Source organism: Euprymna scolopes, chromosome 11 (assembly GCF_053919585.1).
Source record: "Euprymna scolopes isolate OS-2025 chromosome 11, ASM5391958v1, whole genome shotgun sequence".
Taxonomy (NCBI): Eukaryota; Metazoa; Mollusca; class Cephalopoda; order Sepiida; family Sepiolidae; genus Euprymna; species Euprymna scolopes.
Window position 1 is genome coordinate 382,127 of NC_136492.1, and position 288,358 is coordinate 670,484.

At 34.7% G+C, this 288,358-nt stretch overlaps 2 protein-coding genes and 2 long non-coding RNA genes across 8 annotated transcripts in view; 3 read left to right on the top strand and 1 right to left on the bottom strand.

Annotated features, from left to right (window-relative positions):
- Nucleotides 1-2,700: 2,700 nt before the first annotated feature.
- Nucleotides 2,701-118,712, bottom strand: LOC145287712 (uncharacterized). The gene is made up of 4 exons (XR_013869181.1): nt 118,528-118,712; nt 90,397-90,463; nt 8,247-8,335; nt 2,701-3,865 (listed from the first exon to the last, which is right to left on the bottom strand). It is a non-coding gene; the product is annotated as an uncharacterized LOC145287712 (long non-coding RNA).
- Nucleotides 17,228-66,110, top strand: LOC145287711 (uncharacterized). 5 transcript variants are annotated; one of them, XR_013869178.1, is made up of 3 exons: nt 17,228-17,740; nt 31,823-34,354; nt 36,351-42,417. XR_013869178.1 is itself a non-coding variant. In XM_080135464.1 (3 exons), exon 3 carries the CDS (start codon nt 65,320-65,322, stop codon nt 65,665-65,667), a length of 348 nt encoding a protein of 115 aa, XP_079991590.1. In that variant the 5' UTR covers nt 17,228-17,740; nt 52,108-52,231; nt 59,062-65,319; the 3' UTR covers nt 65,668-66,110. The 5 variants fall into 5 exon arrangements, 1 of the variants encoding a protein (XP_079991590.1); XR_013869180.1 differs by lacking the exon at nt 36,351-42,417 and adding an exon at nt 23,874-23,898 and having other exon boundaries at nt 31,823-34,707; XM_080135464.1 differs by lacking the exons at nt 31,823-34,354; nt 36,351-42,417 and adding exons at nt 52,108-52,231; nt 59,062-66,110.
- A 128-nt stretch (nt 118,713-118,840) lies between the features above and the next one.
- Nucleotides 118,841-129,527, top strand: LOC145287715 (uncharacterized). Its single transcript, XR_013869182.1, has 2 exons — nt 118,841-118,976; nt 125,372-129,527. It is a non-coding gene; the product is annotated as an uncharacterized LOC145287715 (long non-coding RNA).
- A 48,143-nt stretch (nt 129,528-177,670) lies between these two features.
- LOC145287716 (uncharacterized) overlaps nt 177,671-288,358 on the top strand; it is a 640,174-nt gene continuing 529,486 nt past the window's right edge. Inside the window, exons 1-17 of the mRNA XM_080135469.1 lie at nt 177,671-177,793; nt 183,552-183,585; nt 187,079-187,160; nt 218,488-218,588; nt 221,016-221,180; nt 229,100-229,195; nt 241,101-241,225; nt 251,393-251,585; nt 253,127-253,263; nt 260,056-260,245; nt 262,903-263,079; nt 270,425-270,586; nt 272,821-272,997; nt 273,409-273,585; nt 276,271-276,447; nt 276,861-277,037; nt 282,332-282,493. Coding sequence (XP_079991595.1) covers nt 177,758-177,793; nt 183,552-183,585; nt 187,079-187,160; nt 218,488-218,588; nt 221,016-221,180; nt 229,100-229,195; nt 241,101-241,225; nt 251,393-251,585; nt 253,127-253,263; nt 260,056-260,245; nt 262,903-263,079; nt 270,425-270,586; nt 272,821-272,997; nt 273,409-273,585; nt 276,271-276,447; nt 276,861-277,037; nt 282,332-282,493 — 2,368 coding nt within the window. The 5' untranslated portion in view covers nt 177,671-177,757. The remainder of the gene's footprint in view (nt 177,794-183,551; nt 183,586-187,078; nt 187,161-218,487; nt 218,589-221,015; nt 221,181-229,099; nt 229,196-241,100; nt 241,226-251,392; nt 251,586-253,126; nt 253,264-260,055; nt 260,246-262,902; nt 263,080-270,424; nt 270,587-272,820; nt 272,998-273,408; nt 273,586-276,270; nt 276,448-276,860; nt 277,038-282,331; nt 282,494-288,358) is intronic.

The following is a 288,358-nucleotide window of genomic DNA, read 5'->3' on the forward strand; positions in this document are numbered from 1 at the left end:
TTGATAATGTGGTGATGCCTATGTAAAAAAAAAAGTAGTGTTTTTTAGAAATTTACCTGTAAAGTCCGAAGTTTAAAACCTTTTTTTTTTTTAAACACGTTTTTTTTTTTTAATTATTTTTCATGAAACCTTGGTCCTTGCTCCTTTAATTGAAAAAAAAATAGGGCTTGAATTACATTTTTCAAAGAGTTATAAACTTGGAAAGACAGGGTGGAATTATTCAATATTTTTCACGAAATTTCTGACACACCTAGTGCCTGTCTTTTAATTGTAATGACCTTCGATTTCTTGGAATAAATAATTTTACCAAGAATTATTCATAAGTTTTTCTTTCAGGTTCGATTATAGCTGATGACACTCAAGTCATCTATTTTTTTTATAAATGATTGTACCAAGAATTCTTCATAAGTTTTAGTTGCGGTTTTGGTTTTGATTATAGATGAAGGAACTCAAGTTATATATTTTCTTCATAATTTTGGTTTTGGTTTCAATTCAAGCTGATGCACCCAAGTCATATGGATATATTTTTTATTTTTGGAATCACAACTTTATGATATATAAGAATCAATAGAACATCGACTCTGTAATAATATATATGAAATCTGCAAGAATTAAATATCATATTTAAGCACATTTTACAACTGGGATATGCCGAGTGTCCCTGCTAGCTTGGATAAATACTTTTGCGATTTTAACAAAAGAGCTACAATAATATCAGAGTGTCTTTATTTAAGCTGAATATCCACAGAATGCAAACATCAATAAATTACATATGAAAGAGTTCACTGTGAAAGTTCCACTCATCTTTGAGGGCAGTCAGTAAACGATATGTATGGCAAAACAATTACAATATCATGGAAGAGCTAAACATGTTGCTATTAAGTATCATTATATCTAATAGCAAGTGAAAGCAAAGTGCAGGAACATTTCTGGGTGCCTTTGTTTGAGGATGAGACGCATTGCAATCAAGAGGCCAAGCGGATCCTGGATATAGCCCGTAAACACTAAAGCAAGCCAAAAAAATACCAGAACTAGAGATTACGTCTGAAATGATTAAACGAAAGTTAAATCGATTCCAGTATACCTAAAAACCTAGAATAGACAACTCATTCAATGTGGCTTAAACAACAGTCCTTCATAGTCATTATGATAGCTGCTTAATGGGTGAGAAAGACACATCAGCATGGCTATTTAAAGGTGATACTACTCTCATACCTAAATTGAAAGATACACAATGCCCTAGTAAATATAGACCCATTTACTGCCTAACTACCACCTACAAATTGTTCACTTGCCTGGTTGCAGACAGCTTTGAACACTTTTCTTCTGGGGTATACCCGAGAAAAAATAAGCAGGATACAGGAGGAAGTGCTTAGGTACCAAGAGCCAGTTATTGGATCATCCTCGAAAACTAAAAAAAAAGACAGAAATCAAAGCATAGTTTGAATTGATTAAAAGGCATATGATAATGTGCCCCACACATGGATGTTGTGATACCGGGATTTATATAAGATCAAGAATAGAGCCAGAGATAACAGCTGGTATGAGAAAACAAAAGTTGAAAGAATTACAGAATTTAAAAAAAAACTGGCATAGATAACCTACCCAATTTCTAGCTTAAGCAACCAACAGCATTGCTTAGACATGATAGCAGTTACTTCAACAGACTATTGAAAAGATAAGAAGCCACACCAACATGGCTGTTAAAAGGCGATACAACCATCATACCCAAAACGAGTAAAACACAATGTCCTAGTAAGTACACACCCATCTGTTGTCTCACTACTACCTACAAGCTTGGTTGGTTGCAGACAGCATCTATCACAAATCTCATCTGGAGCATACTTGGTAAAAGAAAAAGCAGGGTGCAGGAGGGGGTGTTTAAGCACCAAGGACCACTTGTTGATCAATAAGACCATCCTTGAGGACTGTAAGAAGATGCAAAGGAACCAAATTAGCCAGAGTCTAATCAAATCGCGTTTTAAGGGTGTATAAACAGATTATTTAGGGGGAGGGGAGAAGGACAAATGAAGATAAATGTGTCTTTTGTTGAAGAAGAAAAAATAACCATCTGTTGCCACATATACTTAGAGTAAGAAGTATAATTTAAGTTTGGGTTGAAGCACTATCCCTAAACCTTCCCTTAACCTTACAACTAACCCTAAGTCTGAGTAGCAACAGAAAAAAGCAATATCATAACCCTACTACTAACTACTGCATTAAGTAAAAGTAATTTCTTCTATGTTTTTTTATATCGATGTTTACTGAGTAAGTAAATATGTTAGTGCTTAGCTTCTATGTAAAACCATAGGAGCAGGAACCTAACCACCAACAATAATTAACTCTAATATTTATTTAAAAAATATTGAGAGTGGAGGTAGTCTCTATTTAAAACTAATGGAGAAGGAACCTTGTGTTACGCGTCAAGACCAGATTAACCGAGAGTATCCTCACTGTTACTAGAATAAGCATTTAGGGCGGCAGTTATCGCCAGTGTTATGTTGTTAATGATACGTTTTTCTAATCCCTCGACGCAAACAAAATATCAAAAAAGATGTCAAAATTGGTATCACAACAAAAATCGAATATAAAAATTTATAATATGATTTTTATTTAACATAGCAAGAAATGCGATTGATGTTATTGTGTGGACATCATTTTATGTGTACGCGTGCTGATTCAACACGAGAGTCAAGAAGATGATAATGACTAAATCGTTCAGAGTTCGTAAGAATGTAAAACATTCAGGAAAGGAATACTTGGGCAATACAATTAATATTTGTAACTTCTTGTATGATCTCTAGGACTCTTATGTATATGTATTTAGTCTGATAGACCTTGAATTAAATGCATAAGGACAAATAAAGAGAGAGAAATCTTGCTCTAACTGGGGCAAATATCATTTTTTTAGAAAAATGTTTGTTTCTTTTTTTTTTATGAAAAAGGCCAACAAAATTGTTTGTTCTCAATGGTTCCAGGCATATAATTAAGGCAATGCAAATTTATATGAATATACTTTTTTGGTACCATAGACTGAGGTGATTAAGACCACATTTTGAACTTCATAGTTGTGCCAGATCAACAAAAATCATTGTAAACTCAATTTTTAAATATGTATTAAGGAGACTGATTGTGTGCATCAAATGCATAGCTTCAAGGAGTAAATTCTTTTATTTTTTATGTAGCACATGCCCATTTTGGCGCGGCCTTAGTCACCCCGGTATGGGGTGACTAAGACCACACTATCAAATTCTCTTATGAATCTCAGTAAAACTGCATGGCTTTAGTAACCCTTTACTATGGGGTGACAAAGACTACTGAAAAGACCCTTTATATGATCATTTTTTATCAGTCATTAAGGCTGGCAGCACTGTTAGGTTCAGAAAATGGCTGAAAAAGTAAACCAACATTGATACCGTGACAAAAAACAAAAATGAAACCATGTACACAGGGTTTTTCTGACAAATTTACAGAAACCAAAGCAAATCATATAATGATAATACAAGAACTTTAATGCTGTAAATAATTGGAGCCTCATGATGGCATCAAAATTGAAAGTTGCAAAAATGTTCTGCCTTTCAGTCTCATTCCCAGAATCGGTTCCTTCCTCCTCAGAGTCAGTCACAGTTTTGTTGGCTTTGTCGACAGCCTCTTCACTTTCTGAGCTGCTGGAGCTAAGTCCCCCCAGGCTTCACGCTGAGACTTTCGTTCCTTGATGTCTGCCGCAGCCTTGATGAGATTTTCGGTGTCGGAAGCTTTGTTCTAAGCCCTTGCGCCAGGTTTTGGCTTGTAATCTCTCGGCATAGTGGAGAGAGGTCGTGCGGTAGGTTCTTCAGTTCTTCTGGTTTGAATTGGAATGACGATGCTGAGAATATAAAAGAATATCCGGTATATTAGATTCCAAAAATAAACACATCTAAATGACAACATTGGTATAATATTAAGATTGAAATTACTAGGCCATGGTAGGGATAGAACTAGGGTTAGTTTTAGGCTTAGAGTTAGGTCTGTGGTTCAGGTTAGGGTTACGGTCAGGTTTAGGGTACCGTAAGGGTCAGAGTTACCTGGTAGTGTAAGGGTAGGATTTTTCAAAAAAGTAATTCCTAATAGGATTATATTTACACATACCTCTTTTAAAAATATAGGAAATCTGGAATTAATAAAAGTAGGCCTACAAATGAGTAAATTGAGCTAAAATTATAAGTTTTTTTGGTGGTCTTAGTCACACCAGCTCAGTCTTCACAGACTGGAGTGACAAAGACCAGCTCAGCCATCTAAAAATATTGACAAATAAAAAAAAAAGGCCAAGGCCAATTAATTCAACCATATCTTAAGTAGTTTACAGAATATCATTAAAGTTAAAGCAGAAATGTGAAAAATACCTACCAAAGTTTGACAAGCCCATGCAGTGTAAATTTTCAGCATAAACGGGGCAAACATCTTGGATTCAAAATATTCTCTGCAGACCTATCATTAGGTGTAGTTCGTTAGGTCAGGCATGTGCTGCAGTGTGATTGGTGTGACCATCTGTCCGGGTAGGGTCAGTGAGATACCATAAACCATTTCAGTGGGGAACAAGCTGATGTCCGTTTTAACAGTGGATTGAATATGAGGAGCATGAAAGGCAAGAATTCTGTCCATCTGGTAGGGTCAGAATAAGAGATGTCTATAATTGCTGGTGCAAGCACTCAATCATGCCGTTTGCTGCTGGGTGGTAAGACGTAGTGCGTATGTGTTTGCAACCAAGCAGGCGGAAGAATTCAGAAAAAAGATACGTGTTGTACTATCTACCTCTGTCAGTTGTGACGCTATTAGGCATGCCAAAATGAGATATCTAATGCATAACGAGTGTTTTGGCGACAGTTTCAGCAGAAATATCTAATGGGGATGGCTTCAGACCATCGCGAAAATCTGTCAATGCAGGTTAGCAGATGAGTATAGTCCTTCGAGGGTGGGAGTAGACCCACTATGTCTATGTAGACATGCTGAAAACGAACCTCAGAGGTTGAAAACGTTGCAAGAGGACTTTTGATATCCCGATAAATTTTTAACTTCTCACAAGGGATACAACCTCGTGTTCATTCTCGTATATCCCTGTTGATGGAAGTCCATATAAAAGGTAACGTTACTAACTTCTGAGTCGAATGGATGCCAGGAAGTGAGAGACTGTGCAGCTTTGAAAACACAACTCGCCTATGTTTGAGAGGCACATAGGGGAGCTTGTGACCAGTTGAAGTGTCACACCATATCATCTCATTTGAGAAGGGTAGTAGAAATTGCCTGAATGTTAGGTTTTCAGAATGTAGTAAGTGATTTAATTCTTCATCATTCCTCTAGTCGACTGTGATCTGGTGCAGATCGATATTATTGGTAGTTTGGATGGCATTAATGTGCATGCGCGATAATGTGGCAGCAACTACAATCTCAGTGCCTTTGATTAACTTGATATCCAAAGTAAATTGTGAAATATAGTCCAAATGGCAAGCTTCTCTGAACGAATGTTTGCCAGGCTTAGTGAGTAAAGCCTGAGACAATGGCTTATGGTCCGTATATAGAGTGAAATCCAAGCCTTCTAACATATAACAGAAATGTTTGACTGCACAATAAACAGCTAGAAGTTCTCTGCCAAAATCTCAGTGTTCTGAAGGGAGCTGGAGAAAAAAGACAGTGGTTGCCATGCGTTATCGATGAACTGCTGCAGGACTTCTCTGATGCCAATATCAGATGCGTCCACTGACAGGGCTAAGGGTGTGCTGGGGTGGGGAAAAACCAACATCGTTGCATCTGACAAATCTTCTATTACCTGCGTGATTTGGTTCCATTCAACGTTATTGCTTCATTTTTCTTATTATTATTCCTGAGTAAGTCAGTTAAGGGTTGTGTGATTTCAGCGCAGTGAGGCACGAAACATCTGTAGGAATTGATCAACTCAAGGAATTCCCAGAGCTTACGTAGTGAAGTGGGAGGTGAATAATCAACAAGGGATCGAACCTTATCTGGGAGGAGGCGAATACGATCTGAATTGATCACATGATTGAGAAAAGATAGTGAGGAGACTCCAAACTCACATTTGCTGGGATTGATTATGACGATCCTGTAGATATCTCACTGCTGATGTAATTCTCTATCTATATAAGAGCCAGATACGTCCAAAGATGGAGTACTGTTGCCACATTTGGGCAGGAGCTGCTAGAAAAGACTTATCCTGCCTTGATAGAGTTCAAAATAGACTTTGTAGCCTCGTAGGGGATGTCCTTTTCACTTCCCTGCAACCTCTTTCTCACAGAAGAGATGTTGCAAGTTTGTCTCTGCTTTATCGTTATTTTCCAAGCAAGTGCTCGGCTGAGCTCCAATATATGCCCCCCCTCGCCAAACTTTCACAAAAAAACCCTGTTTAGCAGAAAACACTATCACTAATTTCCCCCACTCTTTATCTGTGCCTAAACCTAAACGTAGATTCCATGAGCAAAGCTTCTTACTTAGAACTGCATGCCTATAGAATTTTCTTCTGTTTTCCTGCTTTCCAGCTGACTACATATGGTTGTCTTCAAGTCTAATGTAAACAAGTTTTTGATGAGCCATTCCATATAAATTAACAAATTTACCGAATTTCCATTACTAACAATTACTATATTGTCCAATTTCTACTGTACACTCTTTAACCCTTATCCTTGAGTGACCTCTTGGCCTTGATAAGTGGTGATGCCTATGTAAAAAAAAAATATTCCGATAGTCTGTGGAACAAATGTTTAAGGTGTTGAATGTGTTTGTCTTTTAATGAGCTAGCTACTAGTAAATTGTCGATGTATGCATAGATAAGTGGCAGACCACGTATAACTGCGTCTATAAACCGCTGGAAGATTTGGCCAACATTTCTCAATCCGGAGGGTATTTGTTAAAACTCGAAAAGTCCGAATGGGGTGGTGATCACAGTTTTGGGAATATCTTTGGGATCAACTGGAATCTGCTTGTATGCGCATATAAGATCGATTTTAGAAAATATCGATTTTCCAATAAGAGAATTTGAAAAGTCTTGGAGGTGGAGAATAGGGTAATTGTCCAAGGTAGTGCAGCTATTGAATGCCTGGTAATCCCCGCAAGGGCGCCAGTCACCAGTTGTCTTTTTAGAGGACCGGCAAGCAAGCGCATATTTTTGCCGCAAAAATATGTGCGCGTACAAAAATCAATGTTTTATTTTATTTATTTATTATTTTCCTTTTTTCAGTTATTTTTTATAGTAATAATAAAAAGATTATATCTGCATTATCTTGTAATTTCATTACACCCCCCCCGTTTCTGCATGCTGTATAAACATGGCGACATAACATGCGGAAAAGTATGGTGAATTATCGTGAAAACTAGTTACTGGCCTCACTTTTAAATGCAATATTCATTTTCAGCACATGCGAATACCCTAGAAAAAAGTTTTTAAAGGTAGATTGTGAGTTAGTCTACCAGATCAAATTTACCAAAAATTAATTCAATTTATCATGTTATTTTGTTTCAAATTCCTCACCACCCAACAAAAAAATTTAATTTTAATGAAATTTATCATCATTTTATGTTTCAAATGTAATACCCTCCACGCTAAAGAAAAAAAAATGAAATTTATCATGTTGTGGGACCCGTTTTGTTTATGAAATTGTTATGTGAAAGTACAGAATGGCCTCATAAATAAACATTTAAAAAATCTATTTTGTTATTTTATGTTTCAAATTTAATCCTCACCCTCCACAAAAAAAATGAATTTGTCATGTTTACCCCGTTCCCGCACCCCCTCAATCGCCAAACTTGATAAAATGTAAGGGGTGACATGCCTATCGTCTCGTTGAACGCTAGGTGATCAAAAAGTGGGTGCTCATTTTACATTAAATTTATATAGCAAAATGATCCCCTTCTAAAATTTTAAATTTTATGTTTTTTTCTCAAAATTTCTCCTTTCAAATTTTTAGGCAGTCTTGCAGTAGGAGTATCAGAAGCCACCATTGAAAACTTGAATAAACATCTGATTATATTGACTGTTTCTGTTTCGAAGCTTATAATCAATATGAAAATGTAATTTCAAACCGTAATTTTTTTTCAATAAAATGAGGAAAGACCACATTTTAAAATAATGAAAGGTTTAATCGGAAAAATACAATATTTTTTTTCATCGGCTTTCTTAAAAAAAGATTTCACGAAATTCAACAAATTTTAACTGATACCAAAATCTATTAAATATATATAAATGCCAAAAAGTCACTTACCCGTAAAAAACACTAAGCAATGGCTGCTTCAATTCTTCATTTACAATAATTGTCCATATTTATATTTTATATTCCATGTATTTAAATATCTAAAAAAAGAAGAAAACATTGAATGAAATAGAAAAAATTGTTGTCAGTATGCTACGTATCGCGAACGCTGTCTGAGGCAGAACGGAATTATGCGCACATTGAGAAGGAGGGGCTGGCCCTAGTCTTTGCGGTGAAAAAGTTGCACGAATATCTGTATGGGAATAATTTTACGTTGTTCACTGACCACAAACCGTTATTGGGGTTGTTTGCTGAAAACAAGCCGATCCCTTCTCTTGCTGCTGCCAGAGTTCAATGCTGGGCCATATTTCTGGCTGCCTATAATTACAGGTTGGAGTATCGTGCCGGGTCCCTTAATGGAAATGTAGATTGCCTCAGTCGTCTTCCAATCAGTGTGCAGGAGCAAGATGTCACACCTAATTCTAACAGGATACACATGATGAACTTGGTTGATGCTCCAGTGACTGTGGCGGCAGTAAGATTGGAGACAAGAAGAGACCCTACTTTGAGTCGGGTGTACGAATACATCCTGAATGGCTGGAGTAGGTGTATTCCAGACACGGCAATGAAGCCCTACTTCAACAAACGGACAAAGTTGACATGTGAAGATGGTACCGTATTATAGGGGAGTAGAGTAGTAATTCCGGCTATACTCAGAACAAAAGTGTTGCAGCAATTACATCAGACACACATAGGGATCGTGCGAATGAAGGCCCTTGCTCGCAGCTATGTGTGGTGGCCAAATCTTGATGCAGATATTGAGAGAGCCGGTAAAGCTTGTGGAACCTGCATACATTATCAAAGCAACCCCGGCAAGGCTCCTATTCATTGCTGGGAATATCCAAGTTCACCATGGGAGAGAGTCCACTTAGATTATGCGGGTCCATTTTTGGGGCACATGTTTTTGATAGTAGTGGATGCTCATTCAAAGTGGACTGAAGTTTGCATTACAAAATCATCTTCTGCTATGACCACAATTGAAAAATTGAGAGGGATCTTCGCAACTCATGGACTACCGGTATTAATTGTGAGTGACAACGGTCCCTGTTTTACAAGTGAAGAATTCAAAGCATTCATGAATGCTAATGGAATTCGGCACATTTTCACAGCTCCTTACCATCCTTCCTTGAATGGACTAGCAGAACGCAGTGTACGCACCTTCAAGGAAGCGCTTAAAAGGATGAATACAGACGGCAGGGCAACACTTGAAACCAAGGTGAACCGATTTTTATTCACTTATAGGATAACTCCAAACTCATCAACTGGGGTTTCTCCTGCCGAGCTGATGTTCAAACGGCAGATACGAACAGCGTTTCATTTGGCAAAGCCAGACACGTACAAGGCTATGGATGTAAAAAATAAAATGGAAAGGGGGAGCAAGGTAATGGTGCCGCTCCGTGAATTTAAAGTAGCCGATCCTGTGCTTGTGCGTAACTATGGATCTACTCAGCGATGGATTGAAGGTACCATTACCAGACAGTTGGGAGCAGTGAATTTTGAAGTGGAAACCGGTAGAGGGCTAGTAAGGAGGCATGTGGACCAGCTTGTGAAACTCTCATCACCAGTAGCAGTGGAACTTACGCCTGAGATACAAGCAGATAATGCTGCAAAGAATCTTGAGAGTTTCGGCACACCTGAAGTTTCCAGCACACCCGACAGTCCTGAGGAAAGTTTAATACCTGAGAGCAGGCATATGGAAGAGGTTGCAGAGACTCCAGCAGTGGTAGAAAAATCGGCATCACCACCCTCTCGCAAGTCAGGGCGTATTCGGAGACCACCAAAAAAATTTGAAAACTATGTTCATGATCCAGAGTAAGATTGAAGGGATGTAATATATTGGACAGGATTATCTCCCTTGCACTTCAATGAACTACCACTAGAGGGCGCGACAGTCTTGAAATCTGTTCTTTTTGTAAATAAAAGGACCGGGAGACGATCTTTCCCTACGAGATGTACCGTCTGCCGATCTATCTATAATGTTATTTTGTCTTGTGCATTTTTATTCATTATGCATTGTTAATGTTGATATACTTCAGTCAGTGTCCGGTATTTATTTGACGATATACGCATAACAGGAGCTTTCATTACAAAAAAAAAAAAAAAAAATCAACGTGGTTTAAAAAAAAGGTTTTACACATTTCCAAAAAACACTTCTTTTTTTTTTTGTTTTAAATTAGAATATTTTATTTATTGATCTTTTATCTTCAATTTGTGATATATACAACTTTGGTGAGTAAATTAATTATTTAAATTTTAATAGACATTTCAAAATGGGGGAGGGGTGAATTTAAAAGAAAACGTTTGTATAAAACATTATATTCGGTTTATTGGGAAGAGCATAAAATTTCACATTGACCCTGTAAATATCGTAAAAATTGAACCAATAGAAAAATTTTGATAGATTTTTAAAGTTTAAAAATTGACAAAAATTTTCACTCGTAAAATTCAATTGATTTCATACGTAAAATAAATGGCTGGTTGAACGCGCACCGGCACTTTGTAAACACTGTTTTTAAAAAAATAAAAAATAATGTTTCTATTATTTAAAAAAAAAAAAAACTTTAATAGTTTATTTTGGAAGTATATTCCATACAGAAAATAAACAACCCACTTTAAAAAGAGAAATTATAAGTTTTTTTTTTTTTTTTTTTTTTAAATATTTTATTAGCTGTTTTCTGTTAGGGGTGTCAAAAATTCCCCCAAAATTCTGATACACATAGTCTTGCAAGTTCGACAACTCTAGAAGGTGTCAGGAATAACACGATGTTACGGGACCACTGATTGGTCTTGTCGCTAATGAGACAAGATCGGGGATTGGCCACTAAAGGGCCTCCCCGACCAAACCCTTTTTTTTTCTTTCAGCGGGAAATCTTAATTTCCCTTGCTTACCAAAAAATTCCTAGCTGAAGACAGTCGTGAAAAAAGACAGCAGGAAATGGCCTGGTAGTCGTATTCTTCGACAGGATTGACTAAAACCACTCCAAGTCTCCCAGAGCCTAAATGCAACGACTGTACATTAATCTCATCTAGGGATTATGAACTACTCGGCCCATGCCAGCAAAATAAGACCAACTAATTTTGCAACAGACCTACCTATGGCAGTCAACTTTTTCTTCAAGACCACGGTAAGTTCTGTTTCATTTTGTTACGTCTGACACTGGGCCTATTTTCAGGCTATGAGAGAGTTTTCTCACATAGCACTTTGCAAAATTAGTTGTTTTAATGATTCCTAGTACCTTCTAATTCAATAACAAAAAAATAGTACCTTCTAATTCAATAACAAAAAAATATTATTAGCCGAGTACGATAATTCGTTTGTTGCCTTTGTTTAACTAATAGGCTGCTTCTTGGTTTAACTAACATTTTTAAAACAAAGAGGAATCATTAATTCGAAGTATATATATATATAAGTAAAAAAAAACAAATTAAATTAATAGTAAGATAAGATATTTTCTTCTATTTTTATGTGTTTCTTCCATGTTATGATAAATTTCTTAGTTTCGGTGGTTGTAAAAAAAATAAATTTACTTTTGGTTCCGGTCTAGAAGGATTCCTCCTTTTCTAATTTAAACATTGTGTTCTACCACTATTTGTTCGTAAATTTGACATTATTATTTATCCGTAAAAAAAAGGGAGTTTTGTTTTTTGGTTTCGGTCTAGAAGGATTCTCCCTTTCCAAAATGTCTCCGTCTCGCAAGGAGCTTGAGGCCAGCCTGGCGGCTAAGAGAGTCAGGATAACTACTACGGTAGAGAGACTTACCCATGACGCTTCTCCTAGACTAATAGCCTGTAGTGTTTCTGACGTAAAAAGATGACTGCTAGACTGTGAAAGTCTAGTCGATCAAATTATGACTAAATGTCTCGCTGAGGAACGAGCTGAGATATGTGACGAAGACCACGCGTTTACTGTCTCGGTTCGTGAAACGCTTCTGGAATTCGAAGCACCAACAATGAGAGGAGATGGGAAGAAAGGGAAATCCCCTATAATTAAGTTGGAGGTAGATTGTCCGACATTCGTGGATAACCCTCCAGGGAATAAATTCTCTTTTAGAACTTTTCTGAAGAGATTCGAATTTTATACATCGTCGTTGGACGATGATTCTGATAAGCTTCTGTTGTTAAAAACAAAGCTAGGCGGAAAAGCTTTCGAGATGGTGTCCGAACTTGATATCAAGCCGGAAAACTATCTGAAAGCTATAAATATTTTAAGGGAAAAATTCTACAACCCTGCCGATATAAAAAATAAAATTTTTGAAGAAATGCTTTCTTCCACAGATACTATAGGGGACCCTTCTCTTCTAAGGAACTATATTGATAGAGTCAAGGCCGACCTGGTCGAGCTGGACAACTCCTTCAAGGGAGATTTTTTTGTAGACGGCTCGGTTTCAGGCGAGCTTGTCGCTCACATTGTGTTAAAACGAATTCCTAACGGAATGTGTAAACAATTAATGTCCCGAGCCAGGACAAGGTACCCTTCCCTTAAAACAATAATGGAAGTTATCCCCGAAATTCTGGAGATTGACATGGCGACGCCAGCCTGGAAAGGGCGCGAAATTGGCCCGCCAAAACCGTCCGCCATTTTGTCCAACAGGCGACAGGGAGAAAACGCAAATTCTTTAAAGAATTCCTTTCAATCTCGGAAGGAATTAAAACCTACGAAACAGTACGAGAAAGATTAATGGATGCTGGATTTGAACTTCAGTCTTGCAATTCCAACCACAATCACTTACAAATTAAAATGATCGAGGATGGGACCCTGGTTTCTCCTCCTCCCCCCATTGAAAAGGTGTTAGGGTACCATTATTCTCCACAGAGAGATTCTGTGTGCTTGGCACCCGTAGCGATAGATTCTAAGGTCAACACCAAGCGAGGAATCTTGTCTCAGACTTCCAGAATCTTTGACCCATTATCGTTGTTCCTTCCTGTCACAGTCCAGGGCAGGATCCTAATCAGTCAACTGTGGAGGAACAATTTATCCTGGGACCAAGAAATCCCAGAAAATTTCACCGATGCTTGGCAGAATCTCGCTGGTGAGTTGAACGATTTGAGTGGGATTGAGTTTCCAAGGAATGCCTTGGTGAATGACGTTCCTACTGATTTCTTATGCTTTTGCGATTCTTCCAAACTTGCGTACGGATTTTCGTTGTATGCCAAGCAGGGGTCGCAGTGTCACCTTGTATTCGCAAAGGGAAAGGTGGCTCCTCTTAAGAAAAAAACCCTACCCATTCTGGAACTTATGGCAATTTATCTTGCTTTTAAGATCGTCCCTAATGTGTTAAGGGCCTTGCAGCCTGTCGACGTCCGTAATTTGTTTGTAGTCTCTGATGCCCAGGTGGCATTGTCTTGGGTGTTGAACGGTAGGGGTACAAAGAAAAATCTCTTTGTGGAAAACCGAATTTTGGACATTAAGAGGATGTTGGAAGCTATCAAAAATGATTTTGGTATCTTACCTCAATTTAAATATGTCCCTTCTGCTGAAAACCTGGCAGATTTGTTAACCAGGGGTCTTTCCTCTGCTAAGTTCCGGCAATTTTTCGATTTGTGGGTTCATGGCCCTGATTGGGCAAATCGAAGTGCTGTTGATTGGCCAATAACTCCGTTACCGTGTCTGAATGACACTAATAAAAAGATTGTCTCTTGCTTTCTTTCCAATGAGGCTACTTCGGAAGAGAATATTCTTCCGTTTAATATTTCAAAATTCTCTTCCTTGACGAAGACAATCGGTGTGCTGGAGAAGGTTTTACGGTTTGTCAATAAATTGAAACATAGACAAACCGATACTGTTAAAAGGGCAAAGTTTTTGCTTTTCTCTAGTATGCAGAGGAAAGAATTCCCCTGCGAATTAAATTGCTTAAGGGAACCTGCTGGTAAAACTATACCGCCAAGAGTAAGTGCCCTTGGATTATTCTTGGATAATGAAGGATTGCTGCGCGCTACAGGTCGTATACAAAGTTCTGATATTCACCCATATCAAGTCAAACACCCCATCATCTTAGGTAAATATCATGATTTGACTCGACTAGTGGTTCAGGAGGCACACTGGAATTGCAGTCATCTCGGAGTTAGCTCAACCCTAACCAAGTTAAGACTAATGGGGTTTTGGATCCCTCAAGGGAGACAATCAGTGAAGGGCGTCCTCCGCCATTGCATAACATGCAAAAAAATAAATTCTCTGCCTTGTAAGACCCCTTCGGGTTCTCAACTACCAGCCCACCGGACAAATTTTGTTCGCCCATTCAACCAAGTTGGTGTTGACTTTTCAAGCCATTTTTGGATAAAGGGGAACAATGAGGATACCAAAATGTATCTCTTGTTGTTTACCTGTATGAGTCTCAGGGCTGTACATCTTGAACTGTTGCCTGACATGAGCACACGTTCTTTTCTACTGGCATTTGCCAGGTTTACTAACCTATTTGGTGTCCCTTCCTACGTTTATTCTGATAATGCCAAAACCTTCTTGGCTGCTGGTATCTCGTTGTCAGAAGTATTAATTTCTGATGAGTTCAAGGAACAATTCAGATCAACTTCAATTAGACATGTTACCATCCCTCTTTATTCCGCATGGCATGGAGGCACATGGGAGCGGATGATACAAACCATGAAACGGTGTTTCCACAAATTAATTGGTAGAAGGAAGATCGAATATTTCAACTTCCTAACTATTGTTTCTGACGTAGAGAAGGCCATTAATGACAGACCCCTCACCTACGTTGACTCTGCGGAAAGGGGATTGGAAACTTTGACCCCTAATCATTTTCTGCAAACGGGCTATAGCCAACGCTTGATATTGGGAAACATGGAGGTCGATGATCTCTGTCCTGACACCCCGAGTAGGGTGCAATTGTTAAACTCTCTGCAGCTGAGAGATGAATTTGTTGAAAAATTCCGCAAAATTTGGTACAACGAATATCTTCTCTCCTTAAGGGAGGGAGATAGAGAGATGATCAGTCAAGTTACTGAAAGGATTTCAGTCGGTGACGTTGTTTTGATTAAAACACCCAACAAACCTAGACCTTTCTGGAGTCTTGGTAAGGTGCTCAACCTCATCTACGGAAACGATGGAAAGGCTCGTTCTGCTCGCATATTAAGGGATGGGTGTGAACAAATCCACTCCCTAAAACATTTGTTCCCTTTGGAAATGAAGGATAATCCTGAATCCTCTTCGTCAGAGTTTGTGGAGGAGGGAGGTCCCTTCTTCTGCCCAACTTGTTCCATTGAGAATGATGGATCATCTCCAATGGTATGTTGCGATAAGTGCAACAAATGGTATCATTTTAACTGCATCGGAGTTAATGAACAAGATACCACCGGAATTTGGTTTTGTCCAAATTGTTCGGAAAACATGTTATGTTAGGTTGGGTTAAGTTCCCCATTGTAGCAATTAAAGATGAATTGTCTACTGACTTATGTTATTATAGTTTTTTCTTTCTAGTTGTTAATTATTGATACTGTTGATTTGGTTAAAACTGTTAGCTGAAACTTTACTCATTTCTGTGGTAGAAACACATAATACTTATCCTTAGGGATTAGCCTCATTTGTTCAATAGAAATCAAACATAAAACAATATGTTTCATTTTAATAACTTAAAAAAAAAAAAAAAAAGTAATCGATTACCGATTACTTTTTTCTTGCCCCCTTGGGAGTGTGTCAGGAATAACACGATGTTACGGGACCACTGATTGGTCTTGTCGCTAATGAGACAAGATCGGGGATTGGCCACTAAAGGGCCTCCCCGACCAAACCCTTTTTTTTTTCTTTCAGCGGGAAATCTTAATTTCCCTTGCTTACCAAAAAATTCCTAGCTGAAGACAGTCGTGAAAAAAGACAGCAGGAAATGGCCTGGTAGTCGTATTCTTCGACAGGATTGACTAAAACCACTCCAAGTCTCCCAGAGCCTAAATGCAACGACTGTACATTAATCTCATCTAGGGATTATGAACTACTCGGCCCATGCCAGCAAAATAAGACCAACTAATTTTGCAACAGACCTACCAACTTTTTCTTCAAGACCACGGTAAGTTCTGTTTCATTTTGTTACGTCTGACACTGGGCCTATTTTCAGGCTATGAGAGAGTTTTCTCACAAAGGGTCGCATCAGTATTTTACACCGTCAAATCACGAATATTACGAATTATTAGTTTTAAAATAAAAATAAAAATAATTAAAGTTTTACCATTAAAAAATATGCAATTAATATAAAATATATTATATACTTAATATAAAAAAGATATGAAAATGTGTTCCATTCCCATCTAATGGAAGAGTTGTGGAGACGGCGTGAGAAAGGACACGCATTTCCACGAATTATTAAAAGCATAAGACAACAATACAGTTTCTAAGAAATGTTTAATTTTCAAAGTTGTTTTATTTTGTATAAATTTATATTTTGTTACGTGATTCTACTTCAGATTTCATTTTATTCGTTTTTCTATTAAGACAATAATACACTTTCTAAAAAATCGTTTCATTTTTGTATTAAATAAATAGTTATAAATATATAAACATGTATATTTTGTTCGTTTACTTTATTTAATCAAGTGCTTACTTCCAATATTAAAATATTTGGTATTTTTTTAGATTAGGTCCACCTCCACAATTTTCTTTTAAATGACAACTTGCATAACTTTTCGACTATGCTGAATACGAAAATTGCATTGAAATTTTGCAGAAATAATTAGTTATCGAGATATAAAAAGTTGAATTATGCATAAGGAGTAGATTTATTTATGGCTGACAAAGAATACAATGCATAATACAACTTTTTATATCTCGATAACTACTTATTTCTGCAAAATTTCAATGCGATTTTCGTATTCAGCATAGCTGAAAACCTTTAAAAGTCGTCATTTAAAAGAAAATTGTTGAGGTGGACCTAATCTGAAAATTTACCAAATATTTTTTATATTAATTACATTTTTTTTATTTTATTTTAAAACTTTAATAATTTTTATTTCTATTTTAAAACTAATAATTCGTAATATTCGTGATTTGACGGTGTAAAATACTGATGCGACCCTTCTAGAGTTGTCGAACTTTGCCGGGACTTAACTGCAAGACTGCCAATTTTTTTTATAAAGGCCGTTTAAACGTATTAGGCAATGATTAAAATAAAAAAAAGTAGATCTTCATATTTTTTTAGGGATTAAATGACGTTGGGTCACGTCATAAAAATTTACCTCTGATTAAAAAGTTGTCTTACAAATAAATCTTGTAACGATCAAATTAAACGACTGGAAAAAAAAAAAAAAAAAAAAAAATTTTTTTCAGCAAAATTAAAGCAAGGGAGATAATTCCAAATCTATTTCCTGTTTTGAAGGTCATTCCGACAATGATCAAATCTTCTTGATGATTTACCACAAAAATTTATTATCAAATTTACATAAAATCCTTTATTTGATTTATTATTTAAATCAAACAAACTATGCGTAACAAGATTTGATTAAAGGTAAGCATCAATTCCTTCATTTTCTTTGTGAATGTTTTTGTTTCACACGGCAATGAGATGTACTTTTACGAGAAACTTTGATGAATTCATTAATTAAAAAAGAAAAAATGTAACCGACTTTTTTTAAAATCACGTTTATGTTTAATTTCTATCAATTCAACTTTTCAATTTCAACTGAACCCCGAACTTATTCTCTTAATTTTTATTACTGTTATCAAACTTTATTAACTTTACAAAAAGCGTTATTGTTTTTGTTTATTTTTTTGTATCTCCATCGTATATCTTATCTATTCTATTTTTCAAAATGTCTTATTAAGAATTTGGTACTTCTGCACTTTAGTGCCCGTATTTCGTGAGTCGCACTCAGCAACACCCGGCGAAAAACGAAAAACGCCGGATTATTACGAGCGTGTCAAGAAAAAAAAGTAAATGTTTACTTTAACTACAACAGAACACCGACCAATAAAATTTGGATCTTAATAGATTTTCGATGTCACTGACAACGAATTTGATATTCAAACCGGTCGCAAATTTACCGTTTGCATGGTATTAACCCCTGAAACCTCGCACTATTTTTTGCCATCTCACCACCTTCGTTTATGCTATTTTTACATGATGCATTGATGCATTCACACGTAATAAAGTGACTTGGGTACTCATGCAGAGAGTGATCCGTGCTGAAATAATGACGTTATTATTTAAAAAGCCATTCTTAACATGGGTACCTATTCTGTACTTTAACCTTACAATTGAATAATAAAACTTTAATTAAAAGTGGAAATATGATTTAAAAAATAGCGCGGATCACTCTCTACATTAGCACCGTGACTTGTCACGTCGCGGAATAATTTTTTAGCTGACATTTGAAATAACAAGAAAGTTTTCAAAAACAAAGAAATGTGGTTCATTTTTCTGTGTTACATGTTTTTTGATGCTTTTTAATTGATCTAAAAAAATAAGTTTTCACGAGCGGTTTACAAAAACGTTTTTATTTTTTATTTATTTATTTTTTTTTTAGGAGGGTATTCAATTATAGAACTTGTACAACATTTAACGGGTGCTTCTGCAGTTTAATTTTTTCCATAAGTAACGCCCCCCCCCAATTTATCGATTTTCTGTAAGTAACGCGCTGACATACACCGAGTAGAAGTACTGTTTAATTTTTGTGAAAAATTAAACAATTCTTCTGCTCGGTGTATGTCGGCGCGTTACTTACGGAAAAACAATAAATTAAACTGCAGAAACATCTGTTAAAATCCATACAAATTCTATAATTGAATAGCCCCTCAAAAAAAACAAAAATGTTTTTGTAAACTGGTTGTGAAAACATACTGACATAATTTTTACTATAAATAAGGTGAAACTATTTTTTAAATTTTATTTAAAGTGTTCCAATGAGATGAAAACTATTTTTTTATTTTATGAAAAATATTTCCTGTCATTTAAAATATCCGCCATGTATCCATGCGCCTTGTGAAAGATCATGTGACTACAAACATACATTTCAATAAGAACTACTCACGCGTAGTGTTAACAAATACGGTGATATGGCGTAAAATAGTGCAAGGGTATAAGGGTTAATACCATGCAAACGGTAAATTTGCGACGGATTTGAATATCAGATTCGTTGTCAGCGACTCTGAAAACCTATAAAGAATCAAATTTTGTTTGTTGGTGTTCTGTTGTAGTTAAAGTAAACATTTACCAAAAAAAAAAATAAGCACCGTACTATAACAGGTGAATGCAAGTATATATATATATATATATATATATATATATATATATATATATATATATATATATGCACTATGAAAGAAAAAGAAACAAAAGCAGAAACCTAACATAAGGATTACAAACATTTTACTGTTTTATGATCTTTTTAGACAGTTGCTTTTCTTTTTTTGGGGGGAAGAGAACATTTTTTTTTTTTTTTTAAGTTTTGGGCTGCCGATGACTGCAGTTTATGCAAAACCATTTTTGTTTATGCAATTTATTTTGCAGCAAAAATTTTTTAATTTTTATGCTGTGGCTCGAAACTGAGCAAGTTGCAACAGGTTGCCCTGTTACGACCTCTAAGGTCTTGAAGCACTAATGTGTGTTCAACCTCTTCCATTGGCAGAATGCCAATGCCAAAGAACAACCTATGTGATATTCAACCGCTTTAAATAGAAAGCAGGGAGGGTGCATAACGCAAAATCACATTTACACGTGAATCATGCATGTCCAAGAATGAAAAGATTGCACCCTAGATGCCTAGAGCGGCCGATACTTAAAATTATTTCCCATCTCAAGACCCAGAATATAAGCCCTCTAGGCAAATGCCTTAAAGATTAGCTCACACTTAAACCCATGCTAGTCTCGCTTCCTAGCCCACACAAGATATCCTCACTAGTCTCGTTTACTAGCCCACACAAGATATCCCCGTTTACTAGCTCACAATACTCAGCCAGACACAGCTAGCCCTCACTAACCAGCTAAGCACACCGAATTTAATTTATAAATTTCTCATTTTAAAAATACCTTTTTATATACAAGTCGACTGAATCGCATTATAAGTTCTTTTAACAGCAACAACTTTTTCCTTTAAAAATTTTTTAAAACGTGCAACTCAAATTGTACTGTCATTAAAATAACTTATTTAATAGCTACAAATTTTTTCAGCAAAAATAACTGAATTTCATTCCAAATTCCTCGTTTAAAAATGCCGACTTTTTAATGCATACAAGTCGACCAAATTGCATTTTAAATTCTTTTAAAATCATAACTTTTTTAAAACAAAAAAATCTGACTCGAATTGTACTTTCATAAAATAACTCTTTCGTCTAAAAGCGACAATGTTTTTTTTCTTTTCAAATACAACCGAATTTCAGAGTTCGGCACTCGATTTGCCACTCAAACTTTTATAGAACAACAAATTTTCAAAGTACGACTTGCATGTGCATATAAAAAATTCTCTATAGCCCGACAAGTTATTACAAAGTCCGAGCTTTGAATGTGTATTTAACTTTTCCATAGCATCAAATTGCCACAAAATCCGACTTTTGAATATGTAAATAAAATTATCCATAGCATGACAAATTTTCATGGTGACTTTCGAATGTGTCTTTACCACTCAACTGAATCGTATTTCAACACTTTCATTTCACAATGACAATTAAAAAAGAAAATCCAACGAATCCCTGAAATATGTCATAGAGAAGCATCTTACCCATCCCCTAAACAGTTTAGTGTGTAAGTAATAGGAATACATCAGGTATATTCTGGTGAATAAGACGCCCACCTGTACTCAATCCAAAGACCGCCTCCTGAAGTCTGACTGTATGAAGGACCAGTTGAAGACTTCTCTGCATGCTGAGAAACTCGATATACAGGGTCCTTCTAGGAAAGAAATATGCGCTGGCAGGCATTCAACCCAGGAAGATGCCATCACGGAAAATAATAATTCAATCCAGTATATAAATTACCAGTGGCAACCTGCTGCGAGATGTGGTGAATTTCCTTATGCTGTGGCTCGAAACGGGGAGCAAGTTGCAACAGGTTGTCCTCTTGCGACCTCTAAGATCTGGAAGCACTAATGTGCATCCAACCTCTCCCACTGCCGGAATGCTAATGCTAAAATACACCCTTTGCAGTATTCAGCTGCTTTAAATAGAAAGCGGGGAGGGGGGTCATAATATGAAATCACATTTACACGTGAATCACACATGTCCAAGAATTAAAAGATGGCACCTCAGACACCTACAGAGGCAGATGTTTAAAATTATTTCTCACAATATATAGTTTTTATTTTTTTTGCAGTTGTCAGTTATTTATTGTGGGTTAGGTGTATACTTTTTTGGGCAATGTGCGGTTGTTTCCTGACGATAGCCTATTTCTTTAAAGATAGTGTTTTCTACTTATTGAAGTAAAGCAGCTGACGTCGGCAAAGTAGGCTGAGAAAGGTTGTTCGAGAATGTAGAAGGAGGAGGAAATTCCTGAACCAGATAGCTTTCTTCTATATGCTTTATGATTGACACAAAATGATTCTTTCCGAATTTTTGTCTCCATATACATTCACTAAAATAACTGTCCAGCAGTTCCACACTTTCTTTTATTTTGTTGTTTTGCCTCCTTCCACATCCTCGCCACATGATTTGTGGTAGCCCAAGTCATAGGGTCCACGAAATGAAGGCTCTTGTTAACCGTAAAATGTTTGTACTCTTCTGATCCTACTTTTCACTATGTTTTTCAGTAATTGGAAACTATTGTAGTCCCCGGCAGTGTGTACTTTTTTTATTAGCGAAAGAAGGGTTTCTGATTTACAGTCTGGGATTGTGACAAGAAAACCCTCCTTCTCAGCAGCGTCGTATCCTCTGAAGACCCAAAGCGGTTCAATGGCCCTCCCGACATTGTTTTTGTCTGTTGAAAACAAACTCCTCAACTTCCACTGTGTGCTTTGGGCCTCTGATCTGCTGGGGATTCCTAAGGAAATAGTCTTGGCAAATATCCCCCAGGAAGTTTTTCCAGTCGGTGAGAGTTTAATCCGACCTGATATCGCACTCTTGCCATAGATTTTTGCATGTTGCCATTTCAAATGCCCACAAATATATGAATTGTATAATCATAGGTAGCAGGAGATGGGATCTCTCGAAAAAGGTGCCATGGCACAAGGATGTCCATTGTCTGCAGTGGCCATTTGTGCATCTCCAGCTGTTGCTTACATTTCGTTTCTTCATGATGCATTTTTGTTAACATTTTTTGCATCTCTTCTCCATTGCTAGTAGTTGGTTTTCCTGACAGAAAATGAGGACGTTTTCTGTGGATTTACAAATCATTTCCAGCCTGGATTGATTCATTTTTCTTGTTTTATTTTATTTATTTATTTTTTGTTTGTTTTTAATTGAATAAACACAATGAAACTCTGCCCTTTCTTTACTTTTCCTGTTAAACTCTTTTCTTTCCTTTTTTTTCTTCCAGTTTTTAACGTCTGCTAATTGGCATCTCTCTTTTGACTCACTCGTTATAATCCGGCGTTTTCCTTTTTACACTGGCTTGCCAAGTGCAACTCACGGAAAACGGGTACTAAAGTGCAGAAGTATCAAGAATTTAATTAATTTAAATGCAATATAGTTGGAAATGTAGGTATTTTTTTTCATTAGGTCCAACTCCACAATTTTCTTTAAAATGATTACTTTTATAGGTTTTTGGGCGCTTATGTTAATGGATACTCAAATCTAAGGGAGATAACCAGCATAGACATTGCAAAAATAAGCATATTTTGCAAGGTATAATTTGGGATGCTTATTAATTAACGTACACAAAACAAAAAGTAAACAACCTGTTACAATGAAACGATGGTAATTAAGCAAAAACAAAAATTTTATAAACTTCTTAATTAATGAAAATAAAAAACGTTTTTGAAGGAGATTTTAAAGTATTTAAACCGTCAATTTCTGGTTATGATTAAAGTTTTCTTTGTTTTGTTTACTATTCTGTAGTTTCACCTAGCAATTTAATAAACAAAGTATTCTGCAGAAACCGAATTTAATAATAAAAAAGCTTGTATCGTCCTTTCTCTACCTGAGTAACTGTATTGCCAAAAATAAATAAATTATAAAAATTATTCATAAAATCTTAAAATGTACAAATGTATTAAAAAAGGAAAAAAATAACATTCAAAGATTCTGTACAAGATAAAGTGCTTCTTTTTGTCTTGAATAAGGGAAGTATTATTCATTGGCTAATTGGACAACAACTTCCTGATTGTTATTGATGGTTTAAATACTTTAAAAAGTTTTAATCATCCTGATGCCGACTGATTATCTAAAATAAAGAAAAATAAGTTTCTTATTTTTTAATTTTTTATTTTCATTTTAAAAAAAATTAAAATGACGGTTTAAATACTTCAAAATCTCCTTCAAAAAGTTTTTATTTTCGTAAATTAACAGTTTATTTAATTTTTGTTTTTGACTAATTTCCATCGTTTCAAACAAGTTTATTTAATTTTTGTGGTTGATTAATTAACAGTATCATATTGTAAAAGATTGTTTACTTTTGTTTTGTGTATGATAATAAGTTTACTTTGTTACTTAACATTGTTATATTTTAAGTTTGTTGATTAACTTGTTTATTGATTAACTGTTGTTTTTTCCAGGACTAACTTCACCCTGCATTTGCAGGTATAGTCTTCGTGTATTTTTTAGTGCTTCAGCAATTTCTGGGACTAACCTCATTCATATATAGTTTGATCGCTAACTTGTTTCCTTTTCGTAAACTGCTTTGGCAATTTCAGGAACTTGGCTACAATAATCGTGTAATCATTTTAAAAAATTTTATTTAACATTGTTTCATTGTTCTACTGATTATTTTCAGCATCTCAAATTATACCTTGCAAAATATGCTTATTTTTACTATGTCTATGCTGGTTATCTCCCTTAGATTTGAATATCCGTTGACATAAGCTCTGGTTTTCGACTATGCTGAATTCTAAAATCGCATTGAAATTTTGCAGAGACAAGTAGTTATTGAGATATAAAAACTATATTATACATTATATTCTTCAGTAGCCATGTTTTTTACTTGTGTGTGCCTTAAAAAAATCTACTTCTTTACGACCGACACTGCCGCCTAGTGGAAACAAAATGCACTTTTCTGAGACTGAGACTGCTCCCCCCCATTCGGTCCATCTCGACAATTTTCTTTTAAATGACGACTTTAATATGCTTTTGAATATGCTGAATAAGAAAATGTCATTTAAATTTTGTAGCGACAAGTAGCTTGAGATATAAAGACTACTCCCTACTTCCTCACTGAATTAAATAAAATTTTTACGATATTTGTAAGTTGAAAGTACAGAATAGTTACAAAACACCATCCCTTCTCCATGTTAAGTATGTGTTACTAAATAATATTTCAGGTTTGCAAGAAAAATTAATAAATAAATAAATAAAAGAAAACATTCAAACTCAACACTCACCTTTATAATGACGACTTTTATTGGTTTTTGGGTATGCCGAAAATGAATATCACATAAAATCTTTCCACAGACTCCAGGTATTAAGACATCTTCAATTAACATGGCAAATAAGTAACAAACAAGATTTTTTTCTGAACAGAAATATATTTGAAAACAAAAAAAAAATATGCATAAGAAAATATAATTTTAATAAAAAAAAATTTGAATTAAAGCAACATTTGATTTTTTATGAAGTAGAACTGTGCAAAAATGCCAGCGATTTTTTGAATGAAATATAAGTGAAGGAAAAAATGAAATTCTCATGAGAAAAAAGGTGCAAAAATTGTCAGCGATTTTTTTTTTTTTTTTTTTTTTTTTTAAATGAAATATAAGAAAGTGAAGAAAAAAATTAAATTCTTTTGATAAAAGAATGTGAAAAAGTGTCTGTTATTTTGAATGAAGCTATGTGACTGTTTAGTTGGAAAAACCGTTTGGTGTGTGAATTTGTTTCTCACAGGTTTGTTTACAGTGCACACATATACAATATTCTTGTGTGGATGTGCATCAGCAATTCAATAATACAGGTCTTTATATCTGGCAAACCACTTGTTTCTGTAAAATTTAAGAGATTTTCGTATTCAGCATAGTCAAAAACCTTTCAAAGTCACAATTGTAAAGAAATTTGTGGATTATTAGTTGCAGAGAAATAGATTAGTTTATAGTGCACTTCAGTGGCACGCATGACATGTTCATTTTTTTTAGCCATTTGTGTGATCACAAAACAGTTATGGAAAATTGAGACATTTCCAGCTGTTCTGCTGTTGACTGGCGATCTTTCTGCTCAGAAGTTTGCGACAACTTGTTACTAGGGGTTTACTAATTAATTGGCAGGTAATCGGTAATCAGCCTAATTGGCCACTTTGCTGATTACTCTGTAAACACCAAATTTGCCGATTAATTGGCCAATTACTTACTTTCTTCTTTCCTATTAAGTTTAAATCATTTCATCACTGCCAAGTTACTCATCAGATAGCTTTGACACATTAACATAGTAATTCTAATTTAACTTAACATTTAATTAAGTGTCTGGTCATTATTCGGGCTTTTTTCTTTTATTAACTAAAATTACAAACTGCAAAGTACAATTTCCAATTCTTAAATGATTAGATAAGAAAAAAAGGAATTACAAACCAACTAAAAAGTACAAATTGTAATTCTTTAAGTGAATAAGGCTGAAGTAATGCACCTGCTACTGTACTTCCTCTTCTATTCTTGCTACCTGCCTCCTCTGCTCTCATAGTCTTTTCAGTATTTAAAGTTGAATACTTTAAGTTGTAATGTAGAAACATTAGAGTTGCTCTATTCTCAGGACACAGTTTGTTCTTCATAAATTCATATGCATTACCACCTGTTCTAAAGAGCTGTTTACTTTCCACGGATGAAGGTGGTGCGCTTAAATATTTTGAAGCCTGTTTACTCAGCAGTGGTAAGGTCTCTTTTGTCTTCTTCCACCACTGAAATAGATCATCACCTCTTGCAAGTAGTTGTAATGGTCAAGTTCTTTTGTACACTTAACCATAAGGGATTTACTCCTTTTGAGTTTAGATTGTGATTCTTGTATTGCTGTTGCAGTTGCAGTCTCCAGGTTTTACTCAGCTTCTACCTGCTCTGTTTTGATTTGTTACTGTAGGTTAATTCAAAGCTAATTCATCAAACAGACTTGAAAGAGATACAGTTTTACTTCCACTTTGATCTTCTTGACTCTCTACAGAGTTTGAAGAAGTGCATTTTGCTGATTCTGATTCATTATTATCAGTAAAAAGTAGATGTAGAATCCAACTCTTAGTGTTTTTCATGTCATTATTTTTGAATTTAAATGTGAATCTTGGATCTAGGAAAATAGACACACAAGTTTTTATCAATTTAGATAGAATGAGAATCTTGTTTCCATTGATTCATTGTTAGGTTGGACAGCTTTTGAAAGAAATAACCTCAAAGATAAAATTGTAGGTATTATCATCCATATGGTTGAAGTTCTGTGACTTGTTTCTTTGGTGATTCCTTCAAATGGACTCAATAACTGGACAATTCTTTGAACAAGTCCTCATTGGCAAGTTGTTAAGGTAGGAATCTCGTAGTGTCACAAATTCTCATATGAAAAACTGAACGAATCTCTTATTAAAAAATTCCAGTTTGTGCGAATCATTCTGTTTCACATATATTCCATGAAAAAGTCCTTTCTGATATAATTTACCAGTTAAAAATATTCTGTTCTTCTGAAAAGCAGCCAAGTTTGTTTGGTTATTTTAAAATTGGTAAACATTAATCAGAAGGGACTTTTTCTGGGCATTCAACATAAAGCAGAATGGTCTGCACAAACTACAATGAATCAGTTCTAAATAATCTCAGCGTTCACTTGAACAAAGCCATTAGAAAAAGAAAATAATGATGTTAAAACAATAAAAACAACAGTACTTATGCAGAGAACTCTTTGGAAACCCATTTCTTAATATGTGGAGGCAGGGGTGTTTTTCTAACTAATCTGGACTTTCACCTAACAATTTTATCTATAATATAAATCTCACCTGTCTGTTTAAATTATGTATATATATATGTCTGTCTAAAACTTTCGACAGAGGCGACTGATTTTCACAACATCAGTATCATTTTGGAGCTCAACATCTTGGACAATAAATATAAAAAAATTGGCCAAAAACATTAATTCTTTCACCCTTTACTGGGCAGTTTTCTACAAAGAGAGGTCCATTTTTTGTGAGCCATTTTTGCAAGTCATCATATTAGTTGGATTGACTTTGCCTAATTTTAACATTCTGAACTTCTGGTCACATCATGGAGTAGGGGTAAGACGTCAGATTTTCTTCCATTTTCTTTTCCACCTTCGTGTCACGGGTTTGAGCTTGCCTGCCTACTGCCACTTTTCTTTTTCTTTATTTGCTCAACACACACCTCCAAACATCCGGGCAACGCCGGGGACTCAGGCTAGTAAATAATATAAAACAAGTGATTTGTGCCACAAACATTGAAGAAGAACAACTGGAGTTTTTTCTCTGTATGTCTTTGACTGGGGAAAAGAGTTTAGGGAACCACCTCAAATATACGAATGTGATCAGTGCCAAGCAAAGAATTCAATAGAATCACAAAGAAATACCAATTGTATAAAAAAAACTCTATCATTGATAACATGCAGCTCTCTCTTTTATTAAAATTAAATTGAAGTTGAACATGTACATTTACTTAATTACATTGCCATGATAAGCAAAATGAAAAACACTGCATAAAATGACTACATTTTCCTGAGGATACTATTTAAGGAATACCTGGTATAGCATTCTACAATATGCATTGATTAGGCATGAAATACTCCAGATCTTTATATTTTAGCATTTTTTTGTGATGTGTGATTTGGAAATTAGTATATGTTTACTACATTTGGTACTTTATTTCCTCCACCAAAATTGAACATATCAGAATTTTTATCAACTTCTAATGAAATAAGTTGCTGTTGGAATTGTTTAAAAAATAGGCATAATAATCATTATGTATAGAATTATATTGAATGTTCATATTTACTGTCATTTAATTCAGTTTTATTTGATGATACTTTAAAAATTGTCCATCAGTGCAATTTTACTGTTATAAATGATGCTCAGTGTTCACACCTCACAAATGAAGGCCGAAATTGAATTAAAAATAATTGAACTTTTACTTCCTATTGTCATCTTATACTAGAAGTGATGAAAGCATCTTTTGTGACATTTTTACTGCTCTTTTGCTGGTTGGTTTAAAAGTTGCCATGGTGTAATTTACACATGTTCGTGCTTCTTCACTCTCAGTAGGGTAGTGTATCCTGCTGATTCTGCTTCATTATCATCAGTTGAAAGTAGATGTAGAATCCAATTCTAAATATGTTTTTATACCAATCCTTTAAAATTAATATTCGAATCATGGGTCTAGGAAAGTAAACATACACAAGTTTTTATCATTTATATCGAATGAAAATCTTGTTTCCATTGATAACCTGAATTGTTCAACAATTGTAAGAAGGATTCCATTAAAGTCAGAAATACTAGAATTAGATTAGGCAGCTTTTGACAGAAATAACCTCAGAGATAAATTTGTAGGTACCGTTGATATGGTTGATGTTCTGTGAGTTGTTTCTTTGGTAATTTCTTCAAATGGACTCAAAGACTGAATATTTTACGAAAAAAAATCCTCATTGATAAGTTGGTAAATTAGAAATCTTGTCAACAGCACACATTACAAAAGCTTTTTGTTATTCTTGATTTATTTTCAGCATATAATATGTTGAATTCCACCATATGGCCACATCTTGAATGAGTTTGTTTTTCCAAATTAAGCTGATCCTGTATTTAAGTTAATTTGCTAATAGAAAGCAATTTAAGTGAGAGACTGTATTTCTGTTAGATGTAATGCTTGTCTTCACAGACTGAGTTACAGTGTATGATAGTTATTCTAAATCACATTCCTTGACACCAGCAACCATATTTGCTCTGAATCCTTCAAGACTAAGAAAACTTTATTGAAGATTTCATACTCATCCAGAACATTGTGCAATTCTTCACTTGCACCTGTGTGTGCACCAGGGAATGGGACAAATGTAAGCACAGCTCTGTACTGTTCCAAGTCATTTGAAAACCAATGCGATGTCAAATACTGAAAGGTAGCATTATCTGTTGGAGCTGTCCAAATGCATGTAGTTTATGAAATGCTGCTAATTTCAGCAAGAAATAGATGAATTTTTGTTTTACTTTTGTAAATATATGGAAAATTATTTTGTTCAAATTACAGTATTCCATTAAAAAAGTACTTCACTACAAAGTTTTGCAACAAGCCCATTAAATCCAATGTCAGATGTTACAGAATATGGTTGAATATCAACAGCATTTCTCTTATCAGATAATGGATCTCCTGTGACCTGTGTCGCTAATATCCCAAATTTTTGTTTTGGCCAATATTGATTCTGTAGCAGTTTGGTTTTTCGCTGGATGCTCATAGTTGCTGCCACTTGTTTCTGGAGTGTCTGTCCCTGAATATTCATTGTGCTTCCTTTTCTCATCTGCAACTTTTCCTTCTTTTGAATGAACCTTTCTAAGATGATTTAACATATTATTGTAAAAGTTTTTGCTGATTTGCTATCATTTAATGTGGTTGTTCGACATAACCTGCATGCAGCTGTATTCTTATTTTTGATATTGATATCAAAATACTTCCAACAGAAACTGGTTTCCATAATGCTGGAATGTTGTTGTTAATATTTAGTTAAGTTATTTAAATATGTAAAAAATAATGTTTGATATCTAATTAGTAATTTATCTCAATAAAATATACATTATCTAAACCAAAAAATAAAAATATACATATAATGTAGTAGCAAGAGCCCAAAAATGAGGAACAAGAGTATGACATGAAGAATGCTTGATTTTTGGTTCGCACATCATCGCAATTTACTGTACAGTTTCTCAACATGAAAACTGCAAGATGAAATAATTGTCTTTAACAGTGATTTAAAGTACAAAATAGTAATGTTAATTCAATAGAAAGAGAAAGGAGGGAAATTTTTCATATGCTTAGATCTATTTACCCCAAATTCAGTAGAATTGTAAACGTCTACATGTTAACAGTACATCATGTTTGTTATTTGATAATATGGTGTAGACAATGTATGTCTATTTGATAAATTTTCACTGGCAAGCACAAGAGGGAGTTAACTTGTCTCTGTTTACAATATAATTAATATTAGTATCATTTTTGATAACAAAATTTATTGATAAATCGGCATTAGAAAACCTATTAATCAACCGATTATTAAAGGCTGATTAATCGGTAATCAGCCAATTTGATAATCTGTACATCGCTACCTGAAATCACTATTCTAGAAGTATACGTGGACTTCAAACATTATATAGGACGTCACGTTTCCAATTGTCTAATCTTTACTAATAAATATCAAGCGACAATTATTTCTTCCCTAAACCTCTCTCCAAAGTCTTCAGATTAGATCGAAATATATCTTAATGTGTCTTAACAGAAGTAATAATCTATTATAATAAAATCGTATTCCCGTCTGTTTAGTCACAATTTAATATATACAAAAATACACTTTTTTACTATCTGATTAATGTGAACAAAAAGTATGCTTTTTCACTAACCATTTTTCATACCGAAACGGACTTTTATACACTTTTATTCCAGCATGATTCCTATCAATACTTATCAATACTATTTATTTAAAGGAAATCTACATTAAAAAGTAATCTCATTTGCCTATTACATCAAAAAAATTATTTTAATAATTAGTTCTATGTTGTTAATTTTCAGTGAAAGAATTGTTTTAAGCATTCTGTTAAGAAGTATTATTAAAGTTGATTTATTTAATTCATTTTAATCATCTCAATAAAATATACATTATCTAAACCAAAAAATAAAAATAATTTATTTTTGTTATTAATCAACATTATTTGCATTAAATGTGGAACTAAGCTTCATTTAAGCTGTGGCGGTTATTTGCTCTTCTCGCCATGAGAATTATTTTTCATTTCATTTTAATAGATGAAGATGAATGTGTGTTTTGCTTCCATAAATCTAATGTGTTGTCCACGTCCACTTTCAGGAAAATTATAACAAGTTATGATATTCAGTGTATTAGAAATGTGGATTATTCTTTATACTCATTCAGTTATAGGCAATGTCTGGTCTCTGTGCTTATATATATATATATATATATATATATCGAGAAAGAGCAAGAGAAAACAGATACTAATAAATTACTTTTTATATAGCAAATGCCTTTAACAAAATCGTTTAAAAGATACACTTTGGGCACAGTTGTTTCCATGCAACTAGTCACTGCTTAACAATGAATTGACCGTAGCTGTAAACTTTGCTGTTATTCAATCTAAACGTCCAGAAATGAGGATTGACATGCACGATATGTCAGTACTTATCCCAGTCCGGTTATAATTAGATGTGTTTTTATTTTTGGTGTCTTACGAATTTGACCTGAAGAAAATTTATGAAAAAAATTAAATTTTTATTTGAGAATTTAGATAGTTTTAATAATATTTTTAAACTGCATATCCTAATGTTATTTTCAATTGTATTTACAGATAATTCGGTTGGAAATTGAAGACTTATTTTTCAAATATTTAGATCCATGTTGATTTCTAACTGAAAGAAAATGAAAATGGACAACATCACCGATTGAAATCTGAAGTTGAAAAAAATCAAATGATTCAATGTTAAACAGTACTTAAAGACATTGATTAAACTAAATCCATGTATGTGGATGTTCACAAATGTGAAAAAGCTGTGACAATGACCTTATGAATGTTGATAAAAATAACTGCAATGAAAGGCATGTATTATTTTTTACCAAAGTTATAATGACCAGTCTTTATATACTATACTCATATACACACACACATATATATATTACCAGTGGCTACTTAACATGGGACAATACATACTATCTTAAAAGCATAACATTGTACTGAAGAAACATATTGGGATGTGTGATTCTTATATAAGAATCAGATTTGACTCAATTTATTAAAGCTATAATTTTTATCATGAAAGATGGTTATTATTACTAAGAAACAAAGTTTGCGTGTATAAATATAAAGTAGATAATACTTTTGAAAGAATTTATATTTGAAATAATATATGAAATCTCATTGAGTGTTAGAAGTTTTCAAGAATGAAATTATATTCATCTAAAATGTCAAGATTGAAGCATCACATTGAGATGAAAGTTTATAAAATATGTGGAATACCATTTTTTAAATAAGTAGATTAAAAGATATGTGGACGCAAAGTATTTGCTTGTAAGGTATGTGATAAATCATTTTCAGGAATATAGAATTTAAGGAATCAAAGATGAGCGCATGAGTAAGAAATACTGGCTAGCAGATGCATAAAAAACAAGGCCATTAAACCAGATATTGTAATATGGAACAAGCACGGAAGACCTACACTCATTGTTGATGTCAGCATCGAAAATGACTATGGTCTTAATAGTGCTGAATGCAAAAAATAACATAATATTAGGACCTAAAAAATGATGTTTAAACTACATAGTCTCTGCTAGAAATAGACATTGCACCAATTTTGATAGGAGTAACTGGCCTAATTAAAAAAATCTAAAGAATACGAGGAAACAATCCCTGGAAGACCAAGCTGTAAAGAAAAACAGATAGCAGCAATAAATGGAAAGCCCTTTGATCTCATAAAACTAACCAAAGTAAAATAAAAAAGAAATACTTGGAAACAATCCCTGGAAGATTAAACTGTAATGAAATACAGTTGTAAACCATAAAGGCAACAATGACTATCCTTAAAATAACCCTCTAATATACATCGTAATGGAATCAAGTGTTAACTCAGCAGAAAGCTGTTTTATCTTTCAAAACTGACTGAACTAAATAAAAACAAAATCTGCTTGTGAAATATATGAGACTTCTTTTACACATAATTTGTACCTGAAAGATATGAGAATGCATAGTAGAGAAAAGCGATATTCTTGTCAATTGTGTGGCAATTCTTTTACAACAATATATTACTTAAAAAGGCACTTGCAAACACACAGTGGACAAAAGCCATATGCTTGTAAAATGTGTGATAAATCGTTTTTTGATAGTAAACAGTTAAAACAGCATATTCCTTCACATGCTGGAGAGAAGCAATTTTCTTGTGAAATCTGTGATCGATCATTTACAAACATGAACCATTTAAGACGACACATACGAACACACACTGGAGAGAAACCATATACTTGTGAAGTATGTGAGAAATCTTTTACACAGAAATCAGTCTTAACAACGCATATGAGAAAACACACTGGAGATAAACCGTATTCTTGTGAAATGTGTGATGATTCTTTTATGAGAAAATCCGAGTTAAACAGACATTTAAGGATGCACACTGGTGAGACACCATACACTTGTGAAATATGTGAGAAATCATTTTCAGAAAGTAGCTCTTTAAATCGACATATCCGAACACATACTGGAGAGAAACCATATTCTTGTGAATTGTGTCAGACATCTTTCTCACAGAACAAGTCTTTGAAATATCATATGAGAATCCATACTGGAGATAGACCATATTCTTGTAAAGTGTGTTTGGCTTCATTTACACAGAACGAACACTTAAAAACCCATATGGGAAGACATAGTGGAAAAAAACCACATTCATGTGAAATATGTAGTAAATCGTTTTTGGAGAAAGGCAGTTTAAAACGTCATATGAAAGTACATACTGGAACGTAGATGATCACTTAAAGTTAGGGAAAACTATATTCTCAACTTAACTAAATAATTTTTGTGATGTAAAAATGAACAATATAATACTTGAATATCTATGTATCTCATAAGGATCAAGTGTTAGTACACACTAAGCCAAAAGAAAACAACATCTATGGGAATACACTGTGGAAAAAAACAACATGTGAAATATGAATTTAAAAGCCATAGGGAAGTACACACTGGAAGACACTGTCCACCAGAACAAAATATGTAAATATCCTCATTAGAAGATCTATGGAGAGATGCAGTTTGACAGATCACTAAACATTTGGGAATGTAAACCACCATCGATAGCAACAAACTGAAAAATGACAGTGTTCTATGACACAGACACAGGTGGGCAGATATATAAAAAATGAAGCCATTAAACCAGATATTGTTATATTGAAACAAGCCTTAAAGAACTGCATTCCTACAATTTGTCTCTTAACTCAAATTCCTCAGCTTCCTCAATAACTTGGCTTCTAATGATAAATTTGTTCATTACCTCATCGTTTCTTTTCACCTTACAATCCCTAATAAATAGTTCATTACGAGTAACAAATTTTTCACCAGGTCTTGGAGTTTTCTGTCCTTTTTCTTTACCAACAAATAAGCTATTATAATCTTTGCTTATCTTGATTAATGTGTAAACATATTAAATTGTGTATACAATTAAAAAGTAAATTCAGAGACGAAATTGTAAAATTCTTTCTTGTCCATTGTTATTAACATGATTTTTCCATAAACCTTCAAAAACACCAGTTATATGTCCAACAAAATTTTTCAGATGATCTACCTCAACAATCTGACTAATTTCTGCAATAAGCCTGGAAAAGTTTTAATAAATGTACTTATCAATAGCTTAAAGTACACACAATACATAAAAACTCAAATGTTGTAGAGACAGGATATCTGAAAAAGAGAAAAACATTTCTCTCTCTCTCTCTCTCTCTCTATATATATATATATATATATATATATATATATATATATATATATATATAATGTAGAACATATTTCCTATTAGGTAGCTAAATATATTTTGAAATATGTTCTAATCTTTACTAGAATATATCAGGCGACAATTATTTCTTCCCTAAACGCTTCTCCAAAGTCTTCAGATTATATCAAAATATGTCTTAATGTGTATTAACAGAAGTAATAATCTATTATAATAAAATTGTATTTCCGTCTGTTTAGTCACAATTTAATATATACAAAAAATACACTTTTTTTTACTATTTGATTAATATGAACAAAAAGTACATTTTTTCACCAACCATTTTTCATACTGAAACGGACTTTTATACACTTTTATACCATGATTTCTATCAATACTATTTATTTAAAGGAAATCTGCATTATAAAAGTAATTTGATTTGCCTATTACATCAAAAAAATTATTTTAATAATTAGTTTTATGTTGTAAATTTTCAGTGAGAGAATTGCTTTAAGCACTCTGTTCAGAAGTATTATTAAAATTGATTTATTCAATTCATTTTATATTTAATTTATTTTTATTGTTATTAATCAACATCAAGGTGTGTTAAAAACAGAAGTAAACTTTATTTAAGCTATGAGAGTTATTTGCCATGAGAATTATTTTTCATTTCATTTTAATAGATGGATGTTGCTGATTTTCAGGAAAATTATAAGTTATGATATTCAGAGTATTGAAAGTGTGGATTATTCTTAATAATCCTTCAATTACAGGCAGTGCCTCGTCTCCGTGTTATATATATATATATATATATATATAGTTAAAGAGAAAGAGAGAAAAACATACTAATAAATTCATTTATATAGCAAATACCTTTAACAAAATGCTATAAAAGATAAACTCTGGGCACAAACTTTTCTGTTATTTTTTTAAATGTCCAGAAATAAGAGATTGACGTGCACAATATGCCAATACTTAGTCCTGTTATAATTAGAAGTGTTCTCATTTTTGTGAGCCTTAAAAATTTGATCTGAATGAAATAAATCTATAAAAAAATACCTTGAATAATGTTTGAGTATGTGTGTGGTCTTTTCTAATACTTTATGATGTAGTCAAAAAAATAGACGTAAAATGCAATTTTATTATGTAGAATATGCGAGTTTATATATATATATATATATATATATATATATATATATATATATATATATATATATATATATATATATAATGTGAATTATTGATTAAAATATAATGAAAATCGAGTGTATCATTTTTTTGATGTCAGTAGAAAATTAAGTTCATAACTAAAATTCATGCATAAAATGGAACTTTTATTTAGGTATTTAGATAGTTTTAATAATATTTTTAAACTGCATATCTTAATGTTGTTTTCAATTGTATTTACAGATAATTCGGTTGGAAATTGAAGACTTATTTTTCAAATATTTAGATCCATGTTGATTTCTAACTGAAAGAAAATGAAAATGGACAACATCACCGATTGAAATCTGAAGTTGAAAAAATCCAATGATTCAATGTTAAACAGTTCTTAAAGACATTGATTAAACTAAATCCATATATGTGGATGCTTACAAATGTGAAAACGGTGTGACAATGCACATATGAACGTTGATAAAAATAACTGCAATGAAAGGCGTGTATAATTTTTTTACCAAATTATAATGACCAGTCTTAACAAGCCGTACACATACATACATATTACCAGTGGCTACTTAACATGGGACAATACATACTATCTTAAAAGAATAATGTTGTAATGAAGAAACATATTGGAACGTGTGATTCTCATATAAGAATCAGATTTGACTCAACTTAGTAAAGCTATTATTTTTCTTATTAAAGATGGTTTTTATCTCTGAGAAACAACAAGGTGTGTATGTACAAATAAATATAAAGTAGATATTTTTGAAAGAATTTATATTTGAAATAATTTATGAAATCTCATTGAGTGTTAGAAATTTTCATAAGAATGAAATTATATTCTTGTTAATATGTGGAATAACGTTTTTTAAATAAGTAGATTAAAAGATATGCAGACGCAAACATAAAGTATTTGCTTGTAAGGTATTTGATCAATCATCTTTGGAAATAATTCAAAGAATTATAGATGAGCACATAACAAAGACATACGGGTTAGCAGATACATAGAAGGCCATTAAACCAGACATTGTAATTTGGAACAAGTCCAATAGAACCACACACATGATTTATGTCAACATCCCAAATTACTATTGCTTTAGTAGAAGTGAATGCGAAAAATAACATAATATCAGGACCTAAAAAATGTGTAAAAACACCATGGTCTCTAAAAGAAATACATATTACACCGGTTGTGATAGGAGCAATTGGTCTAGTTAAAAATAATCTTAAAAAATAGTTGGGAACAATCTCTGGGAAACCAAGCTGTAATGAAATACGTAAAGGGAAATTTCTATTCTTAAAAGAGCCCTCGGATATAAGTCACAATCATAATAAAATCAACTGTTAGCTTTAGGTCAGAGCCCATTTATCCGATAAAACTAACCAAAGTAAAATAAAAAAGAAATACTTGGAAACAATCCCTGAAAGATTAAACTGTAATGAAATACAGTTGGAAACCATAAAGGCAACAATGACTATCCTTAAAATAACCCTCTGATATACATCGTAATGGAATCAAGTGTTAACTCCAGCAGAAAGCTGTTTGATCTTTCAAAACTGACTGAAGTAAATAAAAACAAAAGAGAGAAGCAATCTGCTTGTGAAACATATGAGACTTCATTTACACATAATTTACACCTGAAAGATATGAGAATGCACAGTGGAGAGAAGCGATATTCTTGTCAATTGTGTGGCAATTCTTTTACAACAATGTATGCCTTGAAAAGGCATTTACAAACACATAGTGGACAGAAGCCATTTGCTTGTAAAATGTGTGATAAATCGTTTTTTGATAGTAAACAGTTAAAACAGCATATTCCCACACATGCTGGAGAGAAGCAATTTTCTTGTGAAATCTGTGATCGATCATTTACAAACATGTATTACTTAAGACGACACATACGAACACACACTGGAGAGAAACCATATACTTGTGAAATATGCAATAAATCATTTACACAGAAATCAGTCTTAACAACGCATATGAGAAAACACACTGGAGATAAACCGTATTCTTGTGAAATGTGTGATGATTCTTTTATGAGAAAATCCGAGTTAAACAGACATTTAAGGATGCACACTGGTGAGACACCATACACTTGTGAAATATGTGAGAAATCATTTTCAGAAAGTAGCTCTTTAAATCGACATATCCGAACACACACTGGAGAGAAACCATATTCTTGTGAATTGTGTCAGACATCTTTCTCACAGAACAAGTCTTTGAAATATCATATGAGAATCCATACTGGAGATAGACCATATTCTTGTAAAGTGTGTTTGGCTTCATTTACACAGAATGAACACCTAAATACACACATGGGAATACACAGTGGAAAAAAACCACATTCATGTGAAATATGTAGTAAATCGTTTTTAGCTAAAGGAAATTTAAAAAGTCATATGAAAATACATAAAAGAGCTCTTGGTTGGTTTTAATAAAAAGCAGGGCAATGTTGGCAGCGGGTTTGGCTGCCCCATACCCAATATTAATATATTCAATAGAAGAAAATTAAAAAAAAGGAGGTAGATGGTCAATCAGCATGGGAAATGACCCTCAACTTTTTTACTAACATAGTAAAAAAGAACACTAGAATGCTCGAATATCTATGTGTCTTATATAGAGATCAAGTATTTGTACTGACTAAGTCATAAGAGAACAACATTTATGGGAATGCATATATGAGAATACACTGGAAAAACCACATACATGTGGAATATGCAGTAAATCATTTTTAAATCAAATTTAAAATGCCATATGAAAGTATTCACTAAAAATACTGTCCGACACTACAAAAGATGCAAATACCTCCATTGGAAGATCTATGGAGATATACAGCTTGACAGATGGTCAAATGTGTGGAACATAAACCACCACTGGTAACATCAAATAGAAACATTACAGTGTTCCATGACAAAGACATACAGGCGGGCAGATATATAAAACACTAATCCCTTAAAGCAGACATTGTCATATGGAACAAGCCTAGAGGAAATGGTCTCATTATTGACATCATTGTCCCAAATGACTAGAGCCTTAATAGAGTTGAACGGGAAAATGTAACAAAATATCAGGACCTGAAGAATGATTTAAAAACGGCATGATCCCTTCAAAAAATCAACATTATACCAGTTGTGATAGGAGCAACTCGCATAATGAGAAATAATCTTAAAAAATACCTAGAAAGAGTTCCTGGAAGACCAAGCTGACATGAAATACTAATAGCAGCCATAAAGGAAACTGTCTATTCTTAAAAGAGCACTCAAATATTCAAATCATAATGAAATCAAGTGTTAGTTCCAGGTTGGGTTTCCTTGATCTTTTAAAACTAACCAAAGTAAAATAATAATAAAAAAAGATAGATGATCTATTAGTGATGGGAAAATGATATTCTCAACTTATTTACTAACTCATAGAACTTCAATAGATATGATATAGAGATCAAGTGCGATGAAGGGCCTGGGAAGGGCCCCTTGATTTCTGAGAACTTCAACTGAAGTAAAATGAAACACAAAACACTGACCTGATCTAAGCTGAGAAAAAAGAATACAAATTACCAAAGTCTTATGTATAATATGAAAAAATTATATTCCTTGGCATATCACCATTAATCCAATATTATAAGATCAACTGGGCTCATGAAGAAAAATTTGAAAACTAACTTGTGCACATATCAAGTAAACCAAGTGCAAGAAATATACAAACAATTGCATTGAAACAAATTGTTAAAGTTCTTAAAAAATCACTGATTTGGAGTTTCTGAGATAGCAATATGTAGAAAAATCAAAATAATAAAATTGAGAAAAGTCATATAATTGAAACAACAATATAGGTACATATAAATATTAATGAAATTGTCTCTTTTTATGCCATATAAATCTTTCTAAAAATGATACAGACAAATCTTTCTAAAATAATACAAATCTTTCACAAAATGATACAGGCAAATCCTTCAGAAAATGATACAGCCTAATCCTTCTAAAAATGACAGACAAATTCTTTCAACAATGTTACAGACAAATCCCTGTAAAATGTTACAGACAAATCCTTGTAAAATGTTACAGACAAATCCTTGTAAAATGTTACAGACAAATCCTTGTAAAATGTTACAGACAAATCCTTGTAAAAATGATACAGATAAATCCTTTTAACAGTGATACAGATTATTCCTTTTAAAAATGATACAGACAAATCTTTTTAACAATATAAACAATAAATTAATCAAACAATATTAACAATAAATATGAGGGAGACAAATTCTTCTAAAACGGAAACGGACTAAAATGATACAGACAAATCCTTTTAAAACATGATGCAGACAAATCCTTTTAAAAAATCACACAGACAAATCTTTTTAAAAAATGATATAGACAAATCTTTTTAAATCTTTTAGCATTTGCTATAATTCATTTTCTGTGTAACAGTTTCAAGTTAGTTAAAATGTTTAACATAGATTCATCTCACTGCAGTAAGCTTGCATTATTGAGTGAATAATAAAACACTTATTCGGCTGGTTGGGTTTTGATTATAGCTGGAAGTATTTTCTTGTCTAACAAGGTTGATTCTCAAAGTCTGCTATATATATATATATATATATATATATATATATATATATATTATTGCAAGGATATAAGTTTTAAGCAAATTTCTATTTCGATATCAATGTGTGTCAAACATGAATTCATCTTATAAAAATCGCTTTATTAAATCTGTTTCCTTGATTTTAGTATTTAATCCGAATCAATATTTAGTATTTATAATTCATATTTAGAGGAAAAGGGTGGAGATTTTGCTATCATACTCAAATATAATATCACACTCTCATGATCACCAGGAAAATATTTCATAAAAAAGATAACAGATTCACTGGAAAAGAAACAGAACAGTGAGTTTGATCACATGATATGAATTTTGTTGCTGGCTTATAAATTAATGTCAGAGAAAAAGCTAACAAGCGTACAAATGTTCGAATATTAATAAAAACGCACCAGATTTGAAAAAAAACTCCATGAAACTGATTACTCTTTGTTTTCTTGAAACCAATTTTTAGACACTACCAGTCAATCTATAAAGCTACACACGAAAATGCAATTTTGAAATGCAGATAAAATTTTTAGTTTATAAGAAATACTTAATACTTTTAGTACAAGTGGCATGGTTATCTTTCTCTTTAAACATTTTAAATGATTAAAAAAAAATAGATTTCTATTTATTTACAATCCATAAAAGAATGATATCATTTTAATGTTTTTATATAAAACTAGACGATCTGTTGAGGCAACGTTGGTACATAGCACATTAGGTTAAAGAAAAACATGAGTTTAGAGAAGTTCTACATTAGAAATGTTTTAAGCAGCTGTAACATAAGCAATAGACAAACCATTCAATTTTTCAATTTCCACAAAGTTTAATGATTTCACAATACATTCTCATGTCATAATAGAACCTCACTCTCTTTTTATTCTCTTGCTATTCATTCTCTTACTCTTCCTTGTTCACTTTTTCAATTACATCCACCCATGTAAGATGGAATTCTTTTGTTCTACCCATGATTTCTGGACCACAGGCGATTTCAGTAGCCTATGACAAATCAAAGTTTTTTTTTCTTTTGAAATAATAGACATTTGTATTTTACTTTGCATGCATAATTTCCCTACCCTTGCGATTACTAAAGGAATAAAACAGACAAAAAATTAAACATTGTTGTAGGAATAGTTGAGATTTCTTATAAAAACGAAAACATATCGAGGCACCTCTCAATATATTTGCTTTCTAAAGTCTGTTATTTAAGATGCATGCAACGGATTTATCTAGTTGTTCTGCCTTGACAGCATGAGAAACAGTACTTCCAGATATTTCTTTTTGGTGAAATTGCATTCCACTACCTTTAAACATCAGATGTCAATAAATGTGTGTTCTGCCAAGATCACTGGAAAAATGGTTGAATCCTTCTACCAATGCAATCATCTATCCTATAAGATCCAAGTATGTCCTAAAATAGAGTACTGTTTCCACATCTGGCACAAAGAGACCCAGGCTTTGCTTCAAAAGGAATGCTATGACTTTTTGCCATGAACATAACGATAGAGTAGAGACAGGCTCGCAACGTCTCTTCTTTTTGCAGGGAAGAGAAAAGAGCATCATCTACTAGGTTATGAAGTCGATTTTGAACTCTGTCAAGGCAGGATAGAGTATTCTGAGCAGCCTCTGCCTGGATGTAGCAACAGTACTCCATCCTAGGACATACTTGACTCTCATGCAGGTAGAGGATTGCATTGGCAGTGAGATATCTGCTGGAGCGGTAGAATGATCCAACCATTTTCGCAGCGACCTTTACAACGGATTTGATGTATGTGCTCCATTTCAGATCAGAAGTAAAGTCAGACCCAGAAGCTTGTCAAAAACATGGAACGTCCTCGGGGTTAAGACTTTTTTTTTATATGGAGTTCACCACTTATCAAGGCCCAATGGCCACTCAGGGATAAGGGTTATTGTGTGTACAGTAATCAAAGGGATAATGTAGCAATAGTATTAGAGAATTGGTAAGGTGTCATTACTTGGGGGGGGGGTCATCAGGAATTTGTTTGTGTTGGACTTGAAGACATCCAGGTTGAAGTCGGGAGGGAAACAGGCAAGCGGAACAGAGTTCCACAGGTGTGCAGTTCTAAGAAAGAAGCTTTGTTTATTGTATCTAAGCTTTGATTTAGGCACAGATAGGGAGTGGGGAAAATTATTGACGGTGGTTTCAGCTAGTCGAGTGTTTTTTTAGAAAGATTGGCGAGGGGGGACCAGAGAATGGAGCTCAGACGAGCACCTGCCATGGAAATAACGATAGAACAATGACAGGCTTGCTACGTCTATTCTGTGGGAAAGAGGTTGCAGGGTAGAGAAAAGGGCATCCCCCACCAAGCCACGGAGTTTATTTTGTACTCCATTAAGGCAGGATAGGCTGTTTTTTGCAATCCCCGCCCAGATGTGGCAGCAGTACTCCATCTTTGGACGTACTTGGCTCTTATATAGATAGAGAATTGCATCATTAGTGAGATATCTTCTGGAGCGGTAGAAGGATCCCACCATTTTCCCAGCGACCTTGGCCACAGACTTGATGTATGTGTTCCATTGAAGATCAAGTGTAAAGGTCAAACCCAGGAGCTTATCAAATCCTGGGGCCTCCCTTAGACGAGAGCCATCCATTTCAATTGATGCCAGATGGGGATCAGAGCGTTGATGAGATGATGTAGAGATATGAGCTTGGTCTTAGATGCATTAAAGGTAACCAGACACCTCTTTCTCCACTGTACCATGCGTTCAAGATCAGAGGAGAGAGATTCAGAGAGAACATCATTTATGGCCTTTGATGTGTTGCCATAGATGGTCGTGTCATCAGCATAGATATCAACGAAAGATTTTAGTATGTGTTGTGGGAGATCATTGATGTAGATCAGGAAGAGAGTTGGGCCCAGTATGGACCCCTGAGGGACTCCAGCATTAATACTGTGGGCCTCTGATTTCTGCCCATCAACAATTACTCTTATGAGCCTATCTGAGAGAAATGACTTAATGATAGAGAAAACATTTCTAGTTATACCGTAGCTGGAAATCTTGTATAGTAGGCCTTTATGCCAAACCTTATCGAAGGCCTTTGATCTTTATTACTTATTTGATGACATAATCAATTGGATTATTTACTTTATGTAATACAGTTACATTCAAAGACGATTTTTTTTCGGACATGATGAAATTGTGACATAAACCAACGAGAACCGCTCAGCCTTTTGTGGTCACGATCTAAAAGTTTAGTTGATATGGGTAACATTATTTCCTCAATCAAATGTTATTTTACACAGCTTAAAATCATCCTAGCCAATTTAAGATCCTCTATATCTTCTGATCGCATGACGATCAGAGTTGTTATCAAAATTATCCAGCTTGCTGAAAATCCGACAACCCATGTTGCTTGGGCCAAGATCAAAGTGTAGTTTCTGTTCTCCCAGATTACCATATTTTTGAGCCACCACTTGGTCCTTGGACTAAGTTTAAGGTGTTCACTTTTGTTACACTAACCTTGGTTAGTTGGGCCAGACCCAAAAAGGTTTGGGGCGTCAGGACCCCTCAGGACTGACGCCATTGTGTGGTAGTCTGGCCCCCAAACCGATCCCTTCTTTGGGAGTTTGGTGTTTTTTTGGACCGACAACACTTTCGTTGGTTGACGAGACCTGCTTTCTTTTATTATTTTTACTTCGTTCCTACCCCCTCCCAAGGTAGGAATGGTCTAATTTCTCCCCTCTTAATTTGGCTTAGCAACACTCTGACCTGCTAGGCAACCACTGTTTGTCCTTCGCTGCTCTCCCCCTAACAGGGGATCGAGCTGATAACTGGGGTTTCTTTCTCGATTCTGTTTTGGGGTAATTGGGAAGGGTTTGTTTTACTTTCTTTTCCGCCCCACCTCTCTGGGCAGAAATGTCTAAACCCTTGCCTTAATTGCTTAGCAGCACTCTGACCTGCTAGCACCCACTGCATCTTCCTTCTCTGCTCTCCCCCTCATGGGGGATCTGAGCTACTAACTCAGCTTCCCCGTAAGTGGGGGCCAGTTACACTTTCTCGCTTCCTCCTCCACTTCTCCCCCTTCGCCCCCAATGCTACACTTTGGTCGACGTCACCAGGTTGGTTGCACTTTTCAATATGGCAAACTGAAATGAGCATGACCACACAAATGAACACCCCACACCACCCGCTCCCCTGGAAGAAGACTCCCCAAAAAGGGAGCACACCCACCAAAATAGAGGAGGCGCCCATCAACAACAGAAAGCCCATGAAGAGTGGAGGGGTATCACAGTTCGTGACACCCCTGAGCCAAACTGCAGAAGTCACTGTCCTTGCTCCCCAGAAGGAGAGCTTCTCAAAAGAGGGAGCAGCACCAGAAAGAGAGGAGAAACCAGTCAATTCGAAATGCGAGCTACAGCCTGTAGCATCCGAGTACTCTCTGAACACCAAGGATTCCCCCTTGACTCCCCAGGAGGAAAGCTCCCAAGCAGAAGATGGCGGCACCTCCAAAAGAACCCAAAATCTGATCGACACCATCATCGAGTCAATCAGGGTACTCTCGGGGGAACCAAGAGCTGGAAAACAGCTCACACTCCCCAGGAGGACACGAAACCAAAGGAAACCTCCCAAAAAGGGGAGGCACAGACAGTTCCGGGGAAAAACAAGCCCGTAAGTGGTGGACCACAGCAGGTGGCACCTAGGAGCCAACAGCCCCTTCTCAGGAAGAAGAAGGAAGAGACCCAGGAGGCAGAGACTGGCAACACTTCACCGATTGGCCGGCTCTCATCCCCCTGGGCAAACCGCCAACCCCCAGTCAGCAGAAGCAGCAACATTCAAGCCAGATGACAGTGTCCTGGATTCCCGGGCCAGTGAGGAAGACACAGCATGGGATCCAAAAATGCGAATATCTCCTCAAGAATACCAGGACCTTTTTGAATCAACTTATAAGGACCTCACGGATGGGAACGTGATAAAACCCTTCCCAAGCACGATAGATGACCTTAAGAAGAGGATAGTGTCCTTTGTCACCCAACAGGAGTAGACAAGGACAATATGGTAGACCTCTTCCTGGATCTGAAAATACTAGCAAAATACATTTGCAGGAGGAGCTATGCCATGTGGGATGTCCTGCTCCCAAACCAAAAAGAGGTCAAAGAGAGGTCAAAGAGAGCCAAGAAGACAAATCTGCGCTGGAGAAACATCAAACTCCAGCCAAAATACCTCAGTCAGAGGATTACAAATGTCACTTTGCTGAACGTCCCCTGTCTCTTAGGAGCCAAACAACTAGGAGCAATCTTTAGCCAGTACAGAGACGTGATGTCAGTGGCCCCAACAAGCAAGAAGAGGACATCCTCACCAGGGACTACACAATCCAGATACATCTCAACAGAACCAGCTTCAACCAAATACTAGCGATGTTGAGATGCGAGGAGGGGACACTGTCGATCATAGTAGAGGGACGGAGACTGCACTGCAGCAGGGACACATGGCAAAGGATTTCCCCAAAAGAAATCAGACCAAAGCCCCTGCAGCTGCCGACAAGCTTTGTGCCCCAGAGACGTCAACTAAGCCAGCAGACCCATCCCCTAGCATTGGATGGGTTGCAGTAATTCGAAAAGGGATAAAGTTCCACAATTCTGGTCAGCAGGCAGGCGGAAAATATGCACTGCAGCAACAACAACAACAACCGCTGCAGCCAAAGCTGCCAAAATGCCTGGAACAAAAAGACCAGCAAGCACTGCAGCCAAAGTAAAAGATTCTGTGTTTCTGGTGATCGTGGTTCATGTGCCCAGCATCGCTCATGAGAGGGTTTCCCTCTTCAGTCAGCTTGACGCGTTCATAGATTGTCAAAAGCGGATGGTACTGATGGAGGATTGGAACACCATCTTAGACCCCAAGATAGATAAGGTAGGAGGCAAAGCTAGAGGGTTTTCCCAAGGATCCATCCCAGGGCAGGTCACTAAGGGAGTGATCACATTGCTGAGGAAAGGTAACAGACATAGTGGGGAAGAGTTAAACGATTACAGGCACATAACTCTGCTAAACACAGTTGAAGATTTGGGCCAAGGTAGTGTCGAATCGGCTGCAGGTTGTTATTGGCAAGTTAGTTAAACCAGACCAGAACTACGCTGTGAAGGGGAAATTGATTCAGAACAGTTTACACCTGACCTGCACGATCCTAGAGGGGGGAATAGATGATGACATAGAAGCCGCGCTGATCAATTTAGATCAGTCCACAGCATTACATAGGGTCGACTATCGTTTCCTGGCATCTGTCTTAGAGTCTACCAGTTTTAAACCAGACTTCTGCAAGTGGATTTCTGTGATGTATCGACAGCCCACGGCTGTTGTGCAAGTCAATGAAAAGCACTCAAAATCTTTGTTATCTCTTAGTCGGTTTGTCAGGGTTGTCTGTAGTCTCCCCTGCTTTACATCCTGGCTTTGGAGCCTTTGCTCCGCAAGCTGAGATGTGGGGAGGCAAATTCAGCCCTATGCGGAATGATTCTGTCTGGCGGCTCAGCTGCCAAGGTATCCTCATTTGCCAATGATGTTACAGTCTTTGTGTTGAGCTTCAGAGATATTGAGATCATGTCGGAGGTGCTTGCATGGTACGAAAGAATCACGGGGGGCCAAGATAAACTGCAGTAAGTCGGTCGGACTGTGGTTGGGCACCTGGAGTAGCAACGCACACCTCCAGTGTCCTTCAGCTGGACAAATGGCCTGGTTATGATCCTCGGACTGTGGTTTGGACTGGGTCTCCAGCTCGACAAAAATTGGATGGAGGTATGGTCAAAAGTGGAGGCTGTGGTCAACTCGTGGCTTCCTAGGAAACTTTCCTTAAAGGGTAGAGCCAAAGTGTGCACCACATACCTCTTCCTTCGCATCCTTTACCAACTGGCCGTACTTCCCCTACCTGCACAACACCTAAAAGCTCTTGTCAAACTCTTGTCCTCGCTCCTTTAGAACAGATGAAGACACTGGGTGAGCAGACAGGTCTGTATTCGATGTCCGTGAGGGAGGTTTGGGAATGCCGGACATGAAGTGTCATCAAGACGCTGAGAGGCTGGTTTTCCTGAGCCACTACCTTGAAGATGATCAACCGTGGCACCTCGCAATTACTGCCACCTTTCTCGACCTCATTCTCGACCCCTCTATCGAGTCATTGCAGGCCACGGGGAGATTCAGCCTTCCTGAAAGAGTGCTGAGCCATGCTAAAGTGACCTTGTGACAGCCCCCCGTAGGAAACTCCACAGAGATCTAGTGAGGGGGGCTGCCAATAACTCGCTATGTGCGCATTTGGGTGGCAGCAGAATGAGATATGCTCTGTGTGAAGTTAGGCGCCAGGTTCGAGTCATCTGAACAACTCGAAGTTCTCTCTTACCTGGTGATTGGCCTAAAATGCATGTTGGGATTTGTACACAATTGGTCAACTAGTAGATGGTCTGAAACCAAAAAAAAAAAAAAAACGGTTTTCATCAAATGGAAATGGAATGATGTCTTTTCTAGGATAACAATTTTATCGTTTAATTTTTAAATAAAATAAATAAAATTTTGTGGCTAAACCAATACTGACGATATAGCGACGCCAGCTTAAAAATAAGGGAATAACCCCAAATTATTCAAACTTGTGAGATTTTAGAAAGCTATTTCTAATATGGGATATTGAAAAAACTCAAATTCGCTTAAAATAATTTTACTTTATTTTTAGTTTTTAATGTAGAGGGAATTCTGGACAAGCACCCTGAATTATTCTTGCTTTGTGGCATTTTTCCCCTTTATTTATTTACTTCTGTCGTGACTTGTGCCTGCCCTTCAATTTTCAGATTCTATTTATACTGTGTAATGTCCCTCATTTGTTTAAACATTCAATTAAAATAATAAAATACTGGGCGCATGTTAAGATACAGTCAATAGATGGATTTTTTTTCATGTCGATTTAAGCAAAAACAATATTATGTAATTAATTGCCATATGGAAAATAGTAATATCTTCAGAAATTACGAAAATTCATCAAGTAGAACAACTGTTATTGTGTTTTTAAAAAAAAGAAAAGAAAAAAAGTCTATCGCAAAGGCTAAAATGTTGGTCGTCGTTAACACGTTATCTAATATATGCGTTTAGAGTTATGTCCCCTGTGTATAAACTGTTAGTAAATTTTCAGATTAGGTCCACCCACCTCCACAATTTTCTTTTAAATGACGACTTTTAAAGGGTTTCGACCATACTGAATACAAAAATCGCATTAAAATTTTGCAGAAATAAGTAGTTATCGAGATATAAAAAGGTGTATTATGCATTGTATTCTTGGCGGCCATCTTTTTTGCGCGCGCGTGCGCGCGCCATAAACAAATATACTCATCTATGACTGACAATGCACGCGCGTAAAAAGATGGCCGCCAAAGAATACAATGCATAATACAACTTTTTATATCTCGATAACTAATTATTTCTGCAAAATTACAACGCGATTTTCGTATTCAGCATAGTCGAAAACCGGGAATTGTGAAGGAGAAAGAGCCTGTTTCCTCTGTTTGACTATAGGTGGCGTTACTGTCTGTCCACCCAGTTACGGAAGCACAAAATGTATATAATGGCACCCTTGAAATAAAAATAAATGTTTTTGTTATATTTTAATTTTAAACATTTTTTGTTTTTTTTTTCAAACATATTTAAGTTTTATTTTTTTTTCAAACATATTTACGTTTTTTTTTTGCAAACATATTTACATTTTTTTTTGTTTTTGCAAACATATTTAAGTTTTATTTTTCCAGACATTTACGTGTTGTTGCTTGTTTATTTTCAAACATTTACGTTTTTTTTTTTTTTTTTTTTTTTTTGCAAGCATAAAACTAAATATTTTAAAAATATTTTTCTTTTTGAAAAGTTTGCTTATGCACTTATTGTACTGCGTTATTTTTTAATAGTTTCAAGTAAGATTCAGGTTTTACAATATCCTTTTTCAAATATATAAAGGTAAAGGTAAAATAAGTGCAGAAAATTTAGAAAAAAAAGGGGGGGTTGTCCATAAAAAAGATAAAAGAAAAAAACGTTGATTATTTTTTATTATAAGAGTGTAAAAATATTCGCGGGAAAACGGTTGTACCCATAAATTTGTTTAAAAGAAAAATATAGCAAAAACATTTAGTTTATGCTTGCAAAAAACAAAGAAAAAAAAAGCAAAAAAGCCGTAAATGTTTGAAAATAAACAAGCAACAACACGTAAATGTCTGGAAAACTAAAACTTAAATAGGGTTTGTATTACTGTACACATAGATTCGAAAAAGTGGTCAAAAAATAAAATATACAACAAAGAAATATTAACAGTAGCTATAAAAGTTACTTTGCAACCTACCTGAATCATTTATTAGTGTTTTTAAGTAGTTTTAAATGCTCTTTATTTCATACCAAATATTAACTTTTTACGAGTCGTAAGAATTCAAGATGGCCAAAATTACTACCCCCCTTCTTCTTCGAAGAGAGAAGCCTCGTTTTCAAATTATAGTTCGCGCATATTTTTGGGGGAGGAGCTTGCCTCGTTTTCAGCACGTGTCTCTGCAGACATATGTCTCTGCGGACATTTTGCGTTTACATGTCTCTGCGGACATTTTGCGTTTCAATTTTTTTTGTTTACATTTTTTAGAAGTTCCGTCCTCATAATGAAAGTATTTGTAAACATTACATTTAATTTAGATATTTATTGCGCACAAATACTTTTTAGTTTTTTTCTTGGAGGGGGGAGGATAACATATAAAGTGGTCAAAACGGTAAATATTTTTTTAAGTTTACATTTTTAAGAAGTTTTGGTACTAGTGCAGCACTGCAGCAGAGAGTGACCTGGACGTAAATAACGTTATTATTTAAAATCCATTCTTAACATGGGGAGGAGAGGGTGTTTTGTACCTATTCTATGCTTTAACCTTACAATTGAATAAAAAAAAAACACACCATAAAACTTTAATTAAACTTGGAAATACGCTTTGACACGGAAAGTTTGGGAAAAGGAATTATAAATAAAAAACTAGACAAAATACGGTTAAAAACTCGCTCAATATATGTTTCCGTGACATAGGTTGACATGTATTCAGTGGGCTTTTAACAGTATTTTGCATATTTTTTTATTTTCAACTCCTTTTCCCAAACTTACCGTGTTAAAGAGAGAGTCGGTCGCCATTCTTAATTTTCCAATACATCGATAAACATTGTATGTTTTTCGAGCTGAATAAACATGTTACATTAAATAAAAACCCTAAAAACATATCCAGTTAAGTAGAAAAGTAACTTATCTTGGCTTTGATAACATTTATTTAAAAAACAATTTGCGCTTGAGCCATTTTTTCTTTTTCAGAAATTTTCAGCACATCACTGCAGTGACTGCACATCAGGGATTTTCGGGTGTGCTAAAAACGAATATCACATTTTCACGATATTGCAAACATACTTTTCTGCATGTTTCATCCAGTAATATACGCTTTTCGGAAACTTTAATTTTAAATCATACACTTTTCGGAAACTTAAATTTATATCATACACTTTTCCGAAACTTCTTTTAAATTTATATCCATCGATTCCTGAAACTGTATTTTTCTGAAACCTAACGACTTCCAATTAATGAGAAAAAAGAAAAAATGGCTCAAGCGCAAATTGTTTTTAAATAAATGTTATCAAAGCCAAGATAAGTTACTTTTCTACTTAACTGGATATGTTTTTAGTGTTTTTATTTAATGTAACATGTTTATTCAGCTCGAAAAACATACAATGTTTATCGATGTATTGGAAAATTAAGAATGGCGACCGACTCTCTCTTTAACACGGTAAGTTTGGGAAAAGGAGTTGAAAATAAAAAATATGCAAAATACTGTTAAAAGCCCACTGAATACATGTCAACCTATGTCACGGAAACATATATTGAGCGAGTTTTTAACCGTATTTTGTCTAGTTTTTTTTATTTATAATTCCTTTTCCCAAACTTTCCGTGTCAAATCGTATTTCCAAGTTTAATTAAAGTTTTATGGTGTGTTTTTTTTATTCAATTGTAAGGTTAAAGCATAGAATAGGTACAAAACACCCTCTCCTCCCCATGTTAAGAATGGCTTTTTAAATAATAACGTTATTATTTACGTCCAGGTCACTGCACTAGTGCACTCACTGCACTAGTACCAAAACTTCTTAAAAATGTAAACTTAAAAAAATATTTACCGTTTTGACCACTTTATATGTTATCCCCCCCCCCCTCAAAGAAAAAAACTAAAAAGTATTTGTGCGCAATAAATATCTAAATTAAATGTAATGTTTACAAATACTTTCATTATGAGGACGGAACTTCTAAAAAATGTAAACAAAAAAAATTGAAACGCAAAATGTCCGCAGAGACATGTAAACGCAAAATGTCCGCAGATTTGTCGAAGCTGTTCTCTTTATTTTCTACGTTTTAAATTTTCTGCGAATCTGCTTTTCAAGGCCACCATTTTGAATTTTGACTGCGGAATTCGTTTACACTATCACAACACAATACGAAATTCGCAAATTCTTCAGCCGTGTTCTTATTTCATCAAACCAATAATAAAAAAAGATTGGATTAAAAGTAAGTATCTTACGTGAATTTGTTTACCTTTTTGTAAAAATGTTTATATTTATTTTCTAAGTGCAAAATTTGAATCAAACGTATAGGTACGTGAAAGAAAATTCAAAGTTAACATATCTCAAAATGGAACAGCTCAGCAGAAAGAGTATGCAGAGACCATTCTAATGATACTTGAACCACCTCTGTAGGACAAATAATAAGAAAGTTACAACAATTCTAAAGCTGAAATTTGAGGCTAATTTTTGACAATAGAATCAATGGATTTCCTTAACAAAGTTGTGACCGATATCAAGATTTTTCACAGTTATTTTGTCATAACTTTCTTATTTCTTGTCCGATTTCAAAAAGACAAATATCACTGGAGAGCTTATTGAATGGAGAACAAGAAAAATATATTTTGAAAGTTCATTAATGAATTATTTACAAGATTAAGAGGTGAAAGGGGATGCTGGGGCGGAAGATGCAGTCAATTACTAAGGCAATATTACATCCCCGCATGAAGTCTGCTGCTAATGCTGATTTTTTATGTCAAAATAAACTGCAGAAGCACCGTTTTTTATTTCTCATCATACAAACACCAATAAATATAATTTTTTTTTACATTTCTCATGAACTTTTAGCATATAAATTATTAAAATTTCTTTTAGCATATAAATTAAAATTTCGGGTTTGTATTACTGTACACATAGATTCGAAAAAGTTGTCAAAAAAAAACAAATATATAACAAATAAATGTTATCAAAGGCAAGATAAGTTACTTTTCTACCTAACTGGATATATTTTTCGTGTTTTTATTCAGCTCGAATACAGTGTTTATCGATGTATTGGAAAATTCAAAATGGCGCCCGACACTCTCTTTAACACGGTAAGTTCAAGAAAAGATGTTATAAATAATAAACTAGACAAAATACTGTTAGAAATTCGGTCATTATATGTTACCGTGACATAAGTTGGCATATATTCGGTGTTTTTTTAATAGTATTTTGTCTAGTTTATTATTTATAACACCTTTTCCCAAACTTACCGTGTTTAAGAGAGAGTGGCCGCCATTTTGAATTTTCCAATACAACGGTAAGCACTGCATGTTTTTCGAGCTGAATAAACATGTTACATTGAATAAAAACAAAAAATGTATCCAGTTTGGTAGAAAAGTAACTTATCTTGCCTTTGATAATATTTATTTGTTATATATTTGTTTTTTGACAACTTTTTCGAATGTGTACAGTAATACAAACCCAAAATTTCTTTTAAATTATTAAAACTTTTAGAATTTAAAGTTTGCAAAATGTGCATAATAAAAAATATATTCATGAAAGTTTTATTTTTTAATTTTAAAAATAACTCTTGTATTTTTTTTAATTGTAAATTTTTTTATTAGTTTATCATAGAAAAAAAAAAGCAAAGTAACAAAATGGAAGAAAAAAAAGCAGCTCGATAAAATAGAAAAAAATACATTTTGCCGGGGAGAAATGTTTTGGTTTTTAAAGAAAGTAAAATAATTTAAATCCTAAAAGTTCATTATGCTGAAATAAATTTTAATAATTTAAAAGAATTTTTTTTAGCCAGCCGTAGTTTGGCGTCATTGCCGTTGTTGGAAAATATTTGTAAACAAAGTGCGTAGGTTAACGATATGGCGTTAGTGAAATTTTGAAAATTTTCGTAACGGCTTCACATTTTAGGTAAACTCAAAACCAATGAAGGTAAAGTCATATAGGCTTCATATTTCGCACAAATAAGGTTTAATATCTATATTAACGAATATATATAGTTTCAAAACTATTACAACTTACCTTCAGGTCTAATAATGATGATTTAAATGACACAAAACTTCACTTCAAAATTTTTTACACTTCTACTGAACGTATGGAAATAGTTCAAATACCAGCATGTAGCGAAACATGTGTGCTACCTCATCAGTATCCCTGCAGTGCAGTTAACCCCCCGGATATAGGTGGTAGGGGCCAATTTATGATACATACCTCAGTGCACAGAATTACGGCTTACTCAAGTTACCAATGCCACTTAACCCTCGCAAAAGCCTTGGCATTTTCACATACCTAAAACGTAACTCACCATCCGCTCAGCTCAGCTTTGCTCAGAGCATGATAACGTAATGTGCTCAGGTTTCATTGTAATCTGACGTTAAGACGCCGATCAATGTGCGCGGCAAAGGAGCAGGCGATCTTTATGGGAAATATTGGTGTGTGTGTGTGGGGGGGGTACTAGTGCACTTATTGATCCGTGCTGAAATCATAACGTTATGGTAAAATTTTAGAAAAAGCGTAAACTCGAATTAGTAGAAAAATATTTTTCTTGTAGATTTCGGTGTACTGAAAAAGAATTTGGAAACTGTATCCGTCGCATATTAATAGTTTTGGAGATATTAATATTTTTCTAAAGGATTATTTTCTTTGTATAATCAGCTAAATGGCGTAAGTCGCCTGATTACGCAGAAGAGAACCCACATTTATTTTTAAAAAAATATTATTTTATTAGTTTCCCTAAGTAAAAAGTAAATATCACAACATTCTTGTATTTGTTTACGGAATTTTGGTTCTTGCGTTCGCACGAGCATAAAGTGACTTGTCACATGGCGGAGAAATTTTTAGCGGGCAGTTTTTTTTAAATAAGAATGTTTTTAAATGTGATTCATTTTTTTGTGTGTTACGTAGTTTTTAATGCTTTTTAATTGATCTAAAAAATTGCGTTTTCATGAGCGGTTTACAAAAACATAATTACCCGTTTTTCCATAAGTAACGTGCCGACATTGCAGTGTAATGATTAATATTTCACAAAAATTTTGTTTATTTTCGCGCCGCCGACACCCCTCCGCCCTGCCAATGTAAACACAAAATTTTTGTGGAATATTAATCAGTACTCTGCTTGATGAATGTCGACATGCTACTTACAGAAAAACGGGTAATTAAACTGTAGAAGCACTTGTTAAGCTGTACAAGTTCTATAATTGAATACCCCCACCAAAAAGAACAAAAAACGTAAGAATATGTTTTTTGTAAACTGGTCGTGAAAACTTACTGACAGCATTATTTTTATTATTAAATGAGGTGAAAACTTTTTTATTTTATTTTATGAGAATATTTCTTGTGATTTAAAATGTCTGCCATGTATTCATGCATCTTGTGAAATATCACGTGACTACCTCTTATGCATAGCGTAAGTGAAATGGCGTCTGTGCGCACGTGCAATCAACTGACTTACACTATTATAGCTGATTTTACAAAGAAAATAATCCCTTGGAAAAGTATTAATATCTCCCAAACTATCAATTTGCGATGGATACGGTTTTCAGATTCTTTGTCAGCACACCGAAATCTACAAAAACAATATATTTTTTTCTATTAGTTCGAGTTCACACTTTTTAAAAATGATACCAATGTTATTATTTAGAAAACCATTCTGCAATTCTTAACATGGGGAGGGGAGGGTGTTTTGTATCCATTCTGTACTTTAACCTTACAATTTAATAAAAACATACATGTTTTTTTTTTTGTTTTTTACTTAAATTATTGTTACAAGAATAAAACAAAAATTGTTATGGTAAGTCATTGTTTATTTTTATTTTCGTTATATTATTTATTTTTTCTGGTGATTTTATAATTTTTAAATGTTTTCTTCAGTATTTTTCTTCAGTAGCATTGTTACATCTTGATAAACGGCAATGCTCAGCAAGAGCTGGCATGTTCCGAACAAAGACAGGAGGCCAGTTAGTTATGTCTGGTTAAAATTCTACCCAAGTACCACATTTTATTCTCTAATCGAGCTGGAACCTATTTTGCAAAGGAAAAATGTCAATAATTGGAATTATATTAACATAAAACCTTTAAACTACAATTAAAACTGAAATCAATCGACTAGCATAACTTGAAAAAAGGAGTGAAAATATAAAAAAGCAAATTTTTTAAATGTCTCCCCTTGAGTCTGAAAAACATTATAAAATGTTTGTACTAAATATTACAAATTTTATAAAATGATAACAAATCTACATATCGTAACTGTAGAAAATCTTTGTGAAAAATAAGCAGAAATAAATATATAACACAAAAGCAACATTTTCAATGTGAAAATATGTTGCTATTGTCATGTACATATATAATAGATATTGTGTGAAAGAAAATCTGTAAAAACGATTATTTTTTCCCAATCCAGTGTGCCCCTTTTGGAAGAGATGGAATTTTTCCACATATAAAATCGATCTTGTGTCTGCTGATTCTATATTTCTGCAATCTCGTTCTCAGGTAGTAGAATTGGGGACATGACAACGTACTTAAAACTGATTATAGATAATATTTTTAAAGCTAATAATTAAAGTTCATCCTAATAAGGAAGTAATCTTTATAAAACTATTATATAAAAGTCACTATTTGTGTGTGTATGTGAGTTCCTGCCTCGTAGGTTCTGAAACAGCGAAGCCTATCTTTTGCAAATTTTGCATAAAACTAATTTATTTATTTGGCAGTGTTCTTAGATATGTTTTGTACAGAAAATCATCCAATAAGTACGAAAATCGACAAAATTCGATCTTACAAATAGTTTTCTCGCTTATAGATGAAAAGCAAGAATTTTTACAGGGGAATACTTTACATTACACGCCCAGAGAGATAATAAAATCTCAGAAAATCATTTCTTCTTAAAAAAAAAACAGACTTATTTTCATTTAGAGATATAGCTCAGTGATAGAGCATTCCATTACAGATTAAATGATCCCATGTTCTATCCCTGGTGTACCTCACCATTTTATTTTAATTTTTTCTCATTAATGAGATCAATTTACGATAAAAGAAGAAGTACCATTTCAAATTGCCACAAATCATTTTTCATTTGCATATTTTAAAACTAAACATTAATCAGAAGTGACTTTTCCAGGGCAGATAGTAGAGATATGTGTGAAAAATATACTTGTTAATGGGTTGCTTAATCTATAAACACAATCATCTTACACTATTGCAAAGAGAAAACAGTTTTATAGAAAACAGTGGCTACAGTTTCTTTGTGTTACTGATTACCGTTCTAAGGAAATAGCAATAAAAGCAGAAAGGTTTATATTTTTTGAGAAACTATATATGATCCCAGAAAATCTTCACTCGAAGTAAGCAATTTCTTTGACTGTTCAATATCTTTGCAAATATGTATAAAAACAAATTTGACCTAAAAACAAGATAAATATTTTATTTTTCAATACGTACGTCACCATTCAAACGATGCTTCATATTTGTTGTATAATTTAACTTTTTATGTTTTCACACTTATAAAAAATTGACACCGATTTTTTTTACACTATCCATCTCATATTGCTACCTTAATAGTTTTACAAATTTAGAAAACAAATTAAAATAAGCAGTATTTAATTTGAAAATAGTAAAAAATAGTATTTAATTTTCAAATCCATTATATTTTTAGGATGAACTTTCAAAATCTTGACATTTTTACGAATTTATGGAAAATTTCATTCAATAAATTAAAACATAAGATGACATTGTTCTAACAGAATTTTAAAAATAAAGAATACGAGTTTCCTTCAATAGGTTTTCAGACTTTTTGGTACATGCATTGAAAATTTTCAGTATGTTATTGCTATACATCTTATGAGATGACTGACCAATTTTTTGATTTCAGGTTTAAATAAACAGCTACAGCAGAACTTAGAATATGCCCTAAAGTCTGATTATCACAGCTGGTGAATTTAAAAAATTCAATCTGGATGTGAGGACACTTTAGAAGAACTATATGCAATAAAATTCTGTTTTAAATTTGAAAAATGCCCCAGAAACATATGGAATGTTTCAAACTGCTTCTAGACCATCTTGCATGAATTGAGCACCAGTTTTTGAGTGGCATAAGAGATTCAAGGAAGGCAAAGATGATGAGAGGTGTGGGAAGAGTAAGACAATAAGAACACCAGAGTTGATTGGCCAAATAAAGACTTTCATAAGTAAGAACTGTTGTGTGTCTGTATAAACAATAAGTGTACAGTTTAATGTTAGTGTGGGAACTGTACACCTAATTACCTGAAAATGCAGATTTGCATGATGTGTGTCTCAAGGGTGCTCAGAGAAGATCACAGACTATTTGACTAAGATGGGCATCAACACAGTTCCTCAACCTCGCTATAGTCTAGATCTTGATCATTGTGATTTTTAGTTATTCTCTAAGCTCAAGGAAAACCTTAGAGGCCGTTGTTATGAAGCAATTGAGGAGATAAAAGAGGCTGTGAACAGGGTCATTAACACACTCACACAAGAGGACTTTCATGGGACCTACAGAAGTTATTGGAACAGTACAAGTGCATTGCAACTGTAGGAGATTATTTCAAAGAGTACTAGAATTTCATGGGTGTATTATCAATGAAAGTGCCCACATGAAAAAAAGTTTGGAAACGTATTGAAGGCACTTCATATATGATTTTTCCATTATAAAAATATTTTAGTATCAATGAAATGTTGGCACTTTTTCTTTAAATTTCAACTTGTATATTTCCATTAAAACACATACATAAATGTAATGATATTTTGAATATTAATGAAATACTTTAATTTTTTGCTGAGATTAAGTCTTTTCTTATTTTCTATATTAAATATGTTTATTTTACAACATTTAAAAATTACAGTCGGTTCTTTTTATGGCACCTTCATACTTTGCTTTAGTGTAATCAAACGTTAAACAATAATTATTTTCTGAAAATACTATTATTTTCTCTTTTAATTATCAGTTTCTTAAAAATTAATGGATTTAATTACAATGTATGTTTTAAATATGTAATCGTCTTTTATTATTATACGATTTATTAATAAAAATATCTTGTTTATTCACAGGTCCGTTGATTGAAGCATATGAGTGTGATTATTGTATTTATGAAACATAAAACAAACCTGTAAAATCACTTTAAAATAAACTTATGTTTGGGAGTCATCATTTTAGAGAAATAAATAATTATATAAACTCAAACATGCGATAAAATTCATTTTTCTAAAGTACCTGGCATCACATTTAAACCGAAACTTATTCAAACATGCACATGCGATTAAACATTGGAATTAAAACATTTGCTTCAAAAGGTTTGTGACTCATTATTTCTTGAGAAATAAACGAATATATGAACCCAAACAGGCAATAAAATTGATTTTTCTAAAGTATTTAAAGATGCTTATGTGATTACACATTAAGGTTAAAAGATTTGCTTCAAACATTGGTTGCTAATAAATATAAACAAAATTCAATGTAAACATGTACATGCAAACTCATAGTGATAGGCAATCAACTTCATGTGAAGTATGTGGTTCAGTATTTTTGAGGAAATATGATTTAAAAATACATAAGCGAACACACACGGGTGAAAAACCATATTCCTGTGGAATTTGTGACTCATCCTTTTCACAAAAATCAAATCTAAGCATACATATGCGAACACACACTGGTGTTAAACCTTATCAGTGTGAGGTGTGTGGCTCAGCATTTACAGTAAATTCACAATTAACAATACACATGCGAACACATACTGGAGAAAAACCTTTTGCCTGTGAAATGTGTAGCTCAACATTTTCAATAAAATCTCGATTAAAAAGGCACATGCAATCACACACAGGCAAAAAACCTCATGCTTGTGAAGTGTGTACGTCTGCATTTTCAATAAAATCGCAATTAAAAATACACATGCAAACGCATACGGGTCAAAAATCTTATTTCTGTGAAGTGTGTAACTCATCGTTTTCACAGAAATCAACATTAAAATCACACATGCGAACGCACACTAAAGAAAAACCTTATCATTGTCAAGTGTGTGGCTCTGCATTTTCGCTACCATCAACTTTAAAAACACATATTCGAACACATACTGGTGAAAAGCCATATGTCTGTGAAGTTTGCAACTCATCGTTTTCACAAAGATCAAACTTAAAAATACACATGCTAAAGCACATTGCTGAAAAAACTTATCATTGTCAAGTATGTTGCTCATCATTTTCAGGGAAATCTTCTTTAAAATTTCACATGCGAATACACACTGATGAAAAAAGATTTGCATGTGAAGTGTGTGGTTCAGCGTTTTTAGATAATTCCCATCTAAGAATACACAGACGCACACACACTGGTGAAAAACCATATTCTTGTGAAGTGTGTGGAGCAACATTTTCAGTAAAATCTCAGTGTACGATGCACATGCGCACACACACTGGTGAAAAACCATTTTCTTGTAAAGTGTGTGGATTAGCATTTTCACAAAGTTCTACTTTAAAAACTCACATGCGCACACACTCTAAGGTAAAACCTTTTTCTTGTCAAGTATGTGGCTCAACATTTTCACATATATCTAATTTAAAAAGACATGCACACACATGCCAAACTCCTGGAAACATAATTACAAAAAACTGTTCAGAAAAAAAATCATACACTATCTATTAAAGAAATAAACTTCTACTTTAAAAGACCTACATGCACACTCTGAGGTAAAACTTTTTCTGGTAAAGTATGTAGCTCAACAACTACCAGACTAGCACACTAGATGAGCCAAGTTCAAGAAATATTTCAAACATCACAATTAAAAAGATGGTTAGATTCTTAAAATATCTTTCTGTTTGAATCCCTGAAATACCAGGTGAATATCTGACATTTTTTTGCAGATCCTATCCCAATCAAAAAAAAAAAAGAAAAACTGTACATTAAAAAATAAATAATGTTGGTACATCATGAAAGAAAATTCAATAAACACATCACAAAATTCATAAATCGAAAAGAAGTAGACATTCGATGTCTTATTTATGTATATCAGCAGATCTTTTCTCTAATTTTCTTCATAACTCCTGAACTATAATTTTAAAAGTAACTTGCTCTCCCAGAAAAAAACCTATCATGTTGATGAATTATTCAGACTGGTTCCAAAACATAAAAGTCATTAAAAGATTCTGTGATCGCTTCTCTACAACTGGGTGGGCATATAAAGATGATTGTGTAAAACACAATATGAGAAACTATGCATGGATTCTCATGAAATAGAGGAAAGTATTAAATAATGAGTTTATTAATATAATGAAAATTAAAATATCAGAGAAGGACAGTTTATTGCTGTATGACAAAGTACTTCGGAATAGCAGGAAAGTCATCACTCAAAAATTCTACAGTGTAACGTAATTCCTCATTGAGGAGCGTTAGAACTACACTGAAGTAGCTTTTTATTCCCAAGTGATGCCAGATAACCCAAGTATTTAAGATAGAGAAGATAAATATATATATATATATATTTTATTTCATGTCAAAATAGATATTGTTTTAAGTCAGAGAAATATATTTTTACGGCTAAAAGTTGACAACAGGAAATTTCACTTAGAACCTTAAATGAACCCAGGGTTCGATGTCAGAATTGACATCTGTCCTTGAAAATCGTGAGAGGATTTCAGGTGTGGGAATGGTGCCCACCTGGGGCTTAAGATTTCGTGGAGATTTTGTGGCAAAATCTTATTGGCTGGGGAGAATTTCCACCCCCATCCACATACCTTACTATATATACGACTGTTGTGTGAAAATGAGTCGCAGAGTGTGGAGAGATAGAGGAGTCGCAGAGTGAGCAGATTACTTGTTGAGTCTGAGAAGAGACGTAACCTCTCCCCACCTCATCCATCTGTCTGTGAAGAGAATTGAGACTTTGAAAAGAACTTACAAAATCTGACTGAGAATTGTAAAAACATTTTGTACATAATTTTGCGAAAATTAAGCTTCTGTATATAGACTACAATTGTTTGTCTTTCTTTCTGCCTGCTGCTTCGATATTCGCTTTCAGCATACCAGATTTATGTAACAACCCCCGAGGAGTCTAGACGACATGTGCCGAGAATCCAGAGAAATAAGAGTCCTTAACCACCTTCTTGAGGAGGCGTTACAATTGTCGCCGTTTGACCAGGATTTGACCTTTGGTTTCCACGGAAGAAAAAAAAAGATAAAATAGAGTTGGAATTGCGTTATAATCCTACATTATCGGTGCCAGAAGAAGAGACGTACTAAGAAAGGGACCGACAGACAGACGGGGACTTATGAAAACAAAGGAAGGAGAGACAGAAAAGAAAACCGATAAAGAGATGCCCGAAGAAGAAAAAAAAACAAAAACAAAACCGCCTGAAGAAAGACTTTGAGCCAGAAAAAGAATTCACACGCGTGAAAAGGACATTTTGTTTTGAAAAAAAAGAAGAGAAAACAGAGAGAGAAAAAGAAACGCCGATTGAAAAAAAAAATGGTTGAACATTTTGAAAAAAAAAGAAGAGAAAAAAAAGAAAGAAAAAGGAAACGCCGGTTGAAAAACAAAAACAAAATGGTTGAACATTTTGAAAAAGAAAGGGAAATCGGAGAGAAAGAAAGAGACACATTTTTTAACATTTGACAAGTGCACGTTGCAAAGCGACGAGGGAGAGATAGAGAGGAAGAAGAGAACGACACAGGCAGGTAAGCGAACTTTATTTTCTCCTTTCTGCTGTCTGTGCAATTTGGGCTAGAGAGAGAGAGAGAGTGAGAAGGATTATATTGAGATAGAGAGAGAGGCCGTAAGATAGTGTGATTTGGCTGTCACTGTGAAATTAACAAATAACCGTGTGTGCATGTTTCCAATCCCATAGCAGTAATATCAATGAATTAATGAAAGGAAGGGGTGATGGTTGCAGGTACAAACGAAAGTTGTTTTAAAAAAAAAACAGACCAATCACTGTTGCGTAGACTTTTCCTTTCTGGTATTGAGTTATATAAATTTTTGTTGTTGAATTAAAAGGCTTGAGAGAGAAAGAAGAGAAAGCTTATTGGTTTTAATGCTAAAACAATTGATTGTAATCCAATTGACGTTTATTTTTTTGTTGTTGAATTAAAGGCTTGAAAAAAAGAAAGTGGAAAAAGTTTTTATTGTTTTTGCTTAAATTTTTTTTGGTGATTGAATAATTGTTTTTATTATTATTCTGTTGATGTAATTTTTCTCTCTTGTGGAATAATTGATATTGCGTATATTTGAATATTTTAATATCATAGGGGCATAAATAAATCCTTGCAAGAATGTCTAGTTAAGACGTAGAAGGGATTCCGAGGTGCAGGCATTGTAACAGGAAGGACGGGTCGCATCTGGAACGGTGGTGATGGTGGCAGAGATCGGGGTGGAATTGAATTTTTACGATGAAGGAGAGAAGGCCTTAGCAGCCCTCTCGACGATGGTGACCTATGAAGATATCAAGAGACAACCTGGCAGCTCAGAGAAATCTCTGGAGGGCCGGAAGACTGACTTGATTCTGGTTGATGCCACCAAGGGCCAACAAAAAAAGGTTTCAATGACCTTGAGTGACATACGGTCATGATTAAATGGGAATTGTAAGAGAATAGCTGCCTCTTGGGGAACGAAAAATCGGAAATGGGATGATGTGTAGCTCCATGACCCACCCAGTGTGAGATCAGAAGGAAAAATGAGTACCCTACCTCGAGAATAGCTTAATACAAGGCTAGAGTTTTGTTGACTTATTTAAAAGTGACTATTCGTTGAGTTCTGTCGAGAGCGAGTTGTCTCTGATGATAATGATTTTTCAACTTTAGTTACGTTACAATTTTAGATTATGAAAGAAGAACTCCGATGATTGAGTTTAGTTTTTCTGAAAAAAAAACAAAAAACGACTATACTATCTTAAGTAGTTCGTGAACTTTAACGAAACATTTTAGTTGGATTGATCTGTGTATTTTTATGTAGCGATGTTGAACGCTGTTGTTGAGAATTAAATTGTCCAGAGTTGTGTTTTTATGTATTCAAATGAGAATAATTGGATATTAAAATTTTGAGAGTTGAATTAATTTTGAAAAGAAAAATTTTTGTACCTCAGTCTGGAAGAAATTGAGGTCGTTGTTTGCACGAGCGTGTGTGTGTCACACGGAGAGAGAAAAGAGTGTATTATGAGAAGGTGTTTTGAAATATCGAGGGGAATTCAATAAATAAGGGGGCGTATCTAGCTTCTTGTAGTTTTCTTTTATTATTTTGACTATCCATGGGGGTACGAAGTAATTTTAGTGAAACTGAAGTGGTTGTTTAAACAGCCTGTGACAAAAAGGTACTTGACTTTTTGTAAATAGTTGTGTACTGTCAGACGGAATTTTCCTCGCTTTGTTCCGATTGTGGGCGTGATCAAGGTGGTGTAGCTGTGGAGACCAGGTCTGTTAGCAGAGCGGCAAGCGGTAGCTGGCCGAAGGAGGGAACTGTATAACACGACGTGGACAGAATCGCGAATTGTTGACCCTCGGTGGCCCGGAGCACCCCGTTCGCTCTGCTTGTGATTAGGAAAAAAATAGCATTGATGAACGCTCAGCCTGGAGGATGGTTGGGGAGATCGATGCCTGTCAGTCATAGTTGCGTTAATAAATACAAGGTTTAGGAATAGGATAATATATCAAAATATTAAACTCTTGGAGGATAAAACATTAGTGTTTGTGGTTGAATTATCGAAGAGGATTCGATAGAACGAGGTTTATCAAGTTGTACCCTATTCGCTGGACACACCCAAGTTAGGGTTTGTAGCCAGTTACAAAGTGGAGTCAAAGTATGTAACATTCAATATGGCCAGAGATAAATTTATGCTGTTGAATCAGCGAGAGGCAGGAATATGCCGAAATAATGGTCTTGGAATTTGCCGGTCACAGAGTCCGTTGTATGTCACTGCAGATCATGAGTTGTGTGTGTTGGGATTATTTCAGGAGGACGAGAGAGTGATAAATAGCGTCTGCAAGGTTGAAGTGGCAAGTGAAGGTCTTTTGCCACTGGATATACAAATAGCTGAAGGCACCTGGTTGGTATCCACGCTAAGGAGATGGAATTGTCTAAGGTATGCGGTAATACAGCTGCTGGGATAATCGAGGTGGGACCACCTTTAACTATGGTAGAGCTGGACAGGGGTTGTGAAGACCAGCGAAAGGGCATAGGGTTACCTGCATATTATCAGGTTGAGGAACGGTATTTGCTAAAAGCACCCGAGGTAGACTGGGCGAATGACCAATTGACTAACCTCACTGACCTCTGGGATCGCCTGATACATCGTTCACCACCACATACCTGACTTAGGCTACCAAAAGCTATGGGAGGAGTTAGACGAATGGATTTGAATGAATTACAGGCCCGACTAAACAATCTGGAGATTACAGAAGCTAAGGATAGGCTTCATAAGGTAGTGGTTACAAGAGATGGAGTGAGCATGCTAGTAACGATAATTGTGCTGTTGTTGGTGGTTGCATGGTGTGTGAAGAGAGTGAAGATGAAGAGAAGGCAAGATGATGTGCATCTCAAAGCCAATTGCATAGGTGGCAGGAGAGGGAGAGATCCTGGTTCAAGACCGGCTGTGGTTCTGGAAGATGCGGCTGCTGGTGCTGACGAAAACGAGATGCAACCTGAAGACATCCCTGATGCTGAAATCGAGAAGAACTGAAGACGACTTGAAGATCTTCTTTTCTTTTCTTTTCCTCTCTGTTTTATCTAAGATTCTTGCAGGGCACTGAGCTGAGAACCGTCGAAAGAAAGTCCCAACGATACCTTGAATGACTGTCTATTGAGGTGAGAAGAAGTCCTCAGTGAAAGAAAATCTTACAAGATGCTTATGAAAGAAGACTTGAACTGTGAAATAAAAGGTGAAGGTTCAATTATAACTGCTTAAGGTGAAAAGATTCCCCTAGCTCAATAAAAAGCGGGTCCTTTGAGAACCCTGATTAGGGCTGCATACCCTGTATTACGAGACTGTGCTGTTGATAGCAGCGAAGTAAAAGAAAAAAATCCTTGAAAAAACTCTTGAAAATTGTGACTGTGACTCTGGAAAAAAAAATTTTGAAGTATGATAAAATTGATGAAAAGAAATTGAAAAAATATACATATATATGCATATAAATATACATATATATATGCATATAAATATACATACATATATATATGCATATAAATATACATACATATATATATGCATATAAATATACATACATATATATGCATATAAATATACATATATATATGCATATAAATATGCATATAAATATACATATATATATGCATATAAATATACATATAAATATACATATATATGCATATAAATATACATATATATATGCATATAAATATGCACATATATAAATATACATATATATATGTTACGAGAAAAATAGAAAAAACCGAATTAAATTATTAAAAAATCAACGTTTCGTCCTTATTTCAGAGGACATCTTCAGGATAATTGAACGAGGCTTTCAATGGCTTTGAGGAAAGCCAAATAAATGAGTGTGGCGTCTTAGAGGAGACAGCGAGTCATTAGCCCGTAACATAATTACTGAGGCTAGCTGTCCTTAAATCGCAGAAAATTGTTAAATATATATACAGTTATAGAAAATTAAAAAATCAAATATCTGAAAATGAAGGCATAGCCAAAGAAATATGAGATCAATAAACAAGAAAAAATGTATATTTTAAGAGATAAAAGAATAAATAAATTAAATAAACAAAAATTAAATATACTTTAAAGTGCACGAACAGATAAGAATAGTGTGTGTATATTTTAGTGTGTGTATATTTTAGGCCATGAGAAAAAAAATCATGAAAAGGGTTTCTTTTATTTATTATTGTTATTATTTTGTACTTTCTTGACTTGACGAATGAATCTATCTGTTACTGTCTCTTGAATAATGAAGATTGCAGGAGAGGGTCGCCGGCGTCTCACCGTCTTGTAAAAATGACTTAAAATATTTATTTTCTTTTTGTATGATTCTGTAAAACAGTACATATAAGTTTCTCTGTCACAAAATGTTTTGTAATGTATTTTGATAAAAGAAAAAGTGTCAATTTCTTGCGACACTTGGCACCATATCTTATGTGTTTGTGCATGTGTATGCGTGTGTACGCATGTGTTCATGTGTGTACACGTGTATGTGTGTATTTAATTTTCAGCAAAAAGAAAAACGCTTTTTAAAAATGTCTCCATGTTGAGGAAAACCTGTTAGTAAAAAAAATTGCGATTTCGTGTTGGAAATGTTTTTTTTCTTCCTTTTCTGTAAGGTCTAGCTGAATTTGGTCCTTTTTCGTTGCTTATTTTCAGTCTTAAAAGGATTGTTTCGTGTTTTTTTTAAATGTTTCGTTGTTCAGAAGGTTTGTGTTTATGTCATCAGGTTACCATTTGCTGGAGGTTGATTGTTAGAACTCATAATAAAATAATTATCGAACATAAAAGCACAGAATAAATGACAACACCTTTTTAAAACAAACTATGAAAGGATTTATTTGATCAGCAGAAAGTTAACAGTCGGACTGTGTCTATGTTGAGAAAGAAAGAATAGAAACTTTTTTATATGTAAGATTAGGAAGCTGTCTTTTGTGAAATCCAAGGTTGGCAGCAGTTATTTTCCATGGAAATCGTTGATGCTGGAATGGAATATCGAGTTGACAAGTGTTAGATATGGAGGCAGGTCGACGCCAATGAAAGCTGAGGTGTGCACACACGCACATTCCAGATTGATTTGATCTGCATTCTTGTGTCCCATAAAATAACCACAATTGTAATTATCATGAAAACAAAAAAGAAGTGTTTACATTTCAGGTCAGACAGTTATGAATTGCGAAACACAAAATAAAAAAAACAAGAATTTAATATCTTAATATTTACATTCCATAAATGTGGGTTGATGTGTATATAAGACAAACCATAAACAACTGAAAAGAGAGAGAGAGAGAGAGAAGAGAAAACCGATAGTCGTCAAGTATGACTGACATTTTCTGCCATCGCGCCACACATCAAACCAACCCCTACAACTAAACATCTGTCTCTGTCGGTGGCAAAAGCTTCATTTTAAATGCACTTCTGACTGTTTTCAAAAAGGAGCTTAAGAAGTTCCTTAGGGAACAAATAAATCAATACACCCCGCAAGCTGATTATCTAGTGTATGACAAAATCACTCATCGGAGGGGGGCATTGATTCACACAGAGAAAATATATCATCATTTGTGACTGCTACATGAGTTGAAAAAATAACAATTCCTCTGCAATTATCAGTTTTGTCCTTATTTTTTGTTATTACAAATTGAAATTAAATCAATGTATTGTTTAATACAAATTACAATATTTTACATTTTTGTAACCGTACTGGTCCTATCGATATGAACTTTCTATTGACATATGGCATATGACTCAAAGGTGACAAAATTCTGATCCCTAAATCAATGCAACCAGAGGTATTGGAAAAGGTGCATTATGGAAACCAAGGAAGTGACAAGTGCAAATAAGAGCTGATACCTGTGTTTTCTGGAGTGGCATCAATAATGACATTGACCTAATTATACAGCAATGCAAGAACTGCTGAAATCCCAAACTGTTGAGACCCTCATGCCACATGCGATTCATGTGCGACCATGGCAAATCCTAGCCACTAACCTTTTCAACCTTAATGAAGCTAATCTCCCCATCATAAATTATTACTTGAAGTACCCCTTCAGTCGCAAACTCAGAGAATTTTCCAGCATGGAAATCATTAGTTTTCCCAAGAAAATATTTGCTGAGCAAGGAGTCCTAGAAAGGCTCGTTAATAAGGCTCATATTTTAGCTCCCAGCATTTCAAAGAATTTGCTAAAGCAGAGGATTTTGAGCACATCACCTATTCTCCCAGATACCCCCAATCAAACGGCATGGTAGAATGCTGTGTACAGATCATCAAAGTAGCCATGAAGAAAGACATGCTCAGCAATCGAGACATAAACATAAGCCTATTGTGTTTCTGATCAACTCCAATAGATCATGTTATCCCATCCTCGAGAGAATTACTTTTTAATTGCAAACTAGTAAGTAATCTCCCAACAAAGTGTGTGAACCAATATGTCTATAAAGAGGAAATCCAGAGTCGTCTATTACAGAGACAGTTGTCAGAAAAGAGACAACATGACAAACATGCTAAGAACCTCCCTAATCTTAGTGCAGGACGAGTGCAGATACAGTAGATGAGTAGATGGACTCCAGCTGTCGTCAGACAAGCCTGTGCTGAACTGCGTTCCTACATTGTCGAGACACGATCAGGACAGATTCTTCACAGAAACCGCAAACATTTCAAGAAAGTTGCTCACACCTCTAATAAGACACATGCATTTATACATAATACACCCTCGCATCATACTCAGCTTATATCACACAATATTTCAAACAGACATCCTGCAGAAACTCCCAATATGCATACAAGCATCTGCACCCCATTTGCAGAAACATACAGTCCTACACGTATAACACAGTTCAGTACTAATAAACTATCTGGAACAATCACAAGTTTGGGTCGTGTTGTAACCCCCCCCCCAAAAAAAAAAACGACCAGTAGAAGAGGTTCATATCCGAAAACCCTTCCAGTAAACCTTGCTTGATCAAACATTTCCTTTATAAAAGAGGAATGTCACGATATGGATTATCTTATCTTGTTTTGTATTTTAACTGTACGAGTTACGTCCCTTGGCACATAATAAAAATGGCTTCTTATACCCTAAAGACGTCTCGCCGTTATCTCTGCTTTATGTTTACTTATTCGTCCTAACAAACACAGCGGAATAATACAACACCTACTTCGTTTCCTTAATTTCCTGATTACTCGATGTACAATATTAATTTTCATTTTGATTGGGGGGGGGGGGGATATAACGAATAAAATGTAAAAAATAAAGAAAAGGATAAAAACGATTAAAACAAATGAAATTTATTTTTAAAAATGAAATAATAAAAACAAACTCAGATGAAATTTAAATTCTTTTTAAAGAAAAAGATAGTTTTTTAATGACTAAATGATAAAAATATTGGAAACTAAAATAATCCTTTGTAGGTGCAGATAAACGGTCGTAATATAATTATAAAATAAGCCACTAATGTTTATATATAACGAAACGGTGTAATATGCATCTGTGAACAACTTTCGTTTATTTAGATGACATCATGACGGTGTAATTTGCAAGGTGTCCCTTTTGTGATGCAAGAATTACAGATTATGTTTACAACCTAAACTGCATACCTGTCCCCCCTCCAATAAATGAATGAAATATTCCACAGTTTGTCTTAGTGACTTGGGCATTCATTGCGTTAACTATTGCTTAACAGGGGTTATAAAGTTTAGACTCAATTTAAGATATATTGTCTTTGAACTTAGCAGCATTTCTTACTATGTATCTTTTCTGGATTTGGTTTGGTTGAGAATAATGTCGGGCTCATCCTTTCTCTCCTATCACTTATCCGTTGATGTGTTTGTGGGTGACAAGTCTCTTCTGTACTTAGGCCCACATTTGCTGGTCCCTAACTATGCAAATCGCATAGCTGTTAGATCAGTGATGGTAAGGAAGTTACTTTTACTGTGTTTTTGTGTGAAATTCACTCTATTCAACGTTGACATGGTATGGACTTTTATGCAGTTTCTGCCACACAGTGATTTTTCTACTCTTTTTGACATTATTTGTGGTTTCATCCATATCACATGTCATGCATTCAATGATTGAGATGGTTTGACGTTATGGTTGAAGTAATGCTCTGGCTTTTTTTTTGTTTTTTCTTACTTTATTATTTAGGTAATTCTGGTTTGAGTAGATCGTTTCTAGTTGGACGAAATGTTTTTGTTCATCTAGTTTCTTACGGATGTAGAACAGCGATACTCTCAGACTGAAAGAAAAATGTTAGCTGATGTGTATGCAGCTGAATATTTTCATCTCTATTTATATGGAGCAAAGTTGGCCATCACCACTAAGCACTGACCACTGCTTGGAATGAAGAGTTTCAAACCAGCATCAACAAGGATTGAACCCCGACTTCTTTGTCTCATGCCTTATCAATACAGTTTGATATACCATACCGAGAAAAAAGGTCTAAACCATGCAAACTATCTTTGTCGCCACCCACACCACTACCTCAAAAGACAGTGCACCAGCAGCCTACATATAGTATGTGGTTCTAAACACCATACTTAAATCCATCACCAATGAAGAAATTAAGCCAGCTACAGAAGACTCCCTGATATAGAAAGTGAAGGCTGCAGTTTTAGATGGACAATGGAATGACCCCCAGCTGTCAAGTTTTTCTCGATTCAAGGATGAACTATCAATGCATGGCGGTTTTTGAATGTATATTTATTCATAATGTCCAATTTTCTAACAATGCGGTTACCCATGGTGTTGTCTTATTTACTAGTTTAATCATTTTCTTTTTTACCAGGTTTTCTAAATCAGCTTTCAATTTTACTTTAACTGTTACTGGTATTCTCCATGTGACTTTTACAGTTGGTGTTATGCCTGAATCTACTTCCAAATATACCACTTTCAGCAATTTACCCAATTCTTCTTTGAATTCTCTTATAAGGCTTCTCAAGTATTGACTGATGTATTTATCTAGTTAAGATACTATAGTACTACTTTGATCTTTCCTTATTGGTTGTGATAGGAGACATAGTCCGAAGAGCATTATCACTAAGTAGGAGGAACGAAAAACTTCTTTTACAATAACAAACATTACTATTGGGATTTCCCAAACGTTTGAGGTAACAAAGTAATGTGACGACGTCAAGAAGAAAGGAAAAACAAACACAGAGTTAAATGTTATAAAAAACTGTATTTACAAAAAGGAAAATAAAGGTGTTGCAAACAATTGGGTTTGCGGGAAACTTATCTCACAGATGTGATGTGTCCGTTTATCAATTAAATCTTTCCTGTGTCCTTAGTTGGTATGAAAGAGAAAAGGTGCGGCCTTGTTGGTCTGTGCTGCTATTACGGCTTGGACTCCATGTGCGTCCCGTATTTCTGGTGGCGGAGAGCTGGCGAAATGGATGTACTCGCAATCAGGTCCGAACCGCAAAAGAGGCCGAAAGTTCGAAGGGGCCGCGCAAATAGGGGTCGGGGAGGAAACTAGAATGGCAGCCCGCGATTGGTTGTTTTTCATCCAATCACAGGGCACCACACTAGTGACTCCGTAATAATTCCAATATTCTCCCCCAAAACAAAATTGCAATATGAAATCATTGCAACATAATTCTCTGCAGTTACAGGTCCTTATGCTTTTAAGCTGGAGGTTCATAGCAGGCTTATTGTAAGGCAAACTATCCCATAATGAAAGGTCGCAGAAACTTGGATTTGCCTCCCTTTGAAGGCAAGTACGGCCCATAGTAAAGTTCATAGGAAAATTGATTTTTTTTTTTTTTGAGGGCAAACATAGTTCACAGGAAAATTGATTTTTTTTTTTGAAGGCAAACATAGCCAATAATAAAGTTCACAGGAAAATTGATTTTTTTTTCTTTTTTTTTTTTAAAGGCAAACATAGCCAATAATAAAGTTAACAGGAAAATTGATTTTTTTTTTTTTTTAAAGGCAAACATAGCCAATAATAAAGTTCTTAGGAAAATTGATTTTTTGAAGGCAAACATAGCCAATAATAAAGTTCACAGGAAAATTGATTTTTTTTTTTTTTAAAGGCAAACATAGCCAATAATAAGGTTCACAGGAAAATTGATTTTTTTTTTTTAAGGCAAACATACTAGAATATAGAAGAGGTGAAGATTGTATTCACAAAGAGCTTAAAGGTTTGAAAGAAGTGAGTGTAGTGATTTATTTTGTATGTAAAGAATTCTCATTTTGGTGCACCAATAGGACTATAGAGATTTCATCCCTTCAATAATAAGGTAGGATATCATTAACAGTTATTATTTTTTTCTTCTTTTTTACAATAAGTACCTATAAGCTAAGGTATGTGAAGATTGTTTTAGATAAACTGAATTTAATAGTATATATAGGGGTTATTAAGAGAGTTTTTACTACTTTTTAAATTTTTAGTCCTTTTAGGACGTTGTTTCATTGGAACAGATGAGCTATTAGTATTTGGTACATCATTAGAAGATTTTGAATTTGCAGCATCAACTACTCCGTTTAGCACTGAAAGTGCAATTCTGTGATTGGAAGGTACAGACTTGATTTTGTCATCATGCCAGGGGAGTTTCACATGATACGCATTATTTTGAAATTCAATGGAATTTTCAAATTCCATAATTTTACTCTTGTCATAATTACAAGTAGCCTCGTCTTCCGATGATATACCTAGAGAATCTACATCAAACATTTTCTCTAAATTTCTTTCTACTTGACTCTCATCAAATATTTCAGCAAGGGGATCAGGGTAGCTCTTTATCGGGTTCATTACAAAATTTACCCTAATGTCTGAGCACGTAGAGTATTTGGAGACTATGGCATGATAATTGTGGAGATCCTTATTCTTAATCTTCTTAGGATTACACTGTTTATCATACAAAAAATGTTGGCAATTGCCAAACGGGGAAATGCCTGCAGGAAACTCCCATGCAGAGCCCTGCATGCAGTCTATCATTTTGATGTTCTTCATGAATTGAATCACATCAATGCCTAAAAGGCCATGTACACGAATGTCATTTTTTTTGTGCAAAAAGGCCAGGGTATAATTTAAATTAATTAAATTTTTCTTTACAGGCTTAAAATTATCAAATCTTAAGTTCATATCGAATTCATCATCGATAAGAACTGGTAGAGACAAGGAACTACCCTTAGTTACCTCTATCCCCACTACAAATTGATTCAATTTTTTTGTTTGCGACCCTAAAAAGGTTTTTACCTCGTATTCAACTGGAGTGAGGAGAGATTTATAACACCCTAATCTTTCAATAACATTCCTGGAGAAATAGGTTCTTTGACTGCCTGTATCAAAGAGGCAGTTAAATCTATATTTTTGTTTTCCTTTAAAAACAGTAATTGCTACTATCGGCAAAATGTAGGGTTGTTCCTGCATGCTAGTGTTAGCACACACGTGCGTGGAAGCAGTTGGACTGTTTCCACCCTTATCTGTTTCATTACAAAGTGGGGTAACGTGGCCTCGGGATTTACAATGTGCACATCTCCGAGGTAATTTATTTCCTTTGCCATAGCAGTCTTCTGTTCTATGATTGGCACTTGTACAAAGGAGGCATAAGCCCATTTCTCTACACCGAGAACGTCTCGACTCAAGGGAGAAATATTTTGGACAATGGTTCATAGTGTGTCCATTGACGCTGCAAAATCTGCAATGCTTAGTAACTTTGCTAGATTTTATAGCAAAGTTTTCCAACGTTGGGACACCCTTCCTTACATTATTATTTTTATTATAATTTCCTTCCCTAGATTTGAAATTGTCTTGGTGGGAATTTGGAGTTTTTTTAAAACTGGTTTTTATCAAGGTTTTTATGACCTCATTATAACTATCAAAGATCTGATTAATTTTTGGATAGTTACTATCAACTTTTCTTATTATCTCTTTTTGAAGAGTTGGGGGTAATTTCGAAAAAATTACATGGCTAATCAGTTCGTAGCCAGGAGTGTTTTCTTCAAAAAAACCCAGACCATACGAAGTCTTTAGTTCAGCTAGGTCAGCCTTTATTTCTGACAAAAAACTTTTTATGTTAGCAAACTCTGGGTCATATTTAGGAGTATTACCCAGCAGTTGTTTAAAAATTTCATCGATAATGAGAGGAATATCCAAAAACTCCTTTCTCAATAAATTGATGGCCACTTCAAAGTTTTCATCTTCTAACGAGAGGTGAGACACTAACTGAGACGCGTAACCTGCCAAAAAACTTTTTAAAAGTGATAGTTTGGCTTTTTTTGAATGTACGGCGTCCACACAATTCTCAAATTGAGCTAGGAAATTTTTAAATTCAAATTTACCAGCTCTTATGCCACTAAATTTAGCACACTGCAACCGTGGGGCTGAAACGCACGCAGCTGCGAGTGGCATTTGTGGATTTTGTACTAGGACCGATTCTTTATTGGAAGGAGAAATATTCTCTTCCAGTTCAGTGAGCCTTTTGAATATGTTGTAAACGAACTCCGCCTGTAACTTTTCGTCTTCCAACATACCGCTATCTTCTAAATTGATATCGGCCTTTTCACAGGCTTCACTTATTCTATTATTAATTACGTCGACCTCCGTCAACCATTTGTTAATAAGAATTTCTTGCCTTTTAAAACAAATGTTATTGAGCGACACTTCTGCTGACATTAAATCAACGGCCGAAGTTATTTTCCTTTTAAAGGAATCTCTATTAAAAATCAAGGCTCTAACGCCCTTTATCTGTTTAAAATCATTCATACTGCTGAGAGCAAATATCTACAAGCAAAATAAAGGAAGGAAACGGAAGGAAAGAAAGAAAAAAAGGAGGGACGGACGAAATTAACCTCTACAGATCCAGTAGTAACACCAAAATAGCATAGGCTTGTATTCCCCTCCTCAAGCGACGTCACGGTTGAATTGAATTTACACAAATCTATTTCGTGTTAAATTATTCCACGTGTTATTTTTAGTCTCTAGCGTAAAAGGCTAGTTTCAATTGTTTGCAAATTATTGGGATTTCCCAAACGTTTGAGGTAACAAAGTAATGTGACGACGTCAAGAAGAAAGGAAAAACAAACACAGAGTTAAATGTTATAAAAAAACTGTATTTACAAAAAGGAAAATAAAGGTGTTGCAAACAATTGGGTTTGCGGGAAACTTATCTCACAGATGTGATGTGTCCGTTTATCAATTAAATCTTTCCTGTGTCCTTAGTTGGTATGAAAGAGAAAAGGTGCGGCCTTGTTGGTCTGTGCTGCTATTACGGCTTGGACTCCATGTGCGTCCCGTATTTCTGGTGGCGGAGAGCTGGCGAAATGGATGTACTCGCAATCAGGTCCGAACCGCAAAAGAGGCCGAAAGTTCGAAGGGGCCGCGCAAATAGGGGTCGGGGAGGAAACTAGAATGGCAGCCCGCGATTGGTTGTTTTTCATCCAATCACAGGGCACCACACTAGTGACTCCGTAATAATTCTAATATTACTGCATATTCATATCGTTTTGAGGTTTTTCATTTTAGCCCGACCTTCACTCAAAATAAAGTTTTTGACCAATTCTGCATAATGATAGTCTTATTTGAGTGTTTATGTGTATTTCCTATCATGTTATTTATTCAATATATCGACTCATGTTCTACTATCAAGTTCAAAAACAACTGGCTTTTATTTTTACCATCCTCCTCCTCTTTATTACTATTTTAATATTACTTTTTCTTGATTTGCCTTTTATAGTAAAGCGATTCTTCCTATTACATTTGAAACATGTCTTCTCAAATGCAATATATAACTCTTTACATGTCACAATGCTTATGCTATATATTCTCTGTAACATTGTGTCGGGGGTTTTCTTTTAGGTTTGAAGTTGACTCTGTTTATTCCTTCAGGTCTCAGAATTCTAGATAGTAGTTCAGCGCTTTCTGATAAGGTACATATTTCTCTGCAGGTTTGTAAATATGTCTTATTCTAGTAATCTTGTCTGTGCTTGAAGATAATGTATTCCAAGAATTATCTGATCTCACAGTATTGATAAGACACAATAGTCACAAAAATTGCAAGCTTTTATCTACGCATAAAATGCTTTGATATATGCTTCAACAGTTTCTGATTCTGCTTTTTTATGGAAATGTAATGTTCGTATGATTCATTACATTCTCCTGTAGAATGCCCGAATTATTTCATTGGAAGTTCTCTCATCTTCAGGAGTAAAAATTAGGACACATAAGACAAATTCAATGCCTCGATTCCAAGCTTATGATGCAAAAGTGTCATTTGTATTGTATCGACTGTTTCATCAGATATGTAATAATGACATAAGTATGCCATTTTAGCTTAAAAGTTTACAATTTGCTGATAAATTATTTTGATAAACAGAGGAGGTAAAGGACTTATGCCAACAACAAGTAAGTTTGTTTCTTCTTTGTTGCCTCCTGACATTTTCTCCACATACCTACAAATTAAAACAAGCAAAATAAAACGTTAAATTAAAAAGGTACAGTACAGCTTTACTTATCTGGCTTAGTCTCCCTACAATATATTCCGCATATTTTGTTCTTGTTAAGAAATCTTATTATCCGTTTGCCGCTATCATAATTTATTATTGGAGAGTGGATGGGTTTATTTTATTCCCAATATCTTGACACGCCCTCATTTGATATACTTATGTACATTTATTATGATGAATTTGCTCTAGTGTATTTCAAAATAGACTTATTTGATTGGCTAAGTCCATTATCTTTAACCAATCAACAGACATTTAATTTTGACGGACTTGGTGCAATACTTTTGCTGCTGTATTATTTTTGTCCTTAACCTGTAGAGCATAAAAGCATGGTGTAGAAGCTGTTCCAATAAAGTTATCGTCTTTATTTGAAAAGTTGGGCCTTTTTGTCTACATTGATGGAGTTTTCCAGTAGTGATAGTGTTGTAGGGCAAGTCACTGACGACCGGTCGTTTTAATTGTACTACAAAACATTGAAATGAATAAAACCGGTGATATTATTTGTTACTTGGATAGCAAGAAAAGATTTTTTAATGTCTCTGGAAGGAAAGGAAAGGCTTCGATACGTCTCTAGAATCTGGCAAGCAAAGAAAATTTTGATGACGTCTCTGGAACCTGGGCAACAGAGAAAAGTATGGTGATGTCTCTAGAACCTCGACATCATAGTGTGACGTTACTCAGAATTTGATATGGACGTTTATGTATAATAATGTCATGCTACGGATAGATTCAGTCTGTGTGAATGTGACTAAGTTCTATATCGCAGGAACATACAAGAACAGGATGTCGGCAGGACTGAAAAGGTGAAATCTCTAGGTGCTTATAGACCTGTAGATCTCATCACGTCATCTGTCTAGGAGGAGACCTGTGCTACTGACTTATACGTTTTGGCACCAAACAAATGGGGGGAAGGAGGCCTCCTTAGTCCCGGTAGACAACCTCCTAGAGCTGGTGACTAACAAATTACCGATTTGCAAAGCTAAACTGCTTAAGCAATAGATACGCTCTCCCTATCACCCTGCTTTCATACACTTTCTTTGTCTATTAGGCAAAAATACTATGGATGAAGAGTCAATTGATGGTCTACTTGTGTTACGTATTTTGGTATTATACACAAACATCTTGTCAAACCCCTCCCACACTAAAACTGAAACTATTAAATAAATAACAGCTAAAACAAAAAATACGATCAAACCAGACCCAAAATTATGCAAAACGTATTCATCTTCTCTCTTTAGGTTTGCATTCACAAATATTTGCAGACTTAGTAGTAACTTAGAACATGTAGAATTATTTTTCGAGATATTTTAGTCCTAAGTGAAATTAGCCTATACTGCTGCATCTCTGTAACCACTTCAACATGTCTGGTTATTTCCCACTTTACCGTAATGATTCAGACAAACATGTGCACAAATTTGGAGTCTATCTTTTAAAAACACGCCTTTGACTAGATAATTCAAACGACCAGGCCTTCATGTACCTTAGATTAAATCTGCAACATAGCGTTAGCTATATATTTTTTCTGATGTTCTTCTTTGATCAAGGAATATACCCTAATCAACCATGTCTCTGACAGTATATATACAGTGGTGTAGCAGCTGATGCCCCCTAAAACACAGGCAAGGGATTATTTCTCATGACTTCAAGATTTGAAATCCATTTTCTCCCTGGCTTGTCCAATCACAAGCCAGCTCTAAATCACATGGTTAGAAGCAAGAAAGAGAAGTCTTACCGTGGGTGCTCAGCGAGTGAGTTCAGGCGAAGAAAAGGAAGAACAAACATGGCGGCCAGCATTTTTATTTCGTCCGTTCTCGCATAATCTCGTGTGTGCGTGAAGATGGAACCTATAAAACGATGTTCATTTCTGGGTGTTGGGAGATGATTCCCGATCAGCCAAGAGAGAAGAGACAGAGGACTGTAGCGATAATCTTTCTTGAACATTCTGTTTGTGTATTTGAGGTGAACCCCCCCCTTTACATCAAGTTATTTCAGCTATGGCCAACGCAGGCTTAAGCAATATGATTAAGCCTTTTAATGGCGACGGTGATGTGGTGGCGTGGCTTAAAAAAGTGGACCTTGCTGGAAGCTGGATGATGTGGCCGCAGTATTATCACTGTTTCTGGAAGGGGACGCACTGGCCCTCTATTTGGAGCTACGCGAGCGGGAACAGGGTGACGCAGACGCCATCAAGGGTCGACTGATCAAAGCTTTCGCAGAGGGGCCTTTCGAGGCCTTTAATAAGTTGATTTAATAAGAGAATAATAATATATAATAATAAGAGAAGAGGTGGACTGGTGAATCTGTGGATGTCTATGCGAATGAGATATGGAGATTGGTTGAGTTGTCGGGCATCAGAGGACATGCCATGAGTCACGTAGTCAAGATGACTTTTGTTACCGGGTTCCTGGAAGAAATATCGAAAAGGTTGCAGCAGGTACCGGGGGTGGAGATGCTGGATGTGAGTGAGCTGCTTAGAACTGCAAAAATCTTGGTGAGCACCCAGCCCACGGAGCCTGGAGGAACGACAGCAACGGTACAGCAGGATGTGGGCAGGAATCTGCCAAACCCGGGGATCACATGCTTCGAATGCGGGGGACCACACATGAGAAGAGACTGAAGGAAGTTCTTGCAACGGACAGTGTGTTACAAATGCAATCGAAGAGGCCATTTAGCGGTAAAATGCACAAGTTCGGGAAACTGGCGAGGGGAGGCCGACGCGCCAGCGGCCGCCCCGATTCGAGAATAGAGGCGCACCCGCAGCAGATGCCCAAACAGAAGATTGCGGTGGAAGGACGGGAAGTTATGGCCCTGATTGACACTGGCTGCACCACTACCATGGTGCACACTACCCTTGTTGGAAGATGGAAAGGGAAGGGTGAAGTAGTGGCATTCGATGGGTTGCGAGTGAAGTGTCGAGGGAGGAAGACCGTCACTATAGACATTGCTGAACGTCGGATAAGGGTCCATGCAATTGTCACTGACCGCCTGGTGCCTGGTGTCCAAGCCATCATTGGAATGGATGTTATATGCCGCCTTGGAGGTGTTACCATCACATGTGACAACATGAGGTTTGGACTAGCTGAGTGCGCGGTGACAGAGAACGCCCCCAGAGGGATCAACAAGGCCGGGGAGGAAAGAAAATTGTCGATCAAAGATCAGGACTTCTGAGCCAAATTCGACAGAGAGCGGTGGACGGTGGAGTGGGCATGGAAACATCAAGCGCCATCGCTGACAAACAGGGTGGCGTGCTACACAAATTCGCTTAGAGGAGGGGCGAGAAAGGAGTTTGAGCAGGAAGTCGACCGATGGATTGAGGAGGGGATACTGATGCCTTGGACGGATGATGTGGAGTCGGGCATTTTGCCGTTGATGGCCGTTCTGCAAACAACTAAAGGGAAAATAAGACTGGTCCTGGATTTTCGAGAGCTGAACGGCCATGTTAAGTGCCATACGGGAGGCGACACCGTAGATGTGTGCAGTGAGACCATTAGGGAATGGAGGCAGATGAATGGCGCATCTACGTTGGTAGATCTAAAATCTGCCTATTTGCAACTCCATGTTGCCAAGAAGCTCTGGAAATAGCAGTTAGTCAAGTACAAAGGCAAAACCTACTGCCTTACACGAGTAGGGTTCAGGTTAAATTCGGCACCCAAGATTATGTCAACTATCCTCAGAAAGATTCTGGAGACAATGGGAAAGGGAGATGGGGTAGTGAGCTCATACATAGACGACATTCTGGTGAATGAAACTGTGGTAACTGCCAAGGAGGTGGTGGCTCATTTGAAGAGGTTCGGGTTGGTCGCCAAAGAGCCGGAAAAATTAGATGGAGGGGCTGCTTTGGGCCTAAAACTGAAACGAGGTGCGTCAGGCGGCCTAGAGTTTCGCAGGGGAAATGAGATCCCACAACTGAAGCAACAGACGTGAACTTTTTTCCATATGCGGAAAGTTGATCGGACATTTCCCCATTGCTAGCTGGCTTAGACCAGCATGCAGCTACATAAAGAGACACGTCGAAGGACGAGGATGGAATGTTAAGGTGGGAGAAAGAACGGTCGCCATGATGGAAGAGCTCCTGAAAGAAGCAGAACGACAAGACCCAGTCCGGGGAACCTGGAACATACCGTGAACATTGGATGGAGTCGTGTGGTGCGATGCGAGCAGCATTGCAACAGGGGTCGTTTTGGAAATTGGAGTAGTTGCAGAAGATGCAGTCTGGTTGAGGAAAAAGAATGACATCGGCCACATCAATGTGGCGGAATTAGACGCGACAATAAAAGGAGTCAATCTGGCCTTGAAATGGGGACTATGTGAGATCTGCATCAAAACAGACTCTGTCACAGTGTTTGCTTGGCGAAAGTCTCTCATTTCAAGCGAAAAAAGGATAAAAACAAAAGGGGCTGCAGAGATGTTAGTGAAGCGCAGGCTTGGGGTGCTGGCTGAGCTGATGCAAGAGTTTTGTTTGAAGCTTTGCGTAGACATGGTGGCTTCTGAAAAGAACCGAGCAGATGCTTTCACGAGAGTGAAGAAGAGTTGGCTGTTGCCAAAGAAAGATGTTGTTGCTGCATCGGATCTAGATGATGTTGGCGTGTGAGAACTGCACAGTTTGCACCATATGGGGGTAGAGAGGACTTGGTACTTAGTGAAAAAAGTCAACCCGAGGATCACCAAGGAGCAGGTGAGGCAAGTGGTCAGGACATGCGACAGATGTCAGTCGATTGATCCTGCTCCAAGCACGCATGAAGCTGGCCAATTGGAGGTGAGTGGGACCTGGGAGAGACTGGCATGCGATGTCACCCATTACAGGGGTGGACTTTACCTGACCATGATTGACTGTGGGCCCGGGCGATTTGCCCTATGGAAGAAGCTATGTGGAGGAACAGGCAATGAAATAGCGGCAATCCTTGATGAGGTGTTTTTGGAGCGAGGCCCCGTGGAAGAGTTGTTAACCGACAACGGGACTGCATTCAAGTCAGTAGCAGTGACAGAAGTACTGAAGAAATGGAAGATCCAACAATTTTTCAGAGCTGCCTACAGACCTAGTGGCAACGGGATCGTAGAGAGAAACCACCGCACCATAAAGGCAGTTGCGGAAAGAGGAGGCACCTCACCTGAGCAAGCCGTCTTCTGGTATAACATGTCGTCTAAACTGGGACAAGTACCAGAGATGGTCCCGCAACTGTCAATGTTTGCATATTCCTGGAGACATCCCAGGGTGGAGCCGGCAAGCTGAGAAGTAGAGGCCACAGGGACAATTAAATTCGGGGACGAGGTATGGGTGAAGCTACCGGGGGCGCGCTGTGCCACACAATGGAGTAGGGGTCGCGTGACTGGGAGGAACACTAGTAACAACATTGTGGTGGGAGGAGTCCCGAGGCACATTCTCGACGTCAGAGCAGTGGAGGGGAGTGTGCGGCCACAGGAGGAGGACGAGACACCTCAGAGGCCAAGTAGAGAGAGGCGACCGCCACAGTGGATGAGAGACTATGAAATGTGATCTTGAGATCAGGGAGGCATGTGGTTAGAAGCAAGAAAGAGAAGTCTTACCGTGGGTGCTCAGCGAGTGAGTTCAGGCGAAGAAAAGAAAGAACAAACATGGCGGCCAGCATTTTTATTTCGTCCGTTCTCGCATAATCTCGTGTGTGTGTGAAGATGGAACCTATAAAACGATGTTCATTTCTGGTTGCTGGGAGATGATTCCCGATCAGCCAAGAGAGAAGAGACAGAGGACTGTAGCGATAATCTTTCTTGAACATTCCGTTTGGGTATTTGAGGTGAACCCTCTCCCCTTTACATCAAGCTATTTCGGCTATGGCCAACGCAGGCTTAAGCAATATGATTAAGCCTTTTAATGGCGACGGTGATGTGGTGGCGTGGCTTAAAAAAGTGGACCTTGTAGCAAGGATTCAGAAGCTGGATGATGTGGCTGCAGTAATACCACTGTTTCTGGAAGGGGACGCACTGGCCCTCTATTTGGAGCTCAGCGAGCGGGAACAGGGTGACGCAGATGCCATCAAGGGTCGACTGATCAAAGCTTTCGCAGAGGGGCCTTTCGAGGCCTTTAATAAGTTGAAAGAGAAGAGGTGGACTGGTGAATCTGTGGATGTCTATGCGAATGAGATAAGGAGATTGGTTGAGTTGTCGGGCATCAGAGGACATGCCACGAGTCACGTAGTCAAGATGGCTCTCTTCTAACTTTCTAACTACCACTTATTTCCACGTTCTGTAACACACTAAAGTCTTTACCCTTTCTTTCTTCTGTAATCGATTTCCTTTGTTCCGGCGACTACTAGCTATAAACGTGTGTGGACTGAACTGTTCTCTCCTTCGACCAGCAGGCATAATGTTCAATCTATCTTTAAACAAATTGAACACTTTTCTCTCCCTTTCAACGAACTCTTTCCACGACTACTACAAGCGAGTACGAATAATGAACTCTCTTACTAATACGTCTCTCTCTTGTACACTCTTGTATACACGCTACTAATGAAAGCAACAAATAAAGTTGTTCATTAAATGTTAAAATGAGACTTTCCTTCATTGTCTTCATTTTTAATTAAAGCGGTCTCCCTAGATACTAGCATCCAAGTACATGTATTTGGTAACTTTAATGTTATAGTCACGTTCCTGACCCGTCTACCATATCAATAGGTTCAGCTAGCCTCACTTCAAGATCTATTCATGACCACAGTTCCTGAGGATTGTATAACACACACTTAGACCACTCGGGAATGCTTATCATGTTGTAATATTGGTAGAAATCACCCTAAACTCTTGACCTGAAGTTAAAGACCCATGACTCACAACAATAAAATACTTTAGAAGACTGATTAAGAAGTCACCAGGAATCACATCATAGACGCCCCATGCTTAGTATATATTATCTTTCATGTGGAACTGTATGCAAATGATATTACTCTATTGTTCTAAGCAGACATTAAAGCACATGTCCCCGCAAGTATTTTAGTAAATTGTGGTCTTAAATGTTTAAAAAGTTGTTATAAACCTGCCTTGTGCAAATCTGGGTGAACCAAAAATGAATGAAGGAAAAAGAAATAAAAATAGCCGCCTTATCTCTTTATATGCCTGTAATGTTACCAACTGATATGCAAATGAGATGCTCCTAGTGGGAGATGATTTTCAGAGAGGGCGTACATTCTGGAGTTGAATTTTGAAGAAGTGAATTCGATCAGCAGAAGTGCTTTTGAAGTTACGAGAGTAATAGCAGAGAGTTGAGTTTTTGGACTAGGGAATTTTGACAGCAGTGTGCAAAATATAACAATTGAGACTTGACTAATTTAACACAAGCTATTTGGATATGAAGGGATCATGGAACCATGACTAAGATTGGGTGGTGTGATGAAAGCAATATTTCAATGAGTGTGGACATAGAGATTGGCAGCTTCATGGCAGAAGATGCGGCATGGTTGAGGAAAGCTAACGATTACAATCATATTAACATGACTGAATTAGATGCTATTTTGAAAGGAAGCAATTTAGCTATAAAATGAGGCCTGAAAGAAATCGAAATAAGAACTGATTCACCCAGGGTACCAAGTTGGGTAAACACTACAGTGGAAGAAAGTAGAAGCAAAGGGAGCCGGAGAAAAGATTGTAAAACGGAGATTAAGGATGCTTGGAGAGTTAGTAGCTGAATTTGAACTGCGAATAAAGGCAGTGTTTGTGCCTTCAGAAAGAAACAAAGCAGATGCATTAACATGGAAAAAAAATAGTGGTTAGTTGAGAAAGAAGAGGTCCCGATATGCTGTACAACATAGCTCCCAAGGTCAGACGGAAAGAGGACACCATGCCACAGAGATAAACTTTTAGTTATGAATGGATGCATCCCCAGAAAATGATGAGAAAGGACCCTCCAGAATCCAAAGAGGGGGAAAGGAACCCCCAAATGCGCAATGTACAACACAATAGAGAAGAGGAGTGATTACTGGGGTGCAATCCCCTAACAATTTGAGTGTAATGCCATGGTACGTTTTAGATTTAAGGTGTGTGGTTCATGAAGATGATGACGTAAATGGTAGGCCAGGGAGCAGTGGAGATGAACGACTGGAAATGCACAGACCACAGAGAGCCCTTACCGAGCCAGCATGGGCACGGGATTATGCAATGTAAAAGTATCCTTAAAGATCATGGAGGGGGCGTGTGATCTGAAATGGTTAAAAAGTTGTTACAAACCTGCCTTGTGCAACTTATACAAATCTGGGTGGAGAAAAAATGAATGAAGAAAAAAGAAATAAAGATGGCTGCCTTATCTCTTTATATGCCTTCAATGTTACCACCTAATATGCAAGTGATATGCTCCTAGTTGGAGATAAAAAAGGCCTGATTTTCCAACAGAAGTGCTTTTGAAATTGAGAGAGTAATAGCAGAGAGTTGAGTTTTTGCACTAAGAAATTTTGACAGCAATGTGTCAAATCAATCAATTGAGACTTGACTAATTTAACAACATAAACCCAGCTCTTTCAAATAGTTCACGTCTACTGGTCCAGCTACCACCGCCCAAAGGCATTATTCATTCCGCATACTTATCCAACATAAGTCCAGTATAAATAACAAAAAAAAAACATAAGGTAAATATAATTGTAAGGGGGAAATAGCCGCATCCAAGGGAAGGCATTCTAAAGTCACTAAAAATAAAAAATGCACCAAGTTGCAAAAATAAGAAAGTCGCGATTTATAGAAAATTTATAACTAAATAATATAAATAATGGGCAAATCTGCTTTACTGACGGCGTGCCTCCAACTCGACTCTAGACCAAACAAACCACCCACTCCCAAATTTCCATTTGCAGCATTTGCATGTGATTTGAAATCACAACAATGGAAAGCAAAAGGAAATCGACTATATTCGTCGTTAACAGTAAGTCTGTAATAGTAAGCTGACGATAATAACGGAAATGGTTTTTTGTCATCAGAAAAAGATGTTGAACGTAGAACGAATAAGAATATGACTAGGGGAATTAAGGAATTGGGGTTTTAATTTGGCACAGGTAGGACATTCAGAAGTCATGCACTGGACTTCATCGATTGAATATGGCATATTTTGTGACTTTACAAAATGCCAAAAGCGTTGTACTCCAAGTAGTATTACAGAATTAAGAATTGATTTTAATTCCTCCAAGGTAGAAATAGCAGTATCACATGTTTGTGATAACGTTACAGTGACAACATTTTCATTCCCATGATGGCATTTTATATCATAAGAAAAAAAGGAAGAAGTTCCATTTTCCACTGTATAATTTTATAGTTTTTAATTTTTCTGCAATTAGCAAGTTTAAACATAAAAGATACGGCTCGCTGATCCGAAATAATAGTGAAATGTTTCCCAGTAATAAGATCTCTCCATTTACGAACACATTCTACTATTTCATACAGTTTCAATAACAAACAGCAATTCATCGTCGATAACCTTTACAGAAGATTCGGCAATGTCTTTCTTGAGCTCTTCAAAGGAGTTTACATCATGAAAGGTATGAGAAATTGTGGGGAAAATAGAAAGGAAAATACAAACGACCTACCCGTGAAGCGCCCGTATGTCTGCCTGTCATGCATGTTGGACAGGAAGAAGAGAAACCAAGATAGCATCTATGATATTTAACAGAAACGGTGTCATGTGAGTGAATGTAATATAAAAGCAGGTCGCTTGGAGGAGTGTGGGAGTTTCGCTGTACAAAGGGTAAACAGGTGACGTTACAAGACAATTACTCAGTGCATTGGAACGAGTGAAGAAGGTTCCATTTCTACAAGCTATTTCGGACATGACATCAGGATTTGATCCCAAGCTGATTCCATTGTTTGATAGCAACAACGCTGACCAGTCAGTACAGGAATAGGTGGAAAAGGCAGAACTGACATGCCAGCTCAGCAGTGTGAAGCGCCTGGAATGCGTGGTCCGAATGCGCCAACAGCAAGGTGCATATGCTATATACCAGCAACTAACGGATAAAAAGAAGGCAGATTTCACCTGCATCAAAAACGCCCTCTACACAGCATTTGCACTAGATCAGGTTGCTGCGTGGAAAGTTACATTCCGGGGAGACGGTTGATGTTTATCTGGTAGAACTGAAGAAGCTTGCAGTCCTGTTCGGAGGAATGTTAGACAAAGGCCTAGTGTGTGCATTTATTGCAGGATTGCCTGCTAGTGTAGAATACCTGCTCCGAGCCTCGTTCCAAGTAGACGAGATGGACATCTCAGAAGTATTAGCGCAAGCATGGATGATATTAAAAAAGAGCCCAGAGCTGTAGACTGTGCAACAGCTATGCAGCAATCACAGGCTGGATCTCAGGACCTACGCAGTTACAAGCTGCTAGAAGTGTGGTGGGCGTAACCATTTGGCCCGTGCTTGCCTGTCATGCTCACTGACTCTAAAACTTAGCAGGTCTCAGTGCTACAAGTGTAAAAACCGGTGACACCTTGTCTGTGCCTGTCTGGGAAACGGGCAAGAGGAGGAAGCTACAGCACCAGTCTTCTCCCTAGATCATCACTGAACAAGGTGTGTGAGTGGCAACGGACATGAATGCCCCGCTTTTGTAGATACTAAGTGCATCCAGACGCTGATGCGCAAGGCATGTTGTGACACTTGGTACAAGGAGAGAATTCTAGTGCTAACTATGAGTGGAGGGTTACTGGCCTCTTGCGGGGTGAGCATCATCAGCACAAGCATTGGTGACAGGCCTGCAGTAGCCGTGTAAGCTCTGGTGGTGGACGGGGAACTGCTTGGGTACCACCTACTTCTAGGGATGGATTTGATTACACAGCTAGGTGGAATCACTGTGGACTGCACTGGCAACATAGACTTCTCCTGACATGAGAAATGCGTTTGCACCGCGATTACCCTGGACAAGCCTGACTTTCATGCAGAGTATGACTGGGAAACCAATGCCCGAATGGCATCTTGGAAGTGGTTTGGTGATCAAACACCAATATCCTTACGGAACCGACTATCAGAGTACCCCCCTCCAACAAGGCTCAAGGGGCGCCAGTATGAAGAAGAACTGCAAACTTGGATCAACAATGGCTTGCTGCTTCTATACACGGAGGATGAGCTCAGGCCCCCTGAAGGACCGATTCCCCTGATGGCCGTCTTACCAGATAACTAACAGAAGGTCCGACCCGTCATAGACTACCATGAGCTTAATGAACATGTCGACCCATACATGGTAGGGGCGAATGTTTGTGTGCTCAAATTAAGGGAGTGGCAGCAGCAAGGGTTGGATGCGGCAATTCTGGGCCTGTGCAAGGCCTACCTGCAAATACACATTGAAAAAGCACTGTGGCCATTTCAGACTGTGGAAGTTAAAGGAACTCGCTATTGTCTGACCAGGCTAGGTTTCAGTCTCAACGTGGCCCCAGGTATTATGACGGCAATTATGCACATGATTCGGCAACAGGATGAGGCTGCTTGCCAGGCAACATCATCTTACATCGACAGTATCTTTGTAAATGAGAGCCTCATGTCTGCCCAGTCGGTCAAAGAGCATTTCGAGAACTTCAGACTGACATGCAAGGAACCAAAGCATCTGCGAGATGGGGCAAAAGTACTTGGCCTGTGCATAAGCGGTAGTAAGGAGGGGCTCTACTGGAGGAGAGGTGGTGACGTTCAATCACTCGTCGGAGAGTTTTTTCTGTTTGTGGAAAGCTGGTGGGCCACTTTCCTGGGTGTGGTTGCCTCAGGGTGGCATTGGTAGCCATGAAACGTTAAGCCACATATGTATCATTGGGATAGGACAATAAAGTGCATGATGATATGCTCCTGAGCATGCTGATCGAAACTGTGGCCAGGGTGACTCGTGACAACTTTGTGCAAGGGAACTGGTGCATTAATGGGAATGAGTTCACTAGCCCTTGGAGTTGCCTTTGTGGTTCATGATAGTATTATTGAAGATGCCTGTTTGCTTCGTCCAGAGAATTATTTTAGGCACATAAACCTGGCCGAAATTGATGCCACATTGAAAGGAGTTACCCTGGCGCTTTAGTGGCAAGCCAGGGTACTACATATGATCACAGACTCTGCATGCACTCATAGGTGGATAACCGATGCATTGACTGGAAGAGCATGGCTAACCACATGCGCAGCGAGTGAGATGTTGATACGAAGGCGGCTCGCCACCCTGGTCGATACGATCAAAGAGTACAACCTGACCATAGAATAACGTTGTCAGGTCTGCAAGCAACAGCTGACATGAGTACCACAATGGTTGCTGCTGGCTGATACCTGGGGAGGTTCTGAGATGCTGCAACAGCCATGTGCAGCTGTCACGTATAATATGGATGCAGATCGTATCAGTGAGATTCAGGGGTTAAGTGGCCACTATATTTTGCCAAGATGGTTGACCCAGAAGTAGGAAAGGCAGACGTCCAGAGAGCAGTGGAAAGTTGCGAGGCATGTCAATCAATCGACCTGGCTCTGATATAGTGGAAAAAAGGGCAATTGGGAGTGAGTAACATGTGGCAGAGAGTAGGCATGGATATCACACATTACGTTGGCAATCACTTCCTAACCCTCATCAATTGTGGACCTATGCACTTATGAACAATGATCCAGCCTTCTGCAGCCGGCAGGTCAGGCAGTACCTGAAGGAGTGGGGAGTGTGTCTGTGAGTGCGATGTGGTTATGTGCCATCTGGCAACGGTATTACTGAGAGGAGCTATTTTAGCATCAAAAGAATTGCGGCTAGGAAGCAGTAAACCATCTCAGAAATCGTATATTGGTACAACATAAGACCGAAGGATGGCATCTGTCCAGGAACAGCGCCTGCAAATGAAATCTACCAATATCGAGTCCGAGAAAAGGGAATACCCCAACAGAGAAGTCGCCAACAAGAATAGGGGTCATACACACCAGGGGATCCTGTCTGGGTGAAGCCGCCATGAAGCCGGTGCATTGGCAGATATAAATGGGGCTGAGTGACCGATGTGGTGAGTCAGCAGTCAGTCATGGTTGACGGTGGGCTCTGCCATGTTAGGGACTTGAGGTTGGCGACATAGTTGCAACCATCACTGGATGACGGGAGCAACTCTAGGTCTGAGGCCAGTGGGCTATCGCTCTTGTTCGCACTATACGCATCATCATCAAGCTGTGAATCCGATATTAGTAGCCTCTCAGGGGAGGCAGTGTTCTCCGACCCTAAGACTGTGGATGAGAGTGCAAGTGAACAAGAGGCCTGTACAACCCCCTTTGAAGAAGCACCTGACAGAAGGGAGCGCCATCTTCATGCCATCTCTGTGATCATGAGATCAGGAGGGGGTGTTGGGAAAATAGAAAGGAAAATACAAACAACCTACCTGTGAAGCACCCACGTGTCTGCCTGTCATGCACGTTGGACAGGAAAAAGAGAAATCAAGATGGCATCTGCAATATTTAAGAAAAACGGTCTAATATAAAAGCAGGTCGCTTGGAGGACTGCGGAAGTTTCGCTGTACAAATGGTAAACAGGTGACGTTACAAGATGGTTACTCAGTGCATTGGAAGGAACAAGTGAGGAAGGTTCAATTTGTACAGGAATTGTTTATTTTTAACTAGTGGGCAAATTTTGGATGAGTGATTGGGTATCAATTTCGCATAGTAGACAAACATATCAAGACACCTTTTTTTACGACTTTGAGTCAGAAGGGGGAGGATTTCGCAAAAATGGTTTCAAACGCTTAGGATCGGATTCAAGAGTTCCATTACAAATTTTATATCCAAGTACCTTAATGGAACAAAGTGAAAACTTTGACTTTTCCCGGTTTATTTTGAGGTTGAAAGTAGAGGCAGCTTTTAAGAAACGCTCCAAATTTATGTTATGCTCCTCTTGAGTCCTACCACAAATTGTGTCGTCCAAATAAGAAAAAGTTCCAGACAATCTGCCATAAGAAATAAAAGAATTCATGAAACGTTGACATGCAGAAACCCCATTTGTGACACCCGTGTTGAAATAGATATAGAATATTTTCAGCTTGAAAGGTTGTATAGGGGCGATCTGAGAGGCAAATTTCAATCTGATAGTATGCTTTAGACAAGTCAATTATACTGAAGATACGATACTAGTCTATTTCGTTTACAAGATCTTCGATTCCTGGCAGGGAGTATGAATCAAGCAAAGTGAAACAGTTAATAGTCTGTGAGAAATTGACTACCAATCATTTCTTTTTATTAGGTGAAGAAGTTACAATAATTTGAGCATGACATGGTGAATAACTTGGTTCAATTATATCATTCTCAAGTAATTTAAGAGTTTCTTTTTCAATGAACAGAGCATCCTCAGCACAGTAATAGTGGGACTTGCAATTAGAAGCAAAATTTCTGAATAACAGGAGCACAATTGATTTTAGTAACAGCACATATTTTTAGACTATCCTACGACCCACCACAAGAAATAGTAATACTCTGCTGCATTTTTAAAATGGGGTATTCCGAGTATAATATCCACGCATGAATTAGGGAGTATTGTGAAGTCAATGTCTTTATACTCGAAACCATTGAATGTAATATTCTCAGTGCAATATTCAGATAGTTTGAGGAAAAGGGCGGATGATGCCATAGAAATTACAGAGTCCTGTTTCCAAGTAGACAGGTTCAAAGTTTTAACAAGACTAGTGTTAACAAAATTATTGGAGCTGCCTGTGTCTATAAGGGCAGTAAATGGTTTACCTTTTAATTTTACCATTTTAGTAACAGGAGAATTATCAACATTGTTAGAACTGGCTACTATAACAGATGGAGTAGAATGTGAAGGTGTTGGCCTTATAGAATGGCAAACTTTGGCAAAATGACTGAGTTTGACACAATTTCGGCATATTTTATTGTGAGGACAATGGCGACGATCATCTTTAAGGTGACGTTTCCCTCCACAATTGTAACTACAAAGAATTTGAGTGTGTTCCATTTATCTTTGTGTGAACATTGTATGTAAATTGAACCATGTTGCATTATACTTGAGCTGTTGTATGCAGTTAGTATTGTGTGCTCCTTTGTTGTCGAACCTGGGATTGGCTGTCCTAGATTATCTATCTTTTCTGGGGACATCCTACAAAAGGTTTGCAGGGGAAGCATATTTCCTTCTATACCTATGTCCAATTTTACCTTTAATTTAATTTAATTGATGAGTGTCGGATCTATTAGGAAGCCTTTTTTCAGTTCAGTGAAGACTTCGATCATTTTTTTGCTGCTGACTGCATCAAAACTTAATTGTTCAAATTCTCTGTATACATCATTCGGCTCTGATTTCAATGAGCGGATACGGTTGTTCTGCTTTTTGTTTCTATTTTTGTGCAGTTGTTTATGGTCTTCGTTGTTTATGGTTTTGTGCTGTTCATGGTTCTGCGTCATTCAAACTTGGGTGAATCATCTTGTGCCTTCTTTTGTGTTTATGCACATTTTTGCCCAATGGTTCTTTTCCCCATAAGCTGAACATATGGTGCCTCAGGCTGGGCATTTTTCTTTTTGATGTGTTTCCACATCGTTTACACTGCCTTTATTTGATTGTGTCTATTCTATTTCTGGACGATCACTTCCTTGAATCTCGGTCATTTGTCTAATGTAGTTTAAGGATACTTTGTGTGCTCGCCCACGATTTAGAGCTTCTTGAAGTGTCAGATCCATGTCTTTAGAAAACAAGTTTCTGTAATTCTGCATGTCTTGTGCCGGTAATTATTTGCTTTATGAGATATTCTTTTGTTTCCTACATTTCCTGAACCTCCATTTTTTTGCTTGTAACCTGCACCTCACAACAAATTGTTGATGTTTTCCATATTTTTTTTGTTTATATTGATGAAGATAGAAACGTGAAATATGGAAATTAACTTTAGGTTCCAGTCATTCCTCAAATTTCTGCCCAATAATCTCTGGATTTGTTCGGTATGGATCCTTTTCAAACATCCAGGCATTGTATCTACTAAGTCCTTCCTCGCCAGATAACAGTAGTATGTGGTCTACCTGTTTTTCGACTGGGATATTTTTCACAAAGAAATATAGCAAACAATGCTGTTTGAAAAATCTGAACATGTCAACCAGATTTTCCGAGTCCCAATATATGATTGGTTTGCATGCATTTGTATGCATTATTTTTCTTATATAGCAAAAAAATAAATAAAATAAAATAAAATATCGGACAATGATGCCAATAGATTAAAATTGCTGTACTTCACATTACACTTTGTTTGCTGTGGGTTGACAATTTCTTGTATACATTTCCTTGTTTTTTAATATAGTGCTTGCTGCTACCATGTGCGTTTAGGAAAAAAATGACGACTGACTGATATGGATACGTTTTCTTATTGATAGTTTTTTTGTCTCTGCATTAATTTTCTTGTGGATTTTTTTCTTTTTTAAATCCCGTTTGCTGCCACCATGCAAAGGTATTGTTATCTTTGGATGATAACAAATATACATTAGTAATAGATACATAAATCAGGATAGGTTTGAAATACAGCCATGTGTATAACTTTTATTGATGGAAGAGCTTATATATATATATTCTTAGTGACATGCAATATGGTTTCCGCTCTGCAAGATCTACAGCAGATGTGCTAACGGTTATATCACATAGGATTAGTGAATCTCTTGACAAAGGTTTCCTTTCCAGGGCAATTGCTCTTGACATATCAAAGACCTTCGATAAGGTATGGCATAAGGGCCTACTTCACAAGATTTCCAGTTACGGTATTACTGGAAATGTTTTCTCAATCATTAAATCATTTCTCTCTGATAGGTTCATAAGAGTAGTGGTTGATGGGCAGAAATCAGAGGCCTGCAGTATTAATGCTGGAGTTCCCCAGGAGTCCATCCTGGGCCCAACTCTCTTCCTGATCTACATCAATGATCTCCCTAAACACATACTTAAATCATTCGTTGACATCTATGCTGATGACACGACCATCTATCGTAACACATCAAAGGCCGTAAATGACAAAGTTCTCTCTAATTCTCCATCCTCTGATCTTGAGCATGTGGTAAAATGGGGGAAGAGGTGGCTGGTCACTTTTAATTCATCCAAAACCAAGCTTCTATTTTTACATCATCAACGCTCTAATCCCCATCTGGCATCAATTGAAATGAATGGCTCTCATCTTGGGGAGGCTCCATGTTTTGACAAGCTTCTGGGTTTGACCTTTACTCCTGATCTGTAATGGAACACGTACATCAAATCTGTTGCCAGGGACGCTGGAAAAATCGTGGGATCCTTCTACCGCTCCAGAAGATATCTCACTACTGATGCAATTCTCTATCTGTATAAAAGCCAAGTACGTCCAAGGATGGAGTACTGCTGCCACATCTGGGCAGGAGCTGCTAAAAACAGCCTATCCTGCCTTGACAGAGTACAAAATAGACTTTGTGGTTTAGTGGGGGATGCACTTTTCTCGTCCCTGCAACGTCTCTCCCACAGAAGAGACGTTGCGAACCTGTCTTTGTCTTATCGTTATTTCCATGGCAGGTGCTCACCTGAGCTCCAATCCCTCGTCCCTCGTCGCCAATCTTTCATGAGAAACACCCGTCTGGCTGAAACTACTGTCAATAATTTTCCCCACTCTTTATCTGTGCCTAAATCCAAATGTAGATTCCATGAGCAAAGCTTCTTTCTTAGAACTGCATGCCAGTGGAACTCTCTGCCGCTTGTCTGTTTTCCACCTGACTACAACTTGGACGTCTTCAAGTCCAACATAAACAAACTCCTGACAAACCGCCCCCTTAAGTAAGACACTCTATCTAAACACCCAATACTTATGATTACTAAAATACTATCTCTTTGATTACTGTACACGCAATGACCCTTATCCCTGAGTGGTCTTCGGGCCTTGATAAGTGGTGAACCCCATGTAAAAAAAAAGAAGTTATCTTATAATTAAAGAAGGAGCATCTAAGAGGAATAATTCATACTATGACTCCTTGAGATTCAACGTATCATTTTCAAGAAGTTTGGCACATATTACGAAAGACCATTGACCTCTATGAAGGCATAATGGATATATTCATCCCCTTAGGTAGCAGCAATAACATCTTTGAAGCAGCAGTCAGTGGCAAGATGATTCAAAGCCTGAAGGCACTGATCTAAGGACTCATTGTCCCACTGTAGATGTGTTGAAAGTAAATGTCTTGCATAGATAATGTTGGGAGGTTTGTCGTAAACAGATTTTAGTAGTTCAATTGCATATTTGAACTCAGAACAATCCTCAATAACGTCAACAACCATAGCAGAAACGTTTAGATAAAGGACTTCAAGTTTGTCTGGATTTAAATGCTCGATGATAGACAAATAGTAAATAAAGTTTCGGTACCATAGTTTCCAAAGTTTGCTAGCCTGAGGATATGCAGAAGATATGTCGAATCTGTCCAGTCGAATAATTTTATCAATGAGATAAAATTAAGTAAAAAAAAAATTCAGTTAAATAAATTGTAATGTCATGAAGACGCAAGCAGAAAGATCTTTTTCTAAGGCTTTATTAAACTGAATTTTACAACGATAAATGTGGAAAGTGGGCAGAAATCCATGTTACTAAAATAAAAAAAGAAAGTATTCAAATAAAAAATAAAGAAAAGGCAAACGGCAAGATTATGTGAGAGGAGATATGCAAATAAAGAGAAAGTTATTATAAGAAATTTATAACAGTTATGAAGGAAAAAAATGTTATATGTTTAAACTGTTGGAAAAAAATTCGATATGCCGGTAAAAAAATAAAGAAAGGGATAAATAAAATGCCCCATGTCGAGAAATAGAAGAAAAGAAAATGTTGAATTTTCAACTGTCACAAAACTCAATTTCTACAAAATCCACGTCAGATTATGTCAAACTCTCAGAGGTCCACAGATCTAAATTGTAAATCGAAAAAAATGCTAACAAAAAATCTGAAATTTTATATCGAAAAGGTTGTAAAAAATGGGAACTTTTGTAGTTATTGGAATCGCAAAAACGTGTCCCTATTTTGCGGGCGGCATATGTCAGGGGGCGCCATTTTGAGAGATTAAAAATAGAAAGTAGAAAAAAATAAATAAAAATAAACAAAAGCTAACAAAAAATATGAAATTTTATACCAAAAAGGTTGTAAAAAATCGGAATTTTGGGTGGTATAGGAATCAGAAAAAAATGTGTCCCTATTTTCTGAGCGGCATGGAGGCGGCATGGGGGCGGTATGGGGGCGGCATTTTGAGATGGTAAAAGGGGAAAATCGAAAAAAATCTAACAAAAAATCTGAAATTTTATATCGAAAAGGTTGTACAAAATGGGAACTTTTGTAGTTATTAGAATCGCAAAAACGTGTCCCTATTTTGCGAGCGGCATATGTCAGGGGGCGCCATTTTGAGAGAGTAAAAATAGAAAGTAGAAAAAAATAAATAAAAATAAACAAAATCTAACAAAAGATCTGACATTTTATACTGAAAAAGTTGTAAAAAATCGGAAATTTTTGAGGTATCAGAATCAGAAAAATGTGTCTCTTATTTACGAGCAGCACATGTCAGGGGCGGCATTTTGAGAGGATAAAAATAGAAAATAGAAAAAATATATAAAAGCTAACAAACAATCTGAAATTTTATACCGAAAGTTTGTAAAAATCTGAAGTATTGGAGGTATCGGAATCGGAAAAATTTGTCCCTATTTTACGATTCCAAAACCGATTCTTTTAAATTTTTAATTTAATTTTTCATTATTGGTACTAATTATAGATATTTATTATTTTTAAATTATCACTAAAACTAAAATGAGAATAACCTCAAAATACGATGTAAATTTATTTTATTTGTAAAACAATTTTTTAAAATTGCATAAATTCTCTATGTAACCTTTCAAAGAAAGCAGTTGCTTTACATGTTCTGAAAAACTGTTGAAAAATTAAACAGCAACAATCTTTGCAGCCCGCGGCGATCGTAAGATTCACCCCCCCCCCCGCATTTGATAATCTGTTAACATTCAAAATTCCAGAAGCCCTCAAAATATTTATTTTCATGGAACTAATGTTAGACTGCAGCTATTAGTCCTAGATTTTCATCGTATTACAGTACTCGTCAAAGAAGACCAAAGATTTTTCAAAACAATTATATAATTTTCTTCGGATTAATGTTCACACAATTCTCTTCAGATTAATGTTAACATACTTATTATTATTGAAAAGAAATTGTTAAATTATATTAACTGGCTACGTAATTGTATACGTAGCCAGTTAATTTAACAATTTCTTTTCAATAATAATTGAATATTATTATAATAATAATTGAAATTTCTTTTCAATAATAATATATGACTTGGGTGCCATGAGCTAGAATCGAAATCGATACACAACTCTCCACCCTCATTCCCTAGCCTCTGAACCACTTATAAAATAAAGACTGGGTACGCAAATAAAAGAAACCAAATATTTTTTCAAAACAAAAACTTATAATTCAAATTATTAAAAAAATGTTAAATTAAATGAATTAGCTACACAAGCAAATATAATAATACATTTAAATGAGAACATTTGAAAACCTGAAAATGTTATGAAATGATAAAATCATTTTTATTTACTTTTTTTGTCGTTGTTGTTAAAGTCCGAATTTTCGCCAAATAACATGGATGTATCAAGGAGAGAATAGTCCGATGTAGTTTTCTTTTCTTTGTCTTCATAATGTTATTATTAAGAGGTCGAGCCCTCCGAAGAGAAAAAAAGTCTTGTATCGGTGCTTTTTTAAATCCGTGTGTGTAATCACTTGGTTTTCAGAAATTTGTTGTTGTTAATAACGTTTCAGCTCTTTTAAAAATAGTTTTAATATATTTTAAATAAATGTATTTATGAATGGCAAATAAGGCTATGAATTTATTTTTTGTAAGAGAACTGTCGCAAGGCATCAAGTCAGTTGAAAATTTACAAACAGATTTTCCCGCCTTTTTTTCGGCAAAGTTATCAATGACTCTATCAAAATTCACTTCCTCGACAAGTTCCCTCTCTATTGAGAGGATTGCCAAGTCTGTAAGTCTTGTATGGCTCATTGCTGATCTAAGGTAGTTTTTTATGAGCTTCAGTTTTGAGAAAGAGCGCTCACAGCTAGCAACGCTAATAGCTCTGGTGAGGAAAATTCTCAGCAAGATCACAATATTAGGGACGGAATCCCCAAGTTGGTATCTTTGTATAAAGTTCAAAAGTTCAAGAGGTCCATCGATTTTGTCTTTTTCTGAAGCCTTTACAACATACTGTAACCTCTTCCTTTCAGCAAAGAATTTCTCTTTTTCTATATCTTCGTCAAATCCACCAAGCTGACAATCATAATTATCATCAAGCAGATTTGACGGTATAAGAAAAGCGTATTTATTTGCAAGATTGTGAACTTGTTGAAATCTGCAATGATACACTTCTCCTTTTCTGTCGTCGGTCAGTATGGGGAAATCGTTCATGACTGAGAATTTTTATTTTTGTTCCTATCCAGAGTCCCCTTTTTGTGGAGCTGGATTTTCCCCACATTAAAAACCGGCCTTGTGTCTAACTCTGCCCTCGTGGTGAGGCAAGTAAATGGGAACAATCGGCAGTCGTTGCCAAACCGACCTCAGCTCTAATTGTACACAAGATCTACTTGCTATATTCGCTTACGGCCGTTTGCCATTTGCGGCTCTCATTATGCTCAACATTATGGGAGCATTATAATAAAATCATATTTATTTTATAACTATATATGTGCATATATACATATATATGTGCATATACACATATATTTATGCATACATATACATATATACATACATACGTGCATATATACATATATACACACATACACATATATAAATACGCATATGTACATACATATATATGTATATATATACATATATGTATATATACATATATGCATATATATACATATATAATATAAATATATACATACATATATACATACATACATACATGTAGATACATACATATACATATATATATAAACAAATATATATATAATATATCCTTCAAGATTGAGGCAATTTTTTTTGTTTTAATCTAGGTTGAACTTTCTCTACATTAAAAACCGATCTTGAAATGAATTAAAGCAATTTATTCTCAATTAATGGAAATTTTGAAAACTCCAAACGCAATTGTAAATTATTACTTGATAAATAGTTTAACAGTTTGGAGTTTTCAAAATTTCCATTAATTGAGAATAAATTGCTTTAATTCATTTCAATCACTAAGTTTAAAAAATGCAAGCATTAATTATTTCTGGCGATATACTCAGTGACCGGCTGACCTAACAGGATAGGGCCAAGCCCAGGCTTCGGCCAAGCACCAAAAAAACAAAATAACCTCAGAAAGATTTGATACTTAAAGGGGAACTTTCATATAAATTTTTATCGAATAGGTGCGAAAAGAAAGTTGGATATTTGGGTGTATATACACCGACATCAAAGAGGTAATAACATTAGATGCGAAAGTTTGAATTCATTAATTTTATTACTGTTCAATTCATGAGGTTAAGACTTTGAAAGTATCAAACGTTTGTTTTTGTAGCATACTTTTTATAACTCCTTGTAAACTTTACAATTGCTAGCTGGGGGATCGGACAAAATCACCCCGGGCAACCCCCACCATCTACTTAAAACAAAAGGAAAACAGATAAAATCTCAAATGAATAAAAAAATATTAAAAATCAGTTTTCATATTTTAATTTTAATTTAATTGAATTTAGGAAAATTAGAAACCCTAGAACTAATTTTCGCAAGGTATGAAAATTAAGCAACTACGGAATAAATGTTAACTTGATAATAATGGACCGGTTTTCCTACCTAGGAAAAAATGGACGAATTTTCCATGGACGAATTTTCCGAGCACCCAAATGCCGGGGGGGGGGGCAAATTTTACTACCGCCCCGGGCGGCAAAAGGTCTAGCTACGCGACTGAATACCCCCCCCCCAAAAAAAAAGTAGTCGTAAAAATTCCATTTCTTTTGTAATGTTTTCATTCTATGGGTTTTAAGTAGGCACTGCCAAAAATGGCCGAAAAATCAAGTTGTTGTTATTTAAAACGAAATTAAAATCCATTATTTCTGAGTAACTTTTTTTTTCCAGAAAGATAAAACTCTTAATTTTATCACATAGAAAGCAAAATAATGTAAAACATTTTCAACTATTTTTAATTAAATTTGAAATGTTAAATTTTCCCCAAAAGTTAACAATTGGCGTTTTTTGTTTTGCACAAAAAACGTATATAAATAGTTAAAAAAAAAAAAAAAGAAGGTTTTTGAAAGTTTTATTTCTTGTCTAACTAAGATTTAGGGTGATTTTCTATGAGAATATGCAAAAATATTATAATATAAGTACCTGGATTTCAAATAATTCCACTTATTCATATAGGCAACCAATTACTTCGAGTCGATTTGATTACTCTGTTTACAAACTTTATATTTGTTCTTGATAAAAAGCAAACTACGGAAGACCAAAAAGCAAAAAAAAAACAAACAAACTTATTTTTCAATGACGAAAATTTCAATGTATTATTAACGCTAAGGCTGGCCAGTACCAGATGTGGGGGTCAGGCTCTCCAAAATGGGGAGGGGGGCAATTTAAAGCAGAATAAAAAATCATTTCAGCGCGTTTGGTCCACCGTAGTCGAAAGGCGGCAAACGTTTCCAAACTGGATCGAAAAAATGATGATATTTTTAACACAAAGGGCACAATATTTATCGATTTTTTTTGTATCGATTCTTCAAAGCATGCCCTGTTTAATAATGGCCATGCATTATTCGGCTCGCTAAAAAGAAATTGTTAATTTATTTATCAAAGATTTTAAAATGTTTTTTTTTCGTATAAATATTAAAAATTAATTATTTTACTTAACATATTCACCGAATTTCACACTTCAAAACTCAAAAGCGGGATAATTAAACACAATCGAAGTTGTGATATTCAGACATCAAAATAAGGTATGCAAACAAGTTTTTTTTTTAAATCTATAATCCCGTCCCTACAACAACACAATATGTTTTGTTCAGTTTCAGATGATTATTTTAAGCATATTTGGAACCCCCTCAAAACAAGGGGGGTGGTTGTAAGCAAAAAAAAAAAATATATATATATAAATATTGTTTTTTAAAAATAAGTACACTGTTGTAAAGTTCATTCTTCTCTTAATAATCGCTGAAAATTTCGTATTGATTGGATAATTACCTGATTTTTAGTAGATTTTTAAAAAGACGGTCGGTCAAAAGGTACTTGCCTGCCCCCCCCCCCCAGTTTTGGCAGTGCCTAGTTTTAAGCTTTATTTTTTTTTTAATAGAACCTCACTATAATATTTACTTTTTAATAAAAAATGTAGTTGAAATTTTAGTAAAAATGTAGTCGAAATTTTCTGTTTTCTTTTTAGTGTTTTGAATTAATAAAAATATCATTGGTTTTCTCATCCTAAATTATGAGATGAGAAAATAATTCCTCTGCAATTATCGTTGCATTTTCATTTTTTTTGTTATATAGTCGAAAAAAAACAAAAACAAAAAAAACAACAAAACAAACAAACTGTGACATGAAAACAAAAACGATTCTCTTAATGGTCGCGTAAAGACTACATTTTGTATTATTAATGTTTTCAACTTTGCTAGATTAAAATAAAAATTCGTTGCAGCATTTTTTTTCATGTTTTGATTTAATAAAAACATCGTTATTAGTAGCGTCCTAAATTATGATGAAAAAAATAAACGTATCTCTTAGTAAAACGGAGTTGTCTCCCTCTGCACAGTGACCTTGTGTAAAACAGCGCCAAAATAAGATAATGAAATAAATTATTGGATGACATCTTTCGCTCTCATAATGTATTTTAAAATTGTACAGTGGCGAATCTTTTTCGAATTAAAATTTAATGTAAAATGATCCCTCATTTTTAAGTCATTCTACTATTTTAGAGTAGTTAACCCAATTTTTCGGTACTAGTTCCTTTCCTCGCATAGCTCGGAATCTTTCTAAAATATTTCGAAAAATATAAAGAAATCAATAAATGTTTAATAAATTAATATATTTGGTGCAACTTTATTATAGTGTGTCGTCCGACCCAATCGTCTATATTCGAATAAAGGCATTTCAGGGGAAAAACATTATTACGTACTTACATGTCATGTCGAAATTAGTACAAATTCCAAAAATTATGAAAAAATGGTCTTGTAGAAGCTGTGCTAGAGCTGAGTTTCGAATAAATGCATGCGGTATACAGAGAAGAAGCAAAATGGCCGACCTGAAAGATAGTGTTTCTGCGCAAAGCAACTTAAACGGCAGAATGCAGTTATCTCCCCTTGAGTTCAATCTGCTAAAGGGTTAATTTACAGGGAAAACATCGCAACTTAGAAAAATTATGCTTTTACTTATAATCATTTTTCTACTGGACCATTTTTCGTAATTTTGGGTATTTATACTAACTTCGGCATGGTACATAACTATGTAATAGTGCTTTTCTGTGAAATAAACTTTTTCGAAGACAAAGTTGCACCATATATTTTCATAATACTAAAACGGATTCAAACCATTGAAAAACGTTGTATACTATAAAAAAATACAAAAAACATTGTATTCTATTTTCTAAGTACAATATCTTTATAATCCTAAAAGAGACCTAAACCATTGAAAAACATTAGGTACCTCCAACTCGCGCCACAGTTTACCCACCCTGTATGTAACACGATGTAACTGTAATTAATTTATTATTATCATCCTAACTTTTTTTTACTATTCAAAAGAAGAAGCATGAAATAAACCGCTAATATTTTTTTATTTACAGCATGCAAAAATAATGAAAATGCGAGACAAAAATCGTGTTTACATTATCGACGCATTAAAACAATGTTCCTATGTAGTAACGTGTTTTAAGCCGTTGACACATCTATGTTTATAAAATCTAGCAAAAATAAAATAATAGTCATATTTACCTGAAATTTTCGATATTTATTCATTACTAGCGGGGGGTACCCGGCGTTGTCCGGGTGTTTAGAGGTGTGTGTGCTCGGAGGGGGGTTAATAAAAATATAAGAATAAGCGAAGTAAATATTTTTAAATATTAAAATGTTAAAACTTTAAAAAATCGAAAAAAACCACCCAAAAACTAACGTAAGGCAAATGAACGATGTTAAATGTAAAAATGAGAAAAACAAATAAGAAAACGCGAATGTGATGGAAAAAGAAAACAGAAAAACGAACGTTAAAACTGAAAAATAAAAACAAACAAAAAACATGTGAAAAATGGCTTAAATAACCCTGTTTCAATATTAAAATTTAAAAAATCGAAAAAAAAGACATCTCACACCACGATTCTAACCCAAAACATTTAGATAATGAGGCTGCGCTCTAAGCAACTGGGCTAAGACTATGCTGAGTAAATTAGTTCAGTTTTTTTTTTAAATATTTAAACTAAATCATGTTCCACCGTCATTTGCACATGCGTAGAAGTGAACTTGTCATGAGAGGACGGTTTTTGCTGACACCTCCCTGTAGAAAACTGATGATTTTAGGGTGAAGAAATTAAATTTTTGGCCAATAAAGTTTCGGTACCATAGTTTCCAAAGTTTGCTAGCCTGAGGATATGCAGAAGATATGTCGAATCTGTCCAGTCGAATAATTTTATCAATGAGATAAAATTAAGTAAAAAAAAAATTCAGTTAAATAAATTGTAATGTCATGAAGACGCAAGCAGAAAGATCTTTTTCTAAGGCTTTATTAAACTGAATTTTACAACGATAAATGTGGAAAGTGGGCAGAAATCCATGTTACTAAAATAAAAAAAGAAAGTATTCAAATAAAAAATAAAGAAAAGGCAAACGGCAAGATTATGTGAGAGGAGATATGCAAATAAAGAGAAAGTTATTATAAGAAATTTATAACAGTTATGAAGGAAAAAAATGTTATATGTTTAAACTGTTGGAAAAAATTCGATATGCCGGTAAAAAAATAAAGAAAGGGATAAATAAAATGCCCCATGTCGAGAAATAGAAGAAAAGAAAATGTTGAATTTTCAACTGTCACAAAACTCAATTTCTACAAAATCCACGTCAGATTATGTCAAACTCTCAGAGGTCCACAGATCTAAATTGTAGCATGATCTCAATCGATTATTGATTTGGATTTTTTTCTTTTGCTTACAAATATTATAATGTAGAGTTAACTTTAACTATAAATATTTTCCTTCAAACATTCTTTCTAGAAACTAAGGTAAACTATTTTCCGAAAACCTAATTTCTTAACAATAACAATTATATTTCGATCTGGCCATGACAATTGATGTTGAGCTCGGAGTGCTCTATACAACAAATATATAAAACAATGCACTCTTGGTCTGGAAAATCTGCCTGAACATGCCAAGGGGAAAGTTAAACCAGTGTCTACCGAAATCTGTTCTTTTCTAAATGAAGCCGGTTTGATCCTTATTTCCTACTTCATCCTTTTTTTTATCGAAAAAATTATTAATAAATTTTTAACAATGAAAAATTGGCGTTAGAGAGGCATGGCCAACTTTAACCGGTGTTGGTTGAAAATCGCTTATTGATGTCAAATTGTTCCACTTACCAGACCGGTCTTCCTGTTTTAGTTTATTTTGTTAGCAACCGTGTTTAAGTGTTTCTTTTTAGTTATACCAAAAGTTTATTGCTTAAAAAATATTTCAATAAATAATTAAATGTGCACACACACACACACACACACACACACACACACACACACACACACACACACACACACACACACATACACACAGTAAATAAATATATAAAATAAGGGTGCTGTTTTACACAAAGTCACTGTGCAGAGGGAGAAAACTCCATTTTACTAAGAGATTCGTTCATTTTTTTCATCTCATAATTTAGGACGCTACTAATAACGATATTTTTATTAAATCAAAACATAAAAAAAAGTTGCGACGAATTTTAATTTTAATCTAGCAAAGTTGATAACATTAATAAAATTGGTGTATCATCATGCACAATTGCAGATTGGATGAACTTCATAAGGGAAATTTGTGAGCAAGATCTGTTAGACAATCCAATATTACTTGGTGGGTTGTATGAAGATGGTACCGCCAAGAAAGTGGAGATAGATGAGTCTTATTTCTTCAAGAGGAAATATAATAGAGGAAGAATTAGAAACTGCAGTTGTGTGTTCGAAGCAGTGGAGAGAGGACAACACAGATGCAACATAACAGCAGAAGAAAGAAAGGACCACGATATTGCCAGAAACAAGAATAATCTCCAATGGCTGGGTAGCATACAACAGATTAGAACATTATGAAAATGGAATTCATCAGGATTGACAAAGTTGTCCACGAGGACGACTTTGTCAATCCTGATGATGACACTGTACATACCTAACCCATCGAAGGTTAGTTTTCTTTTAAAACATTTACAAATAAATGACAATAAAATTTATGTTTCAGTATTTAATTTACAATTATATTTTAAATGTATTAACATTTTTCATATATTTTCAGGGTTTTGGTCTCATACAAAGAGACACATAAGGAAATTGTTGGGTACAACAGCGGCCATGTTCCATCTCCATCTGATGGAGTTTTTGTGGCGGAAACAAGAAACTTGTCAAATATTCCCAAGAATATTAATTTGTATCAGGGAGCAATATCGCGTTTAAATTATTCATGTAAAAAAAAATGTTTCATATAAAATAAATCGCAATTTTGCTTAATAAAAATTACAATTCCTCTACAACTATCGTCGAATTTCCATTTTTTGTAATGTTGAAAACTAAATGTTGGTGTTATTAATATTATAAGCTTTGTTACAGTAAAAAAAAAGTTTCATCCTTATTTTATTAAAGAGTTTGTTTATTTGAATCACAATTTCTTCTTCCAACTATCATTACCATAACATTTATTTGTTAATTTAAAAAAGTAATACCCTCACTGGCGTAGCCAGGGGGGGGGCGCCCCGGGCGGCACACCTGAGGGGGCGGCATTTTGAGAGGGTAAAAATAGAAAGTAGAAAAAATAAATAAAAATAAACAAAAGTTAACAAAAAATATGAAATTTTATCGGTATCGGAATCAGAAAAAATGTGTCCCTATTTTCTGAGCGTCAGGGGGCGGCATTTTGAGATGGTAAAAGGGGAAAATCGAAAAAAATGCTAACAAAAAATCTGAAATTTTATATCGAAAAGGTTGTAAAAAATGGGAACTTTTGTAGTTATTGGAATCGCAAAAACGTGTCCCTATTTTGCGAGCGGCATATGTCAGGGGGCGCCATTTTGAGAGAGTAAAAATAGAAAGTAGAAAAAAATAAATAAAAATAAACAAAAGCTAACAAAAAATATGAAATTTTATACCAAAAAGGTTGTAAAAAATCGGAATTTTGGGTGGTATAGGAATCAGAAAAAAATGTGTCCCTATTTTCTGAGCGGCATGGAGGCGGCATGGGGGCGGTATGGGGGCGGCATTTTGAGATGGTAAAAGGGGAAAATCGAAAAAAATCTAACAAAAAATCTGAAATTTTATATCGAAAAGGTTGTAAAAAATGGGAACTTTTGTAGTTATTGGAATCGCAAAAACGTGTCCCTATTTTGCGAGCGGCATATGTCAGGGGGCGCCATTTTGAGAGAGTAAAAATAGAAAGTAGAAAAAAATAAACAAAATCTAACAAAAAAATCTGACATTTTATACTGAAAAAGTTGTAAAAAATCGGAAATTTTTGAGGTATCAGAATCAGAAAAATGTGTCTCTTATTTACGAGCAGCACATGTCAGGGGCGGAATTTTGAGAGGATAAAAATAGAAAATAGAAAAAATATATAAAAGCTAACAAACAATCTGAAATTTTATACCGAAAATTTGTAAAAATCTGAAGTATTGGAGGTATCGGAATCGGAAAAATTTGTCCCTATTTTACGATTCCAAAACCGATTCTTTAAAATTTTTAATTTAATTTTTCATTATTGGTACTAATTATAGATATTTATTATTTTTAAATTATCACTAAAACTAAAATGAGAATAACCTCAAAATACGATGTAAATTTATTTTATTTGTAAAACAATTTTTTAAAATTGCATAAATTCTCTATGTAACCTTTCAAAGAAAGCAGTTGCTTTACATGTTCTGAAAAACTGTTGAAAAATTAAACAGCAACAGTCTTTGCAGCCCGCGGCGATCGTAAGATTCACCTCCCCCCCGCATTTGATAATCTGTTAACATTCAAAATTCCAGAAGCCCTCAAAATATTTATTTTCATGGAACTAATGTTAGACTGCAGCTATTAGTCCTAGATTTTCATCGTATTACAGTACTCGTCAAAGAAGACCAAAGATTTTTCAAAACAATTATATAATTTTCTTCGGATTAATGTTCACACAATTCCCTTCAGATTAATGTTAACATACTTATTATTATTGAAAAGAAATTGTTAAATTATATTAACTGGCTACGTAATTGTATACGTAGCCAGTTAATTTAACAATTTCTTTTCAATAATAATTGAATATTATTATAATAATAATTGAAATTTCTTTTCAATAATAATATATGACTTGGGTGCCATGAGCTAGAATCGAAATCGATACACAACTCTCCACCCTCATTCCCTAGCCTCTGAACCACTTATAAAATAAAGACTAGGTACGCAAATAAAAGAAACCAAATATTTTTTCAAAACAAAAACTTATAATTCAAATTATTAAAAAAATGTTAAATTAAATGAATTAGCTACACAAGAAAATATAATAATACATTTAAATGAGAACATTTGAAAACCTGAAAATGTTATGAAATGATAAAATCATTTTTATTTACTTTTTTGTCGTTGTTGTTAAAGTCCGAATTTTCGCCAAATAACATGGATGTATCAAGGAGAAAATAGTCCGATGTAGTTTTCTTTTCTTTGTCTTCATAATGTTATTATTAAGAGGTCGAGCCCTCCGAAGAGAAAAAAGTCTTGTATCGGTGCTTTTTTAAATCCGTGTGTGTAATCACTTGGTTTTCAGAAATTTGTTGTTGTTAATAACGTTTCAGCTCTTTTAAAAATAGTTTTAATATATTTTAAATAAATGTATTTATGAATGGCAAATAAGGCTATGAATTTATTTTTTGTAAGAGAACTGTCGCAAGGCATCAAGTCAGTTGAAAATTTACAAACAGATTTTCCCGCCTTTTTTTCGGCAAAGTTATCAATGACTCTATCAAAATTCACTTCCTCGACAAGTTCCCTCTCTATTGAGAGGATTGCCAAGTCTGTAAGTCTTGTATGGCTCATTGCTGATCTAAGGTAGTTTTTTATGAGCTTCAGTTTTGAGAAAGAGCGCTCACAGCTAGCAACGCTAATAGCTCTGGTGAGGAAAATTCTCAGCAAGATCACAATATTAGGGACGGAATCCCCAAGTTGGTATCTTTGTATAAAGTTCAAAAGTTCAAGAGGTCCATCGATTTTGTCTTTTTCTGAAGCTTTTACAACATACTGTAACCTCTTCTTTTCAGCAAAGAATTTCTCTTTTTCTATATCTTCGTCAAATCCACCAAGCTGACAATCATAATTATCATCAAGCAGATTTGACGGTATAAGAAAAGCGTATTTATTTGCAAGATTGTGAACTTGTTGAAATCTGCAATGATACACTTCTCCTTTTCTGTCGTCGGTCAGTATGGGGAAATCGTTCATGACTGAGAATTTTTACTTTTGTTCCTATCCAGAGTCCCCTTTTTGTGGAGCTGGATTTTCCCCACATTAAAAACCGGCCTTGTGTCTAACTCTGCCCTCGTGGAGAGGCAAGTAAATGGGAACAATTGGCAGTCGTTGCCAAACCGACCTCAGCTCTAATTGTACACAAGATCTACTTGCTATATTCGCTTACGGCCGTTTGCCATTTGCGGCTCTCATTATGCTCAACATTATGGGAGCATTATAATAAAATCATATTTATTTTATAACTATATATGTGCATATATACATATATATGTGCATATACACATATATTTATGCATACATATACATATATACATACATACGTGCATATATACATATATACACATATATAAATACGCATATATACATACATATATATGTATATATATACATATATGTATATATACATATATGTATATATATACATATATAATATAAATATATACATACATATATACATACATACATGTAGATACATACATATACATATATATATAAACAAATATATATATAATATATCCTTCAAGATTGAGGCAATTTTTTTGTTTTAATCTAGGTTGAACTTTCTCTACATTAAAAACTGATCTTGAAATGAATTAAAGCAATTTATTCTCAATTAATGGAAATTTTGAAAACTCCAAACGCAATTGTAAATTATTACTTGATAAATAGTTTAACAGTTTGGAGTTTTAAAAATTTCCATTAATTGAGAATAAATTGCTTTAATTCATTTCAATCACTAAGTTTAAAAAATGCAAGCATTAATTATTTCTGGCGATATACTCAGTGACCGGCTGACCTAACAGGATAGGGCCAAGCCCAGGCTTCGGCCAAGCACCAAAAAAACAAAATAACCTCAGAAAGATTTGATACTTAAAGGGGAACTTTCATATAAATTTTTATCGAATAGGTGCGAAAAGAAAGTTGGATATTTGGGTGTATATACACCGACATCAAAGAGGTAATAACATTAGATGCGAAAGTTTGAATTCATTAATTTTATTACTGTTCAATTCATGAGGTTAAGACTTTGAAAGTATCAAACGTTTGTTTTTGTAGCATACTTTTTATAACTCCTTGTAAACTTTACAATTGCTAGCTGGGGGATCGGACAAAATCACCCCGGGCAACCCCCACCATCTACTTAAAACAAAAGGAAAACAGATAAAATCTCAAATGAATAAAAAAATATTAAAAATCAGTTTTCATATTTTAATTTTAATTTAATTGAATTTAGGAAAATTAGATACCGTAGAACTAATTTTCGCAAGGTATGAAAATTAAGCAACTACAGAATAAATGTTAACTTGATAATAATGGACCGGTTTTCCTACCTAGCAAAAAATGGACGAATTTTCCATGGACGAATTTTCCGAGCACCCAAATGCCGGGGGGGGGGCAAATTTTTCTACCGCCCCGGGCGGCAAAAGGTCTAGCTACGCGACTGAATACCCCCCCCAAAAAAAGTAGTCGTAAAAATTCCATTTCTTTTGTAATGTTTTCATTCTATGGGTTTTAAGTAGGCACTGCCAAAAATGGCCGAAAAATCAAGTTGTTGTTATTTAAAACGAAATTAAAATCCATTATTTCTGAGTAACTTTTTTTTTCCAGAAAGATAAAACTCTTAATTTTATCACATAGAAAGCAAAATAATGTAAAACATTTTCTACTCTTTTTAATTAAATTTGAAATGTTAAATTTTCCCCAAAAGTTAACAATTGGCGTTTTTTGTTTTGCACAAAAACCGTATATAAATAGTTAAAAAAAAAAAAAAAAGGTTTTTGAAAGTACCTGGATTTCAAATAATTCCACTTATTCATATAGGCAACCAATTACTTCGAGTCGATTTGATTACTCTGTTTACAAACTTTATATTTGTTCTTGATAAAAAGCAAACTACGGAAGACCAAAAAGCAAAAAAAAAACAAACAAACTTATTTTTCAATGACGAAAATTTCAATGTATTATTAACGCTAAGGCTGGCCAGTACCAGATGTGGGGGTCAGGCTCTCCAAAATGGGGAGGGGGGCAATTTAAAGCAGAATAAAAAATCATTTCAGCGCGTTTGGTCCACCGTAGTCGAAAGGCGGCAAACGTTTCCAAACTGGATCGAAAAAATGATGATATTTTTAACACAAAGGGCACAATATTTATCGATTTTTTTTGTATCGATTCTTCAAAGCATGCCCTGTTTAATAATGGCCATGCATTATTCGGCTCGCTAAAAAGAAATTGTTAATTTATTTATCAAAGATTTTAAAATGTTTTTTTTTCGTATAAATATTAAAAATTAATTATTTTACTTAACATATTCACCGAATTTCACACTTCAAAACTCAAAAGCGGGATAATTAAACACAATCGAAGTTGTGATATTCAGACATCAAAATAAGGTATGCAAACAAGTTTTTTTTTTTTTTTAATCTATAATCCCGTCCCTACAACAACACAATATGTTTTGTTAAGTTTCAGATGATTATTTTAAGCATATTTGGAATCCCCTCAAAACAAGGGGGGTGGTTGTAAGCAAAAAAAAAAAAATATATATATATAAATATTGTTTTTTAAAAATAAGTACACTGTTATAAAGTTCATTCTTCTCTTAATAATCGCTGAAAATTTCGTATTGATTGGATAATTACCTGATTTTTAGTAGATTTTTAAAAAGACGGTCGGTCAAAAGGTACTTGCCTGCCCCCCCCCCCCAGTTTTGGCAGTGCCTAGTTTTAAGCTTTATTTTTTTTTTTTAATAGAACCTCACTATAATATTTACTTTTTAATAAAAAATGTAGTTGAAATTTTAGTAAAAATGTAGTCGAAATTTTCTGTTTTCTTTTTAGTGTTTTGAATTAATAAAAATATCATTGGTTTTCTCATCCTAAATTATGAGATGAGAAAATAATTCCTCTGCAATTATCGTTGCATTTTCATTTTTTTTTTTGTTATATAGTCGAAAAAAACAAAAAAACAAAAAAAACAACAAAACAAACAAACTGTGACATGAAAACAAAAACGATTCTCTTAATGGTCGCGTAAAGACTACATTTTGTATTATTAATGTTTTCAACTTTGCTAGATTAAAATAAAAATTCGTTGCAGCATTTTTTTTCATGTTTTGATTTAATAAAAACATCGTTATTAGTAGCGTCCTAAATTATGATGAAAAAAATAAACGTATCTCTTAGTAAAACGGAGTTGTCTCCCTCTGCACAGTGACCTTGTGTAAAACAGCGCCAAAATAAGATAATGAAATAAATTATTGGATGACATCTTTCGCTCTCATAATGTGTTTTAAAATTGTACAGTGGCGAATCTTTTTCGAATTAAAATTTAATGTAAAATGATCCCTCATTTTTTAGTCATTCTACTATTTTAGAGCAGTTAACCCAATTTTTCGGTACTAGTTCCTCGCATAGCTCGGAATCTTTCTAAAATATTTCGAAAAATATAAAGAAATCAATAAATGTTTATAAATTAATATATTTGGTGCAACTTTATTATAGTGTGTCGTCCGACCCAATCGTCTATTTTCGAATAAAGGCATTTCAGGGGAAAAACATTATTACGTACTTACATGTCATGTCGAAATTAGTACAAATTCCAAAAATTATGAAAAAATGGTCTTGTAGAAGCTGTGCTAGAGCTGAGTTTCGAATAAATGCATGCGGTATACAGAGAAGAAGCAAAATGGCCGACCTGAAAGATAGTGTTATGCATCAGATTCTGCGCAAAGCAACTTAAACGGCAGAATGCAGTTATCTCCCCTTGAGTTCAATCTGCTAAAGGGTTAATTTACAGGGAAAACATCGCAACTTAGAAAAATTATGCTTTTACTTATAATCATTTTTCTACTGGACCATTTTTCGTAATTTTGGGTATTTATACTAACTTCGGCATGGTACATAACTATGTAATAGTGCTTTTCTGTGAAATAAACTTTTTCGAAGACAAAGTTGCACCATATATTTTCATAATACTAAAACGGATTCAAACCATTGAAAAACGTTGTATACTATAAAAAATACAAAAAACATTGTATTCTATTTTCTAAGCACAATATCTTTATAATCCTAAAAGAGACCTAAACCATTGAAAAATATTAGGTACCTCCAACTCGCGCCACAGTTTACCCACCCTAACACGATGTAACTGTAATTAATTTATTATTATCATCCTAACTTTTTTTTACTATTTAAAAGAAGAAGCATGAAATAAACCGCTAATATTTTTTATTTACAGCATGCAAAAATAATGAAAATGCGAGACAAAAATCGTGTTTACATTATCGCCGCATTAAAACAATGTTCCTATGTAGTAACGTGTTTTAAGCCGTTGACACACCTATGTTTATAAAATCTAGCAAAAATATAATAATAGTCATATTTACCTGAAATTTTCGATATTTATTCATTACTAGCGGGGGGTACCCGGCGTTGTCCGGGTGTTTAGAGGTGTGTGTGCTCGGAGGGGGGTTAATAAAAAATTTAATACTTTAAAAAATCGAAAAAAAAACACCCAAAAACTAACGTAAGGCAAATGAACGATGTTAAATGTAAAAATGAGAAAAACAAATAAGAAAACGCGAATGTGATGGAAAAAGAAAACAGAAAAACGAACGTTAAAACTGAAAAATAAAAACAAACAAAAAACATGTGAAAAATGGCTTAAATAACCCTGTTTCAATATTAAAATTAAAAAAATCGAAAAAAAAAAGACATCTCACACCACGATTCTAACCCAAAATAACGATTCTAACCCCAAGATAATGAGGCTGCGCTCTAAGCAACTGGGCTAAGACTATGCTGAGTAAATTAGTTCAGTTTTTTTTTTAAATATTTAAACTAAATCATGTTCCACCGTCATTTGCACATGCGTAGAAGTGAACTTGTCATGAGAGGACGGTTTTTGCTGACCCCTCCCTGTAGAAAACTGATGATTTTAGGGTGAAGAAATTAATGTTTTTGGCCAATTTTTCGATATTTGTCGGGTGAAGGTTGGAACTTTAACATGATACAGATCTTGTGAAAATCTGTCACCCATGTCGAAAGTTTTTGCAAGACATACAAACACACATACATACATACAAACATGTATACACACATTTTCGCTTTTATATATATACTAGCGGGGGGTACCCGGCGATGTAAAAACTCCGGGGTGGGGGTGGGGGGGTAAAATAATAATAAAAAAATGTTTTGGTAGGTGAGTATGAGAATCGAACCCATATCCTTGAGTTGGAAATTAATGTGTGAAAAAAAAAACGTGCGACGTTACCATTGGGCCACCGCGACATACAGCGTAGAGGTGTTTGAATTTATTTATCTAACTATAACTATAAAAACAGGCGTGCATAATAAAAGTTAACTTTGCTGCTTCCATTTGACCTAATTAAGAAGGTCAAATAGAAGTCACGCAGCGTAAGCGTCTGTTCCCGGCGCATTGCCGCGAACACGTCCGTTTGAGTTTAGTTTCATTTTATTTATACTAAAAAGCCCAATCAACACACAAGAAGCCAAAATAACAATAATTTTGTAAAAATCGACGTAAATAAATCTATACGCTACACGCTTTCCTAATTCCTAGATATCATGATATAGGACCTATATACACAGTTTTAAGTGATAGTAACGACCCCGGGAGCGCGTGCGAAAGAAACCTTTTGAAGACATACACGAAATGATCACACACATTTTGCCTTTTATATATATAGATTTTTCGATATTTGTCGGGTGAAGGTTGGAACTTTAACATGATACAGATCTTGTGAAAATCTGTCACCCATGTCGAAAGTTTTTGCAAGACATACAAACACACATACATACATACAAACATATATACACACATTTTCGCTTTTATATATATACTAGCGGGGGTACTCGGCGTTTCCCGAGTGTTTGTAGGTGTGTGTATGGGGGAGGGGTAAGTAATAACCCTGAAACGATGTTAAAAAAGTCGGAAAAACCAAACCCAAAACAGAAAAAAAAACAGCGAAAAAAAAACGCTGTGTGTATAGGGGGGGAGTAAACTAAAGAATAAGCGAAGTAAAAAAAATAAAAAAACGTTGCCCGGGTGTTTAAGAAAAAAATAGTTTTGGTTGTGAGGCTGGATTGAACCAAGGAGCCTTGACGCGGAGGTGAAACAAACTCCAACCACTTAACTGTCTAGGCCAAGAGTAAGAGGAATTGATTATAGTGTTAAAATAAGGCTTATAATGCGAGTGAAAGAGGTTTGATTGACAGATAGCCACTAAATGAGGTCATTGCGGGAGCGTTACGAGATGACGTAGCAGTATTTTATTTAATGCGTGACAGTTTTTGAGGTTTGTTTACTTTGTTTCAATGCAGTGCAGTTTTCGCTTCCCCAAGATGATGGTGAAGGGCGGAGGGACCAGCTCCCCAAATGAAAGGGGATATAAGGAGTTTAGCTCCACATTGATCAAAGCTGATTGCTTCTGGACGTTTCCCGGTGCGATTGCCGGGAACAGTGGTGCTTAGCTTTGGATTAGTTTCGCTTTTTATACGAAAAAGCTGAACGAACACAAGACGGGCTGAAATAGCAATAATTTTGTAAAAGTCGATATAAATAAATCTATAAGCTACATGCATTCCCAAATCCTACATATTATTATCTAGGACCTATATACACAGTTGTAAGCGATAGTAACGAACCCGGGACTGTATGCGAGAAAAGCCTTTGCCAGACATACACGAAATTGTCACACACATTTTGCCTTTTATATATATAGATAGACTAGCAGGGGGTACCCGGCGTTACCTGAGTGTTTGGAGGTGTGTGTGCTCGGGCGGAGGTGGAGGTGGGGGTTAATCAAAACATAAGAATAAGCGAAGTAAAAAAAAATAAACTAAAAAAACAAAAAAGAAAGCAGAAAAACGAACGTTAAAACTCCTTTAAAACATCTGAAAAATAAAGCGGGAAGTACCCCGGCGGTGTGTGTGTGTGTGTGGGGGGTAATCAAAACATAAGAATACGCGAAGTAAATATTTTTAAATATTAAATAAAAATTAAATATTATATAAAAATGTTAAAACTTAAAAAAAATCGAAGAAACACAAATAAACTAACATAAGGCGAACGAACGATGTTAAATGTAAAAATCGGAAAAACAAAAACAAAAAGAAAACAGAAAAACGAACGCTAAAACTTCTTTAAAAAATCTGAAAATACTCCCCCCCCAAAAAAAAAACACGGGGAAAATGGCTTAAATAAGCCTGTTTCAATATTAAAATTTAAAAAATCGGTGGGTACACAGCATTGCCCGGGTGTTTTTGGGTGTGTGTGGTCGGTCGGGGGTGTGGGGTGTTAATGAAAACCTAAGAATAAGCAAAGTAAGAAAAAAAACAGAAAAACGAATGTTACTTGAAAAATGGCTTAAATAACCCTGCTTCAATATTAAAATTTAAAAAATCGAAAAAAAAAGAAGACATCTAACACCATGATTCGAACCCAAAACCTTTAAATAATGACCAGCGCTCAAAGCAACTGACCGAAATTACGTCATTTTTTTCAATCTTTAAACTAAATCAGATTACGACGTCATATGACGCATGCATAGAAGCGACATCGTCATGAGAGGACGGTTTTTGATGACCCCCCCCTGTAGAAAACTGATGATTTCAGGGTGAAAAAATTAACGTTTTTGGCCAATTTTTCGATATTTGTCGGGCGAAATATGGGTCTTTTCATATAAGACCAAATTTGTGAATTTTTGTTCTGTCTGTCGAAAGTTTTTAGCAGACATACAAGCACACACACACATACATACATTTTCACTTTTATACATATAGACTAGCAGGGGGTACCCGGCGATGTCCGGGTGTCTTGAGGTAAATCAAAACTCCGGGGTGGGGGTGGGGGTTAAATAATAATAAAAAAATGTTTTGGTAGGTGAGTATGAGAATCGAACCCATATCCTTGAGTTGGAAATTAATGTGTGAAAAAAAAAACCGTGCGACGTTACCATTGGGCCACCGCGACATACAGCGTAGAGGTGTTTGAATTTATTTATTTAACTATGACTATAAAAACAGGTGTGCGTAATAAAAGTTAACTTTGCTGCTTCCATTTGACCTAATTAAGAAGGTCAAATAGAAGTCACGCAGCGTAAGCATCTGTTCCCGTCGCATTGCCGCGAACACGTCTGTTTGAGTTTAGTTTCATTTTATTTATACTAAAAAGCCCAATCAACACACAAGAAGCCAAAATAACAATAATTTTGTAAAAATCGACGTAAATAAGTCTATACGCTACGCGCTTTCCTAATTCCTAGATATTATGATATAGGACCTATATACACAGTTTTAAGCGATAATAACGACCCCGGGAGCGCATGCGAAAGAAACCTTTTGAAGACATACACGAAATGTCACACACATTTTGCCTTTTATATATATAGATTAAATCAGCTTACATATTAAAGTAGGTTTCATTAAATATATTAGAGGATTCTGTTTAGGTGTTCTACCCCGCCCCCCTATATTTCATGTTACGAAAACTCAAAAAAATAAATGTAGGTCGATAAAAATTTCTACATTTTTTTAAGCTGGAAAGATCAAATAAATAAAAAAATAGCTATATATATATATATCTATATATCTCTCTCTCTCTCTCTCTCTCTCTCTCTCTATATATATATATATATATATATATATATATATATATATATATATATATATATATATAATCCCATATTTCTTTTCATTTACCTCAAAGTTGTAAATAAAATTGGACATAAAATCATTAATATTATGTTAAAAAAATGAAGTGAACAATTTTTCTTGATTTTTTTTTCTCGGTAACAATTATTTGAATTACAACAACAAAAAAAACGAATTCTAAAAAATAATTATTTTAAAAAGCTTTAAATGATATTAAAGTCAAATATTACGCGATATGAAGTTTAAACCGATTTTTTTTATATAACAGGTTTCCAATATTAAAAAAAAAATATATTCATATCATATGACTCTTGAGATAATAAAAATTGCAAAAGAAAAATCGACAAAAAAAAAAATTGTTTCGATTTGATTATTTAAACTGACAGAGGGTGAAATTAAAATTTGCGCCTTTTTTTTCAGAAATATACGGAAGCCTGTAATGACAAGCATTTGTAGATACATGTATCAACAGAACAGGTTAAAACTAATTTTATCACCTGTCTAGTTCGTTATTAAAAATCTATTTGCTTTACAAAAGGTAAGTCTTATATTATTTTTTTTTTATACATTTTATTGTTCATGTTTTTATTGCATATTTTATTTATTCAGAAATTTCTGATAAATTTATCGTTTAATGTATAAATTTTGAATTCTTTGCGAGCTTTTTTCTTATATCTTCAAATCATTAACACGGACTAGTTGTTTTTCGTAATATATGAGAAATTACTTTTTTGTGAACTTATGCACTTATTTTACCGTTCTAAAATAATAACGATAGTAAAATAACATTATTTGCAAATAAATTTTATAGTGCTAATGTTCTTCCATAGAAATTACAATAAACACACGAACTGATGACGTCGTGTTTTTTGTTTAGAATGATGACGTAGTACACAACAGTTTGGAGGTACCTAAAAAAAACATTATATTCTAATTTTCGAAAGACAAACACAAAAGCAATTAAGCCCATTCATTGTATTCTAATTTAAAAAAAAATAAATATAAAGAAATCAATAAACATTTGATAAAGTAATATATTTTATAATACAAATATATATTAAAACCATTAAATAAAATATTGCATTCTATTAAAAACAAAAACAAAACATAAACAATAGTTTATTTATTATTTTATGCAAAATTAATAATAATTAACACGAATTACTTACTTTTTTCATAAAATATATGTAAAAAATATAATTACGGACAAAACTTTCACATTTTCTTTCATGAAAATTTGGTTATTTCCTTTACAATATAAACGTTCGGTTACGTCGGGTTTAGTAACCGGATGATTATTTCTTCTACTCGAGGTTTTCATCTGACACTGGTACCAGTGGTCCGGTCCGGATCTAGGGTTGCTTATGCTTCCGTTTATTATTATTTTTTTAAAATTACACAGCACTTAATAAATAAATGAATAAATAAATAAATAAATGAATAAATAAATACCAAACTTGTAATCTGAATAAATGAAACAATTATTTTTAATTTTCTGCGAACTAGCTATTCCGGTTGCCATCTTGAATGTCGACTTCCACGCATCAAATTTGGCCTCATTTTTAGTAAAGAAATCTTATAATCGTTTCTTTGTAGAAAGCAGATTGCCAAACAAAACGTAAGTATTATTTGAATTTAATTGCTTTTTGTTTTGTTTGTTCTTTTTACTACATTGTGTTTCCCTTTTGTTTTGATATAGAAAATCGTCAACATTCCATGTTTAGATACGAACAAAAAAATGGTAATATTATAAAAACTCTCCAATCGGGTAGTTTTTAAAAGTTATTTTTTTAAAAACTTTTTTCTTGCAAGTGTTCTGCAAAGTTTTGGCCTCGTAAACCAACACAAAACCTACATTAAAAAGGCTGTTTTCAAGGGGTTTTCAGGTGTACTGAAAACGAATATGGTACGTACAGGTAAAAATGGCCGAATAAAGATAGAGGGCATAATTTTGAAAGCCGATTCATCATATATTTTTTTCTAGGTTTCCGACTAATTTTTGACTGTATCTGAAAAATTAAAGACTAAAGTTAATTTTCAAAAAAAAAAAAGTTATGAAAAATTTTGCTAAATTTTGATTGCAAAAATTCTTTAAAGATAAATATTTGTTTTTTTGGATCTTTTTCGAAGCTGATTAGTAAAGTAATTCAATATCTTAGTAAGCCTAAAATATTGAATTATATAAAAAGCACACCTTGTTTATACAAAAAAAAAAAGAAAAAAAAAAGAAGCTTAATTAGCTCCCAAAAGTGAAAGATTCTCGTTTTGTTCAGTTGAAACAAAACAAATTTCTCATTACATGGATTATACGGAAGCCCAAAATTTCAGACAGTCAAAGTTAAAGGGAGGTACGGGTGCAGTTTTATTTTCTCTCCCAGGTGTGCATCTGTGCATTCCTATCATGAACGTTTGTCTAACTTTTACTGATTTTATTTTCTATGTTCCTGCTTTTAAATAAAAAAAGTTTTATTTTTCAAGATTATATAAAATTATGTTACGTCAAAAGTTTCACATTCATACAAGGAAGGAAAATATTAGAATCGTACATATAAAAATTGTGCAAAAGCTGTAATTCAAAAACACAAGTAGAAATAATTTTTGCAATTATATTTTGTTTGTGTGAAAATATTTAATAAACAATGTTTAATTCAATGATAATATCTGGTTGAGAAATTAATTTTTCTTTGAGCTATATCGAATTCATTAATACAGACTTTAGGGTCTTTTTTTGTAATGTTTCTGTAAAAATTAAATATTGTTTTAATTGTTACAATTTATGATAATTTATTTTCATAAAAAAAGCAAAAATTAATTAATGTAATTTTTTTTACTACTGAAAACCCATAACTTTATTAAAGGTATTTTATATTTAAACAAAATAATACATTCACACGAAGATTTAAGTAAAACTAATGTGTTCATTATATTCTGTGATCATTATTTGATAAATACTGCAAATTCAATTAAAATTGATTAATTTCCTGATTTTTTTTGTGATTTTGGGAGGGGTCAAAATATTTATACATTTTGAGCATCGGTATTCATTTTGCATGTACCTAGAATATTGCATTTAAAATTGGGTCTGACAACTAGTTTTCACGATATTGAAAAGATACTTTTCTGCAAAAAAGAATGAATAAAAATTTGGTAAAATTTTACTTAGTTTGCACCTTAACATTTTCCTTTAAAATGACGAGTTTTATATTTTTTGCATATGCTGAAAACGAATATCGCATTAAAATTTTTCTACAAAAATATACATTTCCAGATATTAAGAAATGTAATGTTCTATGCTATACATAGTGGGCATTGTTGTATGTGCAAGAGCAGGGCAAAATATGTGCGCTTTCATGCACAACAATGGCCACCACTTTTAAGATAATTACATTGCTTAATATCTGGAAAGCTATTTATTTGTGGAAAATTTAAATACGATATTCGTTTTCAGAATACCCCAAAATATAAAATTCGTCATTTTAAAGGAAAATGTTAAGGTGGAAACCAAGTAAAAATTTACCAAAAATATGAACAAAATCAACAAATGAAAAGGCAAAGTTCAAAATTGCCTGTAAAAACTGGAATAAGTATATAATATACACTGCACATGCATATATACTTGTACGTACAAATCACTCTTCCCCATGCTAAGAATTTCTTCCATGTAACGAGATGGCTGATGTGTTATCTTACTACATGAAATATGCAGAAGAGCATGTTTCCAATATTGTGAAAACTAGTTGCCAGCCCCGAATTTAAATGCGATATTCATTCTCAGTACACCAGACTACCTTTAGAAAACAATTATTGTAAGGTAGATTATGTGTTAGTCTACTAGGCCACAATTACCAAGGATTTTAACATTGAAAACATCTCCAATTTGTTGTTTAGTTATCAATGTACTCTAATCTAAGTTCTAATAACCTAATAATACACAGAAATGAAAGAAAAGAAACTGTTTGGAGCCAGTATTGATTCAGTTAAAATACACCTCTATCCCACTCACACCCAACAATAAATAAATTTTAGTGTTTATGTTGTGTTGTTCATAAAACTAGTCAGATCATTTATTGGGGTTTGTTTGAAATCCGTACATCTAGGCAAACCTCCACAATAAATGTAAACACAAAACAAAGTCTTTTGTACTTTTAAAATAATATGTAACAGGAATGAATGATTTGAAAATAATGTTTATTTTCTAGGGATAACGATTACAGCATGGACGATTTGTGGGGTGTGATTGCAGAATGACAGAGATAATGTGTCCACTTTACTCCTTGTGGTCACTGCTTTTCTGTCAGAACATTCCATCATGCATTGAAATGTCAGGTAGTCCTGCCGACCTATCCTTGGGTATTCTACGTTCCCCTATTTGGAACTTTTTTGACGTCATTCTTGGTGCACCTTGACCTAGGATCACTTCCTTGACCTAGAATCTGAACAATTTTCTTTTGACATCATCTTCACAAGCTTGGACAGCTAACCATCTACAACTTGCAACTTCACCCCCTTCTGTAACATTTATAGAAAAAATTTGAATAAGGAATACTGTGGAAAAAAATAGGTCATGATACTGATATTGACAGCAAAAAACGGCTGGAAGTGCATGGATTAGCAACTTTTTTTGTTGTTTTTCATTAGGGCAATCGTTGGTTTTGTAGGTGAAACTCAGAAAGAATGCCAATATTACCACATTCCTTTTATTGTTAACTTATTCTTTTGCTAATGTACGTTTTTTTTTTTTACTCACCTTCACCTAAAACAAGGCATATCACCACTTGGACGTAAGAGGCTACTAATTGGGACTATGCCTAAGAAAGATAAACAAGATGTAGGTTTATGTTATATTTGTATTGCCGCCTCTCTAGATATGGTTAAAATGAATGGCTAATCTCCAAAATATTAAACCTCTTCCTTCAATTTATCAAAAAAAAGGAGGATTTTGAAGGGCAATACTCAGATGTGAGCAGCAATTGTCGGTGTTGCAAAAAAGAAATGCTCTTTAAACAACCCACCCAACAAGGCCTGGTAACAACAAAGATCCAATTTAATAGCAAAAGAAACAAAGGTTTGATCTTGATAACAAAATTAGGAACAAGAGAATGGCAGGATCTAAATAAATAGGCTGTCATCACCTCCTACCATTCTCCTACCCCTGTTTTCTGATCATGCATTCGTGTGTTTTAAATGAGCCCTTCACCACTGAATTAGTTACTTGCATTTCCTCTACCATTCTTCCACAGCTGAGGACTATACCCTAATTGACTATGTCTTTGAGAGTTTAGATGCAGCACTTTCCTTAGATACTAATGCCTAAATACATGTGTTTGGGATTTTTAATGTCCACCACAATAATAGGTTTGGCTTCTTGACTTCCGCAGATGCAGCAGCATGCTGTACTCAGTTTTTCTATACCTCATTTCCTTACACAGTCACGTTCTTGACTCTCCTCTCAGAACATGAAAATCAGCGAGCTATAATTTAAGACATATTCCTAACTACAGTCCCTGAGGATTGTGTGATAATCCATTCAGAAATGCAGATCACTTTGTGATATTAGTAGACACCACTCTTAATTCACAAGCTTGAGTCAAGGAGTCATTTCTCAAAATGACAAGGCACTGCAAAAAGGCTGATTATGAATCCATCAGAGAACCCATTCGAGATGCTCCATGGATTAATATCATTTTTGTTTTTGCTGAACAGTGTGCAAACTAGATAACAGAATGGTACAAAGCAATCATATGGAAGTAATATAACAAACTCTACTCTCTTAGTTCATTTCAAATTTTGAAGCTGCCATTGCATAAAAGATGCATGTATTCTGCCAATTTGTCTGCGATAAGCCAAGAACAAATTGGCAAAATTATATAGATGCTAGAAATCATTGTAAGAGTGAAATAGCTGCAGCCAAGAAAAAAAACTAGTAAAGTAACCAGAAAATGCATTAAGTTGCAGAAGATAGGAATTCATCATTACTGGAAAATTTATAATAGTGTAGTAAATAAAAAAACAATTTGTGATTCCTCAACTATCCAACAACCAGAAAGTTGCGTACATACAAATTGAGATGACTGAAATACTCACAGTGATGTACCTCCTACTTCACCTAAGACCCCACAAAAAGCTTCCTCCCAAATTTCCCTATGTGAGCAGAAGCCACTCTTGATAATCTCATGTCTGTGATATTATCAAAAATCCTAGACACCACTAAAGCATGTATGCCTGATCTCATCATTGCTATACTAATTGAATGCTCTACAACAAATGCCTTGCTGAATCTTTCTTCCCTGATAATAGGAAAGTTGCTTCTGTGGTACATATGAAGCAGTGAAGATAGAAGAACTCTTGAAGAAAGAAAGGTAGGAAGCATATATTATTCTTCTTATAAAAAATGATACCTTATGTAAATATGAATTTTAATATATACCCATGTTATAACTCTCTGATACAACAAGATTCAGCAGAGTGTCAAATTACTCCAGATATTGTTAGTTTAACCATAAGTTTAAGCACAAACATTTTATTAATTCGATTTAATCATTGTTTAAGTCTTAATTGCAACCTATAAATTATGAGGTGACATCAAATCAGGGCTTTGACCCACATCCTCACATTCCCAGACAACATCTACTCTAATGTTTTTTTTAGTGCATAAATGAAGGCATGTTTTTTGTTTTCATCATCTAATTGTTATTTCCACCATGTTAAGAAGATGCCATCTATTTACTTTTCGTAAATATTTCATTTTGCTCACCATTTTAAATGTAAGAGTAGAATTCTTTGTTAGTAATAAAATGAAAGAAGGAAAACTTTTCTAAAAATGTAGTATTAACCACAAGACAAATTGTTTAAATACCCAGAGTTACTACCCTTGTATTTGACAGCTTACCCTAAACTTTTTTTGTGGTACTATTTTTATTTTTATAGTAAATTGACTTTAGTGTCATGTGTCAATATGTACTAAGCCGACCAAAGTATTCATGTTTTTAAAATTGATTTCGGAGCAGATATATGCGACTAACAAAACACTATCATTACAAAACAAATTGATGATGCGTCAACATTTTTATTTCAAATGGCAAGATATAATAAATTGTTGTGTAAACAACTTTAAAACTAATTAGTATATAAAACTATTCATTAACTCTATTTGAAAATTTATCGACTTAATTATAAAATACTCAAATATTGTCCTTTTAAAAATTGGTGTTTTTTCTCTATAACACCTCTTTAAAATAAACTTGTGGAGCAGATCTATGTGGCTAACAAAACACTATCATTGCAAAACAAACTTATGATGTGCTAACGTTTTTATTTCAAATGGCAAGATATATGGATATTATAAAATTGTTATGACCTTTTCTGAAGATTAAAAGAAATCCATTTGTTACACATAATCAAACAAATGTTGGTTCTATGAAAATAACTTATAAATGTAATGATTAATAATGTGGGCTTTTCAGGTTTTTGACTTTTAAGATTTCTAAGAATGTATTTTTAATAAAGTGATATAAAATTTAAAAAAATATTTATATGTCCATTAAACAGTTCATTCTGAACCCTGATAAAAAACTATATATATGCAAAACATAATTTTGTTGAGTATTTTAAAATGAAGGAAGAAGCTTTTTTTAAAAACATCTATATTTTGTCATTGTTATTCTGACTAAAAAGATTCTGGAAGATTTTTTCTAGTATTTATGATGTAAATGGTATCAATTTTATAATCTTTCTCATAACACTTGAGTATGTGTGATTAGTTAATGTATAAAAGATTTAAATATTAAATTTTAGTTTAGAGTCATGTGCCGATATGTATTAAGTCGACCAAATATTAACATGATAAAAGCAATATTTATGAAGAGTACCGTTCTTTGTGATAAGAGCCAGTTTCACATTAATGAATAAAATTAATGCTAATGTTTTAACGAGGTAAAAAAAATAATATTCTTGTTGATATATAATGTTGCATCATATGTTTTATTTAATAATATTTTTTTTATTTCTTTACAGGGATATAAATTACCACCAATGGAGTTTTTATAGTATATATATATATATATAGTGTGCACACACACGCACTGATGAATAACTTTGTGTAAACAATTTGAAGAAACTAAGTTAAAAATCAACATGGATGAAAATACTTGTGAAGAAATTCACTTATGTAATACTTGTGGGTCAACATTTTCAAATAGTTCTGAATTAAAAACCCACTTACTCACACACACAAGTGAAAAACGTTACACTTGTGAAATTTGCAGCTCAACATTTTTAAAAAACTATTATTTAAAACTCCACCTACGAACACACACTGGAGAAAAACCTTTTGCCTGTCAAGTTTGTGGCTCGGCATTTTCACAAAATAAATATTTAAAACTACATATGCGCAAACACACAGGTGAAAAACCATATAATTGTGAAGTGTGTGGTTCAGCATTTACCAAAAGTTCTGATTTAAAAGTTCATGTGCGAACACATACGGGTGAAAAACCTTATGTCTGCCAAGTTTGTAGCTCAGCATTTTCAAGGAATTCTCAGTTAAAAATCCACATGCATAAACACACTGGTGAAAGCCCTCATGTTTGTCAAGTTTGTGGTTCAACGTTTACAAAAAGTTGTAGTTTAAAAACACATATGCGCATACACACTGGTGAAAGACCTTTTAGTTGTGAAGTGTGTGGTTCTGCATTTACTAAAAATTCTGATTTAAAAGTTCATTTCCGAACACACACTGGTGAAAAACCTTATGCCTGCCAAGTTTGTGGTTCAGCATTTACCAATAGTTCTGACTTAAAAGTTCATACACGTATACACACTGGAGAAAAACCCTTTGCTTGTAAAGTTTGTGGTTCAACATTTACCAGAAGTTCTGATTTAAAACTCCACACCCGTCAAGGCCATTAAAGCAGATATTGAAACAAGAAAACAAGGATTAAAACAACATAAGAGAGCAAGGAAGTTTCTAGAAGAACTTATCCAGGAGTATATAGAAAGGGATGCCTCACTTTAATAACTCATGAATAGGAAACTACAATTTAATTAAGAAAGACTCATTATAGCTGGTTAAGGTCAAGGCTTACTTAAAAATGTTTGTCAAGTTTGTAGCTCAAAATTTACCAGAAGTTCTGATTTACAACTCCACATCTGCCAAGGTCATTAGACCAGACAAGATGAAACTTGACATATTGTCAAACATCTGGGAACATGAACCATCACCAATAGCATCAAACGGAAAAGTTACAGTGTTTTATGGCAAAGACATATAGGTGGGCAGATACATAAGAAACAAAGCCATCAAGCCAGACAAAGTTTCTGGCTCGACATTTACCAGAAGTTCTAATTTAAAACTCCATGTCCGCTGAGGTCCTTAAACATACTAGTGAAAAATCCTCAAGTCTGAATTAAACCCCTAAAACAAAATTATTGCCATAAACCAGCTTGCAATCCCTGATATCTTATATGGTTTTGGTATTATTGACTGACCTCAATGCAATGTCAATATGCTAGATACAAAGATCATCAAACTAATTACCTTATATAAAATAATATACTGAAACCAATGAATGGACAGGCTATACCTATTACAAAATATGGGGGTCTATGTCTCACTGAAATAAACCATAGCTATCGAGCCTCCATAGTAACATTGGGAAGTAATCAAAAGAAAATGGAAATGGTGAGGGACCACCGTGAACTTCTACCCCAACAAACCTCAATCACAAAGCTTGCTGAAAACTTTGTGGTTGTCATACTAGAAAATACTGTCAAGGTATATGATGAGCTAGCAACACAGATTGCAGGAAATAAATACATGAAAATCAAGATAGACACAAGAAAACAAGATTGGAGGAACTTGACACAAAGTATATAGACAGGTATGCTTCACTCCAATGGTTCAAAAGTGGGAGACTTCCATTTGACGAGGATAAACTCATTGGAGCCAGTCAAGATCAGAGCTTACAAATGGATTTAAAAAATTGTTGGTTTACAAGCAAATGGCCAGTGCAGATTTTGCCAATCAGTGATTGAGAGCCCAAGCCACTTAATATCTGGATAGCCAATCTAATTGTCAAATAGTCTTTTACACTGTTTGCCACAACAAAGTATGTAAATACATCCATTGGAAGATCTGTGGAGAGATGCAGCTTGACAAATAAACATCTGGGAAGATGAATCACCACTGATAACATCAAATGGAAAGATCGCAGTGTCCTATGACAAAAACATACAGGCAGGCAGGTGCATAAAAGACAAGGCCATTAAACCAGACATTTTAATATGGAACAAGCCTGAAGAAACTGTTCATTATTAATGTCACTGTGCCAAATGATTATGGCCTTGATAGAGCTGAACATGAAAAATAAAATATCAGGAGCTAAAAATGATTTAAAAACGACATGGTCTCTGAAAGAAATGCACATTATACCGGTTGTGATAGGAGCAACTGGTCTAATAAAAAAACCCTTAATAAATACTTGGAAACAATCCCTGGAAGATCAAGCTGTAATGAAATACAGTTGGCAACCATAAAGGGAACAACATCTATCCTTAAAAGAGCTCTTGGATATAAAACCACAATCTTAATGAAAACAAGTGTTAGCTTTTGAAAATAACTGAATAAATTGAAAAAAGTGAAAAACCTTGTGCTTGTTAAGTGTGTGACTCAGCATTTTCAATAAAATCTCTTAAAAATCCACATGCAGAAATTCACTGAACTCACATTAGCTTTCACGAGGAATAGTGCATCTTCTTCAAGTAATGTTTCCTCAAGTAATAGTACAAAGCTGGATACTCTACCAGACTAGATAAATTATTGTCCTGAAATCCAGTAAGATCAAGAGACCAAAATCAAAGATATTCTACAACATATAAAAATGGTTAATTGGGGAAAGGAAAATTATGTTCTCAATTTCTTTACTAACTCAGTGTTTAAGAAATAAGGAAGGTTAATAGAACATTCGAATATGTATGTATCTCATATATAGTTAAAGTGTTAGCCCCATGTAGTAGGTCCCTTGATTTCTGAGAACTTCAACTGAAGTAAAATAAAACAATAAAGTGACAAAATAAGTTCATGTTTGTGAAGTTTGTTGCTCAGCATTTTCATATAATTATGACTTAAAAATCAACATGCATACCCACACTAGTGGAATGCCTTCTAGACACTATCCTCGAGTGCCTAAGGTCTCTCTGTACAGAAGTTTGTCAGAACAACCTGGCTTGAGGATACTTTCTCCTAATAGTAAACCCGGACCAAATATTAAAAATCACATAGTATTCGCAGCCCAATTAAGATCTCCTTTCTATGGCTAACTCACATTAGCTTTTACAGGAGATGGTGCACCTTCTCCAAGTGATGTTACCTCAAGTAATAGCATGAAGCTGGATACTCCACCAGACTAAATAAATGATTGCCCTGGAATCCAGTAAGACCAAGAGATTAAAACGAAAGATATATTACAACAATGGTTAATTAGGGAGAGGAAAATTATGTTCTCACATTCTTTACTAACTCAGCCTTTGAGAGATAAAGAACTTTAATGAAATATTCGAATATTATGTGTCTCATATAGAGTTCAAGTGTAAACCGCAGCTGTTAACTGTAGTTGTATCAAGATTCTTTATTTGTTTTCATGTATAATGACTTATATTCTCATACAGAAAAATCTTTCTATAGTCTTGTAAGAGGTTAACAGAGAAATCAAAAATATAATCTGCTTAAACTTTATGAAAACGAGATAACCCAACTTAGGTATTACTGTTCAGAAGTATTTTTTGTGAATCAGCAATATTGTTCTTCAACAAATAAATGACGATTATTTACTTCAAATGTAATATTTTATGCTGTCATCATATATAAAATGACCATTATTTTTTTTATTGTTTAACTGTAGATGATGCTTCTATTGATCCTGTATTATGTAAAAGCAGATAAATTTCACCGTGTTTATTTCATTATATCTGATAAAACAAAATATCTTTTAATGAAACTAACAAAAAATCGTAAGGAATTACGTATTTCAAGTCTCCTTCAAGCATAAATTGAAAAATAAATAACTGCTTTAAAAACAATATTCCTCTAAAAACAATATATCTTTTTTTTTAAAATTACATTTGTATGGGAGAACCATCATTTGTGTTGCAATAAATCTGCGTCCCAACTATAGCAACATTTAAGATGTCTTGTTTCATAGTGCAACTTTTACTGTTTTCTTACATTTTCAACTCGCAGTCCATCCAGATGCTTTCATGAACCTCAAAAGTGACTCCCGTCAGTATTGACACTACCATTAACTATCTGTTCTGTTGCTCTCTCAACTGATGGGTGTATATATATATATATATACATATATATATATATATATATATATATATATATATATATATATATAAGCTATTTATTTGTTTGTTAACTGATGTAACATCAATCTTATTGTTATTCTAAGTTAACTTTTGGTTTGGCTAAAACTAAAATTCCTGTCTTCATTATAGAAATACACTGTATAACATTTTATTGTTTTAAATATCTATTTGGCGGAAATATTGTTTATTTTTCTGAAACTAAACTTCAACTGTCGTTGTAAATATTTCTTCTAGTTGTTTTATTTTCCACACATTCATTCTTGCTATTAAAACATTCTCTATTGAATATTTCCTGTTTCATAGAACTGACAATCGTAACCACTTTTGCTTCAATTAATTCAGCCGGTGTTTTCTGAAATACCAATAACATCTCTAACACTAACATCTCAAAATGACATTCACTAATGATTTGTGTTCATTAATATGACTAGTAGGCAAATATATCTAGTAAGCTTTAAACTTTACTAATAATTTTCAAAATAAATGCAGATGTTTTAATTCCTCAAGAACTAAAACATTCAAATTGCCTATATCTGCTCGTTTGTTCTGGAGAATTGAAGTAGAATGTCGAGATCGCTATACTGTAGTATTTTTTCTCTGCATTGATATTTATCTTGCTGGCTTTTTAAGCACGAAAGAAATGGCCATCAAGTTTCTGATAAAAGAAAACCGGCTTCTTTACAATGTAAAATTTTTTAATCAAAATTTTTATCAACACAACGAATATTCCAGAAACAATTCTGAAAACAGGGATACAAAATAGGTTTAGTTCTTTGACATATATAAATATATAGACGTAGAATTGCGCTTATATCTATTATATCGACTCTTGAATAAGTGCAAAAGAAAACATAATAGGTACATACATAAATGGTAGAAAATTGATAGAAGCACATAGTCTTGAAAGCCAATTTATCATCATTTCTTTGTAGGTTTCTGATTGCTTTTTAATTTTATTTGAAAGATTAAAGCCTAAGGTTAATTTCCAAAAGGAAAAAATATATTTCACATGAAAAAAACTATAATGAAAAATATTTTCACCAAGACATTCGGAAACTGACAAGTTTTGAAGTTAAATAAATTAAAATCGCTTGAAAAATAAATTATTAGTTTTCTGTGACTATTTCAAAGACAATTAGTAATGTAAAGTCCTAAGATATTGAATTAGAAAAACACCTTGTTTGTACAAAGTAGCTTAATTAGCCTCCAAAAGTGAGAGATTCTGGCTTTGCACAATCAAAACTCGTCTTCCATAAGCCCAAAATATCAGAAATTCTAAAGGCTACCTGAAAATGACATCCTGTGTTGATTGGAGGTAAGGGGTGCACAACCGACTGGTTTTCTGTTTTTTTCCAACCGTGTATCTGTACATTCCTATTATGAACGTTTGTATAATTTTGACTATTTTTAATTTAATTATTTTTCTATGTTCCTGCTTTTAAATTATTTCATTATTTTATTTTTAAAGATTATACAAAATTATGTAATGCTGAAGATTATATGGTCATTTATGCAAATATTAGAATCTTACATATGAAAATTACAGTAAAAATTTAATTAAAAAACGGAAATATTTGTTGCAGGTATAATTTTTTGTGTGAAATATTAAATAACCAATGCTTAATTCAATGATAATATCGTTAATTCGAGAAATTGATTTTTTTCAAGTTATATCGAGTTCATTAATATGAAGTTTAGGGTCTTTTTTTGTAATGTTCCTGAAAAAATTTAATTTTTTATTGTAACAATTTACGATCCTTTATTTTTATAAAAATAGCAAAAATAAATTCATTCATTTTTTTTATTACTGAAAACCATAATTTTAGTAAAGGTGTTTTATATTTAAACAAAATACATTTCCACTAAGATTCAAATAAAAAATAACGGATTCATTGTATTCAGTGATCATTATTCGATGAATACTGAAAATGTCATTAAAATTGGTCAATTTCCTGATTTTGGGTGGATTTTTAAGTAAAGGAAGTGCCCAAAATGTATAAGCATTATGTGCATCGACATTCATTTTGCATGTACCCAAAATATATAGTAATTATGTAACTACTGCAATCCTATGCCTGATGACCGATACACAAACAAATCCTTTAACAGATATGTTAGATATGTTCATCTTTTTCATCATGTTCAATTCTACTAAAATGGCTTTGATAAATATTGAAGATTTTATACTAAAATGACCATAATTTTGCTTGTTATTTTTATATGTTCTATTGGATGTTAGCATGAAATCGGAAAAGATTGCTTACAATTTATTTGTTCAGTGTTCACAATTTTATATTTTTTTATTTGCGTACACATCATTCTTTTTACACTAAGTTATAGAACTACTTGATAAGCAGACACATTAAGAGGAATAATCCATTAGCAAAACAGTTACAAAGTAATCGACCCATTTGATTACTTGTTTCTAATGTTTAAATAATCAGCATGGCTCAATTCTTGGGAGCAAATCACTACACAATACAATGCCACTAAAATATCCATAAACAATATTTAATCTGATGTCGAAAATGGAAAAGGACTTCGAGGGTGCAGTGAAGTATTTATTATATGCTAGCAAGTCGCCCAGCATTACCCAGTTGTAAAATACGCATAAAAATATTTTAATTCATAAATAAATGTGCATGTGAATATTGTTTTTCTAAACAGTTCACTTCTTGTAAATAAAAAATACACAAGATGAGCTCGAAATCCAAACCTAAATACAGTGAGTCAAGTACGATGACCATTAGGCTAGCTTGATGCGATCTTTAAAAATTGTTTTCAAACCTACTTAACATAAGTAATCTATAATTTAAACCATTCACGCATGCACATTCGTAAAACAGCAAATATAAAACCTCCACGTAACAATTTTTCAATTTTGGCCCCTAGGCAGGTTTTTGCAGATGAAAGCCAATTAAAAAGTTTTTCACATGTCTGAATACCCTATACACCAAATTTCAAGTCTGTAGATAAAAAATTCGTGGAGTATATAGGTTGAGAATTGTCTTCTCCCACACACATTCTCATATATATATATATATATATATATATATATATATATATATATATATATATATATATATATATACATATATAGAGGGTGAACAGAAAGTCCTTGGACCAATTCAAAAGTGGTTTATTAATAGAAGATTACAAAAATATAAATTAAACATGAATGAAAATTATAAGTTAGGAAACCAAGAATAAATTCAAATTATTTATTTTCAATGTGATATCCCTTCCTTTCGATTAGACGTTCAATTCTCTGTCTGAAGTTACCAACCGAGGCACGCAGCATTTCCTGATGTATTTTAGCCCAGTCACTCAGAAGAGATGTCTTCAAAGCATCAACACTTGGATGAGCAACAGAACAGACCTTTGCCTCCAACAAAGACCACACCGAAAACTCCATGGGATTCAAATCAGGCTATGCAGGAGGCCACATCTCCTTACTCCAGAATCTTGGAAAATGACGTTGGCACCAGTCCTGAGTTTTTCTGGAGGTGTGGGATGATGCTCCATCTTATTGGAAGGTGAAAGGCTGATCTTTGAAGTGTTTCTTCATCTCTTCAAATGCTGGAACCAAAATATCGTTAATGTAGCGATCTGTGTTGATCTTAACCCCCTGCTCCACGAAAATCAGAGGCGACTTCCAAGATTTGGAGACTGCAGCCCACACCATGAGGGAAGACGGCTTTTTTTGGCGGAAAACTCTCACGGAGTCATCAATGTCTGCTGAAGATTTTGCGTAAACTCTGTCGTTCTGATTGTTAACAGTCGCTTTAATTGTGAAGTGTTTTTCATCAGAAAAACGATCTCTCGCTCTGCCGTGCCAGCCTTCAGTTCTCCAAGAAGAAGCCTTGCTCTTTAAAGTCTCTTGTGCTTTTGGGCAGGTGTGAGGTACTGTCTCTTTCTCATCTTGTAGGCGGACAACTGGAGATCGTTTTTTACGATGGTTCTCATCGAGGTCACGCTCACATTCATGTCTTTAGCCATTTGTCTTGCAGATCTCTTCGGGTTCCTCCTTACCCTCTCTTGGACAGCTTTAATCACCTTCTTTGTTCGAGCAGTGCGAGGTCTTCCACTCCTAGGACGGTCTTCAGATGTACCAAGTTCCTTAAATCTGTTCACAACATGGTACACGGTGGATTTAGCCACTTTCAAGAGCTTAATAATCTCTGAGTTTGTCCTTCCCGCGCAATGAAGCTGAATTATGGCCTCTTGTTTGCTCATTTTTCTGAAAGTTTAAACAAAATTATTTTAATATTTTTGTTAAAAATAATTAGATCAATAGTTAGACTAAATACTTACTTTATTCGAAAAGAGAAAAAGTGATTTTAACAATATTTAATTTTAAAACTAAAAATGGTCCAAGGACTTTCTGTTCACCCTGTATATATTTATTATATGTTCATGATACCATCCTCTCAGAGATTACAATCTATTTGCGTGTGAAGGGGCCATCTCTGTCCTTTGGCATATTTTGTTTGGGCAAATTTAATAGCTTATAACAGTGTCCACTTCTCTTCCCTTTTCCGTCTAGACTCTTGCCCCTGCCTAGTCGGCTCTTCCTGGTTAGGAAGGTAGTCACTTCATGTCTCCATTTGGACTGTGTTTTTAATGACGCCAATTTCCTCTTCATCTGGGAAACCAGTGATCTTAGGCAACCAGTGCATTGTATTTTCTTTATGGTGGTCGGTCTCTTTTATTTCCTTGGTCAGGATTTTATTGGCTCTTTTTCTTCAATTTTCAGATTCTGAATACTGCTATCAACTCAGTAACTTATTTTGAGCAACCATCCATGGCTTGGATATTAAGTTTTTTATTTTCTTATTTCGTTGCCAACCATGATAGAGATTAGAACATTTACATCATTGCTTTTTCCTGCCTATTGCATAGGGATGAGGGGCTCTTTTTATCCTGGGCGCCAGCATGTCAGTAAGTGTTTTTACTTTTCTTACTATTTTATGTATGACTAGCCTGGGTGCCCGGTATGTACTGAGCCACCCCCCCCAAAAAAAGTCGTAGTAGGCAGGCAGGCTCAAACCCACACCACGAAGGAGGAAAAGAACGTGAAAAAAGTGAGGAATGTTTAAATTAAGGCCAGTCAATCGAAAAGAGGGAATGACTTTCGAAAATATAGGCGAAAAAACCTACCCCCTCCCTGGAGAAAAATGCCCAGTTAAGGATGAAGGAATTAATGTTTTTAGCCAATTTTTGGATATTTGTCGTCCAAATGGTCGAGCTTCAAAACGATATCGATCTCGTGAAAATCCGTCGCCTCTGTCGAAAGTTTTATACATACATACATACATACATACATACATACATACATACATACATGCATTTAAACAGACAGGTGAGATTTATATTATAGGCTAGCCTGGGTGCCCGGCGTTGCCCGAGTGTTTTGAGCAAAAGAAAAAAGTGATAGTAGGTAGGCAGGCTCGAACCCGTACCATGAAGGAGGCAAAGAACGTGAAAAAGCTGATTTCTTTGCTGTTGCGCCCATCGCCAAACCGGAAGTGATTTAGGTTTAAATTAAGGCTAGACAATCTAAAAAAGAGAATGACTTTCGAAAATATCGGCAAAAAAAGCGACCCCTCCACGTAGAAAAGTGCCCAGTTGAGGATGAGGGAATTAATATTTTTGTTCAATTTTTCGATATTTGTCGTCCAAAGAGTCGAGCTTCAAAATGATATCGATTTCGTGAAAATCCGTCGCCTCTCGAAAGTTTTAGGCATACATACATACATACATACATATCTACATGATGATAAGTGCAACGTCTTGTCATACGAGTGCCACTCCCTCAGACACTTAAAGTCAATGAGCCCAAAAATGACTTTTTCTTTTAGTCCTACTGGTGAATTTAAATGCTCAAGCAGGCATGACACTGAAGATGGTCATTGAGATCAATTATTACATGCTTCCAACATTTCAAGCCTCCATGCATCACAACTTTTCCATCGCCACAGGACCACTTTTATAGACAAATGCCTGAGGGAGTATCTATACACAGATGATGTTACAGAGTCTTAGCTTTGTACGACAGCTAAGTCTCTCTCTCGGTTCAAAATGTTGAGATCCAGCAACAAGCAAGAGCAAGATAGCCAGCAACAAATTAAACTGCAGACCAGCTTAATGCGGGTAATGGTCTTCCGCTTTATGGTTTTTTAAATCAGAGATTTGCTTCTCCTAGAAAGGTTGCATTCACCACGGCTTACAGGAGTTCTCTCCACCCCAACACACACATACACGCAAACACACACGGTGCTAGTTGGCCGTTGACCCCGAAAAAGGGTTTATTTGCCCTTTGGAAGGTCTTGTTTTTAATCCCTCAGGGGGACTAGCCACCCTCCTCACCAAACAAGTCTGGTGGGGGTACCAGTTTAGTCGCCGGTGACTCGATCATGAGGCAGGTAGTACTGGGTTACATGGTACCAGTAGCATATGACATGACATACATACATGCATGCATGCATGCATGCATGCATGCATTTAAACAGACAGGTGAGATTTATATTATAGATTCCCTATAGTCAACGACCTTTTATTTATTAAAAGCTGCTTCTATTAATAAAGAGGATGTGTCCGACCGCAACCTAGGTGATGTGGAGATAGCACACCATTTTTATATTTGTTCAGCGCTGACTTCAAATGAATCTCCTTCTCTGACTGATTCCTGCAACTACTGTCGGACATGGAAGAAACAACAAATGGAGGTCATGACCATTAATGGCTTATCCCAAGCATGTTGTGGTATAGGGACTGTCACAATTTGCACGGAGAAAGGTGACACAGCTGAAGTTGACATCCTAGTGATGCAGGAAAACCCCTTGGGTACAACTTATGACTTGGAATTGACGCAATAATAGGAGGTGTCATGATTACAGCAGCCGGAGGTATAACGCTTGGTAGAGGGAAAGAAGTATACCCAGCTATTCCTATTGAGGAAAATGACTTCTCTGCTACATTTGTAAAGAAAAGACCTGGACTGCGAGGTGAAAATGAACTATGATCGAATCGCCAGATCGGTTATGCAATACTATTCCAGAGTATGCAGTTTTTACCAGGAATCAGGCTGCATATGAAAAAAACTTCAGGTGTGGATTGATAACGGTTGGTTAATACCATACCGACGAACGTCTAGGACCACCAAAAGGATTAATTCCACTCGTGGCTATTGAACAAACGACTAAATATATAATTCAACCCAAGATGGATTATCGAGAATTGAATCAGTATGTTGATGCCTTTATCGGAAATGCAGATGTGTGCGCTGCTAAACTACGAGAGTGGCGCCAGAAAGGGAGTAATGTAGAACTGCTGGATTTGAAGAGAGCGTACCTACAGCTACGGGTCCATGAGTCACTCTGACCATTTCAGATAGTAATAATCAAGGGCAGACGATATTGTTTGACACGTTTAGGTTTTGGCCTAAGCATATCACCCTTAATAATGACAGCTATCATTAAACCTATTTTGATGCAAGATGAGACCACAGTGAAAGCTACTTCAGCTTATATTGATGACATTTATGTCAATGAAAGCGTAATGTCTTCAGATGCGATTCAAATGAAAAATGTAATCTTTCGGTTTAATAAGCCAGGACCCTAAACGCTAAAAGGATAGGGCGCTCGTGTTGGGAGGAATGGAATACTGTACAATGGAAGCGAAGGAGCCCGATTCCAGATGTACCTAGTGTTGCATGAGAAACTAACCAGGATTTTTACCATTTAGAGTTGAGCCGCGTGGGACGATTTATGTTTACAGTGAAGAATAAAGAGACGCACATGTGGAAAATATCGGTCGTTGTGTTGTGTTTCATCCGTGGGCATCCTAAGAAATGACACATGGTGATAGCGGTGGAATAAAACTATATCCAATAATGAGAAAAAAAGAAAACAAAAATAGATAAGTAACGTTTAATTTCTTGTTTAAATTTGTACGTACACCGTGCAGAGAAAAAAAAAAGAAGAAAAATGCCAGAAGTGGGCATGGATGAAATAAACAGACCAGTAACTGGTATAAAACCACCACCACTCCTATGTATGGAGGAGAATTTGTCAGCGAACTGGAAGTTATTCAAACTAAAATGGCATAACTATGCAATTATTACGCATTTGACGAGGCAGTCAGTAAAATATCAAACGGCACTTTACCTTCATACGTTGAGAGACAGAGCGTTGAAAGTGTACTATGGGTTTCAATTTTCAACGCCCGAAGATGAAAGAACGCCCACCGAAATTATTCAGGCGTTTGATTAATATGCTATAGAGGAAACAAATGAAACCTATGTGCGGTACATTTTTACACGAGAAAGCGAGGAGAATAAGAGACCGTGGAATCCTTTTCTATGGCGCTTCAGACTTGCAACTTTTGTGATAATTGCGTTTCTCAGTACTCAGAGATCAAGTAGTGCTGGGAATACACAACTCCCAGACACAAGCTGAGTTATTAAAAATAAACAGATTTGTAAAGATGCAGTGACATTTATAAGCTGTCTGAAAATGCTACATTACAATCTAGAATCCTAAGGCTCAAGGGAGTGAACAGAGTGTATTTCAACCCCAAGAAAAGGACATTGACAAAAACTGACAGAGTGTGCAGGGCATGTGCACTGCAACATGGACCGAGTTAAGAGTTATGTCCTGCATTTGGCAAGACATGCTATAATTGTAATAGAAAAAAACACTTTAATACGAAATGCAAATTATCAAGAAAAAAGAAGGTGCAGGTCAAAACACAACAATATGATCAGGAAAACGACAATAGAAGTTGTTCAGACTATAAGCAGGTAGACAGTGTAACAATAAAAGAAAGGTTAATGCTGTGAGTCAGGAGGTGATAAAAGCGGAAATGATGGTGAAAGGAAAGCCAATTCAGTAAACATACTGAATGAGAAACACGTGATGGGGAAAACACTGGAGCCTTCAAATAAGACGCTTGTCACGTGGAGCAGAAGTGAAGCCATTGAGAGAGTGTCGAGTCAAAATAATAAACCCCAAAACTGAACAAAAATATGCGGTCAAGTTTGTAATTGTGAAAGAGGATTTCCATCCCTTACTTAGGAAAATGCAATTCAAAATATAGCACTAATCACAATCAACCAGGACCAGTTCAAAATGGTCGCCAAAGTTTCCCAAGTAGATGAATTCAGCACCCAGAACTCGGATGGCATTATAAACGAATTCAAAGAGCTATTTAAGGAGGAACTGGGTCAATTATAAGGAAAGGAATATTTGGAGGTGAGACCAGGAGTAACACCAAATTTAGTAGCAGCAGGAAGAGTGCTAGTGGAACTTAAAGACAAATTAAAAGTCGAATTAGAAAAACTGGTGAAAAAGAAAGTTATTGAACTAGTAAGTGAGCCGATTCCGTGGGTAAGTGCGTTAGCACTGCTCGTGAAGAAAAATAGAAATCTAAGGATTTGTATAGAGCCAAGGCCACTAAATAAAGTTTAGTATCCCAAGTTTCTTCCAAAACGTGCTTTCTTGTCAGCCTCTGTTCAAACTAAAAATAGAGAAAGAGAGGGAGAAATTCAAAGCTGATAATTTTCAGCTAAATACAGAGGTTTACAACGAATTTAAGAAGAGTTTCTAAGGTTTAATACATCAACATCTTCAAAGAAAGTTTTTTGTGAATTATCCAAAAGTAAGGGGTGATGAGATGTAGGAGTACCGGTTTCAAGGGCATAATTTTTGATGTCCGCTAGATTGTCAATAGCAGAGTCTTTGGTGATGCTCGGCAGAGGAGGATGATGAAGGCTAGACTTGATAGGGTTCTCTGTAGAACCAAGTTCAGTGTGTGAATAATTTACTTCGTCACCATGTAGTGCAATATAGCGTAGAGACATGTCGTTTCTCGTCCATTATAAAGTTGCACATGTGCGTAGTTCGGATTGACGTAAAAAATTTCCACTGTATTGACTAAGAGTTCATATTTACTTCTGCGTACATGGTGCCTCAGGAGTGCAGATTTTGATTTGGCTAATCATGTCGGTATAGAATCGCCAGAAGCAGATTTACTTTGGAAATTAAACAGATGTTCATAGGGAGTACAGTTAGAGGCAGTGGAAAGCAATAAGCGAATGCAGTGGAGTGCTATATCTAGCACCTTTTCCCAACTAGTAACGGGGAGATTGTTTGACCGTAGAGCCAGATGATCCCATTGTATCTCTCCACTTGACCGTTGCTTTGTGGGTTAAAAGCAGTAGATCGACTGGTAGCAATGCGCCAAGAGAAGAGGAATTCCTTTAGTTTGTCAGACATGAAAGCAGTGCCCCGATTAGAATGTATGCATAAAGAATTTTCGAAAATAGAAAATAAATTGGTTAGATATTTCTTGATATCTGGCCAAAGGTAAGCACAAGAAAAACGGGAATATTTGTTTACTACAGTTAGCAAAAATCGATTTCGAGAATTTGTTGGCAAAGTCCCTTAAAGTCTACACTTAACCTTTAAAAGGTTTGACTTGCCTTAATGAACGTTTGAGGTGAAGTTTTAATGAATTTAGGCTTTATCTCAGAACAGGGCTGGAATGATCTGGTTACTGCTCTTACATCATCTACAGAGTACGGTATATTCTTGCTTTTAACAAAATCCACCATTCGGGTTACTCCAGGGTGACACCAATTCCGTGTGCAGACTCTGTAGTTTATCGATAGAGATGGTGGATGAACAAATTCGAGATAAAACTGGGTTTTGTTTTTCTAGACCGTAAGTTATGTCGTAGCTGAAGCATGCGAATTCTAGCTTCCATCTTATGATCTATTTTTTTTTAAATCTTACTTTTCCTTTTAGGATTGAATATAAATGAAACAGATTTTTGATTTGTGACAAGTTTAAAATGCTTTCCGAGTAACAAGTGTCACCATTTTCGAAGGGCTTCTAGGATGGCATAGACCTCTTTTTCAAATTAAGAGTGTTTCTGTATAGCGGATGTTAAAGCCCTTGAGAAGAAAACTACAGGATGACCATTTTGGATGAGAGACGGCGATAGCATGTCCCGGAGCATGCTTCAACCTCCAAAGGTCTAAACCTACCAGAGACGCTTTTTCAATTTCCTTCGTCAGATACTTGATGGCATCCGTTTGTTCCTCGTTGAGGAGAAAGCGGGTGAACCTAGTTAGAGAATGTAACTTTTAGAAAAGTTTGAAATCCACCTAGAATAGTGGGAATGTAACGTGCATCCAGGAGATAAGCGCCCGCGTGTTTGCGTGTTGTGTGGGTACGTGGGAGAGACGGATGAGGGGAAAAAGACTTACCTCGAGACCAGCTCAGCGTTACCGACCAAAAATAGAAAAGAGGGACCAAGATGGCGACCGTCGTCTTTTGTAAAGTATGATGTCTCGCAAAGTCACACAAATTCTCGGAATATGCAAATTTAGCCGGCCTAGAACGACGATAAAAGCGGGTGAGGGGAAAGACGTGGGGAGTGACGATTGAGTTGGCTGGAGAATCGTGTGGCTGTTGCTTCTTGTGCCGTGTTGAGGATATCTTACCGTGTTAAAGAGAGAGTCGGCGCCATCTTGAATTTTTCCTTACATTTTTTTTTCTTACAAGCTATTCCGGCCATTTGGCCTCTAGGACTATGACCGAGTCGAAATTTGACTTAAAGCTCATACCCGAGTTTGACGGGACCACGTCCATCGTCGACTGGGTTGAAAGGGTCGAGCTGACGTGCGACCTTTGTGAGGTGAAAAGGGTACACACTGTAATTCCCCTGAGATTGGCTGGGGGTGCCTTGAGTGTATATCAGCAACTCAGTGCTGCCGAAAAGGGAGATGTCACCGCAATTAAAGCTGCGCTGTACAAGGCATTTGCCATGGATCCTTGTACGGCCTATGAAAAATTTGCTTCCCGAAAACTTCTACCGGAGGAAAGCGTGGACGTTTTCTTCGCTGAGTTAAAGAAACTCGCAGTTCTGTTCGGTGGAGGGGTGTCGGAGCAGACGCTTGCGTACGCGTTTGTGGCGGGCCTTCCCACTCGGGTGAAGCAGCTACTGAGAGCCTCAACCAGCGTTTCAACAACGACCATGGAACACTTGATGGAACGTGCTCGAGCCATCATCAAAGATGAGGAGGACCTGGGGGAACCAGTTGTGATGGCGACACAGACAGGCCAGATTGGCGCTCGGGAGATTCCGAATCAGAACCCTGCAAGCAATGGGAAATGTTTTCGCTGCGGCCGACGCGGACATTTTGCAAGGAATTGCACCAACAGGGGGCGTGTGCGCTGTTTTAAGTGTGGCGGTTTGGGGCATCTAGCCCAAAACTGTGCGGGAAACGTATCAGGGGAGAGGACGTCAGCGCCGCCCTGCTCCCCGAGCAAAATTTGAACAAGGCGCAACCAGTAATAACCGTCTACGTAAACAGGATACCCTGCTCAGCACTTCTCGACTCAGGCTGTTCGCATACTATAGTGAGCACCAGGCTGTGTCCAAGTTGGACTAAGAGGAAGATCAAAGTCACCACGATAGGAGGCGAGACCCAGACATGCTGTGGAGCTGGAACTGTCAAGATCTACACGGACACCGGTGCAGCCACTAAGATCAATGTGCTCGTGACCCAAGGAAATCTCCTGGGGTTTGACCTGTTGCTCGGATACGATGCCATCAAGGCGCTGGGGGGAGTCGCAATTCATCGGGATGGAAAGGTGCGATTCTTAGAGGCCCCAGTGTGTGCAGCGCTCCATATCGATCGGCCGGATTTTACAGTGGACTACGACTCGCGCAAGAGGGCCTGGATTGCATCTTGGAAGTGGACCGAGGGAATGGCACCGACTAAACTCAAGAATGGGGTTGCAGAGTACCCTATACCCAGTGAGGCCCGAGCAGAATACGAAAGGGAACTAAAGGCGTGGATCCAAGATGGCTGGTTAATCCCCTACCCTGAGGACAAGCTTGGGCCTCCGAAGGGTCTAATACCCTTGATGGCAGTAGTCCAGCATAACAAGTCGAAAGTACGGCCTGTGCTGGACTATAGGGAGCTTAACAAGCATATTGAAGCCTACACTGCCGATGCTGACGTATGCGCCAGTAAGTTGAGGGAATGGCGTCAGAAAGGCACTAATGTCTCAATATTGGATTTACGAAAAGCCTATTTACAGGTGCGAGTTGATGAGACGTTGTGGCCGTTCCAGACAGTTTGGTTCCAGGGGCAGAGGTACTGCCTTACACGCCTTGGCTTCGGCCTAAATGTGGCACCACAGATCATGAAGACTATTGTCAACACAGTATTGTCCCAAGAAAAGCCCATGAGGGACTCAACGTCAGCTTACATTGATGACGTATACGTCAATGAAGATGTACAGTCTGCGTCGTGTGTCAAAGAAAAGTTGGCTCAGTTTGGTCTGGAATGCAAGAATCCCGAACGTTTAAGGGAAGGAGCACGTGTATTGGGATTGGATGTTTATGAAGAGGATGGCACCCTACAATGGAGGCGTGGCAGTGAAATTCCAAGCATCCCCAACCTCGTTACAAGGCGGACCGTTTTTTCTTGGTGTGGAAAACTTGTTGGTCACTTACCGGTCTGTGGCTGGCTCCGCGCAGCTGTTGGTGTGATTAAACGCAGAGCAAATTTAACAACCACGGGTTGGGATGACATATCCGATGATGTCCTACTAACTCTGATGATTAAAGAGACACTGGAGAGAGTGAACAAGAAGGACCCTGCCTGTGGGCGGTGGTGTGTTAACGGAGACAACGTAGGTGTGTGGGTTGATGCCAGTTCTTTGGCGTTGGGAGTATCGTTGGAGCAAGGAGGAAACGTGTTCGAGGATGCGTGTTGGCTGCGGCCCGTAACAGATTCTCAGCATATCAACCTGGCAGAGCTGGACGCTGTTGTAAAGGGGGTAAATCTGGCCCTGCAGTGGCAGTCTAAGAAGTTGACCTTGTACACAGATTCTCTCTGTGTCTACCACTGGGTGTCTGACACACTTTCAGGACGGACACGAATCCGTACCAAGGCAGCAAGCGAAATGTTAATACGGAGAAGGCTAGACACACTAAAAAACCTGGTATCTGAGTATGGGCTATCACTGAGCGTCACTCTGGTGCCATCACATTGTAATCGTGCTGACCAACTGACCCGTGTACCTCACAAATGGTATGAAGCCGCGAAGATGGGAATGGAGATTACTGCTCGATCTTGTGCAGTTGCAATCGACCCATGTCAAATACAAAAAATTCATGCACAGAGCGGACATCCGGGTATCAAGAGGACCCTTTATTTTGTGAGGCGTGCATACCCAGCAGTGACCAAGATGGATGTCAGACAGATCGTCAGAAATTGTGAGGCTTGCCAGTCTATTGATCCTGCACCAGAGCGATGGCAGAAGGGTCGCTTGGAAGTTGAGAGTGTGTGGCAGCGGCTGGCCATGGATATTACCCATTACAGTGGCAAGCCCTTTCTAAGTCTCATTGATTGCGGGCCTACGAGATTTGCGGTGTGGCGGCAGATGACCAGACAGGATTCAGCAAATGTTGTTCGCCACCTATCATCCATTTTTTTTGAGCGAGGTGCGCCGGAAGAGCTCCTGACTGACAATGATGCAGCGTTTTGTAGCCAGCAAGTCCGGCAGTTGTTAGATGAGTGGGGCGTCCGTCTACGGTTGCGATGTGCGCATGTGCCATCAGGAAATGGCATTGCTGAAAGAAGCCATCGCAGCATCAAGAGAATTGCTGCCAGGAAGCGATGTACTATTGCGGAAGCAACATATTGGTACAACATTACGCCAAAGGACGGGACGTCCCCTTCAACCGCACCTGCGAATGCTATTTACACGTACCAAGTCGGAGTGAAGGGAATCAACACTACGCAGCCAACCGACAAGGGAACATATAACAGATATGAAGTGGGAGATCCAGTGTGGGTGCGGCCTCCAGGAAATCGGTGCACCGACAAGTTTAAGCGAGGACACATATCTGGAGTGATTAGCCAGCAGTCTGTTTTGGTCGATGGAACCCCACGACATGTGCGAGATCTTCGCCCAGCTACCGAGGTGCGTCATACAACTACAGAAGAAAGCAGTGAAGCGTCTAACGATGAGCTGCCGATGCACGGATTCAGTGAGCCCCTTCCAGAGACTGATAGCGATACTTCATCTGATGAGGCGGAACCAGATCCAGAGCCCGAATCTGAAACAGTGAATGTACCTCTTCGCAGAAGCACACGCACTAAAAGGCCACCCCCAGTGCTCTCTATGTGATCATCAGATCAGGGGGGAGTGTAACGTGCATCCAGGAGATAAGCGCCCGCGTGTTTGCGTGTTGTGTGGGTACGTGGGAGAGACGGATGAGGGGAAAAAGACTTACCTCGAGACCAGCTCAGCGTTACCGACCAAAAATAGAAAAGAGGGACCAAGATGGCGACCGTCGTCTTTTGTAAAGTATGATGTCTCGCAAAGTCACACGAATTCTCGGAATATGCAAATTTAGCCGGCCTAGAACGACGATAAAAGCGGGTGAGGGGAAAGACGTGGGGAGTGACGATTGAGTTGGCTGGGGAATCGTGTGGCTGTTGCTTCTTGTGCCGTGTTGAGGATATCTTACCGTGTTAAAGAGAGAGTCGGCGCCATCTTGAATTTTTCCTTACATTTTTTTTTCTTATAGGGAAAACATCCCCATAGCTCGTCGAAGAGAAGTATGGTCTAGAGGTAGAGGTAGGTTCACCAATCCCTTGAGTCTGTCGAGGTCGGGTTTTACCGAACCGATGTTTATCCTATATTCGAGCAGATTCACAGAGCTAAGCAAATAGTGCCATGTGTTTTAATTCAGTGTCAAACCATACTTATCCACGCTATTCATGAACTGCTTCAGATAGTTATCATGTTCTGCTTGGTTATGGCCACAGATAGTGACGTTGTAAATGTAGGCATAGGTACATGTACATATCGTACATGATTTGCTGGGAGCTAGCTACTCCATTGTTCACCCCGAAAGGTATCCCACACAATTGGTAGAGGCATCCCGCATCTTCGAAAGCAGTGTATTTTCTTTCTTCTGGTCTGATTGCAACATGGCGATAGGAACTAGTTAGATCCAGACTGCTAAATACTTCATAACAAGCAATCTCGTTTACCATGTCCTCTATCCGAGGTAGCAGATAAGTGTCAAGAAGAGTGCATCTGTTTATTGTCTGGAAATAATATAGTACGAGTCTTTTCGTGTGGCCATCATGAGATACTAGAAGTGTTTTAGCTCGCCACGGAAATAGAGAGGGTTCGATAATTCCTACCTTTAGCATGCGCGATATTCCAGATTTAATGAACTTAGCATCTGGTAAGTTGTGTCTCCTTGATGTTACTGCTATTGGACGACAGTCTGGAGTTAGATTCGCAAACAGAGAATGGTAAGGACTATTATTAATTTCTGTAAATCCACATATGGTAAGAGAGAGATAGAGATAGATAGATAGATAGATAGAGAGAGAGAGAGAGAGAGAGAGAGAGAGAGAGAGAGAGAGAGAGAGAAAGAGAGAGTGCTCCCCAAGAGGTATTTTTACAGAAGAGTGTTGGCGTAAGACATTATGCCCAAGGATGACATCACAGCATAAGTCAGCCATAACATTTACTTTGACATCATCATACTTTCTTCCACTGCTAACCATGAAAATTTTTCCGAACTCTGCGAGCTCGACAATCCAAACTTTTTCCCCTTGTAAGGATGAATGAAGTTTTCCGAAGTTCCTGTGTCAATAAATATATTAACTGACCTGCCTTTAATTTCTCCATACAGCGAAGAGTGAGATAAACTCTCAGTGAAATTGTAAGATGGAATAGAAGAAACAAGAATCGACTCACCGTGGTTGATAGCAGCTGTTTTAGGGGATCTCCAGACACGAGCAATATGTCTGTTGCAAACGGATCTTAGCGAGTGGCACCTAAATCTATCCCGTCTCGGGTTCCTGTGGAAGAAACATTTTTTTTCCCGAGATGGTAGCTACAGTGTGTCCCTCATTGCGCTCGAACCGAACTTTTTGACATCCTCAATAAGTTCGGTCTGGACAGCGGAGGCTGACGCATACAGTGTTCAGTAGGAAGTAGGAGATTAATTGCTTCTGCACCATTTCTAGGGTTAAAGCCTGGTCATACACCGTGCTTATGTGACCTTTCTTGGTCACCGACAACAGATGTGGACCATCGGCTATCCCTAATTAGGGATCTCCTCGTCACATACGGGTCAATTCCTCGGTCACAGACCTCAAGGTGACCTGTGTTCGTTCTTCGTAGGAAATTCATTGCTAGATCTCTCGGTGTAGTTGGATTCGTTGATCGATTTGGTCGGAATCGATTTCACCTTCAGATTCATATGCTGCTGTCACACTGGAAATGAATAGATTTTCATGCACGCAAAAGAAAGACAGACTCAGATATATCTATTCTACTTGGTTAATTCAAGTTAGATATAGAAAATATGATATACACTTATATACAATTGTTCAGTTGTTGACTTTTGACAAAACATTATTGAGTCCCAATTAAATTTAATTACTCTCAGTTTTGCAGTAGTGAAGGACGGGAAGAGAGGGTTGGCGACGATTCTTTGATTAGTATTAGATTCGCTCAAAACTTAGCTCCAACTACTGCTTTTTGGCGCAGGGATTCGCTTATGTACAGACTATCGGGGTAGGTTCGGTTGCTCCCTAGACCAATCGCCAGTAAGTACGTCATCTCAGAGGAATTCCCGATTCCCTGCATGCACCTGCGAATCTGCGAATGCTCTCAGTTGTGTTTCTCACGATTGGAAGAGGTTAACCCCGTGACCCTCGTCTGGCATTGTGCTCAGAGGTCAGGCGTCCCTGAGTTGGGGCTCGTTAGTATCGGAAATGAAATTATATTTCGTTATGTTTCTCAAAATGACATCAAATTGTCACCTTCACCAAACAATCTGATTTATATGTCGGTTTGATAAAAAAATTTGTCACTTAACTCTTCCTTTCAGCAGGGCCGGTCGCCGTTGCTCGTGCATACAATAATACTCAACAAATAAGACAAGCATAGCTGTAACAACTTGGAACTTGCAGTCCTTGGCGAGTTTATTTAGAACCTTTAAGTACTTGTCTATACTTTCGTGAGTTTGTTGACGACGAGTAGCCAGCATATCCCCGCAGAAGATAATATTTCTAGGCTGCACGAACACTACTTCCAGAATATCCATAGCAGTGTCGTAGCCGTCCAGGTCTGATATATATTTGAATATAGTTGGAGAGATAAGATTAATAAGCAAATGTATTTTGCCAGTCTGACAGAGAAGTCTGCTGTTCTTCACCAGCTGCCTCAAGAAAGATGTGGAAAGATTTTTTCCAATGACGCCATGTGTCCGCGCGTCAGGTTTATTTGCATCCAAATCCAGTCGATCCAGTTTAAAGTATTTTCCCATCTTTTACGTCTTAGTTGAAAGTTTAGAATGGAATAAAACTGAAGACCGAGTTTATATATAGTTTATATTAGGTTTTATTCAACTAAGAAGAGCACCGGTAGAAATACGAAGGGAAAGGAATATGACCGACCGCTGCTACTGCTGTTTTTCCCGAGGAAGAGAAAACAGGGGAGGTAATTCGGGACAGGACAGAATAGAAGAGTTCTTTTATTTTTAGATCAGATAGATTGGTAAAATTTTTTAATATAAAACTTAATTGAATTTTTTAATGAATTTTTATTATTAAACGTTTTGAAACGAAATATATATACCGGCTCTATTGCTCAATTGATTGGAGCGCTTATCTTGTAAATTTGAGTTCGACGGTCGGAATTCCATTTTCCCCCCACCCTTTGATTTTTTAAATAAATTTGTTTATAATTTTTATTATTAAATCTTACTGAAACGAAATGAATATATCAGCGCCATAGCTCAGTTACTTGAAACGCTAGTTTTATAAATACTATTTTGCTACCTAATTATGATTTTTTTTAAATAGAATTGGTTAATAATTCCTTGCAGTGAGATGCCTATACCGGCTCCCTAACTCAGTTGATTAAAATGCCAGTTTTGTAAACTAGAAGTAGAGTGCCCTATCCCGTGTGGAACTTATTTGGTAAATTGGTTGATATTTTTTAATATCAAACTTCTTGAAGCTAGATGCTTATGTCGGCTCTGTAGCTAAGTTGGTTAAAACGCTAGTCTCGCAAACTGGAGGTAGAGTGTCCTAACCCGGGTATGACCTTATTTGATGAATTGGTTAATAAGTTTTTATATTAAATTTCAGTTAGTTAGTTAGAGCGCCAGTCCTATCAACTGGTGGGCCTCTTTTTAATGTACATAAAGTGATAAACTATTAAAATTTATAATGAAAGTCATAAAACTATTAAAAATTATAATAAAAGTGATAAAATGATTAAAATTATAATGAAATTTATAAAACTATAAAAATTATAATAAAAGTGATAAAACTATTAAAGGTTTTATGAAATTTATAAAACTATTAAGAATTATAATGAAAGTGATAAAACTATTAAACATTATAATAAAAGTGACACAAGAATTAAAAGATAAAAGTAAAATGATAAAACAATTAGAAATTAAATTGAAAGAGATAAAACTATTAAAAATTATAATGCGAGTGATAAAATTATAACAATTATAACGAAAAAGATAAAACTATTAAAATTATAATGAAAGTGATAAAATTATTAACAATTATAATGAAAGTTATAAAACTATTAAAAATTATAATAAGAGTTATAACACTATTAAAATTATAGTGAAAATAATAAAAATATTAACAATTATAATGAACGTTATAAAACGATTAAAATTGCAATAAAAGTGATAAAACTATTTAAAATGATAATGAAAGTGATAAAACTATTAAAAATTTCACAGAAAGTGATAAAACTATTAAAAATTAAAATGAAAGTGATAAAACTATTAAAATTATAATGCGAGTGATAAAATTATAACAATTATAACGAAAAAGATAAAACTATTAAAAATTATATGAAAGTGATAAAATTATTAACAATTATAATGAAAGTTATAAAACTATTAAAAATTATAATAAGAGTTATAAAACTATTAAAACTATAGTGAAAATAATAAAAATATTAACAATTATAATGAACGTTATAAAACGATTAAAATTGCAATAAAAGTGATAAAACAATTAAAAATTATAATGAAAGTGATAAAACTATTAAAAATTTCACAGAAAGTGATAAAACTATTAAAAATTAAAATGAAAGTGATAAAACTATTAAAATTATAATGAACATTATGAAACTATTAAAAATTATACATAAAGTGATAAAATTATTAAAAGTATAATAAAAGTGATAAATATTAAAAATTATAGTGAAAGTTATAAAACTACTAACATTATAATGAAAATTATAAAAACTATTAAAAATTGTACATGAATTGATAAAACTAATAAAAATTATAATAAAAGTGATAAAACTATTTAAAATTATAATGATACTATTACAAATTTTACATAAAGTAAACTATTACAAATTTTACATAAAGTGATAAAACTTAAAAATTGTAATGAAAGTTATAAAACTATTAAAATTATAATGAAAGTGTACGAGCCTTTTTCAAGTCTCACACAAAAACACACATTAACATTTCAAGCTATGTCATATACATACGCGCACACAAACATACGCGCCCACGTCCACACATGTACACATATTCACGTTCGCGTACATACACTCACATTCACGTGTATATGCACACACGCTAACGCACACATATGTACTCACACACGCGCACACGAACGCACACATGGACGACGTCACTTCCGCTTTCTAGGGAAATATACACATGCGCAAAGGACCACCAGAAACGAGTATAAAAGAGAGAGTAACAACGCGTCAACACCCCTCCGACTATGTATGGGGCACGAGCTAACAGACTGTATGTACACATTCTCACTCTTTCTCTCTATATCTACTATTGGTCCCTGAGAACACCTTCGCGTAGCTGACTACTAACTGATGTCAACCCTCTATCCACTCTTTTGTCACACACGCTGGAATATCATTCCCATGTTTCACTACAACACTCATTTCTCTTCCCACGCACGAACAAACGATAGTGACCCGAACTTGAGAAGAAAACACATTTCCTATTCTTGCTACAACACCAGTCCCGCAACGAACATTAGTTACACTCGCGCGGACATGAACACATGTTATAAGCAAAACGTTCATTCTTTCAACAGCAAATAAACGACGTTTATCTTATCCACCAATTGAGTCTTTGTTTCCTTCAATTCCATTCGTTTCATTATTTTCTTGTGGCGAGCTAGGGTATTATACTCTGGTCCACAACAAAAGTGATAAAACTATTAAAAATAATTATCTTAGCTATAACAGTTAGAGAAGCTGCGAAGTCAATCTCATTGTCTGTAAGTTGCGATAAAAGTGAACCAGATGTCCATTATTTTAAATTATTTTAAATTATTTTAAATTCCGTTATTTTGCGTGGAGTAAATACATGGTCCAGTATATTTTCCGTATGTAATTAAACCTTAAGAAACGTTACTTATGATTTATTATGGAGCTGAAAGCCGCAAAATATTAAATTCCAATAGCCAATAAAAAATTTATTTATATTCTGAATAGCCGATAAAAAAATTATTTATATTCTTAATAGCCAATGAAAAATTTGTTTATATTCTGAATAGCCAATGAAAAATGTGTTTATATTCTTTAGTTAATACAAAACGGAATGAGGTTGCATGTTATATTAATAAACAATTTTATTTGTCATTTTCGTTAGTAGCTTTAGTAGAAGAGAGAGACGTATTAGTAAGAGAGTTCAGTGTTCATACGGGCACATGTTTTTATAGTAGTTGTGAAGATATCGTTGAAAGAGAGAATTATTATCATGCCGGCTGGTTGAAGAAGAGAACAGTTCAGTTCCGTTTACACGTTTATAGCTGGTAGTCGCCGATAACGAAAGAGGCTGGTTAAAAGAGAAAGAAAGGGGCAATGTCTTCAGTGTGTTTGCGTGTTGTCATGGATGAGTGTGAGTTGACAAAGAATGTTCGTTTGGCTACAGCACGCGGAAATAAATGTGAGTTAGAAGAGGGCCATAGCTAGCTTGTAGTACTCACATTCAGCCGGGGGCCAAAGCCCTCTGGCGATGTGTACTGCTGGGAAGAGCACCGAGAAATAGGGTTAAATGTTCGTGATTTCGCCTTTTATATACTCGGTCTTCCAGGAGGAAATGGATTTCAAATCTCGCCGAGAGAAGTAGCTTCTGTCTGTGATGTAGTGTCGGCTGCTATATTCTGAATAGTCAATGAAAAATTTGTTTATATTCTGAATAGCCCATGAAGAAGAAGTTGCCGTTTGATTAGCAATAAAAATGCTTTAACTACGTTAAAAATACATCTTTTCATGATAAGGAATTATTTTATCTGAATTTAATAACGACAAACATATTTTGTAATCATAAAAATATTACAGTTAATTTATTTAGGCACTTTTGCAAAAACATGATTATTCGTTTTAAAAATTATCCTATCTAAATTTATTTCGTCGGAATAGTTAGAAATATCAGTTCAAATTATGTAGAATCACCAAAATATATATTTGGACAACTTTTAAAGTGTTTAACGAGAGAAAGCCAACATTCTCCTTAAAAGCAAATGTACTCTTGATTGAGGGGAAAACATTGTCCCAGTTTAAAAGGATTTCTCCATTACGAACTAAGAACCGAGCAGTAACAGATCCAACACTCTTTTTTGCAATAAATAAACTGTATTTTTTTTATAATTACGAAATATTTTATTTTAATTAAGTATATTTTGTATTACAAATGGGAAATCTAAGAATTTTCTTTATTAAATACAGAAAAAAGTTCATAAACGAAGTATATTTCGCTGAAGTAAATACTTTTTATTGCTAACCGAAAAACAGCTTCTACATCCTTGGCTGTTCGAAAGACAAATTTTATAATTTATTTAAAAGTCTCACTTTCCAGCGTCTTAAAAAAAATGGAAGTTTCTTTGTATAAAACATAGAAATTTGTTTCCTTGTTCTACTAATATTTTCAGCGTCCTAAATCGTCCTCAATTATTTGCAACAACAGTTATCTCCCTTAGATAAAAAAACAAATCCGGAACAAGCGTTGATTTCTTGTGTGTGTAATATATGCACTGCACTGTTCATTTAATATGTATGCTTATGATTTATTTTTTTATGTGTGTGTGTGTGTGTGTGTGTGTGTGTGTGTGTTTGTTTGCTTGTTTAAAAATGTGTGCACTGTGTATACATGTATATCTGCATATTTCTGCGTGTGGATATTTAGTTGTTGCGAGACGATTATGCAAGGGGGATAACTAGCATCGACTAAGCAAAAACATTTTTATCAAAAATGAAACGATTTGATTTTGTTTTATAATCCTTAGAGATTCGAAAGAGTTATGAAAATTTAAATACATAACAAATGCATTCAAAGGCAAGATAAGTTACTCTTCTACCTATCGAGAATATATTTTAGTCTTTTGCTGAATTTAAAACGTTTAATCAGTTAAAAAAACAGAGTAGTGAACGTTCATGTGAGAATATATATATATATATATATATATATATATATATATATATATATATATATATATATATATATATATAGCAATTTTTCTTGAAGTTCTATTTTAAAAAGCAATATTTCTGCAGTAGTAACTTTTATTGTTTGTTCATATTTATATTATTTGTTTGAATTTGACTTGTTTTATTTTTTTTATTTTGTATGTTATCCTTTACACACATACATACACACATATGTATTTATTTATACACACATATGTATATATTTACACACACATACGCATATGGTATATACATATATATATACTCTATATATACTATAGATAGTGTATATATATATAGTATATATCGTGTATATTTGGTATGCATATATATATTGTGCATCTCGTGTGTATATATAGTGTGTATATATAGTATAGAATATATATAGGATATATTAGTGTATATATATATATATATATATATATATATATATATATATATATATATATATATATATATATATTTATTTACCAGTGGTGAAAAAACCGGACTAGAGTGCTCAATGTGTAGTCAGAGCAGTATATAGGAAATTTATTACTGTGAGTCCAGAATGAGTTTACAAATTGTTTCAGCTAGAGGAAAATCCTCAAAGAGAGGAAAAAATCCAACTAGCATCGTCAGAATTCATAGATGGACTAAGTTATAAAGTCAAATAAGAATGGAAAAATCGTAGATAAAGGGGAGTTAGAAAAGAAGGGGGAGTGGTAGGGAGAGGACGTTGGAGTTTAAAGTAGTAGGAGTGTCTTCAATAAGAGAGGGGTTTATAATTAAGTATTAATTATGTGTAAATTCTTATATACGTTTTTTTTAACGGTTTAAACTTAAAAGACGCTACTTTTATTGATAACGGCATAAGTAACAGTTAATTTAAAGGATCACCATGGCAACAGGTTGGAGAGTTAATGTTAGTGAAGGAACGGGTTGAAAATGGGGTTTAAAGTGATTTAGCCGGGCGGGGAGAGATTGAAAGATATTTATTGTTTATAAAATGGAAAGAAAAAGAAAAGGAAAAATAAGTTAATGAATTATACTTTACAGGTTTATTTTGATAGTATAATGATATATATAATTAAATATAATATATATATAAAAATAAATTAGCCGGGCAGGTAGAAATTATACGTTACAGGTTTATTTTAATAAAATAAAATATAAAATAGGTGAAAGCTTAAGTAAGTAACTTAAATAATAGATAAAAAAATTAAGGGGGAAAAACATTTTTAATAAGTAACACACAAATACAAGCACACGCATAAATATGTACAGCAAATGCACATACGTAAATGGAGGAAAAGCACATGCGTGATTACACATACATATATATACATATATATAAACATACATACACATACACAAACACACACATATATATATATATATATGCACACATACACAGATACGTAAAAATACACGCATATATACATATATAAACATATATATAAATACACATACATTCAGATGCACACACTTACACTAAAATACATATACATATATATACATATGCATATACATACATATATATATATATAAATATAAATTAGCTGGGAGGGGGGGAGAAATTGAAAAATATTTTATAAATAATTTTTAAATTTTCGGGCGTTGTAGTTGAAGGAAAGAGAGAAGGAAAAAATATAAATTAATGAATTATAAGTTACAAGTTTATTTTAATAATATAGAAATAGGTAAGAATATCAGTAAGTTAATCAAATAATAATAAATTCATAAAATTATTAGGAAGATATTTATAATAAGTGAATAAAATACATACACACAGAAAAACACACAGACACACACAAATACACATGTAGAAGATACGCACACAAATACAAATGCATATATATATAAACACATACATATACACACATGTAGAAGATACGCACACAAATACAAATACATATATATATACACATACATATACATATATATATACACATATAAATACATACATACACACACATATACATACATATACACACATACACACATACATATATATATATATATATAAATTAGCTGGGCAGGGAGAGATTTAAAAAATTAATTTTTTGTTTTTAATTTATTATTTATAATTTTTGAATTGTCGGGCGTTAAGTTGAAAGAAAGAAAGAAAGGGGAAATAGAAGGGTAAATAGGTGAATTATACGTTATAGGTTTATTAAAGTAAAAATAAGTAAGGATATCAGTAAGTTAATTAAATAATAAAAATTAATATAATTATTAATAAAATGTTAATAATAAGTAGATAACAAAAACACACAAATACATACACATGAGTACACATGTAAAAAATGTACACACATCAATGAGGGAGGAGCATGTGCTTGAGTATATGTACAAACACAAATACGCAAATATATGTAAATAAGCTTCGTGTTAAAAAATATGATAATTATTATTGAGAGAATTAGTAAGAGGTAAATATAAGAGAAAAGTGTATAGTATATGTTATATGTAGATGGTAAATTAAATAATTAATTAACATAGAATGTGAGTAAATGATTAGTTGTTAACAAGTAGATAATAGACCGAGAGGCAAGTCAAAGGATACCAATTGTGATAAGTACGTAATTGAAATATTAGAAATCGAGACCTAACCATGGAAATAGCCAATAAGAAACTATGAGGCGAGAACCTTTAAATAATGACATAAGGAGTGATTAAGGCAAAGGGGGGGGGTACAAAAATGAGTTAGGTAAAGAGAGATGCAGTTAAAAAATGGTGGGATAAATAGGTGGGGGTTCTGTGGAGGGGTTCTTTTAGAATGAATGGGGGACTATATAGTTTCGGTTGTAAATAGGGTGTGTGTAATTCGTTAGTGTTAGATTTTAGGGGTGGGTTATAGTTATTACTAGAAGGGTGAGAAGTTGCTTAAAAGGTGGGATTTATAATGTTTACAATTAAGTGAGGTTTCAGTTTTTTATTTAGAAGTTTATCTCTATCTCTAAAATTAGTAATCAGTAATTTTTCAGTTAAGCATAAATAACATGGGGAGTTTATTTATGCTTAACTGAAAAATTAAGGCGACAATTTTATTGTTCCAACTTGTATAAGAGATGTAGTATATCAAACAAAGATACAATTAGTTGCCTTTCCGAATGCTGCCTCCTGAAAGAGAATAACTGAAATGAACTGTTCAGTTACAGCTAAGTTATAAATCCCGTAGATAATAAATAAAAGCTCCAGTCGTCAGTTATTAGTTTTACAAGAATTATATTATCAAAGGAAACTTCTAACTACAGTGTTTTTATATTATACAGTGGAATTAAATTCCAAATGCATTTTTTCAACAACGCAAATATTTACAGTTGAATGTAACAGTTTGTTCAAAAAAGAAAAAATTATCTGCGACGAACGATTTGTTTTTCTCTCTCACTTTCTCTCTCCTTCTCTCCTTCTCTTGATATTCCTGTCGCCTGGTGGTTAATGAGCGGAGTTAATAGGCGGTGTGGGGGAGAGGAGTTGTCGGCAGCTGGGAGATAGTTCAGACTTTTAACATACACTCCAATTCAACTGAACTCAACTGCCAAGATCCGCTCTTGCATGCCTTCTTATAGGCGAGGAGCAGGATAAGACGGACGATGTCTGAAGTCCCATTCAGAAAATCAGCCTCTGCTTTGTCAGAATCGAATTCACCTGGATTGTCCAATTTGGTAAAATCACCGCTGTATATTAATTAACTTTCCACTGGAGGCTTCTCATGCTGAGAAAACCTTGAACACCTTGACTTCAAAGTTATCACAGCTTTCAGTGAACCCAAAACAATATTCTCTACCATTCTCTCGAATTATATGGTTTGATTAGCGAAACAATATTAATATCAACATATTACTATCAATCTCAAATCCGTTCAGCTAAACTTATTTTCCTTGTTTGGGTTGGAGTCATTAACCAACCAAATAGAACCAGCATGACAATAGAAACTTGCCTGGGATTATTCACATAATAAAAGCTCTAACACAGCTCTATTATAACAGTTATTAATGTAAAATCTGACCAGCATAGATGGTCGGGTCACATAATCAGCAGTATACAAGAAAAAAGACAACTACGATATTATACACATTTAAGGTTAGAAATGGAAAAGTTATGATGGAGATGTAATAAAAAAAGGAAGAGTTTGAGACACATTTCAAAGGCGAAAGAAGAGGGATATTGAGTCGGATATGGATTGGGTAGAGAAAATATTTAGTGAGAGAAGAAATGTAGATGATAGCTAAGGAGAATAGAGAATAAAAATAGGGAATAAAGAAATATGGTATAGAAAAATTGAGGATAGTAAAATATGGAATAAAAGAATGTGGAATAGAAGATAAAAACAAAACGATAAAAATGGAAAAAGAAAAAAATGAAGAAATAAAAATACCGAGAATGACAGTAAAACGAAAATTGCTTATTGAAAACTTAATTCAAATGAGAAGAAGTGAAATGAGTATTCCAAATAGTGGATAGTAGGGAATAATTTAGTTCATTTAAAAGCAATATTACTATAGAAAGTCTATTTTTCTTTTTTCGTAATTTATCTGGGGAGGAATTGCAGGTGGAAATTTATTTTGTGAGATTGCTTAAAGTCTGTGACTGGTTTGAAAATGTGACGAGTATGTAGAACATTTTGCATTATTAGTAAGAGGGTTCTTTGTTTTACTTGAGAGTCACAACATATTAAGCCACGAAGACCATTCGAACAATGAATGTAAAGTGGTAGTGTAGTAATCGTTAATAGTGGAAATTGGGTAGAATTGGTTATTTATGGGGACGGTTCAACTCAATTTTTTTACATTATATTTAAAGGCTACCATTTTGTATTAAACCGGGAAGAAGGCCAGTGGCAGGGTGTTCCATATGCGGGCAGTTCTGGGAAAGGAGCTTTGTTCATGGAATCTACATTTGATTAAGGCACAGAGAGTGGGTGAACCTGTCAACAAACTCTTTAGTATAGCAGTAATTTAAAGGAAAATATCGTTATAATTCCTGGTTGACACGGTTTGATGATTCGTTACTATAGCTCAGTTCCGATTATAAATATACTACTAATTATATTATATTTTAATATATACAGGGGGGAACGATAAAGTTGTCGCTCTAGGAAAAACAGCAATTCCATTTCGCTTTGATGAAAAAATCAGTTTCCTTTTTTTGTTGCAAATCATCTACTTGTTGGCCAGTTGTGTACAAATTCCAAAAGAGATAGGAGCCTTCTATCGTGTCTGAAAGTGACACAATGTTCAACGAGCGAGATTGGAGATGTGCAGCTGTACAACTCATGCTCGCTATCAATCACAGTTATTAAAATAGGACCATTTGCAGCACCCTCAAAATGCAAATCCAGACAGTTTAACGCTTGAGGCCACATCTCAACTAAGTTTGCGGCCATTGTCACGGTTTTAAGTGAGGGTCACATCATGCCACCTCACATTTTCTAAGTCGGCTGGAAAATCAACACCAAAGTGTACCTGGATGTGCTGAACAATGTGATGATCCCCTGGTGCAATCAGATGGCCACTGGCAGTACCTGGGTGTGACAGTAGAACTCGGTGCTGGCCCACAGATCCAAATAGGCCCAGGTTTGGCTTCAGAAGGAGTTCTACCATTTTTTACCCTTCTACCGTGGATCCCCTCATCCTCGGCCTAAACCCGATGAACTATTTCGTTTGTTCATACGTCAAGAACATCAACATGACCTCCTTCAACACCAAAGCCAACCTGATCGCCACCATTCACCGAATATTCGCCAAGCTTCCGCCGGTGTTTGTGAAAAAGGCATGTTACCAGTTCTAGACCCGTACCGAGGCGGTGATTGAGGCTGAAGGTAGCCACATTGAATAGATGTCAGTTCTACTACATTATCAAGTTACCTCAATTGATTTATTTAAGTAAAGTTCTAAAATAAAACTGTAGTGTGTTTTTTAGGGCGAACATTTTATCGTTCCCTCATGTAGAAAATTTAATCACCCTTTATCAATCATATTCCGAGTTATTTGTGGTTTTAATTCTTACATTTTTCTTTAATTTATAAATCGGTGTTACTATGATTATATTCGGAACTCGGATTCTCCACTCGACTGAACATCTGACCCTACTATTTATCTTGTGTTTCCTCTATCTAGACTAGTTGACTTTTTTTTCTGTTGTGGCACTTATTTGAAACCACACCAAAAGCCATAATCTTGATCGGAAACTTTGTTTTCATCATCCTGAGCACGTCCATAATATTTGTGGCAATTCGGAGACGCATTTTGAGGGGGCTGGTAATTGTTCTGTTGTCATAACTCGGATCATTAGAGAACATGAGTTGTACATATCCGATCTCACTCGTTGTACATTGTGTCACTTTCAGACATAATAGAAGGCTCTTATCGGTCTTGGGATTTGTACACAACTAGCAAACTAATAGATTGTCTACAACAAAAAATAAAACTAGTTTTCATCAAACAGAAATGGAATCATGCCGTCTTTTCTAAGGCAACAATTTTATTGTTCCACTCTGTATAAAAGATATCGTGTATCAAACAAAGATACACGTAGTTAACCTTCCGACCGTTGCCTCCTTAAAGAAAATAATTGAATAGACTGTTTGGTTGTAGCTGGTTCGCTTTTCCTCTGAAAAACTTTTAAAACTTTATTTTAACTGTACACACACACACACACACACACACACACACACACACACACACACACACACACACACACACCCGCTCATACATATTAACATACTTATATACATATAAGGTAGCTTCATTATGTCTTGTCAAACTATGGATACTTACTGTAAAGGTGCCTGCGAGTAAAAATTTGGAGGTAAGCGGTGCGCAATCTTTAACCACATTCTCCTGGTCGGCGTTGTTAAATAACAGTGACAAGTGGAGGTTTAGGACGACTGGAAACAATGCCGAGATGAGCAGAGAGCACATAACGTACATTCATATCTGATTTACCTCTGCACTCCATGTTTAAAAAGGAAGTGTCCTCTATAGTATCAGATCTGACCGAATGGTTAATTGTAGGCATAGACCAATTCATGTACTTTTTCCATAGCTACCAACGTAATAGATGCATTGAGACTAAAGCTGCTTTCAGGTCTGCCAGCAACCACTGTAAAAGAGTAATAAAAATGCAAGAGAGCTATATGCCCAGTCTGTTAAATCCAAAGTAGCTGATCAGCGGCTTGGATCCCACCAGTTTTGGCAAATAACAAATAGGATCCTGAACAGAAGTGTGCGTTCTATCCCAACCATTATCAATGGACCAGAGGTCATCTCGTCAGCGTCAGACAAGGCCAAACTATTTGCAAAGAACTTTGCAGCTAATTCTACCCTATGCGACGAAGGCCATCAACTCCCCATATTTCCTCCTATAACACAGAACAAGCTAGGTAACATACAAATATCCGTGCATGAGGTCGCCAAGCTAATAAAAAACCTAGATTCCAGTAAAGCAACTGGCCCTGATGGCATCCCAATTATAGTGTTAAAAAAGCTTCAACCAGAACTTGCTCCCATACTTACGAAACTATTTAAGCGCTGCCTTAAGGAGAAGTGCTTTCTGACCCCCTGGAAGACCTCATCAGTTTGCCCTGTATTTAAGAATTCAGGTGATAAGTCATCTCCCTCTCAGTACAGATCAATAAGTCTCCTGTGTGTTATGAGTAAGTTGATGGAATCCATATTAAATAGAGAAATAGTCAACCACCTCAGCAGGAATAACCTTCTTAGTGACACACAATATGGCTTCCGCTCTGCAAGATCTACCGCAGATGTGCTGACGGTTATATCCCACAGGATTAGTGAATCTCCTGACAAAGGCTTCCTTTCTAGGGCAATTGCTGTTGACATATCAAAGGCCTTCGACAAGGTATGGCATAAGGGTCTACTTCACAAGATTTCCTGCTACGGTATAACTGGAAATGTTTTCTCAATCATTAAATCATTTCTCTCCGATAGGCTCATAAGAGTAGTGGTAGATGGACAAAAATCGGAGGCCTGCAATATAAATGCTGGAGTCCCTCAGGGGTCAATCCTGGGCCCAACTCTCTTCCTCATCTACATCAATGACCTCCCTAAACACATACTTAAATCATTCGTTGACATCTATGCTGATGACACGACCATCTACGGCAATACATCAAAGGCTGTAAATGACAAAGTTCTCTCTGATTCTCTCTCCTCTGATCTCGAGCGCGTGGTTCAGTGGGGGAAGATGTGGCTGGTTACTTTTAATGCATCCACAACCAAACTCCTATCCTTACATCATCAACGCTCTGATACCCAGCTGGCATCAATTGGGATGGATGGCTCTTGTCTGGGTGAGGCCCCGTGTTTTGACAAGCTTCTGGGTTTGACCTTTACTCCTGATCTGAAATGGAACACGTACATCAAGTCTGTTGCCAAGGTCGCTGGAAAGATGGTGGGATCCTTCTACTGCTCCAGAAGATATCTCACTACTGATGCAATTCTCTATTTATATAAAAGCCAAGTACGTCCAAGGATGGAATACTGTTGCCATATCTGGGCAGGAGCTGCCAAAAACAGCCTATCATGCCTTGACAGAGTACAAAATAGACTTCGTGGTTTAGTGGGGGATGCCTTTTTCTCTACCCTGCAACCTCTCTCCAACAGAAGAGACGTTGCGAGCCTATCCTTGTTTTATCGTTATTTTCATGGCAGGTGCTCGTCTGAGCTCCAATCTCTGGTCCCCCCTCGCCAATCTTTCACGAAAAACACCCGTCTAGCTGAATTCACTGTGAAAAATTTCCCCCACTCTATATCTGTGCCTAAATCAAAACGCGGATTCCATGAACAAAGCTTCTTTCTTAGAACTGCACGCCTGTGGAACTCTGTTCCGTCTGCCTGCTTCCCTCCGGACTACAACTTGGATGTCTTCAAGTCCAATGTTAACAAATTCCTAATTAACCGCCCCCTTAAGTAAACACTTCATCAAATCTCCACACTAACGTAATGTAATTGCAATAACCCTTATCCATGAGTGGCTTCCGGGCCTTGATAAGTGGTGATCACTGTGTAAAAAAAAAAAAACATACAGCGTCCAGAACTCCCAAATGGTCACCTATCAGGTACTAGCCAGGCTCAACATTGCTTAACTTCGCATATATGAAAAGAACCGGTGTGTCAACGTAATTATGCCGTACATATATGATGATTGCTGCATCTTTCCAGATGATCGCCATCACATTGAGTTCTCCCAATCTCGTCATCCATGACATATCAGATGACTCTGCACTCCCGGCGCAGATTTGCACATCTTGAAGCAGATGTGACATACAAATTGAACAATTTCCACTGAGTTGACTTCCTCTGGAGGTTGAAGGGTATTCCTATGAACAATCACATGTCTTCTCAAACCATCAGTGGACTTGCAACTTTTGCTGCATATTAAACAGATCGTTTGGTTCGGACTAATAGGTGCAAAGCGATCATTCACAAATGTCGCATTTCTAGCTCTGTGTGTCATGATTAAGACCATCAATTAAACCTTTGCGAAGCTTTTACTTCCGATTGCCGTGGGCCTGCTTTATTTTCTCTAGAGCATCACAACTTTCACGTACAAGCTTTCACCACTTTAGCCTTTGAAGAGTAAGTTCTTCGCATGTGTCAATGTCGATTTGTAAGGCTTTCAAATTATTCTTTGTAGAGTCCCCTCTTCCTGACTTGGTTGAGTGGGCTTGCCATTTTCCAGCTCCCCATATAAAATTTGTTTTGGCAGCCTACAATCTTTCATTCGAACCAGGTGGCCCACCCAACGCAGGTGAGATCTGATTACAAGGGTCTCAACACTAGAGCAATATGCTCTCACAAGGACTTCAATATCGGGTACTTGTGCTTGCCACTTGATGATTAAGATGCGTCTCAAGCATTTTTGGTGAAATCTTTCAAGCCATTTAATGTGACTTTGATGCAATGTCCATATCTCCGATGAATACAACAGTGTAGTTAGCACACAGGTCTTGTAAATGCAGATCCTAGTCCTGTCTGTGGTACCATGATCAGACAACACTTTATTCTCCAACCTTCCAAAAGCTAGTGATGCCTTCTGAATTCGTTTCAGTGTCGAGACAGCCATCCCTCGACAGAGAACTACCAAGGTAGACAAATCAATCAACTACTCAATCAAGACCATGATGTTCGGCTTTACGTATGACTGGTCCAGTGTAGGAGTGAAAATCATTTTTGTTTTAGATTGACTGATCTTCAGACCAAAGGCAGTGCAGGAGGCTGCAAAGCTATCCATTATATGCTTAATATCAGTCTCAGTGTGCGGCAAAAACCCAGCATCGACTGCATACTCCTTTACTAAGACATGATGCAGCTTGGTTCTGCCATTAAATCTTCTAAGATTAAAAATGCGACCTGCGGTTCGAAACTTTAACATGACACTCTTATCGCAATCCCGAAACGCACGAGCAAGTAGAGCAGCAAAATATATAGAGAAAAGAGTAGGGACAAGAATATCACCTTGTTTGATACCAATGTCAATTGGGATTTCACCAGACAATTTTCCATTAAACGAGACTAGAGCTTTCATGTCCCTGTGCAGTTTCTTGAATATTCTAACAAAGGTTGGAGGACACCATACTTTCTCTAATATCAACCAGAGAGCATCCCTGTTGACGGTGTCAAATGTTTTGGTTATATCCATAAACACTTAATACAGCGGTATCTGTTGTTCAATGCATTTCTCCTGGACTTGCCGAGCTGAAAAAAAATCATATCCATATTTCCTCTACCAGACATAAAGTCTGTGACTCTGGAATAGCATTAGGACAAACACCCCCCTGTAACCTGTTTAATTGAAGTCGTGAGAGAACTTTCACAGCAGCTTCTAAAAGCGTGATCCACCGGTAGTGGTCAAACATTCTTCTGCCCCTTTCCTTTAAACAGGCTCACCAACACACTATCAATCCAATCCTGTGGAACAGGAGTACCTTCCCAGATTTCCTCAAGAAAACCATGGATAGCGTTAGCAATATTCACACCTCAAATCTTAAGCAGTTCCACCGGAACACCATCCAAACCAGGTGCCTTGCCACCGCTGACTTGTGCGATAGCCAACTGCACCTCAAACAGACTAGGCAAACGATCCATTCTGAATATGATATCACATTGTGCTAGGTTATCAATTGCATCAAGATCTACTGTTGAGGGATTGTGAAACACATCAATAAAGTGCCTTTGCCATCTTTTCAAAATATTTTCTGGATTCTTAATGACAACAGAACCATCTTTCGACATCAGGGGAGATATTGAAGAGGCAGGAGGACCAAATACGTGGCACAGGTGTCTATATAATTCCCTCGAATTCTTTGTGTCAAACGCCTTTTAGATCTGCTCTGTTATATTCATCCACCATTGTTTTTTTTTCATTTTTCTTAGTTCACGTTGCAATGTGGCTTTGACCTCTTTGTATTGTCGCGAATTAGTTGTATGATCAGAATAATCTTCACGAAGTAAAGATTCATAAATTGTCTGTTTATTCATCAGCAAATGATTAATTTCAAGATTATTGTCGTCAAACCAGTCCTTGTTCTTATCTCTCTTGAAGCCAAGAATTTCAGCACCAGCAGAATAAACCTGAGTCTTGAAATTCTCCCATGTACCATCAAATGCAAGATTACTAAGCTTTTGCGCCATACTATTTTGAACTTCAAGCAACTTTAACTTGACGACATCAACACGGCTAGGCACCTTAATGCCACTATGAAGAACTTTCTTACGGATTTGTAGATTAAACTTTCATCTCACCAACTTGTGATCAGTGTCATATTCAGCACTGCGCATGACACCAATCGTGTATGCATATCGAAGGTCACGTTTTCGAGTTAGGATGAAGTCAATTAGGTGACTATGGTTTGAACGTGGATGTATCTAAGTAGCTTTGTGTTTCAGTTTGCGACAAAAAAAGTGTTACAGATAGCAAGATTAAATTATGAATACATCTCTAGTACCATAAAGCCATTAAAATTCATGGTACCGATACCATAGCGGCCAAGAACACTCCAGGTAGCATAGTCTTTCCCAAGACGGGCATTGAAATCATCAAGAATAACAAGTTTTTCATTAATTAGTGTAGATGAAACAACGGAGCACGGAGACTCATCAGAAACACAAGGTATCATCTTTATTCGCTTGAAGGGTGTGTGCATAGACCGAAAGAATAGTGATGAATCTGTTGTGTGAGAGAGGAACACGAAGTTTCATGATGCGGTCACAGATATTGGAAGGAAATTCCATAGTATCAACCAAGGATGTTTTAATCGCAAAACCGACCCCACCATTTTTACGGATACCCTCCGGTTTACCAATCCAGAAGAGAGTGTAGCTGATGATTCCTCTGTCATTTGATCTTCTCCTGAGGGACGGGTCCCTGATAGAGCAGCAATATCTATATCGAGTCTCCGTAGCTCTGCAGTGACAAGCGCTATCTTGCGCTCTGCACGGTTGGATGACCCTTTATCAAGAAGAGTGCGTACATTCCAACCGGATAATTTGAATTTTACTCCTTTTTGGAGATACATTTTTGTTTTCTTCCTGCTTACATGAACCACTGTTAGCCACAGGAAACTAACCAGTGATAGTATGACAGACAATTTTTAGTGCCCCTTTTCTAGCACTTTCCCAAGACACTGAGTGAGCAGTGCTCTCCCTGAATAGGGCTTCTCAGTCACAGGAACCCCCACCGGAGTTGGCCTCTGTCATGTAAAGGCACAATAACGATGTTAAGATAGGATTCCTATCGCCTATGTGCAGATTTGTGACTGTGCACCTCCTTCTCCATCGCCATAGGACTTGCAATAGAAATGAACGATAAAGATAGTATAGAAAAAGATAAGAGATAAAATATAGATCTCAAATAACATCTGTACATCGTTGTATTAAAGTGACAAGCGCTTGTACGAGTGCAACTCTCTAAGTCTCCGCAACAATAATCCAGTGACAAACCATTGCAAGATGACTGGTAATTGCTTTGACCGCAGATTTCTCGAAAGAGTTGTCCTCTCCTAGAAGGATTGCCTCCATCACGGCTTGCAGGAGCTCCTTCTGCCCCGCTAATTTCATTTACCAATGACTGGGATTTAGGTAGAGGGGCACCAGAGCATGGTCCACACGCCAGTGGGTCATGAATGCCGCAGTCAGCAGAGCCTAAGCTCCTCTGAAGGTTTCTGTCAGGGTTACCTCATCCTTAACCTTTGGTTCCAAAACCTTATCCCACAAGGCAGTGGGGATTCAGTTTTCTGGCGCTGAACCCTCGCCATTCACCGGAGCCTCATAAGCGTAGCAGGAGTCATAACGTGCACCTGTGTATGATTAGATTGGGAGAAGCTATATATGACTCTAGAGCATCTGTGTGCTTTTTACACACGCCCACATCAACCCTTGAGCTTTATATATGTGTGTATATATGTCGTACATATATATATACATACATAAACACGCATATATATAATATATATAATACATGTAAATATACATATATAAATATACATATATACACATATGTTTACAGATACATATGCATATATATACATATGTATACATATGACATGTAGCAATGTGGGGATGAAATTTCTTTTCCCCAAACGCTAGGTTTATCATGTACAAAATTAACCTTTTGTTGGTAACATCAAATGGAAACAACATCTGACAAGTTGATGAGGACAGGAAATTTTTATGGACACATAAAATCATAAAATTGCCATCCCATTAACGAAACGGCTGTAATGAAGAAATCCAGGATGAAATAAACAAAAGTTACAAAAAAGAAAAAATGTAAGTCTTTGAATTTCAACAAAGTTTTGCACTATATATGCTCTGCACCTATTAAATAGATACATTGAGCTTAACTCGAAATAAACGGTGATTAGGTTTTTATCATAACAATCTCAACCCGTTAAACGAAAACGGTATACATTGTAATTAACAATATTTCAAAAATAAACATTAAAAAATTTTTTTTTTACTGCTCCGCGAATTGAGCTGACACATTATACCGATTATGATGTTGACTAACGAAGAAATAAATTTCAGCCCCCAAAACACAAAAAGACACAAAACGTACATGATAGACATAGTACAAGCCGTGAATTCCTTTATTAAAAGAATTCGATGGAGGATCTTCCACCATAAAAGTAAAGAAGAAAATGGCACTGATGGGGACATACAAATCAATCCGAATTACACAACCACAACTGTAAATGAAAACACAGAAATCCCTTATGATAGAAAATATAAAATTAAATCCAGGAAATTCCCTCCAGTAATTTCTGCCTTGGAAGCCTTCGAATTAGACATGTTAAAATGGGCAAAAAACCTATAAAATCAAGAAGAAACACAAGTACACGAACCCAACAATTAAAAAAATCAATAATACCTTTAAAAATATAAAAGATATTCCAAACTTAATGATTCCAGCAGACAAAACCATGAATATATGCAGCATGTAGTAATTGTCTGTATTTTTTTATTTTATATGCAGCATGTATTTTGAAACGTACAACAACCTAATTATGAAGGAACTCAATAAAAACTATAGAGTAGCAAGTAATGAAGAACTGAATAGTATAAACTATGAAACCTTAAAATTAAGTGAAAAAATGAACATACAAGATAAAATAGAGGGATCCCATGTTTTACCCTAAATGATCATAAACAAGAATTCAATAAAAATCCTAGCATTAGACTTATTTCTCCATGTATTTCAGATTTGGGAAAAATTAGCAAAAATATTAGACGAAATCCTACTTGAATTAAAAACCAAAATTTACCATGACCTATGAAAATCGTCAGAAGAGGTAATTGGATGGTTCAGCACACTACCCGATAACATCCCGAAGGAATTTTACCAAATTATAGAAAAAAAATTTCCTGCAAAGTAGTAAATTAAGTAAGATAATTAATAAAAACACTGTTATGCTATCCTTCTCTACATCTGTTTACTTAACAAATACCATAATTGGCTACAACAGCACAAAAGTAAACAAATTTTTGAAAAATGAAGATGACAGAAAATTAATCTAACAACCTAAAAGGATGTAACTGCCGAAACCCTACTGAATGTTCAATGGGGGTACTGTTTTACCTTAAACGTAGTATACAAATGTATATTTTGGGAGCAGCGGAACTTGCTTTAAGGATTGCTATCGTAATCACCTAGCATCGTTTTAAAATGGCACTGAAAAAGAAAATAACACCACTAATAACGAAAACAACAACAATCAGATAAAAATGGGACAAACAGAAGATATGATCACAACAATAGTGACAATTACAATAATGAAGATAGAAACAAAACCAATAGTAATAACGGAGATAACAAGAAAAAAACTAAGAAAAACGCAACCACTTTAGCAATATGGATTAAGGAATTAAAGAAAAATAAAGTTGAATATAAATTAAGATGGTCCATAATTGATAGAGCGGAAAAATATAAACCAAGCAAATCAAAATGATGCAACATATGTATACTAGAAGCATACCATATATTAATATCAAAAGAAAATTTATTAAACAGACGACAAGACGTAATTCACGGATATCTGCACAGAAATCGATACTTAATTTCACGCATTAGACCAGATTAACAAAAAAATCTTGACATGAATTATACAACAAAGTAGAACGTAAGAATATAAATAAAAAATTGGATGAATATAACTAAAAATAAATAAAATGAAAAAGAAAGAAACAATTAAATAAAGTAAAGAAAAAAATAAAACTTATAATATAGGAAAAGAAAAAGTGTAAAGAAAGTAACTCTAGAAATAAAAATATATGCCATAAGAGTAACCTCCTATTGAAACAAAGAAATTAACTAATAAATAAGAGTTCGAAAACAAAACAAAAGGAATATTAGAATAAACACACATAAATGTAGAAATAAAATTATAGAAAATAGGAAAGAATAAATAACAGAGCACAAATTGGAAATTACTACAAAAATAAAAAATACGAAATTATGGTTTAACACACACACACACACACACACACACACACACACACACACGCACACACACATATATATGTATATATATATACACCTTTTTTGGCTATTTTATAAGTTTCAAATCTCAGCGACTATTGATCAGCAACTATTGATCAGGATTTAACAAATTAAGGCTCGTTGGAAATGTAATGACCTAAATTATGCAGAGGGGTATATGACATTTGCCTTTAAGGTCGCACATTAAGAAGATCATCCATCATACAAATCCTATTTTTGGTACTTTTTACGGCCATAAAATATTTCAATCGTAGTCATATGTTCTCCTAGTTTTGCATATGAATTACAAAATATCTGATATTTCTCCCAAACCTCAAGTCTTGATGGAAGGGAGACTAAAAGTTGCTGCTTTTGTTTCAAACGATCTAAAATAACAGCAAAGGAAGACTTGATTTCAAATATTTCTCATATATTATATCTTCCCTCTTTGTTTTTCATGCATGAATTAAATTTCATAGCGTATAAGGATTATTTGATACCGGAGATAATCATAATTGTAACCTATTTCCAAAAGAGGGGAGATATAACATATGAAAAATATTTGGAATAAAGTTTCCTCTTGCTGTCATCTCAGATCATTTGCAACCATAACAGCAAGTTGTAGTCTCCCTTCCATCAAAGAAATACTTGGGAGGGGAAGAAGCTTATATTTGAATAGATGATATTTCTAAATATTTTTAGCTAATGTTTTCCTTGTAATTGATTACAATTACTTAGGTAAATAAAACTTCATTTCTCTTTCAAAACGAAGTTGTCATTTAACGGAATGCTATTCGAAAATTTTCACAAGTAATTGAAAATAGCCGACGATTGGTATTCAAAATAAAAATATGTAAGAACAGAATAAATAAGAAAGCCCCTACCCATGTATTTAATAAATTTCTAAATAATAATATTATTATTAAAAAAAATTCGTAATATGAGAAGGACGAGCGGTTGTGCTTTATTAACTTTTCTGTACCGCCTGTTGCGGACCAGGATATAAATACCCTAACTCGCTACAAGAAAAAATAATGAAACGAATTGAATGAAGGAAACGAAGAACTCAAATGATGGAATAAAATAAACATGTCGTTTATTTTCTGTTGAGAAATGAAGTCTTGGGTGTACACGTGTTCATTCAGCCGTTGACGACTCCGCGCGTGGAAGGAAAGGGGGAATGCAATAGAGAAACGTGAAGTGGCAAGCCGGTCTGTAGAAAGAGAGGGTTAAGCTCAATAGAGCGTCGCGCACATGTCTGTTTTGATGGACCAAGACGAAAGGGAGATAGAGAGAGAAAAGTCAATCCAGTTCATGGAGAGAGAAAGCGTATAAAGTGTACTTGCGCTTGCCCAACATTACAGTAGCAGGGAAAGTGACGTTAGAGCACGCGGTCGGTTCGTTGACTCAACAGGTCGAACGCTGGTCCGGACGAATAAAGGGAAGTTTACAAGTTTTGTTGACTTTTATACTGGAGTTAGTATTCTGGGTGCACATGTCTGGTTTTCACTTTAAAGGAAGTGACGTCACAGCTCGTGTGTGTGTGTGTGTGCACGTTAGCGTGTGTGTGTATGTGCATGAATGTGAGTGTGTGTATGAGGATGTGTATATGCGTGCTTGTGTGTGTGCGTATGTGCGTGCGTACGTGTGGGTGTGTATATGTGTGGGAAAACATGTTCGAACACGCCCGTTTAGTAAAGAATTTCATTTTTTAAACATCTTCTATAATATACATCTCACCTGTCTGATTCAATGTATGCATGCATGCATGTATGTATGTATGTATGTATGTATGTATGTATGTATGTATGTATGCCTAAAACTTTCGACAAAGGCGACAGATTTTCACGAGATCGGTATCGTTTTGAAGTTCGACCCTACGGGCGATAAATAAAAAAAAAAATGGCTAAAATATTCATTCCTTCGCTCTCAGCTGGGCACCTTTCTACAGGGAGGATTCGATTTTTCGCCGATATTTTCGAAAGTCATCCCCTCTTTTCGATTGACTAGCCTTAATTTAAACCTACGTCACTTCCGGTTTGGAAATGGACGCAACAGCAAAGACGTCACGTTTTTTTTCACGTTCTTTTCCTCCTTCGCGGTATGGGTTTGAGCATGCCTACCTACTACCACTTTTTTTTTTTGCCCAACACGAAACACTAAAAATTCGGGCAACGCTGTGCACCCAGGCTAGTTATTATATAAATCCAATTGGTTATTGATATTGTCATTGACTTTAGGAAAATTAGGCAACGGAAAATTAGGCACCGAAAATTTTTTAATAAGGTAGAAAAATTAGGCAAATATGAAATAAATATCGATTGAAAAAATATTTTAGAACGGTTCTTGAGAGATCTGGTTTTAAATAGGGGATAAGCCGCCTTACTTAATATTTAAAAATAAATATTTAAATATATTTACATTTGTTTTAAGAAAACAATTATTTTTTTAAAGTTAAGTGTTTGTTCTAAGAACAACGTTCTTGTATGATTCTTTAAAGATTATAATATTAATAAAAAAGATATAGTAAATTAAAATTTTATTATAAGATTAAATCCATCATAATGCATATCGGATTTTACGTAAACAAGTTAGCCATTTTAATATTGTCTATAGTTAAAAACATAAGTTACTTCGTGACTGTTCGAAATTTGAAGGCACTTTGGAAGTATTTAAACTATCCAATGGAAAGTCAATTACACTGACTTTAAAATTCTTAGCTAATTCTCATGTATTGAAAAATTTGGAAGTTCTTTTTTTTTATTGCATTTTCACCCCAAACAAGGAACAATGCCACTTTGGTGTAAGGGGCTACTATTTGGGACACAATTGCAGAGGTACTATGACAAGAGTTGAGCAGCAGTATGTCTGTTTACATTAAACTTGAACTTCTGCATGTCAGTACAGTCAGGGAAGCAAGAACACGGAAGTGAATTCCAAAGTCCAGCAGTTCTGGGAAAAAGACTATTAAAGTTGGGGAGCTCTACTGTGTAAGAGTGGGATCTTGCTGCTTGTCGGGTTTGTCGGGGGTATTTACGTCGAGGAGTACAAGAGTTTATAGTTCGTCAGAGGATATACCATTAAAATACTTGTAAAACAGACCGAGGAGTAGTATTTTCAGGCAATGTATCATTAGCCATAACTAATTCTAGTTCCTGAATATATTTGAATGCAATATTTTTATAATCACTGATTATCATTTCCATTCTAACTTTTTAGAGATGTTCACTTTTTTACCAGTAATTAAGTCCAATTGGCAAAGTCGTTTAAATCATGTCAACTTAAAAAAGTAAAAAGTAAGCCCACCCCTCTCCAAAAATTCATAAACGCATAAACTACATGTAACGTGACCGTCACGCTCGAACCGTGTTCGTTATAGTTCAAACCTTTGTTGGACCTCCACGCCGTCGATAAGAAAACAATAATAAATTAGACTCTGCTTTACTTTCTTTTTAGCAAAAAGCATTTATTTTCGTGACACCATTTTAAAGTCTCTTGCCGTCACTGCGGGGCCACACGTCTATCTCAGGCGGTGGTTTTCTTTCTTTCGATCGCACGCTGGTCACAGCTAGCCCATTCTCGCCTTCACTTTACACATTCATCTTCGCCGTCTTTGTTTCTTCCCGACCATCTGGTGTTCTTTTTCTTCTTTTTGTTCAGGCGCAAGTCCAAGCGTACATGTCAGTTTGCATACGAGATCAAACACCGCTACTGCTGCTAATACAATCGCTTACCATCCATCCTTCGGTTGCAGCTGATATTTTCATACACGGTTATATGCACTATGTTACACACATCTTAGAAAGCAAAATAATGATTTTTATTTAATTGCTATTAGCGTTAGAAAGTCTCGTTAAATCTATAGGTGAAACTAATACCTCATAGACAGAAACTCTCGAAACGCAGGCACAACGAGGACCCACAGCCATGCACATTAGCAAATTGCCCCGTATACCCCGCAACAATCTGCCATCGTACACACGTAGTATACAGACTAGAATGCTCTGCCTGCGGAAAATTCTACGTGGGCAGCACCACGAGACCCCTACACATAAGAGTCAAGGAACACACACAAACACAAGCATCATCATTCCGCATACACCTCAACACCTGCAGAAACACTAATACATCTATTAAAGTCGATATTTTAACCACAAAACGCAATATTGGAAATCTTCGCATAAAAGAATCATTACTAATATCCAAATTACGGCCAGAACTCAACAACAGACTGGAGTTCAGATCTTCATTCATTATATAACTTTACATACGGCTCCCACCTAAGACTTACCATTACAAGCATAACCCATTAGAACAGATACACCACTGCACACCGCTCACAGCCCAACTCACAATCCAGATAGGACATTACTACAAGCCCCTCCCATACAAATTATATATATATATATATATATATATATATATATATATATATATATATAAAATAAATAATAATAAAATAAAAGAAATTTAAGAAATAAAAAAAACAGTATATATTTAAAACAAGAAAAAGTAACACAAACCAATTAAAATAAAGTAACACAAACCAATTAAAATGAAGTAACACAAACCAATTAAAATGAAGTAACAAAACTCCCACTGCATGCCCCGAAATAACTTTGAAGAGTGTAACTATTCGTTAGATATATAACCTCTAGAAACTAACCCTGTAACATTAACAAACAAGCCTCCCCACAAAACCGCTTTCAATGCATGCCCCTAAATCACTTTGACGAGTGTAACTATTCATTAGATATGTAACCTTTACAAGTTAACCCTGTAACATTAACTAACCACGCAGGGTCTCAGAAATACCTGGAGTAGGACCCAGGCGCGGAGCAAACACTCTCAGGGCTGATGGACCCATTAGATCTTCCCAGATCACCGTCTAGGAGAAGGAAAACTCTGAAACTAAACCAAAGGAGAGGGAGGCCTCTCCAGTCTTGAACGACAACCTTCCTAAAGCTGGTGACTCAAACAAATTACCGGTCTGCAAACCTAAATTGCTTAATGAGTAGATAGGCTCTGTCTATCGCCCGCTTCCATACTCCTTCTTTGCCTATTAGTCAGGCGCAGAGACACTATCACAGGTGAATCGACAAAACACTTAGTGGTAGATCTTGTTTCTTGTCTAGGGCATTGAATGCCGTTCCCCCACTCCCGACACATCCCACCCCTCATAACTGGGCACTTGGGAGTGCTTGAGTACCACGCATGCCTGTGCAATTAGATTGGGGTGATCTTCTTCTGATGGGCTGAGGGTACCGGATTGCCAGTTCCTGGCTGCTGTTTCCGACTGGTAGTATAGGAGCCCTAACTCTTTGGTAGCGCTTAGAGCGGCTGCTCCATCAACAGTTGTATAATATCGGGATGTTTGTAGTGCCATGTCGCGCATGGAAAAGGACCTTGCACTCATCCCCGATGGGCTTTCCCGAGGCCACAGTCCTAGTTGAAGAAAGGTCAGCTAATTGGTCTACTTGTGTTGCATGTCTGATATCCTGCATTACCTCTTGTTCAGCTCCCCCTCACCTAACTGAAACTCTTTAAAAACATATATATATATATATATATATATATATATATATATATATATATATATATATATATATATATATATATATATAGGTGGGGATAAAAATAAAATATTTAAACAGTTAAATAAAGCATTTGTTCGTTATCCTGATGCTTTTGAATCGTTTAAGGTAAACCAGACTATATCAATAAAGGAAATCCAAAACTATATTAGCAATGTATAAAATGTATTTATTATAATTACATATAATAAATTTATATATATATAAAAAAAAATGTATATATGTAAAAATAAAATATTTTTAACCTTTATATATCTAATTTTAAATAAATAAGAATGTAAATATACAAACTACTAATTATAGTGGGGGTGATAAGTAGTTAAATGGATTAATCCAAAGCCTATAAATACAAGACTGATAAATTAAAAAAATGTATCCATTTTAAATGTGGAAATTGATGAATCGCACAGGTAAGAAATTCATTTTTGTACTATGAAAAGGTTATAATTGCAATTAAGAATAGGAAATTGGATAAAAAATTTTTTTGTAACATGTCTTCTTCCTAAGATTAAGGGTGGTGGTGTTTGATCAACACTGCTGAGGAGCCATGAAGTAATATACTGTTTTGTTTTTAAATCCCCGAAACAGTGTTTCATGGTAAACAACTGATGATCCCTTGAAAAAAAAATTGGTATTATAGTAAATTCGAGAGAGTTGATGCAGTGATTGCAGGTGATTAAATGACTTACTGATTGGATGGTTTTTTAACGAATCATAAAAAGTAGTTTTTTGTATAGTTTCAAATGTTAAAAACGTCAAAGACTATATATATATATATATATATATATATATATATATATATATATATATACGTACACACATACACACAGCCATATATATATATATATATATGTATATATGCATATACATATATACGAGGTGCCTTCAGTAAGTTTGTAAACTTTTTTCGTATGGATAATTTTATTGACAGTACACACATGGAACCCTAGTAACATCTGAAGTAATCTCCTTCGGCTGCAATGCACTTGTCATACCGTCCCAACAATTTCTAGATTCCTGCAATGAATTTCTAATGTGTGAGCGTGTCAATAAACCTCATCGCAGCATATCTTCAATTGTCTCATAACAACAGGCAATAATCAAAAGTCATAGGGGAGCAAGGTATTGAATATAGGGAGGGCGAGGAACTGTCTTGACGCCCATCTTGGTCAAATAGTTTGTGATAAGGGATGAGCCACCTTAGGATAAACTTCAGGAAAATCTTTCACATCTTCATTTTCTCACGAATAATTATGTGTACAGCTCCCACAAATCATCAAGCCGTACACTTAATGTCTCTATAGATACGCGACAGTCCTTAAACACTTTATTTTTAAATTCTTTATTTCGCCAATCAACTCTGGTATTCTGACTTCCTGACTCCTACCACACCTATCATCATCAACCTTCAGAGACTCCCTGCCTTTCTTTAATCTCTTATGTCATTTAAAACTAATGCTCGATTCATGCAAGATTATCCAAAAGCAATCTTAAGAACTCCACACGTCTCTCCGGCATTTTTACAAGTTTAAAACAAAATTTTGTATAAAATTCTTCGAAAGTCTCCACACGTTCAGATAACATTTTTGAAATTAACTAGCTGTGATGATCACACTTTCTTAGGTGAATTCCGATTCCTACTGTAAAAATTAAATAATATAAGATCTATAACAAAAACATATTTAATTTTCAAGAGTCAATTTTAAATGCCTGCGGAAAAAACTATGGAAACCTATTGAAGGCAACCCGTATATCTATCTATACACTTATAATTTTTTTTGTGTATTGATATTCATATTAATACGATTTTTCTATTTATTTAAAAATAATATACAACTATGATATACATGGGTCGTGAAATTGTATTAATCTGCAAAAGACCCAGCTAATTTGCATATTATTTTAAACATTTATTTTTATTAATTCCATATAAGCTTTTATCGGTTTTCTTATGGAGTGATCTGCTCTAGTTAACTATTACGTGCAATTATATTCATGCAGATATTCTACATGATTTATACTTGTGTAATATTTGCGTAAATAGGTTATAGTAAACACAAACCTCTTTCTATATGTATATATATATATATATATGCATGCGTATATATATTTGTTTAAAATATTTTTCCTACCAAACTCCTCTGTCAGTTTTGAGTCTACAGACATGAAATTGAATATACAGGGTATTCGAATCCATGCGAAACTTTCTATTTGGGTTTTAGCCGGGGAAAATCGGTTCAAAAGTGTGAAGATTAAAAATGTAATTTGCTAGATGAAGGTCGAACGGCGATATTACGAATATGCATGCGTAACGTAATAGTTATTAGTTCATGTTTGACTTTTTAGCCTTGTTTTCCTTTTACGTTAATGCTCAGGAATTAACGTCAAAAAATCGTAAGCTAAACGTTTTGGTTTCGATTCTCGGTGGCGGCGTACGAGTCAAATTTTTGTTTTTAGCTTTTTAAATCATTGACATATATTGGGTCCAATATTATACAATAGAGACGAAATCTGCATTTATCAAAATATCATATTTAAGCGTATTTTACGACCGGAGAATGCCGGGTAATGCCGGGCACTTGCTAGCACATACATATACATATACACACACGCGCATATATATATTCGGTTTAGTTAAAAATAATTCGAATTGCTTCATTTCACAAATTGAATTGAATTAGATTTTATTATTTGACGTGACACTAGAAAAAGACAAGCAACCATCCTTTTCTTATTAACAAAACAGAAACAAGATTTTATCTTATAAATGTGATATTCTACGCACTCATTTGCAACTTTATTAACAGGTGTAACGATTTGTCGCACAAAACCAGTAAAAGCTACAGAAATTTCAGAAAAAAACAAAGAACAAAGAAGGAATCATTTGTGTTTCGGAAGACGTTATGGCTCGAATATTGTTAGGGCTGCTTTTTTTACAGGTAATTCATATTATGTTTTTCAAGTTTCTTTTTTTTATTTCCTCATATTTTTCGATTGGTAGAAATATATCTATTAATCATATCTAGTTATCCATGGAATACACTTTGTGTCTGTTTGTGTGAGAGTTCATTTCCTAATAATCCCGAAACGGCTGGGTCGACTTTTCCCAAATTTCACATTTTCGGTATTTTTTACAAGTTTAAAACAAAATTTTGTTGCATAACATTCTTCTAAAGTCTCTACACGACCAGATTGCATCTTTGAAATTCACACTCTGTGACGATCAGACTTTTGTAGGGTGTATTCCGATTCTTGCTGTAGCTGTTCATGTGGACATGAAATAATAAAAATGAGGTAGTCATCTCATACGATGTATAGCAAAAATTACTAAATTTTTAGGAGACAATTTAAATGCCCGTACAAAAAAGTCTTGAAATTTATTGAAGGCACATTATATATTCATCTATACTCCTAGAAATATGGGATTTCTCGTGTATTTATATTCATATTAATACCTTATTTTCTATTTATTTAAGAAGAAAACACATCTTTGTTATATATAGACCGTGGCATTGCATTCATCTGCAAAAGATCTTGATAATTTGCACATTCTTTGAAACATTCATTTTAATTATTCCTTATTAGTTTTTTCGGTTTTCTTATGAAATGACCATCACTAGTTTACTATTACATTTAATTAAATTCGTGCAGATATTCTACATGATTTATACTTGCGTAATATTTGCGCAAAAATGTTATAGTAAGCACAAACATATTTCTGTATGCGTATATATATTTGCTAAAAACATTTTTCCTACCAAAATTTTTTCTACCAAACTCCTCTGTCAGTTTTTGGTCTACAGACATAAAACTTTATATATAGAGTATGTGAACCCATGTCAAACTTCATATTTGTGTTTTAGCCGAGGAAAAATCGATTCAAAAGTGTGAAGATTTAAAAAATTAATTTGCTAGATAAAGGTCAAAGAACGACATTACGAATATACATGTGTAACCTGGCAGCTATTGGTTAATGTTTTAATTTTTAGCCTTACAACAAACATATTTCCTCAGTCATTTACGTCAAAGGAAAAAGTAAATCGTAAACTAAACGTTTTAGTTTCGATTCTCGGTTGTGGCGCACGAGACATTAAAAAAATACCTTTTTAAATAACTACTATATTACATATAATATAATTACTATATTCCATATAATATAATTTTTTCTAAATTTCACAGAAATGCATTTTATGTGCCTGGGAGTGTTCTAAAATAGTTTTGAGAGGTGTTTTCGCCATAAAAGCACAAAGATCTGGCGTATATAATCAATAGTAGGTCCTGTGATAAGACAGTGATTGGTTCGAAATGAATGTTTCTCTTTAAATCACAATCGAACATGATACTTGACTTTTGCATTTTGAATTTTACTTCAAGATATTATATAAAAATAATTTCATAAATTCAACAGTAGCTTTTATAGAGTGCAATGTAAATTTTGATATATTGTCAACTACGTCACTGTAAGGAAGTATGTGAAATTTCTTCCCGGTGAACCGAAGTATGTCCCCGATTAGAGCAGTCAATTAATCGATTTGATTATAGAATAGACGATTCCACTGATTTCGATGAAAATAAAAGTATGCAAAGTTAACCATCATTCAATCCGGGCACCGTTGGGTTTCCCTGCCAGCTAATATATATATATATATATATATATATATAAAATATATTTGTAGTCATCAACATACAGTCCGATTTCGTTGTATCACAACTCATCAGTGCCGCTAGACTAGCACCTCTCCCAAGCCGAGGATCGAACCTAGAACCGTTGTGTTGAAAGTCGGCAGTCCTACCCCTCGACCACGGAAGCGGTGCCCGCAACTAATCTGTCGGAATGTCTATTTAAATAAACATCTGTCCGCCACTTGTAAAGTGCTCAAACGCTTGTTTGTAAACAAACCGCGAGCTTCGCATTTTTCAGCCAAATTAAGTAGCGAGTGAGATTATTTATGACACTATATATATATATATATACACACACACACACACACACACACACACACACACACACACACACACACACACACACACACACATATATATATATATATATATATATATATATATATATTTAAAGGTTATGAGGGTTTTTGAAATATGAAAGCGATATTAGTTTTGTATTTAATATGTTATATTTCAAGCGGTCCTCTGCTCTTGGTTACAAAAACGTATCGAAATAAAAATGAAAACGTTGAAAAAACTTGAAATTTGTAGTATGGACAGCGTGCATTCATTTCAACAATATTGGGAAAATTCTAGGTGTTGGCGGAAGAAGATTGCTGTATTTTTTAAATTTTCATTTAAAAAAAATTATTGCAGCTAGTATATATATATATATATATATATATATATATATATATATATATATATATATATATATATATATATATAAAATAAAACGTATTGGCGTTTAATTCAAACGCCAAAAACGAGACGCAATTGATTACAATATGCATAATGAATGGTTGGAAATTGAAGCAAATTCGTTGAACCGTAAAAATAATGTCATTAATAGTCATCATAATGAGAGTATATTACAGTATAAATGACGAAGGTGATAGTTAAAAAAAAAAAAAATAATAAACCTCCCCCACAAGGGCAGAGTTAGAGAAATATTGGCTTTTAATGTGAAATAAATTACGTTCCAACCCTCTTACAAAAATGGCACAGTGGATAGGGATAAAAATAATATAAAAATAAAAAACAAAAATTAATATTAATTAATATAAATAAGATTTGAATTGTCTCGGTCAATTTCTCATTCACTATCAGAGGACAAAAAAGGTTAAGTGCAGTATAAAAGCAGATACTTAAATGTTGTCTTCGACGAAAGCTCAATGTGCGTTCTAATAATAATAATAATAATAATAATAATAATAATAATAATAATAATAATAATAATAATAATTATTATTATTACTATTATTATGTTGATAATAATGATAATAAAATAATGGCAATAATAACAACAATATAAATAATAATAATAATAATAATAATAATAATAATAATAATATGTAAACCACAGGCCAATAGTAACTTCTACATAAAAAATGTGCATAAGTGTACAGGTATATATGTGAACACATCCAATTGACAATCATATATACGCATACATATCTATATATAGCCACATGCAAATAACATATATATGTAATACATGCATTCCCATATATATATATATATATATATATATATATATATATATATATATATAGCCAGTAGAGTTTAGTTTTCTAGAAGTACATCCAATGAAACAACATGTGTTTACCAAAGAGTGCTCAATGAGTGAACAGAGCAGGTATATCAAATTTATTTATACAAACATTAATGGCTACATATGTGCATACATGTTTCTGTAATCACCCGCGTTGGGGGATTACGTCTTCAGGCCAAGAATTACCGTCAAAAACTGATATTTCAATTAAAAAAAACATTTTCCTATTTCGTTTGTAAAGTTGGAATGTAACCTGGGTGGGATTAATAACTCGGTGAGAGGACAAGTGAGGTCTTTGAAGATAATAAACATTTATTCTTGGGTAGTTATAGTTATTGCCTAGTTTCAGTGCGTGTGTGTGAGTAAAATAAAACGAACACCATATATTCGCTTCTGAATTTCTGTATTAACGTATGTGTGTGTGTGTGTGTGTGTGTGTGTGTGGGTGTGTGTGTGTGTGTGTGTGTGGGTGGGTGTGTGGGTGGGTGTGTATTTGTGTGTGTGTTGTGTGTGTGCCTGTATGTGTGTGGATGGGTGTTGATTGAAAAACACCGGTCAGTACTCAGTGACCATAGCAAATGTTTTTAATTTACAGACTGTAAGACAAAAATACTAAATACTCAAATACCTTATGCCATAAAAACCAAAAGATGGGATGGATAGAGAGAAAGGGAAATGAAAAAGAATTTATTATCTTGTTAAAGTATTAAATTGGTTGGGTCCTTGCTCGAAATTCCGTCCAAATTCCTGAGTTCGACAAAAACATTCCCGAGTTCGACAAGATACACCTGAAGAAGGTCGGAGGTTACATCGTCGAAACGTTGTAAATTTCAGACTCAAGATGAGAACAGTAGTCCAATGAATCCAAATAATATGAATACCCAAATCCTCATCTTAAAAATTCAGAAACATGATATTTTAATTTATGCAGATTGCGTATGTATTATTACAGAATCAATCCTCTATTGATTATTATATATTACGTCAAATAATGTTTCGGTCAACTATTCCTCTGGCCTTCATAAGTGGTAACCGCGATGAGATAGGAACTCCGAATCTCCTAACTACATTCTCAGCAATTACTGCCTTCCATAGTTAGAGGAGTGATCCTATCCCGTCGCGGTTACCACCTGACGAAGGCCAGAGGAATAGTTGGCCGAAATATCGTAAAAACAACAGCTAAAAGATGAGGATAATAGTCCGCAATAAGTAAATGAATAAATAATACTAATCTCAATAAACATTCCAATTAATTAAATAATATATACCATTCGGTACGGACCCGAGCATGGAAGATCAGATAATAAATAAATGTGGATGCGTAAGACCAAAAAATTCAATCTTGGTCGCCTTTTAGGGCCCGTGAAGCTGTGGATAGAGACTTTGCATCTCTACAGATCCTGGTGAGCATTATTTGAAGATAGCGATTTCAATCCTATCCAAAAGCCGGCCAAAACATGGTAATACGATAACAACTATGGAAGGCAGTAATTGCTGATAATGCAGTTAGGAGATTCGGAGTTCGTACCTGACGAAGGCCAGAGGAATAGTTGGCCAAAACAAGTTCGCAATAAATAAATAATAAATAATACTTATCTTAATAAACATTCCAATTAATTAAATAATATATTTCCAGACATATAAATTAGCTTTGTGTGACAGTTGCAAAAGATATCAGCCGTTTAGGAACATATGAGGAAGGAACTCACACACAAAGAAAATTTTATATAATAGTAAATATATTAAAAAATTCGTAGTCAAACGAATTGAAGAGAAGATTAATAATCGTTGTCAACGAAAAATAAGCAAAGAAAAAAAATGTAGAATTTTTTTTATCAAGAACTAATTATGATTATTATTTGGATCTATCGGACTACTGTTCTCATCTTGAAGGATATTTTCACAATGTTCCGGTCAATGTAATCCCCCGACCTTCTTCTTGTCGAACTCAGGAAAGTTTCCTTTAGAACTCGAGAATTTGGACAGGATTTTGAACGCAAGGATCCATGGCGAGGTGGTTAAAGTACTTGGAAAAATCAATTATAAAAACGATATTCTTCTGAAAGTTAAAGATTCAATTATCAGTATGGACAACTGAAAAATACATCTCTGAATCACTTAGGACCTCTATGCAGTCATGGCTGATGGAACAAGAGCATGCTACCTCCCCATCCCCGTAAAGTAAATAAAAGGTTCCGTTCTAAATAAAGAAGGTCGGTGGTTACATCGATTAAAATGTTATGAAAATTACACTCAAGATGAGGACAGTAGTCCAAAGGATCCAAATAATACGAATAACAAATCATCATCTAAAAAAGTCATAAACAAATGATTAATTATTTTGTCTATTTTTCATGACAGTTTGTCTTGATTTAAATATTTTTTTTTGTTATTTTACATCGATTGCATTTAATTATTTTGAATTATTCGAATTTGAATGTTAAAAATCTTATTAAACTAATCGTTTTTTTTTCTTTTAGATATTTACTCTTGTTTATTCTCAATGTCGTGATGGTAAGTTATATTTTATAATATATATATATGTATATATATATATATATATATATATATATATATATATATATATATATATATATATATATATATATGTGTGTGTGTGTGTGTGTGTGTGTGTGCGTGTGTGTCTGATAATCAAAAAGGTAGAATCATAATTTAAAAGGAAAATGATTATTTAAAGGCGCTAATAAATACTTAAAAATAAAATTACCATTTGAAAAGTCAAATGATTATTTATGTGTGTGTGTGTGTGTGCGTGTGTGTCTGATAATCAAAAAGGTAGAATCATAATTAAAAAGCAAAATGATTATTTAAAGGCGCTAATAATTACTTAAAAATAAAATTACCATTTGAAAAGTCAAATGATTATTTATGTGTGTGTGTGTGTGTGTGTGTGCGTGTGTGTCTGATAATCAAAAAGGTAGAATCATAATTTAAAAGGAAAATGATTATTTAAAGGCGCTAATAAATACTTAAAAATAAAATTACCATTTGAAAAGTCAAATGATTATTTATGTGTGTGTGTGTGTGTGTGTGTGTGTGCGTGTGTGTCTGATAATCAAAAAGGTAGAATCATAATTTAAAAGGAAAATGATTATTTAAAGGCGCTAATAAATACTTAAAAATAAAATTACCATTTGAAAAGCCAAATGATTATTTATGTGTGTGTGTGTGTGTGTGTGTGTGTGCGTGCGTGTGTGTCTGATAATCAAAAAGGTAGAATCATAATTTAAAAAGCAAAATGATTATTTAAAGGCGCTAATAATTACTTAAAAATAAAATTACCATTTGAAAAGCCAAATGATTATTTTAAAAATCAAATGATTATTTAAAGGGTCAAAATCTGTTGAATGGTAAAATTATTTATAAATAAATTAAATTTAATTAATGAATATAAAGATTATATAAAAATATTGTAAGAATCATATGATTATTGAAAAGCTTACATGATTATTTGAAAAGCGAAACGATTAAAAAATTAAGGATTATCTCATAGTTAAAAAACAAAATATTATTTAAAAAGTCAAATGATTGTTAAGAAAGTCAAATACTGAAATAATTAAAAATTTAAAAAGTCAAATTAAAATTAAAAAGCCAAATCATTACTTAATAAACAAAATGATTTCTCACAAAAGTCGAATAATTACTTAGAAAGTCTAATGATTATTTAACTCGTGAAATGAATTTTTAAAAGTCAAATGTTAATTTAAAATGTTTAAGTTATCATTTAAGAAGTCAAATGATAATAGAAAAACTCTTAATGATTATTTTATTTAGTGAAATGATTATTTTAAAAGTTAAATAATTACTGAAGAATTAATTACTTACATGAACAGTCAAATCATTATTAAAAAACAAATGATCATTTAAAAATTTTTTTTTTACAAGGGTGTCACCACTTATCAAGGCCCAGAGGCCACTCGAGGATAAGAGTTAATAGGTATACATTAGTCATTGTGATTTTAGCATAGTAAACAATGGGAATTTTGAAACTTGGATTACTTAGGGGGACGATTCAATTAGAACTTGTTAACATTGGACTTTTTCTTTTTTTTTTCATAGGTATCAACTCATTATCAAGGCCAAGAGGCCACTCAAGGATAAGGGTTAAAGAGTGTACAGTAGAAATTGGACAATATAATAATCATTAGTAATGAAAATTTGTTAAATTTGATAACTTATATGGAACGGCTCATCAAGAACTTATTTACGTTAGACTTGAACACAACCATATTGTAGTCAGCCGGAAAGCAGGAAAACGGAAGACAATTCCACAGGCGTGCAGTTCTAAGAAAGAAGCTTTGTTCATGGAATCTACGTTTAGGTTTAGGCACAGATAAAGAGTGGGGGGAATTATTGATAGTGTTTACAGCTAGACGAGTGTTTCTTGTGAAAGTTTTGCGAGGGGGACCATAGATTGAAGCTCAGTCGAACACTTTCCATGAAAATAACGATACATCAGAGACAAACTCGCAACATCTCTTCTGTGAGATAGAGGTTGCAAGGAAGAGAAAAGGACATCTCCTACGAGGCTACGAAGTCTATTTTGAACTCTATCAAGGCAGGCCAAGTCCTTTCTAGCAGCTCCTGCCCAGATGTGGCAACAGTATTCCATCCTTGGACGTACCTGGCTCTTATATAGATAGAGAATTGCATCAGCAGTGAGATATCTACTGGATCGATAGAAAGATCCCACGATTTTTCCAGCGGCCTTGGCAACAGATTTGATGTACGTGTTCCATTTAAGATCAGGAGTAATGGTCAAGCCCAGAAGCTTGTCAAAACTTGAGGCCTCCTGAAGACGAGAGCCATTCATTTCAATTGATGCCAGATGTGGATCAGAATGTTGATGATGTAAAGAGAGAAGCTTGGTTTTAGATGCATTAAAAGTAACCAGCCACTCCTTTCCCCATTGTACTACATGCTCAAGATCAGAGGAGAGAGAATTGGAGAGAACTTGGTCGTTTACTGTCTTAGATGTGCTACCATAAATGGTAGTGTCGTCAGCATAAATGTCTACAAATGATGTAAGGATGTGATATGGAAGATCATTAATGTAGATCAGGAAAAGAGTTGGGCCCATTTACAATTACTTAAAATATCACGTTTTAAAAAATCAAATGGTTATTATAAAAATTTATGACTATTAAAAGTAAAATGGTGATAATGATGTTAATTGTGAAATGATTACTTATAAAACTCATATGGTTATTCAAAAAATCAAAAAGATATTATTTAAATGGTAAAATAATTTTTGAAAAAATTAAATGATTATTCAAAAAATCAAAAAAATTACTTTAAAGTGCAAGTGATTATATAAAACGTCAGATGATTACTTAAAATGCTAAATAATTAATTAAAAAGTAAAATGATTATTTTAAAAGCCCCAATGATTATTTACAGGCGCGTGACTATTTTAAAACAAATACGATTAATTTAAATTGTCAAATGATTATTTTTAATTGTCAAATTATTACTTAATAGTCAAATGAATACTAAAAAAGACAAATAACTACTAAAAACGTCAAATAATTATTTAAAAAGAAAAAAGGTTTTTTAAATTAGTAAAATGATTTCTTAAAAATTCAAATGATGATTTTAAAAGTCAAATTATTGCTAAAATGTCAAATTATTATTTAAAAGTCAAATGATTATTAAAATGACAAATAATTATTTCAAATGGTAAAAAATTACTTCAAACGTTAATTACTTACTAAAAAGTCAAATAATTACTTCAAAAATTAAATGATTACTTTAAATTGTTAAATTATAATTTAAAAAGTTAAATTATAATTTAAAAAGTCAAATAATTATTTAAAAAGGCTTATAATTATTTTAAAAGTTAAATAATTAGATAAAAAGTTCAATCATTATTTAAAAAGGTAATGATTATTTTCTATTGTTAAATGATTATTTTAAAAGTCAACTGATTATTCAAGACAAAATCCTGAATCTTATTTATAACTAATGATTTTCCATACTATTTTAGGATGGCAAGAACAATTCGGCAATTGTTACCTGTTTGTAAACGTACGCAGAAGCCATAATGGTGGTGCCAGTATCTGTGAAAGGTAAGCAAAAAATTTAATAAAATACTTCTACGTTGAATTCATATGCAGAAGGTGACTTCAATAGGTTTCCAAACTTTTTTGTACAGGCATTTAAAATTGTTGTAGACTCTTAACAATTCAGTATGCTATAGCTATACATGTTAGAAGATGATTGACCAATCTTTATAAATTAAGGTTTAAAAAAACAAGAGTAGGAATTGAAATACATCCTACTAAAGCCTAATTGTCACAGCGGATGAATTTTAAAAAATGCAAGCTGAAAGTAAGGACACATCCGAAGGAGGATATCCAATAAAATTCTCAGAAAAAAAAACACGTATTGAATGCTTCAGATTCTTTTGTACCATCTTGCATGACTTACGTATTAGTTTTTTTCGTGGCAGAAGAGATCCAAGGAAGGCAGGAAATCTGTGAGAGATGATGAGAGGTGTAGGAGAAGTAAAGAAATCAGAACACTGAATTTGATTAGCCAAATAAAGAGTTACATAGGCAAGGACCATTGTGTGTCTATAGAAATAAGTGCACAGTTTGATGTTAGTGTGGAAACTGTGCACACAATTATTCGCGAGGAACTGAAGATGCGGAAGATCAGACTATTTGACCAAGATTGTCATGAAGACAGTTTCTCACTCTCCTAATAGCCCAGACCTTGCTCCCTGTGACTTTTGGTTATTCCATAAGCTCAAGTAAAACTTTAGAGGCTTTCATTATGAGTCAATTGCGGGATGAAAGAGACGGTGACGAGGGTCATGGACACGCTCACACAATAGAACTTCTATTCTGGACTTAGGGGTTAGATTACTTAGAAAATCAATTGTAAAAGTGATATTCTCCTAAAATTTGAAGTTCAATTCTCAGTGTGGGTGATCGAAAAATACAATTTAGAACCTCATGGCTAACGGAAAAGAGCATGCTGCCCACCTTGTGAAGTAAATAAAGGGTTAAGTTCAATTTCGTCCAAATTCCGGAGTTCGACAGAAATATTCCCGGGTTCGACAAGATACACCTGAAGAAGGTCGGAGGTTACACCGACCGAAATGTTCTGAAAATGTCACTTAAGTTGAGCACGGTAATCCAGAGAATCCAAATAAATCGAATAACCAAACCTTATCTAAAAAATTCATAAACGTAAATTCAAGATGTTCACACATAATCGTCTGTAAAAATTAGAATCCCACTTTCGTTTAAGGGAATTTACTTGAGAGACTTTTATCTACTACTACTACTACTACTACTACTACTACTACTACTACTACTACTACACAATATATTTTTATATAGTAAAAGGATCTACTTAATTTCTATATTTGCATGAAAATGTTAGTTTAAATATGAATAAAAAAATATCTTAGTAAAATTTCTTTTATATCTCTTTCAAATATTTCTGAATAAATACGGACTTATATTTTTATGTTGGAAGGCAAATTTCCAGTCTCCGTTTGTATATGTTCATCTTATTGATCAAAGAAATTAACGACTTTAATCAAATAATAGCCTGAATAATTTCTAACTATCGGACTTTATTGTTTTTTTTTTATTCAATTGCTATATATTTAGAAATTGTTTTACGACCAGTAAACACTACTTAACAGACAGGAGATTCCAATATCAAAGAAAAGCTGACGCTAAAATATTTCTCGCGTAAAAGTATGGATTTTTTCCACAAGTTTTTGCAATCCCTTGTCAAGTTTGTCAATGTTAATAGACCGGGAAGTAGCCAACATTTAATTTTAATATTTTTTTAGCACAAGTAAAACAAATCTACAACGTCTTATTTATTTACGATGTATAGATTTCAATTTAATTTAAAAACATTAAATATTTATCATTTTATCTTAATTACCAGCAATGTAAAATTAAGTTTAACAGTTTTTCAAGAATTGTTTTTTGAATCGGAAATGACGATCAAATTTTTCCCTATTCCGATGACCCAACATGATTTTTCAGACTCCAATTTCAATTTTTTGTTTTGACACTAATATATATATATATATATATATATATATATATATATATATATATACTCATATAGATTTTTTTTACAAGTGTGTGTATTGATATTCATATTAAACTCCCTTTCTCCATTTATTTAAAAAGAAAATACAATTTTGTTATGTATGGGGCATGGAATTGCATTCACCAGCAGAAGATCTAGCTAATTTGCATATTTTTTTAAACATTCATTTTAATTAATTCCCTATTAGGTTCTTCGGTTTTCTTATGGGGTGATCATCTTTAGTTAACTATTACGTGTAATTATATTAATGAATATGTTCTACATGAATTATACTTGCATAAAATTTGCGTAAAAAGTTTATAATAAACACAAAATTGTTTCCATATATTTATGTATACGTGCATATTTTCGTTTAACAAATTTTGCCTACCAAACTTCTCCTAGAGTTTTTGGTCTACAGATATGAAACTTCATATATAAGTTATATGAATCCATGCGAAACTTTATATTTGTGTGTTTAGCCCGGAAAAGTTGGTGTAAAATTGTGAAAAATTAAAAAAAAAAAAACGAAATTTGCCAGGTGAAGGTCGAACGCCGCCATTAAAACACATAATGTAGTAGCTATTGGTTCATGTTTTAATTTTTAGCCTTGCCGAAAATATGTCTTCGTGGCTCAGTCATTGGCGGCCAAGGCAAAAATAAGTCGTAAGCTGAAGGTTTTGGTTTCGATCCTCGGTGGCGGCGAACGAACCTTTATATTTTTTCTTTTAAATCATTACTATATATTGCGTCAAATACAATCTATAATATAAATCTTACCAATTTGTTTATATGTATGTATATATGTGTGTATGTTTGTCTGCCTAAAACTTTCGGTAAGCGAAAGATTTTCACGAGATCGGTATTGTTGTGAAGCCGACCCTTCGAACGACAAATACGGTAAAATTGGCTAAAAACATAAATCACTTCACCCTCAACCGGGCGCTTTTTCGCCGATGTTTTCGAAAGCCATCCTCTCTTTTCGATTGACTAGCCTTAATTTAAACCTACATCACTTCCAGTTCGGCGATGGGTTAAGCAGCAAAAACGCTACGTTTTTTTTTCATGTTCTTTTCCTCCTTTGCGGTACGGGTTCGAGCTTACCTGCCTACAACCACTTCTTTTTTTTTTTTGCTCAACACACACATCTAAACACCCGGGCAACGTCGGGCACCCAGGCTAGTATATATATATAAGTAAAAATTTAAAATGTTTGTTTGTTCGTAACCGATAATCTAAAAAAATGCTGAAACGATTGCCTCGGCATATTGCGATAGCGTTTTTTTATCTAATCCAAGCGTGTTTAAACAGTTGGTCATAAATTGTCCAAAAACAGAAAATGTAAAAAAAAAAAAAAAAAAAAACCCAAATACATTTAAGTAATATTTTCTATTTTCCCGTCGAAAACTAAAAAAAGCATATTTCGTTTCATATATGAATTTCGCAATTTCATTTATCAGGTGAAATCAGTTTTAGTCAGCTATCTATTAGTATTTAATCTACGAAAGTAATCATTGCCGCAAAGGCAATTATAGTAGAAAGCTTTCCATCATCCACATACATTTACCGTGAATGGATAGGATTTTATTTGCTAAACGGGTTTATCGGGTGTATGTACGTCGAGAATGTACAAGTTCAATGAGTTCATTGGAACACAGTCCATTAAAATACAGAATATTCCAAAAGTTTTAGGCACATTTTGACATTGAATATCTCGAGAAATATTAAGTAATATTCAGAAAGTTTGTAATCTCAAGTTTTTCATGGAACGCTCAAAGATGTTCAATGTGAGCATTATTTATCACATGACACAAATCAAGCTGATAGTCCGATTCTTGCTAAACGCGTCCAAGCATTGTGTTGTCAATGGTTGCAACAGTTTTTCTGAGAAGTGCATACCTGTGGAATTCTCTTCCGTTTGCCTGTTTCCCACCTGGCTACAACTTGGACGTCTTCAAGCCCAACATAAACAAATTCCTGATTAATCGCGCCCTTAACTAAGACACTTTATCAAATCTCCAATACCAACTATTGCTACGAAATAATCCCATTGATTATTGTACACAAAATATCCCCGAGTGCCTTCCGGGCCTTGATAAGTGGTGATCCCCCATGTAAACAAAAATGTTTCTGTTATTCGGGCCTTTAACTCATCCACGCTTTTAGGAATGGGTGGCACATAGACTTTTCACAAATCCCCACAAAAAGAATCGCAGAGTGTGAGATTTGGATATCTGGGATGCATGTTGAAGGAAGATGGCATGATTCGGTTTTTGAAAATTCAAGTAGAAAATACGCCTTTTCTGGTAAAATATACGCTATTACTCGATCTGAAAAGAAATGAAAAAAAAAATCAATAACTTACAAAATATTAATGCATTTAATTTTAAAATGGCACCACCTTCATATTACGGCTATTTATAGTAAAGCAGATATGAAGACTTGAATCTGTCCAAGACTTTAGGAATATTCCGTACTTGTAAAACGGGCACAGGGATGCAACAGTGCGGCGATTGAAAAGGGGTTGGATCTTAGTTGACAGAACAGGACCTATTGGATTCGAAGCACGTTTCTGACTTTGTCTAAGAGGGAGAGACTCGTGGTGAATGAACCAGCCGAAATGTATCAACAATATTTCATTCATAAACGTATGCTGGCTTTGTAGAGATATAGATTACTCTCACGTGTGAATAATTTTAAACACCGTAGATGAAACTTACTTTCTTTGCAGTAGCCTTTGCAATGTCTTCAATATACAGGGTGTTCAATAATTAACGTTACAAGGTGTTTTTAAATCACCCAAACGTAAATATATTCAATAGTGTTGTGGAGACGCCCACTAATTAGCATACGTGGGTGAAAAGATATAGATAAAGGTATCAAGGCAGCAAGACCGGGGAGCTGTGTTCGAACGCCGGATAGGCAAGACGCATGTGCCGGTTGCTCCATGAAAGACTTTAACACGCCCTCTGCCGGACAATCTTCCAACTGCAGTACAACTGCACCTTTGTAAATATGTATTATCTTTTCGTCTTATATTTGTTTTACCTTTACTTTCTGCGTTCGTGTTGTTATTGATACAGACACAACAGTGGCGACGGGATTTCGAAAAAAGATTTACGCGTGAGAAAATACACTATCAAACTCAACAGTGGTAATCGGGAAATACTTACTCGTCGAAGATTGAAAAAAAAATTCACTCGGGAATTCAATGTTTAAAATGCAGCAACTACGAAATTGTCACCAAGATTTGTTTTTGCGACTACTTGAAAAGGAAATTCAAAACCCGGGACACTTGAAAAAAAACAAAAACAGCAAGCACTTTCAAAGTGCCTACGGAAAAAAACTTGAAAGTTGCAGTAACCTTTTCTGCAAAGTGCACACAAAAAGAAAAAAAAAAGTGTTTCGCTAGGAAACCGTGAACTTATTAGGTAGACGGGTTTGAAAGAAAAAGTGATTTTTTTCTTAATGTGCTAAGAAGGGATTTTTTTCTTTCTTGTATGTAATTAATAACGTGACAAAAGGAACCGGTTGTTCGTAGTATTTAAAGAAAGGAAATTGTAAAAGTGACTGATTTACTAATTTGAAAAACAAAATGTAGGATCTTATCAAGTTATTCGCGGAAATGTAAATGCGTCAACAAGAAAGAGACGAAGTACAGATAAGGCGTCAACAAGAAAGAGACGAATTACAGAAAAAGAACTACAAGAAAGAGACGAAAGACAGAATGAACGGCATCTTAAATGTATAGAGCAAATACAACTTGGTCAAAAAAGATTTGTTGGAAAGATTTACGACTAATTCTGCACAGGAAAGCGATACGACGTTTTCCAACGCAACAATTGTGAATAGCATAGATGTGTCCATGTACCTACCAGGAGAGGATAAAACTTTTGAGACATACTTTAAGAGGTATGAAGATATTTTCGAAACAGATTGCGAAAGCTGGTCAAACGCAAAGAAAGTAAGTTTATTACTTCGAAAGCTTGGTGACAGTGAACATTGCAAATTTGTTGATTTCATATTGCCAAGGAGAACGAATCAGTTAGACTTCACTGAGACCGTAAAACTTCTTAAGGAGTTATTCGGACCGAACATGTCTCTTTTTCACAAGAGATAGTCGTGTATGAACCTTAAGAAAACGGAGGAGCAGGACTACCTGACATATGCGTCAGTAGTGAATAAACACTGCGACAATTTTAAATTATCGGAACTTATGGTGGACGACTTCAAATGTTTAATTTTTTCACAGGGGCTAGTTTCTACAAAAAAATTAAGAGATCCGAAGACGCGTTCTCTCAAAATTAGAGACAGAACAAGGTCTAACACTGCAAAAGTTAACAGAAGATTGTCAAAGGGCAGTATCACTAAAAAAAGACTCCAGAGATATAGAAGAAGCAGGAGTGTCGAACAAAAGGAAGATTAAAAAATCTGGCAGAAACGCAGGGCAAAGAAAGTGGGAGACTCGTCAAAATCCAAAAGATTACGCGAGTTATAAGTACTCAAACTCTAATTACAGAAAACGAAATTACGATTCAAGTCAAAGGAACTATAGAAAATCGGGACCAAGTAATAATTGCGGAATAATTGATGAAAAACATTGGGAAAAGGATTGTCCTTACAAAAATATCAGATGCTTCAATTGCGACAAAGTCGGACATAAGAGTATTTGTTGCAGAACAAAATATAGAGTACACCAAATGAGAACAAACGACAAAGAGAAAGAAAATTTACGAAAATATGTGTTCGTTAATATTTTCGACAAACAAATAAAATTTCAACTTGATTCTGGAGCAGATTTGTCGGTAATAAACGTTAGCACTTGGAAAAAACTGGATAAACCGACTCTGAAAAAGTCAAGTAAGGGTGCAAGAACGGTGACAGGAGACGAAATCAAATTCGAAGGAGAAGTCGTCCTGCCCATTAATTTAAATGGCACGACGAAGAAGTTGTAAATTTTCGTAATTAAAGAAAGCGAGAATTTATTGAGAACAGATTTTATTGAAAAATTCAACCTTTGGGATAAACCGACGAACGCTTTTTGTAAAAAAAATAATCAGCTGCACCACAACGTCAGAAAATATTAAAAATGAACTAAAAAACGAATTTTCAGAAATATTTACTACGGGACTGGGAAGATGCAATAAATTTAAAGCTTCGTTCGAGCTAAAAAAGTATGCAACACCAGTATTTAAAAAAAAAACGGAACGTGCCGTTCGCCGGATTAGACAAAATAGATAGCGAATTAGACAGACTTGAAAGAACGGGCATTTTATCGAAAATCGAAACTAGCGTTTGGGCAGCACCTACGGTGTATGTAAAGAAGAAATCAGAACAAATTTGAGTCTGCGGAGATTTTTCAACCGGGTTAAATAATATGTTACAAGATCACCATTACCCTTTACCAACCCCGGAAAAGATTTTTGCCAAACTAAATGGTGGGAAAATTTTTTCAAAAGTAGATTTGTCCGACGCCTATTTGCAAATTCCGATAGATGAAAAATGCTCAAAGATTTTATGCATTAACACACACAAAGGGTTATTCAAGTATAACCGATTACCGTTCGGGATAAAAGTCGCGCCGGCGATATTCCAGCAAGCGATGGACACAATGTTGAATTGTTTAGATTGTGCTTGTGCATACCTGGATGACATAATCATAAGGAGCGCGCCCATAAGTGAACATATAGAGCATTTAAAACAAGTGTTCACAAGAATAAACGAGTACGGATTCAAGGTGAAAGAAAACAAATGTGAGTTTTGTTTAGACGAAATCAAGTATTTAGAACAAATAATAAGTAAAGATGGTCGACGCCCTGATCCAGAAAGAGCGATAGCAATTAGGAACATGCCAGCACCACATAACCTGACGACTTTACAGAGCTTCTTAGGTCTCACGAACTACTACCAAGTATTTATAAAAGGCATGCACGACGTAAGAGCTCCGCTGAACGAATTATTAAAGAAAGAAACACCATGGATATGGACAAAAGAATGTCAAGACTCATTTGAGGAAATTAAAAAGACTTTGACGTCAGATTTATACTTAACTTATTACGACCCAAAATCACAAATAATTGTTGCGAGTGACGCGAGCTCGTATGGTATAGGAGCATGTATACAGCATATCATGCCAGATGGAACGAAGAAGCCTATAGCGCACGCTTCAAGGACCCTAATTCCGTCAGAGAAGGCTTACTCCCAAATAGAAAAGGAAGCATTAAGCATTATTTTCGCGGTGACGAAATTCCACCGTTATCTGTACGGAAGACATTTTATACTGGAAACAGACCACAAGCCCCTATTGACTATTTTCGGCTCAAAAAAAGGGTACGATCTTGCTAAATTATGATTTTCAAATAAAACATCTACGTTCGGGAAAAATAGGTCATGCGGATGGATTGTCAAGGCTTATACCGAAAAGGGATGAAACCTTTGAAGAGTCAGCAATTGCAGCTATATGTTCCAATTATGAGGAAAAAATATGGTGGCGAATATAATAAGAGAATTACCAGTCACGCTTACCGATATAAAAAGGGAGGCTGAAAATGACGACGTCATCAAAGACATAAAGAAAAAATTAAGGGAAAACGACGGAAAAACGCAAAGTATATTTTCCTTATGCAATGAGGTATTATTATATAGTGAAAGAGTGGTTGTACCGAAAACCTTGCAGAAAAAATCTTACGTGATTTTCATACAGGACACCCGGGTATAAATAGGATGAAGACACTTATGAGGAGTTATGTTTACTGGCGTAATATGGATGTGGATATTGCATTAACATTAAACAAATGTAAAGGTTGTATGTTAGCCGCTAAGGCACCACCGATAGTTCATAAACCTTGGAAAAAAGTGACCATCCATGGTCAAGCATTCATCTAGACTTTGCTGGACCGATCGAGGGACAATACTACCTAATCATAGTAAATAGTTTTTCCAGATGGCCGGAAGTAAAGCGGGTCAAAAATATTTGCACGTTTTGGGGTACCAGTCATTGTAGTCACAGATAACGGAACACAATTTACTTCAAGAGTTTTTAAGGATTTTTGTGAATCGTTTCAGGTAAACCATATAACTACACCACCGTTCCATCCTCAATCAAATGGATTAGCGGAAAGGTTCGTAGATACAATAAAGCGTGCCCTTAGAAAATCGATAGGAACACCGACGGATAAAGCATTACAACAGTTCCTGCAAATATAGAGGATAACTGAGAACCCAAATACACCGTCGAAATTATCGCCAGCAGAATTAATGTTTGCGAGAAAATAACATCACCATTTGATAAATGAATACCAAAACAAGCAGTCGTATATAAAACGACACACACACATCACGTAAAAGGTTTAAACCTGGTGATCAGGTATATTTTAAATATTTTAAATATATGTCATATTGGGAGTCGGGTACGGTAGATAAACGTATCGGCGACTTGGTCTACATGATAAAAGGTCCAAAAGGGATACACAAAAGACACCAACATCAATTGAGAAAACGTCATAAGAAGGACAACGAACAGGACAAACCAGAGGATCAGGAAGATCCAATTGATATAGTATGCGAAACGTTTTATATTGAACCACCACAGACCATGTCCGAACCGAGAAGATCGGGAAGGAAAAGAAAGGCTATAGACCCAATGATACTGAACCCCAAAAGGAAAAGATATTGAAATCTACACGACTTCAAATCTTGGGAGGGGGGTGTTGTGGAGACGCCCACTAATTAGCATACGTGGGTGAAAAGATATAGATAAAGGTATCGTCAGCAAGACCGGGGAGCTGTGTTCGAACACCGGATAGGCAAGACGCATGTGCCGGTTGCTCCATGAAAGACTTTAACACGCCCTCTGCAGGGCAATCTTCCAAATGCAGTATAACTGCACCTTTGTAAATATGTATTATCTTTTCGTCTTAATATATTTGTTTTACCTTTACTTTCTGCGTTCGTGTTGTTATTGATACAGGCACAACAAAATATCCGAATTTGATTCAATGTAACCGCCCTGTGCATCAATAACCTACTGCAAATGTTTGGTGAATGCTTTACACAAGTCACGAATGATTTTTGTGAGATTTTCCTCTTAATCTCTTCTTCAGAACCTCCAAATTTATATGGTGGGAAGCTGAGACTTTACTCTCCAAAATAGGCCAAATATTTTGATCTCATCAGTTGACTTGAAATGTTTCAGTGCTCTCCACACAAACATTCGGTTCACATTTAAGGTCTTCGCAATGTCTTTTGCAGACTTTCCGGAGTTGAACAGCTCTATAATGTCAATTCATTTCGCTTAATGATGTGGTGTATTGTCAAAAGTAATCTTCAACTTAAACTTTATTCATATACACCTGAAAAATATAAAAATTCATGAAAGCTTTATTAAATAAAGATAATAATAGAAAGTTTTAACAGTAAATATTGAACACCATGAATTTATTGCTGTTCATGTTGCCTGTGAATGTTAATCCCCGGAGTTTGAAAGAAAAGATCTCAGGTAAGGTTATATTAATCATAACTATCGGTGGTTTAGAAGGTGTATAGTTATTATTAAAGGAAAGAAACATTAGTAAATAAATGTGTTTAACTAATGACTGTTGGATATTAGACCAGACATCAGCCAGTGATTTTGCTAAAATAAGAATTTTTTTTTTAGAGAAATAAAATTGATCACTTTTTAAAAAAAAGACAGAGGTCAAAACTTATCAAGGCCCGGAGGCCACTCGAGGATAAGTGTTATTGACTGTACAGTAGTCAATGGGATAATTTCCTAATAATCGTTAGTATTAGAAATTTGGTAAATTGGATTATTTAAGGGGATATTTCATCAAGAACTTGTTTACGTTGGACTTGAAAACAACCAAATTGTAGTCAACTTGAAAGCAAACAAACGAAAGAAAGTTCCACAGGCACTTCTAAGAAATAAGCTTTGTTTTTGAATCTACGTTTCGTCTTAGACACAGATAAAGAGTGGGAAAATTATTGACAGTGGTTTCAGCTAGACGATTTTGCGAAGGGGTACCAGAGATTGGAGCTCAGACGAGCCTTTACCGGGGAAATAACGATAAAGCAGAGACAGGCTGGCAACGTCTCTTCTGTGGGAAAGAGGTTGCAGGGGAGAGAAAAGGGACTGACACTAAGCTACGAATTCTATTTTGAACTCTGTCAAGGCAGGATTAGCTGCTTCTAGCAGCTCCTGACCAGATATGGCAACAGTACTCCATCATTGGACGTACTTGACTTTTATATAGATAGAGAATTGCATCAGCAGTGAGATATCTACTGGAGAGGTAGAAGGATTCCACCATTTTCCAGCGACATTGGCAACAGATTTGAAGTACGTGTTCCATTTCAGAATTTCAGATCAGGAGTAAAGTTCAAGCCCAGAAGCTTGTCGAAACATGGAGCCTCCCCAAGACGAGAGCTATTAATGCCAGATGTGGATCAGAGCGTTGATGATGTAAAGATAGAAGCTTGGGTTTAGACGCATGAAATGTAATCAGCCACCCCTTTCCCCATTGTACGATGTGTTCAAGATCAAAGGAGAGAGAATCAGAGAGAACTTTGTCATTTACGACCTTTGATGTGTTGCCATAGATGTCGCCAGCATAAATGTCTACGAATGATCTAAGGATGTGATTGGGAGATCATTGATATAGATCAAGAAGAGAGTTGGGCCTAGGATAGACCCTGAGGGACTCCAGCATTAATACTGAGAGCTTCCGATTTCTTCCTATCAACCACTACTCTTAAGAGATTTCCAGTTATACCGCAGCTTGAAATCTTGTGAAGTAGACCTTTATGCCATACCCTATAAAAGACTATTGATATGTCAGGAGTAATTGCCCTAGAAAGGAAGCCTTTGTCGAGAGAATCGCTGATCCTATGAGATATAACAATTAGCAAATCTGCTGTAGATCTAGCAGAACGGAAACCATATTGCATGCCACTAAGAAGTTTATTTTTGCTAAGGTGGTTCACTGCTTCTTTATTTAACACAGGTTCAATCAACTTACTCATGACACACAGGAGACTTATTGGCCTGTAATGAGAGGGGGATGACTGATCACCTGAATTCTTAAATACAGTTCATACTGATGAGGTTTTCCAGGGTGTTGGAAAGCAATTCTACTTAAGACAATGCTAAAACAGCTTTGTAAGTATATGAGCTAGTTCTGGTTGAATCTTTTTCAACACTATAATTGGAATCCTGTAAAGGCAAAGTGCTTTACAAGGTTCTTGATTAGCTTGGCAACATCAGGCACAGGTATTTGTATGTCGCATTGCGTGTTTTCTGTTACAGGAGGATGACCCGCGGGCTGAGGCCTTAGTCACATCGGGTAGAATTGCCTGCAAAATTATTGGCAAAGAGTTTGGCTTTGTCTAATATTGACGAGATTACCTCAGGTCCATTGATGATAGTTGCGATAGAATGCACACTTCTGTTTGCTATTTGCCCAAACTGGTTGGAACCAAAACGCTGCTCACCTACTTTTAATTTAACAGACTGAGTATTCAACTGTCTTGCATTTTTTATTACTCTTTTACAGTGGTTGCTGGAAGTCCTGAAAGCGGCTTTATTCTCAGTACATTTATTACATTCGAAGCAATAGAAAAAGTGTTTTCTGTGCGCTATAGAAGCAGCACATTCTGGAGAGAACCACGGCTGGCTGATAAGTTTTGCTGGAATTTTTTCGAGAGTATGAAGCTGTCTATACCTACAATTAACAATTCCATCAGGTCTGATACTATAAAGGACACATTCTTTTCAAACATGGAGCGCAGAGGTAGATCAGATATAAATGTACGGAATAAATCCCAGTCAGCCATAGAGTAGCGATATACTGTACGGTGGAGAAGTACGTCCGAGGACTAATTACATTTCATTTTTATTTTCACTGATACAACCGAGTGGTCAGAGGATCCCAGTGGAGACAGAACGAAAGATGAACATAGCCCAGGGCAAATTGTGAGAAAAAGGTCTAGACAACTTGCATACAGACCGTCAGTGTCGGGTACACGGGTGGGTTCATGAACAATCTGAGTGAGGTTATAAGCAATGGAGAAATGGTGGCAGAACGTCCCCTCATCATCTGTCTAGTTTAAGTGGGTCAACCATTCCACATTGTGGACATTGAAGTTTCCACATATGTGAATGTTAGCTGAAGGATGAGCAGACAGGATGTGGTCAGTTTTCTCAGATATGCTCTTTATAATTGAAACCCCGCTGTTGTGGGGGCGACAGAGGGCAAATATAAACGCAGTTGTGTAAGCAAGTGCCACCGGGAAGCACATATAGGTAAATTAGGGTCTTCTCTGAGATATCTCTACCACATGGAAAACCATCTTTAATGTAGGCATATATTCCATGCATATGGCGATCTTGGGGGTCAGATTTGTATGTTAAGTTTGAGTATCCCTTTAATTATGAACTCATCTAGGAAATTGTCGGTCCAGTTCCAGTTTCGTTTAGGAATAATAGGCCCGGTTTAGTCTCCTGCAATTGGGTTTCAACATCGGTAAGGTTGGAACATAGACCCCTGATGTTGGAGAAGGAGACATGGTAGTGGGGGCCTACGTTAAAAGATGAAGTTCTGGGTGTATCTGTATATTTTTATGGAGACTTTTCATGATGAAGCTTTTGAATTTGTTGAACAGGTTAACAGACTTGGTTAGAGCAAGGTAGAGAGGCAAAGTAAGAGAGAAAAAGAAAGGTAGAACGTTTTTGTAGCACATGATAAGGTAAAGCCGTTAAAGTTACCCACTAATATGGCATTGAGAAACCCCACCAGAAGCGACTGCATAGTCCAGAATTCATTCACCAAATCACAATACAGCAGCCCCAGTACTTTGCACTTTCTGATAGGACAGCCTCCTCAGTGGTTATCCAAGATTCGTGTCCCTGACTATCAGGCGGGTAATGTCAGCCCAGTTAGAACGTTTACCTCCAGCATCCTTATTAGTGACATGGCCACAAGGATAGACATAGAAACAGAAAATTTCCGACATCTCAGGCTACTATTCACGCAATACTGCCAACCTAGTAAACATCCTTTTCTTCTCCCTTTGTCAGAAAAATCACTCATTGGAAATGAGGACTGAGAGACACATAAGAAACGAGAGTTACCGGAGCTTCCGATAACGCATCCACAATGCATTGCTTACTCTCCATACTGAAACGTCAAAATAAGTTTTTGCTAAAATGTTTAGAAAATTAGATAAAAATGTTGATATTAAGAATTAGTTTTGAGAAATAAAATTAATCACTGGAATATAAAAATAAGTTTTAGCTAAGATGTTTAGAAAGTTAGCTTAATTAAATACAAACAAAATATGGTAGATTGGCCTTGAGCAGTTGGCGTACGCGACCAAGGTTTACGTGTTAATAAGACGCGTAGTTGCATCACTTACGTCACCGGAACTCACGAATGAAACGTGTCTTTTTGTGGATGATGTACCGGAACTGGCAGGTCAAAGATTAGAGTTGGGAGTCTAGGAGTTGTCGGCAAACCGGGCAGACGTGCACTGATACGAGCCCCAAAGCCTGAAAGCGAGGCTTGACGAAGACAAGTATATAGACAGTCTCCTGGTGGATCCTGAGACAAATCTGAAATAAATTAATAAATATATATAATATAAATTGTTGTCACGTGGTTTCTCAGAATCAAGCATGTAAAGAAAAGTTTCAGGTATGTTTCATTGATTTATTGTGTTCATATGATGTACATTGTCACATCACTCAGTAGTTGAAGGCAGATGATCTCCGGGCGAATAAATTTATGAAATTTCTTTCATATTTCCTCCTAGCTATGTAATATAAATACTTTTGATACCCCGCTATCAAACATATTCACCTTTGGTAATATGACTAAACTGTGCCAATCGCTTTATAGCAGATTAGTAAAATATCAATATTTTACTAAACATACGTCACAAAAAATTAAAATTATATAATAAAAAAACTGCTTTAAGATTAATTGTTTCCCAAAATTTATTCTAATTCATACGATAATTACGAAGCTATGACATTTTATTCTTTATCAAGTAATCCCACGGTCCATCGCATTATTACAGGTCTTTTAAATGTTGTTTTAGGGCAAAATACAATGTCTAACCATGAAAACTTTATTTTTATTACATTTTTCTGTCAAATAATAATGAACAAAAGCACATGCTAGGTGCTAAACCTCAAATAAATGAATTATTTATTGACATATCCACTATTTTTAAATTACGTTAAACAATATTTTGCCCACCGAGGAAGTCAATTGTTTGATATGAGTAGGGGTTGTGGCTATGGCGACATTATCTATTTTTCTCCACAGGCATCCTTTGAAGTAAATTGCTCTCCTCCCTCATAAAGCCCTCTTTTTAATATTGACCAAAGATGTTTAATGAACTTAAGGTCTGGAGAACACTGCAACCACGTCGTGAGTGTTTTTCTAACAAAGCCCATACATTTAAGAAAGGCGGCACTCGCCCTAGCTGAATCATCTGAAAGCGACGTGACAATTGTAGGTTATCTAGCCATGACGACAAATGATTATCCAAAAAGGCCGTGTACGCATTGCTGGTAAGCTTACACCCACTTGCACTCGGAATGGGTAAATAAACAATGATTCCCGTACAAAACATGATATCTTCACCTCTCCTTGTTGGTAATATGAACTCTGTAAGGGATCAGAGCAGAGTTCCGTCCGGGTTCCAAACTTTGGTCCATCCATTCGAATTGTCAAGAGTAGCACGGGCCTCATTCGTTAATAGAACACGTTGGAATTCCATATTCATGTAATTATCTACCCAAACCATTCGTTTGTCCGTATGTTGTTTGCTGAATGGAGACCTTGGAAGAGGTTTGATGTTCCTTGCTACCTCATTCAACACATTGCATCGGTCCTGCCTGAATATTGGAGCGATTCCAGCTCTTGCAAAAATGATGCTGCTTGGGTTTCGGTTGACTTCTCTACGAATATCACGATATGAAAAGTTTTTCCTCCCTTATCCTTTCTACATTTAGTGTTAGGGTTGTTTACGAATGAAGCCAGGGTTTTTGGATCCCTTTCCAGCTCCGTGGCTAAATCTTTGATGAACAATCCTTTTACGAGTCAAGCAACGATCCTTTTATTTCCGATAACCTTCAATCCCCAGTTTTTTGACATTGTAAGAGATTTGCAATAAAGCAATGGACAGTATAAATTCCTTGATAATAATAAAATGCCAAAACTTCGTGAATATCGTATAAATTTGAATGAAATTTGGGGAAAAATCCAACCTTACAGCAGGTTTTTATTATATCCCTTGGCCGGTGTAACGTAAAATATTTCCCTGTAAGAAAATTTTATCTATAAAAGGGAAAAGCTATTTAAGGTCGAATTTTTACGATTTTTGATACTTATCGGATAAATTTCTATAAAAACACATGTAAGAACACTGCCAGAATATAATTCAGCTTTGTGTAAAATTTGTAAAAGATAGGCTCAGCAGTTTCGGAACCTATGAGGAAGGAAGTAGCACATACATACAATTACCGAGTCTGTTCTAAATCAATTTGTGTGTGTAGCACATACACACACAAATTGATTTAGAACAGACTCGGTAATTGTATCCAAACGTGGTTGGTCTCATGGGTTGTTTATATATTCCAATACAGAAATGTTTATAATGTTAGTATTTTATAAAATATATTTATCTTGCTAGGTCAGGATATATTTACACTGTAGATTCTACAGTCTCTTTTGGACGGTTTGAATCACTTCTATCTTGCAGATATTAATATAAAATTGTACAACAAAATAAGTTATAAAACCAAGGAAAAAATTAAAAAACCTGCTTTCAAATGTAAACACAAAATGTTTCAATGATTCCATAAATTAAAATAACAAGAAAAATGACAAACTGTACAGAAATACCATTAAAAAATGGATGTGAGTTCATTGCGTAAACATTAGTTTTCAATCTGATTCACTTTCAAGGAAAAATGAAATACAACTGCTCCATAACACGTGGTTTATACCGTTACTGAGTCATGAGAATACTTGCAGGAAGGAAAAAATAAGTTGCTAACATGAAATTATATGAATTTAAATGATATTGCGGTGACAAACACCGCATGGGATTAGCACAGGTTTAAAAAAAACTTACGAAAAATAATCCAATAGATGAAGAAATAAAACTATGTTAATTAAAAATCAGCCTTAACTACGTTGCTAGATTGTTTCTTTGAAGATGAAGAAACAATTTAAACCAGGGGTTATATCCCTTGTGTTTCATATTGAATTGGTCGCACAACTCTTCCAAATTAAAACACACAATACAACTCGATAGTTCAATAAGTTACTTTTTACTTGTAATTATTTTTCTACTGAAACATTTTTCGTAAATTTTAGAATTTATTCTACTTTCTCCATAGTACGTGAGTACGTAATAATGTTTTCAGTTTAAATGCGTTGGTTTAAAAGATAACTGATTCACACACATTATAAATAGCATTAAATTCTGCGCATATGTTAAATCGGTCAATGATAAAAACAAATAACTGGTTTGTACGTATGCATCGACGCATGAAAAACAAAATGTAATATAAATGTTGTACGCTTCATGAGTTTATATTTTTCATTTCTTAGCAAAAGTATCCATTTAGATTTATAACTTTTAAATCATAAATGTTATTTGAAAACGGAACGTGACTGGAACGTTGAATACCTCAAAACAAAATGGATCAATATACACTATGTTACATAAATATTTGGACGTTGTTTACATATTTTGTATGAATAATATTAAATTACCTCAGAGAAAAGAGATACATTAAACACAATGTTATATAAATAATATTAAACTATATCAATAAAATATGTTAATAGACGCCATATTATATAAATAATTGTGCGTTTTTTACGTATATCATATCAAAATATAAATATACATCCATAAAAGAGCTTCATATATAATCAATACATATAAAGTAATAGCGTTCGTGTGTGCGTATGTGTGTGTGTGTGTGTGTGTGTGTGTGTGTGTGTGTGTGGTAGTCTCCTACAACCCACAGGACTGGACTGATCATGATCCAACCTAGCATGATGATGGTCTCCCACCTAGGGATATTGGGCATCATTTTTCAAGGTTAAGGTTAAAGGTCAAAGTTATATGTATATATACTCTCCAACAGTTCATACCAATGAACCGATCATGACTAAACCTGAAATGATGATGATCTTCGACCAAGGGATGGTGCATATCATTGTTTAAGGTTAAGGTAAAAAATTAACGTCATATTTTGTGCGGCTATTACAGCATCCACTTACTGCAAGGACGCCTGCGTACTGTAAGATCCCGCGCAAAGCGCGGGCGTCTTTACTAGTACGTGATATAAATAATTGGGTGTTTTTTACGTATGTCATATAAATAATATTAAAATACATAAATAAAAAAATGAACATACAGTATGTTATATAAATACTTTGACGTTGTTTACGTATAATATATAAATATTATAATACCTTAATAGGAAGAGATTAATAAAATATATGTTATATAAATGTATGAATATAAAATCATAAATGGACGTTTTCAGGAATATTAAATATCTCCATAGAAAAGGGATCAATATACACTATGTTAATAAATATTTTAATGTTGTTTACATATATAATATTAGAATGCCACAAAAGGAAAGAGCTCAATATATATTATATTATTTAAATGAATGGAAGTTGTTTAGGTATGTTATATAAATAATATTAAATTACTTCAATAAAATCAGATTAATATACACTATGTTATATAAATAAAAAGCAATACGTTGTTTCCAGAAAATGCAATCTGAAATAGTATAGATCATCTCATTTACGACCACACGAACTCCAAACTTTGTCTGGTATTTTAGAATATAAGAAAAATTGTATACTACTAATTGTAGTGATTGAGTGGATTCTAAAATGTCTGTTTATAGCTTAAAAAATTAGGATCTATTGAACACAACAAATTCGTGGATTACATTTTACCGCAGAAAACGTGTGACGTAACATTTTCTGACACCGCAAAACTTTTTACAGAAATGTTCAGCCCGGATTCATCATTATTTCATAAACGCTGGAAATGCCTTAATTTTATCAGGAAAAATGATGACTATTTAACATTTGCATTAAAAGTCAACAAACATTGTGATGATTTGAAACTGATTTGTTACAGATTTTGATATAAAAGTTCCCATGATAAAATAAAGAACAAAATTGAAAGTCGAGTACCTCACATCAGAACAAATGAAAAAGACGAGAAAAATGTACGGAGATTTGTGCTAGTGAAAATATTTAATAAAAACCTGAAGTTTCATTTAGATACGTAATCAAACTTATCGATCATAAATTTGCAGACACGGATGAAATGAAATAAATCTTCCATGCTAAAGTCTTGCAAAACAGACAAAACGGTGACTGGGTCAAAACTAAATTTTCAAGGGGAATGAATTGCACAAACTTGAGAAATCCTTTAATTTTGGCTTTTGCTTTGGAGAGGTTTTATTTTTCTTTTTGTCTGCAAGGACCCGTGGCGCAGTGGGTAGAGTACTTGGAAAAATCAATTATAAAAAGTGATATTCTCTTGAAGGTTTAAGTTTCAATCCTCAGTTTAAGTAATACAATCACAAATTACTTAGGACCTCTATCCAGTCATGGCTGATGGAACAAGAGGATGCTACCTCCCCACACCCTAAAGTAAATAAAGGGTTCCGTTCGAAATTCTGTCCAAATTTCCGACTTCAACAGAAGCATTCACGAATTCGACAAGATACACCTGAAGAAGGTCAAAGGTTACATAGACCGAAACGTTATGAAAATCACGCTCAAAATGATAACAGTAGTCCGATGAATCCAAATAATACGAATAACCAATCCTCATCTCAAAAATTCAGAAACGAGAACATGGTTGTTAACTCAACAAAAAGAAAAAAAAACAAGAAAAAAGCAAAAGCACACACAAAAAAAAAAACATCGTGCTGCAAGCATAAATATGACCGTGTAATCACGAAACCCGGATATCGCCATTATGTATTAGGTCTATTACAGAGCGACCAGGCTAGCTTAAGAGTTGTGGCAGGCCATGTATGACCAAATAAAGTAGTCCAGCGGGTTCAGTTCGGGGGAAGAGGGGGACTAATGAGAGAAGGATAAAAAGTCCTTGCACTCCTTCTGAGTCTCTTTGAACTTGTTGGACTGCACCGAGTTTTGTTGCCACACCCAGGATCTGCCAGCGGCCCCCTGATTGCACCAGGCGATCGCTACATTCTTCAGCACATCCAGGTGCACTTTGGTGTTTACTTTCAAGTTGACTTCGAAAATGTGAGGTGGCATTGTATAGTCTTCACTTGAAATCCACCAAACACTATAACCGTGGGTCGTCCGATGCATTAAGCTGTGGCCTCAAGAGTTGAACTGTCCGGATTTGAATTTTGAGAATGTTGGCAATGGTCCTGTTGTCAAAACTTAGATCGGCAGAGAGCATGAATTGTACAGCGGCGCATCTCCGATCTCGCTCGTTGAACATTGTGTCACTTTCAGGCATGATAGAAGGCCTCTATTGCTCTTGGGATTTGTACACAACTGTCCAGCTAGTAGATAAAACTGGCCAGCTGATAAAAAACAAAACAAAAAAAAAAAAAGAAAACCGGTTTTTATCAAACAGAAACGGAAGCATATCGTCTTTTATAAGGTGACAATTTCATCGTTCAATCCCGTAGAGCTTGTGACGCATCTGTTAATTGACGCCCTTGTGCTTCCATTTTTTCTGCTCATAGGTGTGACGATAATGCAAATAATCAATTTAATTTAAAAAATGTCAATAAAAATAAATGTTTGAATGAAATCCTTTTAAAATAAGCGTGACTTTCGATTACTGGCGTTTTTATATTAAATCCTCCAACTAGTAAAACTGTGTTTGTTTGTTAACTATTGAATATTTTTTGCATTCTTTTTTCCCTTTTCTTTCAAGTAAGAGGACCAGACTGAATACATAAATATATATTAAGCTAGAAATCATGATTTCAGATTCGATAATGTCTGGCTCTCTCGCACAAATCTATTCCCCTTTTTTTCTAGTAATATAACATTTATATCAGCTTGAAAGAAATTTCTAGGGTTACTTTCAAATTCAAATCAACATATCTCAGCTCAAAGAGAAATTTACTAATCGACATGAGCACCATCAGAATCAACACACTTTTGTCAACGCAAAACAAGTGAATTTATGCCAGTAACAAAAAAATATTGCGTTCTGTAGCGATTAAATCACTGAAGTCGTTTTTGATATCGCTTAGGTTTCAAAGCATTCCTCACGCAGAAAGTTGTCGAGATGCTTGAAACAGTGATAGTTCGTAGGTGAGAAGTCTGAGGAGTATGGCGGATGAGGCTATGTTTCGTAGTCCAAGTCGTTCAACTTGTGCAGAGTCGGGTTAACAACTTGCGCTCAGGCATTGTCTTGGAGGAGAATTAGACCTTTTCTGTTGACTCCTCATGCTGGGTGTCGTTGTCAAAGTTTCTGATGCATTTCATCCATTTGTTGGTTTTTCCTGCATTAAAAAGGTGTAATGGATAAGAACGGACGTACATCACCAAACAGTCAGCATCACCTTTTTCTGGTGCAACTCTGGCTTCGGAAAGTGTCGTAGAGTTTCGTCGGCGTCTAACCACTGAGCTAAGCATTGTCAGTTGTCGTAAAGAATCAACTTTTTATCGCAAGTCACAAGCCGGTTGAGAAACAGATCGTTCTTTGTGGTTAACAGAAGGGAAGATGACACTTAATAACGGCGTTTCTTTTGGTTGTCGTGCGGTATGCACTTATCAAGTTTTTGGCTTTCAAATCTCTCTCACGTGGCTGGAAATCGTCGTTTACATTACGTATAATCCAGAAGCAATTTTCTGAACAGTTGTGTGTGAATTGGCTTCGACTAAAGCTCTTAATTGATCGTTGTAAACATCTGATGGCGGATCACTATGCGCATCATCTTCAAGACTCTCGTCGCCGCCATGAAATTTCTTAAACCACTATTGTATTTTGCGTTCAGTAGTGATTCCTGGGCCAAAGCTTCCGTCGGTATCGCGATCTGTTTCAGTAGCATTCGGCTTAGCTTAAAGGAAAATAAGAAAACTGTGCGAATTTGCTTGTTTCCATCTTGTATTCAACGTTTTGAAATGAAGACATAATCGTTTTTTGTCAAATTGTAATTCAAACGATTAGATAGAACAAAAACTCTCCTTAAAATGATATATAAAGTACAGGTATTATAACGAAAACTTATTTGAAAATACATCATTTGAAATCAAAATGAAAAATTCCGCAGGCACATTCTTCTCAGCGTAATATTTAAAACATGTAACCAACTTAAATAGACTCTATGCCACTGCGGGGTAACATTTCGCGATTTTCTTTCTGCTCCACTACACGCCAGCCGTAGACAGCCATTTCTTGTCTCTGACTTTTAACATCCATCTTTTTCAACTGCACTTATTCTTTCTTTCGCTTGCGCAGTAACGTTTTTCGTGCACACTTTATAATTTGCATATGTGCATGTTTTCGGCTACTGCTGCTAATCTCTTCGCAAACAAGCTATCTTACAGCTGCTACTGATATTTTCCCACGCGTCTATACGCGCTCTATTACAGTGAAACATGTTGTGTTTATACAGACGTTTACAGTTATGCCAAAAAGACATTGTCTACGAACATTTGACGTACGTCGTGGTTTAATTTCTAAAACTAAAAAAATATATATTTGAAACATATCAAATAGCGTTGAGTAAAACCAGAGACTTTTAACTTTTAATCATTTTTAATCTCAAAAAAGTAAGTTTTGAGTGTTCCAAACATGGTTTGTCCAATGGGATGTTTCTAATGTTATTATTTTGTAAAATATAGACACCTGTCCTGATTCAGGATATATATACAATCTCTATTGAATAGTTTCAATCACTTCTAGTTAGTTTATATTATTATAAAATAATGCATTAAAATAAATTAAAAACTAAGAAAAATGTTATTTAGGTCACATTAATTAAGAATACCAACAAAATACACCAGTTTATGTTAATTTTTAATATCTATGAAAAAAATATCATACAATGAAATAGCAAGAAAAATGAATGCGTGCGTCCAAATGTAAAAACCAAATGTTTCCATAAATTAACATAGCAAGAAAAATGAATAGGCGCTCTCAAATGTAAACAAAGATGTTTCCATAAATAAAAAAATCTAGAAACATGGTGTGCTTTCTAATGAAAACACAAAATGTTTCCATGAATTAAAACAGCACAAAAATGAATGCATGCTTTTTAAAAATTTATTTTTAACTTGGTCGTCATCACTTATCAAGGCCGGAGGCCACTCGGGGATAAGGGTTATTGTGTGTACAGTAATCAACGGGATAATATCGTAGTAATCGTTAGTAATGGATATTTGATAAAGTGTCTTACTTAAGGGGGCGGTTTATCAGGAATTTGTTTATGTTGGACTTGTAAATATCCAAGTTGTAGTCAGGTGAGAAACAGCCAAACGGAAGAGAGTTCCACAGGCGTGCAATTCTAAGAAAGAAGCTTTGTTTATGGAATCTACGTTTTGATTTAGGTACAAATAAAGAGTGGGGAAAATTATTGACTATGGTTTCAGCTAGATGGTTGTTTTTCGTCAAAGATTGGCGACGGGGTACCAGAGATTGGAGCTCAAACGAGTACTTGCCATGGAAATAACGATAAACCAAAGACAGGCTCGAAACGTCTCTTCTGTGGGAAAGAGGTTGCAGGGAACAGAAAAGGGCATCCCCTACTAAGCTATGAAATCTATTTTGTACTCTGTCAATGAAGGATAGGCTATTTTAGCAGCTCCTGCCCAGATGTGACAGCAATACTCCATCCTTGGACGTATTTGGCTTTTATATAGATGGAGAATTGCATTAGCAGTGAGATATCTACTGGAGCGGTAGAAGGATTCCACCATTTTTCCAGCGGCCTTGGCCACAGATTTGATGTAGGTGTTCCAAATCAGATCAGGAGTCTTCCCAAGACGAGCGCCATCCATTTCAATTGATGCCAGATGGGGATCAGATCGTTGATGACGTAAAGATAGAAGCTTGGTTTTATATGCATTAAAAGTAACCAGGCACCTCTTACCCCATTGTACCACGCGCTCAAGATCAGTGGAGAGAGAATCTGAGAGCACTTTGTCATTTAAGGCCTTTCATGTGTTGCAATAGATCGTATTGTCATCAGCATAGATATCAACGAATGATTTAAGTATGTGTTTTGGGAGATCATTGATGTAGATCAGGAAGAGAGTTGGGCCCAGGAAGGACCCCTGAGGGACACCAGCATTAATACTGTTGGCTTCTGATTTCTGCCCATCAACCACTACTCTTATGAGCCTATCAGAGGGAAATGATTTAATAATAATAAAAAAACATTTCCAGTTATATCGTAGCTGGAAATTTTGTGAAGTAGGCCTTTATGCCATACTTTATCGAAGGTCTTTGATATGTCAAGAGCAATTGCCTTAGAAAAGAAGCCTTTGTCGGGAGATTCACTAATCCTGTGAGATATAACCATTAGCACATCTGCTGTAGATCTAGCAGAACGGAAACCATATTGCATGTCACTAAGAAGTTTATTTCTGCTGAGGTGGTTGATTACTTCTTTATTTAATATGGATTCCAGCAACTTATTCATGACACACAAGAGACTTATTGGTCACCACAGAGAGGGAGATGACCTATCACCTTAAATCTTAAATACAGGACATACTGATGAAGTTTACCAGGGTGTTGGAAAGCAATTATCCTTAAGACTACGCTTAAACAGTTTTGTAAGTATGGAGGAAAGTTCTGGTTAAAGCTTTTTCAACACTATAATTGGAAGACCGCCAGAGCTTTACTGGAATCAAGATTCTTGATTAGCTTGGCGACATCACGCACAGATATTTGTATGTTGCATAATGTGTTGTCTGTTATAGGAGGAAATACGGGGAGTTGATGGCCTTGGTTGCATAGGGTAGAAGTAGCTGCAAAGTTCTTGGCAAAGAGTTTGGCTTTGTCTGATGCTGACGAGATGACCTCAGGTCAAATGTAAACACAAAATGTTTCCATAAAAAAGCACAGCCAAAAATGAATGCCTGCTTTCAAATGTAAACACAAAATATTTCCATAAATTAACACAGCAAAAATGAACGCATGCTTTCAAATGTAAACAAAAATATTTTCATCGATTGATATAGCAAAAATGAACGCATGCTTTCAAATGTAATCACAAAAAATGTTTCCATAAATAAAAACATCGAAAAATGAACGCATGCTTTCAAATGTAAACACAAAATGTTTCCAGAAATAAAAACATCCAAAAATGAACGCATGCTTTCAAATGTAAACACAAAATGTTTCCATAAATAAAAACATCGAAAAATGAACGCATGCTTTCAAATGTGAACACAAAATGTTTCCAGAAATAAAAACATCCAAAAATGAACGCATGCTTTCAAATGTAAACACAAAATGTTTCCAGAAATAAAAACATCCAAAAATGAACGCATGCTTTCAAATGTGAACACAAAATGTTTCCAGAAATAAAAACATCGAAAAATGAACGCATGCTTTCAAATGTAAACACAAAATGTTTCCAGAAATAAAAACATCCAAAAATGAACGCATGCTTTCAAATGTAAACACAAAATGTTTCCAGAAATAAAAACATCCAAAAATGAACGCATGCTTTCAAATGTGAACACAAAATGTTTCCAGAAATAAAAACATCGAAAAATGAACGCATGCTTTCAAATGTAAACACAAAATGTTTCCAGAAATAAAAACATCCAAAAATGAACGCATGCTTTCAAATGTAAACACAAAATGTTTCCAGAAATAAAAACATCCAAAAATGAACGCATGCTTTCAAATGTGAACACAAAATGTTTCCAGAAATAAAAACATCCAAAAATGAACGCATGCTTTCAAATGTGAACACAAAATGTTTCCAGAAATAAAAACATCCAAAAATGAACGCATGCTTTCAAATGTAAACACAAAATGTTTCCAGAAATAAAAACATCCAAAAATGAACGCATGCTTTCAAATGTGAACACAAAATGTTTCCAGAAATATAAATGCTAGAAACATGTGTGCTTTCTTATGTGAACACGAAACATTTCCATATATTAAAACACAAAAAATGATTGCATACTTTCAAATGTAAACACCAAATATTTCCATTAAGTAAAAAGCAAAAAATGAATGCATGCTTTCAAATCTAACAAAAAATTCCATTAAGCAAAAGAGCAACAAATGACTGCATGCTTATAAATGTAAACAACAATGTTTTCATAAATTAAAACAGAAAAAATGAATGCAGTTTTTCAAATGTAATCACAAAAAATGTTTCCATAAATTAACACAGCAAAAAATAAATATATGCTTTCAAAGGTAAAAACAAAATCTTTCCATAAATTAAAACAGCAAAAAATGAATGCATAATTTCAAATATAAACAAAAAATGTTTCTATAAATTACCACAGAAAAAATGAATACATGTTTTTAAATGCAAACACGAAATGTTTCTATAACTTAAAACAGAAAAAATGAATGCAGCTTTTCAAATGTAATCACAACATATTTCCATAAATTAAAACAGCAAAAAGTAATGTGTTCTTTCAAATATGAATACAAAATGTTTCCATGAATTTAAATGGCAAGAAAAATGAATGCATGCTTTCAAATATAAAAACAATGCGTTTCCCTAAATTTAAATTGCAAAGAAAACGAATATGTGCTTTAAAATGTGAACAGAAAATGGTTCCCTAAATTGATACAGAAAGAGATGAATGCTTGCTTTTAAAGGTAGACAAAAACAACCTGAAGAAGGCCAGGGGAACAGTTGGTCGCGACATGATGAGACAACAACTACGAAGATGAGGATAACCGCTTGCAAAAAAATAAATAAATACTTTCCTTTAACTGGACAGATTTTCAGCTGAGTGGGTATGAAATTAACCCTGGTTATCCTATATCTGTACAAGATTTCTCTTTGTCTGTCTGTTTGTCTGTTCCCCTTTTCTCAGAAACTACCGCACCAATATGGTTGACATTTTATTATGGTAAAATGCAGCGAACTAACTTGCAAAGAATTCCACAATAATAACATGTATGAGAATTGTGAGAGTGTACTGCTTGATTGGCGTTTTCTGTCGTCTTATAATTGCTGTGGAAACGTAGATATGATAATTAAAACACATAATAAAACACCAAATGGGAACATTAAAATAGAAAATAATAAAATAAATAAAAAGTGAGAAAAATAACAACAAAATCAAAACAAAGAAAAAATATAATTATTAGAAATATTAATGACGTAAATCCTAATAAAATAAAAACATTACCAATAAGCAAAAATAAATGTAACTGTAGAACGCAAGAACTCTGTCCAATACAAAATAAATGCATAACCAGAAGCATCGTGTACCAGGCAAGAATATTTGCTAAGGAAAACACTAAATAAAAAATATTACATAGAAATGATTTTACCAGATTTTAAAAGTAGATATTACAACCACAAAAGTACACTCAAATAAAAAAAACAAAAACGAAATCTCTGTTCACATTACACTTGAACTTCTGCATGTCAGTACAGTTGGTAAAGCAGGAGCCCGGAAGGGAGTGCAAAAGTCTAGCAGCTTTGGAGAAGAAACTATAAGATTAGAAGGCTTTCTTACATCTAGGGATCTCTACCCTGTAGGGGTAAAATTTTTCTGCTTGTCGGGTTTGTCGGGAGTATTAACGCCGAATGAGTATAAGGGGTTGTAGTTTGTCAGAGCATTCACCATTAAAATACTTGAATAACAGATAGAGGGATGCAGCATTTCGTCGAGGGAACAGAAGATGGAGCTTGGATGACAGTTCTTGACCAATCAGGTAGGCGACTCTCTTTTGAATTCTGTCCAGAAGAGAGAGACTAGTAGCAGATGCACAGGCTCAAATGTGACAAGAGTATTTCATACATGGGAAAATGGTGGCCTTGTAGAGAGACATGATACTTTCATACGTTAGTAGCTGTCTTGCACAGTAGAAAGAGCCCACCTTCTTTGCAGCGACCTTAGCAATGCTCTCAATGTATCTGTTCCAGCTCATATTCCCCGTGAACGTTAAGCCGAAGAGTTTGAAAGAAGTAATTTCAGGTAATGTATCTTTAGTTAAAAGTTATTGATGGTCCAGAAGGTTTCTTGTAATTATTGAAGGAAACAAACTTAGTCTTGGCAGCATTAAATGTGACCATCCATTTTTCTCCCCGTTCCACTACAAATTGGAGGCCTTCCTCTAGTGTATCTGCCATGTCCTTAGATATGTGTTTATTTGTTTTCCCCTCGTGCCTGTTACTGAGCGTGGTGTTATCAGAAAATATACCTATCTCAGAAACAATTTTACCAGGGAGGTCATTTATGAATATTAGGAATAGCAAAAATCAAAGGATAGACTTCTGAGTTACTCCTACATTTACATCATATTGTTTAAATGTACGACCGTCGAGGACAACCTTGATTTTTCTTTTATTTAAGATAGATTTAATTATCTTAAGTATTCGTCCCGTGGTACCGTAAGATATGATTTTCCTAAGAAGACCATCGTGCCATACCCTGTCAAAAGTCTTAGATATATTGAGGGCTACCGCTTAACCTTCACTTGCTTTGTCCAGTGTATGGTATATAGGTTCAGAGATTACAGTTAGGATACCGGATGAAGAACGGGCTTGTGTGGATCTATATTGTTGGTCGGTCAGAAGTTTAGCACCTGTAAGGTAATGGACTAGAACTTGATTAATTATGGACTTAAATATTTTGGCGAAAAGCGGAAGGGAGGCTAATGGGGCCATAATTCGATGGGTTAGTTCTTTCGCCAAAATTCTTGTAAATTGGTACCACTGAAGCAGTTTTCCAGCAGTCAAGAAAGGCAAGATTTGATAATGCATTTGTTGTGTAGTTTGGAGAGAACTGGAGCAACTTCAGCGGAGCATATTTTAATAGCACAATCATAATAAAATCGGATCCACACGCTTTTGAGCTGTCCAGATATTTATAGTATCATGCACCCGAGAAGGGGTGATTTTCATATTATCTAGTGTAGCGTCTGTCACACTAGATAATCCACTAGATTTTGAGGCAAATATCGAACAAAAGGGAAAGTTTTGAGGATTCCATAATTGCTGCGCTTCGTACCGATTGCTATGAAAGATAGCATCCTTTCAGAAGTATTCGCCTTTGAGGTCCTATTGTATAGCGAAAGAGTGGTAATTCCGAAAAGTCTCCAGAAAAGAATTCTACAGGATTTTCATACAGGGCACCCTAAAAAACAAAAAAAAAAACAAAAAAAAATTTATTGGTCTAACATAGACAAAGACATAATGGATATGATCAGCTCTTGCAGGTCGTGTGTGTGTGCATTTACACATATTCAAACAGATATGTTCGTGTAACATGGACAAGGTAACAGTCATTAAATCGGGATAGTTTCGACAAATATGACACATAAGCACAGAATGGCCGTTTAATAACGGACTACTAACCTTAGGTTGTGGCTCCCTTCGTCTTTCCGACGCCGCAAGAAAACATTTCACTGTGAAGCAGTAACAACAAAACTTCTCTTTTGGTTTTCCTCGTTTATTCTCAGTTTCACAGTTAGGTGTTTATCTTACAACGCTTTCTATTTTTAATCTTGACTGCCGTGTCATGGAGAGATTAACTCCGCCTTGTCGTCCATTCTCCCCGGCGTTCAGCTAACAACTGATTAAAATCTACCCAAATCTGCCTGCTATTTTTATTGAAACAAAAGCTGTTTTGATTGCATATAAACTGGCATTCACCTTATATCTAGATATTTTAATTACCGTTAATTTTTATTAAAATTTCTTTTAGCTCATATGTTAAGATTATTAATATTATTATTATTGGCTCACATGGAGCTTTCACACAAGTCAACAAACGATCTGATTGGAAACCTGTGGTATTCTCTGGAAGCTGAGTGACAACAAGTCTCTCCAGACGTCCAGCTCTCTCCACCTCCTTCGATAGCATTTGCAAATGAATTTGCATCATCGCAACAGCCGCTTACCATTGACTTCTCGCTGGTAGTGGCCATTGGTTTATACTGGAATTTGAGTGGCACTCAGCCTCCCCAAAGTCCCAGTTCTCTTTGCGCTTGTCCAACCGAGGTCTGGTTGGCGCTCGCTCCTCGGTCTTTCAGTCCTTATTGACCCTTTTCGGCACTTCGGTATGATTTTTTTTTGGGGGGGGGAATCGGTGATGAAACAATGGGGGGAATGCATGATGGGGGGTGTAGAACTTGTAAATATGCAGTTTCGGTGTTCTTCATTCCCTGTAACGCTTATTCGTTATATTGTCTTGTATTATTCTCCGCATTCAAGGGTTTTCCTTAATATTTCAGTCGTTTTCATTATCGTTAGTCGTTGTACTTTTGCAGTTATTCCTCTGATTCCAATTTCTGACATTCTTTTTTCGAAGTTTTTCGAAGTTTTTCGGGATTGTTCCTAGTGCTCCTACTATTATCGGTACTATTTGGACTTTCTTCATCATCCAAATCCCTTTTAACTCTCTGGCTAGCTCTGTGTATTTGCTTCGTTTATTATTATTATTATTATTATTATTATTATTATTATTATTATTATTATTATTATTATTATTATGTTGACGCATAAACTAATTATTTCGTTGACAACCTGTATATATAATTATTATACTTTTTGAGCGTTTTTATTTGGTTATGATTATTATATAAATATCAATATTTATGTTCACTTGAATTTTGCAGAAGCTTTTGGCTTGTAAACTTATTTTTTATTTCTTGATTTTATATATATGTGTGTGCGCGTCGATGATTACAAATATATCTATATATATATATTTAAATGGCGTATAATTTAATTATTAAATATCTTAATTGGTTTTGTAAGCTACCTTGCTTGATTTGTCGATTAAACAAAGCAGGATTCGTGTAACAGATCGCATGTGAGTGCATTAAAAATATCAGCAGCAGCTACCTTAGGATGGATTGCAAGCAATTGCATCAGCAGCATTAGCAGCGTGTAATTAGTTTCTAACCCGTCGGGAGAGTAATGTTAATAAATGTTTTTTATTAAAAAAGAAAATAAAGTCGACTCAGATTTTTATTAATATTTTTCCAGTTTTACTTTTATGAATTACTTAAGTAAAGTTTAACGCCACGTAACGTTACATTAGGATGAAGTACAACATATACTAAAATTTAGAAGACATATGTTCGTATTTTGTTATATATTTTTAGGTATGGAAGTAAATTGGCCAATCCGAAAAATGTCAGCGAATTAAATTACTTGAATGGAACGGCAACGAACGAATTTAAGAATGCAAACCCATTCTGGCTTGGTAAGTTGCGGGTAATTTGGCCATTTTCTCTATTGATTTTATTCGTGATTTTTCAAGTGTTTTAACACATCACGAAAATTCGTCTTTCTTTTCTTTGTATCTTCTTCTTAAGTTCCTAAATATTTAAATTAATGTATAAAACTTGACAGCAACTGTTTCGTAGCGCAAAATCATTTATTTAATTATTATATTATTATATCAATCAATGAATCTATTTTACCCTTAACTCATGGCGTAATAAAAGATAAAATAATAAGGTAATTTCAACTTCTCTTCCAATGTTTGTAATCATTCCTAAATGCATTTTATTTCATGTTGATGGATTGCTAATTGCTATTTCTTCTGATGAGTTTTGGAAAAAATAAATTCATTGATTGATATAATAATTAAATGAATGATTTTGCTATACGAAACAGTTAATGTCAAGAATTGCAAACGCAAACGGTATGAAAGAATAAAATTGGCAGATGGTCAACATCATTAAATTTGAGAAAAAGACTTTTATCATTTGTTTGTTATATGCTCTGTAATTATATTGAGCTTCATAAATTAACGATTGCTATATAAAAAATGAAATAATATTGAAAAAAAATCATATTTTCACAGAAATATATAAATTAATGTATCTCTATCTCTCTCTATATATATATGTATATATACTTATATATATATATATATATATATATATAATATAAAGCTGAATGTCTGCGTATGTATGTATGTATGTATGTGTGTGTGTGTGTGTGTAAGGTCACGAATAGGCTCATATATGGTTGACTATTATAGAAAACTGATCACATATAATGATAGAAGATGTATCGAGACAAAGGAATGCGTATGTTTGATCTGGCATAATGATGATTCATTAAAATTGATGGGTCTGAATTGAAAGGAATGAATTACTGTTTCCTTTTCCCCCAGTTGTTCTAAAAATACTAAAATATGGTTCTCCGTAAATTCTGTATGTTACCCATGATACAAGGATGAACGCCGTACAAAATACATTCGAACAATTATTGAAACTGAAAATTGAACAACAACAACTTCAACACCAGAAACGCTCAGATAAAAGACAACAACAATTAATTGAACACTAGAAGCGCTGAGATGAAAGGCAACAACAAAAACAACATCACATGTAAGAGTTGTTTATAAAAGTCATAAAAATAATATGATGATAATAAAAGACTCATTATGGAATGCGATTGACAATTTCTGCTACGAGCCTGAAGAAGGTAAATCATTTGAAGCTTATTTTCGTCGCTATGAAATTTTTTTATTATCTACTGCAAACAGTGGTCAAACTAAAAAAGGCGCGTGCACTACTACGGAAACTAGAAACAGCCGAGCATAAGAAGATGGTGGATTTTATTTTGCCACATAAAACGTCAAAATTATCTTTCACCGAGACGGTGGAACTTCTTACAGAACTATTTAGCCCGAAAATCTCTTTATTCCATAAGGGTTTTTCATGTCTGAATTTGCAGAATGACGAAGATAATTTCTCAACATACGCAGCCATGGTAAATAAACATTGCGCCGAATTAAATTTACAGACCTCACTGCACACAATTTTAAATGTTTAGTATTTGCGCAAGCACTGATTTCTGGTCGAGATGTGGAAACGAGGATGCTTGTCCTAACAAAATTAGAAAATGAACCAAATTTAACCCTACAAAGCTTACAGAAGACTGCCACAAAATAGAGATTATTGAAATGGATTCGATGGATAGCGAAATTAGAGTAAAGCAGATAAAAACACAGGCAGATAATTAAAAACAACTTAAAAAATAAAAGACAAGTTAGGGCAAAAAGGACATACATATGTTCATAGCTAAGGAAGAATTTGAAAAAAGAAAAATTACGTCTCCGTGTAATCGATGTGGTAATTTGCATTGGTTTAAGGACTGCCTATATTTACAAAGAAAATGTTTAAGATGTAAAACAAATATGACACTATGGTACTCATTGCAGAAATAAATTAAATACAAGGCCCAAGTTTGGTTAACGGGGACTGATTATAACGAAGAAGGGTTGCGGAAATATGTGACTATAAAAATCCGAATTTGAAATTTGGCCTTTCAGCTCAGAAGGCACAGCTTTCTGCAGTTAAATTAAAGCAGATTGTGAGTAGCAATGATGAGTCCTGTAGAGTAGTTATTCCCAGGGTCAATTAGATAAACAAATTGGAATTGAAAATCTTTTTAATTTATGATGCAAGAAAAAACAAACCAACTGCTGGTTATCGTTTGCAAAATTCGTAGAAATTAATATTATGAACATTCACTGTTGTTCATCGATTCATAACAAAGCAACTTGAAATGAAAAGGGAGAACCAAGATAAGAAAAAAAGGATAAAAATATTATGTTTTAATTAATTTTGTTGTTGTTGTAATTATTTTATTGTAATTATTTTAAAATTTACAGGTTATTCAAAGGGACAGGACAATGATTTGGATAGATATTGGGACAATTCCCAACCTAATTCGTCGGAAGGAAATTGTGTGGCTATGAACAACCTTGGTTTATTTATGGTGGATAATTGTTTCTGGCAACATTTTTTTGTTTGCCAAAGAAAAGCATGCGGTCAAAGTAAGTAGAAAATCTGGTCGATGCATATATATATATATATATATATATATATATATATATATATATATATATATATGTATGTATGTATTTATATATTTATGTTCTTTCTTTATGATGCCACGAATACACTATCCACTTTCCTACCCTCTTTTGGTTTTTAGTCGAGCTCATGAGTATATATATATATATATATATATATATATATATATATATATATATATATATATATATATATATATACGTTTTATTTTTATTACCGTTTTTTTCTGTTTAGTTACATCATTGTATCAGCTACGTGACCGTTTTTTGGCCGTTATGTAGCCTCCTCAGACTTTACAGAAAAGTTCGTTTATAGTGGAATAAAAGAATGAATGATGGCAGGGGAGGGGTGCGAGAAAAGCGGAAAAGAGAAAAGGGAGAAGGTGAAAGGGGGTGCTTGGTAGGTGCTTTAGTTTTGGAGTTCAAGAACATTTGGTGGTTGTGGGGGATCTGGGAAGTTCATCTCTGGTGTGGCTAAGGACATAGGGATATATGGAGGGGGAGGGAGATATGTAGGGGTAAGAAGAGGGGGGTTACTTTAAATTTCGTGCTCTAAGTTTTAGGTTGTTGGCTTCTCGTTAGTGAGATGATTTCTTTGGTAAGTATGTCTTGACCTGTTGGGTGTTCGCTTAGGCTGGGAGGCGGGGGGGGGGCTACGATTCGGTTTATCTATTTGATTTTTATTTGTTGTTAAGTGCTTTGAGAAGGTTAGCCTGGGGCCGTACGCGCGAGCACCCACATGCGCGCATATACACACACGTACATATAAAGAAACGCGCACATGTTTGTGCATGTGTGTATGTGTGTGTACTTGTCTTACTATTTTCCCTTCTACTACCGGCGAACGTCTGCTTTCTTTGAGTTTTCAGTATGGTAGTGTTGTTTTCATTCGGTGTTTTTTTTTAATTTTTGAATGTACTTTTGTAGTCATAATATCGGGTTTTGAAATCTAAGGAAGTCATACCTACCTTATTTCTTGTTATTCGGGTTTTCTTTCTCAAATATTGTGGCCTAGTGAACTATGCTTTTACTTAGATATTTATTTTGAAGATTTTCGATGTTCACAGAATAATCTTTACTCTAGGATAGCGATACAAAATAATTTTAAAATTAACACTAGCAATAAAAAATAAATGAATAAAATAAACATAAATATATAGATAAATAATATATATATATATAAACTAACATAATATTAAAAAAACAAAAAACAAAACTTAACTACACTTTTAAAAATAGGTCAGACCACTAGATATCTACGCTCCCCGCTAAAATAGTACACGCAAAGGAAGGGCTGAACCGGAGGACAACTGGGCATTTGCCTGTAAGTGCCTGCTCATTAGCTGATTAGGAAGGGTGCGGTGCAAACTAGAAAGATGATTGGCTAACTAAAAACTCAATAGATATGCGTATATAAAAAACGCGAGACAACCACAACGTTCTCTTTCTCTCTCTCTATATATATATACTAGCTGGAAGCCCAGCGTTCCCGGTCGTACAATACACATACAAATGATATTTTAATTTATGCAATTGCGTATGTATTATTAAAAATAAATGTTCTATTCAATATTATTTATTATTCAGGATAGAAATATGGATCGTTTTTTTACCTTCTTATTGAAGTTATTCCAATCGTATCACTTAACCTATGCGTTAAACGCAACAATTAAACTTTAAATTAATCCTTTAACTTTAAATTTATCCTTTAACAGAAATAGTAACAACTACATTATGAAACCTCCATTTTTCATTGATTTGAACAGCTCGTTTACATGAAATTAAGATAACTTTTTAAGATGTTATTTTTTTTATTCACGTTTATCCCGAACAAAGCATATCGCCACTTAGACGTAACGGGCTACTATTTGGGGCTATGCCTTATAAAGAGCAACCAGATGTTAGTTTACATTACATTTAAACTTCTGCATATCAGCACAGCCAGAGAAGCAGGTAGTAGGAAAGGAATTCCAAAATCTAGCTGTTCAAGGAAAGAAAATATTAGAATTAAAAAGCTTTCTGACATTTAGGGACCTCAACACTAAAGAAATGATATTTTATTGCTAAGCGAGTTTGTCGGGGATATTTACATTGAGGGAGCTCATATGCAACGAGTTCAGCAGAGCACATTCCTTTAAAATATTTGTAAAACAGGCACAGAGATGCAACATTGCGGAGATGGGACAGGGGCTGGAGCTTAGTTGACAAAGTGGAACCTATTAGATTAAAAACTTTTTCTTAAACCCAAATCTAAGAGAGAGAGAGAGAGAAAGAGAGAGAGAGAGAGAGAGAGAAGAGAGAGAGAGAGACTAGCAGTAGATGTACCAGCCCAAATATGGTAACAATACTTATGCAGAGACAAATGGTGGCCTTGTAGAAGTACAGAATACTCTCAGGTGTGAGTAGTCTTCTAGCTCGATAGAGGGAACCCACCTTCTTTGCAGCAGCTTTTGCAGTGTCCTCAATGTATTTGTTCCAGTTCATAGTGCGTGCAAATGTTAGGCCGAGGATTTTTAAGCAAGAATTTTTAGGTAGAGTGTTATTTGTCATAAATAATAGGCGGTTGAAGAGGCATATTGTAATTATTAGAACGTTGAATACAAGATGGAAAAAAGCAAATTCACACAATTTTTTCGACAAGCTCGGTCAACAGCTCGCTATATCAACAAAGCGTTTGGTCTAGGAACAACTACTAAACGCACTATGGTGGTTTAAGAAATTTCATGGCAGCGACGAGTCTTGAAAATGATGAGCATAGTTGTCGGGCATCCGATGTTGACAACGATCAAATAAGCCAATCATCTCACAACTCTTCGAGAACCTGCTTCTGAATAAGACGTAACGTATACGACGATTTCCAACCATTTGAGAGACATTGGAATGCCAAAATACTTGAAAAATGTGTGACTCACGAATGGAATGACAACCAAAAGAAACGCCATTATGAAGCTTCGTCTTCCATTCTTTTACTCATTAAGAACGACCGTTTCTCGACTAAGTGCTGACTTGCGATAAAAGGTGAGTTTTTACGACAACTGATGATGCTTAGCTCAGTGGTTAGACGCAGAGGAAGTTCCACAACACTTTCCAAAGCTAGAGTTGCACCAAAAGAAGGTCATGCAGACTGTTTGGTGATCTGTGACTGGTCCTATCCATTGCAGTTTTTTTCAATGCAGGCGAAATCATTACGGCGGAGAAGTTGGACTCTCGGCGTTGCCTAGTCGTACAATACGTTTAAACATGTTATTTTTAGTTATGAAGGTTGCTTATATATTATTATAGAGCCAATCCTCTATTAATTATTATATATCACGAGGAATAATTTGCTCGGTGTGTTTGTTTACAATATAACGTCAGCTGATATTTAAGCTTGACGATCTTAAAAGTACTCTCTCTTCTCTTGAAAAGAATTTTTACAGGGAAATATTTACGTTACACTTGCGAAAGTTACACCGGTGTAACGTAAAATATTCCCCCCTGTAAAAATTCTTTTTTTATGTCTAATCGGAAGAACCACTATTTTAAATATCGGACTTTTTTTTTATTTTTGATACTTATCCGATGAATTTCTGTACAAAACATCTAAGAACACTGCCAGAAATATAAATTACCTTTGTGTGAAATTTGAAAAAGTTGGCTTAGCCGTTTCGGAACCTATGAGGAAGGAACTCACACATGCACACACATAAACTGACTCATATAATAGTAGAGATAAAGATTAATATTTTTATGAAAATAGTGTCTATATAATCTAATATATAAAAGGCTATACATCTGTCTGTCTGTTTGTCTTCATATTTTTAAACTTTATCTCTTCCGAAACTAAAAGCCACAGAGCGGTAGTAGGCGCCTCACATGATTAAATTTTTATGGACTATTCTGTTATCAGTCTTTAGTCGGTTAAAATATGTTTTAAAGGGTAAAAATGGGTCAAAATATAAAAAAATTGTTATATATTTTGTACATTAATCTTAGTTTATTTAAAAAAATAATAATTTTTAGTCGATTCACATGCGCGTCACATTTGTATAATGGGAGCGTCACCAGCGTTTAATGCTACAATTTAGCTTTCGGTTTCGATTCTAACTATTGGCACCCAAATACTTTTTATTTTTATTTTTCAAATCACCACTCTATAAAAATTTATACGAAACCTGAGCAAATTAAAATATCACATTTAAGCGTATTTTACGACTGGGCAAAGCCGTGCGCCACCTCGCTAGTTTTACATATAGAAATGACACGAATGAGATTAATTAATAATTGCCAGCATTTTCACCAGTCTATGCCTACGTATACAGTTAATGGAGAAGTTGCCCTTAGTTCAGTATTGGATTGGAGCAATAAAGTGCTCGTTCTATTTCTTGTCTCTTAAGCAAAGTTGGTTGATGTATACGCTGCGTCATCTCACTCTAAACCATATTCTGCTAACTTTAATTTTTTAGAAAATTATGGACGAGCAAGACTCGTGAAGATTCCAAAATGTAGTATTTTGGACAGAAAAACGAACAACACGCAACAAAATGAGTTTATTTATATCCCTATGAAAATAGTGCCCATATATTTTTAATGCGCATGTTTTACAAGTATTTTAATGGAATGTGCTCTGATGAACGCGTTGTACCCTCCTCGACGTACATATCCCCCACAAACTCGCTTAACAACAAAATCACACCCCTTCACTCTTGAGATCCTTAAATGTCAGAAAGTTTTCTACTATAATAGCTTCTTCTCTAGAACGGCTACACTGTGAAATTCTCTTCCTGATACCTGCTTCCCAAACTGTACTGATATGCAGAAGTTCAAATGCAACGTAAACCAAATCTTAATCTCTCTTTGTAGTCCAAGTTGAAATATGTTTTGTTTGGTGTGAAAGTGAGTAAAAAACTTCAATAAATAAATCTAGAAATGACACAAATGAGAATAATTTATAAGTGTCAACATTTTCGCTAGTCTATACCTGCAACAAGACGAAGGTAAAATCAGTTTCACGTGATGACCATTATTTCTTATCGGTCATGACGTTCACTTGACAGGACTCTAACCTGAAAAGCTCATTAAGTATCTAGTCCAACTAATCATATTTTTGATAATCCTCATTTCTATGATAAAGTTGTTGAATTGTTCAAGAACGACTGTATTAGGAGTAATAGACTTCCAAGTGATGTTCAGTATTTTACGGATGCACTTTTGGTGAAACCTTTCCATAGCTTTAAGATGCCTTCGATATGAAGTCCATGTTTGTGATGCATACAGTAGACAAGTTAAGACACATGACCCATATACACTGATCTTTGCTTTCACAGTGATTTCTCGATCTGACGAGACACGCTTTTCAAACTTAGCAAAAATTAGTCTAGACTATCTTGTTAATTATTTCGGCATCTAGGGTTCTATCTCTACCCAGCATACTAACAAGATATTCAAAGATAGTACATTTTCTTTATTTTGTTAGACTAGAGTTGGGAGGAGTAAGTTGAATCGAAATAGGGGCATTTTAAAGTATCAGAATTGGTATCGGAATTAGATAAAAATGATCCTCATTTAAGATTCTGAAATTATTTAAAACTGAATTGTCCGGTTGCTAATAATAAAATTATAAATATTTATTGTTTTTTAAACTGGGAAATCTTAAACACATGGAACATCATTCTCGATCATCAGACTGCAGACGAAAGCACACATGAGAATGAAGCCTGTGTCGTTTCTTTTCAGAGGAGTGCTCGGCAAAGAAATCCCCACCTTACCGCCCTGTCTATGATCATGAGATCAAGGAGGAGTGTAGGAAAAATTGTAGCTTTCCATTAAAGCGTCCGCGCGCGCGCACGCGTGTGTGTGTGTGTGTGTGTGTGTATGTGCGCATCATGTGGAATCAAGCTGTAAGGGGAGGGAAGAAAGAATCAAGATCGCGACGACCACAACTTTTATAACTAAACGATCCTGCAAAGTGACGCAAAATCTCGTGGCTTGTGTGCAAAATCTCGCGGCACATGTGCAAAATCTCGTCGCTCGACCGCATAACAGGAGGTTGCGAAAACACGGACAGACGATGACGAGAATCCGTGGAGAGTGCTGTTGTGCGTTGTTGAGTTATCTTGCTGTCTTGCCTTTTTTTTTATTATTTTTTTCCATTTTTTTTGTATTACATAAATATTTATTGTTTTTTTAACTAGCTAATCTACATCATCAAAAGTCAATATAAATTTATTTTATTTATATAATAAAACATGTGGAACTTTGCCTTCGCTAAGTTGTGAACGGGTCCCTTCCCAAGGGAACCCTTTTGTCACATAAGAGTCAATCTTCGGTCATGGAAGCAAAGTGCTGCTATACTAATCACAGGTCACCAAAATGTGACCTCTGACCTCGTTCGAGTGGCTATTCTGATTGACTATGACTAGATGTGGCATTTTCAATGCAGTAGTCCCCGTTGGTTGTGCTGGTCAGTCTTCCATTCGCAGCTGGTGTTTATATGCCGTCGTATCGCTAGTCGGTCGCCCGTAATACTTCCTATTATAACTTAGAAACAAAAGAAAAGCGATGGATTGGTGGCTGTGTATGGGCGTCAGGAGCGCACTTTACTATTCACACTTCTGTCCCCACACAGAAATATCCAAACTGCTCTGACATCAACTACATCAGCTTTGTAAACGTTCAACAGGCGCCGTTGAATTTTAATCATTTCAATGTTTGTTTGTTTGTAAAAATGCTCTTTTGGCAGAAATTCAATGACGCATCTTTGCTTCTGACGCATATCCATAACAGGATTTGCTTTATTAGAGTCTCACACCGTCAATATCTATAACAGAGTGATGGAACCTTCAGATCATGAATGCATAGGTTCAGTCCTAAGGACAATGCAATTTGCAATCTCCTTAGATCAATTCGGGCGGAAAAAGATAGGAGGTATTATTTTTGGAACACCCATAGTATTGAAAACTCTTTTGGGGGACTTCAGATAGGTTAGTGTTTGTCGCACCAATTTGATATTCCATGCATGGACGAGTCTGGCTTTGTAGCAAGTGAAAGTGTTTTCTAGCGTGGTATAGTTGTCTCCATTAACTTGCATTAGATTTGCCAAAGCACTCTCCATATGTGATCCGACTTCTCGGGTTATTTTATAAGGATTCAGCCATTATTTTGTGAATGTTCAGTTTGCTTGCATATTGTGAATAGCGTGTGATGTTAAAGACTAGCAAACAATCAAATCTATATATAACAAAGTGGTACACTTTTATTGTTATAAAGTGTCTACGAACGAGAAAATCAGCAGCAACCGAAGGATAGCCGACTAGCGAAAATATTAGAAGCAGCAGCAACCGTCTTAACACATATGCAAAATAAACAAATTTGCCCTTGTTTGTACGACAAAGAAAAGGCAAAAAAGCCAGCACGTGGTCGAGAAAAGAGAAGCAATGAAGATGGGCGTGGGGCGTGTGAAAACGAAGGTGAAAAAGCGCTTGCTAACGCCATCGTGTAATGGCGAGGATAAAGACTTTTAAAAAGCACATGTTATATGGCAGAGTGTTGTAAAATACATATGTGTGCGAAAAGACTTTCGAAAGATAACGAAATACGTTATTGTTGGAAGAACTCCGAATAAATACATTTCATTTGCACTTTTAAAAATGCTGAATACAATATTTTTTCTTCCTTCTTTATTTTTTGTTTTTTACTTTGCGACGAAGTATTAGACAACGTGTGGGTCCGAAGTTTGATATGTAGCGACACAATGAATGTGTAATTTATACGTTACAGATATAGATTACATCAGTCTAAGATCTGGTTAGAAAAAGATTAACAAAAGTGTATTTTGTTTTACCTTCGTTTTCTTCTATTTGTCTCTTCTTTTTGGATTTCTTGATTTTTTCTTATTTCAGATGAATATTCTTGCGTTAATGGCGATTGTGTCCCTTCGACGAATGTGTGTGATAAGAGGGAACACTGCTCCGACAGTTCAGACGAAATAAATTGCCGTGAGTATTAAATTGTTTAATCATTCACATACTTTTCTCTTTTAGTGATGAAAATCTTAGACCTTATTCATATTTTCCTTTTAGCCCATTTGCTGAAATTATTTATTGTTGGATAAAGAAATTTAGAGATCGTACACACACAAATTCTGGATAAGAACATAAAAAATTTGAGGTTGGATTTGCACATAATTCTGAATAACAAAGAGATTTCAGATCGGACTTTATTCACATATTTTGACCTCTTATGGAACAAAGAGATTCCAGATCGGACTGTGTATACATATTGATCTCTGATTAAACAAAAAATTGCCAATAAAAGCAGGAAATTCGAGGAACAAAAAACAGACAGAGAGAGGAGTGCGATTGTCATCTCATTATCTTGCCAACCCCAAACCCCTACCACTATCCACCTTTGCTCAACATGTTCTACTACCACTGACAGGCCAAATAATAAAAATAAAAAAATGAATAAATACAGTTTTGCTTATGAAACTGTATTCGTGTTTGATTGTCAAGACTGCTAAAACAAGCAGAGTGTATATCATCATTAGCAGCACGCATCTTTGTAGAAGTGCAACAAACATGATTATATATACGTAACATCCACTTATAAGAGAACACACTACATCATAACAAACTGGCGTATGTGCGTACGAAAAGTAAAGCAATTTGAGATTTATCTTTAAGGAGGGTGAAGAACTGTCTTGTTGGGCATCTTTGTCAAATATCTGTGACAAAGATAGAGTTGTGGATTGGTGAATTCGTGCATCTTCAGTTCCTCGCGAATATTTGTGTGTACAGTTCTCACGCTGACGTCAAACTACGCACTTATTGTTTTTATAGATACACGATGGTCCTTATATATGAAAATTTTTATGTTGCTAATCAACTCTGATGTTCTGACTTCCTTAGTTCTCCCACATATCTCATTATCCATCAAAATCCTTACCTTCCTTGAATCTCTTATACCACTTAAAACCTGATCCTCGATTTATGTAAGATGATCTAAAAGTAGTCTGAAGAATACCATAGTTCCCATGGCATTTTTCTAAGTTTAATTTTATTGCATCTCGTTTTTCTAAAGTGCCATCATTTCCAAATTGCATTTCATTTGAACTAGAAATCATACAAAATTGGTCAATCATCTAATAAGATGTATAGCAATAACATACTGAATTTTGAAGTGTCTACGTCAATTTTAAATGCCTATACAAAAGAAGACTGCAAACTTATTGAAGGCACCTCGTAATTGAATAATTTATATCAAATGTTTCGATATTAAATAGCCCAAATAAAACCGATATGTCTTTAATATCTAAAACCAATGTGGGCGGATTGAAATAATTATCATTAGCTTAGTAGATGTAGGACAGTTAAGGTAATAAGTTTATTTCACACAGGAAATCTAAAGAGCAAATGACAGGAAGTTATAAAGATGTCTCGAGGAAAAGAATGCTAAACATATACCTGGCCAGAGATAGAATAGGTTGGATGTGAATTTCTTTAAGCAGTTCAACGCATACCATACTGTAAAACAAATGTTAAATCTATGATGATGAGGGGGAGGAATAAAAGAAGGATAAGAATAACGCGGCGGGGTCTATATATAACCGAGTGTATATCTCTACCTCTACAATTATATAAATGCAACTTTCTATGTGGATGTGTGAGTTTGTTCCTTATAGACTCCGAAACATCGAAACAGAATTTCATAAAAATTTACTGAACTTTAGTGTATAAGTTTGGGAGTGATTTAAGTTTAGTTTTGTCTAAGTCCCTCCCCGATCATTACCGATAATCGAAACCGTTATTTTGATTTATCTATCATCAGTAAAGCCATTTTTTATGTCGTCGCTAAGCAACACTGATAGAACAACGGGCAGTGAAAATTCTACTGTGGGTAAGTTGATAGCGTGTTTTTTTTTCTTTTATTTTGCATGACGTGGTCTGTAGGTTCAAACTCCGCACGTAATTTTCTTAATTATTTTTCATTAACTGTAAAGAAATTTAAAGGCTTGAAAGTTTACGTGTTTTTATTTATTTATTTATTTTGCATGACGTCGTCTGTAGGTGCAAACACCACAAGTAAATTTCTTAAGGTGCTTTTTTTTCGTTTACTGGAAAGAAGTTTCTATAAAATAATTTAATCAAAGAAACAGTAGGTTCTCTAGAGTGCAATGTAGAATAACATATATTTTGGACTAAGTTACTGCATGGAGACATGTGAAGCTTTCTCCCGAGCAATTTCACGCATTTTAATAAAAATAAAAATAGAGAAGTGTGAAACATTCGTTTATCATTATTCAATCCCGGACAACGTCCAACCTCCCAACTATACATATCTAAATTCATGTATCGTTTAATGGTATAAAATATTCTAATGAATGTGCGTATACAGAGTGTATATACGATTGTATGTACGTGTCACAGTCATCTATATGACGTGTGTATATATAGTTCGTTGTGTGTGTATGCACATTTAATTATAATTCATGACGGGCCAAGAATATGCATGGATAACTTTACAATGGAAATGGAGAATAATACTTATTTTGGGGTTAAATTAATCTTTAATCTGACGTAATTCAACTCACATCTTTTAACATGTGACTTTTTGACTAAAGTTTTATTCACCAAATTTATTGTTAATGTATTTGACATAACTCTTCATTTCTTTATTGTTTCTAAGATTTCAACTGCATTGAAAAACTTATAAACCTTATTTGTCGTTGTAACACCATCTAATTTTCATACTGATAATCATAATAATGTTCTTTCATAATAATAACTTCTTAACATAATATCAAACTTATAATTATAATAGTCGATCTTATAATCGACGATTACCTAGGCGTTTTCCAGCGTTTTCCGAGACACTAATACATGACAATAACGAAAGGAAAAGGATAGGAGGAATGGAGGAAGAGGATGATTTGTATTCTGTCAGTCCTATAACTTAAACTACAAAATTAAAAAGAACCATTCCAATAAAAAAACTGACTGTCTCCATAGTTTTAAACTCTATCTCTCCGAAACTAAAAGTCGCAAATGATTGGATTTTTATGGACTGTCTTTAGCTGGTGAAAATAGTTTTTAAGCGTTAAAAAAGGTGTCCAAATTGAAAAATATCGTTGTATATTTTATACATTCTTCTTATTTTATTTTATTATTTTTAAATCTGTTCATATGCGTGTCACATTAGTTCAGTGGTACCGTCACCAGCTTTGAATTCTACAGTTTGGCTTTCGTTTTCGATACTAGCTGATTACACCCAAATATTTTTAGTTTACTTTTGAATTCACGATTCTATAATAATATATACGAAATCTGGACAAATTAAAATATAACTTTTATACGTATTCTACGACCGGCAAAGCCGGGCACCCTCTCGGTAGTCTAATATATAATAGGTTACGTGTCTATTTGTCTGTCTGTCTGCCTAAATATTTTCAAACACTATCTCTACCGAAACTAAAAGTTGCCGAGTGGCGCTCGAGGCATCAAATGATTGATTTTTTTATGGACTGTTCTCTTATGGGCCTTTACCTAGTAAAAATAGTTTTAAGGCATCATAAAGAGGTCAAAATTGAAAAAATCGTTATACATCTGTACATTCGTCATAGGCCAAATAATTGCATTCTTTGTGGATCGGTCGTTTATATATATATATTAAGGTAAACTTTCTGTCTGCGTGGGAAATAGTCTCTACCAAACTATTCTGTCAATTTTTGGTCTACAAACTCGAAATAGATATATAAGAGAATGGACTTTTGGAATAAATTTGATTTGGATTTTAGGCGGTAAAATGGCTGTTAACTGGTCAAAATCTGAAAAAGATAGAACTTTGCAGGTGTAAGTCGACTTAAAGTGTTTTTATGCATGCGCAAATATACATTTATCAAGATTTTTTGAAGTTTTGATATTTTTTTATTGTCGTTTCACTCCAAACTAAGCACAGAACAATTGAGTTGTGAGGGACTACTATTTGGGACCACATTTGCAAAGGTGCTATTTATGGAGTTGGGCATGGAGATTTCTGTTGACATTACGCTTGGATTTTTGCATATCAGTACAGTATTGGAAGCAGGGTCCCGGGAAGGAATCTCAAAGTACAGTAGTCTGAGGGGGAAAAGCTATTCGAGTAGAAGCTTTACGGATCTCTAGAGTGTAGGTTGAGATTTTGAGGCTTGACGGGTTTGTCAGGGGTATTTTTGTCGAATTGGTACTAGTGCTGGGAATTATTGAAATACTTGAAAAACAGGTACAAAGATGCCATGCCGTAACTAATTGAGTGTTTTTTGTGAAAGTTTGGTAAGGGGTCATAGATTAGAGCTCAGACGAGCACCTGCTATAAAAATAACAAAAGCGCATAGACAGGTTCACATCGTCTATTCCATGAGAAAGAGGCTACAAGGAAGATAAAATACATCACATACTAGGTTTAGAAGCCGGTTTTGAACTCTATCAAGGAAATATAGGACGCGTCGATCAGCCCCTGCCCAGATGTGGCAACAGTATTCCACTTTAGACGTACTTCACTCTTATAAAGATAAAGGAGTGCATCAGCAGTGAGATACCTAATTGAGCCGTAGAATGATATCAACATTTTGCCAGCGATCTTGGCAACATATTTGATGTATGTGTTTCATTCCAGATCAGAAGTTTAAGGCAGTCTCAGAATCTTGCCAGGACATGGGGCTTTTCAACAACGAGGGCCACTAATTTCAATTGGGGAGTGATGGGAATTAGAGCGATTATGATAAAAAGAGAGAAGTTTGGTTTTAGATGCATTGAAATTAACCAACCAACCTTTTCCCCAACCACGTGTTCAAGATCAGAAGAAAGAGAATTAGAAAGATCTTGGTCATTGGCAGCCTTTGAAGTGTTACCATAGATTGTGGTGTCATCTGCATAAATGTCTGCGTATGACCTAAAATGTGATTTGGGAAATCATTGATGAATATCAAGAAGAGAGTTGGGCAGAAAACGTTGATACTATGAGCTTCTGGTTTCTGCCTATCAACGTTTAAACTTATAAGTCTCTAAGAAAGAAAATATTTGATAATTGAGAGGACATTTCCAGCACACGAATAAAAAATAAATATCTATTAAGAGAAAAATATTAAATTTTGTTTACATCAATACTTTATTCAGGTTACTGAAAAAAATAATACTTTTCTGAATTTTTTTGGTCATTCGTATGATTTTAATTTTTCGGATTACTATTCTTATCTTGAATTCTATTTTCACAACTTTTCGTTCGATATAACCTTCGACATTATTTCAGAAAGAATGATATCAGCTTTAAGGAATCTGTACGAGAGACAAAATGACACTACTCAAAACTCACCACAGCGTGTATACGATACAGAAACATTCTAAGAATATGTAATCTATATTATATCAGGATAGTATTCAGGAGTGATTCGAATCTCCAGAAACATCTTATGCAATTAATGGATAAAAAAATATAAAGATCACACACACACACACACACACACACACACACACACACACACACACACACACACACACACACACACACACACACACACACACACACAAATCCAGGCTAGCAAAAACAAAACAAAAAAAAACTCGCAAAAACAAAACAGCAAAAACAAAACACAACAAAAACAGGTCGAGTTTTGTACACACATATTGACCATAGAAAGCAAAGAAAAACCAGATCGAACTTGTACACAGATATTGACCTCTGGTTGAATAAAGAAAGAATTTGTCAATAAAAGCTAGAGGTAAGACGAACAGAAATCATGGAGAGATGCGAACGCGCATCACCTTGTTAGCTCGTCAACCCTAACGTTCACCTTTCACCTTCGTTGCTCGACACGTCCAGCGACCACTGACAGGCAAAATAATAATTAAATAAATACAAAAGTTAAGATTCCTACACAATAAATCATTACTAATAAGTGTGCGTATGAGATTCCAAGCAAATGTGGAGAACTATATAAAGGCGAGACATGTTATCCATTAAAAGTAAGATTAGATGAATATCAATGTTGTAATACCGGGAGATATTGGAAAATTCGGGTATGGCTGATCATATATGGATTAAAAAGGGAAACCCTCTAGTCTTATTGGACAAAGTAGAAATTATAGACAGAGAAGGAATATGGAGTGTAAGATGACACAATGATTGATTGGTTGTTTTGTTTTACGGCATATAAACCCTTTTCAGGTTATTTAATGCCGAATCTGGTGATTTTGAAGAACGATTTTTTAATATAGTATATTTGTTTTTTAAGTCGTATTCTATTTAACCCATAGTTGGGACCCTAACAGGTACTACCACTCCGGGTCAGAGTGGACCTGGGATCAACGGCAATTAAAGGGTGGCTCCACACTCCCTAAGGCCTGCAAGCTGGGGCCTCAACATCGGATATAGTTTAACGCCATATCCAGGACCATGGCACAATGAAGCAAAATGTTAGTTTGGTAATAATGAATTACAAAGTAATACAATTTAACAGGATATCGGAACCGTTAATTATAGCTAATATATATATATATATATATATATATATATATATATATATATATATATATATGTGTGTGTGTGTGTGTGTGTGTTGGATGTGATAACTAATGGCTACACATATGCAAACATGTTTCAGTGACCACCCTGCCAGGGAAAATCACCTCATCAAGTCAAGAATATCTCTTTGGCTGACACATTTTGGCTTTGTTTAAATAATACTTCCAATAATATATATATATATATATATATATATATATATATATATATATATATATATATATTATTGGAATGTGTATGAGAACACTTCTCAACCCATATACTAAACAAATTTTTTATCTGCCGATTTGAAATTATATATACGGTTATTCAGACATGTGGAAAACTTTTTAAACAGTTTTCATACGAAAATATTGAAAAATCGTTACGTGGAGGATCATCGAATTTTTATCTGTTTTTCAACTGTTTCACAAATGCGCTTGCATGAATCGTTCACATAAGAGGTTGATTATGTTACGAATAAGTAGGTTTTAAAATAGTTTTAAAAGATAGTTGGCCTAATGTTTATCGTGCTTGACTCACTGCCCTAAGGTTTTGGTTTCGATCACAGGTCGAATATTTTGGACTTACAATAAGTGAACTGTTTATAAAAAATAATACTCACATGCACATGTCTCAGTTTCTTTTCTGTTTTTACTTTATATTTGAAGGAATTTAACGTTACGTTTAATACCGAATAACGCCGTGTACATCTTGTAGTATATATATACTTTCGAGTAGATAGCAATAATACGAACACACACACACACACACATATAAATATAGACGGAAAAGAAGAAAACGACAATATAAAGATATATACTAATGCATATAGATTTAATTGTCCATTTAATAGGGAGATTATATTCATTAGGGTACGGGATATATATGATCTTTATACTTAGGTCTTTCAAAACCAAAAGAGTAGAGAAGTTGCTAATAATTTTGACATCCCATTATTTCGATGCTAATGTATTTATCGTTAGATGTCACATTTCGAATACGTTACCTAGCACTTTCTCTCCACTTCATCGTACTATCCTATATTAAGATTCACCTCGATCTATATAAAGATTCACCACGAACGTTTGAAAGTCAAACACACGTCTGACGAATGAAAGACTTTCTAAAATATGCAGCATCACAGATACACACCCTGATCACCTGACCCAAGTAAGAGCATAAGAACATATAACATGTAGAATGTTATAATATATATATATATATATATATATATATATATAACTACTTAATTTACTTACATAAAATTAATATACGAAAGTATAGATTTATGCGTAAACTTTAAGTATTTACTTCAAAAGTGCTCAATACGTAGGTAGAGCTAGTTAGTAATTTATAAAATGTATATGGCGAACCACAGAATTCGCGCATAAGCCTGACGAATCCTAGAGTGGATGAAACGCCGAATATTCAGTGTAGCTTAATCGCCATATATATTTTATAAATTACTATATATATATATATATATATATATATATATATATATATATATATATAGTCTTGGAAGTTTTTAACCTTTAAAACTATACAAAAATATTTTTTATCATTCGTTAGAAAACCATCTAGTCAGTAAGTCATTTAATCACCTGCAATCACTGCATCAACTCGCTCTCGAATTTACTATAATACCAATAATTTATTTTTCAAGGGATCATCAGTTGTTTACCATGAAACACTGTTTCGGGGATTTAAAAACAAAACAGTATATTACATCATGGCTCCCCAGCAGTGTTGATAAAACACCACCACCCGTAATCTTAGGAAGAATACATGTTTCAAACATTTGATCCAGTTTTCTATTCTTAATTGCAATTACTAACCTTTTCATACTATAAAAATGAATTTCTTACCTGTGCGATTCATCAATTTCCACATTTAAAATGGATACATTTTTTAATTTATCAGTCTTGTATATATATATATATATATATATATATATATATATATATATATATATATATATATATATATATACACTTGTGCCCGATATTATTCATACCCCTCGGATCTTTGAGATTTCTATAAGAATATTGCTCAAACCAGAAGGTAGACAATATTAAAGGGATTTCAAACAATAAATCAAGCATAAGCATTTAATTTAAACTCAACAAATAAATAAATTATGCAAGTTTGAAACATTATACAAAGAAAAACAATAATGGCACTAGTTCAAAATTATTCATACCTCTCTTACTAATAGTCAATAGCATGCCCTTTATTCTTAATAACTGCCTGTAACCGTTTGGGATATTTATCAACAAGGTTTTTACAAGCATCAACACTGATTTTTGACTATTCTTCAATGCAGTAGTTCTCCAAATCCCTCAAATTTCTAGGTTTCCGCTTTTTAACCTCAGTTTTCAATATGTGCCAGAGGTTTTCGATAGGGTTCAGGTCGGGACTCTGGCTAAGCCATTTCAAAACATTAATTTGATTATCCTCAAACCATTTCTTGACTATTTTGGCAGTATGTTTTGGATCATTATCCTGTTGAAGGACCCAGTTTGGTCCTAAATCGAGCTTCTCCGCATCCTGTCTAATGTTTTTCTTGAGTATCTCCAAATATTGCTCCTTCTTCATGGTTCCATCTATCTTGACCAAACTACCTGGACCACTAGCCGAAAAGGAGTCCCAAAACATTAGGCTACCACCACCATGTTTCACCGTGGGTATGGTGTTCTTTGGGTTGTAAGCTTCTCCTTTCTTCCTTCACACGTAAGAAGCATCCATATGGCCAAACAATTCAATTTTTGTTTCGTCAGTCCACAAAATACTTGAGAAAACGGACTCTGGAGAATTCACATGGGTCCTAGCAAACTTTAGACGTGCTGCAAGGTGTTTTCCGGTGTGCAATGGAGTCCTTCTTGGTCTTCTTCCTTTCAGACCATTTTCATGCAGAGTCCTTTGCAATGTTTGCCTTGATATTTTTATGCCAGAAGACTCCAGATTTTCTAAAATGTCCTTATTAGTGGTGGTTGGATTTGCATTAACACTTCTTACAATATTCCTGGTGGCTCTAGCAGACAGTTTCCTTTTTCTTCCTCTACCAATCAAGTTGTTTGTTGTGTGGTGGCTCTGGAATTTTTTGATGATGCTCTGTACTGTTGCTGTAGGGACCTCAAATTTCTTGAAAATTGACTTGTAACCTAAACCATCATTATGTGAATTCACAATTTTAGTCCTAAGATCATTACTAAGCTCTTTTTTCTTCCCCATTCTAATAATTTTTATTCTTTTATTGGTTTTCAGTTGATATCATTTTAATTTCTGAAAAATGCAAAAAACGAAATGAAATTAATCAAAGGTTGTATAAAAGCATTCAAAATAAGAATCAAACAGAAAACAAACAGTCAGAAACTCGATTAATACTGAAAAAATAAGGGGGTATGATTATTTTTGAACATTGCAGATTTTATAAATAGCTGTATATTTCTTTTATTACAAGTATCCCGAGATTTTAAAATGACGAAAATGATCAGAAGAGGTTTATTAAGAATATGTATCAATATGGACGTAAACAATAAATTCTTACAAAAGTTACACCTAATAAACTCAATTTTCAAGGGGGGTATGAATAATATCGGGCACAACTGTATATATACTGCGTATCAAATAATTAACGAGTTTACATTTTTCAAATATTTAAGGAACGAGTGATTAAAAATCCATGAAACTTTGAGAAAGTGCTTACAATACTATTCAGCTACTCTAGTCAGAAAATGAAAGTATTGAAAGCAGTATTTGCGAAGTTATGGCAGAAGATAGGAATATCTGTTGATTTCAGTGTGTCAAGTTATTTACGAGGTTGAGGAAAACACAATATACCCATAACTTGCTTATTGTAATAATTTTTAAACATTAAATGAACTAGGAAAAATCCTTAGAACACAATAACTGCATAGCAATTTCTATTTTTACATAAATAGTAGTGGATATACGATTTTTTTTATGAATGACCTGTAGACGTTGGTCCATAGAATTAGTCAAATTTGTGATTTTGTCAACAGTTATTTCTCGCAATATCTCTTGGAGAGTATCGCACAACTATCTTTGCTCTTAAATTGGCGTCCACTTGCATAAAGGTGTCGCTTCATGATACTTCAAAGGTTCTCAATTGGAATCAAATATGGTGAATTCGCAGGCCACTCCATCTTCCTAGCCCAGAGAACACCGGTTGTTGCAAATACTCTTTGCTTTTGTTTGCTGCATTCGAGAGAGCATTACCCTGCATAAAAATAATGATTCTTCTGAACTTCACCGTTGTTTCTTCAGCCATGGTCAAAGTGCTCATTCAGAAAAGCTATGTAAGCATTTGACGTCATTTTTACCCCGTCTTGGACTCTCCATGGGCCAATTAAAGTACCTCCCAGCCCAAATCATTATCCCACCATCACCTTGTTGGCGCCTTAAACACTGATGACAATGTTGTCCATCCAGGACCTATCACTTGCTCCAGCAAGGTCATTAAGAGTGACATGCACTTCATCCGTGAACAAAACTTTGGAAAATCCGTTTTCATGTTGTCCTCTTCCCATGTCAATCGGTTTTGTATGTGATGTTGCTTTAATGGGGGCTTATCACAGGCTTAACAGACTTTGCTACTTTTTTCAGAAGGTGATATCGAGTACTTTATAAACATTCTTCAATCCCGCTATGTCAAAAAATTCTCGACTTATCTGCCCAGGGTTCTTAACAACTTCACGTTTAATCGGAGTAGAGAATGGTGTGAAGCAATTCTAGATTTACCTTTATCAGCTCTCTTACGTGCCTTTGTAGGGCCCTTGACAACGTTTTTCAGAGTTTCATGGTACCTTCCTATCATTTCCGATATTTAGAGGGTAGTTTTATCTGTTCCGTAATAGTACTCTTTTCGGAACTACTCAAACCACCTTTACGACCCATTTTATTGACGAAACAAACTGCCTTGTTAATAATTTGAGACACCTCAAATGCCGTGGATTCAGCAATTATGATGGCAAGTTGTTTGCATCGCGCGGGACAGTACGAAAATTTCACAGTGCGCGCAACTCAGCATTCCCAGCGTTTCTGAAGCTTTTGATACGAAACTAGCGGTAAGTTTCTGAAATTGATAAAAAAAAGATGTTATCTCGTTAATAATTTGACACGCAGTGTATAAAATATGATTGTACATATGCACACATGTATAGAGTCAATAAAGTGAAACTACATAGCTGGTTCCACCATTATATCTTAAGTTGCTTCAGTGTGAGTCTAATTATTACATCTCTGCGTTGTTCTGCTTTTTAAAATTGTAAATTTATTTTATATACTTTTTATTTTTCTATTTTTCTATTATTCATTATTTTATCCTGTAATTTACTGCAGCTAATCTCAGTAGTTACTTCTACAATTCCCTCAGTGACAAAATCTCTGTGAATGCATCGGTATTTAGAAATCAATGGTGCCAGCTTAGCGTAAAGGTCCCTACAGGATATCGGATTATAATGGAGGTAAGTTACATTTTGCTTTCTTGCTTTTCACAAACAAACGACATTTGTGGCGTGGTTCTTGGCTTCGGTAAATGTCATCTTGGACGACGATATGCGTCTTTGTGTATATCCACGATGACATCTACGATTAATATAAATCTGTACTATTTTATTAAAGGAACTGTGTCTCTGTATGTGTGTGTGTGTATGTGTGTGTGCGTATGTGTGAGTTCATTTCCTATGGATTCTACACAGCTAATCCGATTTTGACACAATTTCACATTTTACTCTTTGCTCTTTCACACGAACACTTTTGATCAAAAATTTAAGACAACTTAAAAATCTTTAAAAAGAAACAATTTTTTAATGATAGCTTTTAAACTGTTCCGACTTAAGGTTACTAATACTACCATCTAAAAGGTTATGGAAACAAAAGGTACATTCCAAAAATTTTATTTAAAAATTTGCATTTTTATTAAATTAGGCTTTTTACACATGATCAACATTATAAGATTAGGGGTATAAATTGTTAGATTTATGGTACTTCTAATGTTTTTAATTCAGTTAGAGATTAGCAATCACTGTAAAGGTGTTACCATGCCTAAAGCAAAAAAAAAAACTAACCGAAGTTCAGCGCTCTCGAATCCTAGTATTCCATAAGCAACGTTTGTCACAGCGAGCGATAGCAGATAAGGTAAATCGAAGTAAAACTGTTATTTCCAACTTTCTAAAGAACACTGAGAATTATGGTATCCCCCCCCCCTAAATTTCTCCTGCATCGTGTAGGAGAATCGAACGGGTTGTTATGAATGACCGAGGATTTTATTCTAGTCAAATTAAGGCGATTAAGATGCTGATTGCAGTCCAATAATCATCAGACAACACTTACAGCAAAAAGTCATGGTAAATAAAAAGCGTAAACAAATTCCTCGATTGCTTCCACGTCACAAAGTGGACCGCTTAAGATTTGGTACTGAATACTAAACCTGGGACGTTGAGAAATAGAAGAAAGTCTTGTTTTCTGATGAGAAAAAATTCAATTTAGATGGTCCTGATGGCTTCCAGCGATATTGGCATGACAAAAACATGCCACTTTAAATTTTTTCCACACGTCATAGTAGTGGAGGGTCCGTAATCGTATGGGGTGCATTTTCTTACAGAGGGGCGATGGAGCTCCAGGTGGTGCAGAGTCGTCAGACAGCAGCTGATTATGTTAGCATGTTACAAAAAGCATTTTTGATAATGGAGGGTCATCGTTTGTGGGGAGATGGATGGCTATTCCAACAGGTTTATGCTGCAATCCACACTGCAAGATGGACTTTGAGCTTTCTACAATAAAATTGTGTGCATCTCTTGGGACATCCTGCATGCTCACCGGACTTGAAAATGTTTGGGGATGGATGACAATTGAAAATGTTTGGGGATGGATGACAAGAGTGGTTTATCAAACTGACAAACAATATTCAACAAAAAATGAATGTCGTGAAGCCATCTTCAGAAACTGGTGCAGGATCTCCCGCACCTTAATGGAAATCCTGATTTCTAGCATGCTCCAAAGCATTTTTGAAGTCATCAAAAACAGTGGAGGCAGAACTCATTATTAAGTTTGATTGTTAAATGCTTTCATACACTTTTCATACACTTTTTATACAATTTAATAAAATTTTTGTCTCTGGTCTTATAATTTTGATCATGTGTAAGAAACCTAATTTAATAAAAATGTAAATTTAATAAATACATCTTTGGAATGCAGCTTTTTGTTTCCATAATCTTTTAGATTGTAGTATTGGTAACCTTAAGTCGGGAGAGTTTAAAATCTATCCTTAAAAAAATTTTTTTAACGATTTTTAAGTAGGCTTAAATTTTTGATCAGCAGTGTATGTTTAAAAATAATTTTCGTTAGTTTGTTTACTTATGTTTAAAAATAATCTTCCTTAGTCTGTTGTTTTATGTTGTTTAAAATAATTTTCGTTAGTCTGTCGCACGTATGTTTAAAAATAATTTTCGTTAGTCTGCCTCACTTGTGTTTTGAAAAAAATCGTTAATCTGTCACATTTATGGTTAAAAATTATATTATTTGGTCTATCACAATTAATTTCAAAAATAATTTTCCTTAGTCTGTCACGATTATATTTTAAAACAGTCTGTCACACATTATATTTTAAAACAGTCTGTCACACATTATATTTTAAAACAGTCTGTCACACATTATATTTTAAAACAGTCTGTCACACATTATATTTTAAAACAGTCTGTCACACATTATATTTTAAAACAGTCTGTCACACATTATATTTTAAAACAGTCTGTCACACATTATATTTTAAAACAGTCTGTCACACATTATATTTTAAAACAGTCTGTCACACATTATATTTTAAAACATGACGCGTATGTTAAAAAGAATATTTGTTTGCCTATCACATCCATGACTGAAAAATAATTTTCAATGATTTAGCCCACTTAAAAATTATTTGGTCTTTCACATTTACGTTTAAACAATTATATTCGTCGGCCTATCACACATATTTTAAAAAATAATTTACGCTTGTATCTCACATTTATGTTTAAAAATTATATTCGTTAGTCTTCCACACTTATATTTAAAGCATTTTATTCCTCGGTCGATGCCATTGTTTTTTTAAACAATTACGTTGGTATGTCACAATTATGTTTAAAAATTATACTTCTGGGTCTATCACAATAATTACAAAAACAGTTTTCGTTGGTCTGTCACACTTATGTTTAAAACAAGTTTTGTTTGTCTTTAACACTTATGTATTAAAATATATTTTATTGGTCTGTCATACTTATGCTTGTAGCATTATTTTTAACGGGTTATCACACTTATTTAAGAAAATGGCTCAGTTTGTCCGTCACAATTACATTAAAAATATATTTGTTGGGCTGTCACACTATTTTTAAAAAATAATTTTCGACACTTATATTTATATAACAATTGCCGTTGGTCTGGTAAACTTATGTTCAAAAATAATATTACTTGTTCTGTAACACTTATGTTAAAAAATAATTTTTGTTGGTCTGTAACACTTATGTTTAAACATTTTATTTGTTGGTCTGCCACACTTCTGTTTAAAAAATAATTTTTTGGTTTGTAAAACTTTTGTTCAAGTATAATTTTGTACAAATATAATTTTCGTTGGTCTGTCACACTTATGTTTCAAAAATGTTGTGTAAGTCTATAATATCATGTTTAAGAATTAAATTCGTCAGCTATCACACTTTAAAAATGTTTTTCGTTGGTCTATAACACTAATGTTTATAATAATTTTAATTGGTCTGTCACACTTATGTTTTCAAACACAATATTTGCTGGTATATTACAATTATGCTTAGAAAAATATTTTTAGACCGTTTATCACACCTAATTATTTTTCTTATGAAAAGGGACAGACCCCATTAAGCAAGAAAGCACACTAGATAAGTTTGAAAATGATATTTGGAAAAAGTTAGAATCGAACCCAGTAGACAAGTGTTTAAAGATAATAGATATTTAATTCTAGGAATGCAGTCGATTGTTCATTCTTTTAGAAATAACTGAGTATTCAATATCTCAGTTAAAATAATGAACAATACGAGTCCCAGAATAATGATTAAAAAATAGGTTTAAAACGATGCAATTCAATTTATGGATTTCTTTTGTTTACCAGAGGCGTGTAGATGCATGTGCAAAGCGCACGTGTGATTTGAAACGTGAGGGAGTTAGAGTTTTTCACCATCCCTCTGACGAAAGGAGATTACCAATATATTGAGACTGGGTTTGAAGTTAGAGACAGTTACAGATAGGGCCAGAGAGCTAGAGAGAATGCTAAGAGAGAGTCGGTCAGACTGGGTGCTGATTCCCCTTAGAAGCGAAGGGGGTGGAAGAGAGACCATGTAGCCATACAAGCTTGAATTCTAGAGTCATCACTCAACCGGCTGGATGAATAAAGAATCACCATCATATTTGTAAACGGTTGTCATCGCCCGTCGTCATTCCACCAAAAGGAAAAGGTTCAGGTGTTTTGTCTATTATCTTGTAAACGAACTTTGTATGACTCCCTTAAAGTATTATGTGTCCCTTCCGCCATCATCAATAATCTCCCCTCTATCTGTATTAATAAGAACTGTTGCATAAATGTCTCAGCTCCGTATTATAATATGATAAAAGAACTGTACCCATCATATCTCTCAGCTCTGTAATAAATGTATCCATAATTGTTATGAATGTATCACCTTCATTATCATAGTTTTTATTATGTGTCTCTGATATGAACCCCCAGCATTTTTGTAATTTTCGTAGGCCTATCAAATGTATGTTTTAAAATATTATATTTGTCAGTCTATCACACATATTTAAAAAAACATGATTTTTGTTGGTCCGTCACATTTTTGCTTTAAAATTATATTCGACGATCTTTCACATTTATTTAAAAAATCCTTTCTTGGTCAGTCATATAGATGTTAAAAATAATATTCCCTGGTCTATCACACGTTTTAAAACATTATGTTTGTTGCTTTATCACGCTTATGTTTACAAAAATTATTTTTAATGGTCTATCACATTTAAAAAAAAGTTTCGATGGTCTATCATATTTAATTTTTAAAATAATATCGTTGGTCTATCACATTTATTTTTGAAAAATAATTTTGTTGGTCTATCACACACATTTAAAAATAAATTTCCTTGGTTTATTACACTTAAGTGTAAAAGAAACTGTTGTCGGACAATCACACTTATGTAGAAAAATATTTTTTTATGTTTGTTACACTTATATTTAAAAATAATTTTCGTCGATCTGTCACACTTATGTTTTAAAAAATAATTTCTGTTGGTCGATCACATTTATGTTTTAAAATAATTTTCAACAGTCTATCACATTTAGTTACTTTAAATAGTTTAGTTGTTTGTTACACATATGTTAAAAATAGGTCTATCACACTTAATTTTTACAAAAAAAATGGTCTGCCACACTTATGTTTAAAAATAATATTTGTCGGTCTATAACACTTAAAAAATTGTTTTCATTTGTCTGTCACACTTATGGTAGCTAATAATTTTAGTTTGTCTTTCACACGTAAACATAATTTTTACTGGTCTATTATACTGATGCTTGAAAAGTAATAATCCACGGTTTATCACAATGATTATTTAAAGAAAAATAGCTTCGTTTCTCTGTCACAGTGAAAATTAAAAAAAATATATAGGTCTATCAGAACTATTTATAAATAATACTTTATGTTCTTTTGTCACACTTATGTTTAAAATTATATTTGTTGGTTTGTCACACTTATGTTTAAAAATTATATTTGCTGGTTTGTCACACTTATGTGTGAAAATAAATTTCGTTAGTCTATCACACTTATGTTCTAAAGACTTTTTTTTAGTCTATCACACATATGTTTAAAAATAATTTTCGTAGGTCTATTACAATTATGTCTAAAAATAGTTTCTGTCGATCTATCACACTTATGTTTAAAAATTATATTAGTTGTTCTGTCACACTTATGTTTTTAAAAAAGTTTTATTGGCTTATCACATTTATGTTTAAAATAATTTTCTTTTGTTTATTAACACTTATGTTGAAAACGAATTTTCGTTGGTTTTTCTAGTCTATAAAACTTATTTTTAACGTCGCACTTATGTTTAAAAATATTTTTATCGACCTTTTACATTTATGTGAAAAAATCATCTACATATCCCAATTGTGTTTACAACATAATATTGTCGATCTACCACACTTATGCTTTAAACAGAATTTACATTGATATATCACACTTATGTTTGAAAAATAATTTTTATAATCCATCAGAATTGTTTTAATATAATTTTCATCGATATATCACACGATTTAAAAATAATTTTTATCGATATATAAGACTAGTGTTTTAAAATATTTTTCATCGATATATCACTTATGTTTAAAAAATAATTTTCACTGATTTATCACATGTATTTATAAAAAGAAATTTCAGCAATCTATCACGTTTATTTGTAAAAAAATAATTTTCATCGATATATCACATTTATTTAAAAAAAAAAGATTTTCATCGATACCACAAACATATCACACTTCTGTTAAACATAATTTTAAATCGATCTCTCATGCTTATATATAAAGAAAAGATTTAATCGATCAATCACTCTTAAAAAGAATAATCCACATCGATATAATACAATTATGTTTAAAAAATAGTGTTTATCGATATATCATACTTACGTATTAAAAATAATTTTCATAGATCTATCACACATGTGTTCAAAAATAATTTTAATCGAAATATAACAGTTATGTTTAAAAATAATTTTCATCGATATATCACAGTTATGTTCAAAAATAATTTTCATCAAAATATCACAGTTATGTTTAAAAATAATTTTCATCGAAATATAACAGTTATGTTTAAAAATAATTTTAATCAAAATATAACAGTTATGTTTAAAAATAATTTTAATCGAAATATAACAGTTATGTTCAAAAATAATTTTCATCAAAATATCACAGTTATGTTTAAAAATAATTTTCATCGAAATATCACAGTTATGTTTAAGAAATAATTTTCATCGATATATCACAGTTATATTTACAAAATAATTTCATCGAAATATCACAGTTATGTTTAAAAAATAATTTTCATCGATATATCACAGTTATGTTAAAAAAATAATTTCATCGAAATATCACAGTTATGCTTAAAAATAATTTTCATAGATCTATCACACATGTGTTCAAAAATAATTTTAATCGAAATATCACAGTTATGTTTAAAAATAATTTTCATCGATATATCACAGTTATGTTCAAAAATAATTTTCATCGATATATCACAGTTATGTTAAAAAATAATTTCATCGAAATATCGCAGTAATATTTACAAAATAATTTACCTCGAAATATCACAGTTATGTTTAAAAAATAATTTTCATCGATATATCACAGTTATGTTTAAAAATAATTTTCATCAAAATATCACAGTTATGTTTACAAAATAATTTTCATCGAAATATCACAGTTATGTTTAAAAAATAATTTTTATCGATATATCACAGTTATGTTTAAAAAATAATTTTCATCGAAATATCACAGTTATGTTTAAAAATAATTTTCATAGATCTATCACACGTGTTCCAAAATAATTTTCATCGAAATATCACAGTTATGTTTAAAAAATAATTTTCATCGATATATCACAGTTATATTTACAAAATAATTTTCATCGAAATATCACAGTTATGTTAAAAAAATAATTTTCATAGATCTATCACACATGTGTTCAAAAATAATTTTAATCGAAATATAACAGTTATGTTTAAAAATAATTTTCATCGATATATCACAGTAATGTTCAAAAATAATTTTCATCAAAATATCACAGTTATGTTTAAAAATAATTTTCATCGAAATATAACAGTTATGTTCAAAAATAATTTTAATCAAAATATAACAGTTATGTTTAAAAATAATTTTAATCGAAATATCACAGTTATGTTTAAAAATAATTTTCATCGAAATATCACAGTTATGTTTAAAAAATAATTTTCATCGATATATCACAGTTATATTTACAAAATAATTTACCTCGAAATATCACAGTTATGTTTAAAAAATAATTTTCATCGATATATTACAGTTATGTTAAAAAAATAATTTCATCGAAATATCACAGTTATGTTTAAAAATAATTTTCATCGATATATCGCAGTAATATTTACAAAATAATTTACCTCGAAATATCACAGTTATGTTTTAAAAATAATTTTCATCGATATATCACAGTTATGTTTAAAAAATAATTTTCATCAAAATATCACAGTTATGTTTACAAAATAATTTTCATCGAAATATCACAGTTATGTTTAAAAAATAATTTTCATCGATATATCACAGTTATGTTTAAAAAATAATTTTCATCGAAATATCACAGTTATGTTTAAAAATAATTTTCATAGATCTATCACACGTGTTCAAAAATAATTTTCATCGAAATATCACAGTTATGTTTAAAAAATAATTTTCATCGATATATCACAGTTATATTAACAAAATAATTTCATCGAATTATCACAGTTATGTTAAAAAAATAATTTTCATCGATATATCACAGTTATGTTAAAAAATAATTTCATCGAAATATCACAGTTATGTTTAAAAATAATTTTCATAGATATATCACACATGTGTTCAAAAATAATTTCAATCGAAATATCACAGTTATGTTAAAAAATAATTTTCATCGAAATATCACAGTTATGTTTAAAAATAATTTTCATCGATATATCGCAGTAATATTTACAAAATAATTTACCTCGAAATATCACAGTTATGTTTAAAAAATAATTTTTATCGATATATCAGAGTTATGTTTAAAAAATAATTTTCATCAAAATATCACAGTTATGTTTACAAAATAATTTTCATCGAAATATCACAGTTATGTTTAAAAAATAATTTTCATCGATATATCACAGTTATGTTTAAAAAATAATTTTCATCGAAATATCACAGTTATGTTTAAAAAATAATTTTCATCGATATATCACAGTTATGTTTACAAAATAATTTTCATCGAAATATCACAGTTATGTTTAAAAATAATTTTCATAGATCTATCACACGTGTTCAAAAATAATTTTCATCGAAATATCACAGTTATGTTTAAAAAATAATTTTCATCGATATATCACAGTTATGTTTAAAAAATAATTTTCATCGATATATCACAGTTATGTTTAAAAAATAATTTTCATCGAAATATCACAGTTATGTTTAAAAAATAATTTTCATCGAAATATCACAGTTATGTTTAAAAAATAATTTTCATCGATATATCACAGTTATGTTTAAAAAATAATTTTCATCGAAATATCACAGTTATGTTTAAAAATAATTTTCATAGATCTATCACACGTGTTCAAAAATAATTTTCATCGAAATATCACAGTTATGTTTAAAAAATAATTTTCATCGATATATCACAGTTATATTTACAAAATAATTTCATCGAAATATCACAGTTATGTTAAAAAAATAAATTTCATCGATATATCACAGTTATGTTAAAAAATAATTTCATCGAAATATCACAGTTATGTTTAAAAATAATTTTCATAGATCTATCACACATGTGTTCAAAAATAATTTTAATCGAAATATCACAGTTATGTTTAAAAATAATTTTCATCGAAATATCACAGTTATGTTTAAAAATAATTTTCATCGATATATCGCAGTAATATTTACAAAATAATTTACCTCGAAATATCACAGTTATGTTTAAAAAATAATTTTCATCAAAATATCACAGTTATGTTTACAAAATAATTTTAATCGAAATATCACAGTTATGTTTAAAAAATAATTTTCATCGATATATCACAGTTATGTTTAAAAAATAATTTTCATCGAAATATCACAGTTATGTTTAAAAAATAATTTTCATCGAAATATCACAGTTATGTTTAAAAAATAATTTTCATCGATATATCACAGTTATGTTTAAAAAATAATTTTCATCGAAATATCACAGTTATGTTTTAAAATAATTTTCATAGATCTATCACACGTGTTCAAAAATAATTTTCATCGAAATATCACAGTTATGTTTAAAAAATAATTTTCATCGATATATCACAGTTATGTTTAAAAAATAATTTTCATCGAAATATCACAGTTATGTTTAAAAAATAATTTTCATCGAAATATCACAGTTATGTTTACAAAATAATTTTCATCGATATATCACAGTTATGTTTAAAAAATAATTTTCATCGAAATATCACAGTTATGTTTAAAAATAATTTTCATAGATCTATCACACGTGTTCAAAAATAATTTTCATCGAAATATCACAGTTATGTTTAAAAATAATTTTCATCGATATATCGCAGTAATATTTACAAAATAATTTACCTTGAAATATCACAGTTATGTTTAAAAAATAATTTTCATCGATATATCACAGATATGTTTACAAAATAATTTTGTGTATCTATGTTTAAAAAATAAGTTTAAATGATATATCACACCGTTTTTTATATTTTCGATCTATCACAGTTATGTTTAAAAATCATTTTCATCGATCCATCACATTTACGACCATTATAACGTTTAATGATGCCAATTGTCCATCTCTAAACTGATGTTGTTTGCAATTTTTTCACCATTTTTCCATCTTTCTGTTGGATAGCTTCAACTAAACAATGAGAAGAAGGATGGCGTTCTTTGGATCCATGGGATAAAAAAGAATAAGGTATATTTTTTATGGAATATGCGTGATTTGTCCGGCATAAAGTTATATAGTAGAACCAACTTCGTCATTGTGAAATTTCAGAGCGATAACAAGCCTGACGGAACAGTATTTGATTTCCACTATACATCAAGTAAGTTGCTTTTTTGTGATTCTTTGCCGTCTCTTTTTCACGTCGGCTATTTTTTTGAAGTTGCCAATGTAATAGTTTTTTTAACCGTTTTCTCTTAATCCTTACAAACGAGACAAAGTGCACGTAAACTACTATTTGGAACCAAATCTACAGAGACACTATTAAGGGAGTTGAGCAGCGTGATGCTGTTCACATGACATTTGAATTTTTGCGTGTCAGTTCAGTCAGGGAAGTGGGGTATCGTGGAGGAATTCCAAAAGTCTATCAGTTTCGAGCGAAGAAATTATACTACAGGATGGAACGATAAAATTCTCGCCTTAGAAAAGACGACAGGATTCCATTTCCCTTTAATGAAAACCGTATTTTTTGGAGACCATTTACCAGTTGGCCAGTTGTATACAAATCCGAAGAGCGATAAGAGCCTTCTCTCATGTCTGAAAATGACACAATGTTCAACGAACGGGATCGGAGATGCGCCATTGTACAACACAGGCACTCTACCGATCCAAGTTAATACAACGTGGCCATTGCCAGCACCCTCAAAATGCAAATCCCAACGGCTTTACGCCTGCGGTCACAGCTCAACGCATCGGACGTAACGCACTTATGGCATTTGGTTTCAAGTGATAGACACATCATGTCACCTCACATCTTCAAAGTCGGCTTGAAAGTCAACACCACAACACCGAAGCGATCTGATCGGCAACATTCACCGAGTATTCGCCGAGCTCCGTAGAAAAAGCATGCTCCCAGTTCCGGACCCAAATCAAGGCAGTGATTAAGGCTAAATGTGGCTACATTGATTAACTGTCAGCTTTAGTACATAATCAAGTTACCTGAATTGATTTTTTCAATAAAAGTTTTAAAATAAAGCTGTAGTGTTTTTATATTAAGGGCGACAACTTTATCGTTCCACCCTGTACATTGTAGGTTGTATGGTCGATTGGAACACGCACACCTTTCAGACCGCTGCACCATACTTACCAATCTATTTGATCAATACAAGAATCGTTTAAGTAGTAAGAAAAAATAAAAGCAATTGTAATAACAATTAGTATTACTTTATTAGAGGAATTAAAATTATTTGGTTTAATTGAAATTTCAAAATAATTAAAGAAGTTTCTTACAATAGGTTATATAGTGGCTACAACCACTATATATGATTTTCCCACTCCCTATCTGTGCCTAAATGTAAACACAGATTTCATGAACAGAATTTCTTTCCTAGAACTGCCCGTCTTTTGTAACACGGTCCTGCTGGCATTCTTCCCGGTGTAATACAACGTGGTAGCCTTCAAATTTAATGTAAACAAGTTCTTGTTGAGTCGTGTTCAGGCCTTGATAAGTGGTGACTTTCAGGTAAAAAGAGTTAATAACGAGAAAAGAATTCGATAAAAGTTTTATGTTTAAAAAATCATCATCATCATCATCATCATCATCATCATCATCATCATCATCATCATCATCATCCCCAAAAAATCAATCATTTAATGATTAATTCAAATTTTAAACTAACACTATACTTTTGTTTATTTTCCGAGTTGCTATTTCCTCACTAATACTTCAAGCAACACACGATCCTAAGGAACTCAGCTTCCCAGAAAGTTGGATGATGTTTCCAGATCTCGAACTCAGTTGGAAAATCGAAGCTGCTAAAGGTAGCGCTATCACACTTCAGGTAAAACGCTTCAAAGTATTTCTTCATTCGATGTTCAACATCCAGACAAGTGTGCTGTGGTCCCCGGTAGAGGCCATTTTGGTGTGTCTTCGAATAGAGCCAAGAAATACATTGACATTTGTTTCGGATTGGGGTGAAAAACTTATTGTTCTGGCGAAGGAAATATATATATATATATATATTAGCACGGATGCCCGGCGTTGCCCGGTTCTTTGGAGGTGTGTGTTGAGCAAAAAAAAAAAGAAAAGAAAGAAAAGTGGTAAAGTGGTAATAGGAAGACAGGTTCGAACGCGTACCGCGAAGGAGGAAAAGAACGGGGAAAAAACCTGACATCATGACTGTTACGACGACTACCAAACCGGAAGAGGTTTTAATTAAGGCTAGACAATCGAAAAGAGGGGATAACTTTCGAAAATATCGGTAAAAAAAGCGACGCCTCCCTGTAGAAAGTCCCCAGTTGAGGGTGAAGAAATTAATGTTTTTAGGCAATTTTTCGATATTTGTTGTCTGAAGGGTCGAGCTTCAAAACGATACTGATCTTGTGAAAATCCGTCGCCTCTGTCGAAAGTTTTAGGCAGACATGCAAACACACATACATATATACATTTATATATTAAAGCTCAAATTTTCGACCCAAACCGATTAAAAAGCTTGCCCTATCTCTGAATACCCTTTCTGTAAAATTTCAAATGTTTAGATCAGAAATTGTCTGAGTAATTTGGTAGCGCCCGCAGAGGTCAATTTTTTTTTACTTTGATCTCTATTATGACCTCTTAACACTTATTGTTTTAGGCTCAAATCAATTGATTAAGTTAGATCCATGTTCAAGGAACCTATATCTAAAATTTCAATTGTTTATGCTCAAAATTGGCGGAGGAGTTTGGTAGAGTTATCAAAGGTCAAATCGTTGAACTTTGACCCCTTAACAACCAAATTTCTGGCCGAAAACCGACCACAAAGATTTCCCCAAATGAAATGCTAGTATATATATATATATATATATATATATATATATATATGTGTGTGTGTGTGTGTGTGTGTGTGTGTGTATGTATATATGCGTGTATGCGTGGATATGTGTGTGTATGTGTGCATAGGTATAAGTAGAGGGAAATGTATATGTGTATGTACAAGTATGCGTGGGTGTATGTATATGTATCTGTATGTATATGTTTGTGTATATTTCTATATATGTATATGTATATGTACGGATATGTTCGTGTATATGCATATAAATATGTATGCAACCACTTTAATAGCATAATTTGAAGTATTTTCCATATGAAGATAAATATTTTATATAAATAAAATTAGCTAACGAAAATTAATAAAACAAGTAATACTTTATAAACTTGTTATAGAGACCTAATGGACTCATATAATCTTTGCATATAGAATGGCAATATATATCTAAATTAATATTTAATATGAAAAATGAAGGCAAGTATGTTAATACATTACACATGATATACTATTTTAATGAGAAGAGATAAGAAAAAAATAAATAAAAATAAAACACAATAATACAATAAATAAATAAAAAGGAATAAATAGCAAATAAATAAAACAAAACAAAATGAATAAATAAATAAACAAATTAAATAACATAAAAGTTGAGCAAATCCATATTATTCAATTAGAAGTGGAGAAAGAATCAAATACTAAATTATTAAAGGGAATAGAAAAGGATCATGATATTATTACTTTTTTTTTTTTTTTTTTTTTTTTTTTACACAGTGATCACCACTTATCAAGGCCCGGAAGCCACTCAGGGATAAGGGTTATTGTAAGTACATCACGTTAGTGAGGAGATTTTATGAAGTGTTTAATTAGGGGGGCGGTTCATTAGGAATTTGTTAACATTAGACTTGAAGACATCCAAGTTGTAGTCCAGAGGGAAGCAGGCAGACGGAACAGAGTTCCACAGGCGTGCAGTTCTAAGAAAGAAGCTTTGCTCATGAAATCCGCGTTTTGACTTAGGCACAGATATAGAGTGGGGGAAATTTTTCACAGTGGATTCAGCTAGACGGGTGTTTTTCGTGAAAGATTGGCGAGGGGGGACCAGATGAATTGTACTGTTTATAGATTGTAGTGTTAAGTTGTTTGTTTGTTAATACTTGTAGAACAGGCAGAGGGATGCAACGTTTCGACGTTGCATCCCTCTGCCTGTTCTACAAGTATTATAATGGTGAATGCTCTGATGAACTGCAAGCACTTGTGCCCCCACGACGTAAACACCCTCGACAGACCCGACAAGCTGCAAAATCCCACTCCCACACTGTAGAGATCTCTAGATGTAAAAGATCTTTCTACTCCAGTAGTTTCTTCCCCAGAACTGCTAGACTTTGGAATTCCATTCCAGGGCACTGCTTCCCCAACTGTACTGACATGCATAAGTTCAAGTGCAACGTGAACCAACATCTCGCTGCCCAAATCCCTACATAGTACCCCAGTAGATGTTTCCCCTGATAGTAGCCCCTACACCAAAGTGGCAATGTGCCTTGTTTGGGGTGAAAATGTAATAATAAAAAAAAAAAAATAAGTAAGTTATTTTATGGATTAGTAGGAAAAAATAAATAAACAATTAAATAAAAATAAATAATATAGAATAGAATAATCAAATAAATGGTAATAGTCATAATATATTAAAAATGTACTTATAGGCTCCAAATATTGATCTAAAAATAAAATGTATTTGATGCAACAAGTGATTAACAATTGATTGATAGGTGTTTCTAAATATATAAGCCAAAGGCTTAATTGTTAGAATGAATGTAAAAAACAACGTCATAGTTATAAGAACTTATATATATGTTAAATCCACTAAGACAAACTATATATTTTATATAGACTCATTAAATTAACGTTTATAACTTCATTTCGGAAATATTAATTAAATTTTAATTAAAATATTAAATAAATAAATATATAATAATAAATAGGATGTAATTAAGTTCATAGAAGAGGGGATTTAAGAATAAGGAAAACCCGGGTTGGATATAGTCTATAAATTTTAGGTCTAAACAATATTTATAAATCTTATTAACTTGAATTAAAATTAATACCAGTTTTAATTTAAATAGGCATATATTTAATTAAAATCAAAATAACATGTCATCAGATGTAGAAACTCTGAATCATACTTATTAGTGTATTAGAAGATATATAATGATAACAAAAATTACACTTAAATATGGAATACGTTCGTAAAACGTTTATTCAAAATAGAGTGTCGCATGTAGAATGGAGTTAAATTTGTGAAATGTAAAAATTAAAATCACTACTTTCTATACAAATAATTGATGGTGCTGATATTGATGATAATATGATTAAATAGTTAAATAAATAAATAAATGACAAATTAGAGTAAATGGATATAACTAATCAATTTACAATTCAACATTAGTGGATATAAAGTAAGAACTTAATAACTCATGATTATCGATTGAACTAATCCATAATACTATAATTTTGTATCGGGAAAATTAGTAAATTAATTTAAAATAAAAGTCGATTTAATTTCTAACAAATAATAATGAATGAAAGGCATTATAACTATATTAACATGAATAATCAATTATTAGCTGATATGGATATCTACACGTTGGAGAAAAATTAATAAAGATAAGTAAAGATATTTACAAAAGTATTGGCCTAAGGGAAATAACTCGGCCTGCATTTTATTAAGTTAATTTAAGGGTGAAGATGTTACGATTTAAAAGTATTTTCAAATTATTCAAAACTTAACATAACGTAAGTATAATTTTTGAAATGTATGATATTAAAAATTATTAGTATATGTAATAACGTGTATGATTGAAATAGATCTGAATTATGTATTGTTTTTATCTCACTAACATTAACTACCCACGCGGGGTCGCAGAAATACCTGGATTAGGACCCAGGAGCGGGGAAAACCCTCTCGTTGCTGATGGACTCGTAGATCTTCCCAGGTCATCCGTCTAGGAGAAAGAAAACTCTGAAGCTAAACCTAATGGGAGGAAGGCCTCTCCAGTCTTGGATGACAACCTTCCTAGGGCTGGTGACTCAAACAAATTACCGGTCTGCAAACCTAAACTGCTTAAGGAGTAGATAAGCACTGTCTATCGCCCTGCTTTCATACTCCTTCTTTGCCTATTAGCCAGGCGTAGAGGTCGAATCACAGGGATTCGACAGAAACACTCAGTGGTCAATCTTGTTTCCTAAACTAGAGCAATGAACGCCTTTTCCCCTCTCCCGACACATCCCACCCATCTAAACTGGGCGCTTGGGAGTGCATGAATGCCAAAATGCCAGTACAGGTAGATTGGATTGACCATTATCTGATGGGTTGAGGGTACCGGATTGACAGTTACTGGCTGCTGTTCCCGACTGGTAGTACAAGTGCCCTTACTCTTTGGTAGAGCTTAGAGCGGCTGCTCCATCAACAGTTGAATAATATCGAGATGTTTGCAGTGCCATGTCGCGCATGGAAAAGAGACCCTGCACTCATCCCCGGTGGTCTTTCTTGAGGTCACAATCCTAGTAGATGGAGGGTCAGCTGATGGTCTACTTGTAATGCATGTCTAGTATTCTGCATAACCGCTTCTTCCGCACCCCTACCTAAACTGAAACTCTAAAACATAAAAAAAAACAATGATGACAGTACAATCTAAAATTACGCTTAAACCAGGACAAAACTCAAACAAAACCAAATTGCCTCTTTCATTGATGCTTGTATTTACGAACATTCGTGGGCTTAGAACTAATTTAAGTGACATTGAAGCATTTCTCCTAACAAACACCCCGGTTATCTTAGCACTAAGTGAGACTAACCTACACTCCTCCATCCCTTCTAACTACTTTAATATGCCCGGATATCTCCCACTCTGTCGTAAAGAGTCTGACAGACATATGCACAGGCTTGGAGTCTATATTTGAAATACCCTCCTCTTGAATAGAGAAACAAAACTAGAATCTGACGATCAAGCCTTTATGTGCTTTAGACTTAACATGCAACGTAACATTAGTTACTTTTATTTTCTCTACCGCTCTCCCTCGACCCAGGACTGTACCTTAATAAACAAAGTCTCTGACAGCATAGATACAGCATTTTCCCTCGACACTAGCGCACAAGTGCATGTATTTGGTGACTTCAATGTCCACCGCAACAACTGGCTTGGATTTTCTTCTTACACAGACGTAGCTGGTAGCACAATACATAGCTGCTCTACATCTCATTCCCTATCACAGACGGTTACGTTTCCAACCCCTTTCCCTGAACAGCAAGAACAACACGCATCGCTGTTAGATCTGTTTCTGACCACAGTCCCCGATGATTGCGTTACGAATACCCACAGCCCACTTGGAAATGCTGATCATGTAGTGATCATAGTTGAAATCGCACTAAACTCTAGAGCCAAAACGGAAGAGCCATTGCTCAAAACAACGAGATATTATGAAAAGGCTGACTGGGAAGCTATTAGGGATCTCATCAGAGACGCAGATGTAGATCAGTTATAAATGTACGGAAGCTATCTAGTCAGCCATAGAGGATTGATATATTGTACGATGGAGACTTACGTCTGAGGATTTTTTACTATTTTCCAAGTTGATTATGACTTTTACAGATTTTAGAGTATGCTGAAAACGAATATCACAGTAATTCGCGTCGGAAAAGAACATTCTAAAAATGTTCGATTCAAACAAAACATTGATTACAAATTTTTATTGTATAAAAACACATTTTTGGGGTTATGCGTAACTTGTCATTTATTTAAAGCTGAACGTGACAGTATAGGCATGGCATGTCCACAAGAACACAACTTGTTGCTGGCAACAACAAGTTGTATCCCCTTTGTAAATAAACCTTTTTATTAACCCTAAGTGAATGTCTAGTGTTATGATTATCTAAAGAAAGATATACCAGTTTTATATGTGCATAATATAACACATTATTTGTCGTAAAATTTTTCAGGATATCTATTCTTAGAGTCGCTATTTAAATTTCTTACCAAATTATTAAAAAAAACAATAATATTTTTATTCACAATTTCTTATAGTTGAGATTCTTTTAAACAAGACGACGTGGTTGAAATAGATAAGATAGATGAGAGAGAAAAAGGGGGCGGAGGGGGCTATGAAAGTTCCCCTCCTAACCCCTTTTGTAGATGGAAATATTCATCGGTCACGGGAGAGAGTCGCAATATTTTTTCTCAATGATGATCACAAAGTAGATGTTAAATTTAGTAGAATTTATAATTGAAAATTGATCCCCGCCGACAAAAGTAAAAAAAAAAAAAAAAAATTTTAATCTGAAAGTTAAGTTTGTAATCGATGAGATTAGCGTGAAGAAAAAAAAATGGAAAAATATAAATTGTGAAATTTAGAGGTTGGGGTGCAATATGTTAAAGGTCCGCACAATATTGATTTTCTCCTGCAGAATCAACAGCCGATGTGCTCGCATAGAATTATTTCATCCATTTTATAATATTCATAAATTCCAACAAGAGATAACGCTGGGTTCAACAGAGAAATTCTGTGGTTTAATGTACCTTTGCCGGGAAATACTGACAGAACTGCATATGCATCTTTTGCAGGGTTAAATGCTTCTCCTCTGGAACGCTGACTTTTCAATCACACTTTACGACCCTTGTGTCACATTCCTCACAGTGGGAAAGAAATAAACACCATACGGAGAAAATCGTATTGTTATTATTTTCTTTTTCGTTACAGCAACCCATGATTTGTAATGCTTTTTTTTTACATTTATTTTTCATACAATATTAATATCGTACATTTTCAATTATTCAGCTGTTCGAGTTGGTTTTCCCGAATAGCGGAAGGAATTCCTTCTACATCTGGTACGGAGATGATATGGCAGTAAATCTCACTGATTCAACGAAAAATCAAACCTTCACCTCCAATACAAGCGAAGTTTTCATTTATTTTTATTCCGCAAATGATGACCGCAACGCCAGTCTTAACCTTACTTATCAAATGCGTACGTACTGTTTATGACTTTTGAACATGCAGTTAATAAAATTGATGTATGTGGTGTGACAAAATAATAGAAAAACGTGAAATTTGCATTAATTAATACGTGTTTTCAAACTATAAAAATTGTAAAAATGACTAAAATGTTGGTTTCATTGTTTCAGCAAGATACGAGTCTTTCTGGCATGGCCCTACAGAGCACTTGAGAGAAAAAATGTGCCGGCACAAGACTTTTTCTACCCCCCCCCCTCTTTTTAACACTGGTCATATGGTGTTTATTTACAGGGTGGAACAGTAAAGTTGAAAACAACACTACAGCATTATTTTACATCTTTTAACGAAAAAATCTATCCAGGTAATTTGATAATCTAGTACTGCAATCTATTATATGTAGTTGCCTTCAGCCTCAATCACCGCTTCGATACGGGTCCAGATCTAGTAGCAAGCATTTTCCACAAGCGCTGGCATGAGCTCGGCGAATACTCGGTGGATGGCGGCGATCGGGCTTGCTTTATTGTTTTGGGAGATCATGTTGGTGATGTTCTCGGTGTACTACAAAACGACCAGCAGGTTCAGGTCAGGGAAAGAAGGGGCTAGTGAGACAAGGATACAAAGTAGTAGCATTCATTTCAAGCCAATATTAGGTCTCTTCAGACTGGTGGGCAGGCGCAGAGTCTTGCTGCCATATCCAGGGTCTGCCAGTGGCCATTGGATTGCACCAAGGGATAAACACACTCTTAAGAGCATCCATGTACACTTTGGTGTTAACTGTCAAGCCAAATTCGAAGATATGATGTGCCATGATGTGTTCCTTACTTGAAACCACACCAAAGACCATAACTGTGGCCAAAAGCTTTGTTTTAATCACCTTGAACACGTCCTTGTTATTCGTGGCAATCCAGCAGAATATTTTGAGGGTGATAGTAATGGTCCTGTTGTCATAACTTGGATTAGTAGATGTTATGGCTCGCAAGTAGCCACAAAGAAGAACAGAAGAACGGAGAACAGTTTAAACATGTATTACATGAAAAACGGAAAAGTTACAAAGGAAGGTTACAAACGAAAAGTGTAGGTAATTCACCGAGAATGCGAGCGTTGCTCTCGAATTAGATCCCCCGCCTAGGATCACAATGAGTAAAGTTTATATGGACGATGGATTAGTCCATTTGGAGGATGGTTTCCCACAGCACACTCCTCCCAAGCTGATTTCTCCGGGTGTGAAATCGGTATCTATTCCTGTTGGACAGCAGTTTATACAATTCAAACTGCCAATTGTTTGTGAAACTCGCTCTGTTTATCCTCTGTTCGTTGCTGACGTTCTGCAAATGGTTCCTCAGTTCGCTGTTGGCGTTCAGACGCTTCAATTTGCAACTTAGTTAAATGTGTTAACGCTGATTTTAATAAGTCCATTTTGTCTGGTTAGATTTAGCAGTTTTAAACCGTCCGTTGTCTGGTTAGAAAAACGTTTGTCTAATTGGAATTAGCAAAATGTTTTGATTTTTTCTCTTAGGACAATAAAACAAAGCAAATATATATATATATATATATATATATATATATATATATATATATATATATATATATATATATATAGAGAGAGAGAGAGAGAGAGAGCGAGAGAGAGAGAAAGAGAGAGATATACATCTAGGTAAACAGTTAATCTTTCAAACCAAAAAAAGTGTATATTTCCCTTTGAAAAAAAAGGTAAAGCAACGATTTACTTTTAATAGAGAAAAACAGCGACAAACTTTCTTTTGTTTTTGCAAAGTAAAGATTTACCTTTTAAGTAGCGACGAACTTTTTTTTCCAAATCCTTTTCGTTCTATAATTGTCTGTTTTTTTAACGTCAATTAACAGTAGTTAATCGGATGCTTTTTTAATTTCTGCTAGTCCTTCAGTCGCAAGTTTTATGCTACGCTATCTTAAGCGTGATAAACATTTGAGTTCAACGTCGTTAATGTTTTCAGAACATTATTTTAGACGTGACTACGTATGTTTCTCGAATCCAATGTTGTCAGTGTTATCGGAACACTGTTTTAGACGTGAGTATGTATCTCGAATCCAATGTCGCCAGTGTTATGGCTCGCAAGTAGCCACAAAGAAGAACAGAATAACGGAGAACAATTTAAAAATGCATTACATGAAAAACAGAAAGGTTACAAAAGAAAGGTAATTGACCGAGAATGCGAGCGTCGCTCTGGAATTAGATCCCCCGCCTGGGATCACAATGAGTAAAGTTTATATGGACGATGGATTAGTCCATTTGGAGGATGGTTCCCCACAACAATTGAGCGACTGAGTTGTACAGCGACGCATCTTCCATATCGCTTGTTGAACATTGTGTCACTTTCAGACATGATAAGGGGCTCCTATCGCTCTTGAGATTTGTACACAACTGGCCGATTAGTAGATGAGTTGAGGGAAAATGTAGTCGATGTCTACAGAACTTTAAAATTTTACTAAATCAAGGAGCGTACACAGTTTGAATTGTGATTGAAGTAAGTATTTTTTCTAAATAGAATTTACATAAAAGTTTCTTTAAAATAAAATTCCGTCCTTGGAACACGTTACAAGAAGACTGCTTCTGATTGGCTATAACATGGTTATTTTCAAGACATCAATAATAAGTATAACAAAATGAAATTGAGTAGGTATTTTTTTCAGTTTATTGTGTATCGGCTGGATATGAAATTGGTCCATCCAGAAATGAATGCATTCTATGCACTAAAGGATTTTACAAGAATGCTACAGCTGGAGTTGAGGAAAAATGTAGTCAATGTCCACAGAACTTTACAACTTCACTAAATCAAGGAGCAACCACACTTGAAGATTGTAATTTAAGTAAGTATATTTTTTACTAAATGTTCGTCCTGTCCTGGTACGACATAAACGATGATGACGTTTTTAAAATCTGATAAAACGGACAGTCGAAATTTATAATTGCAATAATCGGTGTTCTGTGCTGAGTGAAGTAAACATTGTTCGTATGCGGCTTTTCTCTGTTTGCCTGTGTCTCTGTCTGTTAAGGAGTCAATAAGTCCGTGAGATAATAAGTTTGCCTCGAATGTATTGAAGTCTAAATGTTTTTATTCTCTCTACTAACAAATAATCCTTTAATTGGGTTTGCGATTGTCGAGTTTTCTGCTTTTATAATCAATTATATTTTCAAGCTAACTGTCCTCTTTCCAACGAACTAGTATCAACCTTTTTGTATGTAAATTTTGAACTAAAACTGTTTTTATTTAAATTTTTTTTTTTTGCTTTAGGTACCTCGCAATAGAACCTTCGAGATTCACCTTATAATTACGTTCCAATAATGCAACTTGTGAAGTCGGCTTATGTTTTTAGATTGGGGGATCTTATTTAAAGACTGGTTTAGGGTAATACCAGTCGTATTTAACAAAAAAGAATGTTTAAAACACGAGTAATAAAACATGATAAGTAATGTTAAGGTGTTTCAATTTTTAGTAAGACTGCAATAAGAGAACAAAGATAAATAACAAAAAAAAATATATATATATATTTAAAAATTAAAAATAGTGGGTATAAGGACATAGAGATAAAATATAAAGTAACTAACACTAGCACAAATGGATCTAGAAATCGTGGTAGGAAAATTATTTGGTTCACACCCCCCTTTAATATTATGTTGAAAACAAAACTTGGTACAAAATTTTTACAACTTATTAACAAGCATTTCCCACCAAATAATATATTACATAAAATATTTAATAAAAATACATTAAAATTAAGTTATAGCTGTAGTGATAACTTAGAAAGGATTATAAAAAAAGCACAATGAAAGAATTTTAATAACGACTAATAGAGAAGATGAAAATAATAGTGTAGACACTGCGGTGAATAAATGTAACTGTAAAAAGCCTGAGGAATGCCCAATAAAAATGAATGTCTGACCTCATCAGTGGTATACCAAGCTAGGATATTCCCGGTGGAGAACCCAAGGGACGAAAGATTCTACATAGGGAGTATCCAAATGACTTTCAAAAATAGATTATATGGACATACACGCTCGATGAGTAATCAAACATATGAAAAGGACACTTCCTTATCGTTATATTACTGGAAATTAGTTAGCGAAAATAAAACACCTAGTATAGAATGGAAGATTATTAGGAGGGCCAATACTTGCCACTCATTGAACTCACCATGTCCATTATGCTTATCAGAAAAACTTGAGATAACTAGGTTTAAAGACAGAGAAAAATTATTAAATATTAAAAAAGAAACTGCTATATCCTGCAAACATTTCAGAATACACGCACTTAAAGAACTCTAAATTAGTAGACTAGAACAATTATGAGTACAACTAACCCCCATCAAATAACTCCTCCCCTCACAAAGAGGATAAGTGAGGTCGCGACTATGATCATACCGGTATGGGTTACGTAAGTCGCTTAATATTCTACTTCATCGAGCAGTTATGGTATTACTAACCGAAACAAGTACCTGTATGAAGGTATATTTGTGACCAAACGAGTAATAGATTGTTTTTGAGTGAACCTCGTAATAATGCATGCATATCAATATTTTTGGGTGTGTGCATGTATGGATATAGGATCTTTGTATACCTGGGTAGGAAAAGCAATTTATAAAAAAAAAAAAAAAAAAAAATGAAGAAATATATAGATGAAAGAAAGTAAGGAATGAAGGGTGAATGAAAGAAAAAGGAAATTAGGGTGAATAAACAAAGATGAAGGTAAGTACTACAATATATAAGCTTATATACTCGGTTTATATAACCTAAATACTCTGATTTCTGTCATGTGTCATTATATATTATTATTGTATCGTGATACATCTTATGTATATCTGCCTTACCATCGAAAGAGTGTTTGCTTAATATGAGGATAGGCCTATGAACTTCATGCTGAATTCAATATAAACTTTTACGTAGTGTAAATTTTTACGAAAAAACCTATAACTTAGGAACATGTAACAAGCGGGTGGGGCTATGAAATATAACTATGCGTGTAGAGTTTGATAGAAAAAGGGAATTTATATGGTAAATGTATTCATGTCTGTCTCTACTTTTGATGTATCATTTGGTGGCAAGGTACAGATATATATGTATATGTCTATATTTGTGTGAGTATGTATGTATAAGTGTATTTTAGGTATGCAGGTATGTTTGTATATTTATATATATATATGTGTATCTATATATCTGTGGGTATGTTTGGATATGGATGTATTTCTGTGTGTATTGTATGTAGATGTATGTATATGCATATATATTTTCTGAACTATTGAATAGGCTGCCTCGTATATGATTGTTGTAACAATATAGACTGCAAGAATGTATGAATGTCCGAATGTTGTTTATATATATGTTATATGTGCATGCATATGTGTGTATGTATATATATATATGTGTGTATATATATATGTATGTATGTGTGTATGTGTGTGTGTTTATATATATATATGTATATATGTATGTATGTATGTATGTATATATATATGTACACCAGTCTGGAGTGTGATAGCATACTATTGAATGTACGAAGGGGTTACCACGCTACAGAAGTAAAGAAAAACGCTATTATTCGTCTCTGTATGTCTGTAATGTGTGTGTGTATATATGCGCGGGTCTGGCAAAATCTAGACATTTATAAGTATATTGATATATGTATATAGGTACATGTGGTATTTAGATAACTTTCGTGTTTTATATTTATTCATAGTTTGTTTGTTTATTTGTTTTAATTTTATTTTATTTTTATTTTTATTTCATTTTATTTATTTTTGGCTTGTTTTATTTACCTTAATGTAATTTTAGCTCTATTCCTACGTAGTTTCAGAGTTATTGTCTAGTTTCAGTATGTGTGTTGCGAAAAAAAAAAAAGCGTACAGCATGGATTCGCTTTTGGATATACGTATTAATGTGTGTGTGTGTGTGTGTGTGTGTGTGTGTGTGGCGGTCTCTGTGTATGTGTGTGTTGTATGTGTGTTGCATGTGTGTGTGGGTGGATGTAGATTAAAAGGCACCGGTCAGTACTTAGCTGACCATCGCTAAGGTTCTTAACTTACAGACTCCAAGACAAGAAAACTAAATTCTCAAGTACCTTATGCCACAAAAACCAAAAGTTAGCTTGGAAAGGGAAAGAAAAAGATGTTTATTATCTTCAAAAGACCTCACTCATCCTTTTACCGTATTTTATGACTCCCACCCAGGTTGCATGCTAACTTGATAAACGAAATAGGAAAATGTATTTGGTGGAAATATCACTTTCGACGGTAATTCTTGGCCTGAAGACGTAATCCCCAACGTGGGTGATTACAGAAACATGTATGCACATATGTAGCCATTAATGTTTGTATAAATAAAATTAATATATATATATATATATATTAGATCACTGTCTGACTGACGTAATGAACATTTAAATTAAAATGTTTAAAATTCAACGCTATTTCACGCGGTTAATGGTAGCCGAATGGATACGGTCTCCGCTAATCGAGCCAGAGATGTCTCGTGTCGCGGGGTTCGAATCGTTCGGCTGGTGTTAATCGTGACACCCTGCACTGAAGAATCCCGAAAGTATGAAACACTAGTGTCTGTAGTTATTTAATTATTATAGTAAAAAAATAATTATTAAAAAAAAAATATATATATATATATATATATATATATATATTAATACACAAATATTGGCAAAATTAAGAAAAAATACATTTCAAAGACAAAATACATTTCAAATGTGATATCCAGAATTTTTTTTCTCGGGGCTACGTAAATAGATGGGTAAATTTAAAGCAAAGAAAGCTATATAAGTTAGTAATTTATTTATTTTTAGTCGTATGGAATATCTACCTCCTCACACATTATGATATAATTCACCGTTCATAATGTAACGTAATCTTTTTTTTACATAGGGATCACCACGTTATCAATGCCAAGAGACCTCTCAAGGATAAGGGTTAAAGAGTGTACAGTAGAAATTGGACAATATAGTAATCATTAGTAATGAAAATTTGGTAAATTTGATAACTTATATGGAACGGCTCATCAAGAACTTATTTACGTTAGACTTGAAGACAACCATATTGTAGTCAGCCGGAAAGCACGAAAACGGAAGACGATTCCATAGGCGTGCAGTTCTAAGAAAGAAGCTTTGTTCATGGAATCTACGTTTAGGTTTAGGCACAGATAAAGAGTGGGGGAATTATTGATAGTGTTTACAACTAGACGAGTGTTTCTTGTGAAAGTTTGGCGAGGGGGGGCCATAGATTGAAGCTCAGTCGAACACTTTCCATGAAAATAACGATACATCAGAGACAAACTCGCAACATCTCTTCTGTGAGATAGAGGTTGCAAGGAAGAGAAAAAGACATCTCCTACGAGGTTACGAAGTCTATTTTGAACTCTATCAAGGCAGGCCAAGTCCTTTCTAGCAGCTCCTGCCCAGATGTGGCAACAGTATTCCATCCTTGGACGTACCTGGCTCTTATATAGATAGAGAATAGCATCAGCAGTGAGATATCTACCGGATCGATAGAAAGATCCCACCATTTTTCCAGCGGCCTTGGCAACAGATTTGATGTACGTGTTCCATTTAAGATCAGGAGTAATGGTCAAGCCAAGAAGCTTGCCAAAACTTGAGGCCTCCTGAAGACGAGAGCCATTCATTTCAATTAATGCCAGATGTGGATCAGAATGTTGATGATGTAAAGAGAGAAGCTTGGTTTTAGATGCATTAAAAGTAACCAGCCTCTCCTTACCCCATTGTACTACGTTCTCAAGATCAGAGGAGAGATAATTGGAGAGAACTTGGTCGTTTACTGTCTTAGATGTGCTACCATAAATGGTAGTGTCGTCAGCATAAATGTCTACAAATGATGTAAGGATGCGATTTGGAAGATCATTAATGTAGATCAGGAAAAGAGTTGGGCCAAGGATGGACCCCTGAGGGACACCGGCATTAATACTGTGAGCTTCTGATTTTTGCCCCTCAACTACTACTCTTATGAACCTATCAGAAAGAAATGATTTAATAATTGAGAAGACATTTCCAGCAATACCATAGCTAGAGATCTTATGAAGTAAACCTTTATGCCATACCCTATCAAAGGCCTTAGATATGTCAAGAGCAATTGCCCTAGAAAGGTTGCCTCCGTCGAGAGATTTGCTAATCCTATGAGATATAACTGTAAGCACATCTGCTGTAGATCTAGCAGAACGGAAACCATAGAGTGTCACTAAGAAGGTTATTTTTGTGGAGATGCTTGATTACTTCTGTATTTAACACAGATTCCAGCAACTTACTCATGACGCACAGGAGACTTATTGGCCTGTACTGAGAGGGGGATGAACGATCACCTGAATTCTTAAATACAGGGCATACTGATGAAATTTTCCAGGGAGATGGGAAACTATTCTCCTTAAGACAACGTTTAAACAGTTTTGTAAGTATGGGCGCTAGTTCAGGTTGAAGTTTTTTGAGTACTATAATTGGAATACCGTCAGGGTCAGTTGCTTTACTGGAATCAAGGGTTTTGATTAGCTTGGCAACATCACGTACAGATATACGTATATCACATAGCGTGTTTTCTGATACAGGAGGAAATATTGGGGGTTGGTGGCCTTGATCGCAAAGGGTAGAATTAGCTGCAAAGTTTTTGACAAAGAGTTTGGCTTTGTCTGATGCAGACGAGATTACCTCAGGTCCATTGATAATAGTTGGGATGGAGCACACGCTTCTATTCAGGATTCTGTTTGCAATTTGCCAAAACTGGTGGGAACCAAGCCGCTGTTCAGCTACTTTGGACTTAACAGATTGAGCATACAACTCTCTTGCATTCTTTATTACTATCTTACAATGGTTGCTGGCAGTCCTGAAAGGGGCATATCTGAGAAAATTGACCAAGTCCTATCTGCTTATCCTTCAGCTAACATTCACGTATGTGGTGACTTCAATGTTCACAACGTCGAATGGTTGACCCACTCTAAGAAGACCGATGATGAGGGGAGGTTCTGTTATGATTTCTCCATTGCCTATGACCTCACTCAGATTGTTCAGGAACCCACCCGTGTGCCCGACAATGACGGCCAGTATGCGAGCCTACTAGACCTTTTTCTCACAACTTGCCCTGAACTATGTTCAGTTTCTGTTCTGTCGCCTCTTGGATCTTCCGACCACTCTGTTGTATCAATTAAGATAAAAATGAAATGTAATAAGTCCCCAGACGTACCGCTCCATCGTACAGTATATCGATACACTAAGGCTGACTGGGATAGCTTCCGTACATTTATATCTGATCTACCTCTGCATTCCATGTTTAAAAAGGATGTGTCCTCTATAGTATTAGACCTGACGGAATGGTTAATTTTAGGTATTGACCGTTTCATACCCTCGAAAAAGTTTCAGCAAAAACCTAACAGCCAGCCATGGTTCTCTCCAGAATGTGCTGCTGCCATTGCGCACAGAAATCACTTTTTCCACTGTTTCCAACGTAATAGATGTATGGAAACGTAGTCTTTACACTCGAATGATGTTGTTACATTTCAGCCATTTGGCCCCGCACGTTGTCTGGTACGATCGAAGGAACAAACAAGGAAAGGCATAAAAATACGACTCAGCATTGTTTTGTGAATACAAAAAAAAATCATTTAATCCAAATAATTTCCTACAATACTCTTCACTGTCCTTCAAAATATCACTCATGCGTCGAACATGCATGTCAAGACGCTATTTCACACACATATGTATTTCGATGGTTCATAACTAGGGCTGTGACAACAGAATATTCTTTTCATTCTTTTGACTCTCAAGTATATATCCGACACAGTAAGACACAGTCAATCAACAGAGAACCACATCCGTCTATATAAAAACATATATGATATTAACGGATATATACTCAAGAGTCAAAACAATACAAAGAATATGCTGTTGTCACAGCCCTTCTCATAACTTATCAATCCTTACTAAATTATATGATTTTATGTATGAAACGTGTTTGTCTTATTCTGTGTTTCTTGAGGAAGTATAGCTATCCTTAATGAATTATGCAATAAAAGTTTGTGTATGGAACTTGTTTGACTAATGCATGTTTTTTTTTGTTGGGGGCGTATAACGATCTTAAATGGATTATACACTTAACATTTGTGTATTAAAATTATTTGTCTAATGTATGCATTTATAATGTTTTAATCGTTTGACAGAAATCTGCCTAGCAGGAGAGTTTCGAAACAGTACAAGCAATATGTGTCAAGATTGTAATGAAGGTTATTATCAACCGAACGTTGAAAGAGGCGAATGCTTAAAATGTCCAGAAAATCATACAACGTTATCAAACAAGTCAAAAAGAAAAGAAGACTGTATTTGTAAGTAATCGTTTTATCCTTTACAATCTATCTGGTTTATATGGATTCTTAAAACTTACCTTATTATCTCCCTTTAACAGTGATCACACAATCCAAGATGGTTGCCTAGCAAATAACATTTAAGCATTATAGGTGAATGCCAAGACTCTTTCCAGCTAAAAGAAACCCTTAAAATAACGACTTTCATAGTATTTCGGGTGTCTTAAAAACGGATATAACATTTAAAAGTTGCTTATGATAAGAAATTACTTCTTTCAAAAATTTGATCACTTTTCTATATAAGGTTAACGTAAAATAAGTACCCACTCTCTGGCCACCAAGTGATACTTTTATTTATATTTTGGACTGTCTAAAAGCTTGTTTTGGTAAATTTTTACTTACTTTCCACTTGAATATTTAACTTTAAAACAACGAATTTTATATATTAAAGTGCATGCTAAAAACGAATGTCACATTTAAATTTGCCGCAAATAAGTAGTTTTCCGGATATTAAGCAATGTAAATATTTATATTATTAGTGGTGGCCATTTCTCTATAAATTTAAATGGATATTCGTTTTCAGCACACCAGAAAACCAATAAAAATCGTCAGTGTAAAGTAGTTTTAGAGTTGGAAAGAATCTTGACATTGACCAAATTTTATCTATATTTATATGTAAAATTAATTTACATGTAATTTCGTATTTTTCTCAAAATATTCACTTTGTTGTTATTTCATGATATTTCATTTTAAGCAATTAACATTAAGTTGTGACGTGTCATATCCTCAGATGAGAGCAATCTATAATTTTTTTAGTCTGATTTATACTTTAAAATGCTGATGCTCCATCTTCAGCATCTTAGAACAGACAGATCAATCTTCATCCATTTCGTTGATATCACGAACTGTTTCAGCAATTTATTTTACCTATTTTTACCTAGCTTGAACTGTCATTTACAGCTAGGGTAGAAAGCTCCATTTCCATTTGGAGGATTGTCCCGAGAGCGTTCTTCTCTCTCCCTCCTACTCTTTCTATTATCCTTGAGGTCCGCGCGGCGTTGAAGATTGTTTACCTGTCTTTGGCCTCGGTCTCCCAATTATATGTATTGATGACAGTGCAATATATGTGTAAATACGGAATAATCACGTTGACATACCGGTTCCTGTCAAATGACCTAAGTTAAGCAACGTTGATCCTAGTCATTACTAAAATGGGTGACCAATTTCGGAATTCCAGGCACTGCATGACGGAGGGCGTCGAAGTCTCGCGGCAAGAGTTGCAAAAACCTAACATCGTCGTCTCGTCTAACGCGGCTATACATGCGACTTCGGATCGCTTGTGAATTTCATACTCCACTGAAACTTCCTCCTTCCGAGGAAGCCGGTTAAACCAGGAGAGGTTAGCGGTGTTTCACACACACACACACACACACACACACACACACACACACAATATATATATATATATATATATATATATATATATATATAAATAATGAAATAAGAATTACAGTTCAGTTTACCAAAAAAATCCAAGGTGGCAACACTAAAGTATATTATAATATTTATAAAGTAGTCTTAACCAGATGTAAAAGCTCGATAAAACCAAATAGAAAATAGAGGTTATATAATAAGAACAAGTAGTTAATAAAACATGTTAAAAACACGTTGAAAAAAAGTTGAAAACATATTTAATTTAAAAACAAAAAAGAAGCACAAAATAAGTGGATTGTCCTTAATCCGCGGAGTTTCGAAGAAATACTTTCCTTCTCATCAGAGGGTAGGATTAAGCAAAATACGGGATCGAATTTTGCTTACCAAAATATTTAATGAATTTACAAGCAAGTCACAGATATTACCCGGTAACAAATAGTGAAGCAGAGGCGATAGGGTGACGAAAAAGGTGATTTCACGTGAATGGATAGTCTGCTGAACGGTAAAATCCAAATAAGTTGATTAAATTCCGTTTCCACAAGTAAAATCCAACGTAATCGACTAATTGGAAGATGATCCAAAGTAATCCAAAAGGCGAAAATCCGTAGATTAAATCACAAATTCACAAAGACAAAGGGAATTAGTTCAAATAATCTTATAATAGAAATGGAAGAATTTATAATTAGACTGTCAAGGCTGGGCTGATTTAAGAAAAATGAGTGAGAACTGTTTTTGGTTGTCCATAACATGGTTATTTTCAAGCCATTACTAATAATAAATAAACTTATGATAAAAATTTTGATTGGTATAATTTTTTTCAGTTTATTGTGCATTGTCTGGATATGAAATTGGTCCATCCAGAAATGAATGCATTCCATGCGCTAAAGGATTTTACAAGAAAGCTACAGCTGGAGTTGAGGAAAAATGTAGTCGATGTCCACAGAACTTTACGACTTCACTAAATCAAGGAGCAACCACAGTTGAAGATTGTGATTTATGTAAGTATTTTTTACTAAACGAAATTTACATGAAGGTTTATTTGAAAAAATATCCATCCATAGAACACATTACAACGAGACTGCTTCTGGGTGTCTACAACATTGTTATTTTCAATTCATCAATAATAATAAATAAACTTAGATAACAAATAGTTTATATAATTGTATACAGGGTGACCCAAAAACAAAACAAAAGCTAAATGGAGGCCATCTAGAACATATGCTGTAGAACGGAGAAAAAAAAAGGCCAAATGCCCTTGTGTTTCGATGTAATGTTTTTAATATAATAAACTAACTATGACCAAAGTTTCATTTCATTCGGACAAAACACTAAGAAACGGGGCCTAATTAGAGTTGGGTCCGTTTTTTTTTATTTTGGTCACCTGTAATAGTTTGTATATTTTTTTTTAGTTTATTGTGCATCGGCTGGATATGAAGTTGGTCCATCCAGAAATGAATGCATTCCATGCGCTAAAGGATTTTACAAGAAAGCTACAGCTGGAGTTGAGGAAAAATGTAGTCGATGTCCACAAAACTTTACGACTTCACTAAATCAAGGAGCAACCACAGTTGAAGATTGTGATTTATGTAAGTATTTTTTACTAAACGAAATTTACATGAAGGTTTATTTGAAAAAATATCCATCCATAGAACACATTACAACGAGACTGCTTCTGGTTGTCTATAACATTGTTATTTTCAATTCATCAATAATAATATTTTTTTTTTTTTTTACACAGTGATCACCACTTATCAAGGCCCGGAAGCCACTCATGGATAAGGGTTATTGCAAGTACATTACGTTAGTGATGAGATTTGATGAAATGTTTACTTAAGGGGGCGGTTCATTAGGAATTTGTTAACATTGGACTTGAAGACATCCAAGTTGTAGTCCGGAGGGAAGCAGGCAGACGGTACAGAGTTCCACAGGCGTGCAGTTCTAAGAAAGAAGCTTTGTTCATGGAATCTTCGTTTTGATTTAGGCACAGATATAGAGTGGGGGAAATTTTTCACAGTGGATTCAGCTAGACGGGTGTTTTTCGTGAAAGATTGGCGAGGGGGGACCAGAGATTGGAGTTCAAACGAGCATCTGCCATGGAAATAACGATAAAACAAGGACAGGCTCGCAACGTCTCTTCTGTTGGAGAGAGGTTGCAGGGTAGAGAAAAGGGCATCCCCTACTAAGCCACGAAGTCTATTTTGTACTCTGTCAAGGCAGGATAGGCTGTTTTTAGCAGCTCCTGCCCAGATATGGCAACAGTATTCCATCCTTGGACGTACTTGGCTTTTATATAGATAGAGAATTGCATCCGCAGTGAGATATCTTCTGGAGCGGTAGAAGGATCCCACCATCTTTCCAGCGACCTTGGCAACAGCCTTGATGTACGTGTTCCATTTCAGATCAGGAGTATAGGTCAAACCCAGAAGCTTGTCAAAACACGGGCCTCACCCAGACGAGAGCCATCCATCACAATTGATGCCAGATGGGGATCAGAGCGTTGATGATGTAAGGATTGCAGTTTGGTTTTGGATGCATTAAAGGTAACCAGCCACATCTTCCCCCACTGAACCACGCGCTCGAGATCAGAGGAGAGAGAATCAGAGAGAACTTTGTCATTTACAGCCTTTGATGTGTTGCCGTATATGGTCGTGTCATCAGCATAGATGTCAACGAATGATTTAAGTATGTGTTTAGGGAGGTCATTGATGTAGATCAGGAAGAGAGTTGGGCCAAGGATTGACCCCTGAGGGACTCCAGCATTTATATTGCAGGCCTCCGATTTTTGTCCATCTACCACTACTCTTATGAGCCTATCAGAGAGAAATGATTTAATGATTGAGAAAACATTTCCAGTTATACCGTAGCTGGAAATCTTGTGAAGTAGACCCTTATGCCATAGCTTGTCGAAGGCCTTTGATATGTCGAGAGCAATTGCCCTAGAAAGGAAGCCTTTGTCAAGAGATTCACTAATCCTGTGGGATATAACCGTCAGCACATCTGCGGTAGATCTTGCAGAGCGGAAACCATATTGTGTGTCACTAAGAAGGTTATTCCTGCTGAGGTGGTTGACTATTTCTCTATTTAATATGGATTCCAGCAACTTACTCATAACACACAGGAGACTTATAGGTCTGTATTGAGAGGGAGATGACTTATCACCTGAATTCTTAAATACAGGGCAAACTGATGAGGTCTTCCAGGGAGTCGGAAAGCACTTCTACTTAAGGCAGCGCTTAAATAGTTTCGTAAGTATGGGAGCAAGTTCTGGTTGAAGCTTTTTTAACACTATAATTGGGATGCCATCAGGGCCAGTTGCTTTACTGGAATCTAGGTTCTTTATTAGCTTGGCGACCTCATGTACGGATATTTGTATGTTACCTAGCTTGTTCTGTGTTATAGGAGGAAATATGGGGAGTTGATGGCCTTCATCGCATAGGGTAGAATTAGCTGCAAAGTTCTTTGCAAATAGTTTGGCCTTGTCTGACGCTGACGAGATGACCTCTGGTCCATTGATAATGGTTGGGATAGAACGCACACTTCTGTTCAGGATCCTATTTGTTATTTGTCAAAACTGGTGGGATCCAAGCCGCTGATCAGCTACCTTGGATTTAACAGACTGGGCATATAGCTCTCTTGCATTTTTTATTACTCTTTTACAGTGGTTGCTGGCAGACCTAAAAGCAGCTTTAGTCTCAGTGCATCTATTACGTTGGTAGCTATGGAAAAAGTGATTTCTGTGCACGATAGCAGCAGCACATTCTGGGAAGAACCATGGCTGGCTGTTAGGTTTTTGTTGGAATTTTTTAGATAGTATGAATTGGTCTATGCCTGCAATTAACCATTCGGTCAGATCTGATACTATAGAGGACACATCCTTTTTAAACATGGAGTGCAGGAGTAAATCAGATATGAATGTACGGAAGCTATCCCAGTCGGCCATAGAGTATCGGAATACAGTACGGTGGAGGGTTACGTCTGGGGGCTTCTTACATTTCGTCTTAGATAACAAATAGTTTATATAATTATATACAGGGTGACCCAAAAACAAAACAAAAGCTAAATGGAGGCCATCTAGAACATATGCTGTAGAACGGAGAAAAAAAAGGCCAAAATACCCTTGTGTTTCGATGTAATGTTTTTAATATAATAAACTAACTATGACCAAAGTTTCATTTCATTCGGACAAAACACTAAGAAACGGGGCCTAATTAGAGTTGGGTCCGTTTTTTTTTATTTTGGTCACCTGTAATAGTTTGTATATTTTTTTTTAGTTTATTGTGCATCGGCTGGATATGAAGTTGGTCCATCCAGAAATGAATGCATTCCATGCGCTAAAGGATTTTACAAGAAAGCTACAGCTGGAGTTGAGGAAAAATGTAGTCGATGTCCACAGAACTTTACGACTTCACTAAATCAAGGAGCAACCACAGTTGAAGATTGTGATTTATGTAAGTATTTTTTACTAAACGAAATTTACATGAAGGTTTATTTGAAAAAATGTACATCCATAGAACACATTACAACGAGACTGCTTCTGGTTGTCTATAACATTGTTATTTTCAATTCATCAATAATAATAAATAAACTTAGATAAAAAATAGTTTATATAATTATATACAGGGTGACCCAAAAACAAAACAAAAGCTAAATGGAGGCCATCTAGAACATATGCTGTAGAACGGAGAAAAAAAAAGGCCAAATGCCCTTGTGTTTCGATGTAATGTTTTGAATATAATAAACTAACCATGACCAAAGTTTCATTTCATTCGGACAAAACACTAAGAAACGGGGCCTAATTAGAGTTGGGTCCGTTTTTTTTTTAATTTTGGTCACCTGTAATAGTTTGTATATTTTTTTTTAGTTTATTGTGCATCGGCTGGATATGAAGTTGGTCCATCCAGAAATGAATGCATTTCATGCGCTAAAGGATTTTACAAGAAAGCTGCAGCTGAAGTTGAGGAAAAATGTAGTCGATGTCCACAGAACTTTACGACTTCACTAAATCAAGGAGCAACCACACTTGAAGATTGTGATTTCAGTAAATATTGTATTTTTACTAAATATATTCTTTCCTGTTATGGTTACAACATAGACGATGGTCGCGTTTTTGAATCTAATAAAACGCACGTTCAAAATCTCTCTATATAAAATAGTAGCGTTCGTCTGTGTGTTTGTGTGTCTGTGTGTACAAGTCTCCTACAGCTCATACCACTGGATTAATCACGACAAAACCTGGCATAATGTGCACACCTAGCGATTGTGCACACCTATTTCAAGGTTGTGAAAGGCCTAGATCATATCCGATAGCCCACACCACTGAACCTATTATGATCTACCCTGACATGGTGATAGTGTCCGACCTAAGGGTGATGCAAACTATTTTTCAAGGTCAAGGTAAAATGTTTAAGTTAGAACTTTGGTTAACACTCAGGTACCCGCGAAGCTGAGCGTACAGAAAAGTCTTGCGCAAAAACAAAAGTATCTTTGTTAGTTTATAAATACAATAATCTGTGAGTCTGTGTCTGAGTTAATGAAACATTGTTCAGTTTATATATGTCGCTGTTTGTTAGTGAGTCAATATATGTCTGTAAGTTAATGTAAATCTTGCTTTTTTCCTCTTTACCATCAAGTAACCCTTTCATGGGGTTGCGATAATCGAGTTTTCTGTTTTTTTTTTTTACATAGGCATCACCACATTATCAAGGCCAAGAGACCACTCAAGGATAAGGGTTAAAGAGTGTACAGTAGAAATTGGACATTATAGTAATCATTAGTAATGTAAATTTGGTAAAGTTGATAACTTATATGGAACGGCTCATCAAGAACTTATTTACGTTAGACTTGAAGACAACCATATTGTAGTCAGCCGGAAAGCAGGAAAACGGAAGACAATTCCACAGGCGTGCAGTTCTAAGAAAAAAACCTTGTTCATGGAATCTACGTTTAGGTTTAGGCACAGATAAAGAGTGGGGGGAATTTTTGATAGTGTTTACAGCTAGACGAGTGTTTCTTGTGAAAGTTTGGCGAGGGGGGACCATAGATTGAAGCTCATTCGAACACTTTCCATGAAAATAACGATACATCAGAGACAAACTCGCAACATCTCTTCTGTGAGATAAAGGTTGTAAGGAAGAGAAAAGGACATCTCCTACGAGGCTACGAAGTCTATTTTGAACTCTATCAAGGCAGGCCAAGTCCATTCTAGCAGCTCCTGCCCAGATGTGGCAACAGTATTCCATCCTTGGACGTACCTGGCTCTTATATAGATAGAGAATAGCATCAGCAGTGAGATATCTACCGGATCGATAGAAAGATCCCACCATTTTTCCAGCGGCCTTGGCAACAGATTTGATGTACGTGTTCCATTTAAGATCAGGAGTAATGGTCAAGCCAAGAAGTTTGTCAAAACTTGAGGCCTCCTGAAGAGGAGAGCCATTCATTTCAATTGGTCAGATGTGGATCAGAATGTTGATGATGTAAAGAGAGAAGCTTGGTTTTAGATGCATTAAAAGTAACCAGCCATTCTTTACCCCATTGTACTACGTGCTCAAGATCAGAGGAGAGAGAATTGGAGAGAATTTGGTCGTTTACTGTCTTAGATGTGCTACCATAAATGGTAGTGTCGTCAGCATAGATGTCTACAAATGATGTAAGGATGTGATTTGGAAGATCATTAATATAGATCAGGAAAAGAGTTGGGCCAAGGATGGACCCCTGAGGGACACCGGCATTAATACTGTGAGCTTCTGATTTTTGCCCTTCAACTACTACTCTTATGAACCTATCAGAAAGAAATGATTTAATAATTGAGAAGACATTTCCAGCAATACCATAGCTAGAGATCTTATGAAGTAAACCTTTATGCCATACCCTATCAAAGGCCTTAGATATGTCAAGAGCAATTGCCCTAGAAAGGTTGCCTCCGTCGAGAGATTTGCTAATCCTATGAGATATAACTGTAAGCACATCTGCTGTAGATCTAGCAGAACGGAAACCATATTGAGTGTCACTAAGAAGGTTATTTTTGTTGAGATGCTTGATTACTTCTGTATTTAATACAGATTCCAGCAACTTACTCATGACGCACAGGAGACTTATTGGCCTGTACTGAGAGGGGGATGAGCGATCACCTGAATTCTTAAATACAGGGCATACTGATGAAATTTTCCAGGGAGATGGGAAACTATTCTCCTTAAGACAACGTTTAAAAGTTTTGTAAGTATGGGCGCTAGTTCAGGTTGAAGTTTTTTGAGTACAATAATTGGAATACCGTCAGGGCCAGTTGCTTTACTGGAATCAAGGTTTTTGATTAGCTTGGCAACATCACGTACAGATATACGTATATCACATAGCATGTTTTCTGATACAGGAGGAAATATTGGGGGTTGGCAGCCTTGATCGCAAAGGGTAGAATTAGCTGCGAAGTTCTTATCAAAGAGTTTGGCTTTGTCTGATGCTGACAAGATTACCTCAGGTCCATTGATAATAGTTGGGATGGAGCACACGCTTCTATTCAGGATTCTGTTTGCTATTTGCCAAAACTGGTGGGAACCAAGCCGCTGGTCAGCTGCTTTGGACTTAACAGATAAAGCATACAACTCTCTTGCATTCTTTATTACTTTCTTACAATGGTTGCTGGCAGTCCTGAAAGCGGCTTTAATTTTCATACATCTATTACGTTGGAAACAGTGGAAAAAGTGATTTCTGTGCGCAATGGCAGCAGCACATTCTGGAGAGAACCATGGCTGGCTGTTAGGTTTTTGCTGAAACTTTTTCGAGGGTATGAAACGGTCAATACCTACAATTAACCATTCCGTCAGGTCTAATACTATAGAGGACACATCCTTTTTAAACATGGAATGCAGAGGTAGATCAGATATAAATGTACGGAAGCTATCCCAGTCAGCCTTAGTGTATCGATATACTGTACGATGGAGAGGTACGTCTGGGGACGTATTACATTTCATTTTTATCTTAATTGATACAACAGAGTGGTCGGAAGAGCCAAGAGGCGACAGAACAGAAACTGAACATAGTTCAGGGCAAGTTGTGAGAAAAAGGTCTAGTAGGCTCGCATACTGGCCATCATTGTCGGGCACACGGGTGGGTTCCTGAACAATCTGAGTGAGGTCATAGGCAATGGAGAAATCATGACAGAACCTTCCCTCATCATCGGTCTTGTTAGAGTGAGTCAACCATTCGACGTTGTGAACATTGAAGTCACCACATACGTGAATGTTAGCTGAAGGATAAGCAGATAAGACTTGGTCAATTTTCTTAGATATGCTTTGAAAGATAGTAACTCCGCTGTTATGGGGGCAGTAGAGAGTAAATATAAATGCCGTAGTGTGAGCTAAAGCAACCCGGAAGCACATATAGGGTAAGTTAGGATCTTCCCGGGAGATGTCCCTACCACATGGAAAGTTATCCCTAATATAGGCACATATTCCATGCCCATGGCGATCTTGGGGGTCAGATTTAGAAGTTAAGTTAGAGTATCCTTTAATTGCGAACTCTTCTAGGGAAATAGCCTGTCCAATGCCAGTTTCACTTAAAAATTAAAGGTCTGGTTTAGTCTCCTGTAATTGAGTTTCAACCTCTGGAAGGTTAGAACGTAGACCCCTGATGTTGGAGAAGGAGACATGGTAGTAGAGGTCTACGTTGGAAGTTGGAGAACCGGGTTTAATCGTGTATTTTTTCTTGAAACTTGTCATGATGAATTTTTGGAATTTGTGGACTAGGTCGTCAGATTTACTTAGAGCAGGACAGAGAGGGGAAACTAAGAGAGAAAAAGAAACGAAGAATTTTTTTTTTTGTAGCTAATGATAAGGTAAAGCCGTAACAATTACCCACTAGTATGGCACCGAGAGGCCCCACCAGAAGCTACTGCATGGTCCAGAATCCATTCACCAAATGGCAATACAGCAACTCCAGCACTCTGCACCTGCTGATAGGACAGCCTCCTTGGTGGTTAATCCAAGGTTCGGGTCCCTGACTATCAGGCGGATAACGTCAGCCCAGACAAAACGTTTACCTCCAGCACCCTTACTAGTGACATGGCTACAAGGATAGACATAGAAACAGAAAATTTCCGCCATCTCTGCCAACTGTTCGCGCAAAATACTGCCAACCTAGAGACATTGTTTTTATAAGGAGTTACATTTTTACGCTAATTTTTACTTTTTCGAACGAACGAGAATCAAACATTTTGTATGTAAATATGGAACTAAAACTTTAACGCGCTATCTTGTTTTTTTTCTCGGTGAGACATAAATGAATGAGTAAATATAAAGTAGAGAAAGCTGTATGAGTTCTTAAATTATTTATGTTTAGTTGTATCGCATATCTGCTTCGCCACACATTATAATATAATTGACAGACCATGATGTAACGTAACATTTACACCTGAACCATATCGTTACATTCCGACCACTCGGACCCGAAAGTTGTCTGGTACCCTTGTAGAAAAAACAAAAAACAAAAAACAAAAACAAAACAAAAACAAACAAACAAGGAAGGACATAAAAAATACGACTTAGGATTTTTTGGTGAATACAAAAACATGTGTTCCAATAATTTCCAACAACGCACTTCCCTGTGTTCCAAAAAATCACACACAGCTAACATGCATGTCAAGACACCTTTTCACGCACATGTCTTTTTAGCCACGTTCCTTTCGTCTTTTTCGACGACGCGGTGCATTTTCTCTCTCTTCGTATACGAGTCAAAACACGTCCGATCGCTTCCCTTGCTCAACCACGTGCTGTCCTTTTTTCTGACTTTTTTTTTATTTTCTTTCTTCCCGTGACGTCAATGCTAACAGGCTTGTTTTATATGTGTTAAGACGGCTGCTGTTAATATGTTCGCTAGTCATCTATCATCGTCTGCTGCTGATTTTCTCACACGAACCAATGAACGCTCTCTTACAATAAGATTGCACCGCTATGTTTAGAATAAGGGACCATTGTATTTGTGGCTTTTAAACATTTTACAATTTGTTCTCGATGCGTTATTAACCAATCTAACGCCACAAAATTATATGAGAGTTTGTGTATAAACATGTTTGTTTAATTACGTTTTTTTAGGTAGTAGAACTATCTTTAATGAATTATACAATAAGAGTATGGAACTTATTTGTCTAATTATGTTTTTCTTACGATAGTATAGCGAACTTAAATGGATTATATGAGTTTGTGTATGAGATATTTTTGTCTTATTATGTTCTCCTTGAAAGAGTATAAACATCTTCAATGAATTATATAATAAGAGTCTATGTATAAACCTTATAAATATCTAATGTATGTATTTCTAATGATTTAATCGTTTTGACAGAACTCTGCCTGGAAGGAGAGTTTCGAAACAATATAAGCAACACGTGCCAAGATTGTAATAAAGGTTATTATCAGCCGAACGTCGAAAAAAGCGATTGCTTTAAATGTTCTGATAATCGTACAACAATATCAACCAAATCTCAAAGGAAAGAAGACTGCATTTGTAAGTAATTGTTTTATCCTTTAAAAACAATCTAGTCTTATATAGCTGTCTATTTAACAAATGTTTATATATATATATATATATATATATATATATATATATATATATATATATATATATATATATATATATAGACAGATAGATAACACGTGTTAATATAGCGCTGTATCTGTGCATCGTCTAATGTCTTTAACGTATATATTCCAAATATCTTGACTGGACTGTATCGTCCAGGGTCTTTAATATTTATGCGAGAAGGCATTATATATATATATATATATATATATATATATATATATATATATATATATATATATATATATATATATATATATATATATATATATATATATACCAGTGTTGGAACGATTAAGCGGAATCGGAAAAATCAGAACTTTTGGGGGTATCAGAATCGGTATCGGAATCGGAAAATTATAGCCTAATTTCCGATTTCAAACATTCTTTTTTTAACAATAAAAAATGAAACAAGCACAAATTGTTTTTTATTAGAAGTTGTTCATTTACAACATAAGACTGAGAGGGGCCACCGAATGGGTTATAAATCGCATTTACAGATCTAACATTGATTCACAGAGTTTAATTTATTTTATTTATTCGTCATTTATTGAGAGATAACTTGCCTATTCCCTTTGTCAACTTTTCGCACTTATTCGCTAAATGTCTAGATATCTCCATCCGAGGGAGTTCACTTGAATATTTAGATAACCCCATTCGAGGGAGTTCACTAAATGTCTAGATACCCCCATCCGAGGGAGTTTACTTGATTGGTTAAATGCGCTGGACGGGTTTTAAAATTTCGTTGGCGCCAGCTCTATAATGACAGTGTCTGTCATCCGCTTCTTCTGAAATAAATAAAGTTTTATGACGCCCATCTTTGGATGCAAGTGAAAAATATAGATGAAAAGCTCCGAGGAGTTTATCAAAATCTTGAATGATAAATAAAGAGACTCGCCCACGGAAAACTCATCCATGGAAAACTTGTCCATGAAAAACTCATCCATTTTTGTCCATGCAGGAAAACTGGTCCATTATTGAATAAATATCGATTGAAAACACATTTTATGGCCGTTCTTGAAGGAGATATTTTTTAAAAAGAGACTACACCCCCATAATATTAAAAAAAATTTTAAAAATCTTTTTACTGTTCTTTTAAAAAAATCGATTTACTAAATGTTTGTTTTCTACCAATGCTGGCTAAGTTTTTAGTAGTTTAACTTTATTTAAGCGTTTATTCAGTTAAAAAAAGACATAAGACCGCATTATATTTTATTTATTTATACTTATTTATTATTGTTTTAAAAAGAGCAAAATCGATTTTTATACCTAGTTGGCTAAGGTGTTTGTAGTTTTGATGTATTTTAAAGCGTTTATTCAGTAAAAAACAACAAGCGTCGAGTGTTACATGAGCACAAGAAATAATATTCGATATGAGCGATCACATCTTAGGAGTCTTGATAATCGGTCAAAAATAAAAAATTAAAGAAAATACTGAGGGAGATTTAGTTTAATTTTCAATAAGTTGAACTATATAAATTTAATACGGTCAGGAGTAAAACGTTGCTTCATCTCAATGTAAATTTATACATTATTATTATTATTATTATTATTATTATTATTATTATTATTATTATTATTTATTATTATTATTATTATCTATATATTAATAGGATAGCGTGCACTCAAGTCATTTAATTTTTTTATAAATAATTTTACCAAGAATTCCTCATTAGTTCTGGTTTTGGTTTCGATTATACCTAATGGCACTCCAATAATCTATTTTTTAAAATAATTTTATCAAGAATTCTTCATAAGTCTTGGTTTCGGTTTCGATTACAGTTGAAAGAACTAAAGTTATATATATATATATATATATATATATATATATATATATATATAGTAATTTATAAAATATATATGGCGATTAAGCTACACTGAATATTCTGCGTTTCATCCAACTATAGGATTCGTCAGGCTTATGCGCATAAGCCTGACGAATCCTATAGTTGGATGAAACGCAGAATATTCAGTGTAACTTAATCACCATATATATTTATAAATTACTAACTAGCTCTACCCACGTATTGAGCACTTCTGAAGTAAATACTTAAAGTTTACGCATAAATCTATACTTTCGTATATTAAATTTATGTGAAGAAATGAAGTAGTTATATATATATGTATATATATATATGTATATATATATATATATATATATATATATATATATATAAGTTTGGGATTCGGTTCCCATTGAAGCTGATGAACCTAAGTCATAGAGATTATTTTTATTTTTGAAATTGCGACTTTATAGTATATAAAAATCGATAAAATATTAACTCTGTAATAATATATCCGAAATTTGCAAGAATTAAAATATCATATTAAAGCGTATTTTACGATATGGCTTCGCCGGGCGTTCCTGATAGCTTAGATAAATATCTTTGCAGTTTTAACAAAATAGCTACAGTAATATCAGAGCGTCTTGATTTATGCTGAACATCTACAGAATGCCAACATCAATATGTTACATATGAATCAGTCCCTTTTGGAATTTCCACAGGTCCCGCTAGTTGTTATTATTATTATTATTATTATTATTACTATTATTATTATTATTATTATTATTATTATTATTATTATTATTATTATTATTATATTATTATTATTTATTATTATTATTATTATTATTATTATTATTATTATTATTATTACTATTATTATTATTATTATTATTATTATTATTATTACTATTATTATTATTATTATTATTATTATTATTATTATTATTACTATTATTATTATTATTATTATTATTATTATTATTACTATTATTATTATTATTATTATTATTATTATTATTACTATTATTATTATTATTATTATTATTATTATTATTACTATTATTATTATTATTATTATTATTATTATTATTATTATTACTATTATTATTATTATTATTATTATTATTATTATTATTATTAATATTATTATTATTATTATTATTACTATTATTATTATTATATTATTATTATTATTTTATTATTATTATTATTACTATTATTATTATTATTATTATTATTATTATTATTATTATTATTATTATATATTATTATTATTACTATTATTATTATTATTATTATTATTATTATTATTATTATTACTATTATTATTATTATTATTATTATTATTATTATTATTATTACTATTATTATTATTATTATTATTATATTATTATTATTATTATTATTATTATTATTATTATTATTATTATTATTATTATTATTATTATTACTATTATTATTATTATTATTATTATTATTATTATTATTATTATTATTATTATTATTACTATTATTTATTATTATTATTATTATTATTATTATTATATTATTATTTATTATTATTATTATTATTATTTATTATTATTATTATATATTATTATTATTATTATTATTATTATTATTATTATTATTATTATTATTATTATTATTATTTGCCTCTAGTTTTATTTTAGGTTACAGCGAAGAAAATCAATTTGATAACCCAACAATTTTTCATAATTAAAATGCTTTTTTAACTTCATTCATAGAGAGATTGCAGAGAATAGTAGTTGAATACGAAATGGAATCAATCAATCCTATGAATACTAGTGGTTTCAGAGACTAAATGGAGACATTCATACCATGTTTAACCGCATGCTACGAACACTTTCCTCTCATGCCACTTTAGTGGCTCCTGTATTCTTTATGATGAATACATATTATATTTTATACACTTTACACTACTTCTTTCATTTGTAACTTCTAACACGAATCTGCAACAACTGGCTGACGAGGACGATTCAAGTACTTCCCGGATCAATCTACAATAATTGCTAACAGCAACTGAATGACGAATATTCGGGCAATAAATTCACTCTAAAAAAAGCAGCCATTTTAAAACGGCATTTGACGACTAAAAGGACCCAAGAAAAAAGAACACACGCAGATATTCGAAATATTTTTTTCCTACACTCGGGGAAAATTTGAACCTTCAAAAGTATTTATTTTTCAAAAGTTCGGTGATGAACGGGAAAAACTACGTTTGGGAAAAAAAACAACATTCGAGCGTAAAAATCCACAAATACGGGATAAAAAATACTTCGAAAAAAGGACAACAGTTCTTGCCGAAAAAAGATTTTACAAAACGTCAACTACGAGCTAAAACAGAACTCATAAGACGAATTGCGTGGAGAATTATTATTACTGAATTAACGAGACCAAGTTTTCAGTAAGTACAAAAAAATATTTGTCGTTCTAAAAGCATGTCTTGCTAATACGTCTTATGGTTAAAAGGCATTAGCGTTGGAAAAAGAAAAAACTCTTCTGCAAAAGTAAATATTTTTTTTGGCTAAAGCGAGTATCTGCACAAATTAAAAAAGACGTCGGATTTTAATCCGATTAAAATAAACTTTTCACTAGTCGACGGGACTGCTCATCGAAGAAGAAAACAACGATTTCGCTAAGCACGACAAATAAAGTGTTAACGAAAAAAGGACATTCTTTGTTGCACAACGATCAAAAAGAATAGCCATTATTAAATAAATGCCATAAACTCCATTTCACAGATAAGTAACTTTTTCTTTTTAAGACAAAAGAGGAAAAAGTATGTAGGATCAACAAGGAATTGAACCCAGTACCTACATGTTACAAAAATTGAAAAATGACAAACGAAATCTACTGCTTTCTGTATGAATGCAAACGCTGAATTATTTTCTCAGACAACTTGCCACACGAGGAAATAAATATATGAAAGAAATATTCGTCAAATAACCAGGTGCGAATTTTGTAAAAGTTTTTTTCTATAGAGTTGGTACTATAGGAAAAGTAAATCAACAAATTGTATTGTTTCTGAAAAGAAGTCATTTTGTCATTAAGTAATTCCATACCGTCAAATAAAAAATGGACGAGTTTTCAAAATAAATTTTGGAAATGTTGAAATTCCAACAAAGTCAAAAATTAGAACTTGAAAAAAGGTTTCGAAAAGAGAAACTGGCAATACAGAAAGAAAAGGAAGAGAAACTGGCAATACAGAAACAAAACGAAGAGAAACAATTGGCAATACAGAAACAAAACAAAGAAAAACAATTGGCAATACAGAAACAGAACAAAGAAAAACAATTGACAATACAGAAACAAAATGAAGAGAAACAATTGGCAATACAGAAACAAAACGAAGAGAAACAGTTTAATTTAATAAAATATCTCGAAGAAAAACGAGAAAGAAAAAAAGAAAGAAATGAACGAACAGATATTGGAAAATCAATTAGATTTAATGAAATTCTCGAGGAAAACAGGAAAGAGATAGGAAAGAAATGAATAAACAAATATTGGAATTGAAAAAAATTACATTTAGAGCAACCAAACCAGTCAGATAAAATGGATTTGATAACGCAAATTTTAGTGAATAAGGACAGCGGAGAAGAAACTAGCACACCTTTTTCCCAAAATGCGATCTGGTCAGCTATTGATACATTTCATTATGCTTATGAGGAAGACCTAATGTTTGAGGAATATTTCAAAAGATTTGAAGACGTTTCTAAAATTGATTGCAGTGCATGGATTGATCAAAAGAAGGTTCGTTTATTGATACGGAAGTTAGGTTCATCCGAGCATAGCAAATTCGGAGACTATATTTTACCAAGAAAAATCCACGAATGTCATTTGACGAGGCAGTCAAACTATTAATGGAGGTATACTGTCAAAAAAGAAGCCTTTTTCATAAAAGATGGAAATTCATGAATCTTACACGTAAGCAGAGTCAGGGCTATACGAAATTTGAGTCTATAGTTAATAAGCACTGTGA

Bases quoted from the DNA above. Each gene is read 5' to 3' on its own strand.
- LOC145287711 (XM_080135464.1), top strand. From the start codon at position 65,320: ATGGGAGGAGTTAGACGAATGGATTTGAATGAATTACAGGCCCGACTA.